Source organism: Molothrus aeneus, chromosome 13, assembly GCF_037042795.1.
Source record: "Molothrus aeneus isolate 106 chromosome 13, BPBGC_Maene_1.0, whole genome shotgun sequence".
Lineage (NCBI taxonomy): Eukaryota > Metazoa > Chordata > Aves > Passeriformes > Icteridae > Molothrus > Molothrus aeneus.
Window position 1 is genome coordinate 18,289,725 of NC_089658.1, and position 285,569 is coordinate 18,575,293.

The window sequence follows — 285,569 nt, forward strand, 5'->3', positions numbered from 1 at the left end:
TTTGGGAAAGGAAAAGGGAACTTGGGGACAATGTTAAGTCAGTGTTTGAATTTGAGACATGAGCATCTTGGGAACTGAGGTGAAATGTAGGCATGACAGACATATCCATTTTGAAAGGGATGTTCTAGAACTGAAAAGGTGGAGAAAGGGATCAAAATAATCAGAAAAGAGACGTAATGGATTCATAGCCCTTACATTGAACTGATGTACAGCTTGATTAAAATTTAAACAGTGAGTGATAAGGGCAAATAGGGAAAGTATCTCCTGTTTGTCATAATTTCTCTGGATATCTGTAATGCTTCTTTTATTGGGCAGCGGGTGAAAGCAAAAGGACAAAGTCCCTCAGGTGTGTATGCAAATTTTGGAGTGGTGCATTGCCATGCATATTATAAATGCATTTGAAAGCCTGCACAAATTCATAGAAGCAAGAAGATCTTGTTTGGGGCATGTCAGTGTGATGGGTAGTCTGAAGGCATTGCTTATTTGAAGGTGCAGGGGCTGGCTAGGACAGAGATCAGCCTGTTTGTTGTGATACATGTCATGGTTTTTGGACATCGCTTATTTGGAGTCAGACTCTGGGTGTTGGTCTGTCAGGACACTTCATCCAGCAGGACATTTCTGGGTTTATGAAGGGACTGTATGAATAGGCTGGTGGGACTGAGTTCAGAGTTTGACCTGGTTAAAACAATCGTGTGATGTTCTCTAGTCTGGCTGTGTTTTACTGCTCCTGGGCTGAACTGCCACGTTTCTGTTTGTGAGACCTCTGGTTTTGTCCTGTCAGCCCCTGACTGCAGCTGTGTTGAAATCTGGCTGACTCTGCTGCTGGGTGTAAGCTGAGCCCACCTGTGCTGCTGGATGGTTAAATCCAGGGACCTGTTACAAAATACACTTCTCCTGACTATGTTGCAACACTTCAGCATATAGGAAAGAGTAAGCCTAGCTTGGAAAAAAGCAGTTCCTGTTAAATTCTTCTTGTCCAGCTTCCAGTCTTTGTATCCTTCCATACTTTTGGGGTCTGGCTGAGAGCAGTGCCTGCTGGTTCCAGAATGGCCCCTGAGGAAACACAAGGCCTATGAAGTCCAGTTCATAGAAATCTTTTTCTAATTTTAGTAGGAGGAAAATATAATAATGATATAAAGATATTACTTTATTACTTAATAAATTAAGCCTGGCTTTAGCACAGGAACCTGTTGCTCTTTTTGATCAATGTGCTTGCAATAAACGAGCAGTTATCAAAGGAACCCTCACTTGTAGAAGATGTTGAGATGTTTTTCTATGGACAAAGCTTAGGATGATTTTGTCTGCACCTGGACCATCTAGGACTCTGGATTTGGGGCAGGCTCATGTCATAGACCTGACTTGTGGTGATGTTCAGTTTACTGCTAGGAAAAACTCCAGCTTCAGCTTTCTGCTTTTGCATCATGTTCATTTCTCCAACTTCTCCCTTTGATATTGAGGAAATGCTCTGAAACCGAACCAGCTTGCTGGTTTGGGGTTTAGAAGACACATTTTTACTTGTGTCTTTAGATAAACGTGTGGTTGCATGACATTTATTGGTTTGACAGTGGTAGAAGCCCTTGGCTTTCACTGCCTCAGATGTGGAGGCACTTTGGTGCTGCAGCAAAGCTGCTGGTGCAGCCATTTACTGCAGAGCTGTTGGGAGCTGGTACTGATTGTATGGAGGGTAATCCCTGCCCCAGAGGCCTCTGGGGTGCCAGCTCTCTTGTTGACAGAAAAAGAATGAATAAAATGGGGTACAGCTGAGGAAGGTGATTAAAATCAGTGATGACCATGTTGGGTTTATGGCCAGCTATGATGTGTAGGATCAAGTCATTTTTCACACATGCCCTTCAAACTCCAGCTGAAGTGGGCAGGGAGAGGAATCCATCAGCAGGTTCTTCTGGGGATCATGAAGACATGTCCAAGCTTTTTATGGATATGTCTCTTAATAGCAGAGCTCAGTGCAGAGACAAGTTTCAGACATGGTGATTTCCTTGTGCTGCTGTACTTGTCCTAGATCATGTAATATGTGACTTGTGCAATAACTTTTGCCACAGACAACAGAAGCTAGTGCTGCTGGACTCTATTTTCAACCTGATCTCATATTTAATGAGATGATTAAAATATTTTCTGAAAATTTAAACTTAGAGGTTTTACAGAAATAAAAATTGTGTGAGTGAGCTGGAATGTTGGTGAAAAATTAATAATCCTTTCTTGACATAGTTCTCTAAATTGCTTCTCATGCAGCATGGGAAATTGAGTTCTTATTTTGGTCTTATACAGAAATAAATCTGGAATTACAGAGTGAATATATATATATAATATATATATATTATATATATATCATACAGAACTGTGGACTTCACACTTTTTTTTTCTCTCTCCACTGAATGCTTGTATGCTTGTCTTAAATGTTTGGGGTAGTAAATGCTATAGAAAGTCTAATGCATTGATTGAAAGCACTGGTTGCAAGTATTGAACTGTCCCACCACTAAATCAGTCACTTGGGGCTGGGAGATTATTTCCATGACTTTCAAATGTGCCAGTACAATTTTCCTTGGTTGTGCAACTTCCTAAGGTGCTGCTCCTGTGAGGGAGGTGGTGCTCCACAGCTGGTTATTGATTGATGTCAGGACTGGGTCTTGTGGCTGAACTGGCTAAAATGTTTCCTCCAGACCTTCCTCCTTCCAGTGCTGATGTAGAAAAGGAATTTATGGGTGATGCAAGTTGGGTGGGACAGAGGAAGTGGGAGAGTGGCACTGAAAGAGCTGTGTGCAGATGAGGACTGTGATCCTCCAGATAAGCTGGGATTTGGGATATAAGGGTTTATCCCTGAGGACTTGGACTCTGGTAAAGTAAAAGTTTGCCAACTTAAAGCTGAACAATTAGGTCTGATGACAGGCAGATAGAGCCATCAAGGTGAAATGGTCAGGAGAAATAATTCCAGCTCCAGGTGTGCCTAACACACAGCGATGGAAATACTGAAATTCTTGTCTGCATCACAGGGAGATCTGGCTTAGAACAAGGTGTGCAGTATTCACTGTGCTGAAAAGATTTTGAAAAGCTTGTAGGGAAGGTGTTTGGGGAAATGAACAATGTGTTTATATGGAACCATTTGACAAGTTTTTGTATTTAGCAAATACAGCAAAGCCCGGACAAGCTGTGGTTGCTTTCTGTAAATACCCCAGCCAAAACACCACTGGGAGAAGACACTAATGAGCTAATGGAGAATGCTGGCACATGGACACCACCATCAGCTGACCACTAATTCCTTCTGAAAATCAGAAGGCAATTTCTAGCTATTAGGAGTGAGTTTCTGGAAGGAAAGCCCAATGAAAGGGACAATGTGCAGGAAAAATTAACTTTATCATGGCCTAGATAACATCATTTCCCTCCTAGGACCTGTTTGCTTGGGGTGTTTAGTATGGGACTTGGCCATCCAGGGTCATTCCTACTGCATTTCTATGTTAAGAATGTAATACATGGGAACATGGTGTAGTATAAAATATCAAAACATGGCTTGATAAGGAAAGCAAAACTGAAATTAATAACACAACCTAAGTGGCTGTTAGAACTGTTTCAGTTCATCATTTTATTTAAAGAGTGGTACTTACCCAGACTGGCAGAAATGCAGAAGGTGTGAGGAGTCTTAGGCGCCTGCTGACATTCCAAGCTGTCCTCGTGCCTGTGTTCAAGAGGAGCTGCAATGGCCCAATTAAGTAGAGGAAATAGCTGACTTCAAGGAGGAAGGTATTATTTTCCCCTTATAATTGGGACACATTAATCTGGTGCTGGAAACCCTTCAGAACATAAGCAGTGTGGGATTCAGACACGGTAAGGGAAAAAACCTGGCAGAGGAATTAAAGGGATCCCTCTATTGTTAAATGATTTAAAGGTGGGCATTGCACTGAACTACAAGAACAGGTTTGAGGGAATACTTAACAGGTATATGATGCATCCTATTGGGAAAAGGAAATGGTGAACATGGATTGCTTTTCTTGCTTGGAGGAGCTTCTGGCCACTGCTGGGTGATAGCAGGACTGAGCTGTGCAAAGGGAGCTGTCAGCCTTTCCCTCCTAGGAACTTGTTGTGTGTCCCAGTGAATACAAACATGATGTCATCTAAACCCATGGTCCAAACCTGCCAAAACAGTGTTGAAGAAGTGACTGGCCAGTGGCAGAGGAAAGCTGTGGCTGTGTGCCAGGGGTGGTGATGCAAGTGGTGCCCTGTCCCCTGCACTGGGTTTATCGGGATGTAGCATCTCTGTGCCAGCAGAGCTGTTCAGCAGTGACCTGGCATGTGAGAAAGCAGACTCCTGTTTGCATTTAGCACAGGACCTTGCCACCTACCTGCACTTGTGATCTTCCTACACAGGAGAAGTTAACAGAGGGTGCTTTCTGCAACTCCTGTGCTTGGCCGGCTGCGTGCTGAGTCAGCTGGCACGGGCAGCTGGGGAGATGTTTGTTTTGATGAAGTATTCTGCACAAGGCTGTGCTTGAAGCCAACATTTTCTGCAATTTTCATTTATGGAGGGAGTTTAAAGGGTGCTGCTCTGCCCTTCCAGTCGGAGCAAAGAATTGCTCTGCATTATTTAAACAGAAGCTGCAGAGGGCTGCAGCAGCAGATGGGAGTGTTTCTGCTGCTAGACTGAGCTCCACGGGGGGTTTGTGCCATTGAGTGTGTTTGGTGCACTCGGTGCTTCCTTGTACCACGCAGAATCTTTAACTGTGTTGTGGTGTCTTAACAGTTAATGATGTGTGTTACTGAGCAAGTAATTGTTTATGTAATTAAACAAAGACACAATGTTTGTTGTCAACTGAGTGTGCACTTTTTTGCTTGAACTGGTGTTGATTCACTGCTGAACTTCATTATTGGCCTTTCTTCTCAATGATTTTTTCTTATTTTTCTTCCCTTTCCTTCTCTACTGGTTGGGAATCTTAAAGGCCATAGGATCACCCAACGTGACTCTGGTTGTGAGCACATTTCATCCACTGTTCTGCCTCTTGGTACTGAGTTTTAAGTTACAATTCAACTTGCATCTTTCAACTCAGTGTTACCAGATAATGCAGTGAATCCTCGTGATCCTGTTTTTCCTGCAGGAACTGGACTTTGAACCCTCTGTCAGTCTCTTGTCAAGCATAGCTGAATCCTTCCAATTAGTTTGCTTGGCACTGGTGCTGGAATGAGTCAAGCTGAGCCAGGGAATGGTGGATCCAGTTGTGAGGCTCAGCAATCCCCTGGCAGCTTTTTTGAGCAGTTTCAGTCTGTGGCCTGATGTGTGCAGGAGCCACGGCAGCAGTGGGGACTGCAGAAGGGCAGAGAGCTGTGGCTCAGCAGACGTTTCAAACTGGCTGGCAGGGTGATGGTGGCTTTGGGGGTTCTTTGGTTTGGTTCTCTTTTCATTCACAAAGTTTTCTGCCTGAAAACCTTAGTTTATAGTGGGGAACCTCTCTTCTGCAGAGGCTTGAGGAGTGTAAAGTGAAAGCAGAGTCTGCTGCTTGCCCTGTGTTTTGGACTTCTTCAGCAAAGCAGATTTCATTTGTGTGGTTGTAGGGTTTGTGTTTTGGTTTTTAGTTCTAGTATTGTTTAAGGTCACCAATGTTTGCAGTGACAGCCATGTGTATTGTTCCTAAAAGAAGAATGTTGTTCCATGCTGGTCAAAGGAGGCTGAAATAGAACCATTGAAAGTTAAGCCTAACACCTGTTCAAAATGCTGGTGAATGTGGCAGCTCTGGTTTTCCAGAAACACTGAGATTTGGACAGCAGATCCATGACAAGGATGGTGCCGTTGCCATTCTTTTCCTTCATGCTTCATTCTTTAAAAGAAATATTTCTTGCGTGTGATTTTCAATGTGTCATCTACATCTGGAGTCTGAGCCTGATAAAATTTTTGTCTTGCAGTTGTACTTATTGGAGACTCTGGAGTAGGCAAGAGCAACCTTCTGTCTCGATTCACTCGCAATGAGTTTAACTTGGAAAGCAAAAGCACCATTGGAGTGGAGTTTGCAACGAGGAGCATCCAGGTGGATGGGAAGACAATAAAGGCTCAGATCTGGGACACAGCGGGGCAGGAGCGATACCGAGCCATAACCTCAGCGTAAGTGCAGCCCGGGTGGCTGAGGACAAGCTTGGGCTGAGGAGGGCAATTCTGGGCCCTTCCAGTTCCTCACCAACTGCAAACAGGGGTGTTAGTGTTTTACTGGGTAATACCCACAACCTCTGGTGGTGGGAAGGTTAAATATTATTCAGCCCAGAAACTCGATCTGGTGTGTTCCTGCACAGACTGATTTCCTTTGCAGTGCTCTCGTGACACGTAGCTGGGAGCATTTCAAGTTTAGAATGCAAGAGCTTTGAGAGACTCATTTCCATGGAAGTGAATGATAAAGGAATATCAGTGTTCCTGGTTGTTTTATCAGTGGTAACCTAAGAGCAGAAACCTTCCTGTAGCAGCCAGGAAAGACTGCTCACTTGTGTGCTTGTTTGATTGTTAAAAACCAGCATAGCAAAAGCTGGATTTCAGTAGAGCTGGAGGGAACTGTGGGGTGGGGGAGCACAGCCTGTTTCCTTTTGCTGTGGCTCTCACTTGAAAGGAGCTGTGCCCTTTGGTAAAGGGAGTAGATCACGCTGACATTTTTATGACCCAGTGAGTCACTCTACAGTCTCCTTATCACTCTGGGCCTGTGCTGCACCCACAGTGATGGGTGGGGGAGAATTTTCAGGAGTGGATCAGAGGTGGAAGCTGACAGCAGCTTCTCACAGAGCTCAGAGTTTCATGTCTGGGGTGCAGGGTTTCCCCAGAGCCATGGGGTTTACCTCTCTCCCAGACTCTGAGCTGGCCCTGTGGCGTAACTCCGTCCGCTGCTCCGCTTCCCTGTCCTGTCCCATGGCCCTGGGGAATTGCCCTGGGCACTGTTTGCATAGCTGGCCTAGCCAGAGCTGCTCCCCACTATGGCACAGCCTCCTGTGACCTGACAGTGTCTGTCTGGCTGTCCCCTGTGCCCAGGTACTACCGGGGGGCCGTGGGGGCGCTGCTGGTGTACGACATCGCCAAGCACCTGACGTACGAGAACGTGGAGCGGTGGCTGAAGGAGCTGCGGGACCACGCCGACAGCAACATCGTCATCATGCTGGTGGGCAACAAGAGCGACCTGCGCCACCTCAGGGCCGTCCCCACCGACGAGGCCAGGGCTTTCGCAGGTGGGGAGCTCAGGAATTCCCTGCTGCTGGCTGGGGACCTGCCCACCTGGCCTGGGGAGGGTGTGGGTAGGAGGAAAAAACCTGCAGCTGGTCGTGTCCCTCAGTGTCACATGTCACATTCAGTCAGAAAACAGATCTTGTAGAACATGCATGTTGTTTGAAGAATCACCCAGAGGCACCTGAACATCTTAAACCAGATTTATTCTCCTGGCTGGGCACTGTTTGTCTTGCAGAAACTGTGCCTGTGGCTTTAGGTTTGAGTTTCTTGTGTGGTGGTAGCATTGCCTGCAGTGTCCCAGCTGACCTGCAGCCTTACACAGGTGCCTGTGGCTGAACACTTCCATTAAACTGGCTCTCTGACTTTTGTTATGTAATTAAGATCTGTGAACAGTAGTTCTAGTTTCTGTAAGCTTTGGTTCAGGCCCAGTCTCTTTCATCCAGGAGTGTAGCTGGGTTCCTCACATTAAAGTTTGCTGTAGCTTCACTGGCAGAGTTTATGGCCAGTGAGGATCCCTGCCTGCAGCTGGAGGAGTGTCATTCCCCCTGCTGCTCAATTCCTGTTAAATAATCTGCTGTGATATATTAACAGGTGGGAGGTGGAGAAACTTGATGAGGTTGAAGAAAATCTCAAAAACTTTCTCACACCGAGAAACTGCAACAGTTTATCCCTTTCAGTGATGCAGGAAAATGTGCCTTTAAGTAACACAGCATTGGGCTGATACCTGTGCTTGGGAGTGGGTGTAAATTCTAGTGTTGGTGTTGGGTGGTGTCACTTTCCCATCACTTAAGGGGGAAAACCCCACAACTTGTTTTACTTTCTCTTGATACCTGGATGTCTCATCAGGAACACTACAAATATTATCTGGTACAGAAGCTTTTCCAGATGGGAAACAGATATGTGCTGTACCTCTCTAATTATAGTATTTCTGTCCACACAGAGAAGAATGGTTTGTCATTTATCGAGACGTCTGCTTTAGACTCTACAAATGTGGAAGCAGCTTTCCAGACTATTCTGACAGGTGAGTCATCCAGGGCTTTGTGCTTCAAGGGGGAAGGGCAGAAGGCTGCTCAGATATGATGCAAATAGGCATTTCTTTGCCTATAAAGTGTTTAAAATGTTGCTATTTAATCATTCTTCATTAGCCATAAGATTTGGAGTCCAGTTTCAAAGAGTCACAGTTGAAAGGCCAGCCTTGAACTGGGGAATGAATCCTTGTTCACTTTGATCTGCCCCGGGTTTCTTGTCAGCCTGGTTTGTGTTTCAGTTTCCGTCTCCCATTACAGGGAGTGCCCACGGGAGGGAATTGTCTCATGCTGGCATCAAGTGAGAATTGTTTATCAAGGAGAAGTCAGTCCAGTTTGTTTCCACCTTTAATGGTGACCATGGCAGTTGCCAAGGAAAAAGGGATGAAAGAGCAGAGATCCTTCCTTTGAGACACAGTGACTCCTGAGCTGCAGGAGTTGCTGTTGTTGCATTTAATAGTCCTGCCTGGACTTTTGGCCTATGTAACATGTGACAGCAGCCAGTGCTGCATTTTTATGCTCTCTGAATAAAGTACTTCCTTTTTGTTTAAAGCCTTGTTTAGGTAGGCAAAACTTGTTAAAACTGAGACACTCAATTTGGAGAACCTTAACTTAAGCCTGGCTTGTAAAAGCGGGGTAGGAATTCACAAATTGGTGTGGAAGTCACTCACTGTCATGAGGCTTCTGCATTTCTGAGCAGCCAGGGCACAGTGGGACACTGTGGCCTCTGGTTTTGGAGTTTTCATAATTCTCAGCTTTGGCAAATGCTCTAGTCTGTTTTCAAAACATCCGAGACACTCCTTTGCTTGCTGTGTCTCTGTTCTAGATGTGCCAGGCAGTTTCTTGTTTTCTCCAACTGCCTCCAAAATGTTTTCCAGTTGCAAATTTGAAGTCCCTCCTTCCCAGTGTAGCATGTGCCAGGCTACGTGATGTGCTTGGTATGAGCAGTGGCCCCACTTCCAAACTGTCTGTAAATCAGATCTGGTTGCTGTGACAGTGACACCTAGTTAGTTCTGAACTACTTCTCCTCTTTGGCACCTAATTTAGACATTCCTTTAAAAACACACCAGAAAGGTCCTGCTAGCTATACTGGAACATGCATGTGAGGCTAGAGCTAGGAGGTTATTTACTGTAGTAAAAGTATCAATCCTGTAGCATTTCTTCAGTTGTTTGAAATGCTTTATGGACAGCCTGGCAGTGGAGAGAGGTGTTAGGCTACTGGGGTATTAGCTGCCTGTGTCCATCTGTTTCTTGTTTCATCCTGAGTTGTAAGAGGCCTCTGACAGTTCTGACTCTATTGTGTTCTTACCCTGGGTTCCTAAGCAGTAGTGCTCCTGTGCAGATACCAGCTAAAAGTGTGTTTGTGTTAGATGGATAAAGAACTTTGTTTCCTTTTTGGTTGAACCATGTGGTTCCCTTTTAACTTCAGTGTAGTCATTCGGTTGTAATTCCAGCATTGCACAAATTTGTTTCAAAAAGAAAGAATTCTGTTAGCTCACACATTTGTTCCCTGCATGACAAACTGCCAGTGCCATCAGAGGGTGGATGACTAAGGAGTGGCTGAATGCAGAGGTGTTGGGATGCCTGCTGCATTTCCTGTTTCCTTTACATGCCTAAAGGCAGTCCTGTCAAAAATGCACATGAATTTGGGCATGGATTTTTCTCTTTTCAGGAGAAAGACATTGCTCACTTGTCAGTGCCAAAACCTGAGACTTTTTCTCTATGCCCACATCCTTGGTAGCCCTTCTCTCAGGAACACCTTGACTTTGAGGTCAGATTTGGCCAGATATGCTGGGTTTTGTAGAACAAGTCCTGCTGCTCCCACTTTCTGTTTGCAGGGGGTTTGGGGCTCTCAGATGCAGGTCAGTTAATTAATGCACACATCAGCCCTAATAAAACAACATCAGATAAATCAGGCAGTGTTTATGCCCTCGTGAGGTGGCTGTCAGGCTGTCATGGCCACGTAGTCTGGTCACCTCAGAGTCCCCATCTCCTGCTGGCCTGTTTGTTCTCTCAGACACTGGGGAGGTGGGCAGTTTCCTGTGTGCCCTGGGCTGCCTTCAGAGCTGTGTGATGCTCAAAGGGTGCATTGCTGCTGCCACGGGAAGCACCTCACCTCTTGGGCAGGAGCTGGGCTTTCTTTAGCTCTCCTCATGTGCCTCCCACAGTACCTTTTATTCCAGAATTGAGTTTGGATTCTAGTCTGTGGAGGTTTGATTTCTTTTTTCTGGTTTAACATGTCTGTAAGCAGAGCTGTCTGTAATGGGTGAACAGGTGATAAAACTTGCTCATGGTGGGCTCTGACAGATTCTTGAGGCTGTTGCTTTTCCATGGATGTCAGCATTGCCTGCGTGTTGCTGTGACAAGAGTTTGGGGTGAAGAGCTCTTGGGTTTGTGAACAGGATCCTTGTGAGGAGAGGTCAGTTCAGTGTGCTGGAAGAAACACTTGTGCTTAGTGGGCATGTGCTCTCTCCAGACAGGGCTCCTGTTTGGGGGAGATAAAGGTGCAGTGAGCAGCGCCTGAGCAGCAGGTTGGCTCCAGCTGGGCTGTGACTGGCACGCTAAGGAGGGCTGTTCTGGAGCTCACTTCACAGCTGGCTTTTTCTCTTAATGACTTGCTTTGGAGGAAAGAGGGGGGCAGTCATCTGAGGAATGTGGTTTTTGGAGTCACCCTGCAGAATGCTGGCTGCTGTGTTTGGCAGGGCTGCCTCCCAGCTCAGTGCCTGTGGGTGGAATGCTGGCTGTCCTTGGGAGCAGGAAGCTGGGGAAGCCAGCAGGCGTTGCCGGCGGCTGCGAGCAGAGCTGGCTGACACAAGGGGCAGGACGAGCTGCTGCACCAGCCCTGCTGGTATTTGCAGTGCTGGGAACTGCACCCCAGACACCCCAGGCTGCTCAGAGCCTTTCCCCAGCTGCTGGGATCTCTCCTGAACTGGGTGTTGTGAGCAAGGTCTGTAGCAACCCCCCTGTCTTTCCAGCCCTCCCGAGGCTGCTCTGGTTGAGACAGTGATGGAAGTTGGTGGAGGTGCTTCCCTTGGAGGTGTAGCAGGGTCCCTGTTAAGCTTATCCACTCCTGGATTCTCAGATCAAGCACTTTGGGTAGATGGCTTTGGCCACGGGAAATACGAATCCAGTGTCGGTAGCACAGCCCGAGTATGTGATCTACTGCTACAGGTGGAATAAGGGACAAAAGCTCTTCTTTCTTCTCCCATATATAGAGGACTTTTAGAGGGGGTGCATCATACATGTGGTGGGCTTCCTGTCCTGCTGTGGATTCCAGATGAGGTTTTGAGAACCTTTCCCATCTGTGACTTAAGAGTAATGGTCCCTATCCAGATTCTTCTGTTCCAAGATGTCTAGACTGCCAGGGCTGATTGTTGTGCACACAAAGCTGCTTTGTATCATCTGGCAAATGAGAGAGACTGGTATTATGATCCCAGCCACCCTGAGCATTCACAGCAGGATAAAGCATCCTTAAAGTAAACTGGAGTGTGCCTCCCTTCCCAGCCTGGCTCTGTGCTGTCTCTGTTCCCACACCGCATTCTGCCGTGGTTTCATCTCCAAGGAATCCCATCACCAAGGAAACAACATCAGAGAATTAACATCCAAAAATCGAGGGATTTTCTATTTTGTTGCCTCTGTACACCTGAAAATGAATGGAACCCCAGTGCAGGCTGAGCAGCCAAGGCCTGGCCCAGCTCCTCCTGGGCAGCAGTGTCTCTTTTTCCCAGCTCTCACAGTGCAAGGCCTGTCTCTCACAGTTCCCTATTATGCAGTGATGCATTCTGCTAAATGTGCCCTTAATAAGATCTCATTCAGCTCCTGAGCACAGCCCAGAGTGCTGTGTCTTCATTAAAAAGGGCACATCTTCATTAGCCCAGAGCTCTCGGGGCACAGCAGTTCCGGTGCAGGCTTGGCTGCTGGGCATTCTGCCCCAGTGAGAGCAGGTTTGGGCTGTTCCCCTTCCCCTGCCACAGCAGCACAGCTCACCAGGGAAGGGCAGGTTTCAGCACTTAGGCTCTGGCTGCACCAAGCTTTGCTCTGCAGAGGAGGAAGAAGCAGCAGGTAGCAGCAAATTTGGGGCTGTTGACAGTGGATTCACTTGCAGGGCTGCTGGGGAGGTTGTGGAAGTGAGGATCATAGGAAGATGTTCCCAGAGTCAGGAGTAGATTATCAGTAAGGGAATTGGTGCTGTTAAGATTATTTTTAAGGCTTTGGGGCTGATATTTGCTGTCAGATGAGGCTGTTACACAGAGGGCACCCTGTGTGAGTCCTGGCTGGTGGGGTGGAGCCAGTGTGTCATACATCAGGGACTTGTATGAGCTTGTTCAGGAAATTCTCTGTGAAACTGAGGATTGCTGCTGCTGGAGGTGCTGCCGGAGAATTCCCAGTAACAAAGGTGGCCAGAGGCGTTTCCTGTTGATGGGAACAGGCATTGTTCTGCACTGGGAGTGAACTGGCTGCCAGCCCTGAGCATGAAGCTTGTCCTGAAGGTGCAGAGCAGATTTCTCCAGCTCTGCTCCTCCCACCCCACACACGGGCTCTGCTGAGCTCTGCCACGGGGCCAAGCTGGACCCTGTCTGCACATTCACACACTGGGCTGCAGGTGGCTTTGAAGGCCTGGTTTCATGGGTTTCACTTATCTTGTGAGGTTGTTTATGTGTAAGATGGTTGGAAAGAAGAGCAAGCTTGAGAAAGGGTGAAATCAGAAAATCCTTTAACCTGTTCAGCTCTTGTTTGGTTGCCTCAATGACCTGATCTGTACGTGACTGCATATGAAAAAGCCATTTTAATGTACAGCTTGTTCCTTCTGAGTTTGACCTGGGGGTTTTGTAAAACTGAGCTTTAGCAAGCTTTTATTTTTTTAATGGTTTTCAAATTCAAATTTGCAAGTGAGTTCCCCACGTTCTATTTTTGGTGTCCTGTGTTTCCTTTCTGGGGGTGAAGTGCTACACACGCTTTACTCTCTCAGTGCAGCTGAAGTGCTGCTGGAGCTGCTCTGAGTTTTTGTGCAGCACCATCAGCCACGACAAGCCCCAGCAACAGGGCAAGGCTCTTGGTGCAGGTGTTTATCCCATGCTCTCTGATTCCTCTGTTAAGGATCTCTTCATCTGGAGACACAGCACATTTTGTAAAGGGTTTCTGTGCTGCTGCAGGGGCTGAGTCTCGCCCTTTGGGCCCAAATCAACCTTTTCTGAAGATTTAACACCGCTTGGATATGATAGACATGATGGGTGTGCTCAGCAAGAAGAAATTGCCCTTGCAGTCCTATCAAGGAGAGAAATCTGGAATGGTTTCCTTTAATCCTGTTTGTGGATACATCAGCAAACATGTGACCTTGTCCCTGGACAGTGTCCTTGGAGCTTAAGAACCTTCAGAAGGAATGGATGGGCACATAGTTTCTCATTCATAGCATGGAGATTTGTGAATTCCGTCCATTTACTGACTCTTATCTCAAGGAAAGTAAAACAGTTGTTAAAAAAAGTAATTTCTGTTGCAAAAATAGATTTTATTTGCTGTATCTAGAAAACACCACAATTGAACTTTGTGTGGAAGCTTCATTGCTTTACTTATGTAATTGCAAAGCTCTGGCTGGTTTCCCCCAGGTTTAACTCTTGGATGGCATTTTGCTGGTGTGCACATATTGATCAGCTCTTTCTCCTCTTCCAGAGATCTATCGGATTGTTTCCCAGAAGCAGATGTCTGACAGACGTGAGAATGACATGTCCCCAAGCAACAACGTGGTTCCCATCCACGTCCCTCCAACCACTGAAAACAAACCAAAGATGCAGTGCTGTCAGAATATATAAATTGCCCATTCTTTCCTAAAAGGCTGTGTATATTCCCCAGGTCCAAGATTTAAATATATTTGTAATTCTCGTGGTTACATTCTTGTGTTTAGTTACTGCTTATTCCTTCTCCATTAATTTCTCCATGTCTTAAACACTTTGATTTCAGTGTTTATCAATCTCTTACTTGGATGTGGCTGCAGTATTTTCCCAACACCGACCTGTCGGTTTGGGCTCAGTAAATTGTTTGGAACTCAGCTGATCCCTTCCCAACATGATGCCCACTAGTCAGAGCACTGACACCTTTGGAGAGCACTTGAAGACATTATCCTGCTCCTCACAAAGCAATTACTGTCAGGTTAACAAGGAAAATCTCTCTGGGCAGAATAATTTTTCCTTGTCTTAAGGTGTATTCTGCATCTAAAGCTCGGTGAAGCTCTGAAGTGCAATTTTATTGTAAGTTAAATGTTTTTGGCTACATCTTCAGATTGTCAAGTGAAGTTTTATAGGATATTATGGGGGAGAAAAGAGAATTTCTTGCGAACAAGCAGCAGTTAGCAGCAGTTCTGGCTACACGTGAGTGAGGTGCTGTGGTTTGGCACCTGCTGCAGAGGAGGTTGATGTGAGGCAGAGCTGCTGGGACCCCACGGAGGTGCCCCTTGTGGAGGAAGTGAATGCAGGAGCCACGTCCATGAGGAATGGTCACTCCAGCTCTGGAACTTGCAGCATCTTTGTGCTGCTGGAGGCTTGGCCTCCACAGTGCTGGTGGTATCAGCATTTGAGGATGCCTTTTTTTTCTTTCATGGGACGCAGACTTGGAGGGTGTTGGCACGTATTACATATCACATCTATTAATGCATGCCACATATATTAATATATACAAGTGCTTGAGTTGATGAATAAATAACTTCCACTACCTGGCCTTAGTTTTCAGTTCTGGTTGATCCAGTATTTTTAAATTATTCCAGTGGTTTGCTGTATGTTCTTCTACAAAACCCTCTGGAGTTTTCTGTCTGGATGTGTTCCTCCTGTGGTCTGTTGCTCCATGCCAATCCTGTCCAATCTGCCTGTTCAGGGATACATGAACTGTGCCTTCTGTCACTCGCTCTGTGCTGTTCCTGAGCATGCCTGACACTGGCACTGGGGGCCACAGCCACTGCATTCCCACAGGATGTAAAGGAACTCCCTGTTGTGCAAATGCCTGCAGTTATTTATACAATTACAGGGAAGTCATTGATTGTAGGGGACGTTTCTCAAACTCTGATATGACCCACTTGGAAGATCCAGATGTGATTGGCACTTCCAGCTGTGTTCTGTTCCCAACCTTTCTGTCTCGCGGTGCTCATGATGTGTGAGGCACACGGAAGGCATTGCTGTAGTTGGTCACTTCTTGTTTTTTACTCCATTTCTCCTCCTGGTATTAGTTCTGAAGATGCTATTTTGATCTGTTTGTAAATTACTTTGTATTTTATGCATGTACTGTACTTTGATTCATTATTTTTTTAGATTGATTTAAAATATATTCATCCATGATTCTAATAAAGAATTACAGGGGACAACTCACTGTGGTGTTGGGTGCACTTCTTGGGAGAATTGGGATTTGACCTGAAGGTTTTACCTTATGAGCTTCTTGGAAGAGGCAGTGAGAAGACACTGAAATGGAAGTGTCCCTGGAAAAGGAGCTGAAAAGGTTGTGTAGCACAGTTGCCTTCCCTGAGAGCAGCTCTGAGCTTCCTGGGGCTGCTGCAGTTTGTAGCCAGGGCACTTTGGCAGCTTCAGGAAGCTTTGAAGCTTAGAAAATTCTGTGGGTTCACTCTTCTCAAACCTCTGAATAACTTTTACAAACCTGTTTTTTTTCCCCATGTTGCTGCGAGGAAGAAAATCCGGTGGGAGACAAACTCCTGCCTTCTGCAGCAGATGATGGAAGCTTTGGATCCTGCCTGGTGTCCTGATGAAAGGTGGGATCTCTCCTGAACAGGGTGTTGTGACCATGAACACCAATGGGGCAGCACTGCTGGCCCTGGGTTCTGCTCTGAGGGCGAGCTGTGAGCCCAGGCCCTCACTCACTGCAGGAACTGTTCTTGCAGCACATCCTCTGCCCATACTGGAGCAGATTTTGGAATTAATTGATTTCCCTTGGCAGCCACATTCTAAATTTGTCAGCTGGAAATGCAGGATGAGTTTCACTCTGCTTCCTTTTCTCATTCCTATAAGCAGGTGATTTGACTCTGCTGTCACATCAGTCTGGATTTTGTGTGGTTTTAGGCAAAACTCTGCCTCCTGCAGCAGATGGAATTGCAGTGCAGATGGTGGGAGCACAAACCACTGTGGGAGGCTGAGGACTTCTAAAGCAAAATCCAGTGGGGTGTGTACAGAAAAGGAACTTCTCACCTGGGAAATCCTTTGCCTGCTGTTCTGGGGGTCTGTGCTGTGTTTCCCTAAGGATTGCAGGGACCTGGCTGCAGATCCTGGCCTGGGCTGGGTCATACTCCTGGCACAGGAAGGTGCTTCCAGAGGTGTTTTGGGAGTGACAATGCAAGTCATTATTCCATCTGAATGCTTTCCAATGGGGGATTGTCCTGTTCAGCTGCTGATTAATCCTTCTGTTCCATAATTGGCACTACTTGTGTACTGAAGTGTCTCCTCCCTGCTAATGGGGGACAACTGATGGTAACAGACACTGCTTTGGGCCCTGGAAGGAGTTTTCTGAGATTCTGGGAATTCCATATAATGCTTCAAAATGGGCTTTGCTTGCCAAAAGTTTTTGCTGTCATCTACATACTCGGAAGCCCCAACTTTTAACAATTATTCAGCAAGCGTCAGTGGTTCCTGTCTTTGATGGGAGTTAAGGTTCTGACTCTAAAGCAGAAAAAACATGGAATTGTTCTGATTTAAAGACATTTTTATTAAGCTAGAATTACTTATTCTATAAATTCAGACCTGATGAATTTCCAGCCTTAAATAGCTTATTGAGTGTGCCTTGTCAAATAAGAAGATTACACGCTGGGCTTTAGTTAACAAGATTTTTAGAAATATGAAGCACAAATATTGAAAAGCTTCAGCACGTAGCAGTGGCTGCATTGCCTGGGACTCATTCATTCTGAAGGTGTTTCTGTGATTTATTCACTGGGCTCCCTGGGAGCTGCTGGGCTGCCTCGTGTCCTGTCCCATTGCTGCGGGGTCACCGTGGTCCCCAGGTGTCCACCCAAAGGCCTGGGCACCTGTGAGTAGCCCAGGGCAGTGTCTCCACCCCTGGTGGGTGTGCAGGGCCTCTTCCAGCTGGGATTGAGCATTCCCCGGAGTCTCACTGAGCTCACCCTGCTGAGGAGCTGGGAGAAGGATGTGCAGAGCCGCTTACCTTTGCTTTACTCCAGCTTGGAATGGCAGCACTGGGTTTTCTGAGCCATCCTGCCAGTTCTGTCCTAGCCTGGTGCCTGGGGGTTTTGGCTGAGGGGAGCAGCCACATCACCTGGAGAGCTTGGATCTGTGCAGGGCTGGAAGTTTGGCTCTGCAAATGAGTACGTTGGAGAACTACACATTGAGAGAAATTCAATTTATTTTGTACAAGGTAGGATACCTTTGCACAGTGAACAAATATATTACAAATCTGTCTTGCCTTAAAAAAGTATTGCCATTTTGGTGCCTGTTTCCTAAGCTAATGCTGATATACAAGAAGGTACTTTTTTTTTGTTAGTTTTGTTGTTTTTTTCTTTTCCTGTTAAGCTCTATGCACATCATTGCATTTGGTTTCAAAATCCTGCTTTGAAAAAAAACCAAACCAAACAACTGAGCACATCTCTGCTCTCTGGAGTCTCATTGCAAACTACAGCAACACACAAACGTGGGTCAGGCCAGCAGCTCAGGCTGCTTGTGCTGGGTGCCAAGGTGGGTCCTAACAAGAGTATTCCTTATCCAACTGCCTTTCTCTTGATATTTTTGAGGTAAATCTTTCTATTCATGTATGCAAAATATATTCCTACTGGGCCTACAAAATAACTGTTTTCTTACATCTCAAATAAGGCTTTCCTGGAAAACAAAATTGCTATTGCTGATCAGCCACGGCCCCCATGCACACATGCAGCATTCGGGAAACCTCGTGGGCAGGATCCTGCAGGAGCCTGGGGGTGTCCTGGGGGTGTCCAGGCTCAGGCTGGGGGTTCAGAGCCAGCCTGACCACCTGGAGAGTGCTGGCTCCCAGGGGCAGAATGCCCAGAGCCAGGGGCTGTGATCCCAGGCATGGGGGCTGAGCCCATCTGTGGGGACACAGCTGGCTCCCACCACGGTGCTCCAAGGATCCAGGAGTATTCCCAGGGCTGGGATCCAGCTGCTGTCCCCAAGCTGGAGGGCTCCTCTTGCCAGTCCTGACCCTGCAGGTCACTCCTGGGATCGTGCTGTGAGCAAACCCACGGGGCTGGTGTCGTCCTCTTCTGCTTCCATCAGACTGGCGAATGTGCAACAGATTATTTTTTATATTTAAAAGGCAATCAACTTGCTACTTCCACGTTTGCCTAATAAAATTACATACTTAGAGTCAATACTACTTCATGCTCAAAATCTACAAGGAACTAACGGCAAGTACTCTACTTTCTAGGTCAATAGAGATTATAAATTAAAAAAAATATCATGGTGGCTCAGTCCAAAATTTTACCATGGGTCAGACCCTTGATAATTACTTCACAAACAGCTGCTGAAAAAGAAAACCCAGTTCCAGCTCCATTTAATGACATTTCAGGTAGAATCATCAATGGATAAAGTTGCACTACATGGTAATGCACATCAGATTAAGAGGTGTCATCAGTGGCATGCCGAAAGTGAATCATGAGGAGATGGTTTGGGAAGATGGGAGAGAAGCCGATGTGGCTCAGCTTTGAGAAAGGAAATGAAACCAGGGCTGGTCTGTGCAAACCTGCAGCATCCCAGGGCAGGAATTGGAGGGGCAGCAGTTTAAATTGCCTGACAGATCTGCTGGATTTATCTACCAAAAGAGAAGCTGCATAAGGAAAATCAAAGCCTACCTGTGCCAATCAACATTAAAAGTGTGGTGAGTGTGAGACTCATTGTGGAAACTCCATTTGTTAGCAAAGATCAGGGGATATTTGGAAAGATACTAAAAACTGCACAGAAAGTGTCTGTGTTAATATTCCTGAACTCAAATTCTCTGGTACTGAACATAGAGATGACAATCTCAATGCTAATTACCAAGCATGATCTGCACAGGTTGCACATGGTGATGGCAGTAAATGAGCTTTCCAGAGAGTGAAATGACAAGTTTCCCTGCTCTCATTCAGAAAATGTCCATTCCCATGACAAAGATGAAAATAAATTCCAGCGTATTCCTAGTCACCTTGTTCCTAACAGTAAAAGGTTTCTTGCTGCAGTCAGTAGAAATGTACATCCTGAAATCCTTCTACTTAGCATGTTTTTGTGGTTTATTTTACAGCAAAGCCAGGGTTAGAACACGCCACAGAGAGTTTTTGCCTGGAGCATGAAGACACCTTCCTGGGGTGATGTGCTCCAGTCCCACGTGGAGGAGGCTCTCATTAGTTCCAGGTACCCATACAAAAATGTCTTTATAAATAACATCATGCAGCAGCAGCAGTTGGCCCAAGCTGATGTCCTGTAAAGTCCTTGCCAGTCCACAGGAAAGGAAGGAATGGCTTCTCCTCTGCTTCCTCACAGTCTGTGTTGGCAGCACAGTGCCCAGTGAAGTCCATCCTCTAGGACTGCTTGTCCCAGGAAGGCCCGTGCGTGGGGCTGTGCCGGACGGGCAGCAGGTCGTAGTGCCCGGGAATGTGACTGTTCCTGGGCAGGTCATAGGGGCTCTGAAGGTAGCTGGCACTCCGGCCGCGGGCGTCTTGGACTATGCTGACAGTGGGCTCTGCGGGAGCAAGGAGAACTGGGGTGTGGTGACCAGCAGCAGTCCCAAAACTCCCGATCCTCGGGGTCCCTTCCAGCTCAGGACATCCACCACTGTGGCTCAGCTCGCCAAACCAGCCCACCAACGCTCAGGCCTTCCCCCTGCCAGTTCATCCCTGCGCCACGCCAAGCCCAGATCTGTGTGCCAGGACAGGGGAAACCAGCCTCTGCACCAACCCCCCTGTGCCACCCACTGCTTACCAACTTCGTAGATGTTTTTATTGGCTGTTGATGAAGTTGGCATTTCAGAATACGGGGACTCCCTGTGACCAGGTGATTTCATTTCCACGTAGCTGCTCTCGGAGTGTTTGCAGGTTAAAATGGGGGGGTCTTTAATGGTGGCGTATGGGTTTTCACTGCTGTTCAGGGAACAAGTGCTGGAGCTGCACACAGATTCTTTCATATAATCTGCAAAACAAGAGCAGAGTGGGTGCATTAGGATCATTAGCTTAATTAGGTTAATTACAACTGAGCCTCTGCAGGAAGGCTGGGGGGGACAGGGGGGCAGGGGATAAGGAAGATCCTTGAAGCCTCCAGCACAGACACCCGGTGCTTGTGCTCTGGGTGTTCCAAACCATTGCATCCACCACTCACTAGCAGGAAAGAAATGAAAACCTGCTCAGTACTGAAGGTTTTCCTGTGAGAGGTCCTAGCTGCCGTTTACTGCAATATTTAATTTGAGGTGGCAATCCTTTCCCTCCCTCCCCCTCATTCCTGTGGAGCCGTGTTCATCCTGCTCTGCCCCGCAGGCCCAGGCGCAGCTGCGGGCAGTTGGCTCTGCAGGCAGGAGCTGCTGCTGGGCCCTGGGCTGCTCAGCCAGCTGAGGGTGAGTCCCGGGGCTTGGGCACAGCCAGGGCCCTGTGCTGGAGTGCACGATGCTGCCACAGGCTCTGAACTGCACCAGTGCAGCCTCTGCATGTGCAGCCCCAGCCAGTTTCGGGGTTATCCAGCATCCTACAATTGGGGAATGCTTGGGTTTCCACAGAGGAGGACAAGCGTCCATCTGAGCCTCACTTTTGCTCTGCTTTTTCCCCCCTTTGCTGTAGACATCTCCTGCTCCTCTCCCCTGGGCTGGAGAGGAGGTGACAGAGGCACTACTTGGGGAGAACAAGGTTGGCATGAGAGCTGCCCGCTTGGTGACCTGGCTGGGATAGAGCAGCCTGCTGCAAGGTACAGTGCCAGTCTTGCTTTAAAAATAAAAAACAATAGAGAATAAATAGGTCTTAACATTGACATTCAAGAACGTGCCATTGCTGCTGTGTGCATCCTGCTGGGCAGTGCCAGTAATTTAGAATTAGAGCGATGCAATGAAAGATGAGGCATTTTCTTGTGCTGGGTTACAGTACAAAGGCAGATCCTGGTATATATGAAATACTCCCGGTGAAATAGGGGGACTTGCAAAATAGCTGCAATCCCAGCTGCCCCCGCTGTCTAGTATGGGAGACAAAAAGAGAAATTCAGGTTAAGAAATAGACAGACAACATGACATCACTTCTCCAAACCTCGGCTCTGAGCCTGCCAGCCCCGTCCTGCTCCCTCACGTGCCAGGTTTGCTCCACTGTGAGTGATTGTCCCTCCTTCAGCTCTGGGGATGTGTCTGTATCTGTGTGTCTGTGTGTCCATCACCCCTGGCCTGGTGCCCCTGGTCCTGGGTCAGCCCTGAGGGAGGTGCCAGGTGTTGCCTTTCTGAGCTCTGATTTCAGTGGTACCAACAAGTCTGGAGAGCCCTCAGCTCCCAGGGTCAGTGAAAGCAGCTCACTGGGAAGCTCCACTGCACACAAATAGCTGGGACCATCAGGGATGGGGAGGCTGGCAGAGGCCTGGCACCAGTGCAGTGTTTATTTAGGTAGAAAACTTAGAAACTCCTTGTCTGGCATCAGCCTGGGTGAGATGAGCAGTGCCTTTGCTTCCAAGTGAAACATGCCAGGTTTGGTACATGACAGGAGATGGGAACCAAAGCAACAGTGACATTCCCTGGCTCTTGGCTGCAGGGTTTGTCCCTGCACTGTCACCAACCCCAGCCCAGTACAAGTGAGTGGGAAACTGCCCCATCCCATCCTTCTACAGAGAGATGGGGCAGCCCTGTGAGACCAAAGGCTTCTGCACATGAGTGAGCTCAGTGTTGGCTTTTGCTGTGGATGTGACTTAAATCCAGATGTCCCAGTCTGGGATCTGTTGCTGTTAGAGGTGAGGAAACCATAGACAGACAAATGAAAGGCTCATCTTCACCTGCCAGCAGCTCACAGCTCCTGGTGGCTACGCCAGGAACGTGGAGCTCGTTAGGAGAGCCTGGACAGCCTCAGGACAGCCTGAGCCAGCTCTGCATTTTGGGGTGAGGGACGTGAAGATTATCTTCAATTTGCTTCTCTATTTCCAGCAGTGCTGCTGAGCAGATGCTTACAGGGTGAAAAGCAGGATTCCCTTTGTGCCCCAACAACTCCCTTCAAAGTGCTCCCTGTCACACCATGGCTGGGAGGGAGCAAATCAAACCAGAGCTGGGTGTAGATTCAGGAAATGTTGATTATAAAGGATTGCTGGCTGCTACAGCAAAGAGCAGAGTGAGAATTCCTCCTCCTGCAGAGCTGCAGCTGCAGGTAAATAGCTGTGTGGTTTGTTTATTGAATTGGGCACATTGGAGCTGGCAAAGGCAAAAATCCCAGCACATCAGCTGTTTTATTTCATCCAGCTCAGCTACTTTTATCTCCCTAAGCTAAAATCCACCTGTACTGCAGTTAGGGCTGACATTGCCTCCCAGGCAGGTGTCCCTCAGCCCTTCCCTTCCCAGAACCAGTTGGAAGAACCAGTGAATGCCACTCAGGCTGCCCAGACTGGTTTGGCCTCTCCCAGGAGTTGCCTTTTCCCAGGAGATGTTGAGAAACAGCATGCCTGGGACCATTCCTGCTGACGTAAACAGAGCTCTGTGTCTGCCTGGGACCAGACCTTTGCTTGGGACACAATATATTTTCTGGAGCACCAGTGGATGTTTGGGATTCTGGGTACACCAGGGAGTCATTAGCCCTCAAGAAACATTATGTGCAAGATCATGGAGGATTTAACTCTGAAGGCTGTAGAGTTATTTGTTATTAAGGTAATTTGGGGATAATTAAGAAGTCTGGCATCAATTGTCAAATTTTGTTTCATGAATTAATTTAAGCAGAACAAACATATTTAGAGATTCTCAGCCCGTGGTGCTGCAGCCATGTGTGAGCCCTGGCTGTGCTGACTCCTCATCCCTCCCTGCTGCAGGGTCCAGCTCTCATGGAGGTGAAAGCTCTGCCCCACAGTGCTGGGGCTCACTGGAAGCACTCAATCAGCTGGACTCCAGAGAAATATTGGGAATATGCTCTAATTTTGAAGTCCCTGCCTTCTGTGTTGCCTGGATACCAATCACCAGACCTTTGGAGGGTTTATTTTTGTTAGCAGGGACTGGAAACGTCCCTCCCCCAGACTGGGTTCCTCTCTTGTGTCCTGAATTTCCCCTGGCATGCTGCAGACAAGCCTTGGATGCCCCAGCCAGGTGGGAGTGCTGAGGGGAGGTGCCGTGCCCTGGTCGAAGGTGCTCTCCTGTTTAACCCTTGTTGGGATGAAGTGTCTGTGCTGGCTGCTGCCCCTAACCTGGCCAGCCCTGGCTGCTGCAGGGACAGGGACACAGCGAGGGCCCCTTGCTGCTTCTCAGAGAGCCACAGGAGTGGGGACACATCCTGTACAACGGCCAGGGGAACCTCTCTGAGCCCAGCCCTGCATCCCTGGGACCACTGCTTCTCTCTGCTGGGGATTTCCTGGCTCTTCTGCAAAGCATGGGTGTTTTTCCTTAAAATGGTTGTGCCCGAGGTCACTTCATTCCATCAGTGCAGCACTATTCATTTAAAAACCAAACCCCTAAAACCAGAAGGACTCAGCTGAAAGGAAGAGCTCAGGAATGGCATCACTGAGCACCATGCACAGGAAAGAAACTGCTCAGAAACCTGCTCTGAAAACCCTGTGCCTGGTGAGCCCCTGTCACCAGGTGCCACAGGGCTCAGGGCTGGCACTGGGACAGCCAGCCCCTCTCTGCTGCTGTCACACTCTGGCCTTGACACCTGGCAGCCCCAGACATCTGTGCCCACCCCTGGAGCTCCACAGCAGCTCAGCCACCACAGCCCTGGTGCCAGGCTGCACAGGGGACACCCCTCTGCTGGTGCCAGGCTGCACAGGGGACACCCCTCTGCTGGTGCCAGGCTGCACAGGGGACACCCCTCTGCTGGTGCCAGGCTGCACAAGGGACACCCCTCTGCTGGTGCCAGGCTGCACAGGGGACACCCCTCTGCTGGTGCCCTGCTCTGGGCACGGCCCCCAGCTCTGGTCTCCTCAGACAACTGGGGCAGCAGGAGGTTGCCCAGGTTCTCCACAGCCTGGCCTCAGCCTCAAGGCCCCTGTGCCCCTCCCTGCAAGGCTCTGTCTGGTCCAGGGCCACCAGAGACCACTTCCAACTGCAGGACAGGCTGCCCCCAGGTAGACCACACTGGTGGGAAAAGACATGGTTTTAAATTGGATGAAAGTAGCTAAAAACCAGGCACCTGCCTGCCAAGGCTTTTTGCTGACAGAATCCAATTGTTTGGGACTGGGAATTTCTTCCTCTCCATTTTCTGAGGAATGTGGTGAGTCAGGGCCTGGCAGGGCAAGGAGAGCTCACTCTGAGCATTGGGCACATTCCCAGCTCCTCCTGGGAGGAGACTCCCCTGGCACTGCCTGAGCCCAGGAATGGGCCTTCAGAGGGGCCTTGGGAACCTTCAGCCTGCTTCTGAGAGGGTAAGGCAGCTTCTCCAAGGCAGCTGCTTCTGAGAGCCCTCAGCTCCTAAGTGCCTGCAGGTGAGCTCCCAAACATACCTGGGAAGCCAGGTGTGCCCCTGTGTCCCTGCCAGTGCCAGCCCTGCCTGCCTGAGGCAGCTGAGCAGCCACAAAGAATTCCAGCTGTGGCTTCTGAGTCTGATTTTTCAATTTATAAAGAGATAAACATGTAAAGGAAATGGTTCAGATCCTAAAAATTAAGGGAAATATGTAGCAGCTGAAAATGCATTTCACTGTTCTCTGTCACTGTGATTCTTTTTCTTGCCCCACTGGTCCCTCTGGGGTGACTGTGCCCGTGGATGGGAGTTCCTCTGCATGTGCTTAAGGTACCTTTAAACTTTGTAAACACAGTAAGTTAGTTTAATCTGAGCAAGTTAATAGCTCCATGTACAGGGAACAACTAGCTCTATTATAATATGATTTTTCTTTTGAAAAAGGGAATCATTGAAGTAGCTGAAACCAGTGGATTGAGTGTTTTGTATATCATATATCGTATATATCATATATATACATAATCCATTCAATATTTTTACTTCAGCTTTATCCACAAAGACTTGGTTGTTGGTTCTTGGTTTCCTTTGGTGATTCTGTGTGGTAAGGTGATGTTCTACAAATATTGCATCCCTGTCTTTTGAAAACAGCAGCTACAAAGTGAATCTTGATCTCTAGGCCTGGCTATAAGCTGGTTAATGCTTTTTATGTGAAATAGCTTTTGATATTCCTTGTTGGCTGAGCCCAAGGTGTGGCTCTGGAACACCTGAGCCATGGCAGAGCAGGGGTCTGGCAGCAGCCCCAGGGCACTGCAGGAAGAGGCTGGGTGGTGTTTCCCTCCTTGGCTCCCTGAGGGACATTCCCAGGCCTAATTCAGATCCAGGACCTGGGCCTGAAAGCTGCCTATTCCCCAGGAGACAGATTCCTTGCTCCATCTTCTGGAGCACAAGCTCAGTGAGCTAAACCCCAGCCCAATCTGCCAGGAGCTGTGGGAACCACTGTGCCAAGTGTTCCTGTGGTCCAGATGGAACTGGAATATTGAGAATGTAAACGTGGAGCAAAGTGAAATGTAAAACCCTGGGCCCTGTGCTTGTGACTCATCTGAGATCCTGTTTAAACTGCCCTGGAGTCAGTGCCCACAAGTGCTGGTGCCAGCATGAGGGCACCTCAGCCTCAGGGAGGGCTCTTGTCAGCTCTGCTCTAAATCCCTCTCAGCAGAGGGCACGAGCAGGAGCAGCTTCTTTCCTTGGGGCTTTCCTTTAGCTCAGCATGGCCAGAGCCAAGAGCAGGGAAATGCAGCACTGTGCCACCAGCAGCTCCCCCAGAGCCCCTGTGGCTGGTGGGTCCTACCTGAGTGTGCCCTGGCCAGCTCCTCCTGCCCCTCCTGCCCTGAGCTGAGCCCTCCCTTTCTCCCTGTGCTGCAGAGCCCGTGGCCCTGGGAAGCTTTGGATCCATCATCCATGGCCCAGGAGCGCTGGGAGCCAGGCAGGCAGCTCAGGGGGTGCTGGCTCTGTCCCTCCCTGCCAGGCTCCTATCTCACCTCTTCTAGGACACCCTCCTCACACCTGGGCAGGGTTCTGCAGCTCTGGATACCATACCTTTGAAGCTTTTTTCCATTATGTATGTGTTCTGACGTCTATCCATCCCACAAGCACCTGCATAAAAATGATATATAATGGAAAACAAATAAATATTTATGTAAATTGGATTGCTTTGACTACTGAGCAGCATATATTCTTCCCTCTAAATTGTACATCAAGGCCCTCATTTAGGGAGGCTCTTAAGCACATCCTCAGCTGTAAGCACACACTCAGCTCCAGTGGGGAGTCTGTGCACGCCTGGAATTATGCATGTGCTTAAGAGTTTCCCTGGAAGGGAGAGCTCTCTACAGCAGGGTTACCAAGAACTGCCATCCATCAGGAGATCAGGATAAAAACCATCTGCTGAGCCATTCATTACTGGAATGGTGTGAAAGAAGCCTGAACATGCCCTTTCAAATCTGAGTCTGCAGGTTGTGTTGCAGCACTCTGTGACTAATTTTAGGCTTTGTTTTGTTTGTGGAGAGTGTATTGTTTAACTCACAGCCTTCGACTCTATGGTGTGCACCATCTTTTTAAATTACCTACTATCACTTTGCTGGTGAATTTGCACAGTTCAGTGACTGATGTGACAACAGTCCCTAAGTGACCACAGTGCTCTGACAGTGCAGCACCAGGAGCAGAGCTGACAGCCAACAATTCTGCCTTGTGCAGCTCCAGAGGAATTCACTGTTCCTCACAAGCTGAGACAGAAGGGGATGGGGACCTCTTCCATTTTTTCTCCCGCAAATTACCCTAGATATCAATCAAAAGGAAAATCTAATGTAAGCCTTTAAATCTTTTTAGCTATAGAGTCTGGTATTTCCTATTGACTGGGACAATCAATACAGATCTGGTTACTGAGAAACGTCCTTGTGGCCTATGGGATTCCCAGGCAAGTAACTCAGTTACACTGGGAAAAGAGCCCCACAGACAGCGTGTCCCAGAGGTGTCCCAGCTATTTGTCCTTGTGTGTCCTCTGGTCTCTGCAGAAGAGTTCTCATGGCTGTGGCAATGCTGTACCAGCCCTCTTTTCATGACATTTTCATTTTTTTTGCTAAATAAGAGAAATGACTAGATTAGACAATAAATGTGTTACTGGCACAACAAAGACAAACCAACCCTTTGCTCTGGTTCTCAGTGCCCATCCCTGAGCACAGGAAGGGGGCTGGTGGCACCAACTGGCTCCCTGGGATGGGGCTCTTCTGGCCATGAGTGACCCCCCAGTCCATGTGAGCACCTTCTGCTTTGTTTTCACCACAATCCAGTTCCCAGACTCACCCTGCTGCAGAGGGCAAGGCAGACTGGGAGCTTTGGGCAGCTCTGTCCCAGAGCAGCATGAGCTCTGTGCTCTTTCCCTGCTGTGTTCTGAGTCAGAGCCAGGAGGATGGAGCCAGTTCATCCCTTGGCCCGTGGCCACAGGGCTGGGGCTCCCCAAGGCCAGCCCTGGGGATCACATCCTCCTCCTGCCAGGGCTGAGCAAACCTCCCAGGGCAGCAGTGTCCAAGCAGCACCTGGGGCTCGCTCACCCCACAGAGCAAGGCTGGAGGAGCACTGGAGAGCTCCCAGGGCAAGGGGCTGCAGCCATGGAGAGGCAGTGGCAGGGAACAAAGGGACCAGGCTGACCCCTGGGGAGGTGCATTGCCCTTGGCAGGGCCACACAACCCCACAAAGCCCTTCCCAACCAAAAATTCCCAAAATTCCTCCTTTAGTTTTCTCTTTTATCTGCTATAATACCATGGGTTTATGACCCATTTTTTTGTATTCACTGAGTTCCTTGGGAGGTGAAATGAATAAAAGATACATTATTTTTTAAACTGCAGAAGTAGTTAATGTGGAAAAGTCCTAAACCAGCCAGGGATCTGGCACTTCAGGAAAGTCCAGGTTTAAGTTTGAAGCTAAATTATCTGCTGGGGTGAAATCAGAGTCTCAGCTGGAAATAGTTTTCCACACCTTTTGGCTTTGAGAAGAAAGTGAAGTCAGCTGTGAATCAAACTTATAGCCTTTGGTCCTCTGGAATAAATGCAGCTTTGAGTCACTCACGATGTGCTGCAAATCCCACTTTAGTGTCTGCATCCAGGACTGCTGTTAAAAAAGCATCAGAGATAAACCCAGCCCTGCCTGCAGCTGCTGTGGCCAGTGCTCCAGATAATGAGACAAGAACCTTTCCTGAGCTCAGGCGAGTGCTTTGGGAGTTTTCACCTGCTTGGGATGGGAGCTGGAAGCTGGGCTCTGCCACTGCCCAGTGCAGGCTGGACTAGAGCAAGAGGATTACTCACAGGGCAAACAATTCCAGCTCTGTAACACAGGAGAGAGAAAATGCAAGGACAAGCCATTCCCCAAAACAAGGACCAGGCTGCCTTGGGCAGGCATGACACAGGAAGGTGACAAAGCCTCTTCCTGGCACCACAGAGTCCCCAAACTCTGATGTCTCAACCCCATGTCCATGGGAATTACTTGTGCTCCTCCCCAGACTCAAATGAACACAATCAGCTCTCAGAAGGTGGAACAGGTTTTTAACTGTGGTACTTCCATGCTCGATGATGTTTAAAGTCAAGATTCCCTGGGTGACCTTATTAGACTTTTATTTTATGTTTATAATTCAAAGTTGAAGATTTAAACTATCTTCTGAAATTTTCATGAGAGGAACCTGCAGCTTTTATTGCACAACAGTAATACCAAGAAGTGAAAACTTTTTATTTGCATGTAAAAACAGCCTTGATCTGAGCAAGGATTCAATGTTGTGACAGTTAGCATGAGCAGGCATTAATTCTGGTACTGAGAAGAAAGGAAAAAAAATCTAATTTTCATCAATTGGTTTGAAAAAAGAAAAAAAGTTATCTTGGATGCAAAATGCTATGGGGAAAAATTGAGTGTTTTGCTGGAGGCTCCTTAGCTAAAGTATTTATCACTTCTAGATCATTCTTGCTGCAGAGGAATTTAGCATTGTTTGTGCTGGTAAAATAAAATGCATGAATGCAGAAGAGAGGTGGCAGATGGGGAGCTCAGGACAGCACAAGTTAAACACAAATAAAGCAAATAGTGTGCAAAAAAAGCAGCAAAATAATAAAAGGAAAATTAATGTGGTTTGAGAAGCATTTGGAAACCCTCACACACACAGCCACCTCCTTGTCACATACAGATGAGCACAACAGTGGTTCTGCAGCTTATTACACAGAAAACATTAATGGGGTTAAGGATGAAAAGATTTTGCACTGAAGCTTGACAGGTTTGTGATTTTCCTGATGCAGGGAAGAGTTATCTTTGAGTGAGGCACGGCGTGGGCCTGGGCCCAGGGCAGGATGTGATGCCTGGTGCTGCCCTGTGTTCATTCCTTTGCCATGTGAGCTGTGAGACAGTTGACCTTAAAAATCCCATAATACCCCCTAATGCTGCACTTTCCCTCCTCCTGCATATTTTCAGTGAGATGTTACTAATCCCATGAAAGGAAAGGGCAAAAGCTTTGGGCCACTCATGAGCCAAATTCAGAGTGCTCAGATAGGAAAACAAATAGCATCCAAAGCACTAAATCTGGGCAGGATTTGAGCTAAGAGCTGCTAAAAACCCTGTTAAAAGTCAAGCCAGGAAGAATAAACTCAGAACAGGCAATTACACTTCACTCTTGGCTTGGTTGCACTGGCTGGTGGTTCAGAATTGCCACGGAATGATTTACTGGGAGATAATGGAGCATTGCACACCCCAGCTCCCACAGAGGCTCCACACCTTCATCAAGATGCCACTATTTAGTGCTAAGCTTTATTAAGCATGAAAGGAAAAAAAAAAAAAGAGCCAAATTTGAATTTTTAATGTCCTGAGTTAGTCCTTAAAAAAACATTTATAGAGAAGATGATAGTGATTCAACACAGCAACCTTGGAAGGGAGACTAAAATGAATATTGACTTTGCTTTCCCAGCCTGTGGTTTGTGGTAAAGGAAATAATTTTTAATTCTCTATCTTTCACTACTGGCAATTCTGATCGTGAACTAAAGACAACACCAATATTCCTCATTATTGTTAATGCCTTTATGAAAGGCTGATTTGGATTTGGAATTGCTCTAAAGTCTACTAAAGTGATTAAAGTGTTTAAAAATTACTGACCTAGTTCATTCAGATAGCTGTAGGGTCTCCAGTCTGCAGTTTCTCTGTCAAGGATTTTGTTACTGAGCTGTTCAAAAAGTATGATAATGGGTTAATGCTGGAAGAGACAGACAGTTCCCACCCCAGACTACAGCCCAAGGATGTCAGGAATAAAAATGGGAGGTGACTCCTGCCTTGGCCTCAGCATCTCAGCCCTTTATCTGTGTGAGTTGGACAGCTGTTCACTAGCATTAGGGAAAATCACAAAGGAAAGTCACTTCACCAAGCCATGAACACAAACATGCTGGAGAGCACAGGATTTCCTTTGGAACCACGACTGGGATGCCTGTGGATGTGGGGTGACACTCCAAAGTAACCCATGGAGATGGATGGATCACACCCCTACACCAGCATGCACAGAGGGGCAGCCTGGAGCTGGGGGTGCAGGGGCCACGAGTTCTCTCAATTCAAGGAAAATCACTTTGGCAATGATGGAGCACAAAGGCCCCTGTGCATCTGCCAGCAAAGAGGAGAGTCCAGGGCTGCTCTGCAGGTGCTGCTGCTGGGACAGCACCTCCCAGAGTGGGCAGTGAGAGGAGAGGGGCCTCTGCACGGCCCCACTGCGCTGGGACAGGGCAGAGGGGGCTCCACAGATGAGTGGTCACCAGCTGAGCCCTGCAGGGCGGTCTGGGAATAGCTGTAGCTGCTAAAACTGCTGAGCTTTCCTCCTCACATTGTTCCCTTGAAAGCCACACCTGCTGGAATACAGCTGGTCCAGAGGAAGTGTCAATTCAAGAGCAAATCCCAGCCTTGTTTCTGAAAAGGTATGAAGCCATCACTGCCCTCCTGTGTCTGCTTCCAGACTGGGAAGCCTCCTGCTGTGTTTGGAAGCATTCAGCTCAGCTATTTTACTGGATTTACAAGAAAATGCTAAACAAAAACGAGGTTAAAATTGAAAGAGAGTATTCAAAATTACCACATTTCATCTTTCCTGATCTACCATTCTTTTTTGCTTAGCTGTCTTAATAGGTTTTTAGACTTGGAACAAAACCCTCCAGTGATGTGTTGATGCCTACTGGGATATTGAATCCCAGCTGGGGCCCAGCACCTACAGCCACATTCCAAGGGCATTTTCTCCCCTCCACAGTCCCTTCCAACAGCCCTCAGTGCCGCTGCCACCCCACCTTGGGCTACAGCATCCTTGTGTCGTCCCTGTGCCCGCAGTGCTCCCGCTGTCCCTGGCACCGAGGAAGCTCTGCAGGAAATCAGGAGAGCCCAGGAGTCGTTTCCTGATCATCCAGCAGCTCCCTGTGCTTCCCAAACTGGGAATGGAAACACAGACAGCAGAGGCAGGGATGGATGGATGGATGGATGAGGGAAGGGATGGATGAGGGATGGATGGGGCAGTTGGACAGCCCAGCAGTGGCAGGGGCATGAAGAGCAGATCCATTTGGAATGTGGTCACTGGGAGGAATTCAACCCTTGGCACCATCAGTTCTCCTCAGCAGAGCTCACAGCTTCATTCTTCTCTTCAAAACTTGCAGCCAGAACACAAATGCTGATTTTTCAACCCAGCTGCACCACTTAGAGCACATTTATTAAAGTCTTGGGGTTTCTATTAAAAGATGTGGCTTTGCAGGATTTATAAATCAGCTCACAAACCTAAAATTTTGGCATGAAGAGCTACGGGCTAGAATTGATTTTTTTAAATGAAATGATTTGGGGACATTTCTAAGTTTTTCTGAATGCAATTTTCCTGAATGTGATTATAGCTATCTCTTTGTGCTACTATCATTTCTTAGCACACTATAATTTGTTAACTTTTTTTTTTTAAGATAGAAAATACTTCAATTTTTACTGTGAAGCAAAATTGCTTTTCTGGAGGAAGAAATCCTTCATAGTAAATTTATCCATTAAAATTCCAGGCTGGTAATTTTAGCAATTTGGTTAAAACTACCTCATATCTGGCAACGTTTCCTTTAAGATCAACGAGATACCAGCCTGAGTAAACAAAGTCATTATCTGCCTGTCTGAAACAGCTGGATAGATGACAGTGGCCACTTGATCACCACCAGCCATTTGTCAATGCCCAGGTTTTTAAGTCCATGGTGATTAGGCAAAGAAGTGCTGTCAGGAATTCCATCATACCTTTATCCTGCAGGAGTGCAATCAATAATTTGACATTTATTTCCCTAAATACTGACTTCAGATCTTCCTGGTCCAAGCCTGTGTTGCTCAGTTTTAGATGCCCATCCTCAACATGCTGCAGCCATTCTGTATTTGCAGTCCTCCTTTTTCTTGGGCAAGTTTTAGTCAGAGATACTTAAATGGTACTTTCTGTACTGAATGCCTTTTTATTAGCTGGGTGACATCCAGTCAGACCATTTCCAGTGACCTCTGTTTTGCATCTTCTAATTTTGTGTGAAGTCTTTGGTAGAATTTAGGACTTCCTTTAATAGATGTGAAACTGCTGGCTTTAAAAAAATCAGGACACCTAATAGCAATTGATTTTTATGATGTCTGTAGAAACCAACACCTGGACTTTTGCTGCGATGCTGGAAGGGAATGAAGGTGGAATTATGAGCTTTGCAAAAGCTCAAGGTGAGAATCCTCCATTTTGCAGCAGCCTCATCCTTTACACAGAGTATTCTTCATGAACTTTGCAGAGCTTGGTAAGAGAGATTTGTTTTTACTCCATGTACTTAGTTCAAAAACTCAGACACAAAGCTGGCATTGAAGCCCTGAGAGGGATTCTGTGAGTGGTCCTGCCAAACACCCTCTGCACAAAACAGGTCCTCAGCATCTGAAATCTGGTCTGTGGTTCAGCAATGAGAGCTCTGATCTGAAGACACAGTATGGAGGTAAGTAATCTCCATTTATCTGCTTTGGAAATTTGTGGTAATTCTGTGGCAAAAGGTCCTTGGTAACTTGCAGCATCATTACTAGCTGGTGCTGCACATGTCATGAGAAAAAAAAGCCAAACCTACTTGTAGGAGCTCATAAGCAAAGGTCAGGGTTTGGCTTCAGTTAAAGCCACAGTAAAACATCTCTTGGCTCCAATGGTTCCAGCATTTCCCCCGAGCTGACTTGCCAAGCTCTCTCCCATGGGAAGAGCAATTACTTGTGGCAAAGTGCTGGGAGTTAAAAGCCTGCACTGAGATGCTGGAGCCACCTCCTGAACCTCAGAGCTGCAGATCCATTCTTGGGGTCCTTGCACAGAGATAAAGCTCAGCCCTGCAAGCTCCTGCTGGCACCTGGCACAGGCTTGGGGACAGGACTGCAAGGGCTTGGATCCCCCAGTCTGTGTGTCCAGCTGCCTTTTACTGCAAACACCCAGGCACACAATCCCTCAGAGAGCTGATCAAGCTCCATTTTAACAGTAATCAGATTTCTTTGTCCCATTAGTCTTCCTGGGAAGCTATTCCAAAATCTCACTGATCTGGTGGTAGAAATCTAATTTCCAGCTTCGATGCATTCATGGCCAGTTCATCCTCATTTGTTCTCGAGCCAGCTCTGTCATCTCACTTAAATAGCTCTCCTCCCTCCTCGTGTTTACCTTGCTGTATTTATAGATGGCAATCATGCTCCCCCTCAGCGTTCATTTTGCCAGATAAAAGCAGCCAAGCCTTTTTTCAGTCTCTTCTGATAGGCTCCCCCTTATCCTCCCACTTGTTTTCCTCCTGCCTGTGTTCCAGTCTGTGCTCCACTGGCACAACCCCAGCCCCAAACACACTGGGGAGGGTTTGATGCCTCCACTGGTGCTTGTCTCTCAGCAGCTCCAATGGTTCACCTTCAGGACCTGAGCAGTGGCCAAGTGTGTGTCTGGCAGAGGGGGCATGAGGAGGTGAGATCCTTCCCCCGGCTGAAACCTGGCCCTGCTCCCATCCTGTGCAGACAGGCCCGTGTCACAAACTGTCCCCAGTGCAGGGCTGGGCCCTTCAGCTCCTGCTAAAGCCTCACCCACCTCCTTCCCTCCAGAGGTGCCACCCTGGGAGCTGCAGCAGGGTCGGTACACAGTGCTGGCAGCCCCCAGGCAGGGATCCTGGAGATGGGAGAGGAGAGCAGGAAGGAAACAGGAATGATATGTGTAGGGTTGGGGGAGAAAAGAGAATAGGAACAGGGACATGGGAAATAAAAAAGATAATAAGAGTGGAGAGATCACCAAGAGGGGAGAAAAGGCAAAACACAGAAAGAAAGGGCAGGGAAGCACAGGAGAGAAAACTCTCCCCAGATTGGAGCAGGGCTCCCAGCTGTCCTGCCTTTGTGCTTTGCCCAGCCTCTGAGACAGGAATGGCTCCAGCCCAGCGCCCCCAGGCCTGATCTCCTTGGAGCACAGGGAGGAAACACATCTCGGGTCTGGCTCAGCACTTCAGACATTCCTCTGCCATTGTTTTTTCATTTTGCATCTGTGCTGGCTCCTTTGTGACCCCAGCTGGCACTCCAAAGAAATGAATCCTCCAAGTACAACTTGTGCACATTTCTCTGCAGAAAGTGAGAATGGCACCAGGCAAACTGATTTGGAAATGAACTCGTTAAGGCAGCTATTAGGGCTTTATATGCTCCTTTGTCTTACTTGGCTGCAGAGCTGCAGACAGACAAAGTGTATTTTTGGCCATCCTCAGCTATTCAGCACTGCAAAGCATTCTCATTAATAAGTGAGATGGTGGGAGATCTAAAGGCAATATCAGGCCATATATTTTGATAAATACCCTGAAAATACCACTTCTATTGGTCTTTCAGTGATTATCAGGACAACCTGACTGACTACAATGGCCAGAGCTGCAGCAGGGGGAGCAGCTTCCAGGCGAGTCCCAAAGCACCACTTGGGGATTAAACCTTTCCAGCAGCTTAATTTTTGAAGTAGTTCTGTGAGAAGATGGCACTGCAGGCTGGGAATCCAGGATAGGTGCTGGCTTTGACCTTTTCTGAATTGATTTAAATTTTTGCAAAAGGATTAGTGGTCCAGACGGACGCTCATCCTAAATTTGACATTATGAGCATTTGCACTTTCAATTTGGGGAGCAAAAATTCATGATGCAAGGGGACCATCTACATGAAAAAACATATTTACACATCTGTCTAAGCATTTCTCTGAGAAATCTCTGGAGCCAGCCTTTTTATTACATTTTAATGAGATTTTCTTTTAACAACTAAGAAATTACTTACAGGAACACATGTAGAGATATTTTTGCCTGTCCTGTACAATGGTGTCTTTTTTGCATTAATCTTGTTCATATGGCATTCCAGTGAATAGTTACATTTGGATTAAGGTGACACAGCCTGAAATACCATCATTTTTAAAGCTGACAACCTTGATGAAATCAACTGCATTTCCTTTTTGCCCTGCTCCCTCTGCTTTGCCTCACCTGGGCTTATTAAGGCTCCAAAGGAGGAGCTGTTTTACCATTTGCCACATCTAAATTTACTGCTAAAGTGCTGAATTGAGTCAGTGTTGTTCGTGAATGGTCTGAGGGAATCAATTGCAACAAATGATAAGGCAAGTGCTCCTGGATGTTCCAGTGAGAGGGTTGGAATAGCTCTGCTGGAGAGCCAGGAGTGACAGCAGAGCTCCCAGAATGTCCCTGCACGAGTCCTCAAAAGCACTCCAGGGACCTTCTTGCACCTTTCTGCTTGTCTGTGTCAGCAGGGAATTTGTGTGTCTGATGTGGGAAACAATGAAACAGCAAAGAGAGATTACTGATTAATGCTTCATTGATTTACTGGTGTTGTGTTAATGGATAATTATATTTATTGAGATATTTATCTCTTCTGAGAAGCAAACATACCTCAGAGTTGCTAAAGACACCAAGCCTTGCTGACCCAGACAGGGTGAGACTCCAGTTCCCATTCCCAGAGACTGGGAAGATACAGGAAGGGGAAATCCAACCTTTCAGTGTCTGGGACATCAGGAATGCTACCCTGGAGTTTGAAGTAGTGCTGGCAGACAACAGGGCCCCAGAGGCATTGCTCTGCTTGATTTCCTTGAACTGATAAGAACATTGCTGCAGTGGGGTGGGGTAATATCTACCTTACAGGAGCTGTTTCCATCCAGATTACTGGGAAAGAAGCGTGAAGTCACCCCACATGAGAGAGTGTGGTAGCTTGGATTGGAAAAACAGTGAACACTGCTGCTACCCTGGGATATATCTGGGAAGAAAACAAGTCAGCACAAGATACTTTGGAAGCCACAACAGTTCTTAAGAAACTGAAAACATGGTAGAGACAATCTAGTTTAGAAATCTTTGTTGGAGTACTGGGTGTTCTAAAACATCTGCAGATGCAATCTATCCTGCATTATGGTGTGAAGCTCTTGACTATTAGCATTAAATATAAGAGAAAAAACCAAAATACTTTAATAATACAGTGTTCTCTTCCTGAAGGTGTTAATAAAGTAATTCCTGACAGTCCAGCTGCTTTGCAGGTGAGGGGAGGGAGGCAGAACTCAGGAAATGCATGGGCTGCAACACAGCTGCCTCCTTGGTTTAACCTATGGAAGAGCCCCTGGGCAGTCTTGGACTTGAAACAAATGAAACCTTTTTGTTACAAAACCTGGAGTAATGTTAGAAATCAAGGTGCTATAACTGTACCAAGGAGTCCAAAACGCTTTCTATTGTGTGTAAAGGCTTTTCAAAAACCAAAGCTGGAGCCCTGAAAGGCAAACCTGGGCAGTTACACTGTATGCTCAGAGACATTTTATCTATTTCCTCAATTTAAGTTATAAACACATTTACCAAGCAGAATAATTTACCAAGAAAAGCATCATATTTATAGTGGCAGTTCTAATGAAAACATCAATCCCAATCTGGTTCCAGCTGCATAACAAATAGGTACATGTTTCAAAGTACCATCAGGAGAAGAGATGGAAAATTCCAACTGGAGCAGCATCATTTAAACAACGAGGCCCTGTAAGGAGCAAATGAAGGGGCTTTGCTAAGGCATGGGCTCAAAGTGCAGGCAGAGAGGTTGGTTGTGGGGAGCACCTTCATGTCAAAGGGAAATGAAGTGCTGGGCTGGCTGCTTGAGCCCATCTCCACCTTTACTGGAGCCTGGCAGCCGTGGGTGAGGAAGGACAGGGACCTGGGGTCCCCAGCCACCATCACCTCCTCTCCTTGCCCTCTGCATTCGCCTCACTCTGAACATGCACTTTGCTTTGCTGACATCTTGTGGAGATCTAGATTGAGCCTAATTTACTGCAGAATATCCTGTTTCCAAGAAGTGGGTTTATCTGCAGGGTGTCTCTTACATAAGGGCTGTGGCTCAGGGCTCAGGGGAAGCTGCTCCTGCATGTGCAGCTCTGACCAAGCACTGCTTTTCTGCTGAAACATGCAATGAGATTTTCGAGGTCAGCTCTGTTTTGTGGTAAGTGCAGAGCCTTTGAGTCCCAGCTGTTTTGCAGAGTTGCTGCTGGCAAATGATCTCAGATCAGGATGTGATTCCAGAGCTGAGGTCTTTGCATTGAACATCTGTCAGCCAGGCTGCCAGGGCTCTGCCATCTCCCCCAGCTACAACTCTGTGACCTTCACAATCAAACCAACAGGAAACACATCTCTCTTGGGGTCTGCCAGTGGGAACTGGGGCTGGAACCCACCCCTCATGTCAGTGTGTGCCCCCCACCAAACAGCCTTGAGCCTGCTCAGGGGCCTTGGCTCAAGGGCCCCTCCTCCCTCCCCACAGCTCACGGTTCCAGTTAAACAGGACACTTGGATCTGTGTCTCTGTGCTCTGAGAGTGTTGGTGGAGTCACCTCTGCCTTCTCCCTTCCCTTACCCACTGGCTGTGGGCCAGGAGCAGCTGGAAGGAAGAGCAGGACCCTGTGGCTCCGCAGTGGGGTTTGAGGTCCCCGCCGATGTCACCGGGAGCCACCTGAGACAAGGTGAGTTCTCAGCTGGCTGGAGCTTGTTCTCTGCACCCAAAATGAGCTGCAATAAACCTCTACCAGAGTCCTCTACTACTTAGCACAGTGCTGAATTAATGATTCTGAGCTTGTACACATCCCCCAAAATCCTTTTCTTCCCCCCCTTGCACGCAGCACCCTGAACTCAGAATTATTCCTGCTACACAGTTCCCTCTGGTTGATACTTAAGTAGCCACCCAGGCTGATTTACCTTGATAGCACAGTCCATTTTCTACACATTTATTCATGAAGCTCTTGTAACTGCTGGCTGGAAATACATCAAATACAAATCTAATGCTATCCCTGTTTAAAAACAACCAACAACAACAACAAAAAAAACCCAACCCACAAAAAATCTCTCTATTCCCAAAGGTGAGAATTTTATTCTGGTCTGAACAGTAAGTAAAGACTTAAATGCCCAAAGGAAAGGGAATTAGACTGAGCTCCTGCTCTGAGCCTGGGGTGCCACAGAGAGCATCAGTCCCCATTCTGCAGGACAGTATTGTGGAAACTGGGCACCAGCCCAGCCACAAAAAAGGGAATAAGTGAGCACTCTGCAGTAAATACAAACCCAGACTTCTCAACTGCTAAATGGAGCTGCTTCCTTCTCTTTGTGTGGGTCTTCTCTGCCCACACAGTGTCAGGGAGACGGCTGAAGGCTCCAAACAGGAGGGTTCACTCTGCCACCTCCCACCACCCATCATCTGCAGATCATTTCTGGAAGTCTCTTGTCTAGGCTTCAGGATCCATGATGCTTTATTTGTGTTAAGCTTTGCTTAGCTCTTGGCTCTCAGCAGAGGATTCACCCCTATCAGAAAGTTTGCTAAGACCTTGACAAGACCTCAAACATCAGAGTTCAGCCCATGGCCAAGTCTTTGTGAAAGTCCCACGAAGGAATCTCTGCTGTTCTCCAGCACTGCCACACAGTTTTCCCTTCTGGCCCCATCTCCTTGAACTAAACAACCTGCACTTCAAAATCTTTTTTGGATGTAGGCCACTCTCAGGCTGGGGAGCACCATTTTGATTTCAGGCTTATTTGGGAAAATTTGCTCTTGGATCCATGTGCTGTGGATAAGCCCTCCCAGAACAGGTGGTTTTCTTCTCCTCTGGCTGCTGGGCAAAGTGTGTGTTCTGCTGCCACATCCTTCATCCACAAATGCAAAAGAGTCCAAGGGCTGCTCAGGGGGTTCCCTTCCCTTTCCTCATAATCTCTCTCAAACATATGCATGGATTATCAGCCTCACAGGAGCTGAGGACCTAAAGACCAAAAACATCCTCCAGAAATAAATGTGCTGGAGGAAATTGCTGCCTGCAGGAGCTAGGGATCTGTGTATGTGACTCTATTCAGAAACAGCACCACCATCACCCAAATAAGAGTAAACAGGCAAAAGAACAACTGGTGATTCAGGAGAGCCATAATGTTACAGCCCACAGAGGGCTGGATGCTGCAGCCATCCAGGTGAAATTCTTGCCAAAGTACATGGGTTTACATGGGATTATATCCATTGGACAAGCACGTCTCCATGGTATTCTGCCTTTAATCCACAAGCAAACCTGCAGGTGAAGGCTGGAATCCCTGTTCCCTCTGTGCAATATTGCTGCTGATGCCTTGTGCAGGCTGACCTGGAGCAGAGGCTGGGCAGAGCTCCAGAATAAAGCAGGGATTCATTCAAAGCATCTCCTCCATGGATCCACCTTGGGCAGCACCAGAGCCCAGCCAGGGCTGCACCCAAGATGAACCAAAAGGGCCCCAAAATGCACGGCCGGGCACGGGCTCTGTCCCTGGGATCAGTTCTGCTCCATTTGCACCTTGCAGTTCATTGTCCCATCCCAGCTTTAGCCCCTGCAGTCCCACCCTGCTTGTTTTTCTCTCTTCAGCCCACGGGGTTTGTGCTCTGGGGCTGAGGTTTGGGTCATTTGTCCTTGGTCCCCAGCTGGAGCAGGAATTGTTTTGTGTCCCTGCTCTGTGCACAGAGCTCAGCATGCCCTGATGTGAAGCTCAGAAGTACAGACTAAAGCAGCACAGAATGTGAAAAATATAAAATCTAAAACCTGAGGCATCACTGTGTCCTTCAGCATCCTCTGTAACACACCTGCCCTCAGACACACACGTGTTGTCTTGCCAGCCACATATTCCTTTTCTGTGAGCTTGTCTCGTATCCACCTCTCCTCTTTCTGCTGAGGGAGCTGCACAACAGCACCTTTTCCTGCCCCTCTGCTCCATGGAAGAGAAGCAGCATTGGTAAGGCCAAACTTGGGGCAGTTACTGAAAGTCTCAGCAGGGGAATGTACTGGAGGACAATCAGGATTTGGCAGGGAGTTTTCAGAAGCTCTTGTCTAGAATTTTTAAATGCCCTTCTAAAAAGGGCAAAACCCAAAACTTGAAACAATGCTGGTACCTGCAGGCAATTTATAATGAGCTGAAGATGGAGCAGTGTGTTTCTATCTTCTTAATCTTCCTCTGCAATCTCAGATGGCAGAATTTTCCAAGGGGAAGGAGAAAGAAAACTGTCCTTGTGACCTCCAGAAAGAGATGCCTGACCCCACTCTGCTGCAGCCTCCTGAGTGATCCAATTTCTATTGCTAGAAGGACTGCACAAAGAAAGTAAGAGGAAAGAAAAGGCCCAGTCTCTGCATCCCCATCACTGACTGAGGGGAACAGGAAAGAACCATTATCCAATTCCTTTCTAGAGAAGCCCATGAAACCCCCTGACCTGGTGCTGAGTTTGAGGATCTGGTATTCAGGGTTTTTACAAACTGACCTGACACAGAGCAGCAATGCCACAAGGGCCAGAGCTAAACTCCCAGTCCAAGGACCAAAAGAGACCCCAGGTTCAGTGCAGATGAGGGACGTGATCCCTCAGCTATTTAGGATGGGCAGCTTAAGCAAGAGCCAGCAAAGCTAAAATTCAAAAATAAGAAGGAATGAAAGGAGCTCCATGATAATTTCTCCCCCCATTTGTAGGTATCAGAAGAAGGAATGCTCTACTGAGTGGTCTAGATATAAAACTAGTCCATGGTGTTCAGCAGAGAGCCCATGATGTGGGACACACCATGGCAGGCAAACGTCCCTGGCACGAGGACTGAAGTCACAGTGCCATGAGAAGCTCCATGATTGAGTTCCAGGTATTACAGCAGCCAGGCATCACTATCATTGGCTTAATGGGAGAGGTTCCTTCCAGGCAATCTTTGGCAGGGAAGTCCATAAAAAGCTTCCAGCTGTGCCACCCTGAGACAGCAGAGAAGCCAAGAGGCCTCGTACATTTAGAGTAAAAAGCAGAAAGAAAAAGGCACTGCAGGCCTGGGGAAGCAGAGCTGCTGGCCAACCTCTGCCCGCCCCAGGGCATTGTATTTACCTGGCCTTGGAGTTTCAGCCATTCAAAAGGAAGAGAACAAGTCAGAGGGCAGTAAACCCTGAGAAGATCCCCACTGAGACAGTGGAGAAACCAGAAGGAAGTAAAGCCATCTCCTGCCTGGCATCATCCCTGGTACTGGCCAGAGAGGAATGAGTAAGAATGACAGCACTGAAAAGGAGATCACATCCTCCAAAATTTAGACAATCTGGCAAGAAAAGCTGTTCCCCACAGCAGGAGCAGAGGATAGAACGAAGGAAGAATGCTTTGATCCTGAAGAGCCTTCCTCTCCTGCTTTCCTCAGCTCCTGGGAAGATGATTCCCACCAGCTGCCTACGTGACAAGGACTGGAATGCACACAGCAGAGAGTGACAACAACCAGACACCTCAAATCACAAACTGCAGCACAGACAAAACCAAAACCTTATGACTGACCCAGCCAATCCCATTCCTCAAACCAATAAAGGCTTCCCAAGGTTTCACAAAGGGAAACATCTCTGCACTGCAACAGGAATGCACATGACTCAAAATTCCATGCAGCATATTTCCTGCTTACGTATATCCCATATCAACTTCCACATAGAAAACAGCTTAAATCAGTTTGATATTTGCTTTCCTGTCCCATTTATGTGTTTAAAGATCACGGCATTCTGAGGAAGAATGGAAGTGTCATTATTTTTGAGGCTCAGTAACACATGTCACACATCACAGAAACTTGTATTTCCCCAACAGACAGGAATATGAGTCTGGATTTGATTAACATAAAAAGACCCTTACCAGAAAGTGAGTAATCTGTATTAGTCATCCTCATGGCTGGAGTGTAAGATACACTTGGCATGTCATGGCCCTTCTCCTTCTGTTTCCGTCGATACCACACAAAGAGTGCCAGCAAGACCATAATAATTAGAAGGAGAATAATAATTCCAATGATTGCTCCCACTGAGTGCCTCTCTGATCCAAGAGCAGGGCTAATTTTAGTATAGGGGTTTAATTCTTCCATCATAAGAGCCGCTGTTAAAAGTAATTCATAACACACTGTAAATTGAATCGTGCATTTCATTTCATTTTTGAAACACTGTGTTTTTTTAACTACATCATTGGAGAGGGGGAGAGAGAGAGGGAGAGAGGGATTTCACAGAGAAAATTCCACTGTACCTTGATCACATCGGATTCCTTTGAAGCCTGGGCTGCAGTAGCAAGTGCCTGTGACGTGGTCACACGTTGCATTGTTCATGCACTCACACAATTGTTTGCAACCATAACCAAATGTTCCTGGAGAGCACTCTGGGGAGCCAAAGAAAAACATTGGAAAGAATTCTTCTGGTTTTGGGAAGGGGCACAACACTTGCCATGGGAAATGTGGTAGAGAAGTCTCCCTGGTTTTAGGATCTCTAGGATAACACCCTAATGTGAAATTATTATTAGTCTAAAGCAGGAGGAGCTAAATGCATTCTATGTGCAGTTTGTTACTTATTAAACTGCAACTTTCTGGAAAATTCATAGAATGAAATCAATGATAGGTACAAAGGCTTTAGAAGACTTGATGTATATTGCAAATGTTCAGAGTTGAACAGAGCTTGAGCTCAGAAGCTGCAGACAACAGAGCTCAGCATTCTTCACCTTAACTTAACCTTAAAAACTTACCTGTTTTATTTTTCCAGGAGGGAGTTGCAAAGAAAAGATTTAATGAACCTTTCTATGAACCCTACAGCCTTTACCAAACAAACCTCACATACTTTCCTACTCATCCCTACCAGTGCCAGGATGGGCACTGTCAGGGATGAGTAGGAAACAGAATAGGATAGAATAGAATAGGAATAGAACATTGCAGGTGGAATTTCAGAACTGAGCATCTGAATGGTTTGATTTGCTCTGATTCAGTGTCAGGGTTCCTAATCCAGAAGGAATTTCTATGCTGTCTTTGTGTTTCTATCAAAGACTGAATGTCCAGCTGAGAAATTTATTCATGCAATTACCATGATGGGCTATTACAATAAATCTGTAGGCAGCTTACTGTACTTCTGGAAGCGCTGTTCAAGAATAAATTGAAAGAAACAATGTCTGCCACTTACTTCCACGGAGAAGCTGCATTACTGAGAACATGCACCCTTGCTATGATCCTGTGGAATATATTGTTCAAGATGTGACTCCTTGTGTGTCACTGCAAATGTTTTTCATTGCATGACAACACCTCCCCAGTGTCAGCCTCAAAGTAGCTTCTGGTAGCCAAAATTTAATATTAAGTACAGAACCATAGCCAGTATCTGTTTATTGATTTGCAGTGTGTATTAGAATTGTATATTTAAGCTGTTGGTACTCAAACAAAGAAAAAAATAAAATTATTACAATTAATGCTCATTCTTTTATTAGCCTGCAGCCTACTTAAAATGAATAAGGCCTAAATTTTGGGACTGCACCACAGAAATGATGCCTGCAATTAAGCATTTCATCTGCAATGCAGTGTGACTGCCCATTCAGCAGGATTTGGAGAAGGAAGGAGCCTTAATGAAGAGATTCTTTTAGATTAAACAGTAGAAAAACAAGTAAATAAATACCTTTGTAGTTTGGATAGAACAGAAAGCCTCAGGCATTATACAGGGGTCAAATCATAAAGCAGCTCCTTGTATAAAACCTGCTATTGTGCAGTTCTTTGTGGGATTCTTTAGTTTCCTATTTTGATTGTGGCTGCAGTGAAGAGCATCCCCAAATTCCACTAAGCTGGCCACTTTCAGAGTTACAGTGGTGCCATGTGCAATCCTCCAAGAGCACACAAATTTGGCCCTGAGATATCACTTTGCTGAATGCAAGTGTGTGCAAAAACATATTTATGAATTAAGTTACATGCACAAATACATCCATAAAGATCCACGTAGCAAGCTACAGTTAAAAAGCCTTCCCTTGCAAATCTGTCAGGAATGTTACTGAATTACCTTACTGCTAAAAAAAGTGAGGAATTAATGCCTTGGGAAGATGAGGTGGATGTCACCTGGGTTTAGAACCCCAGTAAGTTGGTGAGAATTTCCTTGTGAATTACTGCACTGGACAAACACACAGAGAGCACATCCTCTTCCCAGGACCCTCATTCTGTGTTCTTCTAAGAAGCCATTTGGCACAGCCTGCTAAATAATCCAGTGGGACATGGACAACACTTCCAGGAAGACATTCCAGATCCTTTGCAAGGGAATTGAGGTTCATTGGGAAACACTCACTGCTCAAGCTAAACACAGACCCTTCCCAAAATGGCAAGCAACCTTGCTTCCCTTGATCTGCTTTCACTGTAAAGATGAATCTTTGTTTGGTCCATGTCTACATCATAACTTCTGTGGGAAAGGCCCATATCCCCAGTATTCTTTGGAAGGCAGAAGGGACCTGTTCCTTTTAACCCTTCTGTCTTTATGCACTGGGGCTGCTGCTCTCAGCAGCATTCACAAGGCCTGAGGCAGATTTAGGGCTGGGTGTGTATTACCAGGTATGAGTTTTTTGGGAAGGCCCCAGCCAGTCAACACTGAGTGCAGTGATTTACTTTCTCTCACCTAACTTTAGCCTGGGAATGAAAGGCCCAATTTGCAGGGATTCAGTGAATTTCTTTATGCTCAGACTGTCCAGTTTTCCAGAGGTGCCCTCTCCTCCCTATGGACTATATAAGGTGCCCGAGGTCATTGTCCTGCTGACATCAACACCTCATTTAAGAGCCAGTTTGTGCAAGAATTGTGAAGCACAGCCCCTCTCTGGAGAAGGAGGGCACTGAGGAGGCTGGCACTTACTCTGCTCACACTGTTTGCCTGTGAAGCCCGTCCTGCACGTGCACTGCCCGGTGATGTGGTCACAGTCGGCCCCGTTCTGGCACTGGCACACATTGGCACAGTTCTTCCCATAAAAAGCAGCTGGGCAACCTTTCAGCAAGCAGGACAAGGAAAGAGTAAGAAATAAGCTGGAAGTCAAATTCAGATGTCTTATCAGCACAAAGTATGTGGGTGTATAAATCAATGGATTTTCAGCCTCTGTATATTTAATGATATTTATTTGATGGTCTAAATGCAGAGATACTGTGACAGACAATTTTCTTGAAGTAATGTTTCTCATCTTTACAGAATTGCCTCTTAAGTGTTTCAGAAGAATGAAAACTTGACCCATCTATACAAACTACATTTTCAAGAAGTGAAAGAAGATGCTAAACAGAAACTCTGCAAGACCAGGGATCAATCAATTATTTGCAAGTGAAAGAACCTTCTTAAAAGGCTCACCAGAATTGGATCTCCTCTTTCATACCGGTAATTTGGCACTAGGGTGAGAAATCTCTACCATTTTCCTAAATCAGACCATAAATACTGGGGCATTAACAAGCAGGGACACTGACTGTGCAAATTCTAACAATGAATCAATAATCTAAATGATTTTCCCCTCCTTTATTGAGCGCCAAAGGCATAAAAAAACCTTGGAAAGCTTCAGGACTATTTTCTTAGGGGTGATGTGAGGTTATCAGGAATAAGGAGCATGTGGTTTTCCAGGGAAAACTGCAATACTTGGACGAGACACGAGGTAGCAGCACATACTTTGACAGATTCCCTGTCTCTGAAAGGCTTACGCTGAGTGCAGTAGAGCCCCGTCCAGCCATGGGTGCATCTACATTCTCCATCGTAGGGGCTGCACTGTGCTCCGTTGTGGCAGTTGCATGAATGAAAGCAATCAGGGCCCCAAAACCCAGTGGGACAAGCTATGAAAATAAAAAACATTTGTCAGCTGACAAAAAAAGAAAGCAATGATCCTGTGTTAGTGATGTGGAGGAGCAACAATAAAGGGAGAACCTGTGAGACATCAGCAAAGGCAGAACCTCACACTGCTGAACTTGGCAGTGACTCCTGGGCAATGACCAGTGCTCCCTGGGCAGTGACCAGTGCTCCCTGGACAGTGACCAGTCCTCCCTGGGCAGTGGCTGGTCCTTCCAAGTCATCAGTTGCTCTCCAAACCCTGTTGCCACCCTGTAACCTCTCCCTGGCACAGGGATTTCTGGCAGCAGGTTGATGGAGAGGATTTTGCCCTTCTGCCCTGTTCAGGTGAGACCCCACCTGCAGAGCTTCCTCCAGCCCTGGGGAACAACAGCAGAAGGATTTGGAGCTGCTGGAGCAAGTCCAGAGGAGGTCACAGAGATGCTGCAAAGGCTGGAGCCCCTCTGCTCTGGAGCCAGGCTGGAGGAGATGGGAATGTTCAGTTTGGAGAAGAGAAGGCTCCAGGGAGACCTTAAAGACCCTTCCAGTGTCTAAAGGGGCTCCAGGAGAGCTGGAGAAGGACTTTGTACAAGGGCCTGGAGGGAGGGGACAAGGGGGAATGGCTTCCCACTGCCAGAGGGCAGGGTTAGATGGGATATTGGGAAGGAATTGCTCCCTGTGAGGGTGGGCAGGCCCTGGCACAGGGTGCTCAGAGAAGCTGTGGCTGCCCCTGGATCCCTGCAAGTGTCCAAGGCCAGGCTGGACACTGGGGCTTGGAGCAACCTGGAATAAGGAAAGGTGTCCCTGCCCATGGCAGGGGTGGAATGGAATGGGCTTCAAGGTCCCTTCCAACCCAAACCATTCCAGGATCCTGTGACTCCATGATCCTCTGTGTGGGGCAGGAGGCAGGATCAGGTCTTTGCTGTGACCAGTGACCCTCAACATGACCCCACTCTGTGCTGTGGCACTCTCCATACCTCACTGGCATTATCTGTGAGGACAATTTAGGCAGGGTTGCAGGATATGGAGGTAATTTAATTCTCTTTTTGACATGCTGGAATTCTTGCATAATAAAGCCCAGCTATTCAGGTTTACTTTGCTATGCAATCAACCACTAAAATTACCACATTCATTTGAAGCACAGAGTGCTACTCCAATCATGAAAAAAATGTAAAGAAAACCTCTTCCAGTATGAATTCACATCCACAAATTCAGATTGCTATTGTTGTTGTGGGGCTAATATTAAATTAAAATCTCTGGGTCCATTTTATATTTCAACAAGTACAATATTAATACATTAAAAAAAAGTTATTGTAAGCCTCCCTCCAAAAATGAATGCAGTAAGTTACTGTTATTAGTGCCAGACTAAAAGATCCGAAATTATGATAGGCCTTCAATATAACAACTATATTTTTGCTTTAAAAAGCACTTTCCATTGCTTCCTGCTAAAGACATGAATTAATAAGGCACAGTTCCCAGGAAACCTGAAAGTACAGACACCAGGCCTATTTCCATGGATGCCAATGGCTCCATGGATGATAAATGGAAGTTTCTGGCATTTGACAGACACCTCTAAAGCCAGAATGAATGGCCAAAAAAACTCTGCCATGACGTAAATCACACAAAAGGTCACTGGACTCACACAATGTAAAGCTGAGCAGGATTTGGCCTGAAGTGTTTGTGCTATAAGCAACCAGAAATACTTTTCCAATGCTGTTCTAAGGCAGAGCTGCAGGAGCTGTTAGTGAATCCAGAACTGGCTCTGGAGTTGGAGCTAAAATTATCTCCTGAGCAGCTCCAAGTCCAGGTCATTCCAGGTTAATGGGAGCACAGGGCCAGAAATAGCCTGGGAGGGGAGCCCAGGGAGCCTGGAGTGGGACAGGGTCACCTTGGGAGAGGTTCCCTCTGTGTGCAAGGAGTAACTGAGCAAAGAGCCACGTCCCCCTCTGCTCATCCAGAACCCAGAGTGCCCACAGGCAGGTGCTGCCTGCTGAACTGCTCCTGCTGACCTGGCCTGCCTTGCTCTGTAAGGAAAAACACCTTTTTTCAAGCTTAACAGACACTAACAGACATTTCCCAATTAGATGGCTAAATATAATGAGGAATATGTGCAGCTTTCTGTCTTTTTTCCCTTTTTTTTCCTGCTGTTTTTGAGTGACAGCAATATTCTGCCTGTGGAAGACACACAATAAAAGCAAAATTACAGCCGTCTGTTTTTATCCGATTCCTGCTTTATCACTTGGAGTTTAATATATTTTCCTCTGGAATGCTGTCTAATATGCTAGTTGTATCCTGAATATGAAGTAACATTTCTGAATGATCGGATATTGCCTCCCTCTGTGATCTAGCTTCAATTAAGGGATGCTCTCAGGAAATGACACTTTGGGATCAGCAAATGCCAATCTTCTACCTGGGCAATTTTCAGAAAGAAATCCTTCATCCCTACAAGGCCACATCGACTTTTACAATTAAATTACATTTAATAGAAATATTTCAGCTACCTAATTTCTCAATTCGAGGGATTTGGTACATGAAAACATTTACTGGTTAATAATGTCTAAATGTAATAGCTGAAAGAAAATTATTACAAAAAAATAAATAAAAAGGAATCCAGCTAGAAATTAAAAGGAAGCATGGAGCTTTCTTTTCTGATAAGAGCTTGTGACCTCCCTTTCCTGGAATAAAAGCCAGTCAGGGCTTCTGCAAACTCCAAATGCAGAAACCAACTCAATCCAAAGCTAACTTAGATTAATTAATAGAAATCTGCTTTAAAGAGAGTAAGGCACTGGCTGTAATACAACAGGGATTTCCTCAGAATCTGACTTTAACTTTCAGAAAGCAGCAAACCAAGGCAGAAATGGACATTTGGAGGCAGAGGTGGGGAATGTCCCTTACTCTGGGAGCAGTCCATGCCGATCCAGCCCGGGAAGCACTGGCAGGAGCCGTCGATGGGGTTGCAGGTCCCGTTCTCGGTGCACTGACACACCTCAGCACAGTCCTTCCCAAACTTCCCACTGGGACACACTGCAAACACAAGGCACTTTACTGCAGCCTCTTCAAAGGGAATGGCAGGAAATCACAGGACTCAACATTTAGCAATTAGAGATAAAATTAATTACAATAGTTTTTCTTTGATGAAGCAAAATTCCTCTGGAAAGCAGGAAAAGTATTTGAGCCCATTTTGCTTGCATCCCCGGAGTAAAAACAATAGGAAAAAGTCATATCAAAATCCATTTTTCTGCTGGAAAATTAAGCTAATATAGTCAGAAGATTGCAATTATTGAAGGGCAGTATGGAAGGATTACAATAGGAGAGACAAAACAGAGAAGAGGGATCATCAGGAGAGGAAAAGAACAAGAAAACCTTAGGAGAATTCAGTGAGGAGCAGCCACAAGTGAGTGGCTGGGACTGATCTGGTTTCCAAGGATTTTATCTATATTTATATTTATGTATGTTATATATCTGTTTGACTGAGAGCTTTTTAACAAATGTGCTGCATCCCAACAAAATCAGCACCTCCCCCTGTGTGTCCACCTAAGTGAAGCTGGAAGAAAAGAAACTCTCAATTTTTTTCCAGAGTCATCCTCTCACATCCTAAGCACAGTGACAGGAAACTAATAGACATGTAGATCTTCAACCTCCCACCAAATTATTGGAAATCTTTAACGTTAAAGTTGATGGAAGGCTTTGCTCAGTAACAAATGAAATGTTTCATTTCTGGGCTCTTATTGGCTGTGTTCCCTGACAAAAACAGATGTATTTTCAAAACAAGATAAAACATATAGTCCATCTTTGCAAAGAGGGTAACAAATGGAACTGGACTTGGATCCTGGTAAATAATAGTGATGTCAAAAAAGTGATTAAGGCACTTCCCTGAATTATGCAGCTGTTCCACCACTTCAGCCTCTCTCACTTTCTCAAAAGTAGTCTCTGCAGGTGACCTCAATCTATCCTGACTGTGAATCAGCCACAGATTGAAATCCTGAGCTGTGATTCATTGGCTTTTATATAATATGCCATCCTCTGCTCTTACAAGAGCAGAGTATTGTTTTCTGCTTGTGTTTCTATAGACTATGGACTTATCTGTAGGAGTGGATAAAGTTGGGTTTGGCTTTCACACTGTGTGCTAAACAGAACTGTTCCTAAGTGAAAAGAGATAAAACTAAACACAATACACAGCCAGGATGGAAAGAATACACAAAGAGAGAAGGAAAGTAGAACCCTTCTATCACAGACAGCAAAAATTGAACTGATCTCTCAGCCCAGGCTCCTGGACAGGCCACACCATTACTCCCTTCCAGTGCTCTGCAAGAAGCAGCTCCAGGCACTGTTTTATGGCATCTTTGAGATGGAGATAGGCAACAGCACCTGGATGAAGACTGGGGTTTGTATGTACAAAAAATGGAATTCTCAAAGGCCTTCCTTTGAAGAGGAGCTGATTTGTTCTGCACCATGGAATACTGGTGGATCAGGGCAAGAACTGTGATCCAAACAGAGCTGCTGGCAAAGGGACCAGGTCACACTTTGGTGCACACAGGCAGAGCTGGCAGAGGGGTTCCCTCCACGGGAGCTCCCCTTGTCTCTGGGAAATGGGATGATGCCCTCTGGAATGGCAGCACAGAGGGATGACAAAATGGATCTCCCTAATTTAAACAACCTGGTTGTGGACTGCCGGAGAGACTTGTGAAGATGTGAGATCCAAATCCAAGCACTTTCTAAGTGTCTCAATCATTTTCAGAAAGCTGTAAAACAAGACCTCATGCTGCTTTCTTCAGCAGCAGCCTGACTGTACAACACAGATTGGGATGTTAATTAGCTCAGAAAGCTCTGAAGTGGGACTTCCAAAGTCCCTGTGGGATGTCAGGTGTGTTCTAGCAGTGATAACAAGTTATTATCAACCCATCTCACTCTGGGATTGTGAAAGATATTCACAAAACAGCTGTTTAGTTGTTTGCAGCTCGGAATCCTTGGCACAACTGAGTAAACCTGTGCAGTTTTGGGGGTTACACAGCTCTTCACATGCACATACTGCTGGTGGAAGAACGTTCCTGCTGCCAATGGCACAAGGAAATGAAAATTCCAAAGTGAAATCTTCATTTCACGTTTTTCTAATGGAAAATTAATTAGCATTTTTCTTTCTACAAAATAAAGTTACAAGTTAACTCATTATGACAAACTGCAACACAAATTGATTTTAATTAGGACATGAATATTTTAAGATTAATTTGCTAGATAGATCAACATTTCAAAGTAAAACCAGAAGTGCTGAACATCTGAGCAAAAATAAAATAGTTTTCTTAAGAGGATAATTAGACCTGCTTATGCTTTGAAATCTGGCTAACTTTTCACATAAAATGGACAAATACACTGAAAAACGTTCATTTTAATAAATTAATTGGTGTAATGTTTAGTTGACTATACAGCACAGGAAAAAAACCCCATGGTTATATTTAATCTATGTTTAATGATTTTGGGTAACTGCTGCCTGCAATCCCACCTTACTGAAAAGCAGGTCATTGAAAGTGTCATTCTGTTCTGGCAGGGGCAGTGGCCACTACAAATCACTTCTTTTAAATATCTGTGTAGAAAATACCCACTGCAGTATGCAGCAACTGAGAGTGCACAAGGCTGAGGGATTTTGAGGGTACTTTTAGGAAGAAAAGGACACCAGGAGTTAAATGTGGAACTTTGAAAGGTACAGAAAGGTGATGGGTGTTTGGGGGAGCTGAAGTTCCTCTTCACTTGTGAAAATGAACTCACTTCTCTGCCTCACTGCAAACTTTCCTTGTGTCCATGGTTTTAGCCATTCCCAGCCAGGCCCTGCACAGTGTCAATGAGGTTTTGTGCACAACTGGGTGTTTGGGACTGTTCACCTGAGCCGGCCTTTACCTTAACCAGAACCTCCCTGTCCTGCCGCAAAGATCACAGGAAGGTGCTCTCAACATTCAGGTGAGGACAGGCTGAGCAGCAAGAAAAATGAAGCCATTGGATGCTGATGTATTTACAGCAGGTGTCTCATTCCACAGGCACCTCAATCCAGTGTGGCAGAGCTGGATTATTTATGAAACCGGGAGCACATCGTATTTCCAGGAGGGTGACTGAGAACCTGTTTGCATTTTCCCTCTGAAGGAAAGATCTTCTCGGGATCTAAACTGCAGAGAGAAGCGCGAAAGGCCGGGAGCAGGGGATGGGGCTCGCTCAGAGCGGCTGCCCGGAGGGGAGGCGGTACCTTGGTTGCAGAGGGGCCCCGAGAAGCCCGGCAGGCAGTCACAGAGCCCGGACACGTGGTGGCAGGGACCATTGCTGTGCACGCACTGGGGACACGGCTGGCTGCAGTGGTGCCCGTAAAACCCGGGGGGGCAAACTGAAAATAGAACAAACCAGACTGTCACAGGTTTTTCAGGGTTTTCTCGTCACTCAGAGCTTGAGAATTCTCTGTCTTAATCCCAAACCAATATTTCTGAATTCATCAAGCACAATTTTGTGGACAGCTGAAATGATGAGGCCTGTTGGATTGTTCCATGTCTAATAAAGTGCAGGCTCTGGAAAAACTGCTCCTGTGTTCAAACATTCCCACGTTCCTTCCTCATGGAAGTCCTTGGCTGTTTAATACCACAGCAGAGTTCTCAGCAGCCTCTCTCTCTCAGGACACTCATTTGAGTCCCTCTACTCAAAAAAACCTGAACACTGACAAAACAGGAGTTTAAGATGTTTGAGACCCCACAGCAGATATGGTTAATAACACACATTCCAAAGATTTTAGGATAGATAGGAAAAGAAACACTGGCATGCATGTACAAAAACAGAAACGCAGAAGGAAATGGAAATTGAGTCAAGAAATCAGAGAAGGTGTATTAGGAAACAATATTTTACGTCAAAACCACTATACCAAAAGCAGATTTCCAAACCTATCTGGTGCAATGCCCGTGCTCAGCTGGGGCAGTCATTTTCTACATTTCATGGGAGGAGCAACAGCCATCAAGTGATGAAGAGAAGCCAATAATGGTAATTATGTAATAACACCATACAAAATCACCTGATTTGAATCAGTAATCATAGCAATAGCTGAGTAAACTTGTAATGAATTGTGTGCTTATTTTGCCTAAAACCTGGATTGAAATTATTATAGACTTTGTACATTAGGTATAGAATCAGGATTATGGCTCAGTATCTCTTCTAAAAGCAGATTTTTGCTTTTAAGAGCAAGTAGAGTGAAAAAGCATCCACTGTCCAAACATTCACTGCAATAGATAACACAAAGAAATGTTAAATTGCAGTAAGTGACAGTAAAAATAACTTTATATGTTTTTATTTTTACTCCTGTGATTCTGTGTTCTATAGTTCTGGCTCAGTGGTTACTAAATCATGTCTGTTCTATTTTTCCAGCAAATGAGAATTTTCTTGTGGACTGTATGTTCTCAGAGGGTGTCAGGCTCTTACCCCACTGCACATTTCCAGCTGGAGCTTAGCTGACAGGTTGGTTGATGATGCAGTGGCTGTAAAACAACCCGGATCATTCCTGCAGACATTTCTGCAGGCTTAAGAGCACTAAACCATCCCAGTGTCTCATGTAATCCTGATTACACAGACAGAACAAGTTGGCTGAGTATCATCTTCAGTATCATCCTCAGCTCTGCCTTGTAATAAAACAGCCTAAACCCTGTTTCTAAATGAATTTCTAAGAGAAAAATGTGGATGATTTTGAGAACAAGCTTAGCCAGGTCTGCTCACAGGTATTTTTGAGCCTGAATCTCAGAAAAGAGCTGGATTCCAAGCTGGATTCCCAGGCCAAATACACACAGAGGCAAGAGCAGAAGCATCCACAGGACCCCTCTGCTGTCACCCCAGTGGGGAGGAAAAGTTCTCCCCATTAAATCCTTAGTAAACATCCTCAGGGAGCAGCCTGATTCCTGGGCTTGCAAACTGGGCACAAGGGTTGCTCTTGTAGCCTGCATGCCAACAGCTGATAGAACTAAGCTGGGTTTTTTTCATCTCAGAAAGGTCAGAAACTATTAACTTCTGGAAGTTTTGCACTCTTAAGGTTTCAAATTTGTAAAACATTTTCTTCCTCATCTCCCTGAAGCTCTGAGCTCCACATTTTAGCCTTGGAGAGAGGTTTTACAGCTACACAGATATGCTGAAGCACCTGGAAATTGGGGTTTATAATGGAAATGCTTATAGGCCATTAACTACAGCAGTGCTAGAGGTCATTGTTATAATGGCTTTAAATAAAAACTGTCAGCTACAAATTATTTTTAGAGATGAGTGTGTTCTAGTGTCAAGTGTAACTTGTGAAATCAAAGGGGATCTATGAACTGGGCATGCAAAATGTCTCACAGCAAGAGGAGGAAGAAATGCTGAGCAGAAAACAAAGACAAATCCACTTCTTGTTTACATGGGAAGATGGTTGGTGTAGTTTGGATCAGTGAATTAGGGTCCCTATGGGGCAAATGCAGCTTCCCAGATAAAGCAAATGAGAGGATTTTTATCTGCTTGGTACATTTTAATATGTAGCAGCAGAGCATCGAACAGGAGCTATTTTGGGCTGCTGTGTTTCTTTTTCTGGCATACAAGAAAACATTGCCTTATTATTTTGATGCCAACGCTCATCCACTTGTCATTATACGATGGGTGGTGGCTGACTGTTTAACAGGTCTGACTTCACTGCAAACCTGAGTCCTGCCAGCTTTGGTTTGTAAGGGGGCTGCTCCTCCTTCCAGGTCACCTGTGACCTCAGGTGTGATCAGAAGAAACAAGGCACAGCTCAGTGCAGGAGAGTTCTTGATGAAGGAGCCTTTTCCAGGCTCTTCTGCCCTCAGGAAGTCATGAGCTAAAGCAGCTCAGAAACTGTGGATTTGTCTGCCTGGTGTCATAAAGGAGCATTTCTACCTGCCTTGCTTCTGCCAGCTATGGAAAATCTTACTTCTCTGGCACAAGGGCCCTCTGTATCCCGGTGCACAGTCACAGGTTCCATCCTCAGGGGAGCAGGACCCCCCGTTCTCACAGCTGCAGGAGATGGAGCAGTTGGGTCCCCAGCGGCCCTGGCTGCAGATGTTGTCACAGTGGATGCCTAAGGACACAAAGCCACACGTTAGGCTTCCCACAACTCTCACTCTGCTCATTGATCAAAGAAATGCTCGGCTGGACTGATGCCTCACAGTCCCCCAGAGGGATCTGGGAAGGAAACAGCTCCTCTTTTATCTGCTTAATAAAGTGAAAATTAAGAAAATGCCAGAGAGGTGAATTCTGTAGGTGTTGGTGGGAGCCTGTTCAGTCCTCAGCACCATTAAAGAAACTCTGCATGTCATCCAAGAGATGAAGGTCAGGAATTGCTTTAAAGTCACAAAATAGCTCAAATAACTGGTCTGGAAATAGGCAGTTGATTGAAGCCTGATTACTTACCTGTTGTGAATTGGACGACCATAAAAAGAAAAATCAGGGTTTTGCAAAAACATGTTCAGTATTTGGATTCTTCAACACAAGTAAATTAAACTCTATTTTGTGTTCTGTTCCCTTCGTGGCTTAAACCCCTGTGCTCTGGTGTTTTGTGCACACACCCCACATCTACCCAGAACTCCCAGAACAGTTCTGTGTGAATGAGCTGAGTTCTGATCCAGCGAGTGGCCATATGTGAGCACAGGCTGAGCATTTGCATGTTAAATGGAGACTGAGACCTGCCAATCCAGCTCCCAGTGCTCCCCGGGGTCCTTGTTTGATATTTACTATTATGAAGAGCAAAGCTTGGAAACACTGAAAGGAGCACACAGCCAGGAAACTTAACACAAAGCTTCTGGCATGGTTTCAACTGGCTTTGTTTAAACTGGTGACTTTTAAAAACAGCCGTGTGCCGGGGCTTGTCACATATAAATGTGATTGAAGGAGCTGATCCTGCACACTGTGTCTGAGAGGCTCTCACTCCACTGGAATAAAGCAGTACCAATATCTGCAATTAGCAGGGCTATTTGCATGATCAAGGGCTCCTTGGATGGGTTTGCAGAATCATGAACTAAGAGGGACACTGAGCAGTGCCAGCTGCAGGGAGTGGCACTGGCAGGAGCATCCAAACCAGCAGAAATGGATCAGAGACTGGCTTGGAAATTTTTCTTAGAACATGACCCCAGTGGGAGGAGCCCAGCCCTGAGATTGGGGGGTACCCACACACCTCAGCTGGGCTTCCAACCCCAACCTCAGATGTTCTTGACTATCTCTGACCTGAGATGTTCTTCTCCATGCCCAGCCCGAGATGCTCTTTACTATCCTTCACCTGAGATGTTCTCGATCACCCGTGTCCCACTGCACAATGGGATCAAAGCAGCTCAGGGGTAGGATTAGTGCAGCTCTCTGCAGAAACACAATCCCAACCATTTCCTCCACCTCTGATAACTTCATCTGGATGCTGGAGGTAATGCACTGCATTTGGGGAGCTGTGATCTGTACAGTCACCAAACTCTGAGCATTATTAAATCAGCTGAAAGTCATTATAAATACACTTACAGTGCAGTTTCAAGTTGGTTTTATAAATCTCTGAAGTTAACACAGTAAGAAATACTGCAGAGCCAAAATTTCCCTTTTCTGGAGATTAATCATACAATTATAATGTCCCTTCCTAGAAAATCTTAACCAAGTCTGGCAAAAGCACAGTTTGAAATGTGATTTCTAGTAATACATGATCTTAGTTTTATTTATAAAGAGGCATGGACCATTCTGTACAGCTTAATAAAAACCACATTAAAAAACAGTAAAAACTTAATACAAGCTCAATTCCTTCCTATCCAAGTAAATAAATCTGAAAAAAGGGACTGTGAAAAGAGACAAGGAACATTTGTATTAGTAAAATCAAGAAAAATCATTATTTTAAGAAATTATTTTAAAGTCTTCCCTGCTCCCTTTGAAATCAAATATATCCCTGGATTACTTTAACAAGTGCTTTGTGTGTGCATTTATGTCCTTTATCCACAGTGCTCTGTAATTAAAAAGTCAGAAAATAAATTGTAAATAAATAAACAAACAAATAAATGTGTTTTTTATTTACAAATACATATATATGATCATTTATAGCCTTGAGTCTCAGTGTGAGTTCCCTGAACTGAAATCCAGACACAAAACCAGAAAAATGTGCATTTTCCCTCCCGATTGCAGCATTAAAATTACAATTCTGTCATTGTGGATGCTCTATTTATAAATGGGGACAATTAAACAGCATTATTTCTTGTCTCTTTTGACAAAGTTTGGGGAAGAATGACAGTGACTCTTTTCTTGTGGAAGGTACCTGAATTTGAATGCCAGGGCTGTTCCTGCAGCAGCAAGGCCCTTCCTTTGGTAATGAGTAATGAGGGATGTCTTCCCTCTGCTAACGAAGGCAATGAGTCATTGTGGAGCTGATTGCTGTAGCAAAAGGGAAAGGGGGAAAAGGAAACCTTCCAGGAGCCACTGGCACCCATTAGAGCCCTTCTTTATTTGTACATTTCCAGAAGACAACCGAGGGGGTGCCGCAATCAGGTTTTATTACTTTTTATTACTCCAAGTTAATTCTCATGGAAGACTTCATTTTTGAAGGCTCCGACATGCACTGAATTGCAAATATAAATGAGAAGTTAAAACTGCATCTGGACATGCAAGTCTTATGGAATGGTGCTGGAAAAAGCACCTTAATTTTACAATTCCCTAACCTGACAGCGTGTGAAGGGGGAGTCCATCCCTCCCAGCTACTTTACAGTCAGAGTCAGTGAAGCAGCAAGATTCTGTAATGTAAAACTTTAATATTTATTTAGGAACTTGCTGATGAACATTTCTGATAAGCAATTAGTTTTCAATTTCCAGAACTACAAGAAGTGCTGAAGTTGACACACCTCTGTACTACCTCGTGTTACAACCACAGATTCCTAATTTATGAACAAAGTCCTGGTTTCACATGCATGGTGTAGAAATTAGAAAGACAACTATCAGAAGTCCTTGAAGCTGCAGGAAGCAGTTCTATACATAAACTCTATTGCCTGGATACCAGGGAATTATCTGCCAGCCCGAGGCTGTGGTTCACAATTGCAGACACTGGTATAAAATTACACTTCCAAGACCTTTTTAAACAATGTTCTGGGGGTGAATTGTAAATGAAATCCACAAAACTTATAAAACTGTAGTTACCCACTGGACATAGGTAAAAGATCTGCACTTTTGCAGTAAGGCAGAGCCCAGGTAAGAGCAGAGCCCACTGTGGCTTTAATTCAGTCTGTGAAACAGCAGCCACAAACTCCCCATGGCCCAACAGGGATTTGGGGTATTGGATTCCTGCAAGCACTGGCTGCTTTCCAGTGGGATTCCCTCTGGACTGCTGTGTACATGGCGTTCAGCTGACAGTCCCAGGAGTGCCTTCACTCCCTTTTCCTCACACCAACCTCCTTTGCACACAGGATGGGGAGGATAACCAGCCCTGAGGGCCTGAATTACTGTGGAAAACACAAACTGGGCTCAACTCAGCCCACCAGAGCAGTCACAACTGCACTGTTCCAAGGGACAGCCTCACAGGAGAGCTGCTCCAAACTCCTGCCCCTCCAGGACAATTTCCTACCAGGTGTCCAAGCAGCTGCTGGCTGGGACATGGGGAGTATCTGGGGTAACTCAGCCCAGGCTCCCCAGAGGTGAAGCCATTTGGTTGGGCAGGGATCTTCCAACATGGAGCTGCAGACAATCCTGATTAAGGAAAGCAGCAGGGAGAGAGGTAGAGGAGGAAGAGAATCCCAGAATCTCAGAATGGTTTGGGTTGGAAGGGACCATAAAGCGCATCTGTCCCACCCCTGCCATGGCAGGGACACCATCCCCTGTCCCAGGCTGCTCCAAGCCCTGTCCAGCCTGGCCTTGGGCACTGCCAGGGATCCATGGGCAGCCCCAGCTGCTCTGGGCACCTGTGCCAGGGCCTGCCCACCCTCACAGGGAACAATTCCTCCCCAATATCCCATCTAACCCTGCCCTCTGGCAGTGGGAAGCTGTTGATGGAAACCTGTGTCTGTCTTACATGGAACAGTTTCAAGCTTGACCAGATGAAGTCAATCCTTGTACTCAAATTTACAAATCAACGATGGATGTGATGGATTAATCCAACATCCACACAAGCATCAGGAAAAGGAGCAAGAAAAAGAAGAGGAAAAACCCCCCAAGCCATACAACTGGGATGTGAGGCATCCATTGGAGAGCTCCTTCACAGGCTCCTTCTGTTAATAATCTTCAGTGGCTTCAAGTTTGTCAAAGTGATGCAGATTTAGTGCTGCCCATAACTACATCATGCTGAAGGACTTTGGAGGGTAAAATTCCTGAAAGCCAGACATAAGCAGAACTCCCTTTTTTCCCTCTCCAGGTTCTGCAATTGCACTCGTGCTTGGGGATTACGTCTCTGGCTCTTAATAAAGCTGCCATTGTTTCTCTGCTGTGTCTCTGGATATTTGGAAACTAATACTCCAAACACAATAAAAGAGCAAAAATGGACGGAATAAATGAGAACCAGTGGCCTGGTTTTGACCACTGCTATCCCCCTGACAGTAGCCTCTGCAGCAGTGCCCAGCATCTAATTATTTTTCAGGGATGTAGGAATTTGATAAATTATAGGATGTAGTTCCCTCCCCCCCACATACTTTAATTTTACATCTACCAGCACATAACTGTAATTATTTCTCTGAATAAGATCTTCAGCTTTTTTTTCCCCCTCAATAGTCCCAATCTAAAGACAGATGCAACATCAATTAGGAATGACAGGAATGATTTCAGCAGACATTTGAATCCAACACAAACATTGTGCTCTCCTCCACCTGTCTTTCAACATGACATGAAGTCATAATAATCTCTTATTTCTGGCATTTGAATAGCTTTGGAAAGAGCTGCTTTTTATGTAAAAATAGGCACAGGATTTATGCAGGCGATGCTGTGGAGGCCTGAGGTTTGGTGAGTCACGCTTGGCTTTGATGTGCAATGCTGGTGGCTCTGGCAGAAGGATCCCCAGAGCTGGCTGGTACCTGCTGACAGGGTACCCCACCCAGCACACACCCCCAGCTGATGCTGCAGGGCTGCCTGGGGTGGGAGGTGTGGGCAGGGGCCAGCAGGGAGCTGGAGGTACTGGGAACAGGTCTGGGAGTGTCTCAGTGGCTCTGACCTCTGGGCACACCCTCCCTCTGGTCTCTGTCCCACCTGCAGGGATCCCATTGGCAGCACCCCCACCCAGCCCAGGGGCAGAGCCAGAGGCCGCCCAGGTCCCCCTGAACCCTGCCTTGGCCTCCTGGTTTGTACATTTATTTCTGATAATGACTTCCATAATCACACATTCATGTTTTCTTTAACCTTATCCTCTTGTCTTTCCCTGATACTGTCACTGCTGTTACACTTCTGGTGTCCCTATAAATTCTATTTAAATTGTATTTGAGGTTAGCTCCATGTGCTTTCCTAAACAGGGACTCTTCTGCTGCTTCAGTCTCTAAGAGGTAAAAGACAATTCACTGAGAGCACAAGGAAGAACTGTCCAACCTGTGGATCAGCTGCTCAGAGGGGCCATCACAGAGCACAAACAAGAGTTCACAAAGAATTCTTGATGCTTTTCCATCACTTTTTGCATCTCTGTATTTTTTCCTACCTGAGGCAAACCCTGAAGTATTTGACTCAGAGCCAGTCAGAAGCACCACAGCACAATTCTTGACAGCTCAGCATTTAAGAATGCTGAAGAATGAGAAAATCAGTGTGGGGAGGGCAGCAGATAGAAGAAAACATAAAGGGATCTCTCATAAAATTAAATGGAAACATTAAGAATTGATGGCTGCTCATCTAGTCTGCAAATAAGCTATTTTTGTTTTTATATAGTGAAACTACTCAGCAGAGAACAGCAGCCACACTCACATTATCTATGAACTTCTGTGGTGTTCTCAAATGCGTTTTTTCACTGATTTTTTTTTTCCAATTGGTGCCATGGAGCCTTCCTTCTCTTGCTGATCATCATTCACCAGTGGATTCAGAGGGGCAGCTCCTGAGTGTAACAGCCCATCAGTCTAAATGAAAGCTCCATGATCTGGTCCTAAATAATGAAGAATAAGCCCTTCCCTGAAGCCAGTGAAAAATTCTACATTGTCCCTTCTCTCATCTGTGCAGGGGCGATTTATGCAGCCATTAATGTAAGTGTTTTTCTGCAAGTAATACACTTAGAGCCTAATGCACCTCTGTGGAGCTCTAATCCTACCCCTAGTTTTAATTATCTAGAGAAATCTCTAGGTATGAATCACCCAACCCAGGGAATTTATGCAATAAAAGCTTTTGAGGCAAGAGATCTACCTCACAAGAAATGAGGTAAGTCAAAATGTTTGCTAAAGTAAAGGATGATCAGGTTCCCTTTGCTGCAGGGTATTCCCCTGGGCAGGCAGGGCGGACCTGCAGAAAATGGGGCTAAAAGGAGTCAAGCCCTACACAGCCCTGCTTCATCTGCAAAGCTTTCCTATTTCTCAAATGCTGGGAACAGCTTCAGGCTAGGAGGGAAGAGAAAGCTGGGGAAGATCTGAGCAGACCATCAGCAGGCAAACAGGAGGAACTGGTAACTGGGAAAAGCTGGAAATTTCCTGCTGGAAATGTTCAAGCTCCTGAACTAAACCATGAGTGAAGAACAGCTGAGCAAGAGCTGAGGCATAACCAAAGCCTTTTGTGGTCAATGATGTTGAAATTCCACCCTTTCTCCTTGGTGTGGGAGGGGAAGGAAGATGGTTCCAACACTTTTCACTGCAAACTCTTTCATTAATGACATAATGTATCATAGAATCCTGGATGGTTTGGGCTGGAAGGGACATTAAAGATCATCCCATTCCCACCCCCTGGCATGGCAGGGACACCTTCCACTGTGCCAGGCTGCTCCAAGCCCTGTCCAGCCTTGGACACTCCAGGGATCCAGGAGCAGCCACAGCTGCTCTGGGCACCTGTGCCAGGGCCTCACCCTCACAGGGAAGGCAGCATACAGAAAATTTCTACTTTTTCTACTATCCAATCCAACCCTACTCCCTGGCAGTGTGAAGCCACTCCCCCCTGACCTGTCACTACCTGCTCCTGTAAATAGTCTCTCTCCACTATAGAAATATATAAATATACACACACACACCTCATTTGAGCTTGCAGGCTCTTTGCTGAGCACTCTTCCCTCTCCTCCTTTAACACCCAGCATGCCAACAGCCAGGATTTAGTCTGCTGAAATGTGCACAAATAATTTTTCCCCACTTCTCACCCACATTTATTTATAGGTGACTATTGTACACACAGCCAGGCTTATATATAGAATGTCTCTGCATGAAAATGGAAAAGGGTTGGGTACCTCGAACGTCAAGTCTCATGTTGCTAAAGCCCATTAAATTAGCATCACCCAGGATGCCATCCAGGCTCTATCTTCTCTCAGAAATTTAAAAGCTGTCCTTTATTAAGCAAAATTAAACCCAAAAATAAATACAAAGATAAACAAACTTGTGTATCTTCTGTTTATAAGATTATTACTGCAATGATTTGCATACATGCTGAAGTTTAGCAGTAGCCTTACTGCAGCTGCTAATTATAGTCTGAGGGTCTGATCCAACTCCCACTGAAGGAATGGCAAAAATCCAACTGATTTCACCAAAGGTGAAATAGATACAAAATCTGTCACAGGACAAACACAACTAAACCTCACTCAGATGAAAATCAGGAACCCCCCTAGATACCTGCCAAGGAAGGCACAGACATAATTAATGTCAGGACATCAATGAAATCTTTGATATAACTTCAGAATTAATATTTTTGAAAATTAGCCCTATATCAGCAGGAACCATCCTTAAAGGTTCCTGTCAAAGAGAGAATTTTTAAGCACAGCCTGACATTAAAATCTTATCAACTCACTTGAAATTAAGTCAATGAAAAATTAAAGCTAATTTCTAATAAGCTTATCTTACATTCATAGACTAAAGGGCACTTGTCGAATCCAGAGAGTAAGCACACCTTTCATATGGAAAAGGTTTTCACACTGGAAAGGCAGGGGCCAGGAGAGAGGCTAAAATGCACCATTTTAGACTGACTCTAGAAATTTCTAGTTTTCCTGTCCATTTAAAGCTAATGTAAGGATACAGAATAATCACAGAAATAAATTATTAATTTAAAAATCTGGGATAAGACTGCCAGAAGTGATAAATGCAAAATACGATGTAGATAATGGGACTAGACATCTAGAAAATGCGTGTTTAATAGGAACTTACTATTGCTCCATTCTGGTATTTTAGGCTCTGTCTTACAAACCAATGGTACAAAACAATCTGATGGAAAAAAAGCCAACCCATGACGTTGTGAATTCTAAACCATTCTGGATCTTTAGCTAAAAAGCTGCAGGGACATGAAATAAGTCCTAGAATTTTTTCTGGTTTTAAATAGGCATGGAAAACCAGCTCCCAGTTTTATCATCACATAGGTGAGGTTGATCTACTAATGACAAGAGAATTATTTAGGCTTCAACCCAGTACAGCTGAGGACAGGATCTGGCCCTAAGATTATAAATTAGATACAGCTGCAGTGAAAGAAAATCATATTAGTACAAACAAAATAGATTTTATGGAAAGGGTGGGTTTTTTTCTTCAAGGATTTTTCACCTCCTTGCAAAGAACTAGAGAAAGTGAAGTTAAAAATACCTTAGAGCTCCCCGTCAAAGTGGTCAGTGCTCCTTTAAAATTCAAAAAGGCTTTCCCTTGAGTAACAGGCTTATCAGTTTTCCTGAATTAATGTGTCCACAGGAGGCAAGAAACACGTTTCTGTGTTTGAGTGACAGTGCAGATGCCACTGCCAGCCTGCAAATGTTCCCAGCCCTGCAGGCTGGTCCCTTGGAGCTGCCCTGGGCTGTGCCCAGCAGCACCTCCCACCCCACAGGTGGGAATCCTGCAGCTCCAGAGTCCCACAGCCACTGTGCTGGAGCTGGACACGAGCAGGGACCATCAGGGGCTGTGTTCTGGCAATGTGGGAAGGTTACTGAGGTTGTAAAGGACAGTGAAATGTGTATTTTGACTTCCACAGCAAAGAGGGAGGCAGCTCTTATGAGCCAGGAATGAAGCCTGAAGGTATAAAGCACCAAGGTAATAAGATGTTTGTTCCTCAGCAGCATGCATCATTTGCATACCTGTGTTTGCCATCCTGATTAATTAAGGAAAATCTATATGGGCTTCTTTTATGATTAACTATGGGATGCACACTTTTATGTTCTCCATCTCATATCTACAGCACCAGGCTAATTTTCCCCACACATCTTTGGGATGTTAAAATACAGTGAATAAACTCTGGCTTTGGGTACTGAGAGAAGCCTCTGGGTACCCCAGCTCAGTGGGGAGCTGAGATACCATCACCACAGCAGCTCTGCAAAACCAGAGCACCACACAAGAAAAAAGGCAGAACAAGATGCAGATAAGACAGCATTTCAGATTAAAGGAATTCAGATAAACAGGATTTTAACTGACCTTAGCATTTGGAGGAGTGGAATCTATCCCCCTGTAGATCACTTCCCATTTAAACCCAGTGTAAGAGCTGAAAGGGTAACAAAGCACACGCTGCCACAATTAACCTGGAGCAATTGGCTCATCCCAGGGAGGAGCAGAGCTCAGCTGGAGAAGCAGCCAGGCCTGTGGCTCTGCTTCTGGCATCAGTCTGGGACTGGGAAAATGGATGCACTCGGGTCCTGGGGGCAGCATGGGCAATACCCGGGTCTGTCTCCCCAGGGAGCCTTACCTGGATCTGGTCAAGCACCTCCAGAAATCAGAGGACAGGCCAGCAGCTCTAATTTAATTATTGAAAGATTACTGAGGGAAGCAGCTAAAGGCTACACAGTCTCAAACCAGCTGGAATCTGTGAGGAAGCCATTTCTGGTACAAAAGCTGGCTGAGGTGGGACCAAGCTGAGGGGGTTTGAAGTTCATCCTGCATCCCACAGGAGATGCAGTTGGAGCTGTCACCTCCAGAGGCTCAGCATTACACTGCCACAGCAGCACTGCCATCCTGCTCACCCAGCAAGGCCACCAGGGCAGCTGGTCCTTTCCTGTCCACTTTCAGATTAGAGAAATTAAGATGAGCCTAACTGAAATAACCTTGTTGCTTGAGCATCCAGGAGAGGAGGTTGCACCTGGGACAGATGAGACTCATCCTGCTTCTCCAGGACCTGTTTGTTGCAAAGGACTTCCAGGAGCTGCTCTGCCATGCAGCATTTCTGTGTTCCACTCCCTCTGTGGAGTCATTGTGTGCAGGAACCTAATTAACCAAATGTAATTAGCACTGAGCATTTTCATTTCAACCTGAGTGTACATAAAGTAACACCTCTTCCACAAATGTCTGGTGTGTTGGGAGCTCTGAGGGACCTGTGCACACACACAGGGCTGCAAGCACAGAAGTGTCTGTACCTAAAATGCACAGCAAAGGTGGGGAAAGAGAGCCTTATTAATCCTTAAAAAACAGCCTGAGCAATCAAGACTTGGTGCCCTGAGAGCAAGATGTTTCCTTTTTAACCCAGCAGTAGATTTGAACACCTCTTGTTTGGATTTCCAGGGCACTATTTGTATACATGAAGTTACACATGTCCAACCTGGAGAACTCCTTCCAGTGCAAGGCTGAGCCCTCAGTGTCACTGCATCCCACATTTCCTTCCTATGGAGGGAAATTCAGCTCTGCATGGCATCAGCAGGTCACAGATCTGATTTTGCCCAACATTTCAACAAGTTTCACTTTGTTTTTACCACATGAGAGCATTTTGCCAATGTAGTTTTGGGCTTCTGTTCTTGCTGAGCTATCTCCAAAGCCATTGGTGGCACCAGGTGCCACTTGGCTGGGGGACTGGCAGCGGTGACACCAGGTACAAGTGTCCCCAGAGCTGATCCAGCCCCTGCCTCTGGCTGCACAGGTGCATTCCCACGGAGCTGACAGGGAGGGGATGTGCAGATTGCTGCCTCTGTGCTTATTTATGCTCCCAGCTGGTTTGCACAGCTTTGTGAGCTCCTGCTTGAGACGTGGGGATCTCTTCATCATCTTCCCATCTGCCAGGGACACTCAGCTCCTGAAAATTACCTTCCCCCAGCTGGTATCCACACAAGGTCATTGTCCTGAATAATAGTCTTGGGTGGCAGTCATGACAGAATTAAAGGATAGTGGAGTGCTATTACCTTACATTGCATGCTGCTCTGGACATGACTTTTTCCTTCTTTTGCCAGTCCTCCTCCATGCTCTTACCATCTATCAGTCCCTGAAGGTTTATATCAGTAACATCTTGAAACCACTTTAAAGAAAATGGGTTCAATCTCCCCCTTGATCTTTACATAAAACACAGACATCAAGAGGGAGTCCCAGGTCTGGGATGAACATACAGAATTTGCTATTTCAGATGAAGTTTGTGGCTATTAGGATCAGAAAGCCACGTGAATTTTCTGTTTGGTGTGAGTGGGCAGGAGAACCTTCAGAAGTTCCGTGATCCTGAACTTTTCTGATATTTTTCAGGCCATGCCTAATTAGTACCAAAATCAGAAAGCAAAAATTTCAGCCTGAATTATTTATCACCTCATATTAATAAAATGCACTGCAATACACATCATGGCCCAGTTCACAACAACTGCAGATAAGATTAATCTTTCACTGATGCCATACTCCTTAATATGAAAATATAATTATCTAGCTGAAGAGTTTCTTAAATGACATACTTTCAAACTGGTAGGAGCAGAATTTATCCTTGTGTCTGGTGCCAAGCCAAGTGGAAAAAACATTGGAACAGAATTGACAAAACACATGTTGGTTCTGTCTATCAACATTTCCACCTTACAGAGCCCTGTTACTGTTTCAACTCCAACCTGGTCTCAAATATGGATATAATATTTTCCTTCCTGAAATGTGATCCTGAGGAGAAGAATTCCAGAACTGCAGGAGCACATTGAGGGATAAAGTGCTTGGGCTGCAGCAAACCCCCTCCAAGTTAATATACACTTATCTTGCTCAATATGGGAATTAAAAGAAGGACATCAGAAATTATTCTTACCTTTAATTAATTAGTATCTGCATGTGATGTCCATTTACAGATGAGCAATGGCAATGGCAATAAGCACAAAGTATTTGCTGCAAATGCCTCTGAGAAAAAGCCACACCTTCAGTCTGCATTGTCTGCAAAGGTCAGTCCCTGCAGTTTCCTCTGGAATGCTACATCCAGAAGATGTGTAATAAACTTTTAGAGTAGGTGTATATAAATATCTCTCTTCAAATTACTCTACTTTTAAAAGCCATTTTTTTCCCTTGAAGAAGCTCACAGAGACTACAGGAAAATCTACCAGCTGTTTCTCTGCTGATCATCAATAATGAACAGTAGAGTTTTAAAGCCTGATAGATGGATATATTGATGGCAAGGAGGTTCAGAGAAAGATAAATGCTGGCCAGCCAGTGAGGAAGGCAAGAGAATGAAGGAGGGGATGCAAGTGAGCTTATAAAATGGAGTTTCTTGGGGGGAAAATGTCCATTTCAGGGTTACATGCCCAGTATCTTAGAAAAGTAGCTTTGCTGTACACAATATTTTTAAAAATTCTTTAAAGATTATCTCCATTGTATGTTTTAGGCATAATTTCATTGCTTTTGCTTCATGCTCCTGGGAGCTGGGCTGCTGTGGGATGTCCTCTCCATCAGAAACAGAAGGTGTGTGTTGGTTTAGGGCATAAATCAATGGGAAAGGTGACACTATCCCAAATGTTGGCTGCCTGATCAGCCTGCCTTGCTCATGCATCCTCTCAACTTGTACTTGTTTGAAAAACAATTAAATTTTCCAAATGACTTGCTGTTAATATAAATGCATTTTGACTGTCAGTGCCACTGGTGGTTCTGCAGTATGTGACTTTATTTCCATAACTTTATTTCCACCCAGGGCCTCAACAGAGAGCAGAGAGAGATTAACCAGCATTTTAGGCAGCAAAGTGTGAAATGGTTGGGTCAGTAACTTGTCCCCTACTGCTGTCAAAAGCTGGGAAGAGAACATCAGTGTGGAGTCCAGTGCAGGTCTAATTGTATTGAGAACTCCAGCCTGGACTCTCCAACTTCACTGAATATTCCTCTCTGTTGCTGTGTCATCACAACAGCTCTGTCAAACCAGCATTAATCTGCTCTCTGCAACTACCCTGTGACAAGAACCATTGGACAATGGGAATGCAGAGTTTTGTATGTTGGAGCAGCTGTAATGACTCATCAGATATGCCCTGTCTGCATTCCAGGTATGATGGTCCTGGGATTCACCATCCCACAACTGCACCCTGTGGAAAGGGCAGTTCAAGGAGAAAAACTCTGCAGGATTATGGATGATCTGCATCCCTCCTGAGGATGCTTTTACAGAAGGCTAACATCTGGCTGCAGGTTTGGAGCCATCTTCAACTCATCTGAATACAAATTTAATGAATGCCAATTATTGTCACCATCACGAGTGATTTAAATGTGGGCAAGTTCAGCTGATCTTGTCTCAATCTATTATTTACAAGTTTGCAGTCACAAGTCCAGGGTTATAACTGATGCAATAGCAAAGCAAAGCAAAGCAACATAACCCCCCAAAGCCCCAGATGAAGCAAAGCCCCAGAGTTTACAAGGGCAGTTGCTGGTTTACCTGTCCAGCCGGCGAGGCAGCAGCAGTAGCCGGTGACAGGATCACACCCGTCCGCGTGGTTGCAGTCACAGCGCTCACTGCAATTAAGGCCATATGTTCCATCCTTCAAGAGCAGAAATAAAAATCCTCTCAGTGATCAGCTTTTTGTTCTGAAATGTGCAAAATCATCTATCACGTCCCTCTTAATGCTGAGTTGCATTTTTTAAATTAACATACAGAGAAGACAGAAACTCAGTGCCTAATGTTTCTATACAGAACCAAATGAGGAATCCCTTTAAAAAATGACATTCAAGAAACTGCAGATAACACAGCAATAGCTCTGATAAAATACGATGCAAAGGATAATACATCCAGTTGACTGCTAGAACCCCAATCTGTTATTTACACTTGATTTCCTCAGACATCACAGACAAATTGAGCTCCTCCCCTGCTCTCTGTTCAGCAGAGCTATGGGGACTGTGATTTAATGTGGTGGAAGACCACCCCAAATTGTGATTTGCACTCACAGGACAAGGCTGGTCACAGAACTCCCCCTGCCATCCTGGGGAGCAGAGGCAGAAGCCATCAGCTGGCCTGCAGGACGCTCCATTGCTGCAGGAACACGTCTGGTTACAGTTCAGCCCCCAGCTTCCACTTGAACAGGGAATAGAGCAATCCACTCCTTGCCACCCTAAGGAAACAGGGGAGAAACAGCATCTGGGATGTTTTCATGACAACAGAGGGACAGGCAGCTGGCAAGCCGCAGCTCTTTGCTTCTAGGACAGTTTCTTGGTGTAAATAAGACTAACTTGGGGTCAAAGACTGACCCTTTCATTGTGACCTCCCAGCTCCATCTCCCAGCATCTCTACACACAGATGGAGGCATAACAGCCTTGGCTGTAACCAGATTTAGGAGTCTGATGCCTTTCTGGGAACTGCTGGGACAGTCCCTGTCTGTCAGGCTTGAGACCTTCTGACCTACAGGACTGCAAGAACTTTCCATGTGATGCTGCCTGTTTCTCACCTTTTTTTTCTTTCTTTCTTTTTTTTTTTTTTTTTTTGAGAATGCTATTTAATATAAAGCAGCTATTACACCTAAAATAAGACCCATGCCATCATTTCTAGCCATTAAGGCTCAAATCTTAACTACCAGGAGTACAATGACTTTCATTACACTGCAGCTCTGTGTCATGGAGTTGAGCAGTAACTCATGGTTTATACACCCTCATTAAATGGGGTTCTACAGTGATCCATTAATTCATGTTTGAAATGCCAGATTTTATGGTTATTTGCCTCACTTCTGTTTTAGGGCCTATGTATGTCATACAGGCATAGCTCATGTTGGGATTTTGGGGGAACAGAAGAGCTGCTGTGCCATGAAGCACATGGGGAGGGTTCTCAGGTGGTCACTGGATCCATGGGATGTGCTCACCACCACGTCCAGGACGGAATTATGGACACGTGTGGCAAGAAAAGATGTCAGTCACCCTGGAGCAGGCAAGACTTCTTATTGCTCCAAATAAATGAGAGCCACATCCTGAGCCCTGTGCTAGCACAGGAGACAGAGGACATCTGCACAAGGCTGGGGTGTCACCATGTCAGGGTACAGGAGGATGGCAGCAAGGGCAGAGAGCCAGGGCCCTCCCCACAGTGCCCAAGGGCAGGGCTGGCAGCTGGGATGAGCCAGGAGCCCAGGGCCGCAGGAATGGGACCAGCCCAAGGTGGAGATGGGCAGGCAGGAGTCAGGTCAGGGCTGGTGGGGATGACCAAGGCCAGGCACAGCCCAGTGCCAGGGGCTGCAGGACACACAGGCAGGAAGCTGCCTCCACTCTTGTGCCCAGTGACTTTGGGAGAGACACGGCAGCAAAGCCCTAAAAACCCAGCAGCCAGAGGATTGTTCTGCATTTCCCCTGGAGAGGAGCAGTGTTTCTGCCCCCACACCCAGTTCTGTGACACGTTTCTGCAGCAGAGCAGGGAAGTCTGGCCCCTGTTTAGGCCAGAGACTGGACTTGCAGTCCAGCCCCTGTTGAGCTGGGATACCTGGGAGGATAAGAAAATGGTGAAGTTCCTGACTGCACAGCTGTGCCACTTTCAAAGGGGACAGGCATGGCTGGCAGGGAGCTGTTAAATGTGAATTTTGTTTACCTTCTTTGCAGTAGCACAGCCCGTCCACAGGAGAACAAGTGCCATCGTTCTTGCAGTTACAGACCGAGGAGCAATTGGTTCCATAGGTCCCTGCCATGCAGGGAATGGTGCAGTCATCTCCCTGCAACCCAGAAAAGTCAGAGTCAGCTGAAGAGATGTGGCATGCAGGAAATTCCCAGCTCGGCACAGGGAAGCTTTCTCTCTCTGAACAGTGAGCAGAGTGTTGTGAGTTGATTGCTGAGCCTTCAGCACTTGAGCAGTCACCGCTGCTTCCCATGATTATGATGCAATTAGTGCTTTGATTGACTTGGAGGAAAGGGACAAGTTTCTGGCATTCATTCAGCAGGAGGTGGGGAAGTTACAAAAACAAACCTCCTAGAGCAGATGTTAGATCATTAAGCAAAACATCACTTACGAAGCACTAATCACAAAATATACAGTCTGAAAGCGTGCAGAGATTGCTCTGCGGTTCTTTGAAAATATATTCTAAGAATAGGGTTAGGTTAAAAACCAAAAGGATCTCGTACATGCTTGTCTTCCACAGGTTGGCAGAGAGGAAAACGACACGGCAGGTGCATCAGAGCTTTTTGATGTGTAGCTGGTACCTGCATTTGTTTTCAATTAATTTGCATGAGATTGTGACTTTAGGAAGAAGGCAGACCAGGAGTGATGTGTATGTCAGAGACAGGAGGCACACAGCAGAACACAGAAACGTGGGCTCTGTCCTATTTCTGCTCCAGGTGTGGGCAAAGGGAGGGAAAGGAGAATAAATACTTATATTTGACACAAATATAGAATGCTCTAACACTACATTCTGGTGTGCTGTATGCACTGATCAGCTTGTGGTTGAAAGGATAGACACAGTTCTTACTAATACTGTTCATCTGATACAACAAGGGAATTAAAATGTGAGCACAATAAGGTTTAAAGCAATTGTGGTTTAACCTCACTAATTGAGGTTTAAGCCTTAGTAAACTTACTGAGTCCCACAACTGGGTCTACATTAACATATACAAGTTATTTTGGCTTCCTTTTCCTCTGTGTGTAATCCTGACTTTCACATTGCAAATTAACTCCTAAATTTACTACCTCAGTGAGTCAAACTTAAATAATTTAGTTCTATGCCAGGCAAAGTGAACCTGCTACAAGTTAAAAGTAACTCCATTGCACGGTGTGACCTGTGCCATAGCTCAGGGGAAAGGATATTGGTCAAAATGTATTTTTGCAGGTGAGAGGCTTCACTGTTTGATAGGAGGATCCATTTATCAGGAGTGAAATGTGCACCATGTCAGCTTCCCTATGCTGTGACAAGTACCTCCAGGAGCCTGTATATCACACAGCAGACACCCAGACAGCACAAGGAAATATGAACAGATTTCTGAGCACCATAAACCCCCATCTGCTTTGCTGGAGCAGTTCTGCCTCACACCAGTGTGACTCATCCTATTTTAGACCTTTTAGAAAAACTGTGTTTCAGGGGGAAGGAAAGGAAACAGTTAAAATATACTGCTCACAAGTAAATCCTGCAAGTCTCTGATTTTTGAGTGAAGGCACTGTTTGTTATAGATGCTATCTTTGACCTTGGTGGAGTAAAACAAGTGCCCCTGCAAAGGCCTGGCAGGAAAAGATGCTGCCTTGACAGCCAGCAAATCCAAAGCAGGCTGCCCCTCATTACCCTGCCAGCATGCCTATGCAATGAGCTCCAGGAGCCCGGGCTGGCAGAGGGGCATTCAGTCTCCACGCCTAATCAATCCTCTGCCTTTCTCCTGTGTGTGACAATTAGACAGCCAATTAGTGCCACTTAGGAACCCTTATCCTGTGTGAATGAAACTCCCAACTCATTTCATGTACTACACAGAACTGCTGGTACTGCTAATAATTTCTATGACAACTGACCTTATCTGGATTTGAACTAGTGATCCAGAAGGAAAAGAAAATTCCTTTGAAAAGGAAAGGGGAGCAGAGTGATGTGGAGTTAAAATACCCCTTGGGGAGTCACATTAACCAACCACAGAACCACAGAATCATCAGGGTTAGAGAGACTGAAGACCATCCAGCCCAACCATCAATCACTCCAAAACCACATCCCCACATCCTGACACCTCTAAAACACCATCTGGGCCAGGGCTGGAGGCAGCAGGAGGATTTCCAGTGTCTCAGCTGAAGTTCTGTGACCACAGAGCAGCTGTGGGGGCAGTGCTCCCTGGCCAGGCACAGCTGGACTGCATTCACTGGTTTTCTGTACTCACTTTGGATTATCCCAAAGAAAAGGGATACAGCTCCCTGAAAAAGGGTTGCAGGGAGGTGGGTGTCAGTCTCTTCTCTAAGGTAACAAGTCACAGGACAATAAGGTGAGGAAATGGCCTCAAGTTGCACCAGGGGAGATTTAGATTGGATATTAGGGAAAATTTCTTCACAGGAAGGGCTGTCCAGCATTGGAACAGGCTGTCCAGGGAAGTGGTGGAATCACCATTCCTGAAATCTTAAAAAAACCTGTGGATGTGTTACTTGAGGACATGATTTAGTGAACACAGTGGTGGTGCTGGTTGATGGTTGGACTTGGTGGTCTTTGAGGCCTTTTCCAACCTTAAGGATTCCGTGATTCTCACAAGGTGAACATCAGGCTGTTTGTCCCAAGCCTTTGAGTGCTGGCATTTACTTTAATGGACTTGGCTTTATGGACTGACAGAGCTGGGCATTCTAGCTGCCCACCATCCACTCATGTACTTTGCAAACAAACCTTAACTGAAAAAAAAAAATACCTGGTTTAATGAGATTTCTATCCCCAGGTTTGACAAGTGAGACCTTCAGAGCTCTCTGAGTGACAACTGCCAAATACACTTAACTTCTTAATTACATAAGAGGAAAATGCACTTGAACTATAGCACTGGCTCTAAGATTTTATTAATTATAAATGCACACCTTGTTATTAACATTTTGAACTTGATTTGGGAGAATGACCTCAGAAGTGAAATGCATTCAGGTACTGTTAAAGATATGTAAATTCCACCTGCCTCTCACCACCTGCCCGAGTGGATAATGCTGCAGTGTATGCATCCAGCTGGTAATGAGTTATATATTCTAATAAACTGATTTCAAATTGTGTGTATTGAATCTTCACTCTTGCAATATGGTACTTTATATTTCTATCCTATTTAGTAAAATTAATCAACAGCTGTGCTCCTTATGTTGATTATTCTTTTTTTTTTTCTATTAAGATTGGGAGGTTAATGAGGATAGTGCAATGCCTGGATGTGGTATCCATGCTAGGAAGGAGTAGCTAATTCAATCAAACATATACCCCTGGAAATGTTAAAGCTATATTAGGAAATTGAGCTATAAATAACTTGGTATTCTCCATCTCTATGTTCCAAATCAGAATGACCCATATGGACATCACAAACTTTCAAAGGTGTTTCATTTTCAATATTTTCACTTAGAAGGGCCAGCTTATAAAAATATGTCCCCAAATCTATCCACTGGATTGTTTCTAATTTCAGGGGTCAAATCTGACTTTAACATAAACAATGGAAAATCTCTTTAGGGAATGTGGGGTCAGGGCCAGCTGTGGGAAATGCCCTGCTCTGTGTGGAGCAGCACATTCCTGCTCTCTGCTCTGCATCACCCCAGCCTGGGAGAGGCCACCTCAGTGCCACCAAGGACACAGTGTCCCACACCTCACCCCTGCTCAGAAATTACATCTGAGCCTCTTCTTGTTTGAAATCCAGACCTGAGGGGAGCATGCTAACATGGCAAAGATAGAGGAGGGAGCTACAATTCCTGGCACCCTAAAAGTCCCCTTGAAATCAGAGTAGATGGTAGCAGTGACCTAAGCAGCCCCACCTATGACTTTCCATGCCTGTAAACACTTCACAAACACCCCTTTTTGCTGGAACTGACAGCCCTTCCCAGCACCCTGAGAGCTTTGGGCATCCAGTTCTTGTTATGGTTAATTCTCCCCCATGGACGGAGGGTGAGGTCCAAGGAACCAAACTCCATTAATAACTCAGGCTGCCAGCTCACATCCATCAGCATCAAATATTAATAGACTCCGAGGGCCACAGCATCCATCTTTCTAGATGGCAGTCAATAATCTGTCTTGTTTCTGTTCAGGGAGAGGGGAAGATTTTCCTCCACCAAAATTATTATTGTTCAATATTAGTAGAGCTTAAAGACACAATGCTGCCTTAGGTGTTGGCTGTGTTAACAAGCTCTGGTTGCTTCAGAAACTGTTTTCCCTGGATTAATGTTACAGTTCTTGTTTCTTTTAAACATGCATTCCTGCTATAAGAGGTGATCAACTCCCTTAAAAATCCTTTTCTGGTGATCAATACACAAATTTGTATTTATTCCTGTGCGTTTTGGATTAGGACTTCAAGTCTGTGAAATGCATTTTGAAAGGAAAAAAAAAAAGGGTATCCCAGACCATAAAGAGAGTTAATAACCCAGCAATGGTCAACAACACCCAGCAAAGTTTGCACCCTCACCTGGTCTGTCACAAAGTTTGCTATTTAAAGATGTGAAATTAAGGATATCAGAAGTAGCTACAATCTACAGGAATACAATTCCCTTGGAGGGCTGAAGTCTGGTTCCACTGAACTCAGTGGCAAAACAGAAAATCAATTTTCAAGGCTCCGCAATGCAGAAGAGGAACAGGATGTTATTGAACCTGGCCTCAAGTTTGCATGACAAAGACCCGGGTGACAGCTTTGCTCTGGAGGCTTAATCTGCCGAGGTGCTGAAATTCCTCAACTCCCACAGGTTACTGGGGGCGACTGACAGCGCTGAAAGGCAAAATATTGGAACCTTTGGTAATGTGCAGTGGGACTCCAGCTAATCAGAGATTTCTAACACCCCATCTGATCCCTCCCTCGCCCCCTCCTCGCCAGGCTGGGCAGGTGAATCAGAGGTGCAGCCCCTGGCTCCAGCCCAGGGATGCTCCACGCTCGCTGCCCAGAGCACTGGGTGGAAAGGAGGGCAGAGGCTCCTGTGTGTGCTGATCCGCAGACCAGGGAGGCCAAGTGCTGCTGCTGTTTGTACCTGAGGCCTGTGTGTCCAGATAAGCTGATCAGTATGGATTTAGCACCTACAAATGTATATTTCTGTGTACACACAGCACGTGGGACACCGGGGTGCTGGGACATGGTGGCTGTGCACTGATGCAGATCACAGACACACTCCTCTATATTTACTTATTTAATTGTGACATTTACAATTAACCCAAAGTGGTTCTCCACAAACACTCCCCCAAGGTAAACATATGGTATCCAGCAACACAAACTGTCAGAACAAACTAATTTCCTTAATGGTGTTCAGTGGAAATTACTGTGCTCTTCATCAGCGGATCAGCAGCAGGGGGAAACTTTGTACTTGCACCGGGCTTGTCCTCCACCCTGGACTCAAACCATTTATTCATGACCTTACTACACAGCATCTTTAGTTTTCCAGACATAATGATGTCCTCTGGCAGAATTCCTCTCCCCTCTGGGTGTTACTAATTACTCCCTGCAGAGGCTATTATTGGTGCTAATGAAAAAATGCAGTGAAACCCTGGGGAAGGCTCCTGTGCCAAGTGCTCCGTGTGCAGGTGATTGCTGTGACTGAGCACTGACGAAAGTTCCCTTGCCCACCTTGTAGCACGATGTGATGGAGCTGTGCTGGGGTTTGATACACATCTAAAAGGACAAAATGAAATCTTATTCAATCTCCTTCTCCCTGTGCCCTTTTCATGGGAAAGGCAGGGGAAGGCAGAAAGGATGGGAAAGAGTTTTCCTACCCTTAAAAAAGTGACTCTACAGCTCATGACTCATCCAAAGACAGAACCATTGGCAGCCTGAATGCCAGAGTCTTTCACGAAATCATCAACCCCTCCAAGAGCCATCTGCAAAGCTTTCCCCAGCCTGCACCCCGGTGACACTGCAGCTCTCCCAGCAAAACACGGAGGTGCCAAGAACAGATCCCTTTGGGAATGAGCAGAACTTCCCCTTTGCTTCCTATAACCTTACAGGGATTTACAAACCTTTACAAATGGATGTCAGCATTTTATTTCACCTCTGAATTTGTGCTAATATGCTAATTCATACAGTAAATTTCACAGTAAATGCCAAGTCCAGAATTACTCAGCCTGATACTAATTCTTAAATTTGATGATGGATCCGAAGTATTCAGCAGAATACAAACAAAATGGAAACTTCATTTGTTATAAAGAGAGAGTAAGCAAAATATTATAAATAATGTCAATTTTAAGTACCTACAGTACTTTATTAGATACGATTTAATTTTACTTTACTGATCATAGTCTTTGTTAGCAAAGCTCTGAGCTCTGAGTAAGAGGGGAGTAAAAGTTACCACAAAGTAACTGTAGTTGTTATTTTCCAAACTGTACAAAATCTGGTTAAATTTCATGGATTCCTTTCTTATAAACCCAAATTTGTTTGCTGTGGCCTGTTACAGGCATAACTCACATTACTCCCTCATTAAGGCCACAGAAGAACCAGCACCATTTGTTCTCATTTCTGCCCTCTCAGTCTCCAGAACCTCTCACTCCCTGTCTGGGTTGTTTTGTTTCCCACTGCACAGCCTCAGAATTGATCTGACATGCATTAACAGTATATTTGGGTTACTTTTATTTAAAAAAAAACAAAACCAAAAAACAAGTACTCACCCTATGGTCCCTGGGCTAGAATGGGTTTTCAGAGCAACAATTATCCATCCATCCATCCTCCCAGAAGGGACCTTTCCCAACCCATTGCCCAGGCACCTTGGGAATCATTTGTCACATCTTGGGAGCGCCTTTGGATAGGATTTGGCTGCCTGGGGAATAATTTGAACCTATCAAGATGGGAGAACTTGTGCAGCCCCCCAGTCTGGGCACTGTGCATGTGGAAAACTGGAATTACCTGGACAGGGCTCACGGTTTCCAGCCCAGCAAATCCCAGCTGTGAGGGATTTTTTGTGGAGAATGCAAGGATTTGTGCATCTCAGGAGCCAGGCACTGCCTGTTGGCTCAGGGTCCTCTCACAGTGGGACTCCACTGGGAATCCATCTTTTCCAGAGGAGGGTGCACAGAATCTCACCACTCTCCTGCCCTCTGGCAGCTTGGCTCCAACATGCACCATACAGCCAAAAGGAACAATGCCCTGGCACAATAAAACTGATGAATAAAAGCAGCAAATCCTGGCTTTGGGAGGGTTTTTTCCCCTTCATGAAATCCAGTGAAAACAAACACAAATAAAACCTTCATTAAAAAAATTGGATTTTGCATACTAAAAGCCAGCAAACCTGAGCTGGATTTCTGTCAGCAAGCATTATAATCCCCCTCACCACCAGGGAACAGTTTTCTAGTTTGCACTAAAACTATGCCCAATACCAGTCAGTTATCTGCAATTAAAAAAATCCATTCCTACACTACCAGTTACCTAAACATGGTTATTAAAAAAAGGAAAGAGAATTCAATAAAGAAAGCAGGCAAGAAATCCCACCCTCCCTCCCTCCCTCTTCCTGTAAATCAGGGCAGCACTTGCTGGCAAAAAAAAATCTAGACTGACTTTACAACACTTGAATATCTGCCTGGTTTAGTATTTAGGCTTAACTGCAGAGCCCTTTAGTGTCAGCAAGGCAATGAATACAGCATCATATAATTAAATGTATTCAGAAGGAAAGTAGTGTGGAGAGTACAAAAGATGATCATCAACCTCTGAACAAGAATATTTTTTTATGCAGTCAGCACTTTTCACCTAATAGAATATCACAAAACACACTTATCCAGGAGGGACCTCTCCAAACTCAGGGAATTGGATTTAGACTGGGTAAACCAGGTAGATTATCAAGGCAGGTAAATCATGTCTGTACCAGAGGGATTTCTCATGACCAGTGTGGAGCCAGCTGGGAAACCAAGTTCTCTCTAGTTAAAGCAATTTAAACCTGGAATTCAAACCTGGAATAAGGCCACTGCAGATTTATACAGGTGAGGCAAGGAGAAAACTCTCAGAATATTTTTAACTTAACTCTGGGGAAGCTGTAAAGAGTCCAACATCTGTGGGGATCATTGCTCTTAGTATAAGCAGCTTTGATCAGCTGCTGTTTTAAAGTGCTTCAAAACACATGGCCAGATCACAATTAAATATCCTCAAAGGTAAAATGGCCCAGTCATCCTGTGCATTATTTCAAGTTAGTGGGAATTATTTGCATCCCTGATAAGTACATCTCTGGCACCTCTCCATGATGTGTCCAACACGTTATTCATGTTCAGACTCGGGGTGGAAGGTGGCTAAATATCGAAATACCAAACCACAGTCCTTGAATACACTGGTAAAGATTAAAAAACGCTGGTTTTGGGGCCTTTTTAAAAATGAAGGCATCAAAATAGGGGTTACCACTGTGGCAAAGGAAAGATTTTGACACACTGTGTGCTGTTCCATAATTTTCTTCCCCAGATTTGGGCAGAGCAGATCAGTGGCTAACAGGAGCCTTTTGGAAATACAGATTAGCATTTCAGTGCCAGGCAGTGACCTCCTTCAAGTGGGAACCCAGAGATGCCTGTCAATTCTGCCCCAGCTATTTAATGGAAATACTTTTGCCTGGAAATTTGGGATGGTTTCTGGTCTATCTGCACAGCCTGAGTGCCACACTCCAAGATCCACCTTGCAAAACAGCTGTGGCCTCCTGACTTTTTTGCAAGAATAAATGTGGGTTCTGGCTGTCAAGTCTGAACAGTTCTGCAAAAAGAACATCAGCTAAAACAGGAAATAAAAGGCATCATTTATACCTTCAGCTTCTATGATGTTTTCTGGCAAGAAGATCCACAGTTTAATTATAAATACAAAGGAGAGGAAACATCTTTATCTGCTTGCTTCAAACCCACTGCCTGATTTTTAATTGGGAAACTTCTTATACTGTGATAAGTAGCAAGAATGCATTCCTTCTTCCCCTTCCCCCATGGAGTGAGAGACCTCTCACATCCCTACCCTCAGTGACCCCTTCTCTAAGCAAAATCATCCCACTGTTATTCCCATTTTATGGGAGCCATTTCACAACTTAATTACGCATTCTGTGAAAAGCACTCTCTTTGTTTTTAACCTGCTGTGCAATCATTTAATTGGTTGGCCCTTGTTCCTGGGTTATTAGAAATAGTAAATAACCATTCCTTGTTCATGTTCTGTGCACCATCCCCAGCTCCACAGATCTCTATCGTGTCCCTCCTCAGCCATCTGTTTGCGGAGCCGAGTTCCGCTCATCGAGTGACTCTCTATAGAAACCATTCCGTATAAAAGATGATCTTTGTCACCATTTCCATTCTATCCTTTGTAAGCAGGAATCAGCCGAGCTGTGTGCAGTAATTTGAGACTTGGATATATTATGGATTTACACAATACCAAAAAAATGGCTTTTCCATCCTGTTTTATTCTCATCCTGATCATTCTAACTATTCTGTCAGGCGCTCTGGATTCGTTTGAGTTTTTCAGACTCATTGAGGGGTTGAGTTTTTCAGAAAACTACCCACAGTGATTGCCTGATCTCTTTCCCTGAATAGCAGGAATTAAATTAGAACTCATTTTTTGTGTATTTACTTAACATTATTTTCCTATCATCTATTACTCTACATTGTCAAATACTGAATTTCAACATACCCAGTCATACAGGAACAGGAATCTTTCCCCAGATTTGCTACTGCCTTGAAAATCCCAATATTTTTGCATTATTTGCAAACTTTCTTTTAGACTTCTTCCACAGCTGTATTGTGCAATTAAGGACAATGTCCAAGCACAGCTTCAAACCAGTCCATCAGTGCACACCTGACCTCGTGTCCACACCCCAAAGGACTGAGTCCAGGAGGAGCTAAAAGGGCTGGAAACAGCAGGGATTCTCCACTGGCCCCTTGCTATGAGCACTGGAGCCATGGAAGTAGCAATGTGGATGGAAAACACAAAGGAACAGGGCTGATGCTGCAAACAGCTGTGGTGGACCTTGGTGCTGAGCTGCAGGATCCACAGCTGAGAGGATCAAAGCAAAAAAAGAGCATCTAAAAAGGAAAAGATGTCAAGTCTAAGCTAATGGATTTGTGATGTAAAACTGAAAAGCTGGTAAAGAACCAGGTGATCACACACAGGCAGATAAGAGAGACCCCCTTCAAACTCTCACAGATTCCTAAATCAAAACCCTATGGCAAAAGAGTTTGAGATCTGGTAAAATTGCAGTTGCTCTTTGGCATAAGAAAACAAAAATCAGGATTTTTCATTTCTACGTGTCTGATTGTGAAAGACAAAGTCTTTGACAGTACAGTTGCACAGAAAATAAAATGCAAAACTAACCTATAACTTAAATCCTGTCCTTAGGAGGTTTTAATGAAGTCAGTTTGCAATTTGAGCTACCAGGAGAGTCAGCTACCAACACTTTCATGCACAGAACCATAGATAGTGTGGATAAAGATATATACATTTGGAAGCCTAATAGATGAAAGGAGGCACTGCTACTGGCAAGCAGTTCATCCCTCTGCAAAATTCAGATCAAATAACTCAGTCTGAGCAGAATATTGAGCTCCACTGGCTCTGAATGAGGCTACAGGAAGAGAAATGCAATTTGACACAGCCACATTGCCAATTAAGGATAAAACACATGAAATATGTCAACTAGCAACAAAGGCAGAGGCTTTCAGGCTTTCTGTACCAAGTTGGTTCCTTTGGACCCACTTAGGAAAACTTTGGAGTTATTCGGGTAAATAAAACTGCAGCAGAGCCCAGTAAAAGTAAATACAAGAAGAAAGAGAAGACCTGGGACTTGCTCAGAGTTCTTATCAAATTATAAACTTTGTGTGTGAGTGAATACCTTCTCATTAGTAGAGGCAGACCTGAGGCAAGCCCCTTCTTGCTTACCTGGGACAATCCCCCTGAAGGTAGCAGTGGTGTTGAGGTAAACTTGGGCTGGCAAAGCAGAATTTGAGCTGTCACAGACCATTTCTGGAGTTTGTGCATTGACAAGAGAGTGAGCAGAGAAAAATGAGATGGAATAGCTCATAAAAGGCTCTGAAAAGTTCCACTGAATTCAAAGAAAGGGCTGCAGTTTGCACAGCTGAGGGGGAGCCACTGTGTCTTGCGCATTCAGTGACCTTGTTAAACACTGCAGTACAACAGCTCACCTGCTCTAAAGCACCCCCAAACGCCCTGAGGCAGGAGCAGAGCCTTTGTTCCTGCCCCTGCAGCCGGGGTTGACAGAGGCTGCAGGCTTTGGGAGGGCACAGGGGCACTGCACAGGGCACTGCAGGCTCTGGGAGGGCACAGGAGGGGCACTGCAGGCTCTGGAGCGCTGCAGCTCCCACAGAAATCCCTAAATTGGTTCAGAGGAGCTCAGGGGAGAACAGCAGCAGGCCTGACTGACAGCACTGATATGAAAACCCCTATAAAACTGATATAAAACACTGATATCAAAATCAATAGGGGAGCAGCTTGGTCTGAAAGCCTGGAATACACAGGTGGCCTCCCCATAATGATCTTCCCTGTTGGCACTGGAATGGAGATTATCTCCTCCTGTAATTCAGCAGAGCCAGGAGAATACATTTGTGAGTAGTTACTGAAATCCTGGTTTAGCCCACATCCAGCTCTCTTGCTCTGAGGTTGTGTCCATTGTTCCCTGATTGACCTGTGGCAGTGTCACCTCACAGCTGGACTGAGTTTCCAACCTCCCCTGCCATTTGGGAAAGGTGCAGGACAAGCTGGGTGGCTCATGAGGGCTGCTGCTCCAAAAGCTCTCAGTACCTGTGCTCCTTGTCCCCAGAAAAAGCCCTACAGGGACCTTGAGATGGATCACACAGCCACGTCACCAGGCTTGACCTGAAGCAATGGTTTGTGAAGGGAAAATGGTAAAAAGGCTCAATGTGCCAGCAAATTTGCTGGTGGCTGCTGATGGAAATGGGGATTGTGATGTACACACTGATCCACAGGGAGCTGGACTGAGACCAAGTCATGCCATGCAGGGCACTGCACAGCCCAGGGAAGATCATTCTCAGTCTGCACTGATCACACTGAGTAGTTTTGGGATGAAAAATTTTATAGTCTGTTATTAGCCCAAGTGGACTACAAAAAATCAAAGCACAGCCTTTGCATACACACAGATATGTTCTTTTGTATGCACTGAGAAGTGGGTAAGAAAATTCAGATGCCATCAGTGAAAAGGGACATCAAGATGTGATTCAGAGGCAGTTTTCATCTGCTCTGTGATGGTGCAAAAATCTTGGTAAGTGCAAATGATCTGTGATCAGCTGTACTTATGTGGAAAATGTACCAAAACATTGTGTGTGAGATGTTTTAATTTTCTGTTTGTAAACTCAGAGTTTCCAACTTGCAGCCCAGATGACAGAAAAACTTCTGTCCAATGGGAAAGTGTCAGTTCCTTCATTCAAAAAACCATTTAGAGCTCACTCTTGGGCTGTATGGAACAGAGAGGCTTTGTTGCCTACTTGAGATCCACTTCTTGTTCCACATCCATTTGTGAAGTAATTTGTAAGCTTCAAAAAACAATCAGCTGAGCTTTCAGACTTATCTCTATCTAGAAGATACCAAGAAAATGCAAATTCAAAGGAGAGTGCATTCCTCAGAGACCAAAACCAGGAAAGAGGGATCTGGGATGCAGCTGTAGATAGTATAAGGGGCCTGGTTGTGTTGTTCTGGCTGACTGATTTTTATCTTTATTCACTTTTTAAATACCAGGTGAATATAATTTTTGACTTCCATCATGGTTTCCCACGGCACAGCTACACCTTCAATTTTTAAAGGATACTTTAATTGAACTTCCCATATCTCTGCCTTTCACATCACCTCCAGACCTAAAACTGACACTGATACCTGTTATCAAAGAGACTGCATTTCCTTCTTGCTAACTTTGACAAAAAGAGCCTCTCAAACCTGCTCAGAACACTCTGAATCTGCCAGGTCTCTTTGGTGACTCCTCAGCTGCATCTCACTGCTCCTGGATCCGAGCAGGGACTTTCCCTTTTGAGCTGTTTCTGGGATCACCAGGACAGTCCTCCTGCTGGCTTGATCCTTCCCCTGGCTATGTCTCTTTACTTCAGGGGTGGCTGAGGAATTACTCAGGGCTACAGTGGGATACTCCCAAACTTCTTAAAATTAACTCTGCTAGGAACTTTTGGATAACTGAGGTGAAACAAAGGAAAAAAACAATAACCATGAAAGAGTTCAAAGACTGGGAGAATTGGAATCAGTTTCTTCTATGTCTTGACTTAATATTCAAATTTTGTTCTGGCAAAACCCTTTTCTTTTTTAGGGAGTGTGATCCATGGTACTTTGAACCTGGTTATGCAGTCAGGGGATTAAGTGAGTCTGAGGTCCCTGAGCCCACCTGAGGGTTCTTGGCCAGGTAAAGCATCAAAGGAGGCCTGACAGCATTACTGCAGCAGGGCAGGAGAGGCTCTTGTAGCAAACAAGGCTCTTGTAGCTCCACAAATTCTAAGACAACTTGTTTTACTTTTATTATCAATTAATAATTCATGCCCTGCCAGCTGCAGGCCATGCTCAGACCCACCTGCACAGTGAGGGTGCCTCTCCTCGCCACCTCTGCCTCTGCTCCTCGCCCTTCTCTGTGGGTTTGAGACGTTGGGTCGTGGACACAAATGGGAAACCAGAGAGGAGAAAATTCATCTTCCCCTGCACCCAGGTAATTCATGAAACCAGACCCTGCAAACCATTCCTGTTGCTTGTGATACTCCAGTTAATTGGACAACTGCTGTGCCAGGAAACCTCTCCCCCACCTACAGCAAGTAAAATTTATACTGGTGGCTGGTAACAAGAACATCTTGATAAAATGGTTGAATTTATTTTATACCTAGAAATGAAAAGAGCTCTTAACAAAGGGGGGTAACTGATATGCTCGGTAAATCAAGGATAAAAGGACACAGGCTCTATTGAAGATTTTTTCCCCTCGTCTTTTCTTTTTAAACCTTTTGATGAGGTGCCCTGTTGCTCTGCGATGAGCTTCCACTGAAGTACTTTTGGAATTATCTCAAAGAGAAATGGATCATTTAAATGAGTTAAAGCCCCCAAACCAGATTCTCTATCACCAGCCTTACGTTCATTTTTTATATTAAGAATTTTGTGAAATTTATAAAATAATTTTACTACCGAACCACGGGCTTATAACACAAAGAAGTCTCATCCTTTTTTCCCCTGCTTCCTTGTGAAGTGGTGAAGAATGATACATTTAGAATAAAGATGAAAGTTAGTATGTAGAAGAGAGGGAATACTCTGATAAATTTGTACCTTGTGTTTAGACAACACCTACAGGCAATGATGCTTCCAATTTCTCAGACCTGCCTGGGACTTGGGTCCTTCAGGGAAAATTCAACTGAAGATAAGATAAGGTGCTCCTCTCTATTTACTCTGGTTTTTTCTTTTAGACAACAGAGAGAATTTTAAAGGTATAGGACAGGAGAACAGGCTTCCACTTTTCTAAATATAAAGATTGTTTTTTCTGTATGTTTTTTTCCAGGGAATAAGAGATATGGTATGTGCCAGAAGGAAGCCTGCTAGGGCTGGAATATTCAACAGACTGGGCCTCTAAGTGTTTATGACCTCTAAAGGACCATAATCATGGTCCTTCTCATTCTATGGAACAGCAAATTGGTCATTTTACTCAGTGAGTGGGCACAGAGCAGGCTAAGACTGGTCTGAGTCTGTGTGTAGGTGTTTGTACTGACCAAGAGATTATTCACTGCAAAATTTGGTGTGCATTTGCTGTGCATTTGAATAGCTTTACAGCACTATAATTTATACTTATTTTTACTAAGTGCTCAAGCTACTGTTCATTGTGTGCTACATGGGCTGACTTTTACTCAATGTGCAGGTAGGTTGTAAAGTTTTACTCTGATGCAAACCCTAGGAACAATTTGTACCCCTGTGGTAGAGAAAGCATTATGTTGAGAAATTCAGGCATGCCAGACAAAATTATGGACTTACAGACCCAAATGAAGCCTGTGTTTCAGTACTTAAGTGCCCAGATTGCTGCTGAGCCCAGCCAGAGATCCATACACATAAGCACCTCCATAAGGATATATTTGAAAGGCATTAATTGTGCTTTTAAAATGCAAGTTTGATACAATGCAAACAGAAGATGCAAATAGCTATAGATGCACAGCACTGGGATAAATCTTGGAAAGCTTTAGGGAATCCAAGAGCCATTCCAAAAGCTGAAAACTTTTCTAGTAAGAGATCACCACTGCTGTAGTTTCCATAGTTTGCAGCATGTGATTGGCTTGTGTGGGATCTACCAATATAGTGAAGAAAGAGAGAAATGTCAAAATGGATTCTTTCATTTTGGTGATGAACTGCTTGCTCTGCTTGCCAGCATGCAGGGTTCAATAAAAGCAGACAGGTCTTCAAAAAATAGCAGCATAAATAGATGAACTCTTTAAAGTAATATAAGTTCTGTCATCTGGATGTGAAATATAGACCTAAGTGCCCGCCGAAGTAAAAGCTGACCACACATTCCACAGAGAAGTGTTAAAAGTTTTCTCGGAGTGTCTTGGGCTGAGAAATGTTTTAACTACATCTCTCCTTGCCACAACACACAGAATGGAAGCATTTGAAGTGAAACCCATTTTTCAAAAGAAGAAAACAAAGCATCCATAAAGAAGGGCATAGCAAGGGATGAGGTCTCTAGATAGGCACTGCTTTCAGGGAAGCTGCAATTAGCTGTGCAATGGAGAAGGTGAGGTTACTTGTATCTAAACAGCATTTATAATGATTTCAGCAGCTAAAATGCTGATAGGTACGTGTAGGGGGTTGGTTTCAAGATTTCCTTGTGAGACACAAGGTCAGGATTCCTGTGGTCTCCTGTCATATTTAATTCATATCCTCTGGCCTTCTCCACCACGTTTATTGAATTACAGGAATAAAATTCAATGGACCAAAAACAAAAGAAGAGGGAGAGGACGTGGCAAGTCCCGCTTTCTTTTATGTCCCTCCTGCACACCTGAGTTCAGTGGACTTATAGGAGAACATGTTGGAGCAGAATTTGAAAGGAGGGGGAGGTACAAGTTAGCATAACCCCTCTCACCATCCCCATAATTGCATCCAGATAATTTATTGCAAGCAGCAGCCATTTCCACATGGGAACGAGGATCCAATTTCCACCATTCAAGACTCTCCCCTGGTGCTTTTTAGGGCTGATCTGTGCACTCCCTGTGTGTGCTTGCCAGGTTCCTTCTGGTCACAAACGAGATGGCAGCAGAACAGCTTTACAAAACCATTCTTCAGAAGAGCATTCTGGCAAGTCATCACATCAGTGCTAAGAGGAAACCCTCAAATATGTTAAAAGTCCCAGTTGGAGGGAAGTGCCCTCTTGGTGTGCTTGTAATGATGATTCCCTGCAATCATCTGAGTTAAACTGATACAGCCTTTATCCTCCTTTACAAGTGGGATGCAGGAAGCAAAATATTCCCAGTAGGCCTGTGGAGCAATGGGGAGTAGGTCTGTGATTTTGGGGAGGATTTTATTGTGTCTCCTCTACCATTATCCTGTTCTCATTGCCTCCAAGAACTGCCTGGTTTGAGCTGTGGATCTTTCAGTCAAATCCATACCCAGTTCTGCACAGTGGTTCAGAACCTGCAGAGGTAAAAGAGAGCCATCTCCCCATGAGATCACAGCAGCACCTCATACAAATACTCTGATACCCAATAACAGCTTTACAGCATCGTCGTTTGGGTTTGGAGCCAGACATATGCAAATATGACTGTTGAGTCCGACCCAAAACATCCACAGAAAAAATAAGACAGAAGATGTTTTGAAACTCTATCCTAAACTGCAAGCTCACCACTATTTAGCTTGTGCATTTTAATTTTTGGAAATGTCACAACTGATAAATAATGTATTTTCTTTAAGCTACCATATACATTTTTATTTTACAACTTGAATCTTCTTAAATTTCCAACAATTAAGTGCTCTGCTCACGTACATGGCAGCCTATGGGATGGCTGCCTTTTCACTTAATACATTTAATAAAGGTGACCAGATGCTTTGTGTTTTTAATGGCTTGTTCTGCATCCCAACAAAATGTCCCTGTTTTGGCTGCGAGAGCAGATGATTCATCCTGAAACCCAGCCCAGCTGCCCTGACACAGGCAGGGTGAGTTAAAAACCCACCATCTGTGCTGGAGGAGTGGGCAGGAGGAGCGCTTTGTCAGGAAAACACTGTCCTTCCTTGGGCACTGCACATTCCAGGCAGCCAGTAATCCCAAAGTCCTGTGGGTCCAACCCCACTGCCTTTGCAGATAAATTCAGCACTTACATCCCATCTCCCACCATTTTTCCTTCCTTGCTTTCCCCCTTCCTGAGCAGCCCCTCAGACTGCTCTGCCTAGGGTCACATGTAGATCAAACATTGCTGTAAAATGGAAGATGCTGCTCCTGGTTTTATTCTTTCCAATTATGTGGCAAAACTCCTGCCCGTGTGGCTGCCTCAGCCAAGGCTCATACTTGAAAAAGCAGGAGGGATTCATTTCTGGTTTTTGTGAATAATTAGCTGTGCCCAGCTCAGCGTTAGCAGCGCTGCACTGCCAGCTCTGCCAGAGGACACATCCTGAGCTCGGAACCCCCAGCTCAAGGGCAAAGCCCAAGCCCCAGGCAAAGCTCCCCTGCTGCCTCAGCAAGAGCCAGGCAGGAATACCTGAAGGGAAACCTGGCTTGGAGTCTGTCACTGGGATAAGGCACTCCCAGCCTGCTCCTGGCCCCACAGCCTTTTCCAGCTCCCTCCTCCCTGCCTGGAGCATCCTGGCAGGACAATGCCCCGGGGTGGGAGGGGAAGGTTCCCAGCAACTTTTCTGCACAGCCTGTGTTCTGCAGCACTTGAAAGAACCATTGCAGCTCATCTGGCATGCACACGAATGACAAATATGCTTCAGAGGCAATAAATTAGCAATTTCAAGGCTTTACTTCCCCTCATGGACTAATTGCCAGAGATTATAGTATATTATGTGAGAGCAATGATACTAATGCCTAAATATGCTTCAGTGATTATAGAGCTATCCTCAATAACCAAGCTGTTTAAATGTCAATGCAAGAAAGCTCTTTATTATGAGATTAAATACTATTTTGAAGCAATGCAATAGGAACTTCCCAGGCTTTCTGCTTCCACTAATGCTGCCTTGGGGCAATGTATATTGGACAAGGTATGCTTTTTTAAAATGTGTACAGTAAAGGGTCCCTAAATGCTTTTGTGCTGCAAATTTGGACAGCATTCCTAATCAGAAGGAGGATCTTGGCATCTTTTTATTTTGTAGCTGTTACTAACATGCTGCTGCCTTTATCCTTCCTCTACTTGTGTATCAACTACTGTATAGAGAAGATAAATTGTTTTCTGTTTGTGGAGTTGGGAATCAAACCTCAAAGACCTTTTATTTCCCCCCACCCCATCTCTAAGTACCATTATCTTGCACAGATGCTTCTGAGTCCAGCCCCTCACACCTAAATAAATCTGTTAATACCTGGCATTGAGACAACCCCTGGAAATCAGTGGAAGCTCCAACCTTCAGGTTCAGCTGCTGACAGAGGCAGAGAAAAAAGTGTCTTTGAGCCATAGCTCCAATTGCACAGCTCTGCAGATGCCAGCTGGGGATCACAACTCAGGTGTGGAATTAGAAGGAAGAGAGGCAAAAAAGTCTTTGGCATCCCACTAATCTCATACAGGACCTCCCCAGGATCTGTCCCAGCTGTGCAGCCTGTCCCTTGATTTCTAGCAAACTTATTAATTATAATTCATAATTGTTATAATAGTATAGAAAACATAGATAGGCCTGGGGGGACAGATCATGTAGGATGAAGGACAGAGAAAGCCAACCTTTTGTGAAGTTTGGTGGAATTCTCTCTTTAAAGTATTTTTTTTCCTTTAGGAAGTATTGTTTCTTAAACACAGCCTGCATTTCTCTTCTGTGCTGTGTTCCTGAAGGGGAGGAGTTTCATATACAGATAACCAGGGAACTTACTGGCAAGAATTCCATTCTGCCCAGCCTTAGCAGGACTGGACACCTGGATCCATGTCCCAGTACTTTCTGCTGCAGCCTGGCAATGGTTAACTCTGAAGTTTTGATGTTTGCATCTTGGCTGGTTTCTTCAGCCATTTTACATCTCAACTATAAAATGCAATGCTTGTTTACCTCAGAATGTGTGAAGATCTTTCTGATGCTCGGTAAAAGACACCTGCCACACAGGCTCAGAAAAGACATAAATTGCTCTATCATTTGTAACATTTTAAAATATCTTCATCTATTAAAATCACAGTGTGACTGACAAGGAACATACTGAATGGCCATGAGAATTCTTTCTCTGCTCTTCCAGGCAGACAATAATCTGACACCTTTTTTGTTATGTCTTGACTTAGAATATGCTATGGGAAACCATATCTTTATCTTTATCTTTATAACAGTAATAAAGTTAGAACAGAGATGTTAACTAAACAACCAGCAGCCACAGATTGACACTGCTCAAAGGACAGCAATGTGGACTTAGCACAGGATGGGTGAAAATGACCCCCATTTGGCTGCTTTGATGCAAATATTATTTCAAATCAGATTAAACCCCTCTTTTATTTTTGCAGCCGCTTTCTGAAAGCCCTCCCCACGCCCAGCCCCACTCACCATGAAGCCTGGGGCACAGATGCAGCTGCCAGTGATGCTGTCACAGTCGGCCCCGTTGTGGCAGGGACAGGGCACCTGGCAGCCCTCGCCGTAGTAGCCCACGGGACACGTCTCGTTGCAGTAGAGCCCAGCCCAGCCAGCCTTGCAGCTGCACTCCCCAGACAGAGGATGGCAACTAATGAAGAGACAGATGTTAATGAGATGTGGGCAGGAAGGAAAAACACAGCCCAGAACATTTCACGTGTCACACTAAGCGCAGGACAAGCCTGGAAACTCTCTAGGGTGGTGGATATGAGCAGCTGTATAATTTGGGATGTGAATAGAGGATCTGGTGCTAAATAGCCCAGCATTTCCAAACATCTGGGAATTGCCACAGCACTGGGTAGTTTACACCTTGAAGTTTATGCTCTTCCATTTTCAAATCAGTGTGACTTGGATTACTGACATCAACCACACCATTAATCCTTACAAGCTGTATACAGGTACGTGCTGCACTACTTGGCTGTATTGCAGCCAGCTAAAGATGTTCAGGGATAGGAGAACTTCCAGTGGGTGGAGAAAGGCAATAAAGGGAGCTGTGAAAATAAACCTGAGTTCAAGGGCACAGTATTTCTATTCTATTCTATTCTATTCTATTCTATTCTATTCTATTCTATTCTATTCTATTCTATTCTATTCTATTCTATTCTATTCATCTCGTCCCATCCCATCCCATCCCATCCCATCCCATCCCATCCCATCCCATCCCATCCCATTCCACCCCACTGTCATTTGTGTTTTAAAAGTGAGTGCCACCTCAGCAGAACTTTCCAGCAGGCACAGGTAGAAAGGAAAGTGCTTTGGAAGGAAAAACTTCCTTGGAAGAAGAGTTTTGCTGGGAATATTCAGCCTTAGTGACCAGAACTGATCAACAACTGAAGCCTTGGGGTTTTCTCGGGACAGGAGTTAACAGGAGCCCTGGGACTAAGTCACAGCTGTGCAGGGAAATGAGTCAAGTTCCTCTTTGCTGCATAATGAACAACATTAATCCTCTGGCTTTCATTTCTATCCAGTAAATTCCCCACTGTTGTGAGAGCACATGGAGAGAAAAGGAGAAAGGAAAATCGAGCCCCAAAGAGCGGACAGACAATGCCCTGTCCTTCTGCATCCCTAGGTGGAACAGGCACCCCTCTGCTCCTCCTGCAAGAAACTGTTTATCTTTATTGGGCATTCTTCCTCCTCAAGGTTTCCTCAGGGCACCACCTTCACACAGCAGGAGGCTGGGGCTGGGAGAGGAGGAGATGGGCTGGAGATGGGTTAACTCCTGGCTTGAAGGGATGGAGGTCCTGGGGGATGTTGTCTGAGGCCAGCTGGGAGTGTGAGGCTTCACCTGAGAGCTCAGCCCACTCTGTGGCCTCTGCACCTCAGCACTGCACGGTAATGGCACTGTGCAGTCCTCAGTGAGAGAGATGAGAAATAATATTGCCAGAAATCCCGTTTTCTTTCGTCTCAGAACAAGAAGGATAGACTTCTGCAAGGTGGGATCTCTCTCTGGGCCTGTCTCTGGTTTTTTTCATCCTAGAAACAATTTTTGTTCCTTTATGATTATTTATTGTTACAGTTTAAGACTGTAGACATGGCTGAATGGGTTTCTTTACACCTATAAAATTAATATTGTATATGTTAATTTTCAAGGTAACCTCATAAAATGTAATTTCCAACTATGTTTCAGGCAATTTCTGTTAGGAGAGGTTGGTCATATAGTGTTGCAACTAAAAAGGATCAAATTTTCTAAGTGTCAAACGTTTCATCATAAATAGTGTTTTACTGACTAATTAAAACAATTCATCAGCATAACAAACTACCATCCATGACAAAGCAGTCCCTGAAATATGGTTTTCACAAAGCACCTCTTAACATTCAGATGAAAATAACAAAAGCTCATGTTTCCCCCCGTGTCTATTAATCATCACCTAATAGGAGCAGAAAGCTCAACATTAAAGAAGGATTTTGAAATGAATTTTGTGTTGCTCTCTTTCCACTACTACTACTACTACTACATGTATCATGTGCTTCCATGAGAACTGCATCTGCTGGGGAAATCAAATATTTCAGAGGCAATATATTACCAGGGCAGTTTGAGTCAGACTATGACAATTCAGCAGACAATACTACACTCTCTCAGAGTTTTTACTCCAAGGTTGGCTCCCTCATCAGCATGGGCAGCTTTTTTGCATGGGATACAAGCAATGTATTAAGGGCTAAAACTCATCCTGATGTGCACTAAAACAAGAATCAAAACCAAACAGGCTTTCCAGAAGAATCTACTGGAGACAGGGAACTTGGACTCCAAAACAAAGGCCAGTAGAAGTTTGAGGGCAGATTCTGACCCACCAAAGCTTTGTCCACATTTCATGGGACTGTGAGCCAGAAAAATCCGATGCAGACGTTTGGGTCCCTCCACCCACACAATCTTCCCATTGGGGGAAGGATAATTTTGTTAGCAGCTTGAGCAGATCAGGGTTTTGTTTTTCTCCTACCTCCAAAGCCCTTGTTTGACATGCAGGTGCCTGATGCAGTGTTAACTTCAGGAAGGCTGAGATTTAGATGCTTTCCCAAACTGCACAAGGCAGCTGTTCTCTTCCCAGTCCTGCCAGGGAATCTTGGCCACCTAACTGACTCTTCTGCCTTCATTTTTCCCATTTCCAAAATGATGCCTTTCTCCCTTTGGAAACCCTTTCAAGGTATCACTAAATAGTTCAAAGTTTTTATATTAATTATTTTTTCTCTCTGGTTTGTATGAACTATTCCCCTAATTACAGTGAGCAGAGTTACATACTAAATATATTGCAGCTCATGATGTAGGAATATTGTATGTGTGTGGTGTGTGTTAGGAAGGTTTATCTTCTGCTGGCATTTTGTACAATCACATTCTGGTCAAATTATGAACCTAGATATAGAACAGAGCCAGGAAATTCATCTATCACCCATCCAAACACCCATGTATCCAGACTGCCCAGTGAATTAAATGCTATTTGGACTGAAGCTGAAATGTTTGAGGCAGAATAAAGCTTGAATAGGAAATACAGCTACAGTTTTTTATAAATATCTGTATAATTCCTCCCCTCCTGTTTTGAGTGCACCTTCCCAGGCCATGTGTCCATCTAACATTTTGCCAGCAGGGGTCACAGTGCATGTGAGGCATTTCTCCAGCCCCCAAAGAACTGAAATTAATGAACAATTTCTCTGCAGAAGGATCACTGAAGGATGGCTGGGAGAATGGGAGGGTTCCAAAAGGATCCCAAAGGCAAACCCACCAACATCTGTTCTCCAACCCTTGCTGGGAGCAGTGAGAGAACCTCACACTTTTCAAAGAGTTTGGCAGTGTTATCCTTCATAGTTTGCACTGAATCTTAACAACTTTTATTTCTTCAACTCTCCTGCATCGCAGGAAGAAGCAGAGTAGAAACAAGGAGTGAACACAGGCAGCCAAGTGTTCCTGTGGCTCCAGGCCAAGCAGAGGTGGATCAGAGCTGTCCACACACACTTCAGGGCTGACAAGGAAAGGGTTCCAGGGCTCCTGGTTCCAGGGCTCCTGCTGCACTTTGAAAGCTACTGTGCAATCCCTGGCTTTTGAGCCACATTTACAGCAATAAAAGATTTATTTAAAAAAAAAATATTTGCTGAACAGAAAAACATAAGGGCATTTTTCACCTTTAATTTTTTTAAGCATCCAATTTTGAGGAAATCTGAGGAAAGCAGGTAAATTTCTCAAGGCAAATGAGAAGTGTTTTAGACAGCATGGTCTGTTCCAAATTCTGAATTTGTTATCCACACATCTTTCAGCCAAAGCAACACCTTCCCAGTGAATTTTCTGATTTTCTGTTTATACAGCAGCACCAGCCCTCTCATTTTTGTTATCAGCAGCCTAATCCTTATTTTACAGCATTTTCTGTTTTATGGTGTCCATGCTACATCCAGTCTCCCTTGCTAAAACGCCTTTTGCTTTAAAGCAGTGGCCCCAGTGAGGCTGCAGGGCTGCTCCTTCAGTCCAGCACATCTTCAGAGCCAGCCTTGTCCAGCACATTATTGACTCAGATCAAGGCAGAACTCCATGGAAGCTCTATGGGGTTTGGTCCTCCCCATCTTGCTGATGTTGAGGCAGTAACTGGAGCCTCTGGAGATCTGCCCATTCCATTTGCCTTTGTCCCAGTGGCTTCCTTCCTTCTCACATCTCTGACCTGGGAAAGACATTACCAGGGGCACAGGGCTCCCCAGGCTGGCTCCACACCAGTGCTCAGGAAGAGGGGGTGCCCAGGACTACCCCAGCTGTTCATTTCCCTCCCTGCCTGACAGAAGAACAAGCCAGGATTATTCCCTTCCAGCTCCTGTAGACTGTCTCAACATGGACTTTTTGCAGAGGGGAGTTTTTTACAGGTGTATCCTTCCCTGTGGAAGGACAGTCCAAGTCACCACCACATTCTAAATCACCTAATTGTGGGGTTGTTCAAAGTCCTGTACAAAGTGCCTTTCAGTGTGCTTTGATGCAGAAATTATTGGATGGTGTCCTTCAGTCATTACCATGCTGGAGGTTAGACTAGATGATCACTCTGATTTCTTCAGACATTAAAATAGATAGATCTATGAAAATGGAAAAGCTGATTGTGTATTTCCTACTGTTCCTCCTCAGCTACTCCTCAAAGCCCTCAGAACTTCCCATTCCAGTAAAATCTCCAATAAGCAAATCGAATGAGACAAATCCAGGGACAGGAGTTTCCTTCACCTTCTACAGGTGTTTAATAATTATCCTCCACACCTGGGGATCACAAGAAGTAGCCAAGAGCTTAAACTGCTCCTGGGGAAAATAGATGGCTGTGGGTAAATGAGTCACTTTGGAATAACCCAGTTTCAATATGAACAAACACTCAGGGAAGGATGGGAAAAGAAATGCACTGTATGGGACTGGTTAAACAATCAGCACAAAGATTTGTTCAGAATTTGGAGTGCCTTTGGAAAAGGTCATTTTCCACCAGCTCTGAGGCTCCTTGGCTCAGCAATTGACAGCACTCTGCAGAGCTGGTGGAAAAGTGGAGAGCTGAAATCCCACGGATGAATGAAAGAACATTTACTGACCTACAGCTTGCTGGTATCTCTTTGTTCCATAACAGCAGTGATAAGATGTAGGAAAAAGGGAGATTTTATCAACAGAGAGACCAGACTCATTTATTAAGGAACTAGAGATTCCATCTCAGCAGAGGATGCTGCAAGGGACGCTGACGGAGCAGTGTTGGGAGGGAAGGAATAAAATGTTCCCATCAGACAGCAAGCAGGCACAGGCAGGGTGTGTAGGAATGACCACATGCCCAGAAAAGAGCTGGGGGAGGATTCAATCCTCCCCCTTTCTGAGCTCTCTCAAACCTCTCTGAGACCTCTTCTTTTCTCACAGCTGGAAGGTGCACGTCTGTTCTTTCAGGAAAGATCCTCTGGCAAATTCACAGAGCACCTCCCAGGTAGTTCTGAGTAACACAGGGTGAATTCTTTCACCCTCCAACCCGCAGTCTTATCCCACCTAACAGACTCTTAATGAATTGAGCACATGGCTGACACTGCAGCCAAGCTCAGCCTTGCCTGTGGCCTGCAGTCCTTCCATTCTGTTTCTACCTTTATGGAAACAAACAGGTTTCTGCAGGCTCAGGAGGGGAGAAGACACAAGTGTCAGCTGCTGACCATGAGCATATTCTCACCCTCCTGTACACCTGCAGAACAGTTTACACTGAGGAGCAATTCCACTTGGATTTGCCACAGTGCTGCAGTGATGTGACATGGAGGAATTCATCCCTCAGCTCCCCCTGCAGTAATTCCTGAGGCATCCCCCATCCTCAGTACAACACAGCACTAACCTTTGTGTATAATGTGCAGTTCTTGCCTCAGGGATGGTATTTTTGCAGTGATTTCATGATACACAACATAATCAGAAGCAATGGGAGACTCTTGTACAGAGTTCCCTGGGAGCCTCAAACCCTTTGGATCCTGGCTGTCAAACCCAATTGTGCTGGAGCTCTCTTGCTGCACAGGAGTTGTATCACCACAATTACAAGTTTTAAATAATCCATTGTGAGCTCTGACTTTCATGTAAGCAAAGCCTCACCACTCACAGCTGAATTCACAAGGAAAATCACCTGTTTGTTTCCAGGACTGAGACAAATAGGGTCTACCTCAAGTGCACAGACAGATTTCCCTGAAGTGTTTGTGTGTGTGTCTGTGTGTGCACACAAATGAGGTGCCATTTTTTGCACACATAATTGAGTGTGTTTTTATTTTAACAGCAGCAAGATGGCAAGGTGGGTTTGTCAGCATCAGCAGAACAGTCAGGTCCCCACCTGTCTGGTTCCAAAGTGAAGAATGGCTATCAAGGGCATTTTTGCCTGGGCATCAATTATCTCCACCTTCCCCTGAAGCCTACACAACCCTAAACTGGCTCTGCCTGCTGAACAGCAATGGGCAGGGAAAGGAGGGAATCCAGAGGGAGCTGAGGGGCTCAGCACTGTGCAGGTGAGGAAATGTGGCTCCAGAACATCACACAGCTCAGGCCAGGGGGTTTGGCTGTCCAGGCCCCCCTTTACTGCAATACAGGGAGTGAGGATTCTCCAAACAGCAATTCCAGCAGTCAGTAAAACAAGGCAAGGAGCTACTTAAGGTAACAAAGAGGATAATAGGGAAGAGTCTTAAATTCTTCCTTCTTTTCAAGGTTTGGAAAACTTATTCAAGCCTAAAATGGAAAAGCAAATTCAAAGTGCTCAAGTCTGTTTGTGGCTCTGTCTCAGAGTAAAGAGAACCTCAAGAATCAGATCTTTAAAAAAGCAAAAAAGGAAATAAAACATCAAACTCTGACCTTTTAAGTGAGGCTCATTCCATTGTAGGTATAATTCCCTAATATTTATTTTCCTGAATATTTTTCTCAAACACAAAGAGAATGAAGAGCAAAAATGGGCTCATATAAGGAGTCTATTTTGACAATGTCAACCATGTTACAGTTCCACAGACTGACTCAGGGATATTGATTTCAGTCTATTTATACATCGGCCTCAAGTGTTTCCAACAAGGTAATTTGCCTTGAGACATCAGCTGAAGCAAATTAGGTTTCATGTTGAAAGTCCCCTTGCTGTCTATAGATCTAACAGGCAAATCCATGCCATAAAAAAGAGGGAAAGTGATGGATTTGAGTAAATATGTATCTATTTTTTAAACTTCATTGGGTTATTATCCACACATATGAGCATCATCTGGTGGTTCTTATGCCTGGAGGATTTACAGGATAAAGCTGTATGTCAGGCTGTTTCAGGTGTTACAGAACTGTAAATAGATCCATGCTTACTATCTGGCTGGACTGAGGCTTATGGTTCCAAACCTGAGGTTGTTTAAATCAAAATTTTGCAAACCAGAGAAACTCTCTGGGTTTGTACTTAAAACTACAGAGAAAAGGACAGTAGGTGTAGTTAGCTGAATTTTTTCCCAATGCTTTTATTGTACCAGTCCCTGCGCTAGAACATTACATGATGTACATACCTGAGGGTGTTGGTAACATTGCAGGGGCATCTCCTGTTGCACTTGAGGCCATAGAAGCCTTCAGGACACATTCTCTCCTGGCAGTGGATGCCTTTGAAGCCAGGGTCACAGATACAGGCCCCGTTGACGTGGTAGCACTTGGCGCCGTTCTGGCAGGCGCAGGCGTGCGCGCACTGGAAGCCGTAGGTGCCGATGGGACACTCCTCCTGGCACCTGCCACGGCACAGGACATGGGACCAGTTACACCCACAAGGCCAGCAGGACATTGCTTTTACACAGGAACCTCTTTGTTAATGAACTAAATACCACCCAGAGCAATCCCTGTTCATTTATGGAAGTAGCACTGAACTGATGGCATCACTGGAGTGATGGGGTATCTTGGGCGTGCAAATTGCTGCTGAGAGAAACTGCACTCATCCATGCCCAATTACATCCTGCTAAATTTGCATCAGTTCATGTTACCTTCATTCACAAAATGCATTCTTCTTTCCTGGACCTTGACAATTGTGTTCATCAATCGTAAGAAACTGAGAGGCAATAAAATATTTTATTATAAAACCCTTCACCTGTTTGACTTCTCTTTATCACAGGAGTACTGCGTACCTCCCTTGAATGGCCCTCTCAGTGATGAGGAGGGATAAAAGGGAAAGTGTATTTAGCAATATTGAGCAAAATGTTTCCAGCAATGCTTTAGTTTTACTTGCCCTCTTTGTTGATATTGCATCAGTTTTATACCAACAAGGAGAAAAGAAACCCCTTTGTGTTTTGAGTGTGTTCTGAGTAACTAAAAGCTTAAATTTGCTATTCTTCTCCTACTCCAGGGTAGCTCAGTAGTATAAAATCTCCATAAAAATCACTTTCATGCTCCTTAGTGGAGAATCTTCTTAAAAATTGCCAACATTTTTAATATTTGATGCACATAAAATTGGAACTGCAAACACTTTACACAGATTGTTTTAAATTGCACCTTCCATGCACTGATAAAAATATCTCCCTACTTGGATATGTTCTGAGATTGTCAAAAAGTCTGTTTCCTTGTCCTACACAACCAATTTAAGAGTTCAGATTATTTCCTACTTGGAAAAGCTCAGCTAAGGTCCTGAAGAAAGCAACTGATTGTGTGCTTGCCATAATTCAGTGGTTTCAGAATTCTGCAATGAGTCAGTACCACAGTTTACATGATCCACCGTGAAATACAGATAGGCCTTTTCAGTTAATAAAAACAGAAAAAGAAGCCCAGAAAAGCCCAATTCCCTTATCACATGGATGCCAGGCATTGGAAATTGCCTATCAGCATTAATTTAAGCCTGAGCATTGATTAAAGTGTATACTGTAAACTCAGTGGATGGAGGCAATTGTTAAATGTCTTTCTGCAGGTCATTTCACAGCTGGCAGGTGAGAGTTAATATAATGATCAGTAATAAAAGATTAATGTGTGATGCAAGCCAGGAAAAACTGCAATGAACACAGGCAGTATATAAGAAGGGCATTAGTTTTGCAGCTTCAGATTATCACGTTTTACTAAAAATAAATGAACACAGCAAAGGGCCTGGCTGGTGATTTAATTCCAGCAGGCACCAATGCAGCTGCTGGTTGCAAATCCGAGTTGAGGAGTTCATACGAGACCCACAGTGAGAGGAGTTTGGGACAAAGAGGGAAAGAATCTGGAGAGGCGCCAGAGAGAGAGAGAGAGAGAGCCCTGCTGCTCTCAGGGGGTTCAGCTGCAAAGGAAAGAGCCAGCAAAGAATGGGAACAGTGGGGCTGGAACACTCTCAGCAAATGAAATGCAAGGAGGAACAATGAAGCTCCTCATGTCCCCACTGCTGCACAGACCCTGAGTGAGCAGGAGAGCTCTGAGCTCCACGGGGTGAATTCTTAGTCAATAGTGCACTGTATCATTCTATATTTATAGAGGATGAAGCATTACCTAGCAGGGAGAAAAGCATCTGGAAATGAAATATTGACGACCTAATCCATTTACATAATTAGCCTTTTTCTACTAACAATTTAACCAACTTATTTATTTGGAGATCAAGCAGCTACCGCTAATGAATTTTATACAAAGAATACTAATAATGACTCCTCTGGAACATGAGAATAATCACAGCAGGAATTAGCTCTCTACTTAAACATCTTTCCTTTGCAACATATCAATCTAATGTGTCCATAGCACCATTAACAACCAGATACATTGTTCAATTAAATTACAAAATGAGCTGCTAAGCCCTAGTTATGTTTCTTGTTTAATTTACATTGCTTTCTGCCTATCTGGGGAGATTCGGATTATAATATCCACTGAACTTTAATATGTACCATAATTATTTGGGTTGGGATAGGATAATATGGCTGTCACCTGTAGAATTAATGGAAGCAATTTCACAAAATATTAAACAGAAGACAGCATGCTTAAGAGATGAACTTAGTACATACTCCTACATTTCTCCCCACAATTTTATTTTTTTAAGAAATAATACTGCGAAGTTTTTTAGGCTGTCCTCTTTGTTTTGGAACAATGACCACGTTTATGTAGCACAGACAAATATGAAAAGCCAAAATGCACTAACCTGGAGATAAGAGATACAAGTACAAACACGACAACAGGAGAGTAAATCTGCCCATATAGTTCTAATAAATGTGAGATTTATTCTGTTAAGATTCAATCTTTCGATTTAAGGGCAATATGGAAAACAAAGCTAAACCAGCATGTTCACTTTTCCTGTGAGCCACTCAATTCTGAAACACTCCATTCTCAGCTTCTAACTGTGCCTCTGCTATTATTCCTTTCCAGTTTGTAAAACACACATTTCCATGACAGATCCAGTCATTTCAGTGAACACAAAGCATCCTGCAGTTATTAACAGTGCTGCCAATTTCCTAGAGATTTAGTGCAGTGCCACCCTTGGAAAACAGGTAGGGAACAAAAGTGTGGCAATTACACTCACACAGACCTTTATGACCATTTCATCTGCACAGATATTTATCTAACTGTGTGTTATTATCTTCTGCACATGATGATGAACTGGAGCATTATATAGTACTTACTGACAATTTTAAGATGATAGTAGGTAAAATGTATTTATGTCTTTATTGCTGTTATTCGCAGTATCTGTCATTATTGATATTTTTTTCAATGCCTTGTAAAATGTTAAAGCAGGCAGTGTTTTGTTGTGTAGCAGATTTTCCTGCTCTCCTTTTTGCTGTGACACTGCAACAGCTGCAGGAGATGCAGAGGGTAAAACAGACTCTGAGCTAAGCTGGAGCTGCCTGGTCTGTCCCATTGTCCCTGTGGTGTGAACACAAAACCAAGGACAGACACTCAGACTCTTTAAAGATCTTGTCCCTCACAGAACTCAGTGGGCCCCCAGGCAGGTGAGGCAGGTGTGTGCTCAGAACAAACCAGTACAGCCAGTACAAACCAGGGCTGCCCAGTCCCGAGGAGCAGCACAACTGCAGCTGGACACAACACACCTGAGGTTTCCCCTCCCTTATGGAAGGAGGATTAAAGGCTGAGAGATGAACATGCTTTGATTTTGCAGGAACCTGTTGGAAAGGTGGGAATTTCTAGGCTAATCCAATTTTACCATGCTGCAGCAGAGCTTTCCTAACTGCCTGTTTACCTTTTCAATCCTCTTCTCATTCATCCTTTCACACACCTGCATTTCTGCTCTCCTGCCTCTCCTCTCAGTATCTTTTACTTCCCTGCTCTGGGATGGGGAAGGTGAGCCATTCCCAAGGGTTTTGCTTGGATGCAGGTCCAGAATGTGACCTTCCCTCACTTCTTTTCCACTTCTCCCAACTGATTCTGCCTTATTTTTTTTTACTGTCTCTCTTCCCAAGTTACGTCTCTCTTTAGAGTCTGAATGTCTCTCACTTTTCTCCAAGTACAGACCTCATGAGTCCACACTCCCTTTGCTCAAGGACAAGCCCTGTGAGCTCCTGCCAAGTCTTCCCTAAGGTGCCTCCTCTGCCCAGTCTCTCCCTGTGCTGCCTCCTCCAGCCCCTCTCTGAGGGCAATCAGCAGTAAAATCCTCTTCCCATGTCCTTTCCTCATCCCCAACAGGATGCAGGCTGCTGGCTGGGAGCTCCCAACAGCTCCAACACTTGATTGCATTGATCCATCCACAGCCAGGAATCCATCAGGGTGGGCAACAACCAAATGAAGAGAGCAAGAGAGGCTCTGTGAGCCTCCCCCAGCATGGCCAGCACTGGGAGCAGCTTGGAATTCAAGTGTGGTCCCCACTGTAAAGGCCCAGGCTGCACAGCTGCCTCCTTCAGTCTCCACAAAGAGAAAGAGAAACAGGAATGATATGGTACCACGTGTCTGGAAACAGTCTCCAGATGGAGAATGGGGAAGAGAGGCACATTGATGTCTTCTCCTCTAAATTACTTGGAAAAAATTAGTATTTCCTCCCTATTCAACCCCATGCAAATCCTGACATAAACTCCAGAGCCCCCTCCAATTATAACTGTCCATAAAATGGAAACAGGGAAGCTCCACGTGCAATGGGAAGGAGCAGCTTTCTGACCCTCCCACAGGGCTGAGGGTTGGATGCTTGTGCTCCAACAGCCTGCTGATTATTCAGTGAGGGCAGAGATGAGAAAGTCCAGTGAGCTTTGTTGCATAAAAATGTAATTGTAGCATATGTCAGTATACAGCTAATAAAAAAGGGAATATAGAGGAGAAAGTGCTTTAGCACAACATCCACGGGTGAGCTGTGCACCTCTGCAAACCCTGGTGCCACAGGTCCTGTGCAAAGTGCTCCTGGGAGCTGCTTTAAGTGCACTCCCCAACCTTTGCTAGCCAGGATTAGCTGCAGGCTAAGCCAGCACGTGCTGCAATCCCTCATTGACTTTGCTGTGCAGTCATTTTGCTGAATCCATGACACCTTGGTAAAACAATATTATCATCTGCTCTGATCGATTCATGGGTGAAGGCTCTCCTTTATAAATTTTGAGGATTTATCACCTTTTGCTGGTGGCTGAGATGGATCAGTGCTACAGCAGCACAGAAGAATGAAGGAGACATTAAACTGCAGCATTGCTTACTCTTGAGGATATTAATTTGTATAAAGATACTTCATTTACATATCTTGTAAACATGTAATGCTCTCTATTAAATTTATCACTGTAAATATCTAAATTAAATTTAATCCATTAAATTTTAAAAGTTATATTAAAAACCTCTGTAAATGGAGAGCATTGCCAATAAAAAGTAATAACATTGCCACATTTATATTGCTTGAAGTGCTTCAGAAGGATGAACCTAATTGGAGCAATAGAAACATAACACCATTTTTCAGGGAGGAAGATTGTCCTAGAAGGGATATAAATATTGACAGTCCATGGTTAAAATGAAAGGCTTTGGGGGTTGATTTTTACCTGTCTCCTATATAGCCAGCTGTACACAGGCATTTTCCTGTCACGGGGTCACAGTGCCCTCCGTTGTGGCATGGACAGTCCTGGCTGCAGTTAATTCCAAAGGTTCCAGGAGGACAAGGCTGTGCACACACCAGCCCCTGGTAAGGTTGTAGAAAGAGCAATATTTCAGTCAACATTCATAATGCAATAAATTTCTCGATGCAGCTTGGAATTTTATTGTCCTTGCTAAAACTAGATGTAAGTGTAGCAGCAATATTTTATCTGCATAAGATGTGCTAACAACAGTCTGAAAACTCTGCTACCACAGTAAATGCCTGCCTGGCCTGACTCCAGAAGGGATTTTTCTCACCACTGCACACTCAGGGATAATTCTCTTCCTTGGATCTCCCCCACAAACTGCAGCTGGGCTTGCACTGCCCCTTGAACAGCCACACCAAGATGGGGGAGAAGTTGAAGGCAACCAGAGAAGTCTACAAGGCTGCTTTGTGCTCCTGGGGTTTTTGTGAAATGGAGAGTCTGAAAAGCTGCACAGAGAAGGTTTGGGAAGGAAGGGATTGTTGGGAGGTTTGGAGAAGGAAGGGATTGTTGGGAGGTTTGGGGAAGGAAGGGATTGTTGGGAGGTTTGGAGAAGGAAGGGATTGTTGGGAGGTTTGGAGAAGGAAGGGATTGTTGGGAGGTTTGCTCTGGGAGGGTATAGCTGTGCTGGTTTTGATGGTCTGTGACAATCTCTCCTGTTCAGCCAGTCTCATTCATCCAACCCAACTGGAGGCTGGAGATTCCTCTACTGCCCTTCACACCCTTCACTCTGCTCCCTCTGCTCTCTCCAGCCACACATCCATCTCTCAAAGCAGCACAGAATGGATCTGCCAGAGCTTTGGGAAAGCCACAGGAATTTTGCAGTGGAATATCTACCTAATCCCTAAACAGTGACAGGATGCAGCATCCAGCATCCTCCCAGCTCTTTATCCCCAGCCTTGGAGCCACATCTCAGTCCCTGACCTGCCTCAACTCCACATCCCATTGTATGCTCCCAGTCCTCTGCTCTCCTGCCTCTTTATTCCAGTCTATTCCAAATCCATCCTTTCAATCCTCTCCTCCACCCAGACCCAAATTCTCATCTCTGTTTCCTCCTTCCCCTCCCTGCTCACCCAGCCCTGGGAGTGCAGCAAAGCCAGACTGTCCCTGCTGTGCCCCTGGCACTGCTCACAAGCAAAGCAGCTCCCAGGTAATCCCTGCTCCAGCTGCTCAGCCCCAGGGCAGCGAATGCTCACCCTTGTGTGGGGCCATGTCTTTGGAAAATTTACCTGCCAGTCTCAGGTGGTTTCCCCCCAGGTATCCCATAATGTCTCTGCCAAGTATCAAGGCCTTACAAGGATTTCCCCAGACTTTCTTAGAAGTTGTATGAATGTTTTTCTCCCTGTGAGCAAATATAAAGCCTGAGGCTGGCATCCAACTGAGGAACTTCAGCCAAAACAAGTCTGGCAGTGCTGGGATCTGAAGTTGTGGTCCTATAATGGAAAATGTTTGGCATCTGCAGCAAGTGGTGCTGCTGCCAGTGCCACCACAGTGCCCAGCGTGAGACAGAAACAGTGTCTGGCCACAGGATTATTTGGGTTTAATTTCTCTGTTTCCCTAAGCAAGCCCTGGGGCCTCTGGGTTTTGAACAAAGCACGTTATCAGGCACAACTTATTCACAGTAAAAACCAGGAATATAAGGGCTGCCTTCACTCCCTGGGGCTTGGGAAGTTTAGCTGCATCAACAGCCCCAAAGTGAAGAGGCTGCTTTTCAATGTCACCATAAAACAGATACTTTGAGCCTTTCCCAACCAGGGCTATGTGGCTCCTTGGCTGTAAAACAGACAGGTTGGCCTCAGTTCAAGAACTTTCAGATTACAGAGTTAAAAACTGGTGTCTCTGGACTTGAGTAATACACAACACTATATATCTGAAAACCTAAGTGTCCATTTATCTTGATAATAAATACTTTCTCCCTTCATGTCTCAAAAGGAACAGGATTTCTATCAACAAATGATGAGAAAGCAATACTCTGGGATGCATCCCCCTGGAGCCAAGAGAATCTTTAGCTGTACTTTCTGCATTAATATGTACTAAGGGAATTCAAAACATCCCTCTCTAGAGGATCAAATGTCAGACCAACATTTCCTGCTGCTTATACATCTAATCAGCAAAGTTCACCCCATCAGCACCTTTTTAAGGCCCTGATCTCATCAGCTTCTGCTTTTGACATTGTTTCCTGTATTTTGTAGGACAGAAAAGATTTTTTTCCTTCTCTATTTTTGCAGACACCCCCACATTTAAAATCCACAACAGAAAGAAAAATAGACAAAAATACAAATGTTGCTGCACAATGGCCAGAATCAATAGGAGAGAAGTGATGAGCAGAATGTGCTGTATTTCCACAGCCCCACCATGCCTTGGGAAGGGGGTCTGGGGCCAAACAGGGGGAGTTGCCAGTGACAAATGTTCTGTCACATCAGGAAATATTGCTGCTTTCCTGAGCACAGAGATCTAGTCCTTCAAAAGGGCTTCTGAGAAGCGTTGTAAATGCTAAATTAACTTCTCTCCCCACTTCCTGAGAGCGCTTGGAGAATTTAATATTGCAAATGAGAAAGATGTATAGAATTAAACCTGTAAATTGTTAATGAGGCCCTAAAGCAGCCACCCACTAAACTCCACAGCCACAAAGGCACAGAAGTGGAAAAAGCCCAACGTGGTGGGATGCTGGGAGCCATGTTCTGTTGACTGTTCAACAATAGAGGCTGTTGGCCACCATCCTCCTGGTGAGGAACCCATGGGGCAGTAAAGTCCCACAGGACACCATCCAAGGAACTCCTGCTGCTGGGAGATTCAGCACTGGTGGGAGGAAAGAAATTACAGGTCATAAAAGAACCAGGCTTTGAAGATGGCAGATCCAAGGAAGAACCTCAGAACCCCAGAACTTCTTCCTTTTAAAGTCAATGCCTTCCCTTCCCCATCCCACCAAACCCCAAGGGAGCTGAGCTCCTGTTAATAAGCCAACCTAGGAAAGGATAAAAGTTGCAGTTCATCCAGCAGCAATAAAGTCCAAGTGGATTTGCACTTGTATAAATCTAGGGAGAATTCTCTCCTTCCAAAATGATGGTATATTCAATATATATGTGTGCAGTCTCAAGCCTCAAAATCAGCAAGTAAAATTCCTGGTGTCACACAAACCCGTGGTGTGAAATAAAATGAATGCTGTCTAGCAATCCCATCTCGCCTGCTCCTTTACAGCCCCCTCATGTCTCACTTCCCAAACCCTTCCAACCACCAAGAGTTAAAAATATAGCATGAAAACACACTTGTTATCCTCTCTGTACACTGAATTACAGCTTTTCATTAAAACCCTGGAGAGACCCTTTATACTTAAAATCTCAACATTTACAAGCTGAGTGCTTTTACTTATAATTTCAGTTTCATTCTGCAGAATACTTGATCTTTCTCTTCCATTTTCAGTTATGCTTGTTTCAAACATCAATTGTTAACTCTAGGGTTCCTCCAGGGACAGAGCAGCCAACACAGTTTTCAGAAAAGTCTCTCTGGGCTCCTAGAAATGCATAAAAGAACTCCAGGCTGTAAGGAATTGGGCAGGACTGGGCCAGAATACAACCACAGCTGCTGTGCAGTGCTCTGGTTCTTCTTAGGGTCTGTGCTGCATCCTAAAAGACATCTAAAAATTCCTGTTCTATTCTGCTATTCTTATTTGTTTAGTGATGTTTTAACTTTGAAAAAGAGGAGAAAGCTCCTGATAAAATACAAGTAAGGAAGAATACAGCAAAACACCTTAGATCCTGAGAAATCTTGGCATGCAGGAGAAGAGATGAAAAAAGTAATATTTTTATGTGAATCACTTCATTGATCATTTCTTAGGGGGGTAGTGCCAGAATGGACTGATAGGCCCTCAGAAATATGTGAATTGTTTTCCTAATGCTCCAGCACTCAAGGAAAGAATCTTTCCTTTGCCACCACTGCTTGCCAGGTGAGGGCAAGGGGCCATATTCATACTTCTGACAAGTTTTGCCTTTGTCATTTGAAATGGAATAACCTCATCACCACCCTTGCCATGATGGGTGGTGTTAGAGAGATTCCAGCTCTCTAGTTAGAGATATTTACCACCAAAAATTAAGGACAGCAATGCTGTCGTACAGAACATTGTTGCTGATGTACTGCAGCATCTCATAGCTGGTGCTTTTGAACTCAAAGCAGTTGATATATATGTATAAATGGAAATATATATGTATAAATGGATATATAAGTATAAATGGAAAGGATATAAACCTCTCTCAGCTTTTGTATGTTTGAACAGGTAGAGAGTCCCCATCACAATTCACAGTTGTGGGATGATCTGCAGGGCTTTCCATGTAAAAATAAAAAATTCAGAGTACTTGCATGCTTTAAAATCCAGCAAATTTGCCAAGAGACTAATTGTCAGATAGAGGAAAAATGCCAGGAAGTTTAGTACAGCTAAATGGGATGAAGGCCTGTGAGACTTGGCGTGCCCCAAGAGAGTTCATTATTACATTATTGATAAAGTTGAGGACTTTGAAAATGCTTGGCATTGCTTTCCTGACACAGAGGATTAAAGGTTAGGGCAGCTGTCTCTCTGCAGTGCAAGCCCTGACACAAGCAAATCTCTGGCAATCAATGGCAGTGGTGCCTGGGCAAGGACAGGACACTGAACTGTGCCCTGGGCTCAGCTCTGCTGCCTGCCTGAGCCTTGCATTCCCCCTGGCTTCCCCCTCTCCCCTGAAGGGGGGAGAAGCCCCCTGTGCCTCTGACAGTGCTGAGCTGGGCTTTGAGCTTTCTGTCCTGTGTCAGGGTACTGTGTACAAGGCTGCAGGGAATATTCCAAGGAACTGGAACTCACAGACAACCCTCTTGTCTTGTGGCATGCTGTTGTTTTTAAACTCTGTGATGGCACCTACCAGTCAGAGAATCCCAGAACCACCAAGGCTGGAAAAGTCCCCCAAGATGATCAAGTCCAAACATTCCCCCTGCACTGCCAAGGCCATCACTAACCCCTGTCCCCAGGTGCCACACCCACATGTTTCTGGACACTTCCAGGGAAGGTGGCAGGTCCCAAAGTGGTGGCCTGTCTGTGCAGGTGCTGTGCACACCCAGCAAATGTGGTTCCAGTTTGGGAATTGCTAGAGCCTGGCTGGCACACATCAGCTGAGCCAGTGAACAGTGAACACGCAGCTCCAGCCCCTGGGTGAGGAGCAGCAGTACCCACCATCCATCCAGCAGGACAGGAGCACTCCCCAGTGATGTGGTGACAAACGCCCCCGTTCTGGCAGGGGCAGCGCAGCTCGCACTGCGCTCCGTGGCTGCCGGGGGGACACCGCTCCTCGCAGCTGTGGGGAGAGAACAGAAAACAGAGATCAGCTTGCAGAGCTCGCAGGGAACAGCAAATGAGCAAAACACAAACACAGCTCATCATGGGAGTGCTCATGCAAATGATGAACCCTCAGTAAGGCTCAGCTGGCACTGCCAATTAGCTGAGAGTCCTTTTATTTCTGCTGGGGTTGTTTATGTGCCATGGATCCAGCCCTGTAAGGCTGATGCATGTGTGTAACCTTTCTGCATGTACCAAATCCCACCCATCTCCACAGGACAACCCATAACCATTAAAATAGCCCAGGAAAATATGAGTTGCAGGATGAAGCCTTCAATATGAATTATATGACATGGCAATAAAAGAAGCTGCAAACAGAATAAAAGGACGGGATTAAAACGCTTGAAATTCCTCCAGTCACTACTGAGTGTTAACATTTGCAGTGTATAATGGACTGGCAAGGACTCAACATCATTTAAAGGCTATTTAAGTTCACTGAGTCTCTCTCAGTACTTGTGGGGGGCAATTTTGGGTGTAATCCCTGCAAAACCCAGGGTCTCCTACATCTGCACATCAGAGCTTTCAGCACCGAGGTTCTGAAACGACAGGATGCTGTCCCCCAGCTGGCTGTCCTCTGATGAGAATGTCCCTACAACATCAGGGGCTGGCCCTGCTGGGAACTGACCCCTGATGTCAAGGGGAGCACCCCAAGAGTAAGTGGAGTCCTTAGCAGTGAGTGCTTCCACGTCTGAGGTCACAAGTCTAGGAGGAAATCAGGTACTAAATAAAATATTCACAAGGCCTATCACTTATTTATGAGGGTTAACTCTGTCCTTATTTTTTACCTTCCCCTTCATGCAGGTCAACAAATAATAATAGACTGCAAAAGTATTAACTCACCTACAATAGATCTCCCACCAAATTCAGTGACTAAATTCTCTTTTCCCCTTAAATAATTCTGAAAAACATAATTACTTCTGAAGCTACTGAAAGATCTCTAATGAGAACTGATGTTACACTGTGGGCAATTTTAAACAAGAAACTATTGCTTGCTGTCCTAAAATTAATATGCAGATTTTGTGAATCCTACTGGTAAACTTTCCGTGTGGTGGATGGGGATTTAGCTACATGATTCTCGTTAAAGTTAATAGGAGTCACACCGCTAAATCCTTGCTCTCTGTGCTTAAAATTTACCCCCTAGATACTAAGCTGATATAGTTAACAGCAATGCTTTCTCAGTTAGATTGAAAGTCAAATAAATTGGGGATGGAAAAGTCCCATTTGATGCTGCACTGGACTGCTAATGAGGGGAGAGTCCAACTGCTTATCAAAACTCCACTGTAATTTGGATTGTATTCACATTCTGGAATTAGGAACAGGTAGAGTTGTTGCACAAGTTGGAACATATAAATTATTTTTAAGCTTATTTTAGCACTATATTTTATTTTAACAGCATGGAATCATAGAACTCCAGCATGGTTTGGGCTGGAGGAGACACTGAAGCCAGATCCAACTCCCTGCCATGGGTCGACAACTTCCACTATCCCAGAATGCTCCAAGCCCCATCCAACCTGGCCTTGGACACCTCCAGGGCAGCCACAGCTTCTCTGGGCACCCTGTGCCAGAACCTCCCCACCCTCACAGGGAACAATTCCTTTACAATATCCCATTTATCCCTGTTTAAGGCCATCACCCTTTGTTCTATCACTTTGTCCCAAGTCCCTCTCCAGGTCTCTTTGAAGGCTGCCTTCAGGGACACAGGTATAACCAGCAGCAAGAACAGAGGTTCTCTGAAATCCCGTTCCCTGGTTTCTCCAAAGGCCAGTGTATAACAGGGTGTAAACTCAGCCAACTCCTCCTCGCGTTAAACGCGTCTGACCCACGCCAGTTCAAGGCAGTCCCGGCGCGCTCCTGCCGCACTTACAACACGCCGGTGTAGCCGGGCGCGCAGTGGCACTCTCCGGTCTGGTGGTCGCAGGTGGCGCCGTGGTGGCACTGGCACTGGAAGTGGCAGCCCTTGCCGTAGGTGCCCGGCTCGCAGAGCTCCTCGCAGCGCCAGCCGCGGAAGCCGTCGGCGCACACGCAGGCGCCCGTGATGGGGTTGCAGAGCGCTTCGTTCTGGCACTGGCAGCGGTTGCTGCAGTGGGGCCCCCAGTGCTCGCTGTCACAGCCTGCGAACGCACACGGAGTTACCCACGGGGCACACGGGGCTGCCTCACCCCACAGCCCCGTGTGCACCTCGGCCAGAGCCTTCCAAAGGAGCCCCCGCTCCCAAATTGCCCCCTTGACCCGGCTTTAACATCTGCCCGCCCCCGCCCCAGCTTCAGCATCTGCCCCCCGCCCCAGCTTCAGCATCTGCCCCCCAGAGCCAGGTTCAGCATCCCCACCCCAGAGCCAGGTTCAGCATCTTCCCCCCAGAGCCAGGTTCAGCATCCCCACCCCAGAGCCAGGTTCAGCATCTTCCCCCCAGAGCCAGCTTTAGGGTGCAAGGACACAATGGCACCACTGCTATACCTAAAGTTGAGGACTTGTTTAACACCTTATTGGATCAGGCCTGAAATCTTTTAATATCCTGTTTCTTAGTGCTTTTAGATTGCTGGAAGGAATGAATTTATAGTGGAATTAGATGCAGAGGGTCACATCCTGCCTGCAGTGCACTTACAGGTGGTGCTGCCAAGCAAATCCTGTCGATTTAATAATGTCATCAAATATTGTGTCTTTGTTATGTTCCCATAAGATAACATACAAGATAATCTAAAGAAAGCTTTCTCCTTGGTGTTGTTTTCTGAATTATTTATTTATTTATTTACCTTTGTTGTCTGGACTAAGTAGATGGGAGGAAATAAAATAACACTGGAGACAGGACGTCCTGAGGCTGCCCAGGCTCAGGGATGAAGGTATGGAGTGAATGTATCAGGTAATTCCTGTGCTAGTAACAGCAACACAGAAGGACCTCAAACCCTCTGGCCGCTGACATGGAGGAGGTTCCATATGGAATGCAGTAAGGCACAGGGAAAAAACCCTTGTGACAATCCTGCCTGATCCCTTCTCTTTGGAAGAGCACGTGGAGGATGGGAGAGGGAAGTCAGCCCTACAGGAACAGTTTTTCCTGATTTGCTCTTGAAACAGCACCTGTACAACACCTCTTTGAGCTGCATGCACTGAACAGAGCTCAAGCAGGCACCTGAGGTCCACGTTTCCTCAGCAAAAAGTCTGCAGGAAAACAAGGATTTCTTCAGCAGCCCTACCCTCCACTTAGCAGCCTTTCGCCATAGCTGTGGCAAGGATGAAGAAAATCCTCCTCCTATTCAGAACAGGCTACTGGGAAGGACACAGCTACTGATGGCTTTCCAGGCACAGCTGGCTGTGCTCAGAGCTGGTTTCAATTTCACCACCAACCCTCCTGCGAGTGGTGTAAATCCCACTGCCAGGCAGGAGAGGAGAGTGGAAACCCAGCAACGGGGCTGTCTTCACAAACTCTTTTGTTTGCAAACATGGAAACTAATCCCAGGTGACACAGGCTGTTTCTCAGCCCTGGATCTGTTTCCAGGATTAGCGAGGTAAATGCAAAGCTCACTTAAGCCTGGTGCTTTTGTCCTAGAAATTACGTAGCCCTCTCCTTCTACAGTACTTGGCTATAAACCCACGCTGGAAAACAGCTTATATCCAATCATTTTGGCAATATTTTTATTAATTATCCCTCATTTTGGGAAGGAGGGTACTCATTGGTCAGTGTGAGGATATGCAGCAGAAAAAGAAGGCAGCTCTTAGTTAATTTGCACCGCTGATTACCAGTTTACAAATTCGTGTTTCGTGAGCAAGTGTTAAAAGAAGAAGTAAACCCCCAGAAGACAATTCCCAGGTCTCCAAAAGATCTGCAGGGTGTTAGGGGATGCAGGTGCAGAGGTTGCATGTCCTGCAGGGAGCAGAGCACACCATGTCCCCCTGTGCACGATCCCACTCATGCCTCATCCCAAATCCTTTATTGCTTTGCCTCACTTCCCCCCAGCTGTAAACAGGGATGATAGCTCCTCTCTATCACCACTGGGAGCCAAGCAAACAAAATCTTACTCTTTATAAGACTTAAATTATTACTGAGAATCTGTGGGAAGAGATGATCTATCTTTATTTCACATAGACACTTGCTAAGGCTGTGTGAGCCTTCTGGGGCAGGGAGCAAAGCTGCTGGAGCTGCTGGAGTTCCCCAGCAATTTCCATTCCAGAAACACTGATTTGTTTTCTGCACAACTTGAACATCAAGGGATGCAGTTCTGCACCTCCACAAAGGACACAAACCTGAACCACACAAGAACAGCTGATGTCCCTCAGCACAGGAAAGTGGAGTTCAGGGATCAAACTGCACCCTGTGTGCTCTGGGGATTGATTCCTGCCTTCCCACACCTCACATCAGAGCCCAAAATGCAGACTGTGGCTTCTTCTGAGCTGATACAGCTCCAGTTGCAATTAATTCCCCTAATATGAATAAGTAACACTCATTACAAGATATTATTCTATCCTTGCTCTTTCATGTCTCAGGTGGGTGCTCCAAGCATCTGATTTGTCTGCTGGGTTTGTGTTTTTCACTTTGAAAGGAAGTGAAGGAAAAAGAAAACCATTTGTAGGAAGGGAAAACTATTTCCCATCATTAGTTCAAGCATCTTGTTTCAACTGTACAGTGCCTGCCTCAAACACAGCTCCTTTTCTGTAAGTCCCTCCTGTTTGAACACTTATTTACGAGCAGTATTTGGTCACGTTTGCTTCCTCCCTGTAGCAAATTTTACCCCACAATCTCAGTAAAGGGAATTGAGTGAAATTCGTTAGCAATATGTCAGTGTAAAATTTGGTTAATGAAATTTCATCCTCACCTGATTTTTTACACTGCAGCAACCTCACATGAAAATAAGATCTTTGCTGCTCAAAGTTTATCAGTTGTTGTTGCTTTTTGTTCCCTTTTCTTTTAAGTCCCACATTGCAGTGACTCCAATGACTCCAATGACTGTGGAGTCATTTCATTGGAACATGGGGTGATATTTATATAATGATATAATGATAACTCTGAGATCTGCACTGTGGGCACTTCTGTACCTTTAGCAAGGTACATCTACAGGTAGATACAGGGATGATAAGCTGAAATCCAAGTACTTATTCATACAATTAACTCCACTGAGCTCAGCAGGCTCACTCAGGTGTGAGAGTAATTGAGTGTGTAACTGGCTACAGGACTGGGATCCAGTGGCTCCTGGTAGAGAATTATAAAACAGAAGAAACAAAGACTTCAGCAATCAAAAGGTATTTTTTTCTCTACACATGAGTGTAGCAAATCCTGGCTGGTGTGTGACAGTGACTCCAGGTTCTGGGACAGAGAGCAGAGCAGGTGCAGAGCCATGGGATCCTGCTGCACTTTGGGATCATCAGCAGGGTCTCCCATGAACAAGGAGAGACCATTTTAAACCCCATCCCCAGCCTAGCACAGTCTGATCCTGCTCTTGTTGATTGCCTCAGTGAGTTACTGTAATAGAGATAAATAATAACAGCAACAACATGTGAACAGAGAGCTGATTAAAGCTCACACGAGCGCTCTGCTGTAAATGCAGATGCCATTAAAAATGTCAAAATGATACAGAGACTTTAACCAGACCATCAATAAGGAAAGCAACCTGAGAGAGGTGATGTCAGGGAGGTACAAATGGTCCCCTTAGCTGCATGTGGGGATGTCAATACCGTGAGGGATGAGGCTGAAACGGCCCCTGTTCTCCTGGGAGATGCTACATTGAAGGGAACTGCCATATTTCAGGTACGTGCCACATTCCCTGGCAAACGTGCTAACTTCCTCACTTTTTCACCTTTGGAAATGTGGCTGGAGATGAGCTGTCACCAGTAAAAATGAATGTGGCTCTGTGAGGGATGAAGCTGGTGCCCAAGCACAACCACACTGGTGTGCACAGGGTGCTGTGACAGGAGAGGGATTCTCTCCTCAGAGGAGACTGCTCAGAGCAGCACCAAGGGTTTTCCTCCTATTGCCACTCCCACACTGAAACCTCAATTCCTTCCTGAAGTGAGGGCTAATTCCTGCAGGCTCTGCAAATAGAATCATCAAATCCTAGAATCCTTAAAGTTGGAAAAGACCTCCAAGATCACCAAGTCCAACTTTCAACTGAACAACCCCATGCCTACTAAACCATATCATGAAGTGCCTCATCTGCTTGTTTCTGAACCCTTCCAGGGATGGTGACTCCACCACTTCCCTGGGGAGCCTGTTCCAGTGCTTAACCACTCCTGCAGTGAAGAAATGCTCCTGCAGGAGCTATGCATGGCATCCTGTTGGCAGCTGTGTCCTGGTAAATACACATTGAGGACACAGGGGAAGTGCTGCTGTGCCCCCCAAGGGCTGCTTTTCCCTGTAGGGACGAGGAGGGAATTGCTGTGCTCTGGGTCAACAGGGACACCCAGCACCCGGTGCAGCAGCACAAGTCAGGCACAATGAAGCAAACACAGGAGTTCGAAAAGGTAACAGGTGAATAAAAGGACTCCCAAGGAAGGGGTGACATTTATGGAGTGACTTACCCCAACGAGAGAGAGTCAAAAGTGCAGTTCCAGAGCTTTTCCATCACTGCACACACACCATTAACATGAAAACAGAATCTTCTATCACAGCAGCACCACTACCTGTGGTCTCAAGGTCTGAGTTTATTCTGCTCTCAGCATCAGCCTCCCTGTGGCTCTTTTATAGCCAGGGCCAGTTCTGTATTGCAGGTCTGCAAAGTCAGTGGGATGCTCACAAACATCCTGCACAAGGCACAGCTGAAAATCCCACTGTCTGACTTCCTTGGCCCAAGGACTCGGGACCATATTGGGCTGATGGGGAACTTCAATTAATCCACACCTTAAAACAGCTTTCTACAAATTTGCTAAAGCACAGAACACGCTCATATTCAATAATCAACATTCTGGAATATTTCCAAATTCAGTTTGTAATGTTTAAATGAAATACTAACCCTTAAAAATGCAAACAGGAAATAAAATTAACTTATTAAATCTAGGAGGACATGGTTTAAGAGAGATTATTTTAGAATTTACTTTGAAATTAGAACTAGGTTCTCCTCTTAATGTAACTGTATTGTTGTAAAATGATTCTATGCATACAAATTGAGGTGAAATGTGGATTTAGCTCTGGGTGGGGTTTCTTTGTCTAATTCGGTTTTGGAATCAGATGGTTGACCCAGCCAACGCAAAGCAGGCAAAGAAACACCAAAAGGTAAAACATATTCCTGAACATAATGAAGGATAATTTAAAAGAATCAGTTAGGTTTTTATTCCCTGCCCTTTATTCAGCAGAATTACAGCCCTGTGTTGAGCTGGGTCTGCTCCCTGCACAAGCATGACTCCTTTTGGGACAGTTCAACACCTTTGCAAACAGAAGCCAAGCAATAGGTTTGGAACAAGGTCCATGAAGAGGGAATTCCCCTAGATGACACTTCCCAGCACTCTGTGTTGGCTCTGAGCAGAGCTGAGCCCCTCAAGTGACACCAACACACTGCAAAAGGCATGAGCCAGGTCACTGACACATCACCTGCTGATCTGCTTGATTCCGACCCAAAAAACCTCTGTCTCAAAATACTGATCTCCTTGGAATGTCTAACACACGTTAATAACACTCAAAATAACCCACATTTATAAAAGTGCCCTTCAAAAATGTTCATCCAAATGCTTAGAGATCGACATTGTAATTCCATCATTTCACCAGCTGGGACACCTTCCACTCTCCCAGCCCCAGGGGTGTGCTCAGCTGTCCCCAGTGAAAATTCACCGGTACTCAATCAGCCCATAAAAACTGCAATTTGCAGCTACTCAGTGCCACCCCTGGATAACTCATTACCTGCCTTCCTGGAAGATTCCAACCTTATGAAAAGCAATCTGAAATTAAAGACTTCAGGGCCTTAGCAGGACTCTTACAGTTTTTCCTGGGAGCAGGCACGGGCCACTGGCTGTTTAATCTCTGTGCAGTAAGTGGCCCACAGGGAGGGGCCAGCCCTGGGCTCTCAGTCCATCACCCACGTGTCAGGGTTTGCTCTGTCCCTGCTGACGAACCACCTGAACATCGGCCTGATGACACTTAAAGAGATTTTTCTTATTCTTCATTTGCTTTCATTTGGTTCCCCAAAGCAAACAGGGAGCATCCCGTGTAAATAAGACATTTGACTTATGGAGCCGGCGTCACAAAAATAAAATGTCAGATTAAAGGTTGGAAGGACAGCAGTAATTCAGTACTTGAGCCTATGAATTATGATATTTTCTTTAATTATGTGAGCACAGGGTACCCTGGCACTTGCTGACTTCTGAGCTTGTAGCTTTGCAGCCTTAAGGTTCCCAATCCTGGATTCCTTTTATCTCCAAAGCCAGACTTTCAGTCACAGCTCACACAATTATAATGAAGAAAATGGCAGTCTCAGTGTTTACCACTCTAAGACTGCCCAGAGAATGTATTTTGCATATGTAAATATGCATTTGTGTATCCACCCAAAAGGAAAACCCCTGAGGTTAATCTGAGGCTGGCAGGACTTGCAATCAGCCTCATCCTCCCAGTTTATGGATCAGTCTTCATCAGGTAGAAATGGAAAGCTGGGAAGGAAACATCAGCTGATTTTTCCCAAAATGAATAAATTATTACTCACAGGAAGAAATCAACCTCATTTTGTGTTTAGGGTTTTTTTTTTTCCCCCTTTCTTAAGGACAGGAGAACAGATTTTCATCCTTCAAAAAAGATTTTGCTGATTCTCCCTGAAGTTCCTGCTCTGAATCAGATACAGAACATGTGGCTGATTTTGGCCCTGATTTAATCTTGGATGATGATCTCATTAGTCACTGACTCTCTAACATGTGGTACCTAACTCAGGCTCAGCACTTTAGAGGCCCTGCAGTTTATTTAGTATCCTCTGAGGAAACATTTGCTTTCCAAAGTAATTCTTGTTTAAAGAACATTCCTCTGGTATTCTGTAGAATGCTTACGACGGTTACCTGAGGTTTGTCTTTTGGATAAATGAAAACAAAATCACTCCAAGTTAAAGAAAAGTCAAGTATTTGGATGTCAGCCTCATCAAATCCTGTAATGAACTCAATATATTTTGGAACCAGTAAAAAGGAAGAAACAACTTCTACTCCTGACAGATATTGAAGTGTGGCGCTTACAGAATTTCTACTAAGAGTTATTTTGACAGACGCTTCAAAAGAAGTGAAAATTAGAACATTAAAAAAACCTGAGAATATTTCCTATTTCTTTTTGTAGAAATTACTGCTCTGTTTAATGAGCCTTTAACTCTACTGACACTCTGGATCTTACAAGGAGTTTAAAATCATGAAACGCTTCATAAGGGAGCGACAACATTCTATACAACACTGGCAGCTTGTCTTTTCATTATAATTTTTGTGGAGAAGATGCTGCATTCTTTAAAATGTTGTGGTTTTTTTTTTTTAGTGTCATATTAATGGGAGGCAAAGTCTGTTCTTTAATTAGAATTTTACTGTGGTGAATTAAAAAATACATGGGCAGAGTATCAAGAGTCTAATAAAACTAAATGAAGATACTATCTTTCCTCTGTATGAAACCCAGCAGTCTTTGCTCTGGCAAAACTTCCATCAATACTTCATTATTATTGTCTAGGACAGGCTTGTAATAATAATATCTGCAAGTAACTTACTTCCAAATTCAGTCTTCCAACTGGGTAAAACATTCTCTCTCAACATCTGTAATGGACTTTAGATGTTTTCATTGACTGGGTAATGAAATTTTCTGGTAATGCCTCTGCACAGAAGTAAAATCAGTTTTGCCTGCAAGAAGGGGTAGAAATACACTGGATATGCCTAAAACACTGCAGGACAGGGTTAGGGAGGAGATGCAGCCTTCAAGAAGTTAGTGTTGGAGGGGCTCAGGGGTGGTGGCACCAGAGCTGCTCTGACCCTGCAGATTTGGAGCTGCTGACACAACAGCGGCGCCTGGTGCGTAAGAGCCACGAGCAATATCCATATGGGCTCCTTCCTACTCTAAATAATCTAAATAAACAACCAAGGCAGTTGTGGGAGCAGAAGCAAACCCCCCCTGGGTTCAGTAATTCCAGCTGACCTTGATGCAGTTTGGAGCAGACCCACAGGGACACTGGGAGCTGCAGGAGGCTGCCCAGGCTGGCTGCCCTTCAGCCACATCCTCCTCCAGGACAACTTCATGCTTCACCTGGGAATCCAGCACGTGGAAAGCAACTTGATCCAAACCCTGGTGTCACCTTTCCAGCCTGTGTGACTGCAGGGGATCCAGCAGGACCAGCCCTGCCCAGCCAAGCTCTGGGGATGTGCTCAGCTCCTTGTTTTTCACAGAGCACAAACCCAGCCTTGTCGAAGGTCACCCTGCTGATGTTTTGCCAGATAGGCAATATCTCTTTATTTGCAGTTAAAGCAGTGCTTAAAGGAGAAAAGCTTCTTGTCACTACAGCAAGGGGTAGAGGATGTTCCCTCTCCCTGTCCTTCCCATGCAGGGATGTGTCCCTTCTCTTGCAGCTGCTGAGCAGAGGGAGCAGAACTGAGACCTGGATTTGCTGAGCAGGATTGGCTGAGCACTGGGGAAAATCAAGACATGGATAAGGAAGAAATGCTGGATCCACCTCAGCAGCTGCAAATTGTACCATAAAGTTTCTCCTTCAGGGGGATGGATAAGCACATCCTTCATGCATAACATAACTCGCAGCCCTGACTCATCAGTCATTTTTAAGATGGTCAATAAGCAATTTATTTTATTGTGTTGATATTGAAACACAAAGTAAACACTGTGGATTGTGGGATTTGCTTTTATTTCCAATAGTGTAGTTGGAGAGTAAAAAGAACCACTTATTCTCTTTGCTACAATTCCCTCCTAATGACTAATCATAGAATCTCGAATGCTTTGGGTGGGAAGGGACCTTACAGAACTTGTTCCACCCCTGCCATGGCCAGGGACACCCTCCACTATCCCAGGGTGTTCCAAGCCCTGCCCAGCCTGGCTTTGGACACTCCCAGGGATCCAGGGGCAGCCCCAGCTTCTCTGGGCACCTGTGCCAGGGCCTGCCCACCCTCTCAGGGCAGAATTCCTTCCTACCATCTAAACAAAATCTCTCCTCTTTTAGTTTAAAACCCCTCCCCCTTGTCCTCTCACTGGGTCACCTGTGCCCTGCTCTTCAACTGAACAATATCAGCTTAAAGGATGTTCTGCCCCAGCAACTGAATCTAGGAAAAATCTTACCTTTTCTAGTGTGAATTCTGTTACTTACAGACATTCAGAGAGAATTAGAGCAGCAGAAAGCCCAGTGGCCTTTGAAAAAGGGGTGTCTTTTATATCTAAAACAGTTCAAAGGCTTGCAAAAAGCTGTGTGCAGGTATCTACACCAGCTACTTGCTGTTCTCTTTTCTTCTGGGCATACTTGAACCTTCACATGGCTCTTTAATGTTACCTAATGTCTTCAAGATATCTTAAATACACTGCTGCCTTTCTCTTATAAACCATTAATAGTAATGTCCCTTTCAGGCACAGAAAAAGAAACAGTTTTTTAAAAAGTCTTGCCCTGTGTGACCCAGGAAAAACTGGAACGTTCACTCATCTAAACACATTGTGAGATTCAGCACAGTCTCTGCAAACCTTTCTGATATTTACCAACAGAAAATAGCAGGTCTGAAACTACTGGTGGAAAAAAAAGCACAAAAATACTGAAATATTAGAATATTACACTCTCTTTTCACATCACTCAGGCAGAGAGATGTGGGATGTGCTTTTAATAAAGAGATAATCATGAGGCAGACAAATACTGCATAGGTAAAATACCAGGAGCCAAAGCCAGCGTGTCCCTGGGTGTGTTGGGAAAGGCAGAGGACACAGAGCCCAGCATCAGGAGAAGTTTATGCCAGAAAATTTCCAGTGTCCCTAGAGCAGCTCCTTAGACTGCACCAGTGCTGCAGCTCTCCCGCACCACTTCTTTAGGATGCAAATGCTGAGAGAGCAGAGGAGCCTCAGCAAGCAAAGCACCAGCTCCAAGTGCTGGGCAGAACATTCAGGCACCTCTGCCTGTGTCCCTTCAGCTTCCTCTGCCCACCAGTGGGGCTTGGGGTTCCTTCTGGAGAGCCAGGCAGGAGGAGAAAGTCTTGTCTCCTAAATTATTGAGATTGGATGTCTAAACCTTGATATTTTATTTTGACTTCCCAACATGTTTCAATGTTGTTCACAGAAGCGTAAATTAATGCCAATTTCTAAAGCAGAAGTTGCTCTAAACTGGGAAGTGAAACTTTTTTGTTATGATGTTAAAAACAGACAATTCTTAAACTGTTTTACATTCTGAAAAACAGGCTGATCAAAACTGTTCATGCTCACAATCAGTTAGGGGTGTAGTGAGCTGAAATGTTTTGACAAAATCCCAGCCATATGGAAGCCGGTGCTTCGGAACAGTTTCCCCATTGTGGATTCCTGCATTAAGCCATCAAGTGTCAGGCAGGCAGAAACACCAAATCATCACTCCACATGTATTTTCCTCATTGTTTACAAACAACCTGGTTGTGCCTGCAGCATTATCCATGGGTCAGCCTCACAGAAACCTGGACAATCCACACAGCAGCTCCACTTCCCAGGCTCAGGGTGTCCATTCTGCAGCCCAGGGAACTGTGGAACAGCTTCACCCCTGGATTAATTTAATTCTCTGGTTTTTTAGTGACAATTGCCACTGACAAGGAAAAAACAAAACAGACACACATGACTTCCTGTCTGGGTGGCAGCAGGGAAGTGAATGGGATTTTGCTGGAAGAGAGCACAGCACCTGTGCATTAAAGGTTTTAAATGCCAGACTCCCTTAAAGGTTCAGATCTCTGCATTCTCCTAGTGGCAGCAGAGAAATACCTTAAAAAAATCACAGGGAAAAAGAGGCTGTCTGATGAGACCATCACCTAAATTGTCCCTGGCCATGCTGCACAGTGCCATCAGCAGCACCTCGGGCTCACCCCAGTGCCCTTTGCAGCCGGGGAATTTCTTTCCATCATCTCTAATCATCTCTGATAAGGGCTGGCCTCTGTGGGTTAAGTGAGTGCCATCTGGAAAATGACACTGATTCCACAACTTTGCTGCTTCCTTGGCTAAGAAAGGTGCCCTGCTCCCTGCAGAGCCTCAGAGCAGAGCAAACACCAGACCCCCCAAATATCAAATAATCAATGAGCACAAGGAGGCACGAGCCCACAAGAGGAAGCACCCAGGGAAATGCTGATGTTCCTGATGTCTGTGGGATGGTGACTGTGTGCTGGGTGGTGATTTAGGAATGCTGCTGACACACATGCACAAATCTGATGACACAGGAAATTAGCATCCGTTCCTCTCCCCCTGCTTCAGAAGAATTACTAAATATAGCTCACTCTTTAAATATTAAGGATATCTGCAGAATGTTGTTGTTTTTGAAAGGGTTCTTTCCTGACTGGATTTTCCTCATCAGGCTTAGTAATCAAGTTGTTTTATTTGGAATGGATAATTATTCGTTGAGTGATTAATTATTCAGAGTACATTACTAAAGAAAATTCAAAGTATGCTGGTGTAATAAAAAAGTGACAATATGCAACTATTTGGGTTCTAAACTGTGCAATAAGATCAGAAGATGTAGGGTCTGTAGGTTTGCAAATGTGGTTTTGCACATTTAACAGAATTGCCTCCATCACCAGAGTCCCATGCAAACACTGATTAATTCTCAGGGTCTGTCTATGACCTGGGAAATGAATTTAATCACCATTTCATAGAAGGGAAACTGAGACAGTCAAATTACATTAAACTACAAAACTCCCCAGAAAGGAAGTGATAGCACTGAGATAGGACAGCTCCAAGATCTAAAGTGTCAATTTATGCTGTAAGTACCTTGTAGTATATTTTTTCACTACATTTATAGTCCTGTGCTGAATTAAACAGATAAAAAATGACTCTTTAATGTATACAGAGATCAATTAATTAAGTATTTCTTCTGTTTCTCATCAATAGCAGTGTTTAAAAAGTGGGAAGTTGATAAAAAGAGCATCCCTGGGATGCAAACTGCAGTGGGACACGGCTGGGGCAGGACTTGAACATCCTGGGCAAGGGACCCAGCCCCTCCCTCCTGCTCAGCCAGGGCTGGGACACTGAGTGACACTTCTGGGATTCTCCCTCCTGGTTTTCCAGGTCCCAGCTCCACCTCTCTCTCTAAGGAAATCTGGGATTCTCCAGGTTTGTTTCTCTCCATTTGCTCCCATCCCCATTAACCCTGACAGTACTTCTCACAGACCTGTGCTGATCTTCTCCCTCACTTGCTCTCTAACAAACCAAACCCAAGTTACACAATATTTGCTGCAAAATTTTCCATTGACTGTGCTGGGACCTGGTGGGTTTTGTTTCCCTGCTGATTGCCAGGGTTGCACAATTGGAATTTTTGCAAGGCAAGGGATCCAAAAGGCAGTAAAACTCCACAGACAGAGACTGCTGGAGTTTCTTCAAGTATTTGTTAATTAAAATTGTTACAAGTAAATGAATTAACTTCATATTGCACCAGAAGGACTTGCCCTTATAGAGACCTCACAGCCAGAAAAAGGGGAAATTGTTCTGCAACTCCCATCTATGCAGACTCCTCTTTTTGGCACAGCCTTAATTTCTGTCAAACTAAAAGAATTCTAACATTTTCTGTCAGGGAGCTGGTGTAAAACTTGAAGAAGGCTTAAAAAAACCTCTACTGTTGACTCATTTCACTCATTCCTAGGCAGATCTGAGAGAAAGAAGATTGAAAGCAACATTACAAGCAAGAATTATCCTCGACTCTTGAAAGGCACACAAAATTAAACTGGGGGATCAGGATCAAGGTAGTGGAAATTATTGGGTCTGTGCACTTAAAAGCTGAAGAAGGTGACTTCCCACTGAGACTTGAGAACACAGGTGCACATAATTTTAAAAATCTGCATTTTTAACCTTTTAAATTTGCTAGCAAAGCAAGGAAGTTGTTGAGAAACTGCAGTAAACATGGCAATTCAATCAGCTCCTTCCAGAGTCTATCTCACAACTCTGTGATTCCTGAACCCAGCAGGTCAGTGGATCACAGAACGACTCCTTGGTAGCAGCTGAATGGAGCTGGAGGCAGCACAGCAACACTTTAGGGAGTGCATAAGAAATCTCTGAATTCCCAGCTGGGCTGGCTCTGGCCACCAATGGTCAGTGCTGAAAGCAATGTCCTGGTCCCTGCTCCTTCCTAGGAATGCAAAAGGAGCTGTGGAAAGAGCAAAAGCCAACTTTCTAGCAGCAGTCTGGGAAAGGATTCAAGTTTTCCAACTTTGGTATCAGTTTCTGTGCATTTTTAACAATCAACAATTCACAGGTGATAACAGATTTTTTTCAAGTTTTTAAGCGTGTCAGAGGTGAACACAGATTTCTAATGTTACTTTTCCTTGGATCAGCCAAAAGACTTCAGGCTTATTCTTAGACCCATGGACTTTAAAATAATTATAACCTCATAATGCAAATACTGTGAATTTCATTAAAAATCAAAACAGCACTTGACTGCCAAGAAACAACAAGCACTTTCATGCATAAGCTAACTAATTCCATTTTCAAAGCTTCTGGAAAAACAGTAATTGTACCTCATCATGGCTACACCTTGAGAGATAACCTTGCACTTGCTCCTGCCTGCCCTGCAGTTTCAGAGGAACCACTGATGGCTGTTTACATCTCACTTATGGCAACAGGACCCGTGGTGGAGCAGGGCCACAGCCGTGACATGTGACAAATGCTGTGACAAAGATTTATAAAGCTGAAACTCTAATTACCCTGATCCACAGCCCACTGAAAGGAAAGCAAAAGACACCACTCGTTTTCCCAGTGCAGCCTTATAACCTGATTTATCCTCAGCTTTGTCCTGGCAACAGAGCGTCGAGCTGCTGCCCACAAAATACTGCCAGGTGGAATCTGAGTAAAAAAGATTTGAAGCTGTCCATCCAAGTCCTTGTTTTCTCAAGTCCAATTATGGGACCATTTTCCTCGTGGGAGCTCTTTATGACTTCCCATTGAGAGCAGAACTCACCTCGAGCGTAGCTGCCAGAATTCCTCTCTCAGGTTCTGACTGCTCGAGTACATCCACCTTATTTTACACTATTTACACAAGTGCTGTAAAGATTTTTATTGATGCCCAGGTTTTACAGCTTAATTTTAAGGTACTCAACAGTTGTGCTCAGATATAGTGGATGGATCCTCCTGCTTCCATATGTTCTCCATTGCCAGGGAGGTCCAAACTGGCAGCTTGCTGAGCCTGCCTCAGACATGGCCATAAGTCTTTGGAACTGGGACTTTTAACAACTCTGCTCTTCCTGATTCTTGTGCAAACCACTCAATCTGTCCTGGCTTTTAAACTAAAGACGTTTTTATTTGCTCTTACTTTTGACTGGTCTTGGAAATACACGCCAATGAAATACTGTTATTGTAAAACACCTTAAAAAACAGGTTTAGGACTAGAAAAACTGTATGAATGAGATCATAAACTCCTGCAATGCTTTGTGCTGGATGGGAGATTCAAGATCACCCATCCCCAGGCCATGAGCAGGGACACCTCCACTATCTCAGGGTGCTCCAAGTCCCATCCAACCTGGCCTTGGACGTTCCCAGGAATCCACAGCTTCTCTGGGCACCCTGTGCCAGGGCCTGCCCACCCTCCCAGGGAACAATTCCTTCCCAAGATCCCATCCATGCCTGCCCTCTGGCAGTGGGAGCCATTCCCTGTGTCCTGTTCCTCCATGCCTCGTCCCCAGACCCTCTCCAGGCCCTGGAAGGGGCTCTGAGGTCTCCTGGAGCCCTCTCTCTTCTCCAGGCTGAACAACACAGTCCCAGTTTAGCACCAATGATTACTAAAACATTATATTAACCAGCACCAGCAGTGACCAGTCACACATTTACCCAAACCAGTTGTCCTTTCTGCCCTTACATCTTTCATAGGTGTGAAAGCTCAGAGAAAATATTTGGCTGTAGGTGAGCAAAACACAGGAGTATGAAGACCCAAAGGAATCCTGTACTTTCCTGCTTTCATGTGTGCAAGCAGAACTGGGGGAAGAAAGCAAGGCATGGAAAGTATTAGACAGAAAAAGGGAAATCACTAAGAGTAGGAGGAAACAAGGAGAAAGAGTATGTAGGAAAAGAACACTGAGATATGCTAAAAGAAGGAAAAAACCCAACTACATAAAATCCTCCCAAAAACCAGAGAGGAAAATAAAGAGCTGAATGAAAGAGCACATGAATTCCTGCTGTCCCCGCCTTAGTGTCCCACATAATGTGTCCCTGAAAATAATGAAGGTCACCAGCACATTATAGGAAGTAGTCAGCAATGAGAAGCCCATTAGAACCAGCACAGAAATGATCAATTTGTTTATCCTTGTTATCTGAAAACAGAAAACAACGTGGGAAGGGGATGAGTTCATCTTGCTCCCCAAGGCTTTTGTTCCCCAGCTGCTTCCCCTCCCCAGTGCCACGCACATGACTCCTGCTTTTTGCTCCTGGATAGGCAGGGAATAATGACTGACTGTAAAAAAATAAATAGCTGCTTCTTGCACACAAGACATCTCCTGTCTGATTTCCTGGGAGCTGCATTAGCAGGGTTTATAAGTCAATTTTTAAAACTCAGGACAGCATTAAAAAACTGACAAATGCCACTCGGTCACGTCCCTGTTGTCACAGTTATTGAGGCCTCTGGAGAGAGTGTCAAAGAAATAAAGCAAATTTCTTTTTTTGCTTAATTTGTGTCAATTGATTTCCTATTTTTAATTAATAATTCTAATTATGATGCAGCAAATTTACCCAACAGACACAACTGGTTTAATCAGCATGTATTGATTGTAACAGTAGAATTATCCCAGTGCTCCTGACACCATTGATTTTCTGTTGTGTGACTGTAAGAAAACAGCAGCTGGACAGACTCTGGTGTCAGTTCACGGTGCTGATGATCCCTGAGCTATGAATTGGTGCTCCTGACCTGACAAATAAAAACACAGGCATTATCTACTGCTTCAGCACTCCAGAGAAGGAATCTGGTGATTACAGTAGGGCACAAATAAAGGGTTTAGTCACAGCAGGAGCAGCAGGAACGTGAAGGTGGGAGACACTGCTTTGAGGCAAAAAGGCAGCAGTTAGAAAAGTCCTTGTAAAACTGAGCTAAATCGTTTGGTGTAAGTTCCTAATTTGTCTTCATTTTGGACAGCCCCAAAATGTCTCTTAAGCACATGCTTAAATATCCAGGATAAAGACTTTAGGATATTTTTGAGCCTGAGTCTCGCATTTTTGTAGAATCACAGAATTGAAGAATGGCTTGGGTTGGAAGGGACCTTAAAGTTCACTCAGTCCCACACCTGCCATGGGACACCTTCCCTATGCCAGGGTGCTCCAAGTCCTGTCCATCCTGGCCTTGGACACTTCCAGGGATCCAGGGGCAGCCCCAGCCTCTCTGGGCAGCCTGTGCCAGGGCCTTACCTCCCTCCCAGGGAACAATTTCCTCCTCAGATCTAATCCAAACCTTTTCTCAGTTTGAATTTCCAGTCCTGTTTCATTTTTTCCCTATTTTTACTCCATAGTTCCCCTCTGATGGCGCTCCCAGAGGCTGTAGAGTGTCCAGGCCACCAACAGCTGGTGCAGCCTGGGCTCTCTCAAATGTCACTGCTGTCCCCAGCTCTCCAGACCCAGAGCACTGGCCTGAGAAAAGAAAGGGAATTTACAGAGAAGGCACAGTGTGACCTAAACTGCTGTTTAGCCCTTTTGCTGGAGTCACTGAGATTTCTGCAACTTTCTGCTCATTGAGTTCCAGATTCTGCAGAAATTATATTAAAAGCCCCTTGGAGCAGCACAGAGAATTCTGATCCATTTGCAATTTGAACATTCCAACTTTGAAAGTGTATAAAAGCTTTGCAGGAACAGGTGGGTTTGAACTGACCCTCTGGAACCAAGATGTTCCCAGGTTTGGAAGGAAAAATGATGAGATCTGAAAGCTGGGCCAAAGCAGTACAGAGGGGAGAAGAAAAACCAAGGTGGATGGTACTGCCTCAGCCTGGGAAGGCAGAGACATCCCACCATTCCCAGAGGGAATAGAGGGCACAACATTCCTTTACCTGAGCTGCAGCCTGGGAATGGAACCAGCCTCTGGCAGAGGTGTGAATGGCAAAGTCTGATTGGTTTCCTTGCAGAATTAATCACAATGGAGCAGAAGATAATTCCCCAAGTTTCCCCTCATTTGGTTTTCCACAATAACTGACAATATGAGCACATTTAGCAGAAAAAGCTGCTGTGGTGGAGGGGAAATCACTAGTAATAGAAAAATTATAATTTTTCCTGAAGCTGTTAATTCTTATTAAACATTTTCAGTTCTGCTTACTCAAACTATAATGTGTCAGGAATAAACATGTGATTATACTAGTTAGCTTTTTGGCTAAAATATTTGGAACAGTTAAATTGATAGATAATTACAGTAACAATTATTTGTTCCCTGCCAAACCTGCACCAAGGCATGTCTGCCTGCAGACTTACGCCTTTTTAAGCACAAAAAGATAAGCAGTACACATCATACATTTTGAATAATGAAAAAGATATCCATGGCCAGCATTTCAGAAGTGGAAACAGACTGGGGTTTGATTCAAACCATATCTATTTATGTAAAATGGGATTTTAATTGGAGCTACTTATCCCCATGATACAAATGGGGCAATGAAAAATGATTGATGCACTCGGGTAATTATTGTTATAGCACCTTGCAAACTACAACAAAAAAACTTTCATGTACATAATGGCTGTTTAAATTTTAATAAGATACAGAACTGCTTGTCAGTAGGCAAAATATTAATGCTACATTTTGAACAATATTTATATTTAAATACAAGCAATATTTAACTGAAAAATCAGAATCTATGAGAAATGCTAGGTGGGTTTGTTTAAGTGATGAATAGATTTATTTTGGAAACATATGGAAGAAAGTAAAAAAGGCATTAACCGGTTCTTTTTCACAGTGAGGACATCCAAAGATGATACAGCACAAACTCTGTCTCCCAAAGTGTAAAAGGAGGCAGTGAGTGTGATGGTGCAGATATATCTGCTCTCACAAGAGTCACTGTTGCTGCTTCTCCCTTTCTACCTAACAGCAAAGGTTAAGAGTGCAAACCCAGTTTTTGTTCATTATTATACAGCATGAATAGCAATATAAATTCTTAATAATTGTTATACCTAGGGGGGAAGTAAAGCAATTCTGCTCATTTAAATGAAATGAAAGCCGAGTGCTCCAGCCATCCTTTCCCTGTGCAGCCATGGAGCGCTGCCCCAGCAGGACCTGAGGCTGCCCTGCTCTCTCCATCACTGCCAGATCAGAGTTCCTGGGGTACTGAACAGCCAACAGGCTCGGAGAGGCTCTGGCAGAGCACAGGACTCGGGCAGTGCAGACACCAAGAGCAAGGGTCCTGCTAGGGATGAGTCTTCTGCAGATAAAAAAGCTGCAGCAAAGAGCCTGTCTATGCAATCAGCTGGTGTCATTTGTCAGGGAGGGAAGGTCTACGTTAGCCTGAAAAAAATGCTAAGAAGCTGCTTATAAGAGAAGAGGGTATTGAATAACAGACCAAAGCAATCAAGACCTTCTCTGGTTATAATCTCATTTGTGCATTGACAGTATTTCAGTCAATAGCCTGCCATGCACTAGCCAAGAGTTGTATTGCAAAAATGTTTGGGCCATCATCTCAAATTTCATAGCTGGTGCCCTACAAGGTCAGAGAGTGCAATCATTACTCTTAATAGGGTGAGTGATCAAGCCATAAATCCAGCAAAATCAAATTTTGCTTTGGTGTTTCCTATAAAGAAAAATAATAAAACTTCCAAAACATTAAATTTTTATATATCATCATTTTGAGCATCCAGATCCCATTGCATCAGGAAAATCAGAGGCCTCTGCATATAAAGCATGATCTCACTTTCACTGGAATCAGTGACAAGTTCTCACTCTCTCTTTCAGAGAAGTAGGGGATAATCACAGAATCACAAATGCTTTGGGTTGGAAGGGAGCTTGAAAATCATCCCATTCCACCCCCTGCCACGGGCAGGGACACCTTCCACTACCCCAGGGTGCTCCAAGCCCTGTCCAGCCTGGCCTGGGACACTTCAGGGATGGGGCAGCCCCAGCTTCTCTGGGCACCTGTGCCAGGGCCTGCCCACCCTGCCAGGGAAAAGTTCCTTCCTAACTGCCAATCTAGATCTCTCTCATTTTTAGTTTTAAACCAGTCTCCCTTGTCCTATCACCAATTATCGGTGTAAAAAAGTTACTTTCCCTCTTTTTTGTAACTCTCTTTAAGGCTTCAGTGGGTTCTCTCCAAAACCTTCTCCCTTCCAGGCTGAAGGGATCTTTCATAATTCTGTGTAGTTCTGGATGCAGATTATCACATTCTGGATGCTTCTATTGGACCAAGCAAATGCAAAGCAGAACAGGGAGCTTGGCACATCCTCTCCCACTCCAGCAGCTGCAGTTCCATCCCTGCAGTGGGAGCTTTCCTGCAAATAAACACCTTGATGGAAGTAGGGTCAGCACATAGGATCAGTTAAACTCTGTCACTCCAAAGATTTCTTTTGTTTCCTGAGCCTCTCAGTGAACCTGACTCAAGTACAAAACTCCAAATGAAGCCCTCAGATCATGGCATTTGGCTTGGTTTGCACTGAGGAACAGCTGCCCTGTGGAATGAAGGGGGGAGTGGTGCTGTTGACTCTGGACAGGAGCAGTTGGTTTAAGCCACAACAGCATCACTGCACTGCTCATTTTTGTATCGCATTGCAGCTCCAGAATATAATTGAACTGTTTGGCTTTTGAGTGCCTTTTCATTGGAAATGCAATATTAATGAACCCTACTGAGCTTCCCCAAACAATAACAGGGATATGAATAAAAAATTACCCCTAACTGTCCTGATTCTACATGAACCTTCCTAACCCAGCTATATTTAACACCAAAAAAGGGGAAAAATACCCAAAGTCGAAGACATGAACAAATGAAACATGGATCAAGGGCATTTTGCTTAAATCCCTGATTTGATCAGTTCAAGATATGTCCCTCTCATATACCAGTAATCACCTGGATACAGGGTTTAGCAACTAACTCTAATTATAGAGATGTTGAGCAGTGATTTTTTTAAACTGAGAGTTAAGCTGAGAAGAGCTTCTTGACTAGAAGCCAGTGTGCTCAATCAATTAAATTATCATAAGAGAAGAAGAATCAGACCAAGGGGGAATGCGGATGTGGATGTGAGGCTGATCATTAGCACAACTGAACTGTCACCTCGGTGTAGGCTGGAATGTGGCCATGCCAGGAGATTGATGGATGCATTTTGCTCAGCAGAGAACAGCCCACAGTGAATTGCTGATAAGATCTGAAAATAAATCTTACAATATTACAAGGCAAGGTGGAACTGCAGCCTCTGCAGCCTTGCTGTGGCCCACAGGCTGAGCAGCTCCTCCTGCCTGCCTGCTCCCAGGGGCCTTTCCTGGGCTGAAGGAGGTTCTTCTCCCCATGTTATAGGATGTTGTACCCATGAGGTGTCACACAGCAGCTCATTAACGCTGGAAGTGGATGAGCTTGGGAAGATTTGGATGGGTTTGTGTGGCTCAAAGATGCAGGTTTTCCCTGTAACTCCTGTTTTTCTAGATGACAACTCCACGTCTGCCTATTAGTGGAAGGAGAGACTGACTGGAACCACAGCAATTCAAAGCCAAAAGGCAACATGGGATGGAGGGGGTGTAAGGATGAAGCTGTCTGGCAGATTGGTTTCTGGGTTCAAGGAGGTATTACTGACCTGCAGAGTACCTGTGAAGAGGGGATGGATGTCAGACAGCTCATTGAGAAAGGTTTCTTTGCTGTGTTCAGCTATTTTAGTCCTCACTGTTCAGGGAACTTTGCTTTGAGCTCCCTCAGAAGAAGGAGAGACAAAGACTGATCTTGCCATTTAGAGTCAAACCTTCAACAGACAGTGGGAGATTCACAGTGAATTCATTAGGTGCCCACAGAGTCCTCAGAAAAAGGAGGCCTGAGCTACTGTCACGATCCCCTGGCTTGCAAACTACAGCAATGTGACTCTGGAACCAGAAATCAGGGTATAAATCATGAGAAGATGTGAACTTCCTTCATTCCTCACTTAGGAAGTTTGTGCTGTAAGAGATGTGAGGCTCATTCCTGTCACTCCTCCAAGGGAATGGCTTTACAAATGATTATAAATATCATTATTTAACTCCTGTGGGAGCTCAAAGACTCCCAGATCTGCACTATTCTGAAAAGGTATGAGCTGTGTGTGAGACTCGAAATGTCTTGTTTTGATACTTTACTGCAAGTAGATGTTTTTGGAACACAATGTCCAAATTGAGAGACTTTATTCCCAAAATTGCCTCCTAGATAAGAGTCACACTGGCTGATTTCTGTCTGGCTTGGACAAAGCTCCCAGATCCCCCTTAAGAGTCCAGAGCACTCTAATTAAGACTGTGGGTAGTGAGTTGCCTTTTTATAGCGTGTGAAGTCCATAAAGCAAAGCCGTTTCTACAGCTGCCCACTAAACCTCACACCCCTTTAAGGGCATGGTGAGATCTCTCCCAAAGCTTTGTAATATTCCTGTTCCACGGGTTTTTAGTGTCAGTGACAGATGGCCAACTGAGAGCACAAGGAAGAGCAGCTCTTAACTTATCCATAAAGTTTGAGCTGGCACAAGGAGAAGTATAAAGAATCCTCATAGTTACATGTCTCCCTGAAGAATGAAGGTCTCCATTCCTCAGAGTCCTTAAGCCACAGGGAAAGGGAAGGGTTTATGGCAAGCAGGGCTGCAAAGCCCAGTATAAACTTCACTAAATAAATCAAAATCTTCCCACTGACCTAAGATGACTCTCTGTTAAAACTGAAACACAGAACTGAATTCAGATACATGGAAATGAGGTGCCATCGCTTTTTAGTTCTGGAAATAATCCAGGGCTCCCTTCTGCACTTCTGGGGTCTTCAAGCATTTGAGGCTCCTCTCATGCTGCCCTCTCACCTCTGAGCTTCCTCATCAGCAGGAAAGGAATCGCATTTGTCTCTCCTGGTGCCTCTGCCCGCGGATCAGCTCAGCCGCAGCGCAGAGCTGCTGGCAGCGGGGAGGCAGCAGCTGTGGGGAGCGCGGCTCTCATCATCCCTCCTCTGCCGCCTCGGCCTCGTTAGTTCAGCTCCAGCGGGACAGAGAACCCCGGGGAGCGGGGCAGGGGCCGCAGGGACTGCCCCGAGCCTCCTCCGCTGTCATCGCAGGAGGCTGGCACAGCCCGGAGCGTGGGAGCGCTGCTTACAGGGTGTGGAACTTCACCTCGGGGCAGAAAATCACCTGGCCCGAGGACAAAGCTCCCCTTCCTTGGCTCCTTTGCTTGGCAAACGCTGGCATCTCCTGACTGACATGCAGATCTCTCGGAACCCAGAGCCTTCACTGCCTACAAAAACAAGCACAACACCTTGCAGGGAATAAGAGAATCCCAGAAATTACAGAAAGGCTTGGGCTGGAAAGGACAGAATGGTTTGGGTTCACAGGGACCTTAAACAGTCTCGTTCCAACCCCCTGCCATGGGCAGGGATGTCAATAATATGGAGATAAATTTCAGCCTTCCTCTAGAAATGCTAAAATAATTTGTCAGCTGGTTTAGATGGCTCTGTGTGAACACTGTGCCCATCAGCACTCACCACTCTGCTAGTTCTTCTGTCGTTCACAATTTTTTGCTGCAGTGATTCCATATTTACTCCTATATCAGTAATGTAAATATTTACAGGAGTAAGTGAAATAGCAGAAACCCACCAGAAATACATTTGATGCTTATTCCACATTGACAGCTGCTTTTTGAGATCTGTCATTTAGGTTTTATTCAATTATTAATACATGTTGTTGATAATTGTATAGTGCTGATTTTTTAATCAGAATATCCTTCAGTATTGAATCAAACATGTCAAAAAAATTTATTTTATTTGCACAGCTACTCTAATAGAACTTGCAACTAAATCTGTGATTTCATCACAGAATGAAATCAGGTTTGTGTAGAATGAACAATTTCTTGTGAAATGCTAAATCTTATTTTATTCTTTTGATTTTTCATTGATTGAATCCAAATAGCACCATAACTTATTGGTTTTCCTCCTGAAGTGAATGACATCTTTTCCAAAATCTCCACAGGATTGTGAAAACATTCAAGTTTCTCTTTGGTTTTTCTTAAAAGACATTTCATAGAATTTTCTTAAAGAGATTTTTGAGAACTTGCAACCAAGGCACCCAGAAGAGCGGCTTGGCTGCTGGGCTGGCACTGCAAGAAAGCCCAGGGGGAAGAAGGAATGTCTGAGTCATCCTCCAAACTCCCTTCTCCAGGTCTCCAGCACACATCAGAGAGCAGCAGGGAATTGTTCCCAGGCTGCTCCAGCGCAGGCAGAGATGGATTTGAAGCTGCAGGATGTTCCAGAGGCCCCGTGCTCTGCACAGGGCAGCTCAGGAGGGACGGGGCCTCCCCCCTGCTCCCAGGACAGGGCAGGGAATTCAGTGTTGGTTACTGAGCACGAGCAGCAAAGCGGCTTTGGCTTCTCTCCCCTGCTCCCCTCACTCTTACCCTGCTCACAAAGGAATATGATTAAGATGTGAGTTGTTTAGATCCATTTTTAATATCTCCTGATCAAAAGTGGAAGCTTAAGGAGCATGTAAGGAATGACTTTGATATTAAAGAGACAGAAAGAAGAACAAATAGTTTAATTTGCTTCTTGTCTTTCTTGGCTTGGGAATTTGAAGCAGATGTTCATATGCGAACACAAAAAACCCATATTCCATCCAAGTCTGAGCACAAATTGCCTGGATCAGAGGGAAAATGTCTGGAGAGGGATGCACCAGGGTGCTGCCTGCTTGGGAGGGGTGCAGGGATGGCACAGGCAACGACTCCTGGGAATGGTCTGAACTGTGGGACCAAAAAATGAGGGAAGAAATCCTTAAAATGGAATAAAATACTTGCAGTAAGCCCTTCTCATAAAACAAGTGTGTGTTATTGCAGTGTATCCATGGATCTGAAAACTGGGAAAAATGCAGATTGAGTATTACAGTAAGATTTTAATGGAGATCTTCAGAGACAAAGAAGGATGCAATGGTAAAAGAAAGGGGCTGATTTCTGCATCTTGAACTGATGAGAGCATGGGGTGGCACATATGAAACCTCTGATTAGTCATAAATAGGAGAAACAGACTCTCCATGTCATCCAAATTGTAAAGGGCTGCAATGTCAGATTTTCAAGAGGGTTTTGATTCATTTTGGTCTGTGCGCGTAATGAGGAATGAGAGCTGAATCGTGGAAGCCAAAGCCAGGCACAGGAGAGAACCCAATCAGCACAGAATCCAACAGGAGGGTGTGGGATATCACAGATCTCTAACCCATCACCTGAGAGAAATGGCCCCATGCAGCACCTACCACCAGCCTTGCCCCTGCCCCACAAGGAGGCACTTTGCTCTTCAGCACCCCTCCCTGCTCTCCAGGTGACTCCAGAGCTCGGCAAGAGCCAACCGCTCATCTCAGTAGTGCCAGGAAGAGAAGGGATGTGCACGCAGGCACAGGCAGAGAACGTCCCAAGGGTAATCCTGCCCCATCCCCTTCAACATGGAACCATCCCAGATGGACGTTATCACTGATTCCAGTGCTCCCTATGGGCTCATGGTGTTTAAAATGCTTCTTAGATATTTAATCTCCACCTCTTTTACAAGAATCTCAGGAACACCCCCAGCTGTTCACATCTGGGATATCTGATCCCACAGCAAGATCCTTGAGCTCTTACCATTTAAAGCCAGACCCAGAGTGTGCAGGTATGAATGAGTTCTACATGAACATATAGGCATTCCAGTGGAGTTATGGAGACATTGCCAGTTATTTATCTGGAAGTTTTTATCTGAAAATGTGTCACAGGGATTTCTGTACCTCACAGACTCCAAACACAACTCATGTCCTCCCCCTTGGAGAGTTCTAGTCACAGCAATTGCCTCACCACCACGTGGTGTTATAGACCAAATATGCTTCCATTTTTGCTTCTATGTGTTCGGTATGCTCAGGTTTTATGTAGGAAATGAAAACATTTCAGAATGTCTCTCTGTGCTTAGATTTGTATTGGTAGCTCAGTATTTACCTTGCATTAACTGAGCATAAACTGAGTGCAAAATCTGGCCCTTCATACAATGGGATCATTTTGGCACTGGGCCCAGACAAGAACAAAAAAACAATTGTCTGAATTTAATCAGTTGGTGTTACTTGGCAGTGCAAGAAGTCTTTATGCAGGTATTTATTTGTCCCAGCATTAACAAGAATATTGGAATTTATATCCAGGAGATAAGCGAGTACCTTGTCACTCAAGCACAACTAACAAGGGAATTGCTATTTGGTGCAGACATGTAAATGCCAAATGCTTAGTCTGGTTATTATTGTAAATTCCATTTTTACAACCTCTTGTTTTTAAAATGGTCTCTTAATTGATTTTTAATTATATTTTTCAATGACATTTAACTACACATGCTTTGTAAATAAACCCACGCACATCCCAAAATATATTAAAGGAGCAAATACCGACACAGTTGAGGTTCTCTTTTCCCTGCCTGCTCTGAGTGCTCTCAGTAGATGTTTTGCATAAGGAAATGAGATCAAAGTGGTTCTGGGTAGAAGGGGATGCAGTTCTACCACAGGCAGCTGATGCCAGAAGATTTGGTCCTTAGAGTGTTACTGATACACAACAGAATGAGGGGGATGAAGCATAAAATGAGCCAGAACATCCAATCCTGTGCCCTGTGATTTACCCAAGTTGAAACGTGGCCAGGACATACTGGCCTAGAGCTGGTTTAATGTAAAACTCCATGAGGTCTTTAGTGATCAGAAGAAGTTTAACACCTCTTTAACCTCAGAATACCATATTAAGGGAGAAGCAGAAGGAGTCTCATGTCCCCAGAGGGTGTTTTGGAGGTGTCAAACAGCCCAGGTGGGCACCAGGCAGGCCTGTGGTACAACGTGCAGCATTTAAGGACATGGAACTATAAATTGCATCCATCCAGCTGCCTAAAGCACAGGTTTGGGATGAATTTAAAAATCGACCCAGTTAACTGAAACACTGCAGGAAACTACTGAATTCCCTTCAGGTTCTGCCTCAGCATCCCTCAGGTTCGGGGTCCAGAGCATTATGTGCCATTCAAGAGAGAAACCATGCCCAGGGCCAGGCTGGCAGCAGCTCCCTCAGATCCCACCACCCTACAGGAGCCATTGGATTTGTTGGAGACCACTCACTGTTGTAGTTGCTGTTTCCACCAGTCTCTGCCGAAGAGGTGCTGGACTCCTCCAGCCCATCAGAGGTGGCCAAATCTTATGGAAAATCAAAATATTAACTTGAAAATACCACTTCCCATGCATTCCTGAAAACACTGTATAACCTTGATGAAGTCAGCAGGATAACAACAGGTGAGGACTTGCGCCTTTTTCACTCAAACTTGCATTTGCTGACAATTCCCACATACCTTTCCCATGGCCAGGATGTCACATTGTTATTAGCAGGGCTGTAATTTCATTAATGGTCACAAAGAAATGGAAAACACTGGAAAGCCAGAATTTAGTATTTATCCAATTCCTAAGCTTAGCAGTTATGGCAGAGGCATAGTGCTTTTGTTGGGGAAGGACCTGATTCCTTTATGCTGTGGCACTCATAAAACCCACAGGGCTGGGGAATGACTCTATTGATCTTGGGTAAGATTCACTCCTGTGCAGAGATCCAGCACAAGCCAGCATTTCCCATAAATTTTGTTTAAGCCTCATCCTGTGGAATAAAGCAGCACGCAAATCACACATTACTGGGACAATGATGCTTTGTTCCTAAATATTGCTACTCCTGAGGAGACTACAAACTGCTCTCAGAGGCTGTCAGAAATGAGATGTGACTTGCCAAAGGTCACCCAGCAGGGAGCAGAGGAGCTGGGACATATCCAGGTGCCAGAGCAGAGATCTCTGTCCTGTCCTCTGCCCTTCCCCAGGGTACAAACACGCAGTGACAGCTTCTGCCCCCCAGAATGTCTTATCAAAAATGCCTCGTGTAAAGTCTGCCTGCACAATGGGAGCTGAGTGTTCCTCACAAGCTGCATTCATTAATTCAGGCTGTTTATTTTAATTTCAATGAAACCTGATTTAATTAGGTGCTGTATGTGTTCTGCATAGATGAGTAAAGCTCTTCTGATTTTTTTTTCAGCGGGCACATATTTCACCTGCTCTTTTTTTTTTGCAGTGGTAGCTTTTGCTCACCCATACCTCCTTCTATGGGATCTGAGGAAAAAAAGAATCCAACTGGCATCCCTTTCCACCGCTTAATGAAAGTAGGGTTCAGTTCCTGCCATAAGGTGAAGACTGGGAAAACATCTTTGCTGACAGTTTAAAAACTTTCAGAACACAGAAATTAAGCAAAAGGAATTGGAAATCTCAGGGACAGATTCCAGCAGACAAAAATGCACACTCAGTTCTTTAACAGACTCTGAAGAAATGTGAGTTCTACATTTCATATGTGTCACAAACTCTTAAGAACAGCAAGTGTTTGTAATGGACTTCTGGGGGGAAAAGAAGCTAAACCAAGTGGCAAATTTCTCTGCACTTCTGTGTCTCAGCAAAACTGGCTGTAAAATAAACTGTGGATGTATTTTAGGGAGCTACAAGTAAAGTTTCAGATTAATCCATTCCTGAACTTGTGCTGTTGCTCAAAACAGTAATTGGAAACAATCCTGGTAAGGTTTCATGCAGCAGGATAAAAATCCTTCCTTCAGCACAAGTCAGTCCTCTTATTTCCTGGGGAAGGGAACAAATGTTCCTCTGGGGATCCAATAACTGTTTGTTGTTTCTTTTTAAGCAAACATATATGCACCTGTACTTATGAATAGTTATGTCTTTATTTGGCCATAAAGTGCCCAAGTGGTCCTTTAAGCATATAATTCCTTACCTAATTGTGCAGCCCTGAGTACTCAGGGACAAATTGTAATTACAAGCACAGGTTCACTCTGCATGGACAGTCTCTGTTTTAGTATTTTTGACTGCCAAAACACAAATGGTTTCAAATTATAAGAATCCCACCACTTCCCATTTTACATCAGCACAAGACAAATTTAATAACAAATCTTGAAAAGATCTCAGAATTCAGGCTGGTCCAGCAGCAGGTGCTGTGAGAAATCCCCCTCTCTTCAGACACATGAAGTGAGAGAAATGCAAGGTAGACCAAAAAGAATCAATTTGTCACAACCAGTAAAAGAGAGCTGGAGCTTCTGTTTTCATTTCTGATACCTGAACTGGCAAAGCACTTCAGCAGTGACATTTATTGATCATGTAGCCTCAAAACAAAGCTGGGCAAGTGCAGGGCCTGGACAGGCAAGAGGTATGCATTAAATACAACAGGGAAGTTCCAAAAATTGCCTTGAATGGCAGAAAAAAACCCTATTTATAGAGCTGGGAAGGATGGGAAGAATGCAGCCACTCTTACCAGCAAGAAAGTGTTGGGATTTTACTATTTCATGGCTTTTCCTGCCATGTTTGATCACTATTTTAGATGCAGAGGGGACATTGTGCCTGTTAATGTCACTGGCCTCAATCATGCAATCCTTAATCAAGCAGAAATCCCTGCAGCTTTGCCCATAAAAGAATTACAGACTTAGTTATAGGTTTTCTGGTGCAGATTTGACCCCTGCTGCCTCCCTGCTGCAATAAAACTCCTAAACCCTTTTGGATCATTACTCCTACTACTTGCCTGAGGGCACAGGGGGTGCAGCATCCATGGGGCTGTTTTTTGGTTTAATCCAAGAGCTGAGGATCCAGCCAGTGACTGCCCTGGCCAACAGACAGCACGAGAAACCATCTAAACCAGGGCCAGGGTTGGTAGGGAATTCTTGCCCCCTCAGTAAATCATCCCACTAACTCAAATTCCCCACAACTTTTTCATCCTTGTTCAGCCATTGCCAGAATGTCCTTTATTCAGAATAAAAAATAGGCTTCTTTAATGGCCAAAAAGGTTATTAGGATTGTTTATTCTAAGCTCTGAAATATTTGTTCAATTCTTAATTTGCTTATACATCTTCTAATTACATCAGCATCGGGGTTCTGCCTTTGTAGTTGTAATTGGAAGCTGATATAAAACCAAGACTAGAAAACATTAAGCATTGCAGTGACTGGAGTTGTTTTTTGTGGCATTTGTCATCTCAGTGCTTGTTTACCAGAATGAAATTTCCAACGCAATTCTCTTTTTAACCTACAATATTAGGTGACAATATTAAACATGTTCACTGGCAGTTGATTATTTATCTGAGACAAAGCCAAAAAAAGCCATACCCTGCTCAAGGCAGAGCCTGCAGCTCATTATGTTACATAATTCAAGGTTAGAGAGGGAGGAGTAGTGAATGCTTTGGATGGAAGGGACCTTCAGGACCATCTCATTGCACCTTCCACTATCCCAGGTTACTCCCAGCCCCATCCAACCTGGCATTGGACACTTCTGGAAGTACATACAAGAATTCCTATGATGTTGGTGGCCTGGTTGGCCATGATTTCAAATGATCTTAAAATCCCCTCCATGATCAACAATAAATTCTTCTAGATTTTCATTTTCAAGTTTAAAATTGTGCCAGGAAACATTAATTACAAACCAATCTAAATGCATCATCACCCTGTGGTTGATTGGCCCCAGCCCTGACAAGTGAAGTGTGTTCCTAGGTGCAACCAAAGGTGATTTTTGGGATGGGGTTCAGTCTCCACAGCTGAATATCAAAACTGACTCAAGACACCTGAAATTATTCTCCATTGAGATCCACAGGAACATTTTGATAATGCCAAGGGCCACACATCATCAGAGCTCTTTATTCAAGGTGCACGTCATGCTTTGCTTGCCATATTATAATAGGAAATGATAATGGAATAATAAATGGGGAAAAATATTTTTTCTGTTGTCTTTGTTCAAATTGCTCAGAGTGTGAGAGCAACACGTGTCTGATTTTTCATCTCTCCTTGAACAGCCTGAACTGACAGATTGCCCATAATCTGTTCCACAATCTCAGTGCCAGAACATGACAATAGTCAGCCCCATGGAGCGGCTTGGGAATCTCAAAGGGAATAATTTCCCACTAAGCAATAGCTGAAGGGTGACCCAGTTGGGAGAGGCCTGGAGAGAGACACATTGCTGGTGGCTCTGAGCATGTGTGGCTCCACGCAGGCACAGTTAAAAGGCAGATTAATCTGCAGTCAGGTGTGAGGAGCAGAGCCAAGGAGCCCTACTGGGCACCACACGGCATCCAGCCCCTTTGGAAAGCACTTTATGAATTAACCTAGGCTGGGGTTTGTTAAACTGTGAGCATCCAAAGATTCACACCAGCATTTCTCCAGCCTGATCTGTATTCCAAAGCAGTGCTGCTCACATAAATCTCCGTGCTGTTTTTTACTGGAGAGTGAAAGGGAGAAAACCCGCCGTTAAATCAACAGGCTGCGTTGCACACCACAGTATATGAAAGTGCTGGTGCTGTGCTTATCACTTGCGCTGCCACCAACTAATTGCTGTCCCTTGCACTTCATTATCCCCTGTAATATGGTTACAATAACAGAGGATGACAAATAAGAACTGTTATGTTCTCCAGGCCAGTCTTTCCTCGCAGGGTGAGTTCTCATTCCAATCCATCTATCTGGATGAATAAGATTTACCAGATTACACATGGACTTAAAAGGTTTTACACGAGCAGTGATGGAGAGCTGCCTTAGGAAATATTTTTACAGGCACGCTTTGGGGATCTGGCACAAAAAACTCTTTACTGCTGCTTTTGTACCCACCATGGTTTCCCTTAGCTCTCCCTGCATTTAAGGCAGCGATGCTGGCAGACAGAAAACCTGGTTCTATAAAATACTAAGCGTGCCTTATGTCCTCCCTGAATCAGGTCTGCCAGTCATTCACACACCAGAGAGGTGGTCTGATTCTTTTGATGTTAAATTAGATCCTGGAACTAATAAAACTCCCTACATTGATTATGAAGCAGAAACAGGAGAAGAATATGATGGATAGGAGAAAAGAGTTTGTGTCTGGCAAGAAAGGATAAAAGTATCTGATCTTTAATGGGTGGCCTAGTTAAAGGAAGTCCTTTGTTGCAGCAATAAAGAGGAATTGTAGAAAATGTGACTGAAACCTCCAATAGCCACGTTAAGGCCACCTGGTCTCAGGTGAGGCTCAGGAAGGGAAGAGGAGCCTCTTCTGTGGCTTCCAAAGTCTCTGCAGGAGATCAGTTTTTCCCATTGGATATAAAGGACGTGCATGGTGTCAGAAGGAAGGAGAGATGGGGAAGCCATTATTACAGTCTTTGTTTATGCTAAAGATCCTCAAACCATCAGTGTGGGGAGGCAAACTCATATGGACTACAGGAGACAGCAATGGAAACTCAGATGTTTCACAAATCAAATGAATGCATTTAGAAATTACATTTCTTTAATCCCATGGCAGCTTCACATGTGTCTCAAAAGTCAGCCTTTACCCCAGGCATCCACAGCATTCACAAATATCCCCAATATTTGTCTCCACAATTGTGTTAATGCACACATTTGCATAATTAAAGACACCCATAGGTGAAGGAGCACAAACAAAAGCATAACAAAGAACCATTTCCTTTCCAAAGCCTTCCAAACTAAATTTGAGGTAACCAATTGTCCAATATCTAGTGCTGGAGGTAGTTCCTACTCTTACCCTGTGCTGAGCTCTCTGTAAATTTCAGCATTTTTCTAACTCCTTCTGGAGATATTTTGATGTTCTAGATGCTCTTTTTGTTTTTTGCTTGGTTCCAAACTAGTTATGATCAAGAATTTCTCTCAGAAAACAGCATTTCATAAGTGTCCACAATTCTGTGTAAACTGGCTCTAAATACCTAAGGACCCCAACAGTCCACAAAAATAAATCTGAACATGCCCATGAATCATTGTCTCATTTGTATTATTTCAAATGCTCTGCTAGTTAATGATGTCTTGAATTGGTTTATTATTATAACCTCTCTGATAGTTAAATCAATCAAATAATCAGTGCTGCAGTTCATCAAATATACACCTCCAGGAAGATGCTGCTTCCCTTGCATAGTGCTGAGGAAAACCAGCATTTCTTTATTAGACACATGATTAGTTTGTCTTAATATCCTAGAAATGTGGTGAAATAATGCCTTGGAGGTAACAGTTAACTATTTTTGCATTTGTTTATAGCATTTCTGTTTTCCTTAGAAAGAAAAAGATGTAAATTGCACTGCACCAGTTCCATGGTGGAGTCACTGGTGTGTCCTGGCTCCATCTGTTACTGCTTGGTCTCAGACCCCCTTCCAGAAACCCACCCAGCACCTTTCTCCTCACAACTGTGCTCACACTGATTTTGCTTTTTCCCTTGTATTAAGCCAGTCCTTCAGAAGCCTTGCTACATCTGTGGATATCAGCTTCTCTGTGAACAGCATTAAAAGCAACTACTTAGCACTGCACTGACATTATCATGGCAAATTGCTTTAAAATATCACTTGTAATTGTAATATTAGCACAATAAAATATTTTAAATTTGCCTACTGTGTCTCAGAGCTTGCCCTGATGGTGAATTACTCCTCATAGTACATTAACAACAATTCTAGTAATTGTCAGGAGCACTGATGGACATTTTGTTCTCCCCCATGAAGGGAGATCACAGCTCCAAGGACACAGGCAGTTTATTAAATTTCATAACTCTTGCTTTCAGGTAGGTGATGTGGAAGACTTACACCTATAATATATCAATTATAAATGTATTGAGCTAATAGCTGGTAGGATTAGAGCATCTGCAAGCTGCAGTTTTATGCAGAGCTCAGGATCAAGGCTTCCCAAGCAGTGCCTCCCATTACAGCCTAATAAAGATGAATGTGGCCAGTGTTGCTCAGAGAGAGCGCTCACTAAATGAAGAAAGCAGCTCAGTGAATGTGGAATCTGTACAGAAGCCAAACCCAACTCCTTTTTCTAACTCAGAGATGCAACATTTGGGCAGCTGCCCAAGGAAGGGAAGAGAAGGAAAACCAAGTCTGTATGCATTTTTATTTCTCACTGACTCTAAGCCCACAGTTATAAAACCTAACTAAATTCTTGATTTCTTTGTATGTGTTGCTCCAGACTCTTTAATCCATGATTATAGGAATGTAATTGATATGCAGGCCATGTTAAATGCATTATGGTAACTCTGCAGTTAGGGAAGTAACATATTCCCACTAAATTTCAGTATGATGCAGTCCAAAGTGAAAACAAGATAAAAGGAATTCAGAAGATGAGAACTCAGAGGGGTTTCATAATCCTCAGCATGTGCACAGTTGAGAGGCAGAGCTCCAAATGACCTGGACAAATCTGCATAAAGTTTTTTAGCAAACATAAATGAATTCCTGAAGTAATCACTCCATCAACACATGGGATTGTATCTCCACCTCTCCCACTCTTCACTTCTGCTTGCAGAAGAAGTCTTGCATAATAAGTAAAAACTGCACTTGCAATGTGCTATTTTTTGAGCCTTTAGGATGAACACTGCTCAACCTGACTGCCAGGTGGATATATTTAATAATTTATCAAAAATATCTATGCTGTGCCTGGTTCCAAAGAGAGAAATAAGGAATGATAGTCTGTAAACATTATTTTGTTACACAGCTTTCAGAATCTAAAGGCTGAACACCAATGTAACCTCTGCATTGCACAAGGGAGAGAATTTGGCATTGACAGTGTGTTCCTAATTTGACCCATCCCTCTGAGGAAGGTTCTGAAAAATGGGATGGTTAAAAAGTTAGCTCGGAAAAAAAGTTCCATTTGGTAAGCAAAAGCCAAATTCTGGTCAAACTGAACCAATGTCACACAGTTGGACTGGATGATCCTGTGGGTCTCTTCCAGCACTGATTCTGTGCACGACCTGACCCACAAGACCCTCTGCAGAGGTTAGCACAGCTGGGAGTGACTTCCAAAGTGCTCCTGGACAGTGGGGAAGCTCCTCACTGGAGAGAATCCCCCAGCAGTGCCATTCCAGTCCTGCTCTCGGTACTGGGCTGTTCTCTCAGGGTCCTGGGTGCACAGCACAGCCCTGCCCAGCATCCCTCGGGACCACCACCCACAGCCCAAGGACCCAGAGGCTGCATTTCAGCTCAGCCCTGGACCCTCAGCCACTGCCTGAGCTCAGCTGGAGCTGTGCTGGTCCCCAGCCCTGTCCCAGCCAGGCCTGTGCCTGCCCAGGGACCCTGCTGATCCCAACCCCATGGACTGAGAGCCAGCCTGACCTCACAGCAGCCTCCTCAGCAAGGACCTGCTTGGTCCTTCCCACTTTAAACAGGGTTAAATTTGCACATTTCTGAAATAATGGATTTGAAATCATAGGTCATTTGTTCACAGTAATTAGTGTGTGACATCACTCCTGCTAATGTTCAACATATGGTCTAATGCAATACTACATTATTTATTGCTACATTATGTTACATAAGTGCAAAACACACAAAGAGTCAAGCAGCTGAAGCCTGCACTTGGTTATGTTAATCCTCTCGAGTACCACGGTATTTCACAGCACCTCTTAATAGCCAAATCTTTTCTGCATCTCTGCTGCCTGGCAGTCTGGCTAGGAGAGATGTGGGGGATCCATTCCTGTAGCTGAGATCTCACCCTGCCTGCAAGTGCCTCACCAGATGGTCAGCATATTGCATTTTCCCCTTGGTAACATCCTTTTTTCTCCCTGCATCTGGAACTCAAGTAGGAAAATACTTCTGTTGTTTCCTGTAGAGCTGGAGGTAGGGATGTATCCTCAGCTCCTGCAGGGTGCAGCTGTCCATGTCTGTACAGTGTGTTAAGCTGAGATACACCTGAATTTTGGTGCTCACTTCCCCCTCTCACAGCCTGGTGATGCAGCAGGCAGCGAACCGCTGTATCTTTGATCAAGAATTTCCACAAAACAATTGCTTATTTGATCTCAGGTGCTTGAAGTGTTGCTTATACTATTCCAATGCTGGTTTGAAATGGCTTTTAACATTCATGACTTTCATCCTAAGATGCCTCTGTTAGTTGATCAAAAGGTATTCTTGACCCCATTCAAAGTTCTGGAGCTCTTCCTGCCTATTGTCCCCTAATTAGAGCTCCATCCCCAGCGTGCTGCTCTTCTCCAGGGAACACTGAGTCACACAGGAGGTCACTGGCAGGAGGCTGCAGCCTCTGCCTTGCTTCCTTGCTCTCAGCACCAAGGAATGGAATGGCTTCTTAAAAAATCCTGTGTTTGCATTAACTGGTAATGTGTTTGGGAGGGAATGACTTTTTTATTGTAACATTTTAGCAACAGCTCAGAGCTTTGAAAAGGCATCATTTTAATATGCACAGCGCTCACCTCCTCAAAGAGCTGATACTCCAAAACTCTTTTGAAGAGTTACACACATTACACAGCATTTTAGGAGTTCATTTCCCAGCATTTCCAATTTCTTTAGAAAACAACATCCTGAAATCACCAATCATTCCAGAGCCTCCACTAACACGACAGCTTGGCAAACAGGGAGTCCAACTGTGCTGCCTAGGCAATGCCTAGGGGGGTGTCCCTGGTGGCACCAGGCGCCCTCCAAAGCCACTGTGTCACTGCCCTCCTTGCCTGGACAGGGGACAGAAAATACAACCTTAGGGACTGCAGAGCTCTTTCTCTCACGTGTTCTCACTCCTCCCACCAACTGCAAATCTACAGGTTTGGGGTTTTCCCCATCTCAACTCTGTTATTCCAGTAAACCCCTGACAGGCTCAGCCTTGGCCAGTGCTGGATCTGTCTTGGAGCTGGCCAGCGTTGGCTCCATGGCACATGGAGAACTTCTGGCAGCTTCTCACAGAATCTTCTCACTCCTGTGGTCCCCCACAACCAAACTTGGCCCTGCAAACCCAATGCAGTGACTGCCACTTTTAACTGGCCCCAGCAGCCAAAGGCAACATCCACATAACACAGGAAAGAATCTTCAGAAAGAATCTTTCTGCAGAAGAAAATCTTTAAAAGTTCTTCATATCAGGAATCTAAATCTTACTTTCAGAAGTGATAGAAAGTTTAAAAGCTGATGGGTGACTGGGTCTAAGTGTGTAAACTGTTGATGCTGCATCAGATTTCTCTGTGCTGTCTGAGGTGGTTCTGGCTTTGCTGGAGCACGTGTGGGGCACCACAGCAAACCCAGGCCTGGCTGCCAGCCCCTCGAGGAGCAGCTGCACAAAGATTCTTGTACTTGGGCATGTTCTGGCATCACAGCTACACAGATCCTACATCCATTTTCAAAGTGCAATGTTGGACTTTTGAGAATTTCCCTCCAGTTATTCCTCACTAATGTCTCTCAATGAGGTCAAATTCCTCTTCCCCTTTTACAAATGTGTAATACCTGCTTTTCTCTCCAGACTAATTTTGTTTTATAAACTATTAGCTTCAAGGAGTTACTGCAGAGTAACACTGTTGTGTGATCAGAATATAAACCAGAGGGAATTGCCTGTGTGTGTTCTGATCTATACCACTCCATCAGTCTCTCCTTTTCCCTATTTTTTCACTCTCTGTTAGTTATCCCTCCCAGACATCTTCCAAATCCCTTTATTGGGTTTTGTATTTAACAAAGAAGCAATGAACCCACAGAACTCTCCCTTCATTACCAGAGTATTGTAATAGCATCTTCCTTTACCCATAAATAGCATTACAGCACTGTGAACATCTCCACTGTGGGAAGAGAAAATGGAATTGTCAACGGCCTGAACAACATCAGCTCAGAGACTCCTGGCTAAAAGACCTTCCAGTCATGATATTTTGCATATTCAAAAGCACAACCATATCTGGAGAGCTTGATTTGCTTTAAGACATTTAAGATTCCTCTGATCTCTCTTCAGAAGGACCGTCAGCACACCTAAAGAAAATTTACATTTTCATGTGCCAGGACATGGAAAATTGTCTCAGGAATATGATATAACTCTGCAAACTTGAGTCAAGTATTTTTTTCTGTGGATCTATCTAGAAGAGACAATTTGACAGCGTAGGGTGAGGAGTTTGTTCACAAACGCTTCCTAACCCACTTAATTCTCACCTGGCTTTCCTGCATCACCCACACATCCAGCCCAGAACCACATCATGTGGCTCAGACCATGTCCCTTGTCTTGTGGGGCAGCTGAAGTCACAGAAATCATTGAGGTCCTTAAGGCCTCTAAAAGAGCAAGGACCAGGGTGCCATATTCCACTGAGTGTCCATAAAGGAATTCCCATGGAAGTCACTGGGATCTCACATAAAACAACCAGTGCTGGATGCCTTCCCAAGCAATTCTTCTCTGCAGCCACAGGTTCCAGCTTTGGAGATGGACATGAGTTCTCACTACTGCCAACAATTTTTACATACCTAATTAATTCTCTGAGCTCCCTATTAAAACTTAGTGCAGAGTTTGGCCACAGCCTAGACGAGGCCTTTTTGCTGGAGAAAATTCCACCTATTTGATATGAGATCCTGTCAGATTTTAAGAAAACTGGAACTAACCTTGACATTTGAGTCCCACAGACATTTCATCCAAGAAAAACTGGATAAAGATGACAGGATTTGGTGGCAAAGAGTGTTTTTTCTGTACAGGATGAGAAGAGCTTAGACAGCATCCTTGGATAAAAACAAAGTCAAACGTGACTCCTACTGATTTATACAATAATCTAAACAGAACTCTTGAAGGATAAGGAGATGTGGAAGAGACAGGGATGCAGTTCTCTATTACTGATGATGCTTTAGGCTGTGGATAAAGCCAGAAAGCCCAGAAAACCTTCTCCAATGTCCTTGGGATCCTTTGCTCCCAGAAAGCCTTCTCCAGTGTCCCTGGGATCCTTTGCTCTCAAATCAGAGTGCTCTGCTGGGGATGCTCAGGCATTAGGCACACCACTGATGGGCTTTTCCAAAGCTGCTCACAACAGCAGCACTTACTCCAGCCAGACACCCATAGGCTTCAACTGAAACTATTTCAAAGCATGAGATTAATGTTAAACCTGTTCTGGAAAGCTTTGCTGAACTAGGTTTAACAGAGCAAGGAGAGCAGATGTAAAGGAATTCACAGAACTGGTGCTGGGCAAAGCCAAGCAGAGACAGGTCCCAGGGGCTGCAGGAATGGGATCCCAGCCTCACACAGGATATCCACAAGCAATGAACATGCCTCAAAGGGGTTCCAAACAGGGCTTTGCTGCTGTTGGTGTGGATCTTCCCCCCATCTCTGCCTCATTCCACTTCCTTTGTTTGTTCACTGATGGTTCATCCCTGGCTCCAGGGAAGAAAACCTCACCTGAAACAGTTTAAACCCCAGCTCAGGGCTTACAGACCCATCCCCATCAATCCAAAGAAGCCTCCTTTTGATGTACAGTTATGTTTGAAAGGATGTTTGTGATAATTTTTTTGGTAACTCTTCCTTCTGGAACATCCAGGTGGCACCAGGGCTGAGCCAGGGCCTGGGAGAGCCCTGAACACCCCAAGGAGATGTTATTTGGTGGGTCAGTCTGTCCTGGGGGCGCTAAAGGGGCCAGGGACAGACTGGATGCTCCAACACCAAAAGCTGCTGCAGTGTGCAAGAGGCTGCCTCTGTCTCTTGCCTTTCCTTCCAAGGAATGAAGAAGAGGGACATAAAATCTTTCAGTCAGTTGCTGAAGTCTTCACTGTTGCAAAGATAAAGTAGTTGGAAAGGAGCTGGAGTCATTTAGCAATTAACTGACATTTTAAAAAACAATTCTTTTGCAAGATTCAGGCAACTCTTTTTATTATCTAGTTAATGGTAGCACTTAGAGAAGCTAATTTTATGTGTAATAAAACTTCATTACTATCCCCTCTTCGGAGAGAAGGGTGCAGAGGACAATTGGAATAAGAAACATATGGTTTCTTGTACTTTCTCAGTCATGTACGTGCATGTGATGAACTATAGGTACCTAAAACCTTCTCCTTTATCTTTTCTCCCCTCCTTTCTTCCCTTTCTGGCTGTGCACTGCTGGATTCTTTCATGTCAGAGGTCACCTATCAAATCCTACTCTGCTCTTTTTTTTCCAATCACCAATCAATGATGAGGCCAACAGAAGGTTAGAGCCATTTTAAAAATAGCACTGATGTTTCTGCTTGCTTATGTGGGGTCTGGTGAGTCTCCTACAGGCAGAGATTCCTAAGGAGAATGTTCCAGACCAGCAGAAGTGGGAATCTGATGTGACCCCCCATGTGCTGCAGCTCAGGGAATGGGGATGAGCTGCCTGGCCAAGCCCTCTCCAGCCTTTGGATCCTTGTGGGAGCTGTCAGAGCAGCAGCTGGTGCTGAGATGGAAGCAAAGTGAAGGCTGAGCAGGGAGCACTGTCACACTGCAAGGTGACAGGATGGCATGGCTTTTAACTCTTTTTCAATCAGTGGAGTTTTCCAGCTAATCCACCCCAGTTCCCATGGAGTCATTGTTATTAACCTGATATTTATTGTATCCAGAGTGACAAAAGTGGACAGGTTGACATTTCATATAGTATGGATTTTAAAGCAAGACAAGATGGAGATCTCATAAGGAAAGTGCAGATTTGCAGAGTACACCTACTATTTTCTAACACAAGGAAAGAAAGAGCAACAAACCAGGGCTGGGGTTGCATAATCACCACCACAGCAAGCAGGGACTTCCTCAGAGGGAAAATTCCAGCCTGTGTCAGGTCACTGCATAATGCAGGTGCCTTTCACAGCTGCTCCACCAGCCCCACCTGACAGTAACAACGCTGTTGGCTACAGGTGAGAGTTACAGGTTTGTGCTGTAAGAATGTGTCCATTTCACTGCTGAATCACCATCAACTGGCCCCCATTGAGGATCTGCTTGTGTCTTCCCTCTGTAGGCTCAAGAAAAAGTAGCTGGACTGTGTGAAAAAGGCACTTACTAAAATACAAACACTTCTATCACAAAGAAAGATCATCTAGAAAGTGCTGGCAAAGGATATTTTGTTCTCTCCTTTTCCTATTTGTTCTAGCAGGACGAGCCAAATTCAGCTGTCACTTGTAATGCTGCAAGCAGAACAAGCTGGTGGAAACTACAAAACTCCATTTGGAGTTGTAAGTGCTAATTTACACCGAGGGAGGAGCTGAGCCACTGGCAAATTCTACTGGTGCTGCTCAGCTTTAACCAAAAGCAGGATTTTTCTCTGTATCTTTCACTTCTCTTAGAGTTGGAGGACTTTTATGAATATGTTTAACAATAAGCACCCCAGGGACACCTTGGTAAACCAAGCAAGAGGGAGAAGAAAGAAATTATAGATCTGTTTTTCAGACATTACCATGTATGCTCAATGAGTGCTCAGGTCTTTATGCATTCCAAATCCTCGCTGTGAAGGGAACAGACCCCTGCATTACTGCCTAAGTCAAAGGCAGGAGCAGCAATTTTAAAAAACCTTCTGATTTGGACCCAATTGTTTTCCATTCTTTGTAATTACTTTAACTTTCAACATCAGCTTTTCCTGTGAGCAATTCAGTAAGCAAATCAATTTTCCCTATTCCTAGGAGAGATTCTGTCTAGGTTTAACTTCAGAAAAAAATGCTCTGCGACAGGGTATTTCAGAAGTGTGTACTCTTCATCTGAAGACAGCTCCTTCAGTCATTATTTCAGCTGCAGCTACAGTCTGTATCTATTTCCATCTAACTTTCCACAGACAGGTACATTTCCTCTACCCTATCTGTGATAGTGAGAGCCTTTAAAAATATTGGAGGGAACTCAAGGATCCCTGCTTTTCACTGTGATATACAGAACTTTCTTCTAATCATGGGATGGTTTAAGATAAAAAAACCCTGTGTAGAAACAGCATTGCTATCTCAGTGATCTGCACAGGTGGATTCATGACAACCTTGGTCTCTGCAGTAATTCCAGTAAAATGATGCCGTGTGTCTTTTGAATATCTTCAGAAAACACCTTTTCTGCAGAGCCTGTGGCACAGGAAGGCTGTGGGGCAGAACAGCAGGGAAGTGTGAGAACACTCAGCTGGGGCAGCCAGAGGCCTGGGTTCCACGCCAGACTCACCCTGCTCAGTCTTGCAGCCGTGTCACAGCACTGGATGTTCCCTCATGTGAGCTGGGCTTGGTCTTACAGCGCTTGCTTTGCTTCAAGCCATGCATATGCATATGTAAACTTGGCCTGGGATGTGCTAAATGCCTTTCTAAATATGGATGAACTCCTGAGTCGAGCAGGATCACAGTCATATTCCCACCTTTGTGAAATGTAAGAAGCAGTGGGAGGTGGTTTGTGCTTTGCAGTGCCATAAAAATACAATGTTAGATCTGGCTCGGAGCCCATTGTACAGGGAACGATCTGAGAGCCCGGGGTGGAAAGAGAAGAGCCTGACCCACTGTGAGACATGAATCACGGCCCACATTTGGTGCCTTGGTCAGCCCATCAGAAATCCTGCTCTGAGGTTTCTGTATTGTTTTTGTATTTCTTCAGTGTTTCCAGATGAAAGGCGCTAATGTCCCAAACATCATTATTAACTGAAATTCATTGCCTAGTCAGAATATGTAAGAGCCTGATGTTATCTGAGACACACTGAGAACTGTATTACTACATAAAAGTAACTGTATTACACTTCACAAAGAATCTCGGCATTTGCAGAGCTGAAAGAATGGTTTGAAAAATACATTTGTAATTTTAAATTAGACTTCCTTAATCAAAGTGCTAGATTGCAGCCGCTACTCCAAACCTGGGTGCGTGACTCAGGTCCTAGTGAGAGTGTTCTTCAAACGGATGAGCAAAGTTTCAGGCTGAAAAATGTCCTTACAATTACCAGTGCCTTCTGCAAGAACAAACTAGAAAGGAAACCTTAGGAATGAGAATTTAATGCATATTCTTTGAATCAAATGGTGCTGAGTTTTTTCTCTCCCTTTTTTGCTGGTCATTTAGAGCCTCTGTAGTTGGTTTGTTTATGAATTCACTCTTGACTGTCTGGGTTTTCTGACTGTCAGAGGCATCAGTAAATATTTTTTTCCTGTATAAATTTCCCAGCGAGGCAGAGAATTTACCCAGTGCTCACTAGAGAGATGCACATAGAATGGCAGAGCTGCTGCTGCCATGGAGGCACTTGTGTGGCATCACAGATCCCAGGATGGATGGCCCATGGGTGGAAGGGACGGTATGAGGTGTGTTTGTCCCTTTAGTGCCACTCCCAGGCATGGAATTGCAGTCCCCAGGGCACCCCTGGGAGTGAATTTTCTGCTGGCTGGCTGTTACACTCCTCCTGACAGGTGACAGAATTACCTGTCCTGCCAGCAGCACACATGGACATCCCCACCACCTCACACACCATTTCCACTGATTTCCAGCACTGGACTGGATCCTTTATCTGCCCTTCTGCTTCCTCCTGACTGTTCATTGGCTTTATTTTTTTTTCCCTGTTATCAAGTGTGTGTTTGCCTACAAGAAGAAATTATCAGTGCTAAAAACCATGAACTCTATTGCATAGGGCATCTTCCCAATTTATTCAGGTGCTCTGATGCTTAATTAGTTACTTAATGAAACACTTGGAACAAGAAGGTATAGAGGTCTACAAATGCAAGGATCTGTTATTTATTGTTATATAGTGTTAATCAGGGGTTAGTCTGCTAACACAACCAGAACTCCAGAGTGTGCTTCCACACACAGAGCAAAATTCATCAGATAAAACCAAATTTTCTCTTTAGTACCTTCACTACATCTATTCCAATGCTGGGAAACTGAAGTTTTGCAGCTGGACCACTGTATAACAGTTTTCCAAATGCTGCCTTCAAAAGTGCTAATTTCCTCCAGGCAAAGCTTGGCTGATCCAGATATTTGAACATTTATGACCCTTGTAGTCTCTTTCAAAGTCCTGATTGTTAAAACATTAAAGGTTTCTACACTGTGCTAATGGAGGGAAGGTGAGCTGGTGCGAGACATCTGCTTCTTGATAATAATTATCAGAGTAATTAAGTTTTGCCATAGCTGCTACAATAAGGATCCAGTTTTGACATTTATAAGAGTGGCATTATGAAAAGCTGAACTCAGAATTATCTCTTTATCATACGACTAAAACAATTACAGATGTTCTATTGATGGATGCTGTGGTCCTCTTCTCAGCACAATAATTATCTTTTAATGAGCCCACATTAATGTAAATTGGATTCATCAGGAAATAAATTTCCCAATGAATGTGAGGCACTCTACAGGTAACCTTTCATGAAAGCAAAGCAAATACTAATCTTGATCATTTGTGGACTAGAGAATTCCTTTCAGGTCTGAGACAAGGCAAAAAACCCAGGTGGATCACATTGTTTCCTGATATCCCAGGCAACTGGAAAATTAAATGAAAATAAATGGAATTTGTCACTTTTGTAAAATTTGTTGTGGATACAGGATAATAATGCATGTTTTATGTGGGCTCCTATTTCCATCCTTCCCTAGTTCAGCTCAAAGAGTCACCAGGGCCATAGTACAAACAGAGGGAAGCTCAGTGCCAGATCTGCTGGATTATTCCAGCTGCTGTGTTTTAGGAATCCCTGCTGCCTGCCTGCCTCTGCCCCACCCTGCACCACTTCTGCCATTTTCCTGGGTGTCTTGAGTTCTTTACAAATCAAGTTCCACTAAATAAGAAACCTCCCAGCTCATATCCCCTAAAAAGCAGTTTAAAACCGATTTTTTTAAATCTTATGAATATATAAAATTACATATTATGGGTATATGTGTATATATAATCACAAAATATGCAGACTTGAAAGGGACCCACAAGAACCATCGAATCCAACTCCTGGCCCTGCACAGGACCATCCCCAGTGTCAAATTTGGAAGATGCTGGATGGTTTTTGTGGAAGCCTTCAACCCAAGACCATGAGGAGTAACTAAGCACATGTATGGACAAGAAGCTGTGCCTGCTGTATTCAAAGGATGGAACATGACTGTGTTCAATTTCCTAAACCTCTTCTATATTCTTTACCCTAAAAACAAAGTTATTGAAGGCAAAGATGCAGTTAAAGTTGGTTTGTAACAGAATATGGGGGGAAACAATTCCTGAAGGCTTTGGCTTGGGGTAGACAAGAGTTTGCCCAAAGTGTGAAATGCTGAGAGTCCAAGTCACTAATCAAGGAAAAGGTAAGGTGGGGAGCAGCTTTTCAGAGGAATTTCACCTCATCATTGGTTGTGTTCTCCTGTGCCTGGGCTGGTCACAGCACCAGAGAGCTACAGGGGTGACCACAGAGCCGAGGTGTGACCCGAGCTATGGGGGCAACCTGCCCTAATCTGGACAGGTGAGGTCCCAAAATTTAAACATCAACAGCACTGCTGCACCTGGGATTTAGCCAGAGTCCTGGGTGGGCTCATGGTGTTTATGCTAAAAGCCTGCAGGTCCAGGAAGAAGTGTTGAGGTGCTGTTCCATACCTGTCCCTCACGGGCTGCAGGGCAGCCAGAGCTGGGGCCAAGGCAGGGACCAACAATTCCTAAAGCCAAAGGACAAAAGGGAGCAAGGAGATGTCCCAGTGAGTGACAGGCTTAGCAGTGTCCTGGATCCATCACTGCCATCAAGCCTTTTGAGGGACTTTATCTGTGCCAGAAGCCAAAAAAGGTCTATTTATTACTCCAGGACTATTTTGAGGACCGAAATGTGATTTCATAGGTACACAGGCTCACTTTGGCCTTCTGCAGAGAATGGTTCTCTCCCGCATTAGAATATTTAAAATAGACTTCATTCAATTATGGTGACTACATCAGCTATTTTTCCCCCTGAAACTCATCAGGAGATACACATTGAAATGCATGCAAATTGTGTACACACATTTGCTCTCTCCCAGCAATGGCAGAAGCCTCCATTAAAAAAGCATTCCCTTCCTTACTGCAGCATTTGTCTGCAGCTTCTAAATGTCAATATTATCCCCACTGAGAGGAGGTGGGAGGTGGGAAGGTTGGGAGCATTAGGGAGCTAATTGCCACCCAAAACTGGGAGTTGGGAACACTCCATGCCTTGTGCTGCAGGGACCCTGCTCTGTCAGGTCTCGCTGCACAGCCCTGAATTTACAGAGCCACCCTTTGTGTTGCCATGATCATCACAGGAAATGAATTCATGGCAACGAGAAGGTGAAGCAGTAGATTAAAAGAATGTTCTTTACAATTTATTAATAATAGGAGCCTTTGAAATAAAACACAGAAAATGCCTGTGTGAAACCGACTTCTCCAGATCCTTCCCTGTTTTCATCAAGGACTTGGCCAATGAGATGTGAGAGCTCAGCACTAAAAGACAAGCTTGAAGGGATTTTTTTGTGAAGATGTCACAAATAAGAAATAGCACTCTATTTGAAGCAGCGCGATCACCAATTTGACTCCATATGGCATTTTTGTTGCACATCAAAAGTGGATGTTAGTCAGAAACTCCCTCCCCCATCCATGCCAGGGAAAGCTGAACACTGAACACCCCTGGGCACCAAGACCATGTAGTGGATGGAGCACTTCAAAGGTTAGGAGTTAGGTTCCCACTGAATGTCGCCTCTGTGGACAAAACAAAACCACCAAAGGACACTGCTTTTTATCCAAAATGACTCTGCCACTCCCTTTAAATATAGCTAGCTATCAAAACATTTCACAAGGATATTTATTGAAATTAATCTTGGATCTTTAATATTTTCTAATATGCCACTCTTGCTTTTTAAGTTTGGCTTTTGGAGTAGACTGCCAATAAATAAGTGATTTTTTCCCACCAGCAGGTTACCTCTTGAAGACAGTTTTCTATGGATGAAGGGAAGGGATGTGTTGACAGTGACAGATACCAGGACCATATGCTGCCTAATCTCATCTTGAGCACATACTCTGAACCTCATGAAATCGATGTGATATTTAAATGCATCTACACCACCCAACTCCACATCCATCAGGTCCCCTGTGCCATGACCTCTCTGCACACAAACACCCATTCCCTTGGTGCTCTCCAACGGCAGATCCTGTGGGTTGGGAGTTATGACAGTTTGCTCTCTGGTTTCAGTGGATTTGCTGATGTTTTCCTGACTTTGACTGACATCAGAGGTTTGATTCACCTTCTACAACTCTAGCATGTTTTACCTTGTTTTACCAAAGACCCTGGGCATTCAGACAAGAACCTGAGCTGAAAAGATACTGGATTGAAGGCACTACTAATGCAAGACATAAAAGTAAAAAGATCAGGAAAGTAAAAAGTAAAGAAAAAAATCTGGTGCAAAGGATCCCTTTTGTTTCCTTCTTTAAACAAGATTTATATTGTCTCTGTGTCTCTTTCTGCCTGACTGTCTCCCCCTCCTCACTAGGAACTCATTTTAACCCACCAACAGCCTTTGGCAGACTGGTGAACATCCAAAAATACTGCAGTTCTCTGGCTGCAGTTAGACAATGAGACAGAAAAGGATGATTTTATTACTGCCCTGAGGAAAAGAACCCTTTTTTTAAGCATCAAAGGATGCATATGGGACTAATCAGTTGGAGGCAAAGGCTTTTAAATTTTGTCTCCTGACAATGCCTATCACACCAAAGTGCTGCTCCTGGCTGGGGCTGCAAAACACCTCTGTAAATATTAATCCCAACATGTCCCTCCCTGTCTCCAGCCTAGGAATAGCAGAGGTGTGGTATTTAATAAAACAGTCTTTTTGTAATTACAGAGGGATCACTGCTACAAGTGCAGCCCAGACACCAAATCTGTCTTTTGCCTCTACTGAGATTACAAGTGTGACAAGTGTGATTTGGAGAAACACACCATGATGGTACAATTTCATGCTCAGTTTGCCATGCTTACAATAAGGCAACAGGGAAAAAAAGCCTTCAAATGGTAAATGGAGTAAATTTGCTATGGAAATCACTGAGAGAAGATAAATATAGAGTCCTACAATGTCATTTTTACAGTCAATTTTCTCTCTGTATCAGAAGTTTATCTCAAAAGAAGGGAAATTACATAAACATTTCATCTGGACTGTAATAGTACTAAATTAGGTGCTCTAGAGATTATTTATATGATGTAGATAGGCTGTCAGTGGCAAGTATGAAAAGTACAGTAACACTGAAACAGAATCCTCTCTAATTCATGTACAGGAGTAAGTGGGAGCTTATGCAACTTCTAAATAAATGTTTTTTACAGATATTTAAACCAGTTTCAGCTGAGCCCTGTGCTGGAGAAATACAGTGGTTCTTTCCCCTCAGACACAGATTTCCTTTTGGGAAGACCTGGGGGGTTTTAGAGTTAAATCTTACATGGACTTTTTTGTCCCCATCATTTGAGTGAGGAGACTGAGTGTATTAATAGTCCATGGTCAGAAGGAGCTGCTGGGGTGGAGGGAGGTTTTTCCCATTCATGGGAGTCAATCATTTGCTCCAGCTCCCAGAGACATTCCCTCCCAAACTAAGGCACTGTGTGGAAGTTCCTCTGGACTCCCATCTTCTCAACCAAACATGAAGGAGAGCAACCATGGATCATCACAGGAAAGTCACATCTGCTTCCCTCTTGGGATGCTGAACTAGAAGCAGAGCTAAAAGGTGGATTTTCCTCTTTGACCTACTCCCCATTATAGCTCTGTAGGAGCAATGGGAATGAAAAACTATTTGAAGATCCCTACCAGATACTTTCTCAAGGGTGAAGCCATCAGGACATGCAAATGTGGTACAGCCAGTGCCTCTGTCCCTGCAAAGGGGCATTTGTGGGGCAGGCTGGGAAGAGGGATGGCATGGGATGGGATGGGATGGGATGGGATGGGATGGGATGGGATGGGATGGCATGGCATGGCATGGCATGGCATGGCATGGGGATGGGATGGGATGGGATGGGATGGGATGGGATGGGATGGGATGGGATGGGATGGCAGCCAGAGTCCACCTCCCAGGGATCTCAGTGGGATTTACACTCCTGCCTGTGCCGAGTGGATCAGGGCCCCAGAGCTGCCCATCTGCCCAGCCCCTCAGAGCAGCTGTGAGTGGGCACCCAGCTGGCCTTTTCCCGGGCTGATGAGGGAGGTGGGTGTTTCCCTGGATCCCCTTCTTCCAGCTGTTACCTCACCTACAGAAACCCCCTTGGCTGCAGTCCTGCCCTCCCTCCGTGAGCAGGATGCACTCCATCACCAACTGGAAAAGCATGGAGTTCTGCTACCTGCAGCCTCAGAGGGAGCAGCAAACCAGCCCCTCCTGCAGCCCAGGACCCACTAAGTCTTGTGCTTTTACTCTAAAGTGACATCTAAAGCATCTTTCCTCCATTAGCTGATACTGCAGCAGTGGCAGATGCACAACAAATAATACATTATAGACCTGTACTTCAAAGGCCTGAGTAGTGCAAGTGCAGTATCTTCCTCACATTCAGTTTATTTAATGTTTTCCATAAAAAAGGTGTGTGATATTTATTTATTTGTTTTCCAACTGAGTGCTTAGACTGTGGTTCCTTCCAGTTTTCATTCTCCTGCTTGGTGACCTGGCTGCTCTGGTGAGTGCAAAGGGCATTTCAGAAATAAAATGGAGAGAAATACAGTTATTAATCAGCAGAGCTTACTGAAAATGAGCATTCTGCACAGGGCCAAGCTCCAAGGAAAGGAAAAAAGTCATGACATTTCTAGGAATGCCATTGGGAGCAGTGTGGCCAACCTCTGAATAATGAGATGAGAAGGTAAAATGAACGTGGTTGGGTGGCCTGAGGGGTTAAAGAAACATAAACCCCTGGCTGAGAGCAGAAACTTCCCCGGGACTTCATTGTGTGTTCATGTTTTAAAGGTGTTCTCTCAAAACTCCTGTTTTCGTTTCATTCAGTTCTTAAATCTTTTCTAGAGCAGCATCCCAGGACACGCCATACACCAGAGGGAAGGGTGGATGCAGAACCTCAGAGGGTCCCAAATGAGCTGCAGGGAGGAGGCACAGCCAAGAAGCGAATTCCAGGGTCATCAAAGCAGTGTCCACTTCTGTGTCTGTGAGAGCTGGCAGGAGTTACAATTCCCAGAGCAGCCAACTGGATGAGATGGGATGAATCCCTCACAGGGGCTGCACTTGACAGGCCCCTGTGGTGAAATGACCCCAGGACAGGACATTTAACTCCCAAGGAAACACTCTGAGCTGTGACTACCCATGATTTTAGGACCACTTGGTGCCTTGAGCAGGACAAGTGACTGCTCCTGCCATGAGGTGCACACCAGGGCAGGGATTGTGTCTCCAGCATTGGTCCCAAGGTGTGGCTGGCAGTGGCCCTGCCTCACTGCTGGGGAAGAACATCTCTAAACACCAGGTGCAATTACAGATTTAACAGCATTTTCAAATTAGCAGCCAACTGATTTCATCCCTACAAGACCATCACACACCCGAAAGCTCCTGGAGGTTTGTATACACACACACGCACATGAATTGATTCCGATATTTAGGTGAGTTAATCGGGTCTCAAGTTCCATGCACAGTAAATTTTCTTTACTGTATCAACTGTACACTGCAATGGAGATTAAATTAACAGTGTTGTAGCAAAGCACAGACCACAGTTTATAATAGATTTATAAGTACTGTATGGACATGTTTGTCTTTTCCTTTATTTCCTCATAAGCGATGCTGTTATGACAGCCATAATTCTTACTTACTCGACTTGTAGGCTGCTGGCAATAGCATAAAGATAGATTTTGAGAATTTATATCATACATGCATCATAAGAAGGCAACAAAAGAACACAGGTAAAATTTATTTAGGTTCAGAGCCAGTGTTCTTCATATTCATTTTCCCACTAACCCTGTTCCCCTAAGAGTCATCAGCTCTACTTTCTAACAGCCCAAGGATGTGACATTCCCAGCAAGACAAGCAGGAACTGCACTGGAACTGTCTGACCAACTTTGGGCTTAGAGCTGATACAGAAGTTGGAAACAGCACAAATAAATTCCCCCAGGAACTGTGCTACAGTCCCAGAATATTCACTGCCCAAACTGAGGAGCTTGTTTCTAATGCAGAATGCACCACATGTGACATCTCCTTTCAGCATCACACAGAGGAGTTCACCCAGCAGCACTGAGAGAAACCAGCACTGACTCTGGGAGGCGATCAGCAACACACTGCTGACTCCTTGGAACAGCACTGGTGTTGGATCTGGACACCAGGGCTGGAGAAACAACATTCCAAATGGCATTTTGCAAGAATGACTCCACAGGACATTGTTCTGCTCGTGAAGAATCTTGCAAGCAGAGAATTTTATCATCACCTCTTTTCAAGGGTGCCTGTTCTCAAAGGCAGCATCTGTTCTCATACTGGGCAGGTGCCAAATGTGCACTCCCAGCTCGGTGCTGGGAGCTGCTGGAACTTCTCTCAGTGGGGCAGGGGGGCTCCCAGAGACTGAGAGAGCCAAGGGAGGCTGTGGAAGGGACCAACGTGCAAAACCTGAGCCCTCACTGTACCCAAGTCTCCTTTCATGTGCACCTTTGTTTGCTCAGTGACAGAGCAGGAACTGTTCATTACCTTCATGTTCTGGGATGTTTGCTTTAATAGGACTTTCCTTCCACCTATTATAAATGTTCAGTGAAATATTCAATAAAAAAAGGAAGATTTGCAGTTATAGAGAAGAGCTCAAATAAAGTTCATGGTTTCTAAGTAATGCAGCTTTCAATTACCATACCCTTTTTAAACTGGGAAAGATGTAATGTTAATCAAACATGTAATTTGCAAGTGTTTTTCTTTAGTAAATGTCATGTACAAGTAGATATTTAGGATGTAATGCAAAAAGTAATTGCAGTTGGATAACTTTCCATGGTAATATTTATTTACATTAGAGCAGACGTGAGTATTCCTGAAAAAGGAAATTAATATTGTGCATAAAATCCAAACCCCACTGAAGTCAATTCCAAAACTCCCTTTGCCTGCCAGGACTAGAATGTCACCCTTTCTTTAATGCAGCATCTTAAGTAATCCCTTTCCTGCTGCTTATTAATTAAGAGTGAAAAACGGAGTCAGCAAAGGGATTTCAATGGAGGAAATGCTCAGACTCCTTCCAAGGTAAAAAAACACCAAAGGAGAAGGATGGAAAGGGCCTGGAAATCAGAGAAGTGTTGAATTCAAACATGAACTCTGATGGCAGAGGTTCCATTGGTTCCATTCCATGCTCCAGTTTGGTTTCTACAGGTGTATCATGCCACATTTCAGGATCCTTACAAATTTATGGTCATTTATTCTTCTGGTCAGGTATTTGCATCAGGATTAGAGCAGCCAGACACTTCTGTGGGGTCACTCCAAATATCTAAATGGTTGTCACAAGTCAGTTCTTATCTTGCTTGGGCATCCCTCCTACTGCCACCAGCTATAAATAATAATGAGATGTTTTATAAGGCTAATAGCCAAATTCATTTTTACAAAAAAGATACATTTCTGCTTTAATAAAAGAATGTTCTCTACCTGCACCAGCTGGAAATTGCTTTATCCAACATGCAGGGGCCCACAGGAGAGGATTTTAAGTTGAAACATTGTCTGACAGGGAGGCCCATCAGGGCAACTGGGGAACTGTCAACAAGATGAGGAATTGGATACACCCAGTAGGAAAACAATCTTTACATTCATGGGAAGAGGTTTCACAATGGGCCCTCCTGTCTGTGAGCTGCAGGCTCTCAAACCTCCCTGAGAGGTCAACTCTGCGCCGAGTTAATGGTTAAAAAGTAACTGTGAACTCCTAAAGAGGGGCTTTCATCGGGAAACAAATGTTCTTTCACAAATTCTCTGCCAATGGCGCATCTCAAACTTCTGCAGCATCCTCTTAGGAAGACGAAAGGCTCTGTCCTGCACTCCACAGTTAAATATACACATCCCCCCCAGCAGCACCTCTGCCCTGCCCCGTGCTCCCACCCAGACAATGAACTGCAGCTCATTAACTCCAGAGCAGACTGGGCAAAGGAGAGGGGTGATCTTCACTGCAGCGCCAATTCCACAGCCCGGATCGAGGGCTCCTCCCTGGCACTCCATGCCGGGGGTGGAGTGGTGGAAACCCCAGCCTGGCCATGGAGCCCAAACTTGGCAAGGAGGAGGCAGCTCTGATGCAGCACACACGCTGTGTGGATTCCCAGCGAGTGTTACCTGCTCCATGCTGGTATTTTCATACAGCATTTTTTCCTGACCTCCCACAAGCTACAGAATTCCTGGCAAGGCAACGTTTACAGGGAACCCATCAGCCAGCAATTTGCCTCCACTTGTTTATGTTTACAAAGAATTCTGCACTGTTTCCTTTGACTGGAAAATTGCTTATGTTATCAAAGAAAGCTACTAGCTGCCTTTTGTACTATCTACCTTAGATAGATATATGTTCTTTTAAAATCCATTCTTCATTTACTTCTAGGCAATTGATTCTCTCAGTTCCTTCAAAATGTATTCCATGATGTTTATATTATTGAGGCTGGAAAAACAGGCCTCTAGCTACGCACGTTATTTCCCCACTCTGTTAAATGTAGCAACTATGTTTTATTTTCTTCAGCTACACAATACTGTGACCAAAGAATGAATATGTGTCTTTCTGAGGTCTCTAGACCAGCATGGGGAGTGTAAACCTGGCTCAGCCCAACATGGAAGGTCAAACATGTTAAAGATAATGAAGATAATTTGAAGGGAGCAGTGGGCTTGAGTGGGTTTCAACCCACCAGGTCCTTCCCAGCACCTGGGACACAGAGTGTCAGGATGGTGAAGACATTTATGGAGAGCAGGGGTGAAATGTGTGTTTGGATTATGATTCAGCTGTGTAACTGTGATTACACTCTGCTGAGTGTGATCTGTGTGGAGTTTATGTGCACTGCTGCTTCACTCTGCTAAATCCCAACCCCGCGTAACTTCAAATAAGTAAACTTTGCATGAAGCATTGACCCCCTCCACATGCAACAGCTGAAAGAAGCTGGTCAGCACATTCTGGGCTCTGACAAGTGCCCCTTTCACCTTGGCAGGATTCATTAGCCCCTCTCTGCTATCAGGTCACATTTCCTATGCTGCTGTTTCAGAGCATGGCTGGCAGCTGACCCGCCTGCTCTTCCAGGAGCACATCAATGCCTTCAGACTGGGCTCCTGCCTCACTTGTGGCTGTTTCTCTCCCCTTCGCTCATCGTCTTCCTGGCCCCACTTGCAGAAATCTGCAGAAACATCTGTCTGGTTTGGTGACACCACTGTCCTGCTCTATTTCCCCTGAAGCAGGACTCCCCCATCCTTTTCTTGTCTCTTTTTACTCACACAGCTGCTATTTTTGTTAATAGGCATAGTCTGACTTTTGGCAAATCTTACTTTATCCCCAATGTATTTTGATTTCTAAGTCAAAATAGTTTTGTCTGCTGTTCAGTTCTGCTTTCTATTCCTTACTACTTATCTGTAATCTCTCTACTTATTTCAACAATCTTCCCTTTTGATAACTAATATGAAATTGGCTCTAATGTCTCCAGCTACAAGTTTCTGCCTCTTAAGTTGCTGATTCCTGACAGTTTTCTTAGAACCTGAACTTTGGAGTATTTATCACACAAAATTTTTGGGTGTTCCAAGCCAAAAGCATTCCAAATGGATTTCTTTAGTTTTGAATGTTTGTTTTATAGCTGTGCAATTCATAAATTACTGATGGTATTTTCTACAGCCAGGTCATCTATTCTATCTTCATTACCTACAATACTACATCTGAAATAGCATTTTCCTGCTTCAGTAATCTGTTGGCAGGAATATCTACTATTTCAGTAACACTTGTTCTCCAAAATATATCAGAGGAATTAAAGCTTGGAAGCGATACAAGTCCTCAACGTATTTCTCTGTGTAGTAACATTTGACAGGCCTCAACACGGAGCCAGCTCAAGTGCTAAACCTGCAAAACAGATTTCCAGCACTACAGCACTCCAAACTTCTAGCAGCCTCTCCTGCAGTGAATCTGACCTAAACAGATGTTGATGTATCTTTACTATCTTTTATTTCTCTTAAGCTGATCACAGCCCTACTGAATAATGCTGCTCTGTCAGCTTAAGTGTCTTTTGTACATAAACCAAGATAAAGTGGCTCTGTGCATTTTTATAATCACATAATTACAGGATTTTGTAGAGGAGTTTATGCTTTCATAGATAACATCTCTTTGCACACAGCATGTGATGAAACCTTTTCAGCTACAAACTGAGAAGTTTTGCCTTCCTAAATGTTTAGGACTTGAAACACCAGCTCTGTGCACAGTGAGTGTCTCAGAAACAGAAGGGACCAATTAGATCTGTGGGTGCAGCTGGATTACACCAGGTTCTCCAGGATGGAAAATTTAACTCTCAATTCCTCATACAGAAAAAGCGATTTGACTCTGGATTCTTCCAGCTCCCGTTTCCTCTCCAGGTGTGGTGAGGGTGCTGGCTGGATCTGACTCGTTGTTGATGATTTCCCTAAAGATGCAGTGCTCGTTTCCCCAGTCACCTGCCCTGCCTGGGATGGCTCCCATCACCAGTGTGAAGGCAGCCCCACCACAGCAGGGCATTCCTCACTCACCCAGGGTGCACAGCCACCCCTTGCAGCAAGGGTTTGCAGAAAGCACCTGGATGCGATTTCATGTGGCATTGCCTTGGCAGAGCCATCTGAGAGGAGGTTTTTAACTTTGATCAACCCAGGACAACATCCAGGAGAACATTTTGATCAAATTTTATCAAATTTATATGATTGCATGGTGCAACAGTTTATAAACCTGGCAGGAAAGAATATTCTGATTTTGTGAATGCAAACAAAACATTGCTATAGAGCCTCTGGGACATTTGCATGCCCATGAAATACAGGATCAATCTGCTCCAGAGTCTGACATACAAGGACTTTATGTTTATGCTTAGGCTGATGTTTAGCATGCTGCAGTGCAGCAAACAGGAAAGTGTAGTTGAGCTGTCATGTAAGATAATTGATTTTGACACAACTACAAGTTAATTCGTCACTATTTTGCAACTTACTTGAAAATTGTTTGCAGCAATGTCCCAGAGGACAGCGTGTAATCGCTTGTAAACTGAAATTAGGTCCAGAGTTAAATATCATTAAATCTCAGGTACAGCCCGAGCTCAGCATGTGCCTACTAATGCGTTACCTTCCCTATTACATCAAGGACACAACTGTAGCAAAGGTTATGAGGATTATTGCTCAAGTTGCAAATTGCTTATAACCAGAGAATTAAGTTGAGATAAATTTCCAGGCCGAGTAGAAATGGGTGGAAGAGAAAAGTCACTGAATGGACACCTGACAATCACCAGTGTCCTGTGCACTCACATTTTCTTGCTTTTCTTTTGCACCCACAAACAAAAAGTCCTGTGGGAAATAAGGAACCCAGAGAAATTGTGGCTGCCCCATCCTTGGAAGGGTTCAAGGCCAGGCTGGACAGGGCTTGGAGCAACCTGGGATAGTGAATGGCATCCTGACCCATGGCAGGGGGATGGAACTGGGTGGTCTTTAAGGTCCTTTCCAACCCAAATTATTATTTTATCTTTCTGAATAAAATAAAGAATAATATTAAAGCTCATCTTTGTACTAACTGTAACCAAATTAAATCACCACTCACACCAGCCCTTCCAGTCTTTTATTATAATGGAGGATGAAGGATTGGTAGATATTTTAAAACTGTATTGTGAAAACCATATTGTTTGACAGTTTTATTTGAAACTGTTAAATATTAATTGCTGAACAAAAGGGTGCATTAAAAAATTATGTGAAATACAAATAATTCAACTCCCTACAACCAGAAAGAATATTTGCATATTCACCCTCTCTTAAGCCACAGGTAAGGATCTCACTCTGGGTAGGTTGGGGGGGGTTGATGGTCATTTCTACCAGAGTGGATGCACAACTGCATTAGCATTTGACCCACAGATTAAAGTGAAGGTGGTGAGCACAGCCAAAACATCACACATCACTTTGTAACAGCAGTTCAAGCAGTGCTCCTCAACAACTGCAGAGGTTTCAGCCTGAGACCAGTGTCTGGTTAGGATCTTTTGGGCTGGTAGGGAAGGAATTCTATCAAGGGATGCTCTGCTGCCATCCAGGCTCCCGGGGACTCCTCACCTACACAAAGAACGCCCTGGGGGTCTTGGGCTGCTGCAACCTCCTCCTCAGGTGCACAGCAGTCAGAGCTGCCTGAGGGTGGCTGTGATTTATGGAATGTTTGTGTCCTGAGAGGGCAGAGGGAGCAGCCCCCCACCTTGCACTGCCACACAAAGTAGGTTGAGAAGCCACAGGCTCTTCCTTCCCCAAGGCACAAACCCAGAGACAAACACAGGGACCTGGCCAGGGTTTTGATCCCTGGCGTGGAACACAAACTGTTGTGCCAGGAAATAAATTGAGATCCTTCACCAAAATCCATCTTGTTCTCAAACAGACAGTGTATTACAGTCAGAACTCCTTAATTTCACTAATTACTTTTTAATGACCATAAGCAAACAAAAGACAAGAGGTAGGTGCCCTGTGCCAGGAGACTCAGTGCAGGGTCTGGTCAGAGTCAGAAATCTAATCATGCCCACCTGCTCTCCAAACCTGCCAGCATCAGAGATTGGTTTGGGTTCAATTTCTGAAGAAATTGAGACTCTGTTCATTCTAATTAGACTTTTGGACAGGGACACCTGAACTGAAAAGCCATCTGAGAGCAGGCTCAGATGGTGACTCTGATGTTTTTCAGCAGCAATCACTGATTTTGCAGAAACAATTCTAATCCCATTACTAGGACTAAAAGGGTGTTTTATAAACTCTTATTTTTGAAATTTTAGAAAATGTCTCATAAGCCTTTATGTATGTCTGTTTTTATTCCTCTCTTCTCCTCCCCCCACCTAAAGTTCAAATATAGAACTACATTGCTGAAGTCCCCTGGGGTGGCAGCCTGGCAGCTTCTGCAAACTCAGAATTCACAGAATTAAATTACATTAAATAAGTGTTTCTGATTGCCTGTTTCTGTTTGTGAGAGGGAGACCCCAATGTGATACCAGTGGAACACTTGGCAGTTTCCACTCAAGTGAGTGACTGGCTGAGACAGTAACCCCACAGATAACTGGTATTTAGCCGAAGGACAGGCTGGCATTTTGAAACACATTCAAGGAATCTTTCTGTGATACAAAATGGTGTTGCAGACTCTTAGCCAGGCTACCCAAGCAGCATCAGGGCAATCTAGGAAAGCCAAGGAATAACAGAGAACTCAAGGCCCTAAAATCCTGCCACTGCTCTGCTTGAGAGCCATTTCCCTGCTCTATTCCAAGGTGTCACTGTGGTGAAGCCATGGGCAGCTCCTTGAATCCCACTTTACTCCCTGCCTGCTGGAGAAGGCAATCAGGAGGCACCGAGCAGAGCTGCTGCTCAGGAGGGCCTGGCACAGCCCAGCCTGTGGGCTCTGAGTGCTGGGGGGAGCAGGGGGATCTGAGCCCTTCCCACCCAGGAACGAGGAGAATTAAGGGCAACAAGGGAGGGGAGCACGGGAAAAGAATGGAAAAAAGCAGAAAGCAAGAGCAAAATGACACAGGAGGGAGATGGTAAGAGACAGAAGGAGGGACATGGGGGCAAAGAGCCTCAGGTCTGGGTCCAGCACAAAGGACTTTCCCTTCACTTCAGGCTGCTGTGGCAGTAGCATCTCAAGACCAGGGTGCTCTAGGCTGATGATTCCAGTCATGCCTCAATATGAATCCCAGCTCCCTCTCCAACAAGGAAAAACCTGCACCCACTTTCTGGCCTGTATTTGTTTGAGAGACAAAAATGTTTTAGTAATGTGACATTGTTCAATGTGAGTGAGCTTTTCAATAAGATACAGGACTGCACTCAACTACTAAACCAAATTCATGTTTAACGTGTCCAGAGAATCCCTGTATTGAAAGCCAGACATAAAAGGGTGGATGAGTGAGGAGACAGCAGAAAGCCTCATTTAATGTGCTGGTTTATATTTACCATAACCTGTCAGATGTCCCTTTGTTAATAGGAGTCTGTGTATAAAGTGCTCTGGTCAGGGAGATTTTGGACCTTGAAAAGTCTGGCAGCACCATCATCCAGGTGTTTCACAAGTTGTCCCTTATGCAGAACATGTAACCACCCCAGCTACCTGGAAAAACAATTTCAGGGATCATACAGGTGGTGTCAGTGGGAGCACTACAAGCAAAGGACAGGGAGGAAGATCTTTTTTTCCTGGCTTTGAAATATTGTTTCACTATCTGCAGGTCAGGCCAAGCCAGTCATGCATTGATTCTTGCAAACTTAGATGGAAGTGCAATAACTAACTCACACAAACCTTTTTCTTTCTCTTAAAAATAACATGTAACCCAATTGTAACTTTCTCTGTGGTATACTTTATTTTTATGGAGTTTAAAACCTCTTACACACTCACACAGCTCTGGTAGCTTTGTAGCACTGACCTCTCATGGAAGAGTTTGTTCTTTAAATCCTAACAAAATAACAAATATCTGCAACTCTTTTCAGAATTGTAGTCTGCATTAGAAGTTAATGTACTGATTAATTTATCTAATTACAGTAAACCAAACAATCCTGCAACTGAGGCTGCTCTGTTGACTTCCTTAAAATGCAATTACACACAGCCCCTGCTCAGATCGGATCCGCTGCTGGATATCTCAGGACTGGGCCATGATAAAATTTTAAATATTTCTTCTGGTCATGTTTCTGTTTTTCAAGTCTGTCTCTTTTGAAATATCAGAGTCTAGTTTGACATTTCATTTCCATTTCTGTATTGAAACCAGGAAAATGTGTGGCTCTAGAGGAAGACACTGAGAGAAGCAAATATAAGCTAATCGGTCATGGAGCTGGGGGTGGTAATGAACATGTTTGGTATGCGGTGTCCAGGGAAAGAAAAGTTCAGTTTCTGTTCAGAGAGCTCACACCAGATCAATTGACTCCTGAAATCCCCTTTAGGAGGGACAGGAGCTGGATCTGAGATCTTCACTGAAATGTAAATGGCAGAGTAACCTCGTCATTCCTCCCCCAGAGGGGTGAGCAGCACTAACTGCTCAGTGGACAGACTTCCACCGACAAAGGAATTTCGTCACAAATGTGATTTATCCCAAATAGAAAACTTCAAAACTCTGTTCTCTCCCGAATCCCACTGTAATGGAAATATAAGAAAAAATTCTCACTTAAGAAGAAAAAGCGGATTTTTAACCTAATTTACTAGAATTTTAACTTGCCTTTCTTGGATGTTATGAAAGCCTCAATTTCCTGTACAAGTTGCATGACCCATGTACCAATCCTGATCATTGCTTATTTTATTAAAGAAACTATTCAATTTCAGTAAAGAAATGGGGAAAGTCTGTGTCGTGCAAGAAGCATAGGAGACGTTATGGAAACTGCTACTGAGAGTCAGAACCGATAAGGACTGGACCCTGCTCCATCATTTCTGTTTTACTTTAACATGCTCTGCTGTTATTGCTGGGGTTTAATGTGTGAAAGACTTACAGAAAAAGGAGGATTTGGATTTTGATCTGCATTAGAAAACAAAGTATTAGAAGAATCATGTAACTTGGAGGGGAAGCACCCTCCTTGTTTGGGAGCACACTGGCCACAGTCCCATTGCTGGTATTTCCAAAATGCAGATGAAATGGCATTTGCAAAGATCCTGAGAATCAGAATTGAGATGTACATTTTAGTTTACTTAATGGAGCATAATGTTTCCCTACAGAGAGGTCTGGGTTGTGTTTCCCTGCTCTCCTGCTATGGCAATAGCAGCCCAACCCAGAGAATTCCCTGCAATTTCATTCCTCAATATCTGATGTTCCTCCTGTTCGTGTTCTCCCTTTCACACCTGCTCAGGATTAACAAACCCTTCCTGGGATATCCAACCCCCAAAGGCCACTCGTGGAGTTTACCTAAGTCCCCTTCTCTAATCAGCCTAGAAGGAATTTCAGGTGAGAGGAGCTGTACCTGCTATAAAGAAAGCACTTAGAAATATTAAGTTAAATATTGAGTTTAAACACCTGACAATGGCTGAGTTTCTGTTATTATTTCTATGAAGCCAGAACAATTCCACTTGTGTAGTTCTGTATTAATAAAGCTGCGCTCCAAATGTGATTCTGAGATGCACCACATCCTTTACAACAACAAAGCAAATGAAGCAAAAGAGAATGAAAAGTGAATTAAAAAAACATTCATCTTGCAGATACAAAACAAAGTTGGGATAAATATTAGTGTTGATGATTTCCATTCCATTATCCACAATGTGTTTCTTTCCCACCAAAAAAAAAAAAACCAAAACAAAAAACCAAAAAAACAACAAACAAAAAAAAACCACCAAAAAAACCCCAAAAAACAAAAAGGGAAAGGTTTAATACCATCTATCACTCATGGAAGGGATGAAGCATGAAAGATGCCTGGGAGCAACTTAACGCCTTGGCTGTGCCTCAATTTGTCATCGTCATCCACAGAGCAAAAATGCACCTCTTAATGCATTCCAACATGTTGCATCCTGGAAGAACAGCCCAACATCTGGACATCTCAAATACTGACTGCAGCATCATGACTGCACGTCAGGGTAATTAATTAATGGCATGTCTTGCTGTCAGATGGAGCACATGCATCCACCACACAACACACAGCAAAGGATCTCACTCATCTGAGGAGAAGCATCGATTTCTTCTGTAGCAGTTTTCACCCAGAAACTCCAGTGTTCACCCAAATGTGGTCAGGCTCACCATTCCATAAACCAGAAAATGAAATACAGAGGGAAAGGACGTGTCCAGAATGATGCAGCAGTTGAGAAACAGAGTTGGGAACAGAGCCTGAATTCCTGAATATGAGCAAGGAATTCCAGTACTGTTGAATTTACTGATGAAAATACATCCTGTCATAAGAATTTCCATGGCATTTCAGGATTTTGGAGTGAGAATTACCACATAATTCTTTGGACAGGCTCACCAGAATAGAGTTCTGCTCTCAGACACAGGAGACTCCCAGGGGCTTTCAGAATGCTCTGACCTGCTGCTTAGATATTCTATGTTTTCCACCATATCCAGTAATCCACTAAACCTCCTGCTCTGATTCAGAGATCACTCAAGTTACAGGAATAAAATAATTCATAGAATCATAGAATTGTAGAACAGCTGAGGTAGAAAGGACCCCTGGAGATCATCTAGTGCAAGTTATCAAGGACTGTATCAAGCTGAATTTTGAGTATCTCCAAGGACAGGCTCCATAATCTCTTTCAGCATCCTTTTCCAGTCTTTAATCACCCTTACAGTAGAGGGGTTTTTAATGGCTAAATGGCACTTCTTGTATTTGACTGAGCTCCAAGCTGTGAACGTGAGCACTCTGAAGAGCCCTGGAGGCAGAAGCTGAGGATGAAGGGTGGTGAGACTCTTACCAATGTCATGGACAAGGTGGCTCCCAAGAAACCCAGACCTGGGCTGCCACCATCAGATTCCATGGCTATATAACAACACCCTCTTCCCAATGGATTTCTGAATAAGCTCTGACAAGAAGAATCCTTCACATGATGCTGAAAACAAATTCACTGAGCTTTGTCCTGCAGCTCCTATGGCCCATAGCCCCACCAAGTCTGCAAGGGAGAGGTACCACCCTCTACTGGTATTCCTAAACTGGAATCTGGGGAATTCCAGTGGCTAGAATTTGTCCTAGAATAAGGAGATAATATTTACAGAAATGCATGTATTATTGCTATCCCAACTGCAGTGGATGCCATGTAATTGGGAAGCACTAACAGACAGGCTAAAGTAGGTGATGAAGCAAAGGTTATTCTGGATTCCCAAGAATTCCTCAAACTTCCAGCTATGTCACCCTATCTCCCACCCTAGCAGTAAAGTGTGCAATCTCTATGGAAAAATTGATCTTCCATATGAATCCTCATATCCTTCTGCAAACCTGCCTCTTTCTGCAGTTTGTTTCCAGGATTTGATCTTTATTTAGGAAATTATCACTGCAATGTAGATAAGTCAAGAGAGGACATCAGATTTTGAGCCTTGGCTAAAAACTCTCCTGTAATCAATTTTTATGATTTACTCACAAAGCTGCATAATTGGAACACTGCAGCTCTGTACATAGGGTTCAGAAAGGTGAGACTTAAGCAGGCAGTAGGAAGGTTGAGAAACTCTTACCTCTAAATCACCCCAAATGTCTGCTGTTTCGTGTTTTAGCTGCTTCTGTTAAAATTTGAATTTTGCTGGCTAATTTCACCCTCTACCCTGAATTTGATGCACATGTTTTTAAGCATCCTGGTCAGGGTTATAAAACCTGGCAGCCTCTGGCTTTCACGTAAGCAGGCACTGTGTGATAGGCAGAGAAGCGACTGAAAATGAAAATGATGAACAGCAGAGACTTTTCATGTTGAATGACCACCCTCCATGATCAAAGAATAAGTGTTTTATCTCTCTTTTTTTCTGGTTGATGCCCATAAAGCTCCTCCTGATATAAAATAATCTCAGTAACAATACACACATCATTTCCATCTGGCATTTACTGTTATTCCTAATGGGGCCTAAATCCTTCTTGGACAGCGCACCCCAAAGCCATGAGAGTGGATAAAACCTACTGCTACAAAGTAGTTGTGGATGGGAACCTTTCTCACACGCTTTCTTTCCCTTTTCCACCTTTCTCCCCTGTAGCTCTTCAAGCAGAAGACTCTGTGTACCAGTAGGTTCCTTTTGATTTCCCTGCACAACCCAGAAACTCATCGTGCATTGTTGTTCTCTGACTTTACTCATCTTTTAGGTCACTGATCATATTTCATGAGCTCTTGCCATTACAAAGACAGACACCCATATCTGTGACACTTGGGTCTCTTCCCAGCTCCCCTGACAAATGGCCTTCACTGGGCTTTTTTGGACAAGATTGAAGTCTTTAGAACTCTCATTTTCACTCCCAAACATCCAGATATTCTGCGGGGCTAACACAGGCATGTTTAAGAAATAAAATCTTGCTGTTTCTCTGCACTGAATCAGGTCTTTTGGAGGTGTAAGGAAATGACTGGAAGATGTGCTTGTTATATAGCACACATTGAAGGCAATCAAATGGTGTAAGGAAAGGTCAAGACTAAAGGTGTAAAGTATTTTCATGAGTACAGAAATACAAGTGAACTTTTGACTGTATAAATTTTCCCTAATGTGCAAAATTCCTGGTGTTTCACCCCTACTTTTTTCAGTAACAAAATACACCCTGTCTATTGAAAACTTCACTTTCTTTGCTTGCATGATCCTTCCAGGCCAAGAAAAGGCATTTTTGGCAGTTGAATGCACTATAACTTCCAGCATCCCACTTAAATACGTTGTGTTTAAACATTACATAGTGTTTATTGAAGCCATAGTGCTGTAAAAGACATTTACATCCCTTCATAAACACTTCAACAGGTTTCCTTGCCAGCACCAAAAAAAGACAAACACCACTTGAACCTGAGCACTTCATCTCTAAATCCTTCTGTCTGGATATCACCTGGTTCAGATTCTTGTCCTGATTTAAGTTCAGATTTACATCCCTTCATAAACACTTCAACAGGTTTCCTTGCCAGCACCAAAAAAAGACAAACACCACTTGAACCTGAGCACTTCATCTCTAAATCCTTCTGTCTGGATATCACCTGGTTCAGATTCTTGTCCTGATTTAAGTTCAGATGGCAATGAAGTCCCACAGAGCCTCTGCTCACCAGTGGGCTGGGGAGGAGAACTGGAAAAGGGTCAAACCCACCGGCTAAGATAAGAACAGGAATAATAATAATAATATAAAAAGAAGAAGAAAAGGAAGAGGAAGAAGAAGAAGAAGAAGAGAGGAATAAAACCAAGGAAAGATAATTGCTGCACAACACAATTGCTCACCACCCACGCTTGGATGCTCAGCCCATCCCAGGACAGCAATTGGTGCCTCCCAGTTTATTCACAGAGCACAACATTCCATGGTATGGAATATCCCTTTGCCCAGCTCTGGTCAGCTGTCCTGGCCATGGTCCCTCCTGATTTCTTATGGGCTGTTCCCTGGCAAAGCAGGAGAAAATGGAAAGTCCTTGACTTAGGGTGAGCACCACTGAGCAACAGCTAAACATCAGTGTGTGATCAATATTATTCTCATCCTAAATCCAAACCACAGAACTGGATCAGCAGCTAGGAAGAAAAATAACTCTATTCCAGCTGGAACCAGAAAAATCTTTGCCCTTATTAACCTGCCTGTGGCATCTCCCATCACCATTCTATCCTCAGTCCTTCCACTTCACTTTCTTATTTTAAAAAAATCTGTAATTTCTCCTTGGTAGAAAGAGCCAGTAACTGTCTGCTCACAAGGCTGAAACTGTAGGTACCTCACATGCATCATAGTGTTCATTTGTAAAGTATTCAAATTCAACTCTGTATTGTCTCAAGTCAGTTATCTGCACACTGACCTCCTTTCCTATCCCCATCTGCTTCTGCCTGTTCTCATGTTGATTATTTTCCCAGCATTTCCCCTGAATTCCTTCTCTGTCATATCTCAATCTTGATTTTGCCCTGCTTTTTTATTCCGTGCCTCCATGCATATCACCTTCCCCTGCTTTTCTTGGCTTTGGTCTCTGTTCACAACTCTGTTTGCAGTCCGTGGTTATGTTACAACCACCTCCTCTGGAGTGTCAGGTATGATGCTGGCACACCATCTGCTCATTTATTTCCTCAGGTCACGACACATTCTCTCATTTTCCATGCTCTTCCTTCTGGAGAGCTGCGGGCCTGCTCCCCTCCCTGCCCGAGCTCCATTAGTGGTGAGAACAAAACGCTCACCTGCGAGCAGCCTGCGAGGGCTCTGATCTGCCAGCCCTGCATTTACAGCCACATTTGCACTTGTTAAAGTCCTCTGCTGTCTCATTATTTCTCTCCCCAACAACAAGGCAGACAAGCTGTCAACAAACATTTCATTGTCCTCATTTCATTGGGGACACAAGGTATCTGCTCCTATGGCAAACACTTTTTCTGGGTTTTTTAAGGACTACAAATAAGTATCAGAGTATTATTTGAGGGGCTTAAGAGGCATTCTTGTGAGTGTAATTTAGAAGAACAGGATTTCTCAGAGAAACTTCTGAAAATACTTCACTTCAGTACCTTGCTAACAAACTCACAATAGCACAAACACTGGGTAAAACAAAGAAAACTCCCTGGAACTTTCTCATTTTATGCAGAGTGATTAAAGATCACCATGACCTCCTCCTGCATGGAGAAGCTACCAGAAATGCAAGTGATTTTAAGGCTAAAGAGAAAATCCAGAGTGTCACCTGTGCAACGGCAGGCACGCATCTCTAAAGAGCTCTCTTATTCCTACACAGGTATTTTATTGACATGGGAAGAACTTCAAACCCAGTAAGCAGCAGAGCACTCCGCTGTGCTGCCACGTCCCCGTTAGGCGTGGAGGCGCTCGGTGCCATCGCTCTCACTTTAAACTGCCGTGCTCCATCGCTTCTGCGTAGTCTCCTGCAGATGCGACCATCGCGCATCTCTAAAGTTAGCAAAGCTGCCTCCAGGCTGCATTTTAAATGCAGCCCACCCAAGACACCAAGGGCAGCTGTACATTAGAGCCTCCCTCTCTTTAGCACAGATATTAACTGTGGCTGAGCTCTTCCCAGCCCACCACTGCCACCCCTTTTCAGCTCCAATATGGGCCCAGTCAATCCAGAAGACAAATATACTCAACTCCCACTGAAATCAAGGATAAATGAGGACTTCCCACCCTATGGAGGCTGAGCTAAGTTCACACAAAATTAGGGTGAAGCCTGAGGACAAATCTCAGCGTGTAACACTTTCCCTTGGAGCAGACACTGCCCACATTGAACACCAGGTTAGTGGGAGGGGACATGGACGATGGGGACTGCTCAGTGCAGCCAAAGAGCAGCTAAAATACACCCAGCTGCTGTTTCCTGAAATAAAGTATTTTAGGATCTTGGTATGTAGACTCTGAAATTTAAGCCTAAACAAAGAAACCCTCAGTACCAGGGAAAGCTGTGTGTTCATGTGCCTGCCTCCCCTGCCTGGGCACACTCCCCGCTGCTCTTGCAATGATTTCCTGCCTGTGCCTCGGCTCTCGGGTATCCGTACACAGCCAGGCTGGTGTCTAACACTGTGTGATGAATATCTGCCATTTTCTAGCAAATTTTAGCTGCTGGAGGCCTGAGATAAATTTTAAGTCTAACTTTTGAATGAAACCTTTGGTTTCCCTTTTTGATTTCAATCCTTAAACATTGCCTAGGAAATAGTATTTTATCTTAGAAGAACAGCAGCTTTTAAAAAATCCTAAGAGCATGGGATGGAGCAGTAGGGCCTTTCCTAGTTGTAGCACTTGTCTTTGGGGACAGTAATTCATAACCCAGCAAAAGTCAGAACAGGCCTCAGGCTTCTCAAGCTTCAGGTGCCTGAAATGGCTCCTGAGGGATTTCCTGATACTTTAGTGTTGGACAGTGAGCAGAGCTCTGCCCTCTCCAAGCATGCCTTGGAATCCCTCACCATGTCTAACACAGGGAAAAGTGGTTTAGAAGCTTTCCCAAGGACCACTAATTTTTTGTGTGTATTTTTTAGCAAGCAAAAACCCCAGAAATACTTTTGAGTGGGTGTCCACAGCTGAGATTTTTGCCAATGCTTTGCAAAAGGAAATCTTGCTCTTTTTTTCCAAGTGACAACTCTTAGTGACCAGGCCATAAAATTATACCAATGGTACTTTTAAATTGATCTAAAGTCTGTTCATTTGTGTAGTGCACATTTAAAGCCACATTATTGTAAGATGCTCCAGCAATGAAACTCAGCATTAGCAATTCAGTTCATTAAAGAGGAAATTTTAGTAGGTTCTTTCTTTTATAGCTATTACTCTATCTAAAGTGAGAAAAACCTCAGTCAAATTAATAAAACTAACAACTCGTCACACATACGCTGCCTCTCTGTGAAGTCTGCTCTGCTCTCACCAGTTTGGCAGCCAAAGGAAGAGGTATGGGAGCCAAATTCCCTCTTGCATAACCACACAAACCTGCACGGGAACGCGTTTAGCCCGTTCAGTGCTTGTAACCATGGTTTCATTTACTGAAAGTTACCCTGAAAATTCAAAGTTTTAGTCAATCATCAAGCCATTCCCCAGATGAGAGAGCAGCCACGCAGTTCAGTTGTGCTCCAGGTTCAGAGGGGCTGTGCTCTGGGAGGGCTTCACTGCTGCTGTTACAAACACCTCAGCGACACTGAGGTGGTCTGGGACACAACTTCCCTGGATAGCCCTGCCTGCACCCAAAGCCTCACACCCAGCTCTCTGCTCCAAAACCTAAATGCCTTTTCTCACTCCCTTTGGAAGCACCAGTCCCTGACATACTGCCCTTCTGACAGGCAATCAGTAAGGCTTTAGACAATAAGATTTGCTCACAGCTTCCCTTTTCAGTTTTCAGCAGGAATTCAGTGTTGGATTCAAACTGATTTTGCAGAGATATTCAGCATAAAGAATTGCAGTTCAGTTCCATGGAACACAGAATTTCCATCCTGCTCAGGGATAGCTCACCAGGGGCTGTGCCCAGGTCACTGGGTCTTACCTGTTCTCTCACCTCCCGTTTGTCAGCTGTGAGACCCAAGCAATGTTCATGCCCTTGCTCATCCTGGATGCCACTCAATAACTACTGGCCCCGATAAAAGAGATCCTCACCAACCTGGTTTCCACCTCATCTCATGAGTTCCCATTCAGGTAATGGCTTAAGCATTTATCTAACTTAAAGAAGTTAAGATTGTTCCTTATTGACTTTAAAAGGACTATTCATATGTATGAAGTACAAGGCTGGATCAAGCCTTGAGAGCAAGGCACAAGCTGGAAGACAGAACTCCAGGGACTGGAACAGACAGAGTCAGGTCAGCTCAATTGACTCTTCAAATCATCCAAAAGAGGGAGTCTCAGAGGAGAGCTGAGAGTGCTGGGGAAATAATCTGTCACTACCTTGGCTTTAGACACAACCAGCTGATTTAGGGAAGGAAGAACTCTCCCAGACTCTGACAGGGAAGATGAAGGTGAAAAGTAGAAGGACACAGGGTGCTGAATTTCTATTTTTCACTCACTTTAGTACAAGACTTAGAACAACTGGCAGCTGATCTATTCATCACCAATGAATCACACAGAAGTACAGAAAGCAGCTCCTTCCCAGAGTAAATCTTGGACCTACTTTTCCTTTCTCAGGATGAACCCTTGCCCTTTGCCCAGCCCTGTTACTGTGGCAGAAGCCCAGGCTCTTATCACTCCAGTACCTTTCCATAAGCTTGCAGCACCTCCCAAGTGGTGAATTCATGGAAGCTGAGAGGATACAGGATACACATCCCTCACAAAGTGAGGAGAAACTGCCAAAAATGACTGGGCAGATATCAACAGCTTCAGCAAGAGACAAAATATTCCCACCGAATGAAAAGTGACGGATCATCCGGGTTTAATGCAGCCAAATTATCTGTGTAAAAATACACGCAGGACATGCTGCTGTGCCACCAACGGCACTGCACAGCAGCTTGTGTTTACATCTCATTCCCTGTCACAGGCTGTCCTGCGTGGGCTGGGCCCAGGAAGAGCTGCTGCCACAGAGCCTGGGAACACATGAAACCCAGGGCCTGAGCCCTGCTGCGTGGGCCCAACATCCAGCAGAGGCAAAAATTAAACACAAGCGGTTTACCTGATTACACCAGTTCAGCAGTGATTGAAGGGAGATGGGTGTTTTTTAAGTTTAAGGAAGAGCAAATTGTTAGAACCGAGAGACAGAAATCAATTCCACTCTGTAATTGCTATGGAAAGATCCTTCTATGAGCCTCACTGGAGTTTGATTTTGTACATTTGCATCTCTTTGCATGATGCAGTTGTCACTGAATCTGCAAATCACATCAAAATTAAGCTGTAATTTGAGCATGGCTTAAATGAAAAGTGTGTTAAAACTTTGAAGTCCACATGCTATGGGTAGGAAATCCTGTTTCAGCTAAAGCAATAATTAAGACTGGATCGCAATTGCAGTTTAACAACTTCAAACAGATCTTTAGAAACCGCCTCTAAACCCAGCAGCTGGAATGGCAAATGAAACACTTGGGCTGTGGTGGAAACAGGGACATTGTACCTGTTCTGTGACCTCATCTGGCACTTGGGTACAGTAGTCACTGCGGTACAAACCCCACAGTGACAAATCCCAGATGAGCCATGAGCAGGCGTCCCTTAGGGACAGGCTCTGGATCTAAGCAGTAGCCCACTAACAGCTTCGAAGAGCTGTGGTCTCGCACCTTCACAACTCTCTGGTGGACTCTGGTGGTTTCCTGGTCAGTCTCTTCCAAAAAATCTGAGGATGAAAAATCAGCTAATGATTCTGGCAGATCAGCCTCCCACATGAATTTTGTTTGAGTCTGAATTCATGAACCAGGGATCTTTCCTTTGAACTTCATTTCCTCTCCAGAAATAGTTCAAAGCAGTTGGAGAACATGAATGCCAAAATCAAGCCTGAAAACCACCACAGCCTCACTTTAAAACACTTCATTTTCCTCCTGAGAGTTCTGCTGTTGCTTTCCATGGCTTGTCAAACAACCCCGTTCAGATTTAGCACAGAGTCTGCTGTTCCCATTCATCACGAGTCTCAGGACTGAGGCACTCCAGCTGCTCCAGGGCTATACCCTTAAAAGTGATCTTGCTGTGATGTTACAACAGCCTGTTGTTATGACCTTGGCTATTTTTGACAAAGAGATAAAGATGAAATAGGTTCTTGTTCCTAATGACAGCTTGTACAAAACATCCTTTCCAAGGAAAACTATGTTATCCATATGTATACCTTATGGATCAGGCTATGCCAGACAGCAGCACTATAATCTCTCTCCCCCAGGTGACACAGCAAGAAAAATGGTTTGGCTTTATTATGCCAACATCTCTTTAATTGCACTTTGGGAAAGTACTGTGTTTTCTCTCAAAACTAATAACAAATCAAACACTTTGAAAACCTCTTTATTTTTTCACTACAACCTCTGTGTTTGTTTACTTGGAAATTTCTCAACCTGGCACACACAGTTTTGGAAGATTTTTGCTTTTAATTCGGGATTCTTGCCTAGAACTTTCTTTTTTCCTACCTGTTGCCCTTTTTTGAGAACGCCCTATTAACCAGAAAGATTTCTATGACCTTCCTCACAATAAATAATGCTCATGAGAGTCAAATTGGTCTTCAATAAAATTACCTGATTAACATCTTGAAAGAAAGATCACCTTATTCCTCACAGGCCCGATGATTTCAATTAAAGCTTTGTATTAATTTCACTTAAGTTTTTTAGCTGTTCCTTCAAAACTAATTTAACAACCACCTAAATATTTAAGCAGGTGAAAAACTTACCCTATTTGTGCAAGGATAAGCTTAAATTCTTTGCTGGATGGTGGCCTAAGGGCCTGTAAATACAGATAGCTGTGAGCAAGACCCAGAAGAGGCCAGGTAACCACCAACAGGCAATTATATGCCCCCCAGAACTTCAAGCCAGTATATCATCCTGTTTGAAGCTAATTGCTTTGAAATAATTGGAAAGGTGAGCAGGTAAGTTCACACGGAGCATTTGCAATCTTGCTTTGTATTTAAAAAACCAACAGTCCAGATTGCATGGACAAAACAGGCATGATTCAATAAAACAAGTTAAAAGGGAAGGGGAAGGTATGCAGTGGTCTTTAAAAAGGATTTTCCTTTTCATTTTTAGCATCATTAAAATGCTGAAAACATTTTGTTCAAGAGCTTCTTTAGTTAATACCTCATTACTTCTCTTTTTATTGTTATGGTAATCAAGCCTTAATATATTGCAGCTTTATAGCATGAAATCAAGGCTAGGCCTGTGGGCATGGACAGATGTACAACAGCATGCAGTAAAACACAGGTACAGAGACATGCAGAGATGAATATGGCACTGGGGTTTTTTATAATTGTTTAGCAATTCATCTGAAGTTATTTTAACCTTGACAACAGATGAACTCTAACATGTACCATGATCACTCACTGGAAGGCTGCACTGAAAAGCAAATTTTGTAACTGTTGTCTTACAGGCTGGGTTCTAGGAAAGCATGAAACCAAGTCTGAGCAAGATGATTAAATTGTTTGCATGACTACAGGCTGTAGCTGTAACTATTCAAAACATTTAATTGAGAATATTTTAGCCAAGGGAGAATGGTAATGCTGGGGAACTGCATTTTACACTAGGACTTTGCCTCTCTGTGGGAAATTGGGGCTCAGTGTCAGCATTCAGACCCTCTCCAGGCATAGGCACACCAAGAAAGAGGAATATTCGGGTCTGACTTCTGGTTCTGAAGTGAACTTGGACCTTGTGCTGGAGCTTTGCGAATGGTTGAATTTCACCCATCAAATCAAGTGAAAGTTAGAAATAACTTTTAGAAAGTTATAATGGCTGTGTCTGCAGGGTGTTGAAATTGTATCTCAGCAAGAGTGAGCTTCCTTAGATCTTCCCTGAGTAAATGACAACACACGACCCCCAGTGTCAGAGAGGCTCCCCCGCTCAGCGGTGCCTTCAGGAGAGATCGCTCAAGAACCATTCCAGCTCCTGGGAGCTTTGCTAAATTTAAAGGGAGTGTTTTGGCTGGCAATCCCTCTCCCAGTGAAAGCGCTTCAAACAGCCAACATGAAAAGCAATATGCCTGTGACTGCATCGAATCCCTGATCCTGAGGGATGCCTTGGGGAGTTCTCCAGCCCCACGGGTTTGGGGTGGTACCATTGACCACCAGCCTCGCTTTGTCCCGAGCACACCCTGCAGGAACATCCCAACAGCCTTTGGCACTGCAAACACGAGCCCTTCACTGGTTACCGACAGTCATGAAGGAGCAGAAAGAACCTAGGTACAGGTGACACATTATTCCAGTAGAAGTGAAAATTGTTTTCCACATTATAACTGGGTAACAGTAAAATATGATTAAACACATGGATCATGTAGCAGAAAAACGTGGCTAACCTCAGTTAGGCAAAGCTTCCAGATTCCCCCTTTCTTGGAAATATTGGGAGCAACAATGTGCTGTATTCAGCTGAAATCTGTTGCTTTAAACCTTTGAATTTAAACAAAGTCTCCTAACAATGAATAGTCCAGTCACCCAAATTTCTAGTGTCAAGCACAAAAGTGAGCAGCTCTCAGGTGCAGTAAATCTGACTTTCCCTCCTAGGAGCATTTCACTGGGCAGAGCTTGTAGGATCAGACCCTGGGACAGGAACACATGTTACCCAGCATATAACAAGGGGAATGAAAGACAATGGGCACTATAGGCCAGCAAACACACTAATTATATTAATAAAATGAAAGCTTAAATTTTGAAGCTAATCCTGGGCTATCATTTATAAAAGTTAACAGGGCATATTTAATTTAGGAATTGGCTAACACTTCTCTTTCCACCACTGAAACCTCATAAATGAAATATACTGGATCCCTGCCCAGTGCGGAAATAAAAGTTATGAATAATGTTTCTATCTCAATCATTGTCAGTGCTTTAATATTCCTAATTACTTTAAAAAGCTAAATATTCAATATAGGAAAAACCTTCTTTTTCTTTTATCTCCACTTGCAAGATTAGAGCAATTTAATAAGAGTCACTGGGTAGTTTTAGTCCACAAGACCATTCTGTACTTTGACATCTTATCCTTTCCTGGCCATTTTTACACAGAATGAAGTGCTTTTTACTCTATGAGTGCACATGTGTATAAATGTGTAATCTGTATCTGTACGTCCTTATTGTCATAGTCTTTTTATTATTATTATTTTTAACTTCTGTTAGTGCTCATGTACTGTACAAATACTCAGTAGTAGGATAAACTAAATCTAGTACTATGAATAATAAAAACATTACATGAGTTCCTGAGAATCTATACAAAATCTCACAATTAATGTTGTGGGGTTTTTAAAATATTTTTAAAGAGAGATATTCAATATATCATGATGCCCAGTTTTCCCCTTGTCTGCATTCCAGGTAATCCCAAAATGTTGCTTCAAACCCCATAATATGGCCTTTGTTTCCATCCTTGGAATCATATAATCCCAGAATGGTTTGGGCTGGAGGGGCCTCACTGATCATCTCATCCCAACCCTGCCATGGGCAGGGATGCCACCCCCACACCAGGTTACTCAGGACCCTGTCAACCTGCCCTTGAACACTCCCAGGGCTGGAGCATCCACATCCCCTCTGGACTAAAGTCCTTCCTCCCTGCTCCTTTCCTATTCCCTCTTCTGCTGGAATATTCAGCAGAGCTGCAGACAAACCCCCAGGAACCCATCCAGGAATCTGCCCCACTGCCTTCAGCCTCTGGTTGTGTTCACCCCCGGGCACATTTACCTCCCATTCCCTTCTAACTCCTCCCTCTATAGATCCCTCCTCTGTTACCTACTTCTTCTTAAGATCCCAATCAATTTGGGAGAGAGGGAGGAAGCCAACACAAAACCAAACAAAACACCCATTCAGTTTCACTTCACAGCACCTCTACCCATGCAGCTTTATTTACTTGCCTGATGCACAAATTGACTCCATTTATCAAGCTTATTCCTGCTTTGTCAATAATGTCTCAGGCCTGTGTTACGTCACACTCAGATGTTTGTGCTGCCTGCTCCATTCCAGCATGAACCAACCACTTTAACTCACCGTGCCCAATTAAGAGAGTTTAACAAACACAGCCTTGCCAGCTGAAAGAATTGAAAGCCTCAAGTGTGGATTAATTTCCTAGCAAAAGGTGCAGAACTCCCAACTCCCATTTCCCTGACTTTGGCAGTATGGATTTAAGGAATGGATTGTGAGTCAGAGGAGAGAATCTGGGCTGCCTGAAAAGTCAATGGCAAAACTCCCCCTGGCTTGAACAGGACAAGAATTCTATCTGGAGAGAGTGCTTTCCAAACAGCTCCAACACTCCACAGAGTATTTCATGAAGAATGTGCTGTATTAAAGATTTGAGAGAGAAAAAATTCTTTATAGAGCTCTATTATCTGTACTGGTGTCCTAATAACAGGACCAAAAGCATTAACAGCATCCTCCACTGCATTTCACATTTCTTTGCAAAACACAACCAAAAAAGTCCAATGTCATTATCCTGGGAAAGGGGATTTTCACATATTCATAGAACCACAGAATGACTGGGGTTGAAGGGACCTTAAAGGTCATTTTGTTCCAGCCCAATACGAACTTCTACAAAATAACCAGCAGACAACACTCATTTTTCCATTCAAATAATCCAAGTTCTAAGGCCACTGCTTTATAATACCTGGTTTTTAATAGCAACACATATTTTTATCATATTTTGGTATCTTTACTCACCACTTGAGCAATCAGTCCCTCCCCAGCCTGGTTCACAGTGACACGTGTCAGGAGAGACACATCTTCCATGCACACACTCCTCTGTGCACAGTGCTGTTGAGAGAAAACAACACACAGCATTGTAAACATATTAAGTGGTTGCTAAACATACCCTAAACAATGCCTTAGAGAGCAATATTTTGTTTAAAAATATTAAACAGAGCAAACACACACACAAAAAATTACTCACAAGATTTAATTATTGCTAAGTGACCAAAATAAAATATAGGTCTCTTGACAGCAATAAATTCATTTGTCACTTCAGCCCTGTAATGAAAAACTCACACACCAGAAATTCCTTTGGTTAGCAGTTTTGCTTCCTAATAAAGTTTTTACCAAACTGACATTTATTATTATTATATTACAGAACAGCAGCTTCTTATATTGCACTCAAATTGCAACTGCTCATAAGACAAAATGGAGCTCAGTCTTGAAAGTATATTAAGATCCAAAATAGATTTCATTTAAAAAACAGCTCCAGGAAAATAAATAATTTTACTCCATGATGCAGTGGCTGTAAGTGCATTTTTGTCTTCTCAAGGTCAGCCAGTGTTCCATAACTACAGTTCTCTGGGTCACTGGTATAATACTGGAAGTTCGATATCCTCAAGCTCAAAGCAAGACAAACAGGTTGGCTGAGGAGCAGGTTCATGGAGGACTGGTTCTTTACTCTTCCAAATAACAAAGCTCATAGCTTTTAGGATTCTCTTTTCCTGTGCTGTTTCAGTGTCTGACAGTTTCCAGTGTGTGCCCCTCACATACTAAAGAAGCTGGAGAGCACTGAGTAACTGCTTTAAAGACTGAACTTTGTTGCTTACTACCTTGTTTCCATTTTACCACTGAGGACACTGCCAGAAACTCCTTGTGCCAGAGATTCAAATTGGATAGTTAAGCTGGAACACATCATTTCCATCTAGACTAACATGTATGAGTTATTAAAAATATGAAGCAGTGGCAATGAGGTCACTGTATTAAATTGTATGTACCTATATATAAAATACATTATTTAGTTCATATATAATCTATGGTCGTACATCCTGTGTTTTTATATCAGGTGGGAAACGTGAGTATTGAGTTTACTTAACCAAGAACTGCCTGAAGCTGGACTACAAAAGACTTATCCCAAGACAAAGATAATTTCTTCCTGTTCACACCAAGGCTAGCAAAGCTGATTTGGGAAGTAGCTCTGCGGTGCTGTAGAGAAAATGGAGCTGAACCACCCAATTCCTTTGAAAGCAGCTAGCAAAGCTTCTGGAAGTTTCCCTGATCTGCAGGTGGAATGAAAGCTGGAGCCCTTTCAGTTCCCAGATCCCTCCTGCACCAAAAGTTCTCCACCACTGCCTTCTTGCTTTGAATGACTCCTGCCACACCTGACACTGGTTGGACTCCCACACCTTGGACCCACAGCCAGCTGCCAACAAAACTCATGGAAACATTTTGCTGCCTATTCTCTGATTGGATCATTGCAGACCAAACCCACTGAGCTGTTCACAAAATATTTAAATCCAACATCAAAATGCAGGTGAACTTAGAATAATCCTGTGGGACAAACTTTCCTGCTCTTTATCCAGCAGATCCCACGTGACCAGTGATTAGAACACTGCCTCGTTAAAACGGCTGCAAGATCTTTCTAAACTAATCATTTCCTTTCTACGTTTGCTGCATGTCAAAAATGCAATTTATTCTTATTCCATATCTTGTGTTTAGACAGTATTGCAGTGGGCATGAAATATTCATGGCTAATCTCTAGTCACTAATTGTCCTAATCTTTTGTGCATTTATTTTACTCGAGTTAGGCTTTCTGGAGACAGCGAAGCATCCTGCTCTACAGCTGTGGGATGAAATTCAGGACAGGATATTAGATAAACAGGATATTCCAATAAAAATATAAACACCTTCCTACAATCATTTGAAAATGGCTGGTTATCCAGAACGAGGAGAAGTTCACATATAGAACAGTCACATATTTATAGGTTTTTATTCAAACTACAGTGAGCTAAAAGATACAGGATATGCTGGGATAGGGATACCTTGGGAATTGTGTCCTGCACAGCTTTGGCTGAGAGTACATTTCTCAGTGAAATTCATTCTAGTTTCACAAGAGATGTGGAAGTCAAAACTGAGATTTCACTGTTGCCTGTATGGACATTTGCAATAATAAATCACTCTAACATGTAAAATGTGTAGCATTTTTTACCCTTTTAACTTGGCCACGTTCTCACCTCAAGCCAAACATTGTGAGTGAGAAGGTTCATGGGGAACTGGTTCTTTACTCTTCCAAATAACCGAACTCCTGCACATTACTGCTCTAAATTTAGTTGATTTCCACACAAATTTATCACACCTCAACTATGTTAACATAAATATGAAATAATAGTTACTAATTAGGCAATGAAGCTCCCTTGATCACTTGTCTAGCTACAGTCCTATGGGAAGAGTGCAACGTGAGACTTAGCAGCAAGACTCAAGAGAGAACTCCTCATTCTAAAGCACTCAGACACATGAAAAATAATAAAAAATATATTTATAAAGAACTGTATCCTTGTTTTCAGGTGTTCTGAAGTCCCACATCGCCGAAGATGACGATGTTTAATGAGCAATTAAAGATTCAAGTAAGGTGAAGATGCTTCTTGGAACCGTGGGCTGCCTCATCTCTGGTTGATTAATTGCTAAACAAGTAGCTGTGAGCTCAGAGCTCACTAGTGACTAATTCCAAACGTGGGGGTCACAGAAAACCCCCTTTTTTAAACAAAGAAGCTTTGACAGAAGTAATTTTATTTAAGCTGGCAAACAATCAGACTCCTGCACTGACTGATTCAAATCAGGCTTATAAAGGTCATATTAGGGTACAGCTCTAAAGTTTTACCACAGCAAATAAAATTTGGAATTTCTCCTATAAAAGGGAAGTCTTGCCTTGCTCAAGTCTTTAGAGTTTAAATTAATTTTTCATTCTATTAACATTCAGCATAATAGGATACAATGGTCCCCAAGGCATTCTTCATAATACACTTTGTACAGTGGTTTGCAAATGATCCTACTAGTTAATGGAACTATAAAAATTACTTGCACATAAAGGTCAAGAAAAATAAAGATAAGTATATACTTTCTGACACTGTCCTGTTCAACACTCAGCTAAAGGCCCCTGGAGTAAAGAAAACTTGTCCTAATGCAAGGAATATAATTCCTCCCAGTATAATAGCCCAAGCACTTCAACCTTTGGAATTCCAGACTTTTTATGTCTGCATTTTCCCTCGACCACTTCACTTGAGCAATCCAGCACCTCATTGATCAGTGTGTTATTAGCATTCTTGGCATGAGTTTGACATCAGTTTGTAGTTTGATTCAGCCTGGTAATAAAATGACCTACATCAAAGCCCTGCCAAAATGCCATCTTTGTCGCAATGTGTTTAGCATGAGTTATTTGCCCACATTCAAGGTTACACAGCAACTGCTCCTTATCATGCAATAAAGGCAACAAAAGGGTTCTGTAACAATGCATTTGATGCTTATCACTTACTTTATAATTACAGACTGGGCTTTTTTCAACATATAAGGTCAATCCTCAGGGAAATAGACCTAAAGATTAAACTCTTTTCACACCTGAAATGGCTGCACTGAGGAACGGATGTCAGAGAAATGGATTCTACTAGTGCTTATTCTTTAATTGTTGCCCAGAATTTGAATTCCAATATGATAAATGGTTTGTCTGTGTCTCCTCTCCACAAAGGTGTGAAGTGTCCAGAATGTTGCAATGAGGAGAAGGGCTCAGTGGAGCAGACTGCAGAATATTTCCACTGCAGAGTTCCTTCAGCTAAGGGGCACCACAGGGAGTTCATCCCAGACAAAAGCAGGGATGGAGAATTGCTCTGTCTTCCTTGATGCTGCATTCCTCTGTATGGACCCAAATTATGATGTTGCAGGGTTTAACTTTCTTGTTTCACCCTCTGTGACACCCTGCTCCTCACATCATCCACCCACTGACTGCTGCCACCCACTGAGCTCCACAGAGGTTGAGGTGCATTTAGGGAAGAGTCTCATCCTAGGGGAACAAGTATGGAGTGATTAACTTGAAAAATTTTCCTTGTCCAAAAATACAACCTGTACATTTATTTCACAAAAGACAGAGGCACAAACAAGCTAATTTGTGCTTGCACTGGAGTGTGGTAACATTTGTGGTGGTCCTTAGGACCTGTGGGAGTTCACAGCTACCGACCCAGCAACTTCCATCTGCCATTGTCCCACTTTGCCATGCCAGACAAACAAAATCCCTCCAAAACAAAGAGCAGGGTAATTACAAAGTGTGAAGGACCCAGAACAGGAATCAGAAATCACTCCTTGGGCTGTGCTCGCTCACGGCAGCGCGGGCTGCAGGAGAGCCGTGCCGGAGCATTCCGTACACGCCGGAGTTTCCTGGGCTCTGTGGGACTCCTGCCCAGGATCATAGAGCAGCCAGGAGGTGACAGAGAGCATAAATAACTGGAGATACATTATGATAATGGAAAACATTGCTACATGGAGATATGGATGCTGCTATGAGACACAATGAGAAATTTGGGCACTTGCCTGGAACTGCACAGAATGAACTGGTTTATTTGGACTGCACACGTGGCACAAGGTCATTGCCTCAAAAGATCTTCTTTTCTCTGTCTTACCTCTGCCAGGTTTTCTTCACTATACACTGATCTTGCCCAAACTGACCAATTTCATTTCTTTTCTGTGATGGTAAATGGTAAACCTGCATTTTTTCTTTTATGTTGCTGGTATTTTAACTTCAGATTATTTAACCAGTTCACCCCATTCTTGATAGTTGTTGGACTAAACAAAGCAGAAATTTAATGGGAAAAGTGATGTTTTCCTTAAATATTTAATACCTGTCCCTAAAATAAAAAATGGCCTCCATTCCCTCGTGCCACTTTTAGGGAAAAGAGTGATTTTGTTAGGTGAAATAGCTGTTATCCTATGTCTAGTGGTTTCAGATAATGCAGAGAGGTCAAAGTAGATGAAAAAAGATGAAAAAGATTCTTGCTCCTTATCCATTAGGAATCTGTTCACTCAGGGCCTCTCTGGTGCTTCCATCTTAATGTACTGGCCTGGGTCCAGCTTGTGCTGAGTCTACAGTATCAGCTTCATTAGATCAGCCTGTAGTCAGCTTTTGGCTGTGCTCAGGAAAGGGAGCTTGGATAGCACAAGAAAGATGACTACAGCTAATGCATCCAGGTAGGTTTTCCTCATTCTTAGATTATTGCTTATTTGTGGAATGGACGATTTCCTCCCTAAATCACTGACTTTCCATCAGGAATCAAGCTGATTTGATGGTTTCCTGGATAATTGCTTCAATGAAGTGGGATAATAGCTCTTTGCATTGCTTAATGTCTATTTCTGTGGTCATCACTCAGGATACATTCATTAATTTATCACCTTGGAAAGCACTTTCATGCAAGGTTTAACAACTTCCAAAGATGAAGAGATTTCAAAGCCTGCTCAGGCTTTGAGGAATTTATTGTTTCAGTGCATAGCAACCCTTCTTTTTCATCTTCCCATGAAAGTACCAGTGAAAAACACAAACCCAAAGAGATCAATGTGAGCAAAGGAAAGATGAGACTGATGCAGAGCAGATAATATCAGTGGGTCACAAGATCAGCTCCTTTTCCTGTAGGTGCAATTCCAGCACTTCTTTTGCAGGTTTGGAATGAGACACTCTGCATCAATGCAATCAGAACAGAATCAATGGTCTTTTTGTTGTCAGGGACATGGGGATCTCTGGCCATTGCCTCAGTGAGGTATTGATCTGTTCCGGGTTGTGTTATCCTCAGTCCTGACACCCGGCCAAAGCTCAGGGATTAGGCCAGACATGACTTGTGGATGTCTGAAGTAAAAGAACTGTGGAGATCCATTTTGAGGATTTTGTCTTTTCCCAAGAGCAGAATTTGACATGTGTCAGTGTCATCACTGACAACAGATCAGTAAATCCCTGTATCCATTTGCTGAGACATGAAGATTTGTTAATAAGCATAAACTCCGTGGCAGTTTTTTATCCTTTCTATCAGCAGGTAAATAACAGCCTGGGGTTCTGGTCACTATCAAGGGGAACACAGAGCCTTCCACATTTTTGAGTGTCCCAGGCTTGTGACATGGACCAGTTTAGTGGTCCTGGAATAATTCCATCCAGATCTCAATGTTTCAGACTCCAAGGGCCCTTCAGTAGGAATGCTCACAGTGTACTGTCACTTGAGGAGCTGGCACTGATGAGAACCTCCTTCAGTCCATGTTGCAATCTGTCGCTTTAGGCCTTACTCTAGGGAGTGAATAGGGAAGTAAACTGTGCCAGGGGAAGGGCAGGGTAGGGAATAGACTGCCACTTGTTCTGTGTGCCCTGAGACTGGTGGGGCACAGTTTGGAATCCCAGTCTGGTTGGTTCTGAGGAGCAGCTGAGCTGGAGCAGCACATCCCTGAGACAGGAATGGCATCGCATCACTGACCATAAAACAATGACAGTGACAGAGAAGTTTAGAGCCTGCAAAAGGAGAGGTCGGGGGAATCACACATTTAACAGAGTCTTTGTGGCATTTTGATGCCCCATTGGTTTCATCTGCTCTGATGGAGAGAGGGAATGGGAGATAGCACTCACCATTTAGTGCTGTCTGAGCAAGAGCTGCAGAGCAGCCTCCTCGTAGCAGCAAATGTCAGAGAGCATGACTGGGGTCAGGAAGCTGAACTCTGTTGTACCTTTGGCTGTGTTAATAAAAAAGTGCAGGAGTTGAAGGCACAAAAAGGGGTGGTGGAAAGGCACTAAGAGACTCTGAGTGCTCAAGTGCATCTGCCCTGCAAAGTGGACAGGTTACAGGGCTGGGCAGGAGCAGCAAAGGCAGGAGGGGGTTCAGTGTACTAAGGAGGCACATCCTGCAAGAAAGACAGCGCCTGATGCAAACAGCTCCTGACTAACTCACACCTCAGACCAAGGTCAGACACATCCACACAGGGACTCCTGCTCAGCCCCAGGGCTCCTGAGGAATCAGGGGCACCAGAGCCTGGGCCTGACCTTGGGGCAAAGAGAGAAATTCCTCCTTCTGGTGAAATCCTGACCCAGAAGTGCCAAATCCCTTACCACTTTGTTGGGGGTTAGGATTTTTCCTTTTGTTCCTTTCTTTCATGGAATTGTGTCCCATCTGTTGCTAAGAGACAATAACGACCAATATTTAAGACAGATTAAAGAAATGGCCAAAGTAGGAGAAGGGTGCAGCTGGTGCTCTCTTACCTGTGGGGTTTTCTCTTCCATCTGATTGGGGGGGAGACAGGCTGCGGCCATTGTGGGGAGAATTCACCACCACTGTGGGGCTCCATCTCCTGCTGTCTGCTCCTACAGCGAGCGAAGCTCAGCTTGTGGGAGCAGCTGTTGCACTGGAACCTTATTAACACCCTACCTCACTAAAAAAAGGACCCTCACCATCTCGGGTCCCTCAGGGGAAACTCCTTTCCGCCTCCAGAGGAGCCTCTCCCGGCCGTGTTCAGCGGCTCGGCTGCTGCTGCCCAGCCCCACCATTTCTCTGCCACTGCTCCGGGTTTTTCAGGTTTTACACTCCCTGCCAGACACCCTGCAGTTCCTGCTACAGCTGCAGAGTTTCTGATACATTTCCTCTGCTGCTCTGGGGTCTGCTCACCCCTGCCCTCCCAGCGCTTTGCTGCTGCAGCCCATTTCCCCGTGCGCCTCGCCCGCCATTGCTGCGTGAGGGGGAAAGGCGGCCGAGCCCGCGCCACAGCGCCCCCTGCTGGCTCGGCGGCACCGCCCTGCCCGGGCGGGAGCCAGCAGCGCCGCCTGTGGCTGTGCCCGGAACTGCAGCACAGGGCAAGCGCCCGCGGCCGGGAGCGGCTGGGCTGGGTTTGGGCTCTCTTGCTGTTGTTTGTTTGCTCTTGTTTGTCACACACACCAGTAAAAAACTCATTCCTTTGCCCATCTCTTTGCCTGAAAGCCAGGTGATTTCAAAGTTATAATAATTTGGAGGGAAAGAGGTCATGCTCTCTGTTCCAAGGGAGGTTCCCGCCTTGCTTGGCAGACGCCGGTCTTTCAAACCAAGACAGTTTTAAGGCTCAGTCTTTCTCATTGCCCTCACAGAAAGTGAATTGGAGTCCAGAGAGAACTCATCAGGGAGCAGCTAAATATTGATGATTGTTGATCCTTTGGGGCCTGCAACCAATTTTATGCATTTTCTGTCATTGCTTCAAGTAGAAATAATCATTGTATTCTGCCATGTTGAGAGGAAAGAGTTACACTGAGATCAATTCTGCTGATCAATGTTCTAATACAATATTATTCTGTGGGACAATTTCAGCATTTAACTTTTTCTGGTAAATGATTTCCCATTGCCTCACACAGGGTTCAAAACAATCATTAGCACTAGTTCAAACTGTTAATGAGGTTAAGGGAGATCCTGAATCAGCAGAGCAGAATCTGTGACCCTGGAAAGCTTTTCCCCTCCTGTGCCCTCTGTCTGCTCCTTCCATTTTGGTAAATTGACCAACTCTTCCCCGCAATTTGTAGGAAATACATTTTCACTTGTTAATTTTCCACTGGAACTTGATTCATCCAACTAACAAACTTAATTTTTCTGCAAATTGTGCTCTGTGTGGCACCTTCAGAAAGAGCAGCACTATCTAAGCAATGCAGAAATATTATCATTTACTCTTGGCATGGTCCTTCATTCTCTCTGTACACAGCCTAGGAGACCTTGGTCCAGCAAAACCAAATGCAATCCAAAGAGGCTTTGCCTGCAGAAAGCTCCAGGTTTTTTGAGGACAGAAGTGCCAAAGCCAGTAAAAGCTTTCCCCAATAATTCCATTCTTAACTTCAGGGGATTTCTTTGTTGTTGCCTGAGGAAATTAAATTCTTGACAGGTTGGGAATAGAGGAGAAGCTTGTACATAAGATCCCTGGTCCTTCTGGCAGCTTTCCTACCAATGTCTGGAGCAGCAGCCAAACCTCCCAGAAGAAGAGAAAGCAAAACTTGGCCTATTAAACCACCTGTGAGGGCAGGTGGCACCAAACCAGACCCAGCACAGAGGCAGGAATGCCCGTTCTCCACTGCTGGGTAACTTTGCCTGCAGTCTGAGCTCTCCTGGGAGTCGTGCTGGAATGGAAAATAGCTGCCAGGTGTGAAGCACAGAGCTGCAAATTCACTAAAAATGGTAAATCACAAACATTTCCATCACAGAAAGACTGTAGGAACTCGCAGTGCCCTGCAGGTGAGGAAGGTGAGAAGTAAATGACAGATGGACAGGTGAAAGGTGTGGAAGAACTGGGTGAAACTCAACTGCTGGGGGATATTTCCAGCCTCAGGTAGAAACTCCACCCGTACAGTACCACTGCTTTGCTTCATGCCACGGCCACCCCTGCCTTCCTCCTGTGACTGTAGCAGTCCAAGAGACCAGGAATTTACAGGTTCCAGCACTGGCTGAGGAGCTGTTTGATTTAAACAGTGAGACAGGAAACACATGGGAAAATGTCAAAGAAAATGAGCCATTATCAGAAAAGCCCTCACACATTTATAATTGGAAACATTTCTATCTGGAAATCACCTCAAAATCACAGCACTTGCATATTTTGCTATAGGTTACCCACTCAGGGCATTGAGTGAATTTCTTTGTGTACAAATTCCATCAGCCTGTGATATATTTATTTTTAAATCTGGTAGCCTTGCTACATGTCCGTAGTTCTCTGATTACTGACTTGCCCTGAATTGTGGGTCTCATGCCAAGAAAATTCTATTTTCTGACAGCAAATGACACAGCTCCACTGCTGATTGATTTCCATAGGTACAGAGTGTGTGCTGTGTGTGTTAGAGTGAGGACTGAGGCATCAAAAATGTTGTTCCTAAAAGATCAAAAGTAGATCGATGACGACATCTGGACTGCATGACACTTCTGGCTGTCTTTGCTAGGCAATGCAACACTTAATAAAACCAAATTACACAGATGTTCCTAGAAAACTTTCAGTCCTGCAGCTAATTGAATAAACTATCGATGTTTCAAACAAAGTCTTTCTTCATTCTTATTCCAAAATTTTTCAAGTGAATCTAACAACAATCCTTTGTTTCTCACCAAAACAGGATGAATATGGACAAATTTCTAAAGGCAAACCTGTCCTTGAGGCCAGGCATGGGCCCCAGAGGGCCAACACATTTCAGATTTCATTTCAAACCAAGGCCCACAATGCAAGTGAAGGTGACCCTGCTGAAATCAAGGACAGACTGTGCTCTGTTTGAAGATCATGTATAAGCTACACTAACGTTCCTGGGGATGGAATATTTAAATGCAGAATCCTTTCACTTTTCTCACATTTCAAAAGGAATCACAGCAGTGTGTTTCACAGCAGCTTTCTGAAAAGAACTGCAAAAAAGACAACACAGGAAACTTTTTTTGTAATGATGGGGGCTGATCCTCACCTCACGCCACTCGTTTAAACTTCCTGTCACCTACTCCAGATTGCAGAAGTTCAGCTGATTTAGGATCAAGCCCAAATTCTGGATGTTGAATGTCCAGAGAAACTTTCTATTAATGACACACAGTAAATGCACTTTCCAATTCCTGGGATTCACACTGTGGCCGGGAGATAGAAGATGGGAGCTGGAAACAAAAGCTTTTCCCTACATTATCAGAAAGTACTGAAGAGGGCTACTGTTTATAACAAGTTAAATATGGCACAGCATTGGCAGTATTTGATAAAAAGATAATTTTAGATGCTTTTAGTAATGCTTTTAAAAGGAATTCTATTTAAGCTGGACATTTGTCAAAACATGACACCTGTGACTGCAGGTGTGGTGACATCAGATCCAAGATCTGCACCAGACAGCTGCTTCTGCAGAGCTCTTGGGCACTGCACTGCTGTACCTGAAAAGGTTCCATTTCTTCACCAGTCTCCTTATAATGTGTTTCATACACATTATTTTATTTCTAATCAGAAAAAAGATTTCTTTACTTGACTCAATTTACATCTTTGCATCATAAGCAAGGCTATCTTCTAGTTTCACACATGGATTTCTGGACATCACAGTAATAAAAGTAAATCATAGCATTCAGAAAGGAAAAATCTTGATAAAAAGAAAGAAAGGTTTGAGGTTAGATATATTGATTAAATAGCTCCTTTTGACTTACAGCATCAGAGAAAGTGAGGCTTCCAAAAGTGAATACCTATGTTAGAAATATTGAGGTTAAGATAAACTATTCAAAAACATTTTGTGATCAAATCTGCAATGGACTGAAGTTGCATGAAAAAATCTCCCCTGGGAGCTTTAAAACTTCTCTATGAAAATGGAAAGTAAGTGCAGCACCCCACAATGTGAAGGGGAATGCTGTAATCCTGACACAGAGAGGAAAAGGGAATGTCTGAAGACTCAGTTCCAAGTACATCAGCTTCTAAGGGATGGCTCCACGGCTGCTTAGAAGAGCTCTGTCCCTGATTAGCTTGGTGACACCTGATTAATCCCCTCCCCTGAACTAAGAGTGTTAACAGATGCTTTTACAGCCAACATCATCTTCTTTCCCTTAGAACAATTAGGGAACCAGAAATGAAAACTGATTTTCCAACTGACTCTATTGCAAACATAAAATTTCCATAGTGTGCCCTCTGGGCACCTTCAGTTCACTCCTATTACCCATTGTGCCCTCCCACACTCTTTTGTTTCCCTTGTCCCATGAAGAATTTCCCTTCACTGTCAGCAACTTCAACTGCCAGAGGGCAGGGCTGGAGGGGATATTGGGAAGGAATTGCTCCCTGGGAGGGTGGGCAGGCCCTAGCACAGGTGCCCAGAGAAGCTGGGGCTGCCCCTGGATCCCTGGAAGTGTCCAAGGCCAGGCTGGATGGGGCTTGGAGCAGCCTGGGATAGTGGAAGGTGTCCCTGCCCATGGCAGGGGTGGGATGGAAAGGGATTTAAGGTCCCTTCCAACCCAAAGCATTCCAGGATTCCATGACCTCACTCTGCAGATCATTTATTACTGTGGCATGTTAACACCACTCAGAAATGGTTCACAGTCACAACTCTCACCCAAGGTGATGGAAATTGGAACACTCACCCTATTTGATATCCAAGCTCCTGCTGCAAAGTTGTAGGTTCAATAGGAAGAAAGTACTTCTTTTCCAAAGTCTCAGAGTGATTTTCTGCACAATTTGGCAACTTAATATTTTTATATTTTGGTGTAAATGATTTATGCTCCAGAGCTGTAAGTATTTTATATTTTAACATAAGTGATTGCTTTCTACAAAATTTTGAGAGTTCTTCCATAACAGAGCACTGTCAGTTTGCTTTAAGCTCCAGAGTAACTGACTTTTTTTTATAGTCTCCATCAGAAATGGATGTAGTTGCAGAAAATCCATGGAATAATATATCTTTATCCTACTATGAAAGGTGGAATATGTGCCACAAAACCCAAAGTTAATTGAGAGCAAAGGCAATGACAACTTCTTTGAATTCCCATCCAGCAAACCCATTCCCGGGAATCCCCTGGCATTTGAGAAACCAGCATCAATAATCACAAGTAGACTAACAGAATCATAGAATCACAGAAGCTCAGAGCTGAAAAGGACCACAAGGATCATTGAATTCCAGCTCCTGGCCCTGCACAGGATCACACCATGTGCCTGGAATGGTATTTCGTGTGTCAGGCTCACGTGGTATTCCCTGTGTGAATGCCATTGGTATTGTTCAGAGGCACTGCTAAAAGGATGGAATAATTACAGACAGGCGTTCCAAAAGTTCACATAAAAGAAATGCACATTAAGCACAGGAAGATGCTGAAAGCACTGTATACTCTGGGCCAAATTCCATCTGCCAAATGCTTCCACCACTCATTCCTGTGCTGGAGGAGATGGGGAGTAGCTGAGCTGTAAGTAAGTGCACCCAGGTAGCCAAATGCCTCCTCCTGCTTGGCCAGGTTGCTGTATTTATGGCATCCATGGCTGTTGCTATAAAAGGCTGTGAGAGCAGAGGGAGGCAGGAGCAGGGCCCACAACGCCTCAGCCAGCCCAGACAACTGCCAGCACCAGCTCGTCCTTCCCAATCTCTGAACAGAGACAAAACCACTTGAAAAGAGTGGCTCACTCCAGCTTCCAAAGTGCTCCCCTGCCACTACTGAAACCAAGAGGTGGGAAGACAAAGAAAAACCAGAAGGAGATTTCCTGAGGATCATACTGATGAGTGTTTTATTATCTGCAGCATGGCTGGCTCTACTGGGCTGGCTGGGATGGGGTTAACTCCTCTCAGCTTGGATCATGCTGTGGTTTAGGTTGGTGACCAAGCCAACACTGACCATGCTGACACTTCAGCAGCTGCTGAACTGTGCTGGCACAGCACCAAGGCTTCTCTGCTCCTCAGGATCATTCACATTTGCTTTATCTCAATCCACAGGTTTTCTTTCTTTGGTTCTTCTTTCCTCTTCTCCCATCCCATCTGACAAAGGGGATGGGAGTGGCTGAAGGGATCAGTGAGGAGGGAGGCACTGGGTTAACCCACATCCCTGTGTCATCATGTGTTATCACATGCTATCATATGTTATCACATGTTACTCTGTGCTATCATATATTATTCACATGTTCTCATATGCTACCATGTGTTATCATTCCATTGTAGCACTTCAGCCATCCTTGCAGTGCCAGTGATCAGTTTTATTTCTATTTTCAGTCTATAAGATGCTAGAAAGGAGGAAGAGGCCACTGGTACTGACACCTGGCAGCAGGTTGCAGTTGCTCGTTTTTAGGCAAGAAGGAATCTGCCTGGTAATGCCCCACATGTGACTGGTGGCTTCCCAGACATGCAGAGTTTGTGTAGGAGCTGCTCAGGGAAGGTCACAGCCAGAGGAACACAGAAAGGAAGCAGAAAGAGATGCTACCTCAGATTTTGTATGTACATCAGGAGCTCTTTCTAACGGCCATCTCAATTTAGATAAGTTCTTTTCCTCTCTCTACCCTTCCTTCCTTCCTTTTCTCCTGGGCTTTAAAACTTCCCCAGAGTACAAGAGAAATCTGTTAATGGGAGAAGGATGTAAAGGAGTCATCAAGAAAACAACTTGTGGGCTGGAACAAGCTGACCTTCAAGGTCCTTTCCAAACCATTCTATGATTCCAATTTCAATTTTAAACCTGTTCCATTTCACACATTTGTCTTCTTTCTGACCCTATTGATTTCCATGAGTTAACCTGGCTCAGCACATGCCTGGACTACTCATGAATTGCAAACTGCTTTGGAGGGGAAAATCTTCCAGGATTTTGTGTCTTCCTAATTCCATAAACAGCAAATGCTCTGTATGCCCACACCCTCATTCATCCCAGGGATGCACAGGACCCTGTTTTTGTTCTGTGCAAGCATCCCCAGCAGCACGGGAGGGTTGGCTCACAAAGGCATTGTGGAAGAGCCCTGGTGCCTCCAGGCCATGCAGGATCAGTGCACACTGCCATGACCCACTGTGAGGTGCATCCCAGCAGGAGCAGGATTTGAAAGGGCATCCAGACACATCCTGGTGGAATTGTGCTGATTTAGAGCAGCTGGGGACCAGCCTGACTTTGCTAAAAGAGGGCAAATTAATGGACTAAACTTTGCATGGCTCTTTCTTGGAACTCAACAATGAATCACACCTATGGTTTTGTGCTTTTTTCTGATCCTGCTGAAGCTCCCAGCCATCCAGGCCATTAGCATGAGCACCATGAGGAGCTCTGCATCCAGTGCTTCCTTCTGTGTCTGCAGTCCCAGTGTGCTTTTATACTGATCCAACAGAGACTGCCTAAAGCAGCCAGAAAAGCTTTTTCTGCTACACTAACAACAGTCTAAATCTTTTTCCAACCATAATGTCTGCATAATTTTTTCTCTGATATTTATTAAGCCCCTTGAGACATTATACAGCTTCAGCATTCCCCCCTTTTTAACTTTATGCTATTTTCATTCCTTATATGAGCATTTTGTTTCTCCTCCTTCTCCTGCACTGCTTCCAGAAGTCCTTTCCTTATTTCATTACTGCTCCCCACCAGCATCTTTGCAAATCCTTCAGCATCCAGAGGCTGGGAGCGAACACAAAATGATGGATGGGAGATGAGCACTGACCTTTCCACCTTCCCATCCAGGGTGTCTCTCCAGTGTCTTCAGGCTCAACAGCCACCCACTGGCTTCACCTGTGTCACCAGCTGAACTGACCTGCTTCTAGGGCTGCTGTCCCTCTGCCCTCACACTCCTGTGTCCAAAGAGGTTCTGAATAAGCAAGCAAAGGCCCATTTCCTCTCAGATGTCCCCTTTAGATGGGAACAAGGGATTCAAATCATTTTCCCTATGTTCTTCACTGGCAGAAGATGTATGCAGTCATCTCCAATGCATATAAAAGGAAAAATTTCAAAGTGTCTCCCACTGTCATTTCAATTCTATAATTAATAACTATATGCAGAAAGGCCTTCCACACCATTTTCTCTCTGTCACACATCCCAAATCAGACAGAGAAAAAGAATGTCCCCTGATAGGAAGTATCTATGTCCTGCTATAGCATTTCCCCTAATTTAGGTTGCATTATTGATGTACAGGACTCTGTACTTGAATAATGTAACAGTAAGGCTCTCACAGAAAGCACCAGCACTGGCTTTAATGTGTGTCTATAAAGATAAGAAAAATGTATTTTAAAAGTCCAGCAGCTTTCAAACAATATATTTTCAAGTTACAGGAATACTCACCACAAGGAATTTGAAATTGAGGTGAGAAGGAGGGGAAACATTTCTTCTAAAATGCTAATGAGCTACTGCCTTATAAAGTGAAAAAAAATCAACAAATCTGACATATGAACAAACATTATGAATATTCAGGAAGGTTAAGCCGCTGATTCAACATTTTCTAGGAGTGGACAACTTTTGCACTGATCACACCAGCCATTCTTTTTCTTCTCATCATGAGCACACTGCACTGTGGTGTCGGTGTGCTGCTGGAACATATGTGTGGAATTGCAGGGATTGTAATTCATCCAGATGGCAGGAAGCTCTGGAATTGTTACTCCTATGCTACAGATGTTTAACAATCCAACCATATGGCTCCAATAAGGCAGCCTTGTCAAAGAGTACAAAAACTGCACTAGACACAGAGCCCTGTAAATGGGAATGCAGTCCTGAGGTGGGAATGTTCCTATGGCTGCACTATAAATGCACACATCCCACTAGGAAGCTGGCACGGCTATTGCAATTACAGAATTTATGAAACATTATTTAAACCCCTGAAAACAATCAGGCCTCATATTTGCATAATTTCCCCAAGTCAGCTATTAAAAGAACATTCCTCATTTGTTTTTGAAATTCATTAAAGGCATCAAACAAAGGTGAGTTGAAAAGCTGGGTAAATAAATACATGTTAATACAATAATGTCCCCAGCCTCTGGCCTGAGGGAAATACCACTGTGGGTAAAAACTGAGATTCAAGCAGCGAGACCAACAGTTTCTTTAGAAAAGGATTTGTCAGAGTCAGGGAGCCCTGCTGATGCTTGTGACAATTGTAATGTGGAAAGCTGGATGTTGAGAAACAATCTGAGATCAATAATATCTTGACCAAGAAAGGAAAGCACCACAAAATGGTCCATCTATAACTCTACTGAATTTTGGCAGGTTTGAAAGACAGATAAATGGCAGCAAATCAGATTGTTAAATCACTAATCCTGTCATTATTACATCCTGTCACATTGCATAGATTTAGACATTAGAAAAAGAGTGTAAGGTAGGAGAGTGAAGAAAACACTTAAAAGCTCAACTCGGTCTGTGAAGAAAAGGTGAATTCCCAAATTTTGTTTCATGGTTGGTGCTTTTCTGCCCAAAAGTCAGCTGGCAGTAGCTGTGGCTCAGAGTCCCATCTGCCTTCCCTCTGATGTCAGGTCTCTGACCCTTTGTTCCCCACAAGAAGTGTCTCCTCTGTACAAATCTGTTGTGCAAGAATAAGATTAAAATGGACAGACTGAACAAAGCATTGGTCTCTCAGACAAAAATGCATCCATTTAGCACACAGGGCATCTTTCCACCTGACATATTCTTAAAGGGAACTATTCAATTACCATCTCCTCACAGGCTAAAGAGCACAAAAGAGCCATGTAATATTCTTTTTCTCTTTTTTTTTTTGAGCAGCAAAGTATTCAGAGCTGCTTTATCTACCACAGATACTAATCTAGGCAATATAATTTTAAAACATCCTTACAAAAACCTTGAAGGGCAGTTGAACCCTGTGGTTGTTTAAAAAAAGATTTTCTGCAGTTTATGCATTTGCTCTGCCAAAAGCTTACCTTAGCATACAAAGTACAGTAAATCATAGCTGCTCTGATTTACTGCCCAGACTGTGCTGTTTGTTTTCAGGGACAGCTCAGGGAAAAGCTCTGTCAAGTGTAAGAACATTCAGAGAAGGGGAATCGTTTTGCAAAGCTCCCACAATGGTAACAACATTTCTAAGATATCAGTGGAGGGGAAAAAAATGCAGATGTGCATTTGCAGCATTTTTCAGGGGGAATTTTTTGAATACCACTGCAACCCCAAAATATTTCAGGCCTTTTGGAGGCACAAAGATAATTTCATACCCTAAAACTGTTTAGACTAAGTATTAATGGATGGGCCAGTTGTATAATTTACCAGGCAATCAGTTAAATTATTGGACCTTGTGCCTGAATTCCACATTTTATTTGGGTAGCAGCACATACAGATGCCAAAAAGGCAAAGAAGACACCACAGAAGTGGCAGAGCAAGAAGCTCTGGATCAACGTGATTATTTAGAACTGAGGGTAGATTTTATTAGACTTAATCTATTTAGTAAGCCCCAACAGGAGGACAAAGATAAAGCCATATATCTGACATCCTTTTGAAAGTTAGTAAATGAAAAGGGAGAAGATCAAAACAGTAGCTGAAAGCCTTCACTTCTGTTTTAAAATCCAAGAAACAGTCATTAATAGAGATTTAAACTCAGCCCTCTCTAGTCTAAACATGTCACTGTTAATTACAAAGCCATTTAACTTTTGCAAGAAATAAAGACTGCTATTAATGAAAGAAGAACCAATTAGCCTTTAATCTACACACTGTTTTTTAATCAAACTTTCTTTTGATCATCAGACTCACTGCAGGATGTATCCCTCCTCCCCATGTTGTAGTGGCTTCCATGATTGCTAATGGAGTGGATTTTAAAGGGCTGGCTGAGCAGGGAGAGCCCTCTCTGCAGGGCTGGAGCTTCCCTCCCTTCCTGCCAGGGACAGCTCAGGAAAAGCTCAGAATTTGGTGTCCTGGCCACTCTTGGAGCAGCTGCCTTTAGAGGAGCAGCACTGAATGTGTCTGCAGGAACGTGGGACAGGAGTACTGGACAACCTCGTTAGGAAACAGCAAAAAAAATACCAGTGTAAAGAGAAGCAAGAAATGGGATGGAAAAAGGCAAAAGCAGAGAAGTGCCTCCAGGAATGAAAATGGAATTTACTGCTGACTGCAAAGGATGATGAATGAGAGAATTTGCTTGTTGGCACAGGAACATATTGTGGAAAAACAAAACAAAAGAAATGGGATCAGGGCTTGATGTGTTACAAACCAAAGGGGTGACATGAAAAGGATCCCATTAGCAAAATACTGGGCCTCCAAACTGTTGCTTGAGGGCTCAGAGAATTTCAAGGAGGTTTTCTGTTTGGTTCTGGGTGTTTTTTGCTGTGTGGCTATTTGTGGTAGCAAAATAATAAGTCCAAGCATCTGGAATCCATCATGATGGAGAAGTTCTTCCCTGACATCATTTCCCCCTTGGCTGCTTTTGCTGCTCCGATCTCCGGGAAGGACAGAGAGCAGATGTCCCTGAGCACACACCAGGCTGATAATGAAATACAAGAACCTGACTCCTGCACATGTAAACAGCAGAGAGAGTGTAACTATTATCTGCTCTGTGTCAAACACGGGGCTCTTGGTCTGACCAGATACCTGCTGCCTGCTCTGCATTAGCAAAATTTCAGTGTATGCTGTTCTTTCTCCACCACAGAAAGATAAAATTTGCCTGGCAGCAGCAAAACACTAAGTATTAATACTAACAAAAAAAACACCTCAAAACAAATGTTAATATCTTCAAAGAATCAGAAAGTCTGGAGAGATTTATTGTTGCGACAGTACGGTAATTAAAAAAAAATTAAAAATAAAAAATCAATAGATTGCAGGGAGAAAAGTGATAATAAATATGCTGTGTGACAGACAGGATTCTGAGTCATGAAATTCAAGACTGTAATAAAAGTGTGTGGAACAACTGCTGACATGGTATTGACACCTGAGATGTCAATAGGTAGGTGCCTACTTACCACAGGAAGGATTCCAGCAAAGACAACAGGTTGCAATAAATGTTTTTCAGGACTTGACTAAGAGCATTTTGCACTTCAAAAGATCAACTTATTACACTTTCTGTAAAATAATTCTAATGCCTTATCTCAAAGGGCTGGTGATTTTTCACAGCCCAAACCCCTTGAATGTAACTGTTTGGAAGAAAGGTCACTGAAAATGAGATCAGGGTCCATTCATGGTTTTCAGCTGCTCATGCATTACAATATGAATTACAGGAACTCAAATAAAAACATCAACAGAGCTAAAAAGAAATAGCTATAAAGCACAGTGCCAAAATATTTGAAATTAACTAGATAATTGTATCATTTTCACATTTATTCCATGGCATTATAAACCTGTTAATAAAATTTGGATTCTGATGCTGATCAAAACCTCTTTGTGTTTTTCTGGTGTCATAATCTCACAACAGAGGACTTAGACAAGAGGTCCCATCTCCACTCTCCTTTTGAGCACATGCAGAACACTCAGAAAGCTGCAATACTGAAAACATGTGACACTAATGTACAGGGTATTTTTAATTAACAAAGCTCTTAAGCATGCTGAAAGATCCATTTTGATTTTTGTCCCCCCTCATATTGACCTAAAACACTCCAGAGCTCTGTATTTATTTATACAGCACAGCTGGGAGAAAGTTCTTCTGACATTTGAGAAGCTTTAAAAAGTTAAATTGTTGATGGGAACCATTGTGGAAAAAAAAAAAAGATATTTTAACTCATTTAACTCTTGAAGTAAGAACTTCCAAAGGTAAGAGGCAGAACCTTTACACTGCTGCTTAAATTATGTGGTAGTTTATTCCTGAGTGCTCTCAGTTCCCCTAATTCCTTAACATTGGTGCATACTTGCATTAATTACTCCCCAAAGTAAGCTCTGATTCAAGAAGGCACTAAGGGACTTCATTAACTCCCTCCCCAATGGCTTCAGCCAAGTTCTCCCTCTGTGCTTGAGATGCACATATCCAAACCACCCCGAAATATTCCGTCCCCGCAATTCTGCCTGCGATCAGCGCCAGCCGAAAGCCCTGAAAATCAACCCTAATGCAACAAAAGTTGAATTTATCCCCAGCTGCTGCAAAGCCCCAGGGAGAGGTGCCAGGGCCCTGTGTACATACGTATGCAGTAGTCCCCACTCTCGTAGTAGCCGGGGCAGCACTGCGAGCGCCGCCGGTACATGGTGCGCAGCCCCCTGCGATAGGCGGTCTTGTAGCTGATCCTGCAGCACGAGACACAAACCACGGGACACTATTGAAAATCAATGCCTCCTGCTGCAATGATATTTGTGTTAAATTATAGTAAGGCTAGCATTCAATAATTATTTTTAAATGCATGAAAGCTTTTTGATAATAAACGGCACAATAAGGGAGGAATCGATACTTGTTCTGAAGCTTGAAATACGACTCGTGTTATGAGCTCCGTGCTTGTGACAGCCACTGGAGCTCTTCCTGGGGCAGCTGCTGTCTTAAAACATTTTCCCAGTTCTGCTGCAAGGGCAAGGAGTTTCTTCAAGAATAAATGATTTATTTTTGCACATCAGCAAGGTCAGATCTCATCAGTGGAAGGAACAGAGTCTTCTGCAGAGACCACTGTGTCAGCTGCTACACAAAACCTTACCACAGTGGCAACTGCTCTCAATACACAGCTTGAGAAGTTAACCCCAGGTGAATTGTTCCTGCTTGCTAACCCTCCCAAGGCACTCCTACCTTGCAAAGTGTCATTACAGTCCCACCACAATACTGTGGTCCACAGAAATTAAAAGGTGTTTAGCATTCTGAAGCATTCCTATATTTATTCATAGCATTAGCAAGGATACCACCATAGAAAGGTAATATTTAACTGCATATTTAACAGCAAACACTTCAAAACAGCTTTGCTAGTTTATGGAAATTACCTCAATTGAACAGAATCTATTGTCCCTCATGCTGGATAAACTGATCGAATTTACTCTGCTGCATTCCAATCTATACAATATTCCAGAAAGCTCTGCAGCTCTGTTCACTTCCAAACACTGGAACACAGCAGCCAAAAAGCCAAGTGCCACAGTCCCACTGGGATGGTGCTGAACAGCCAACTTGCAACTGAATTCATGAGAGATGAAATAAAAAAAGGCTTCTAAAACCCCCTTGAAAGATTGTGAATATTAGTGGATATTTGTTAGGATACTTTGGAAGCAGAATGAATAGAACAGAAATATCCTGCAGCCTGGGAAAAATTAACTCTTTGGTACAAGTATTCATTCAGTCCTAGAAACAGATGGGTCCCATCTTCTTTTCATCTGATTTTCAGTGCAGATTTGGGTGCACTAATTCTAACACAGATCCATTTCTAATTATCACTCAAATTCCTCATTATTTACAATTTAGGAGGTGCATGGACTTCCTTTGACAAACCTGGACATGCACCAGTCACTTGGAAAAGAGAGTTGGTCATGTCTGGTTAGGGAATAGACACTTCCAATCCCATGGCAAGGCAGTGGAATGATACATTCTCCTGGATGGCCCCATGGGGGACTGACTGTCACTTGTCTCATTCAAACTTCAGGCAAAAATCTCTGTATTTCTACTCAATGCCCTGGAATTCCAAACACACATCTTTGTGTACACATCTACATTGGAGCACCACAAACATTTGGATAAACAAGGGGTGTGTGAGGAGATGAGAAGGCAGCAGGAAGCTCAGGTTTCTGAGGATGAGCTCTTACCTGTGCCTGGTGCACTTGAACCAGTTGAGGATGTCTGTGCATCGTGTGTAGTAGATCTGGTCAAAGGGGTGAGCGTAGGATTCCTGCACGGTCACGGCGTAGCTGAGGGTGGACAGGGAAAGAGGTGAGAGGCTGTGAAAAGCTGCAGTTCCCTGTATCTGTGGCTCGTGGAACTCCAGTATGAAACATATTTACATCAAGAATCTTAGAAATGTGGGTATCAGCAAAGAGCAGAAAAGGGCTTCCTTCTGTTAGACCTCTTCCTGAAGTTTGGAAATGTTTGGCGTCGTGATATAGGCATAGAGATATCTCTGTGAGAATAAACCATTCTCTTTTAGGAAAAAAACCAAATGTTACTAAAATTCATGGAAATTTAGAAGGCGAAAAGTGCATGGATATGGGCAAAACCTGGGCAATTTGGTGAGAAATCATAGAGCTCCAACAATAGCAAGAACTGAGCAATCCATCCAAAACCACCATTGAGCTATGCAACAGGTTCTATGTTCATTATTGTTTGGGCCTCTGATGTGATCCAAGAACCCAAATCTCATGCTGGGGTCAGTGGCAGCAGAGCAGTGCCCCACAGCAGGTGTGTGCACTGCTCAAGGACTCCTCTGTCAGGTGCTGACCTGGACACAGGGCCCACTTTATCAGACCTACAACATCTTTGGAGAACAATACACAAAACACCCTAGGCAGGTCAAGACCCAGGAATGAGATCCTCTAGGTCACTCATTATATGGGTTGTCTTAATTCTGCAGCTGATTTCCCTCTCATCAGCAGGACTGCAGATGTGATTAAGCCCTGGGAGATTGCACCCACAAGGCAATACCAAGATATTTGCTTGGAGGGGTTGAGTGGCCTGAAATCGAAGATTGGGCTGCTCCTGCCCTGCTTGTTGTGTCCCCTCTGACAAGCCAAGGTTTCCCTGGATGCTGCTTTGCCCTCTTTGCTGGCTTTGACAATAATGTTTTTACTTCTGCTAATGCCAAAATATAAAATATTTACATTGCTCATTATTAATGTAAGACAGTAACACTTGCAAATCTCAATTATTATTTTACGATCCCGTTTATTATCCAGCAATAGCCCTAACAATCTTTTCCCTTTGATTTATTAACATCTAACTAACAAAGTCATCTTGGTCAGTACAACCAATCAATTTTGGTATTTAATTTTTGTTTCTCCTTGATTGGGTCTCTAGGTTGCTGACTTTCTTCAGACAAAATCAATATTTTATTCCTGTGCTCTGAATGCACTTCCAGCACGCAGACAGCAAAATCCTTTTCCTGCACAGTTTTTGCTTTGCAGTTGCATTATCTACAATGAGTTAATTCTCTAATTAAGGCCTCAAAACATAGTCATTAAAGATGATTCTATTTTTACCTTTGTTAAGGGGTGTATTTTGCTGAAGTGTACAGCAATTCAGATTTGTGTGGAATTGAACCAGAGAGCAGGACTGGAAATGTAGCAAGTTCAACTGAGAAGTACAGGACCTTTAGCCTCTGCAAACAGCCCCTGTTGAGTGTGAACCCCATCAAAGGCTGTGGGTTTCTCTGTGCTCACAGGAACTGGCCTGCTCAGATCCACTTTTAGGACCAGGACACTGGAACAAGAGAGAGAACAAGAAATTCCAGAGCCTTTCATGTTCAGTGCTTTCATTTGCTCTCTGATGCCGAAATGAATTTGGCAGGAAGAGCCCTGAAGTTCAGGCCAGACAAAAACAGCCAGGATATTGCAGCAGGAAGAGCTTCAAACTTTCTTGCTGGACAACAAGCAGAAAAAAGCAGGACAGAACAAGGCCAGCATTTCTGTGGCTCTCTCCATGATGGATGCAAACACTTCAGTGCACTCCTGTTGCTCGGACTCTGGAGGAGCTTCCCAAACGGCACAGGGGGATGTGGGCAATAGCTGCAGCCTTAGGACCAATTCCTTGGGATGATCCAAACCCTCCAAGGCACTCCAAAGCACTTCTTCTCTAAAGCAAATCTCTTTTTGAAGATGTGGTGGTATTTACCAAATTATGGCTCTCAGCTTGCCTTCTAAATGTAAAAATATGAAATGGATGATTAAAAAAATAAAAGTAGGCAGGTTACACATTACCTTTCCCAGTGACTACAAACATTTGGATCATCTGGATTTAGGGACAGAGTAGTTTTGAGCAGGAAAGTCAGAATAAGCCCTCTTAGAATCCACTGGAACAGCACAGGTGCCACCATTGTTGTACCTAGAGAAAGAGAAGAAAGTAGAGCCATTAGAGACAATTTTGAAGAAAATATCCTTCTAGGCCTTTTCCTCCTTACTTTTGTGCAAATCCAAATACTGTGGAGCTATTCAGAAACTGAAATACTTGAAAAAGCAATCAACTAAACAGTAAAATGCTTTAAAAGTTCAAATCCATTCTAAAAGGAACTTATACATTTAAACCTAATAAAAGCAATGAATTTGATGATTAAGCCACCCAAGATATTGATAGCCCAAATGATTCTTCCAAAGAACATTTCTGATACTGATTATTTTTATGACAGGCTGTCTGTACTGACAAATAAATCACTGAGGTATTAAAGCAATCTATTCTTCCATCAACCTACAGGCAAGTGGGAGAATACCCAAATGCCCCCTTTGATTTATTTAAATGGGGTTTACAGGTGTCAATATGGTCTGGATGTGAGACTCGTGCTTATTGCATGATGGAAGGAAAATCAATGCACTCCTCAAGCCCTGGATGGGGAACCACTGAGAATTACAGAGGTCAGTGCATTGGGGCACATTACACAGAATACTGAACATGAAATAAAAATATTTGCATTGAAGCTGGAAAGAGGTTGTACAAAATTCACTGGGTGTGGTCTCTTCATCACCTTCCTGTTCATCTGTTAAATGTACTGACTTACATCTGCTTGGGGCTTTGAAACCAAAGTTGTGGTGTTGGCCTAGAAGTCTCCAATGACACCAATCAAAAATTCAAAATAGATAGAAAATAAAATTGCTTTTTTTGTAACAGCATTAGAGGTGTAAATCTGTAAAACATTAAGTCAGGAAAAAGTATTTTTAAATACCCATTTCAGGCTTTTACATGGACACATAATTCACCATTCAAATCAGAAGTCCTAGAAATTATTCCTGGCAACAAGATTGCCCTAAAAATAGATTGAATCTTCATATGATCATCAAAAAAAACACATGGCTCATTGCCTCAGGGTCCAGAACAGCAAAGGGATGTTAAGAGGTTTGCTCTGCAGGGCCCTGATATACAGCCCAGCATAAAGAAGCCATCACAAAGCAGAATGAAGAGCCAGGAAACTGCTCAGAAATTGCCTCCTGACCCAGAGCCTTCTTAGCCAGTTCAAGGACACCCATTGCCTTTAGTGGATTCAAGTCAAAATCCCAAAGGGAGCAATAGCTCATCTTTTAAATTATTCCTAGAGCGCTGCTAAACCCAAAGATAGGTCTTAAGCCATGTAAGTCATATTAATGTTAATTAACATGATTTAATGCTAATGTTCCTCATGAAATGGTTTTAAGTCAAGGAGTGACCATTTTTTACCTGTGGGCTTTTCCAGAGTCCCACAGCAACAATGCAAAAGCTTAGTCTGGAAATCCAGAGGGCTGACAAGGCAAGGATGTATTTATGGAGAAGCCAGTGCCTATCCCTGTCCTGGGCACTGCATGTCCATGGAGGAAAAGCGGCTGCAGGGGCTGAGCTGCCAAAAGCCCCAGTGTTCCAAACAGTCAGAGCTGTGTGAGAGTAAATCTGAACATTCCCTGAGCACAGCATGGACAATGGATGTGAACAACCCAAGGATGAGGCTGCACAAAGTGGCAGCCCTTTAACACAAATCCCTCCTAAAATGCCTTTATTTGTGACACTGAGCAGCACTGCAATAATGCCAAAGCACAGGGATAAGTGAGATTTGGCGCTGTATTTCCAGGCTATAATTTACCTTTACCTTCCTTCTTCATCCTCTGCACCTTTGGTACAGGGCAGGGCTGAGCAAATGGGGCTGAAGGAAAGCTCCTTCTGATGGGCAGGTGTGGGCAAAGCTGCTCCAGGAAATGCAAATCTTCAGAGAGGGCTTAAATCTAAACACAGTTCTGTGCTCAGTTTGTTAACTTCTGGAGAGCATCAACAGCCTGGGTCTGTGTTACATTAATTACAGGCAGAAAGGCAGCCTGACTTGAAATCAGTAATTCATTGCCTGCATTTGCTTTCCATCAGTTATCAGGAACTGAAAGGTAAATAATAATTAATTCAAGCTAGAAATCAAACTTCTTCCCCACTCCAATTTTTTCTCCTTCAGTACCAACTGAAGCCAGTGCCCTTGAGTTCAGGAGAAAGCAAACCTTCAAGAAAGATTTGCTTAGAATACACCAGATGCTAAGAAAGAGGCTCTTAAGATCACTCATTCTTGCTGAAAACTACCCATTCTTTATATTGAATTTTATATATCCTTTATATTAAAGTACTCCCTACAAAATAAAAATAAATGAGAATAGAGCCCTGCTGCCTCACTCACTCTAAAGAGAATGAGGTCTAAAGCAGCCCCATATTTGAATTCTGTAGTTCTCAGAGACCTCAATTTGCTCTTAAGGAAATGATGCCTCAGTTTAGTTTTTAAATCAAACAAATGTCAAAGAATTATTTATAAGCCCTAATAGCACCCAGAATATTTTTTTGCTGTGTATTAGAAAGAGGTTCCAAACTGTTTTCCAAACTTTTATTGCTAATGCTCTGTTATTATCTGTTTGTGAGGGAGCTGCTTTGTGTCATTAATTTCTTAACTTTGTAAGTCAGATTGAAGATCAGAACCATCCAACTCCCCAAATCCAGCAGAACCTCATTCATCTCAAGTGTCTCTTTTTGTAACTCAAATGAAATATTTCACTTTGATCACTGTTAATAGAAATGCCCTCATTCCAAAATGGAATGGTTGCTATTAAAGGAGTCAGAATAAAACTCTAAAAATAGGAGCACACATATTAAAAACCAATATCAAAAAAGAATCCAGTAATGACATCTAATGCTGGGCTTTCAGCTTTCACTGCTCACCACAGCACATAGGAAATTCCTGCCTCAAATTCAGTGTTTGGGGCAGATTCTCCAAGGAGGCAGCACCAGCCTTGAGGGGGACAATGCCTGTGCCTTCATTAAAGCTACAGCCAAATTATTGCAACATTTCCAGTGTCTGCCACTCCCCCAGGACAGGCAGCCTGGGGGCTGAACACCCAAATAAATGACACAAAGGTGGTGTGTGCCATCCCCACATGCACTCTGAACTTTTTGTCTCTCCAGGCCTGATTTTTCTTTTCAGAAGTGAAAGAAGTCAATTTAGGTAAAATTTGGGAAGAGTCTTTCAATCCAAAGGACAACCAGGTGATTTTTCACAAGTATCTCATTCTGTTAATTATAACAGATGAGGTATCTGCTACTCCTTAGGCCATTTTCTCCTATCTTCCTCCTTTTTGAAAAATTTCACTATTTCACCTACAATATTGATACAAGTCATTGGTTCCATCACAAAAGAAAGGAAACCTCCAAATCCTAGCTACAGAAAATCTAGTAGGTGGCAAATCATGAATTTATTTGTCTGTGGAGTCTCTTTACAAAAAGCCTTCTTTGAGGAAACTGCTGGGGTTTGCAAAGAGACCTCGAGATGCAGATGATCCTTTAAACTTCATGAACATCAGTGTGGAAAAAGCACTACCCCTGAGGGAAGGACCTACCTGCAAAGAAAATAAGATCTCAAAGAACCCTTGCTGGGTGAAATAAATATCCCATAAAGCTTTTTCTAGATGTTGAGGACTTGGTTTTGGTAACGTTCTTGTGAAAAAAAAAGACCAGTATGTACTTTAAGTGACTGAGGGGAAAAAAAAAGAAATTACAGGTTCAATTTCTCCTCTGCTTCCATGTCTGACAGGCTAGAAAATCTAACTAAAAATGACCATTGGAGACTTTCCTGTTCAGGGCCTGAAGTGGTGAAACATTTCATTTTGACATCTCTGTCATAAAATATTTCATAGCATGACTTTGACATGAAATTTAAAAAGAATTTCCATTCCATGACAGAGTTCTAAATTGAATGTTTTTCCCTCAATTTGGGATGAAGTGAGCTCTAAACCAAGCCAAAAAACCTCCAATTTTGTGTCTAGCTGTAAGCAGAGGTGTCTTTCACTAGCAAACACCTTTCTTAAAACCTTCTATACTTCTGAAGATCATAAAGTTGAAATGTTTATGCAGTCAGTTAACCTAGGCTGAATTTTCCCCACAAATTTCCAAGTGACTCATTTAGCAAAGAGCCGTGTTACAAAGTCTTACCTTAAAGTTATAAAAATTCCCAGTGGATCCTGTTTTTACAGATCCCCAGCACATGGAGACACAGGGCACATCAGCGGGAGAGTGGGAGAAAGCTCTTGGGAAGTCTCTTGGCCCTGTGAGCATTCAGCAAAAACAGAAAACTGGGTCAGAGGAAATGAGTTTGGGGGTGTGGAAACAAATCAAGGCAGAAATGGGACAAAACATTCAAAATAATTAGATAACAGAACATAATTGTGCTATTTCAGACCAATCCCACCAACCTGCTTTCAGGCAAGAGCAGGGAACTCAGAAGAGTGGAAGAACACGGGGATGTAGCACATCCCTCTTACACCCTCCCAGCCTCCAGAAATTTGTTTCCTGTCATTTCCTACCTAAGTTTGTTCCCATATAGACTTTTCCTTCTTTAACTTCCTAACCAGAAAGTCCGGTTTCTTTCAAGAAGTTTGATGTGAGACCTTGCAAAAGCCTTCTGGAAATCTAACTGCACCTTCTTGATGCTCATGCTTACTTTGAAGGGCTTTCACAGGTTAAGAAGGCTTTCCAAAGCCATGTTGATTCTTCAAAAATGTATTACATGCATCAAGATAAATAATTCTGTTCTTAACTCTCGTTTCTACCAAACAGGAAAACGAGGTGTGCCAAAATGAAAATGGATCCTAGTATTTGTGTGGGAGCAATTGAGGAAAATGCAAGAGAGTGGTTGAGCCAGGAAACAAAAAGTTGGATTTCACTGGAGAAGCATTAAAGTGACGGAGTGTTTGCTGATTACACTATTTTAGTCTCTAAGTAGTAGCAAGCTTCCAACAAGCTGCCCTTAGTGGCATTCCTTCTTCTCATCCCATCTGAAATTTTCATGATAGTTTAGGCAAGGGATCATTTAAACACACACTTCATTTGGCTCCACATCAGATTTTGTTCGAAACAAGCTGTTATGAAAGCTAAATGAGGCCACGAGCTTCAAAACTGATCAGGGTTTTTTGGATGCCTCCATTTATGATTAATAACTTGAGATACCATGAAAGGACTGGGTAATTTGCAGAGCTCAGGATACCTGCTCAGAAAAGCTTGTTTTAATCTGGGCAGTCAAGAACAAATCCATTCAACCTCACTAGTCACCTCTAAAAGTTGTTGTCATGACCAACAGAAATATTGCCAGTGACAGGTTGTGGTTTTGTTTGTTTTTTAATGAAAATTTAAAGCTGTTTTAAACAGATAAACACTTCCAGGAAGGATCAGGTACTGAATACAAAAGCACTGACAATGTGATTCTTATCATCTGAGCACAGAGAAATTCAAGTGATGGAAGAAGTAGCAGAAACAGCAGACTGTGCCCTGGGCTGCTGTGTTCCCTCTGCTGGCACCTTGCACGATTAATGCAGGAGACGGGAGACAAGAATTAACATATAATTAACATGACTTGGGAAATGAAAGAATAAACACAAAAGTCTGAGATTTTCAGCTGATGAGGAAATCCTGCATCTGATCCTGCATCCTCCACAGCCACCACCTCTGCTGCATCATCCTGTGAAGTGGGTGCTGTTCAGTACCAACACAGGAACCAATTCCATTTCCAAGATCTCATTTTAGAGGCTCTATTTTAAAGGCTGAATAAACACACCAGGGTCATAATTGCTGCAGTGCCCTCATGGCTCTGCCTTGTACTCTCTGAACCACAGTTCCTCAGTTTTCCAAAACTGGGCTGGGGGGCTGATTTCAATGGGATGTGAACATCCAAAACTCTTAAGTTGCTTTAAATTTCTAAGCTCTAAAATACATCAGTGTGAGTTGTGCTTGCTGGAGAGAACACTGTTACAGTTCCAGGGATAACTTATGGAGTCTGCAGATCTGCTTCAGTGCTAACGCTTTCGGAGCTGACTTCTGGAGTCATCGGGAGCTTGGCCACTGCTAAGTGAGAGTAAATAATGAAGTAAGTTCTGCTTAATCTATCAAATGTTATTTTTGGAAGCTCAAGATTGTTCCTTCAGTGCTCTCAGAGGAAAACTGGGTCAAAATACCAGAGATGTGTCAGAGGCAAGGAATCTGGGCAATTACTTCAGTTATGGCTAATGAAATATGTTTATCAAGACAAAGGCTGCTGGAGGTGTCTGGGCCTCTGCTTAAATCCCACTGGCAAAGATTCCAGGCCTGACCCTGGCTTAGCAGAGTGGGCTGGGCTGAGGTGGCTCAAATTCCCCCCAAGTTGTGCATCCAGTGTTTTCCATCTGAGCCCACACAGAGCACCAGGCTCTGGAACTCCAGGTGGAATTAAGGACAGGCAAGCTCTCAAAGGCTCAGGATCTTCCCCAGGGGAGGAGGACTGGCCAGCCTGCCAGGTGCTTTGAAAATAAGCTTGTTACAAGCTGATAAGTGTTAATACACTGAGGCAACAATGTGCAAACATGTTTGGCACTGCCCATCCCCTCCATGAGATCATCAGCATACAAAGAGGTGCAGAGTGGATTTTGTCAGTTCTTACACAAACTCCATGAGCACTTGTGCAAAGCACAACTACCTACCCGAAAAGCTACTATTCACCACAATGCTAAACTTCTTTTCCTTAAATAATTGAACAGTTAATCAATAGTCCAGCAGAAATATAATGAAAAAATTGCATTAACAACACCTAAAACCACTGCTGAACCAGTGCCCAAATCCACATAATTGCTGGCTCCTTTTCAGAAAGGTCAGCTTGGAAAAAGACTTTCTGTGTTTTTCTGCCCATAATTTTATACTTGTATACTCGACTACCAGGGTAAAACTGGAAGCCAGCCCTTTGAACCTTTGAAGTTATCAATGCAAACTCAAGCCCACTGAAATGCTGGTGTTCCTGGGAGTGTCTAAGCCTGAGCTGTCCCTCCAAGCCCTGCCAGGGACAGGGCTGACCTTCCTCGGGCCCCCTCTGCCCAAAGCAGCTTGGAGCTGCAAGGCTACGAAGGCAAAACCCTGGGCCCTGAAGGATTTCCCCACAGACATTGTCCTGCAGCCTGGGAGACCCTCCTGGGGCAGCTGTCTCTGAACCCCCTCCACTAAAACATGGGAAACAAGGAAGGTCAGGAGGAGGCTCTTTGTGCCTTTGGCTGCAGGGATGGCAGGAAGGGGCCAGGCTTGGTGTCCTCTCCACGGCACCCAGGACTCTCACTCAGTGGAATGTTAAAGCTGCTGGAATCTGTGTGGGGAGTCACTCTGGCTCCTGATTGAACAGTGTACTGATATCCCCTGTCCCATGCCTTTTCAGAGATGCCTCCACAGACATTCCATCAGGAGAGAAAGTGTCTGACACTCATCAAAAAGCTCATCACTGGGAAGCCAAATGAGCTTGAATTGAGCTCACAGCCAGCCACCCACCCAGCCCATGTGCAAGATGGCAAACAATTACAGCATATGCCTCTGAGACACTTGGAGCAACAAAGGCCTTGAATCCGCAGAACACCCAGGATAAACAAAGCAACTCGAGTGTTACAGCCATGCCCAGATGAGGAATAATGTCTCTAAATATTTCATTTAAAAACCTCAACTATTTATTCCAACAGACTTTGTTACAGCATTTAAAGAGTGCACATAAAGTTGACCTGAAAATCAGAGTAACAAGCAATAAAATAAAAGGATGTTCAATAGACACACCATGAAATAAATTAACTGTGATCTGTGAAAGTGCTGTGAAAGTCAGAAAAGAAAAAAAGCCATTTGAAAATGCAAAATATCCTTTACAGTTATATATTTTTCTAAAATTACTTCTATTTGTCATGAACAATTGACCCTTTCTTTTTGTCTTCATTTATCTCAGAAGAAAATAAAATGAAACAAACAGCAAAAAAGTCCCAAGTACAGTGAACAGCTGAGCCAGGGACAAATTAAGTAACACAGATTGATGGCTGTTGATCTACAGCAGTACCATCACATCCCAATCCTACAGCTCATATTTCATTTAAAGACCCATCTCTTCTTTTTCCAGAAACAGTGCAGTATTTATGGGAGAAGGCTGATTTGCAAGCCTTGGAGCTGCACTGAAAATCCAGATTCAGTTTTTCCAGTGTGACTTTAAAGTTGGTGAATTTCTTGGACCTTCGAGGTACCAGTCCAACTAAAACAAAACCAAACACTGGAATAAAATTAACATTGAAACTAAAGATGTATTTTTTAAAAATGCTGTGGACAGGGAAAAGCTTTTTTTCTTCAGTATCTTCACCAGGCAGAAAGGAAATAATGTTTGCTACCTCTGCATCTCCACCTTTACTGACCCCACTGGTCCAACTGCACATTATCCACAGCTCTTCTCCTGGGGCTTTTCCCAGAGCTTTATCTTCCCTGGCACTCCCTATTACAGCAGCACACAGGTTTCCTTCTCCTGAATTCCATTCTTCTCTCAGCCTCTTGAAACCTTAATCTAAGAGTTTTTTAATTTCATAGCTATTAAAGACATTGATATCCCAGACAGAACATAACTTCTTCTGTGGATGTCTGGTAAGTATAAGATAAACGCTCAATCAATTTTTAGATTTCTAATGGCTTAAGAATTAGAGTGGCCACTTAAAAACTGCCAATTTTACTTGAAATACAAGAGTTTTCCTCAGAAGCTGCAATAATCCTTTGTGCTCTCCTGTGTTTCTTACAGACACATCTGGAACACTGTCAATACTGGAGGATTGATATTTGGTTCAATGAAAGTCTCAAGTTAGAGATCCACAAAATTTATCTGGTTTCCAGAGCATGCACAAATCTGTCTGAGAATCAGGCTGGTTACTCAGGTGCCTGGCTATAAACTGCCAGATTCAGGCATGCAGCATGGAAAACAGGCTGAACAGATGTGCCCTTTGCTAGGACACAAAGCTGATGCCACGGAGAAGGTGTGTGAGGAAGATCTTTGGCAAGAGGAATGCTGCACATCAAGGGCTACATCTGGGCTGGGGAAAGCATCCTCATTACTAGGGATCCAAAGTGGAACCTTGCAGGAAGCAAAATCTCTGCAGTCCAGACTAAAACTTGGATCCCTTAAGCACCCAGCACTGAGGGTGGCCCTCGGGCTACACCACCACAGAGGCCCCTGATCACTCTCAGTGCAGCAGCTGCACCTGAACTGAGAGGGGCCTCAGTGGGTTGAGATGGGCAAGAACAGCAGCTGCAAATGCTCTCTGATAACAGCCAGGTCCTACAGTTCTGTGTCTGCTTTCTCCCCTCTGTGCCCCAAACTCCCAGCAGATCTAAAGAGTCCTCCAAAATCTCCTCACCTTTCCAGGAACCATCACAGACTCTGTTAGAGCAGTAACTGCAGAGATAAAGGAGAACATGACCCCAGCCTTATTTAATTTTGCATCACTATGCAAAGCTCTCCACTCTGCTGTCTCCATGACCTACTTTATCTATTGTTTATTTATTTTTTTTTTCTTTTTCCAGGAAACTCTTCATTAGGGATAAAAGCACCTGGCTTACAGTAACAGGGCACTGTGCAAAACGTCTGTCAAAAAGTCAAGGGAGGAACACTCACAGACACATCAGAAAGAGCAAACCCACAGAGAACTGCAGGATTGCAAGGGAGTATCTTAGGTGGAAGAAAAGCAAAGAAGATGCAGGCCAAAGTCTCTACTGGTGTAAATGGCTGAAGTCCATTGAGTTCTCTGTGCCAGTTTGAATCTGGGGAGAATTTGGATGTGCCAGCTCAGTCCGGTGCAGATGGCACTGGAGCTACTCAGGTTAGAGCCAGAGTCTGTTTGCTGGCAGGAAAACAGGAGCTGGGAAAACCACTACGGACAAAACCAGACCTGAACAACTGGTGTGTGCAACTGCCTTGGCTTCCTCTTCCCCCTCTTCCTAAATTTGACACTAAAAACTTTATTTAACTGCATTGAGAAAAAAGGTTAATGAAAATTATAAAAGAGAGAGTTTATGGGGAAATTTTAGGACCTAATTTTCTTCATTTTCAGATGTACTAATTAAGGTTTTTTCCTCCCAGGTAAGACAAGCACAGTTTTCTCTCTGTGTTCTTTTCACATCATGCATGTACCATCTGCTGAGTCCTCTTACGGAGCCCTCTCTGTAGCTTGTTCTCAGCTCCACTCCTCTAAGATGACCAAGGACAACAGTTCATTACCAGCTCTTTGTCAATCTCTCAGCAGAGGCCGAAAAATCAGAGCTTAAAAATTGCTTACATTGCTTTGAACTTTGTGTAAATTTTAACAGAGCTCACTGTGTGTTGAGGTTCTCTGAGCAAAGACCACTTATCCTGCTAACCAACCAAACCCAAGTCCTCCTCTCCAAAAGTGGGCACACGAGCTGCTGGCTGGCAGGAAACAGTTAGGGAGTTCCTCATTTTCCTCTCCCATCAGATACCAGCTTCAGCACAGTCAGGAAAAAAGCACAAGCCTTGAAACTTTTGGCTTTGTTAGCACCACACTTGTGGAAAATTTTTATTTGTAAGTGTGAGCTGATGCTGATCTCCCTTGCAGAGCACAGCAGTAATGAAGGTTTCTAAGCTCCCCACAGATTGTCCCCCTCCTTGCACCTGCTCCAGTTCCTCAGGTACATGCTATGAGTCCTGTTTCCCTCTTCAGTCATTTGTTCTGACCATCATCTTCGAGGTGTTGTTATCTCACACAGTGCTGTCCAAAACCCTCTGGAGAATTCCACTTGGAATTTTATGGCAACTTCTTCCCAGATCAACAGCCACTTGCCACATCCCCTTCACAGAACTCACTACAGGCAATTGTATCTCTATTTATTTAAACTTCAACCCAACTCACTCGGTCTCCAAGGGAACCTGTGCAGTTTCCATGGTCTTAGCTATGAATTCCAGCACCTGCTGGGACTCCAGGAGTGCCATGAGCTGCAGGGTAAAGGGTCAATATTGTATAATTTAGTGATCCCTCCTTTGCCACAGAACAAACAAGTTTTCTCTGTGCATGAAAATCTTTGAGTGGAGGCAGGACAGGTGATTGTAAACTCTCCTCTGGCCACTCACTGGAATCTCAGCAGCCTGCACACCACTCTTGTGTCTTACCACCTCTTCCTTTCATGGAATTCCTTTCTTCAGACATGGAGAAACTAAACTCCAGCTCATCTCCTCCTAACCCAACTCTTTCCATGATTTACTGCTGCTATAGCTGGGCCACACAAAGCTGGAGATGTTTAACAGCTGTGTATGAGCCAGAGCAATCACTGTCCAATTAAAAACTGCCACAAGGGGTAAATAGAAAAACACAACACCAAAACACCTGAATAAATCACTGATTACTTGTTTATAACCTGGGCTATCCAAAGAATAGCTCCTTACACTGATTTTTTAGGAATGTGCTGTTAATACACCTTGAAATGTCCTTTGGGTTTTCTACCAAGTGGAAAAGAGTGCAGCGTGTCCTCCTCATCTGCTGAGGAATGAAAGCCCTCAAGCTGTGCCAAAGCAGGCTCAGGCACAAACAGATGCAGGGAGAGGATGTGTTTTGCTCGTCTGTTTATTTGTTTAAGCTTGGAGCCCACCCACCAGCCCAGACATTCATTTCTCAGCCTGTTTCAATTCTTTGATTTGCTAACTAGGAAGTCAAACAGAAGGTGGGAGTAGGAATGAGTAGGTGGGAACCAGAGCAGTCAGAAGTTTTTAGAATGTTATTCTAAGACCTTACAAATCTGAAATCGGAAGTTGATTTTTTAAAATTACAGTTAATTTCTCATTTTTCAGACACTTTATTTTTTTCAGAATACTGACTCTGACCAAGACCTTTATCTGTCTGTAAGTTACTCCTCTGAAGGATTTAGCCAAAATCCTTTAACACCTCAATGAAAACAGGCACAAAAAGGCCAGCTGGAGTCTGGATAGTGCTTTAGATCTAAAAGTTGTTCAAACTTCACAATCTAAACAAAATATTTACTAGTAATGTCTCACCTTATTATCATGAATTGGGAGTAAATTGAAATTTCATTCAACTGAATAGGCTAATCACATACACAGACACATACTTTAAAATCTAGGCTTTTCATGTTCTTAAGTATAAGCAATTAAGGGTAAGAGTAATGTTTCATAATTATGTCATTGATCTCAATTCCTTTTTTATTTTCCTATGAAAGCACTAAAGTTACATAAGAGACATCTGAGGTTGCCCCTGTTGCTCAGATCCACATTTGTTCTAATCAAATATTCACCTCATGGCTTGTTTTGGGTTTGGTGTTTTTCAGTTTTTGCCTTCACATGAAATTAAAATTTGGAAAGTCTGAATGTATCATTAACTGTGAAAAAAGTACTAAAAGCTCATTTAAAAAACAAAAAAGTCACAGGGAGCTATGGGAAATTCTGTCTTAGGCTGGCCTACTAATTAAAATCAACTATGCCACATTATTTCCACTGTTCAAAAGTATCCGCCTACAGATCTAAAATCTTTTCCGAATGATTAAAATCAGGAGTAAAAAACCCCAAATCTCTTTCCTCTTTCATGTGGAGGCACACAGAACACACTTTTGCAGCTTTCAGAGTCCATTAAAGCATCACCTTTGAAAACAGATGCACAAGCAGGCCCAGGAGTGATTTATGCGAGCGGGAGGCTCAGAACTGCCAGCGACTCCTCGTGTTCAAAGCACCCCCAGCAGGCTCAGCAAGGTCCACTTTGGATCCCTTGTAATGAGGATGCTTCAGACCAGAAAATCAATAATATAATTAGTAAATGGTATGTTATTTCTCAGAATCTTGCTGCAACTTATCTGCCTTTGATCAAGCCGAGTTGACTGCTAATGACATTTAATATTAATTAATGAAAATGCATGTGATAAAAAGTTCTTTGGAGAATTATCTAATTATGTACCACAAAAAAATGAAGTCTGTAATAAATGCAATTTATGTTTAGATCAATGACTATTGTTTAGGCCACTCTGAGAAGACATTGGGGCTATGAGTTATCTTTAGCTCTGCTTTCTCCTGCCTGGCAGAGCCACTTAGAGCAGATGAGCCACGTCATTAATGAGCTTTGTCTCATTTACAATGCCAAGGGCTGCAGGTAAATCCTTCCTCAGCTCTGGGATAGCACCTACAGAATATTTGATGAAATTCACTTCTCTTTTGACAATGGATGATTGACAGCAAACCATCACGACTGAAGGTACTGACAAAATAAATAACTGTGGAGATTAAGCAGGATTTCAAAGGAACAACTGCAATCCTTAGGGAACAATGATTACAGAAAGGCAAAGTCTTTCATTAACTCATAGAAATGCAGCACTTTGCTACCTCTCACTTTGACTGCCTGAGACCCCAGCTACTGAGAAACATTTACATTTAAAAATATTCCAATTTGATATAACTTGTCTAAGTAACTTCTCATGATTGTCAGGCACAGAAGAAAGGCAAAGGGAAATTTTTCATTATTATGAAACACTGCAGGATTCATCAGCAACATCGTACCTGGTTTAATAAAACTGATTCTAAACTAAAATGGAAGCGTGGAATAAATACATTGTGTTAACACCATAGGGCAGATTCTATTAGGTCCCATTTCCCAAGACATTTTGGCTTTGGGGATAAATATATATAAATTGGGAAATAGATATCCTAATGCTCTTGCTTTATATCAGCCATGTACAGTAACTGACCCCTAGGTTTGGTGAGATTATTCTAACTCCATAATCTGACTGCACACCTGATTTGCAGCAGCCTTTTCCAGCACAGGTGAGTAAAAAAGGAACAGCTGTCATATGATCTCACTCTTCTCTCTAACAGTCATACAGTGAAGTATAATAATACTCAGAAATTGTCCATATTCTTACAGCAGCTCCAGCAATTCCACACTGGACATTCCCTGTTGTTCACTGGCCCACTCTAGTCAGTGTGAGTGGGGAACACTGAATTTGGAAGTAAACTAAGGTCTTCAATGATCTGAATTCCTGGGAAAAAAATTATAATCTTGCTTCATCTCTCCCAGTTTGGTTTATTTTGAAAGACAACGTGTGAAATTGCTGAGAGCAGAACATTGGCTAAATAGGTGCCACTTGTTCTTGCCCCAGATGTGAAGGAGCTGGTTGCTCTCAATACAAAGTGATTAATGATTGCTTGCAATCAGCCCTGGAAATCATTGGCATTGAGTGACAGAATGGTTCTGTGACATCACACAGCCTCACATCTGATGCTTGTTCTCGGCCACGTTGCTCCTCGTGCTGCCATTTTTGGCACCATGAGTGAGCTCAAAAAAATTATGGCCTTTATGGTGTTCATGAATAAACAAGTTTTCACATGAGAGAGGTTTCTATTTCTTTCTGCCAAATTTATTCTTCTGTTCACTCATGAACTCTCCCATCCCCACTCTGCCTTGTAGGAACACTGCTTTGTACAAAGGTTCTGACAGTTTTCCCTCTCTGCACAAAAATATCTCATTGAATCAATCCTGGAGCACCTGACTGCAACCAGATCCCTGTTCTCCTCTGTTACTCCAAATGATGAGCCTCTGCCTCACAGCAAAGACTGACATTATTTTAGTTAATTGCAGTTAATCTTTGTAGTTGCTGTATTAAATTTCTTGCTGTTTTTACAGTGCACAAGGTCATCCAGTTCTTCCTCTTTTAAAACCCACTGATACTGAGAAGCTCATTAGTCCCCCAGATTAATCATGGAGTGCCATTTGAGCAAGCAAGGAACAGGCAAGAATTCTGGTATCTCAAAGCTTTCCCAGCTGAAACCCCCAAAACATAATAAATAAGGGAAAAAAAATACAAAGGATTCTAGAGTCAAGCATTCAAGTTACCAAATTCTTCTCAATCCCATCAAGTTGTCTTTTATCATCAAAATTTTGCATCTAGAAAATAGAAATGCAACCTCTGGCTTCTGCATTCATATTAATTAAAGTCTAAAGAGAATTTCATGAAGAAATAGCTGAATGCTCATAGTTCAGTGTATAAAAGTGAAACTCAGCTTAATAAACCTGCTCCCTGTATTTCATTATTTGCATTTTGCTTCAGTGTAAGGTGTTCAAGCATAAACAACAGGGAAGAACTCCTGCTTGGTAAATAATCTGTGGAAACTTTTGGAGAGTTTTTTTGGCCCAGTCTGCAGTGCATCCTTGTGCTCAGTCCCCAGCACTACCAGTATGACCAGTATGACCAGTATGACCAGTATGACCAGCACAGGGCAGGCTGGTGAGTGCTGGGAACCACGGCAGCAGTGACGCCTTGGAAGGAAATGATGTTTAAGTCTTAGAAAAAGATGGAAAGACATCATAACTGTCAGAGCAATTTTCCACCTTGGTAGCTGAACACCTGAACTATTGCTTGTTTTTGCAGTGGGATTATTCCCAGTTTCTCTCTGCTCAGCTCTGAATCAGCTCGGAGATGTGTCATAAACAACGTTTGCCTCAAAGAGCCACGTGGGCTGGCACCGAGGAGGGACTTAATGAGGAGACAGTAGTTCCATAAAAAAATAAAAATCAAGAGCTTGGTTCATTTTCTGTAAACATCTGGGTTGTAAATAACTGTAGGCAGGATAGCATTAGACTGCCTCTGACTTAATGTCATAAAGATGGAGTTCTTAATTTTAATTTAAAGCCGCCATAATTTTCAGTTTGCATGGGAACGTGATCTTACAGTCTGTTAGCAGGTACCTCAGAAATGTAGCACAAATTACAACATTCATGTGAAAACCTGAGTAAACATCTGTATTTGTCAGATATTGTTAAAGGATTTTCCTGGTTCAGTAGCAGTGCACAAAGAAAGTTTGATTTCAGAATAAAAACCCAAACATATTATTTAATATATCAATTTTCCAGATTCAAAACAGTTTAATTATTTTCATGGTCTAAAAGAAATATTTTTTAAAAAATGTGAGGTACAAAAGAATAATTTGTTTCCAATGGTTAATCCTTCAAAAAGTCACAGGGATAGAGACTCAGGATGCAGAAATCATTAATGGTGGAGCAATTGCTGAGTTCTATTCCTAGAAACAAAGAAATAAGGCTGCAGCTGGCTCCCAGAGGCAGGTGAGTTCTGGCTGACCTGCCCGGAGGACTCTGAAAAGGCTCATTCAGAATCTAATCAAACTGCTGGTCTGGGAAGATAGGGCTTGAGTATAATTTTCCAGAAAATACTCTTTAAATGGTTCCAGTCACATTTTTCTACTTGATGTCTTTCTTCAAGCTATTTTGATTCCTGTTTTCATTTTCCTGGAACTGCCCTGAAAGAACCAAGTGATTCAGTCCCTGCCCCAATCCCAGTGCCCAGGTAGGGATGGAGGTGCAGGAAGAGGATCTGTGAGGAGCTGAGCCCTCTGCGGGGGTCAGCCTAGGGGTGTGGTGAACATCCACACCCCACACCTTGCTCAAGCCCAGGAGGGTAGTAAAACCCAGCCTAGCACAAATACAGGGCAACACAAGGCAAAGAAAGCACCAAGTGCCAATCCAGCCTCTAAGGGAAGAAAATATCCTTCTAGGAGCCTGAAGTGTCCCATGGCTGTGCTGAAGGGAGCCCAGGCTGTCCTCAGTCCTGATGAGGGAAATGCTCTCACTCCTTGTGCATCTGACATGGAACCTCAAGGATGCTCAGTGCCTCTTCATTTTGTTGGAAAATATCATGCAGAAGAAACACAGCTCTAATACAATTCTCCTTTACCTCACTCCTAAGGAATCCTGCGGAGTCCTGAAAAAGCAAGTCCACGTGTGTGAACTCTTTCTTTCTCTGTTGTGGGTGGTAAGCCAGAAAGTTGTTGGGCACCAGGCCAGAGGGAGGGAGCAGGGACAAAGAAATGAATGAGAGTAGAGGTAATTATAGCACTTACTTCGATTAGGTGCAGATCACCAATGAACTCTTTTGCCACTTGTTTTCTCCTCAGGGAAATCTCACTTTCCCAGCTTTAATTTAATCATGGGAAAAAATATGTCAAGTATTGATTATAACTAGAAACTAAAGTCTACTACAAGCGTGTTCACATTAACACTTTCACTCAGACATGACCTGGAAGAAATCCTCTGTTTGTCTTTCTTCATTCCTGATTTCTGAACAGACTGTCTTACAGAGAGCAGCATGTACAAACTTACAAACATCAGTTTGGGTGATGAAAAGTCCAGGAGGGAATTTGTTAAAGCACTAAATTTACGTTGCTTGTGATTCTAAGTGTAACCAAAAGAAACATCTTCCAGCTCTGAGAGCAGAACACAATAAAGCCTCTGAGGAAGTGCTGCATACCAACACAGATTGCAATTTATTGCAGTTTGAAATAATATTCCAGACAAGTCCAAAAGTCAGAGAATTTGTCAGAAACACTGTGAAAATCCTAAAATGGTGCTGTTTGTTCATGACCCTTGAGAAATGAAAGAAACAAGTGACACACAGTCACAATGCATTAGACTGCAAAGCAGGAACAGGAAATTAATGGATGGAAGAATCTAAAAGTGACCCTCTGCCACTTCTCCATGGCTGCCTACCCAGGCCACACTCTGCCCTTTTCTCTTTTGTCCATTCCAGACTCACGTGGATGGTACATTTTGAAACTCACCAGTACTAGAGAAAGGCAATATGAAGTTTCAAGTCCTTGAGAAAGTTCCCAAGACGTCAAAGATTTGAAATGAATTCAGACCTTTTAGAGAAGAAGTAACAGTGACTGCTTTGCCACACACCTGTCTATAATAATTTATGTCATAAATTATTAGCCCCTAAATTCATTTAGAGGCAGGGATTAAGGCCCCTGCCTTAATCAAGAACAGGCCTGTGAAACTGAGTCAGTTCCCATCCAAATGCTGGAGATGGGCAGCCCTGCTCCTGTGGGCAGGAATTCTCCCTCCTAAAGGCAGAGCACAAGCTCTGAGAGAAAGGTAACTTCATGTTTGATATTCTGGGATGAAGGAAGCACTGCCAATTGCCTGTGCCCAGCCAGCCCTCAGCGATGGCTGTGAGCCCAGCTCAGAGCTGGTGTCAGGGTGACACTGGGCTGTGTGTGCTCCCAGAGAAACCTGCACAGCACAGCCCCTTCTGGAGCTGCTCTGGCGTTCTGCAGGTCATCTCATGCAGCCTTTTATTGCTCTGTCTGTACCTCTGTAGGTAAAAATCTTTCAGACCAAACTCCAAGGAAAAACAACCAGCTTTGCAGAGCCTCACTGAAGGCATTCAAAGGCTGAACAGTTCTACTTAGATTAAATTCACTTTATACAGCCTGCTTTTAGTCACAAGTCCTACTTGATTTGGGAAAAGCCAGGATTAACAGTATTATCTATGTAATACTGTTATAGTATACAATATAACAGTAGCTGCTATATTATATGTAACAGCTGTAGAATATGATCTCTGTAGCTGTAGAATGTGACCTCTCTGTTCAGTAGGAGATGCCTCCCAAGTCTCAGCAACTACAAAAAGGAAGTGAGAGACCTGATTTCAGGTAATATTTGAGTCCCAAATACAGGAAAGCTCAAGAAACTTTCTCCAGAGATGCAAAATAACAGCCAGTCACATATTCAGATTTTACAGACATAGACTGGAAACCTCCTGGAAAAACAAACATTTCCCCCTAACCACTACAGTCACCTGTAAGAAGAACTAGAGAAAGTTCCTGAATATTCTGCCCATGGTTTTGGTTTGAGTTACTAAGTAATGACATTGTTAGAGAGATTAATGTTAGAGCTGAACTGCTCCTTTAGCACCTGTCCAGTCCATGCCTGACAGAGGAAGATAAATATATTTATAACACACAGCAAAGTGAATAACAAAGGGTTTATAAAGTTGTCTCTGACAAAACTGACAAGTTGTAGCTGGCAGCTTTAATCAGCTCCCAGCTGAGCCTGGGAAATTGGAGGGAACTGAGCACTGACCTTTCTGATGAATCTCTGAAGGAAGGTTAAAGTTTTGTTTACTTTTTTAATGGGCAGAGCTATCAAGTTCTGAGACCTTTGGATAAAAGGAGGATTCCTGTGCAAGAGCATTGTACACTGTATTTAACAAAGTCATTACTGGGTTAAAACTTATTTTTCCAGTGAAGGATGTGTCCTAGTGTTCCAGGGATGAAAGTTCCTATAATGCCACAAATAACTGCCAGATGCTGGAAATGTACTAGATATGTTTTTCGTGTCTCGAATGTGAAAAATGCAGTAGAATATAATTTAAATTTCATTTTTACAGATCAGTGGTTCTTAAACCACCAATTTGATTTTCTTTTTCAACAAGTATTCAGCTCTAGCTTCTTTAGTATGGAAACAGTGGGATCTTTCATGTACCTTTACTTAACTAGTACCAAGAAGACAAATTCTTGGTAATGACCAATTATTTGATCTTTTTGAAGTAAGCTATAATTTATTATATTGCAGTATGTATAAAATATCTGGGTTTAAAAACTCCTAAACCATCACTCTCTTAAAAATGAATTCCTTGGAGCCATGTCTGAGGATTGAGAGATCCAGCAGCACTTCCCAAATGTTTCACCTTACAGTGCACACCCCACTGCAGCTGCTGCCCAACTGACACCACAGAGGACTTGGCTTTTCCAAAAGCCAAAATTGTTTTCTGATTAACAGCATCCTATCACAAAAGTGTCTGCTCTTGTTGCTGACTCAAGTGTCTACTCCACAGGAACAGCTGATACAGAGACCTCACAAGACTTTAGGAAGGTTGGTAAATCAGGACCAAGGAGAGTTTTGCAGCAAACGAGCTGCAAACCTTTTACTTTTTCACAATCTAATTCACTGATTTCTTTCTGTCCACTACCTTCTAAAAAATGAGCCCCCAGCTCTAAATCAGCAGCACACATGGACTCACAGCCCTCCAAAGCTGTTTGTGAACCAGTCCCTGTGTCATTCACTGTACAATTTTTCAAGCAGCACTGAAGGAACTTGGGTATTGATTTTTTCCAGAGCTGTACAGGATACACCTGAATGTCCATCAACAACACTTACACCAGTAAAATACCCCCATGTTTGAGTTTGCTTTTTATTTTCCTTGTGGTTCTGCTTCAATGGTTTCTACCTGGCAGCAGTGGCAGACACTGAAATGTGGTTTTAGATCTGGGCCATCCAACTTTGTGTGTACAGCATTACAAGAATGTTATACACACCTGTAATGTATAAACATAAACCTGAGCATGAAAAAACCACTTCCTTCTGTTTGACATCAGTGGACTTGTTCAACTGGACCAGTTATTTATTGGGAAGATGACAAAGAACCTCACTGGCACACAATTGTTGTAAAGGAAAGGCCCTGACTGTAATTAAACCTTTTCTATTCTCACCTGTTTTGCTCAGAAATGTTTCCAGGGCATCTGTTTAATGGTGAGGGGAAATAATTTAAACTTCCTTTGTGAGATTAGGCTGTGTGTAGTCTCAGAGTGAAGGGATATGAGGATCAGGGCCAGGCTGGATGGAGCTTGGAGCAGCCTGGTCTAGAGCAAACTGGGGTTGGAACAAGGTGGTGTTGAAGGTCCCTTCCAACCCAAACCATCCCATGGACTCTGTGACCATCAGGAGGAAAAAAAACATATAAATGAAGCTCCTGCTGCTCTCAGAGAAAGGCTCTGTTTCCTCTGCAGCAGAAAACAGCCAGTGAATGATATCCTCCCTGCAAGCCTGAGACAACCCACACACTGCTGAAAAGTTTTTATAAATTGTGATGGATGACTCTGGAGCTTCTTCCACCTGCTCCTGCACATGAACACAGGGATCAGCTGATGAAATTAAAAGGGAACATAGAAGTTGCATTAACAAAAAATAGATGTTTGTACTACTACAAAATTAATATGTTGGCATTGCAGATCTACATCCTCATTTAGCTGAGTTACAATCATTAAAATATACAAACAATATTATTTATATCATTGTGGGATATCAATCAAATTTCCCACCACCTAGAGCATAATAAAAATCAACAAGTGGATTTTCCACCAATAAATCTCCTAGAGTGTGGGTCAGAAATAATTTTTATATATATATAATCAATATATAAATAATTAGGATTCTGGTTTATGGTTGAAGGAATTCACATCCTGATAGAGAAATGCAGGAGAATTGGAGCACTATTTCAGTTGATAAAATCACCATATTGACACTATCACTGCTGGTTCAGAGCACCTGCAAAGTTGAAAATATTATAGAAATAAAAAGAGATTTTAAAAATGCTACATTTAGTCAAAGCAACAGTCCAAGTAGTTCAGATTCCTTACTGTTCACATGCTGGAGGCATGCAAGTGAATCTGCACTAGAACACAGTGGATAATTTTTCTCATTTGCGTGAATGCCTGATTTTTCATACAAATTCTGCCAAATGAGGTATTCACAGCATCCCACTGAATCTCACCTCTGAGCTATTCACAGAATTCCAGAATGGTCTGGGTAGGAAGGGCCTTAAAGCCCATCCAGTGCCACCCCTGCCATGGCAGGGACACCTTCCACTGTCCCAGGCTGCTCCCAGCCCCGTCCAGCCTGGCCTTGGATGTTCCCCTTCCCTGACCCAGGTACAGGACCTTGCACCTTGGTCAAGTGCTGCTTCACATCTTCCCTTTTCATCTTTGTGTAACTTAAATTTCATTGGAGTTACGAGAAAAACTAATTTGAATGTCTGATCCACGCACTTCAGACTGCTCATCATTTATTATATAAATTTACTACCCATTTCTATTCTAATGTGAGCAATTTCTAGCTCTTTAACAGGCTAAAAAGCATTTTGCTACATTTCAAAGCATTCCTGTCACATCTGTAAGACTCATTCAGCTGCTAGAGCAGCAACATTTTGAAACTTTATTTGCAAAATAGATTTATATCTTATATAAATTGTGTTGCTCAAAACGCATTCAAATGCAAAGAATTTTGTGATTCTAATTGGACTTTTAAAAGTGTTAGATCTGCTCCTAAATCAGAGCATCACATGCTATCCTTCTCACTTGCCTGAGGAAGTGAGCAGATTCCTTGGATTGTTTCAAAGCTTCAGTGGAATGAGTGATTCAGTTAAGCTCAGGATCTGAATCCAAGTGATTTACACTGCAAGGAAAGCACTTGGAAAAGCTCCACTCCTGTAGTCCCAGAACAATTTCATGGTTTAATTCATTACTTTCACCACTTTCAGGCTGGAATTGGCTCCCTGACTGGAGCAGAGCTCCTTCCTGGTTAGTGGAAGCAGAGGCAGGCTCCTGAATCTGAGGATGGATAGGATGGATAGGTCACCTCGGATTCTGCATGGAGAGCATATTAAATACATATACATATATCACTCTGCTGGCAGACTCGGGGAACAAAAGCAGTAAAATATTTCCTCAGGGTAAAATACAGCTCCCAGGAGTGAGGAAGCCTGAAGCAAAAGGTTATTCTACCCAAGACAGATGCTGGATGTTTTATTATTTTGGGGGTGATGCAGTGGTGTTGTTCTAATATGTGGTGTTCCAATTCCTGAGACTTCATCTTAGCTGCCCTTTGAAGACCTTGGAAGCAAAAATTCCTTAATGCCACTGATGGGCAGAGAGGGAAATGGAACTGGGAAGTCAAGACAGCAGTGCAGAACCATTCCATGTTTAATGGAACACAGGGAAGGATGATGGATGTAGATAATTACCTGCAATTTGTATCTGGGACAATCTTGGAGTAAAAACACCAGGTAAGATTTTAAAAGTCCAAGGGGAGATTGCAGATGGTGTAATTAATGGTAGGCAAAGCAGCCAGTACCTCTGGGGAGAGGAAAGGGCAAGTGTTGGTCAGTACTTCAGGGTTACCTGTGTGCACATAAATGGGGATGATTTTGAGCACAGGCTCCAGCCTTCCTCAGGACAGCTAACACCTTCTTCTGCTTGAAGGTCTCAAACAGCAAGGAAGGAAAAAGGTCACACAGGACTAAATCAAGAAGAAATTAAAATAAAAATAAACACAGTGGAAGATTTTCAACAAGAAAATCTACAAAATGTATGGAAAGTTAATATAATATAAGAAGCAGAGTCAAAAGACAGAACAGTAGAAAGCTCAGCAGAGAAAAGGCCCACACTGTGCATAAAAGGCCCAGCTGGAGAATCACAGAATCACAGAATCACAGACTGGTCTGAGTTGGAGGGACTCAGGAGGATCATTGGGTCCAGCTTTCCAGTGGATGGCCCATATGAGGACCAAACTCACAACCTTCTTCCCCACTGTCTAAACCTCGTGTTTGGGAGGACCCTGAGCTCCCAGCTGAGCCCAGTACTCACAGCACCAGGCAGAGCACAGGTGTGTGTTCCATTTCCAATCCACTGACCACTGCTGACTCTCTTGTTATGTCTAAACACCCTGAATCTGGGCATGTGTATCTCTGCTCCCATGCCCTGCTGCTCGCGGGAGATTCACTGCATGTTTTGGGTATTTTGGCAGGAAGGGCTGAGGGGCAGAGCTGAGTGGCCAGGCCAGCCTGGCTGGGGACTGCTCAGTCCCACAGCCCTGAGATTCCAGACTTCAGGGGCTGGGAGGGAAACACTCATTTGGTGCTTGTCTCCATGGACTCTCCATGTGCTGCAGCTCTAACAGATCCCAAGGCAGAGTGTGGGGCATTGACTCATCAAAGTGGGGAAGAATCCAAACACTATAATAGCATTTTTTTCTCTGGGGAACTTCACAAAGAAACATCAGTTAGGGCAGAGGAGAAAATAACAGCCCAAATATTTCAACCTTGGAAGTGTCCTATTAATGTATTTCCAACTTCTCTTTGTATGGAATGACTTGCATACAAATCCAACAGGACTAGACACAGCAGCTTCTGAACATGCATACAGAGGTTTGGGGTTTTTTCCTTCTTTTTGAACTAATGAAAGGACTAAATATTGAGGGTTTTCTTTTTTCTTTTTTAAATTGAGATTTGCTCCCTGCTGTCTGGAGAGCTTCTGATAAAGCCACTGGGATCCTCAAATGCAGAAACTACAATTTAGGAAGCAAAGGGAAAACAAGGAGTTGAATGCTGAGACAGGAAATTGTTCACAGAAGGTGAAGGATGGAAGAATTTGATAAAACACTTCAAGGGAGATGACTTGGGGTGTAACCCAGGTGAGGAGGCTTATCCAGGGTGAACTGTGTTCATATCTTCTCCTTTCCTAGACACTGATATTCCTCATTCCTGGGCATGTGTGCACATGACAAACGACAGCCCTGTCTCAGGGGAAGGTGCTGAAGGGAGAGAAGACTCTGAATTGAGAGCTCAGATTCTGTTCTCAGCCAGCTCACAATCAATAGACTTATTCCTGCTTCATTATTATTTATATGGTGCAGTGGGGAAGGGATGGAGAAATCCCATGCTATTGCACAGGCACAAGCACAGAAAATTCTTCTTAGCCCAATTTATAGCAAGTTTCTTTTCTTCAAATGCCTCACTCTATGTTTACACCTCTGCAACAGAGATAAAGGTCTGTCTGCATCTGGGATTTTAACAAGATCCTTCTTTTCTCCTTGGTCCAGACACAAATTTTAGCCAGGGGAAAGTAATTTTTAAAAGCAGGCCAAGGTTGCCCAGCTGAGATGATGCTTCAGCCTGTTCCATCCCCTGTCAATAGCCAGGAGCAAGCAGGGGCAGCTCCCTGAACCCAGAGCCCGGGTGTCCTACACGAGCTATTGTGGCTGTGGAGCACAGAAAGCAAGGACATCTTCAGCTCTCAGTGAAAGCATTTTTTTTGTTGAAAAATCATTCCTCACTGTTTGGAATGAAACCCATTATTACCAATTAACCTGCTGTGAACCCATATCACTGGCTGAATTGAGCATAATTATTCATCCATAGTAATAGCTAAAGTAAATTCTGGCAATCTCGGCTAACATTGACTTCTCCTTTGGGAAAATTTTCAATGATGCCGTGTCCTTGGTTATGTTTCTAAAACCTTTTTTGTGTTAAACTTCAACTGAAAGTGTATCATTATGACTCATTTCTTCTTGTTTCGTAATGTTGTTTTCTTTTTTCTTGCACAAACATCTATAAGTAACTCTATTATCAACTGAAAAATAACCTCCACATGCTTAGAAACCTGATTTTACTTAAACAAAGTTTTAGTATCAGTAGCCCGTGTAAGTTGTCTAAAAATAAAATTTTAAATTAGTTGTTACTTTTCATAGCTTTTTAACCACACAGTCTGATGAACCACAGCCCTGTGAGCAAATGCAGGCATAAATTTTGGTTTGAATTTATTTCAGGTTGTCAAATGTAATTTACTGAGAGAACGCCTGCCAAAAAAGAATCCAGAGGCAAACTTAAGTTGTCATCCTAAATTAAGTGTGGTTCCTTTTTGTTAATCTTTCTACATAAAAGGTTGTAAAGTAGTGCATTAAAGATGCAGTCCTCTTTCCTAATAAAAAGGCAGAGGTGGAAAAACAGAATAAAGACAGAATGTTTCTCTAGCTGAGGGAACGTGCTCAAAACCATTGAGTAAATGCTCCCTTGCTCTCTGAGAACTGCAGGCTGCTGTTTGTTCATAGCCCACATGCAAGGTGTGGAATGAACAACCTGACCACTGAAGAGCAAGAGCAGCAAAACATCTGCCCAAGCTCAGCATCACCTTTTTGCACAGGAGAATTACTCAGAAGGGCAAGAAATCCTCCTGTGATAGCCCTGGACATGCTGGAGAGATCACGTCCCCTCCACTGGAACTGTGGAACTCATTTCATTAAGGACAGGAAACTCTGAATTATTAAACCATGTCCAAGCCTTTGAGCCTTCACACCCATCCCCTCCTCTCAGCACAGGAAGGTTGTTCTTGCCTTCAGGGTCTGAATCAAGCAGTTTCTGCTCCTTTCCTCCCTGTGGGTTCCCATCTCCTCCTCATCATCCGTGTCCCAGCTGTTCACCTTAACCACGGGCAGCTCTTTGTATTGCCTCCACACCCTTCCCCTGTGTAAATCTGTCACAAGTGATGCCCAAAGTCACTCCTTCCCAGATCCTGCAGGAAGTTTTCTACCACAGCTCCTTTACTTTGATCTGTAGCAGCAAAGAAAAATTCCAAGTTTAGGTTCCATATTGGGAAAAATTTCTTTAATGAAAGGGTTGTCAAGCCCTGGCAGTGTTGGAGGCCCCATCCCTGGAGGGATTTAAAAGCCTGTGGATGTGGCACCAGGGGACATGGATCAGTGTCCCTTGGCAGTGTTGGGGGAATGGTTGGACTTGATGGTCTCAAAGGGCTTTTCCAAACTAAATGATTCTGTGAATATGAACTGAAAAAACTCAGATTTGACAGCCCTGCTGGCTGAGACATTCCCATGCCCCATTGCATTCAGAGGATACAAACAGAAATGGAAATAATTATAATCTCAACTAGGCAACCAAGTCTTATTTAATGCCATGTTCCTTCAACAACACCCCTTTGGTACAGATGAGGATTTATGACTCGTGTTAGCCCAGGTAAACTTGTGTGCGATAGAGCTGGAAGGTCCCTTACCAGTTTCTATGACAGGACCCTTCTCTGTGCCCAATTCCCAGATTTGAAACTGGTCTGGGAATTCTCAGGGGCTGAAGACACTTCTAATGGGTCAGGGAAAGGTAAGTGAGAAAAACAAGGCTTCTGGCATTTGATTTTTATGTGCTGTAGAGAAAGCCATCCCTAAATCTGAACATGTCCAGGAGTCACAAACTGAGCTCAATAAAGCAGATTTGTTAAAACTTCTATTAAAAAGCCCAACTTTTTAGCTGAAACTCCTGAAATGTTTTTCAGCCCACAGGTCACTCTTTTGGCCTTTGATATGCCTGTCAGATACTCCTTCGCTGATCAAGCATCTCCTTTTCCTGAGTAGGAGCTGAGGCCTCTATTTTTGGAGACAGGTCCTTTCTATATCCCCTCTGTGGGGATACAGAATTTTCACCAACAATATTATTTTCCACTGGGAAAAATGAGTGTCCTACACAACTCCTGTGCCTGCAGTGGTCTAAAAGCTGGGGTTTAGCAAGTGAGAGGCACAAGTACTCTGGCTTTAGTCAGATTTATATGCACCTCTGCTGTACCCTTGGCTCTTTGCATAGATTAAAAGACAATATTCTACACAACCCATTAAGATCTTATCATATTAATTGAACTGCCATTATAGCATTACCACAAGCCATCTAAGTAATCACTATATGATAACTCCTTATAAACCAGTTCAGTGACCTCCCAGATGCCTGCAGAAACCGTGGGGTTGGCAGCTTGCCCTGAAAGCTCAGAATCTGGCAAATAACTCCTAAAATAAAGGTCCTTTTTCACCAAAATGAAGCCTCCTAGTTCTCTGTATAGGAAAGGAGAATAGGTGGGGCTTTTTTCTTTATGGAAACATTTTTGAAGATTTAAATAATATCTAGACACTGTTGAGAGGGAAAAAGGAAAAGATGAAGCTGACATACTTTGAAGATACATCATTATCCATCATCTGAGATCAAGAGGAAGACAGCTTTTACAGGCCAAAGATCCAGGTTCTCATTTAGGGTGGGAAGAAAGAGTTTTCCTTTATCCAGTAGAAACAGTAAGACAGTGGCATCAAGCAGACAATCCACCCTCATTTTGATAGAATGTGAATTTCTCTTGGAAGAAGAGACTTAGGAAAGAATATCCTGGTAGACAGAGCACTGGAGCTGTTCACCCTCTGCTCTCACAGAGCTCTGCAGTTTAATGCCAGGGGTTCCAGGCATGGACTGGCAGGCACTGTGGAGAGCTGTGCCATGCTCCAAGGTGGGACACAGGTTAGGAAGCAGAGAGCTGCTTTCTGCTGCTCCCAAAGAGTTGTGCACATCTCCAGCATCCCATGGTGATCACTCCTTGAGTTTAATGGATTTAAACCAAACCTAAGGATAGCTGTGGAAAGCCCAGCATACCAAAGGGATGTTCTCTGAGAGCTCATGTAAGCAACCCATACCTTCATTCTGTGGGATATTTCCTAGTGGGTCGCAACAGAACTACACCAGGTGAAATATTACAGCTAAAATACTAATTAAAGCCTCTTAAATTTTGGCACCACTAAACAATATTTTAAAAAACACCATGTGGTTTCAAACATGCCCCAGCTGATGGCTTGAAGGTTTCTTGAAGCTGTTTACAGTTGTCTTGCAACACACTGAGTTCCTGGGAAGATTCATGGAGCTGAGACAATCCAAGTACTTAACACTTTCCAAGACTGTGAACCTGCAAATTTTCTGTCAAAATCCATAGCAGCAAATATGTCAGTAGCTTCCTTCAGCTTCACCTCAACCACACAGATTAAAAAACAATCTTTTTTTTTCTTCTTTTTTTTTTTTTTTTTAACATGTTGTACCACCCCTGTTACCAATTCAAATACCCAACGTTAATGTTCAACTAAAAGTGTTCAGGGAATATCTCACCTGACAGCACAACCAAGTACCTGTGAATGGAGTGATAGTGAAATGATCCCTGCACTTTCTCCATCCCAGCTTGTCTGTTGAAATCTGACTTTTATATTATTCATAGAAGAGCCATTATCTGAACTTTCACTTCTGCAGTACAAAATCTTCAGCTCTGGTCAAAAGCAGTTTAATTTACAATCTCAAGTCCGAGCCATCGATTTTGGGTCAAGTGTTCCTGCTGAATAAGCCCCTCTGTTACCAAAGTGACACACAGGAGACTTCACAATAACAGATAGGGAACACCAAGATCTATCAGGTCACAGTAATAATGCTCTGCAGTGATGCAAATCTCAAGTTTCTCTGATACAACATGGATCAGGGCACTCAGAGAACCTGCTCCTTCTCATCCTCTCCTCACAGAACAGCTTCTGCCTCCATCTCTCTTCTTGTTTCTTGTAATTTCCCATTTTCAGCTCCCCAGCCCTGGCTCAGTGTTCTGCTCCCTGCCTCACAGCCTCTTTGACACGTCAACCTCCCAGCAAACCAGACACATTTTTTGTTTCCTGGCACAGAGGATTTTCTCAGTGCTCTGTCATGCAAAGGCTCCTTGTGTTCAGGTGGAATGTTCTGTTGCCATCTCCTGCCTGTTTGCCCCTGATCCTACTGCTCAGCACCCCAAGAAGGTTCTGGCTCCATCCTCCTGCCCCCCGTGCAGCCAGACCCCCCTGGTCAGATCCACAGGGCCCCACTACCTCACACCCCTGGTATCTCAGCTGAGCCTACTCTCATCCAGTTGGAAACCATTCCCCCTTGGCCTGTCACTACATGCTCTTAAAAAGTCACTCTAAGATGCAGTCTGAAATAGAAAGACCACAAGTACATTATGGGAACTGTAAGAAAATTTAAGCTGGGTTGTCCCTAGACAATGTAATACCTGAAAATCCTATAATGTACATTAAATTAACAACTAAATTGCAGCAAGGTTTGTATTTCATTTTGTGCAGGTTCCCCTTTTACATAATGCATGCTGTCAGCAATCACTCTCTGCTTAATATGCATAGCAATTCCTCTTCTGTGTCACTTACTCAATATTTTTTCCCTTTCTACCAAAGAAAAGGCATGTGAAGCCCTAATCTTGCTCCAGGTCGTGCAGGCAGGGAGGTGGGAAGCCAGGCAAATGTGTCCTCTCCTGAAGGAACCCAGGCAAGCAGAAAACCCACAGAAAGAGGGACAAGGGAGATGATGATGGGCTGTGAGGGGGAGAGCATTTGCAGGGGAATGAGGCGCAGCTAAAGCTGGGCACCACCATCAAAGTTATGATGTATTCACTGCTCCTCACTTGCCTAAAATTCTGCCTCATATGTGACCACAACTCCCTTCAGCTCCTCCAGGTCTTGCTGCAATCCCAACCTGTGGAGGGACAGCAGCTGATGCAGGAATTTTTCATTCTTATTTGTAGCCCAAAAAACATTGTAAATACTTCCTGACTTCCCAGCTGAGCTGGGATTCAACCAGATGTTTAAATACATGTCCAAGTACCAGCCCTTCAGCAGGACCAGTGGATCTGTTTTAAGTCAGGCATGGAGCGGGAGATCTGTGCTGCACCCAGCCCAAGAGCAGGAATTCTGTTTCAGCCCTGGAGGTTGTGGCCATTCCAGGGACACACTGCATTTCCTGCTTTACTTTTACTGCTGATATTCTGGATTATTGTTATTAAAGTAAAAGTTATTGCACCAGGGACTTTACAGCTGGTTTTATTTCAGGATGCCGCCAAAAAGAACGTGGATATTTCAGCCTGAATAAGTTTTCTTTAAAGAGGAAGAGATTTACCATAAAAAATATCATCCAACTCTGTATCTAAACATAGCAGATATTAGTAAATATTATTACATCCAACTCTGTATCTGAATATAGGAGATATTAGTAAACATGGGCTAATATTTGTGAAGATAATGCATTAAAAGTTTCAAACTCAGGACTGCAGGAAGAAAGAGAGAGCTACAGCTCAGAAAATAACAGCTACAGAGCTCAATAGTTTCCTTGCTAAGAACAGCCACAATGGAATTTCACCCTTCCTTTCTTAATTTTTTTATTCCCATAAATCAAAAAAGTCTTGCATTACGAAAATTGGCCAGCAATCAGTCCGAGCAGACTAATTGCTTTTGCTATTTAAAAAGAACCTCATCTTAAATGGCTCAAGTGTTGTGGTGTAAAGTAGCTCTTGTACATGCGCATTAATTAATTTCCTAAGGATTTTTATTACATCTTCATGACACAGTCTAATTATCTGATAATGCTTTTTCCCATGTAGAGGAGAACGACGTTGCTCCAGCATGTACTTCAATTGTACTCCAGGAGCCTGGGAAGTGGGAAACCAAATGACTCAAGGTCTGTCTGTTCTGCTAAATAACACGTCAGGAAGCCCAACTGCAAAATCTCTTCATTCCCAAGGGATGCCACAGATAATCTGTCAAACATCACTGTCCAGCTTATGCATTTTTCATACTTTTTCAAAGACACAGAGAAAAAGTGAGGGAAAGCAAGTGCACAGTACTTGATTAAACATTTCCCTTCTTCCTGAATGAAAAATGCAAACCCTGGTCAGCATAAAGAATGAGGCAGCCTCTCCCCCTCTGCTCCCACCTATTCCTTGAAATGCTTTTTGGTAAGTGTGACTCCCCACCACTGGAGGGATGTCCTGTCAGGCTCCCAGCTCAGGTCTGAGGGCTGGTGTGGAACTCTTAGATCAGGACACAGAACACACCAACTTCCTGAAGGCATTTTCAAATGCTGAGGAAGAAGTCTCATAACGAGCAGGAGAAATGCAGAACACAAAAATGTATCCTGGTCTCTGGAAAGTTCCAAATAGATTTGACCCACAATATGCCACAGGAATTTGCAGTTTTCCTCTGTGCTGCTATTCCACAATGAATCACAATGAGGGTTGGAGGATCCAAGCTAGGAGAGTTCCAGTGGGACTCTCAGTCCTTACAATGCAAGGGGAAGATTCTTTTTACCAGAGTACAGGAGAGATGGCCCCGGTTTGGAACAAACAGAAGGATGTATAAATATATACCACCCCCTATCCAATATTCATTAGAAGGAGAAGCCAAAGTCTATCAATTTCAAATGAGAAATAAATAAATGTCAGATTGAAAGTAAGGACTAGATAAAGGCTCAGGAATGCTCTTCCATTAAGTCACTACAGCTGGCAGGTGAAAGAAATTGGATCTCAACAACAGCAATGGGGAACCTGGAAAAATGCGTGATAAAGACAGGCCTTGGGAAAAAAGAATTTCTGTATGTTTGTCTTAATTTTCATTCTGTTTGGGAAAAACTCCAGTGAACTCAAATCTTGGCAATGACTTCGACTTCAAATTAATTTAGACTAAATAGAGTAACTAACAGTAGTGGAAGGTTTCCCTGGGTTTGGTACAGTGCTCAGTATGGATCTGGGCAGGGATTGAATAATTAGAGCCCTGTGTCCCCTCAGACTGCATTGAACTTCATGTGGAATCATTAACAGCCTGTGAATACCCTGAGAGCCTCAGCACTGGAGATGTGATCCACCAGAAACCAAGCTCAAATGAGCACAGCCCTGCTGGCCCCAGCCTCGCAGAGATTGCTCCACTCTGTTTGTGTGGGGACGAATCAAACAAAATTCTCCCAGCATATGGAATATGACCTGGGGGAGGGAGAGCTGGAGAGATAGCAAACAAATTTGTAAAGTCTAATCTGTGCTTGATGCACACAAGTTGCTGCCATTAATGTCAAATCAAGTAATATCACACCAAAAAGAGACTGCAGTCCCAAAGTGGCTGCCGGGGCCCATCCACCCCCTCCTCTGCAGCCTGTGCTGCCACAGAGCAGCCTCCTGCCAGCTGCTTCTCCAGATTTAACTCCTTATCCTTGTGCCAAAACCGGCTGAGGGTGAGCTTGGCACCATTACTGGGTGAGAAACACACACAAATATTCAGATGCACTTCAAGGTTAGCTCTTGAGCTTCTGGGCCACAAATTGCAGCTTAAAGAAAAGCAATGAATCCAGCAGACAAGTCACCAGATCCCATCCCTGGTCCAGCAGTGCCAGGGCATTTCCCCCATGCTGGAATTCCATCCCTGCCTTCTCCCAGGCAGCAGCATCGGGCCCAGACTGCAGGGCTGTGGATGATATCACATCCTCTTGAAGAAGAGTGCAAAGTTCAAGTCCAAACCTTCCCCTTAGGGGAATTCCCTGGGGAGACAAAGCAGCTCAGGACCTTGCCAGAGTGGGATGGGGAATGCAGAAAGGAAAAGGAACCTGAGCTGTGCATCATTTGTAGATGCTCCCTCTCTGTTTCCTTGTATTCCATGCGCTTGGCATGGCCATGGGCCCCATCTGGCAGGGGAAAGGGGATGGGCTGGAAATGGGTGAGCAATAAAACATGGCAGCACTGCAGGCAAACTGCAATTTCCATTCTATTGATCCTCTCTGGACATCAGTGACACACTGAGTTTATTTGGAAAATGAAATTCTAGAGCATGTTGCTGGAAGATGCTCTAGTTAAGCTTGTTAGACTGACTAAAATTTAATTACATTTATTTTTCCATTGTAAGATACAGCAAGGAAATATACATTCACAGCTAAATAAGCATATCATTTGGCTGTATCATATGGAAATAAAAATTTCTGGGATAAAAAGGTGCATTTTATTAGTGGTTTATAAGATTAAAATTTCATTATAAATTATTACTAAAACTATGGCATCACAAAATTAAATTTTAGCTTAAAATTCCCTTAAAAGCAAAACATGCAGCAGCTTCAAATGGTGCACAACTCTTTCCAAAAAAACTTCCTCTAAAGAAACAAACAGAAAAATTGTCACTTCAAAAATCATTATGTAAAAACGATCTTTAACACTAACTGCCTGTAACATGTAATTCCTGGCAGGAGTAAAATCCAGATCCAATCTCCTTTCCAGAATGTACATTGCTGCTCAAGTAATTTTGCTGACAGCAAAGGTGCCGAGGAACCTCCATGCAGGTTGTTGTAAATGCACTGGGGGTATCAGTATTGGATAGAAGTGCCTGGCCTCCCTTAAGTGAAAAAATATCAATAGGGAACAAGAGAAAATCATTCCCTGATCCATAAATGATTATCTGGTGGTGGGATTTTATCACCCTGTTCACCACTGGCTGCAAAATCTGGGTTTTAAAAGAGTCCTGACAAAATTTGAAAAGCCATTTTGCCCTTCAAAGGGCAGAGCAGGAACCTGAGTCAGCCTTTGTGGTGCCTTTGTTGCCCACCCTCGGAGAGTCAGCGCTGCTCTGCTGCAGCAGGGATGACAGCTCTGCTCCCTCAGTCCTGCAGACTTGGTTCCCAAAGCCCCTCGTGGAGTATCAGCAAGAGCTGACTCAGGAACTTTCCTTGTCAGCCTTTGTTCCTCCCCTGCTGTAAACACACTCAGTATTTGACATGCCAGTTTTCAATCATACATTTTTAATACTTCTGAGGAGAGCTTGTCTGTTGTGAAATCTGCTCCAAATATTTCTTTGATTCTTCCGACTCCTGAATATTAAGAATATTTTTTCTATCTTTCTTTCTTCTTTGGCACATCCCACGTGTTCCTCAGTTCTGCTCTTCTGCTGCCATAATAATGCTCTTCAGACAACACCTCTGTGATCAGGAGCTCAGGGGGGTGATGGCTCCCAGGTAAACCCAAACCCTTGGAGGAACATCGTGGATTCAAATTCTGCCCGTCCTTATCCCACAGAACGTGGCAGAGTTTAGATAAGAATACATTAAAGATGATGTATGAACTGAAGTCCAAATCTTTCAATAAGTATTGTTCCAGATGAGATGAGTGAGCTCTTTAAATGAATTACTTTCCAGAAGAAAAGACTTTACCACTGTGTTATCATAAATCTGTATTTCCACGGCACAGATGCTGTAATTTAATTATGGTGTTTAGCTTCTGTAAGTTTAAGGTGCAACCTTGTCTCCTTTCAAATCTACATGGACAGATGTCTTTTCTACCTCATGGAATATTTCATTGAAGTATTGTACTGGAAAAAGCAGGATCTGAAGCAGTAGAAGTACTTCTTACTAAGAAAATGATCAAAACAAACATCCAGGAGGTTCTAGACATGGCAAAGAACAGACACTCACTTCAAACAAGTGGTGTGGTTTTTGTAATAATGCTATTTGAATATTAAATCACTTGGCAAAACAAAATCTTATTGATTAGGAGCTGCTTTAAAGGAAAATACACTTTTTTGCCATTTTTTAGTATCTATCACTTTAAGCCCAGTGTGTAAGAATATTCAAACACCCAATACAGCACGGTGTGGAAAGACTCCTTCCCAGAGTCCCCACAGGAGGAATGACACATTCCACAAGAACAATTTCACACTGAAGTAATGAGGAGGCAGAAAAGGTTGTTTTTGTGACTTCCTCATCTGCCAATCTGTCTAATTGATGGAATCAGGCAAATGGAACAGGTGAGTGTCTTTATCTGCTTGACTGCAAAACTAAAACTAACTAAAACACCAGCAAAGCTGTCCAACTTTCCCTAGAGTTAATACCAAGTAAACACTAAAAAGTATCAATTCACCCAGATCTGCTGGAGGGAGGCAGTGTCTCAGAGCTGTGACATGCTCAGGAACATTGACCACATCTAGAAAGTGTCTCCAGGCCTGACCTCAGAGAAGCCATCAGGCACTGAGGGAGGCTGCACTGCCACCCTTGTCCTGAAGCCATTTATCCAACAAAGGCTGCGTTCCAGAGCTCTGCTGGGGACAGCTCATAAGGACATGGGCACTGGGAGGGTGACACAGGGACAGCTGTGGGGGAAGGAGAGCAGGGGTACCACAGGAGAAAAGCTGAATCTCCAGGGCTATCACCCAGCACCTGCTCTCTGCTGCAACCCAGCAAAAGAGAACAAAGCTGTGGCCACCCTTAACTGATGCCTTTTATATTTTCCAGATTCTGTACTGCATTAGTACATAACTCTGAACCTCATTCAGAGTGTTATCAAGTTCTCCTCACAGTTCAGTCAGACAACAATCCTTTTCCAGCCCCAGAACCAAGGACACCATTGCAGCTTCAGGCCCAAAAAGTGCAGACAGCAAATTGAGGAGAGCAATCTGGGAGGATGGGACTGCATAACCTGGAGCTGGAATTGGATAATTAACCCCAATATGGAAATGGACCAAAACTTATACAAGTGTGAAAATGTGTGACCTGCTGTCCATCGTGGGTGTAGCCTCAGCCAGGCTCTTGTACTGCCCAAGGTGTATCCTTTGAAGCCTTTTAATAAATCCCCACTTTATTCCTTTAACGCTGTCTAGCCTCTGTTCTAGCCAGCCTCTCAAGGCATCATAATCACCCAACTGCTTGCTCTGCTCTGGGTGCAAACCTGGGGTGGAAACACAAACCAAAATCAACAACTTTTTTTTTTTTTGGGAAAAAAAAATTACATTTCCCACTGAAATGTCACAATCTGAAATTTTAATCAGTTTTCTCATCTGAGGGCTTTACCAAGGCACTCTGGAATGTCCACACGGTGAGAGCTCCACTGGCAGTTTATTATCGGAATTATGTCTCTGATTGTGCACTGCTCACACATTCTGAGAATGGGAAAAGGGACCTTTGCTCAGGAAATGCATTCTTCTAATCATGTTGCCTGCTTTCCATTCATTATTGACCAGCAAAATCATATTTTAAACCTAAATTATTCAAAATCTTGCTGTATAGCAACATGCAAATCCTCTAAATAAAAAATATATTAATTAGATGCTTAATTAGATTAATTAGATGAAAAATCCTTGAATAGATTTTCACGTGGGAGTTGAAAAAACATTTCTTAGCATAATGTCAGATTTTCCTATTTTCTTTTTATTGCTCCTGGGTTGTTTTTCTTTCCTGTGTCCTTCACAGCTCCTTTCATTCCTTTCAGGTAGACTTCCAGTGGGACAGATGGAGAACTCTGGGCAGCAACTCAACCAGCACAGGACCCACAGTACCCAGTTTAGCTCAGGGCAGTAGGAAATCCTTTTGTAGTTTGTTCTCCAGTCTTAGGAGGAAAAAAAAAGCAAAGCCTTGTCTTTCACATGTTTTTACACTGCCTACTTATGTCAGCACAATTCACTGCTGAGAAACTTAGAATCTGTAACTTTTCCTGAGCGAGTCTGGCCAGCTGCCATTAGACAAAAGAGCTTCACAAAACCATCCCATATTTCCAAAGCTTGGAGGTGAAAAATACTGAATATCAGGAGTGTTGTCCAACCCCATTGAAAGCTATTATATTTGCTCCTTGGTTCACGGTGGTGGGTGATGAACATTTAGGGCAGTTTCTGTGTGTAAGGGAAAGCAAAGCTGGGGATTGAGGACACCAGGGCTGATCCTCTTTGGGCACAGAGCACACCTGAGTGTCTGTGCCCGAGACGTTCCAGACAAAGCTCAGGAAGCTGTTCTCCCTCGTGGTCTGTGCTAAACCACACATTTCACCTTTCCTCCAAGTACAGATCAAAGAGCTGGAAAGGAAATGAGGCCTCACTGACTGATTGATTTTGCAGGATAAGATGCAGAGTGGCTGCAGTAAATCTGCATTTTGGCCACTGCACAGATGTGCTCAGGTAATCCCTCCTGCAGCCAGAGACCACGGCTGGGGCAGGAATTTGCTCTCTGTTCCCTGAGATGTGTGTGGCAGCTCACAGCCTAAAGCCAAACACATCCAAAACAAAGATTTGCTCCAAGCCCTAAGCTTGGAAATTTATCTTTTCATGCCCTTTTCTTACACACAACACACTGAGGTGTTTTTATCATCTCCAAAACGTTTTTCCTTGGTTCTGTAATGTTGTACAAGTGTGGCTACCAGGTCATCCTACTCAAAATGAATTTGTGGCATTAGCAGACAAGCTGAGTGCCAAGGACAAAAGAAGTTGGATTTTGCCTTCAGGAGGAGGGGAAGGGAGAAGATCATGGTACTTCTCACACCTGGCAGGGTCTCCTTGGTCCCCTCTTTGCTGTCACAGCCACTGCTGGCTCTGGTGCATTTCCAGCCCAAAAGGAACTGGAACAAGGCTCATCCCAAGATGTAAATTCCCCACATAGAAGGAAACCACAGGAAGAACCTTTCTGCTGCTCAGAGAATCTATTTTAAGATATTGGCATTTGATATAAATAAAACAAAAGCTGTTCAGGATTCATTGTTCTGTCTGCTGAGTAATGAACACCAACATGATAATTACATCAAAATTGATTGGTTTAAAAATTTCTACTCTAATTGATTTATTATAATACTTATAGGACAGTTTCAGACAAGCTCTAGTGCACCAAGGATTAAATGTCATTCACTTGCAGTGCCCAGGAGGCTCCATACACACCCATCTGTAGAGAATGGAAATTAAAATCGGAATCATACAAATCATCACAGAGAGGCTTAGGCTGGAAGGGACCTCAAAGATCATGTAGTTCCGACCCAACGAAGAGGTTTCACTTTTTTGTCTCCCAATCCTAATTTTCTTTGCTCACAGTATTATGTGAACATTTTTTGTGTTTAACTTTCTCCTTTTTTTATCTTTTTTAAACAAGGAAAGGGAAAGATGAGAGATCTCTGAAATCTCAGCTCATAACCTCCTTTCTTTTCAGCCTGACGGGAAAACCTGGCTAGGGATTTCCCTGTTTATCCAGGCTGTGGAAGGACAGCTTTTCTGTGAGGTGGGAGTTTGGACACAGGCAGTACCTAGAGAAAGATTTTCAAACCCAGCAAGTAATTGAAGCACGTTGATTTCTTAATTTTCAGATACTTTGCCAACTAATCTAGACCACAAGAATACGTTATAATTTCTGCATTTAGAATTTACGTGCTCCAGCTGTGATCTGACCACACTGAGCTGAGCTTCTCAGAACAAACACTTAATTTTGGCTCTGAGTCACAGCCCACCCAGCCCAACTGCTGACATGGGAAGGGTTCATTTACAGAGTATAAATATGCCCTTCTACTCAAATATATTGGCTGGAAAATATCAGACAAGTGGAGATACAAAGGAAAAAGGATAAATTAGAATTCTCAGAATATTTGATAATTTGTCTGACTCTTATATCGGTTACCCCGACTCAGTTTGGAAAGTAACTGCACAACCCACTGTGAGGGCAAGAGTTTTCCTTTTAGAGAAAGTCAGTTTACATTTCATCAAGTGAACACAAGCTTTATTTCTTTTTTGTTTAGAAGCAGGAAAGCGTAATGCCACAAAGACCAAAAGCCCTCTGTTGGTTTATAAAAAACTGCTGTGCTCTGAGCAAGAGCTTGGCCTGCCTCAGAGTCCATTAATAGCTATCTGTACCAGAAAGACAGTCGTGTATTTCTGTTTGTTTCTGTTCTCCAATTCCTCCCCTCCAAAGGCTAAATTGTGCTGCTTCTAGTAAAGATTAAATAGCAAGCAATTCAACTTCTGGCACTACACTTTCAAATACGAAAGAGGTTATGTCATGCAAGAAGAAAGGAGTTTTCTTTGGGATTGGGCATTCTTCTTCTTTCATGACATAATGAAAGGGAAGGGGGGCTTTTAAAGCTTTGTGACATTATCAAACTTTGCCACAGACACGCTGTGTGAAAGCCCTGCACATGACCAATGCTAAGCATAGACAGGAAATGATAATGAAAAAATCAGTATTAATTGCTTGCAATGCCAGGGTCTGCTCCATCCCCGTGTACAAATAACTGCACAGCTCTGCCTCATTGCTCGTGGTACTGGAGCAGGGAAAAGTCACTTTCATACCGTGGTTGTTTACTCTGTAGAGTTACTCAGTGAATAGTAAGAAGAATCTGAGGCACAGCAAGTCAGCAAATAAATCACAACTGACAGGTTTTTTATTTCAGTCACACTGTGGTAAATTCAAATAATTCTAATGAAGTCAACTGTGCTGCTCCAGACTGACCCATCATCACAGAGTGGGACAATCACCGTGTTAATGTAACAGAGAGAAAAGATACACTGATGTATTTTTGCAGATGTGGTGATAGATAACTTACATCCTTCATGAATAGTTTCTATTCAAGGCATTTAATTAGCATTATGATACACTGACCAAATGCCTACAGAGCACCAAACAATCTGAGCTGAGGCTGAGCAGTTAAAGCCCTCTGACAGCTCTGACCGCCCGCAATCCTAATGGCCAGTCTGGCAATTAATGTTCACTCATTCATCACTACTAATTAACTTCATTGATTTTTAACACTGGGATTTCCACATTAAAGCATGCTGCAAGAAGCACCACATTTGTTATGATATAATATTCAGAGGAAATGAAATAAAAGAAGTGCTGTGTCAGGAGACAAAACCTCCATTTAGGCCAGGATGTTAAGTTACACCAAAAATTATGCATTGATCTTCAGTGGCTTTTATTTTACATCTGCTTTCTTGAGAAGGAAATAGCAACTATTTGTTACATGGACATGAGGAAAAAAAAAAGAAAAAGGTTAATGAATGGACTGCAAAGTTGCTTTGCAGGTACACTGCTCTTGCATAAACTCCATCACTTCAATACAGCCTGAAATCCCCATAGCTCCTGTATTGGAAGGACCATGGAGAAGGTAAATAATGCTTTTAAGAAAGGATTTAAAACGTGTTAAGGTTCTGCATTGGTCGAATCTTTAGGAAGGGAAGGAAAGAGGGGGAGATAAAGATTTTACACACTTTCTCTAACAGGTATCTGAACTTTCCACCATATAAGAAGATAATATAAGAATTACAATACTAATCAGGCATGGAGACTGAGTCTCTGAAGATGCAGAGCCAGTCAAGAAAGAGCAAACTATCAAAAGGAATTAAAGTTACACTGCATTGTTGGACTGCCTTGTGAAGGTAGATCAATAGAGCATTGACAACATATTTCTATGCCAGGAATGCCCACTAAAAGCACATGATTTCATTGAGCTGGATGATCTCAATAAAATATAAGCTACCACAGAGCAAAGAACTGAAGGAAAAAAAATCCTGCTTATTTCTTTAAAGAGTGTTTGTAATAAACTAATGATCTGGACTGATTCTAGTGGATTAGAGTGGTCCTGCTTGTCACTTGACACTGATTTACTGTAGAAACTTGAGCAAATCCTGTTCCCCACAAGTCTCAGGCTTTCCTCCACTTATAAATTTTAAAAACTGCTCTTGAAGATTTTTCTTTTTATGAGAAAGGAGGAGAGTATTTCAGGGTCCAAATGAGGAAATTTTACAGCATAATAAATCATCAATAAATGCAGAAAGAAATTGGGTGAGGAAAAGTTTTGTGTCTGGCAAACTTCTAGATCCTTTTCCACCGGCCAGTTACAGATGGTTTGAAGGTGACACCGCAAAGCACATAAAAGAAGAAGATACTTTCTCCTGAATTTCAGCTTAAAATACAAGCTGGAAAAGTAGCAAATTCATGGTGCACAGGAGTCACTGAAGCTCTTCCAAATCTCCCATGAAGGCTGTGCTTAGCTTTCTAAACAGGGAACATAGGATGTGCTGCATACAGAGCAATGGTGATGGTGCAGCAGCCATGCAAGATTTTATGTAAGAATCACATAAAAGCAAACGCATGAAGATTTGCAAGATCAAAAGTTGTTCATCTGTGCAGTAAATGCCCAGTATTGTCTCTCCACTTCCTGCCTCATGCCTTGGGATGACACAGCCAACAAGGCTTCCTTTGTGGTTTAAGTTCTGCTTGATTGTACATTAATGCAGCAGATAGGACTGAATCATCTGTTCTTGTCTGTGAGTGCTGCTGAGGATTTATAGCTCTACAGTGGGAAGCTACAAGTGATGTGTATGGGCACAGCTGAAAAGAAAAAAGGCAAGGTCATCCAAACAGCAGGCCTGAAAAAAGGGAGGCAGTAATATTTTAAAGAGAATTAATTCTGGGGAAGATATTAATAAATATATCACAGAGTTTCCATTATATTCTGATCATTCAAACCATTATAAGGCATGGAACAGAAAGGCTTTGGTCTGGGATCACTTGGTGCATAAGTTCAGGATTAATTTCTTTAATGCCCAAGAACTGTCTCAGTCCCAACCTGCCCCTTTCCCAGCACAGGCTCCAGAATCCCCTGCTGGAGGGGCCTGGGGAGTTGCTGCCTCCAGGCTGAGCACATGAAGGATGGAGAGGAGCCCTCCACAAAGCAGGGATTGTGTCACAGCAAGAGGAATGTGAACTCATAAATTAATGTCCTTTCAACATACAGAGATGGAGAGATTTTGCAGGAAGCTGCTTTTTATCATATGGTGCTCAGGCAAGCCAAGGGTAGATCAGATCCTGAGCACAGGTTCTTTGGATAGGGCATGTGAAACAAAGGATAAACAAATTTCAAGCAGCTTGGTGACACAGGTGCCATCATTCAGTTAAGATTAAGACATTGTGATTTTAAAGTTACATATTTTCCAAATCTTTTTTGTGGCCTTGGGATTTCTTTATGATTTTGGATGGCTCCGTTTGCAAAGATCTCTCTCAAAGCAGATTCTGTGTGGATGAGAGTTCAGTTCAGGAGTTCACAACACTTTTCCCTTTGACATCGACTGACTTAAGGGTCTATTAAAAATAAACACATATTGAAGTGTAGACCTGCAAATTACAAAGAATTGCCAAGGATCCACCCCAGGCGGGTCCCTTTGGCAGGTTCACACTCCTGTTTTATTCACTCACACTGGACTCTCCTCAGAACCTGTGTGGACTAATCTGGGAGTGACTGAGTATTCCCCCATTCTGGAATGAGGAATAATATAATAGTTATAAATAATGTAAAATATTCCCCATTTTGAAATGGGGAATAATACTGAGAACATCTGCTGAAGAAGATAAAACAAAAAGACACCCACACACTTTCCTTTGGTTTTTCTCAGTTACATTCCTTCCCCTGAGCTGCTGCCTCAGTGCAAGTTTTGCCCCAGTGAAGATCCACTGAATTTCTTCTATCGTTGTTCCATGACAAAAAAAACCCTTGTGAGACATTGTTCCTGAAGTCTCATCCCAATCTCAGGGGTCCATATTGCATCCAGCCCGCTCGAGCACAGCCACATGGCTTTGCCTATTCCTTTGTTCTCATCAAAGGCACTTCGAGGTGGCTTCCCCAGTAAAAAATGGGACAATGGTGCCTCTGACAGACTGGAAGCAGCAGAGGGTGGGATGAGGCACGCCTGCAAGCTAGAGAGAGACACAAAACAGGAGCTTTTGCCAATCCTACACAATGCGGTGCATTTGCCCCAGGAAAAAAAGATGCTTCCAAACAACCCAGTGCAATCTTTGCTGTGCAATGAACTGAATAGAGATTTGATATTGAATGACATTCCATCAAGAGCAGGAGAAGCAGAGAACTGACTGAGCCAGGCAGGGCGACTCAGCCTGCTTTGGAAGCACCAAACATCTTGTGGTGATTATCAGGGGAGGAGAAGGAGGAGGAGGAGGAGGCAGCTTCCTCTGGCTCAGAATAACACAAGCCCTTCAGCTGAAAATGAAGAGTTCCAGAGAGCTCCCCTGAGCTGTGTCTGTGCAGCCCTGGCTGTCACATTCTTCATGGAACTGTTTGAGAGCTCTCCAGAACCTCCTGGGTGTGCAGGGGACACTGGGAGAGAGCTTGAGGCTTTAGCACAGCACCATTAGCAGCTTCAAACAAGGAGCTTTTAGTGACCAAAGAAACATTTTCATGATCTCAGCACAGCTTTGTCATGTTAATTTGAGAAATACTCTCCCTATGATCTGAAACGACTGGAAGTTGTCATGGGCAAATTTACCTTTCTCTGCTACTAGAGAAAAGCACACTGCAAAGGTCAGCAGCTCCTCACACAGAAGTTTAGAAGCCTTCAAAACCCAGAAAATTCCTACGGTTTATGGTAAGGTCGCCTGTGGTAATTATAACTTTTAGGTACTGGTGTAATTTGGAGGTTTTTATTCTGTTATATGCTTAGAAAAAAAGACATGGTTTTACATTAATCCTCCAACTGAATACTGATCCCAAAACCTACAGAAAGCTGCTGATATTCCCATTGCTGTCATGTGCATTGTACCACCTATACCTAAATATGTACCTACTATGGACAGTTTTGTCAGGGAAATGGGAATGGAATATGGGAAAAATGGCCTTTCCTTAACAAAATAAAGGGAATGGAAACTCCAGAAAATAAAATCTATTGAATAATCTATTTTTTATATATATACACACATACACTGAATTTTTTAATATATAAATGTAGGTATGTTTCTATCTCCTATTTTCTCCCTAAACTCCCCTGCTCACAGATCTGAGAACAGTCCTTCTAATTACATTAAGAACTTACAAGAGTGTAATTTTCCTGAAGATTTCTCTCCCACAATGGAAGATTTCAATTTGAAATATTTCCTAATGATGACCAGAAAAGCATCACTCAAAGTATTCCAATGTTCCAGCAGATGGTTCAAAGATAATTTAATGTAAGTTATGCCTACAAAGTATGTCCTCATTTTCAAAAGAAACTGCAAATGATGTAAATCAGAAGTGCTCATCTTGTCAGTCAGTTCTACATTTATATCCAAATAACCAGTTGTTTCTTCAAAACACGAGGGTCAATGAAGCCAGCAGGTACACTCAGACACAGTTTGACTGATGTATTTTAAATGACTGAAAAATGTGCTTTTCCATGTTCTGACACCAGACAGATCCATGTACAACTGCTCCAGGAATGTGGTTTTTAATCTTGAAGCTGAGGTTTGAGAGCACCAAGTGGTGTCTTTTCCTCTTGATGTGCTGCTGTATTAAAAGGAATTATGTATGTGAACTTGGCCACAGCAAGAAGAGACCTCATGTCTTGTACTGGGCTGGATTTGATTATCGAGATAGTTTGTAATAAAATGAAAAAAAATTGTATCTCCAGAGAAGAGGAAGACCTTCAGTAATGACATGTTTCCACTTGCCCTCTTACACCTAAAGCAACTGGAATGGTCCCTTTAAGGTCCCTTCCTTTTTGTCCTAAATGCTCATTTCCTCTGCACCACTGAAGAATTCAGTGAGGCAATAAAATCACCAAAGTAGACCAGGAAAAAAATCTAAATTTTAAAGAGCATTGTAAAGCCTGGGAAGGCTCAGATGTGTTGGACACAAGGAAGGAGGAGTACTTGGAAACACAAACAGTACAGGAATATATACAACTTCTTTTGATAAACTTATAGTCATAGGCTGGGAATTTGTACTAAAAAGAGGTTAAAATACAAGCTAAAAATGAGAAACACCTAAAGTGCTTTGTAAGTTCTATAAGGAAGTGAATTAAGAGGGGTAATGGCAGAGTTTCACACTAAAAGGAGTGTATTTTCTGAGATAAAGCCATAGGACATGCTTTTACCAGTGGCCAAAACCACATTCCTTGTATGAGGCACAACATTTCCTCCAGGTACAGGATGTTCAGGGAAGGATATTTCTGGCTATTTCTAAGTTAGAAGTTATTCAGTTGAAGAACAAAGATTTTGCATTTAATTTGGAGCTGACTGGAAAATGTTATTGAGTTATTCCCTAACCAGATTGAAAATACAGCAGCAAAATCAAATCATGGGATGAGTTTCATGCTCTCTTACAGAAGTGCTTTAAATTTGCTGAAGTTAATGGTGTCTCTGCTGAATTACATCAGCTTTTTAGCTCTAAAAGAACATACTAGTATAAACTAAAGCATTATCAACTTCTTATCAGCAATCTCCTTGTCTCCTCCTGGCTGCAGGGCCAGAAAGGAAGATTCTTGTTTTAGACACAGTCCAGTGAACCAAGCAGACCCCTATACTCTCAAGAAGTCAAAGCTCAAAGTAATAAAAGGTGTGAAATCCTACTAGATTCTTTGACAGTCCTGAGAGTAGGAAACAAAAAAGTCCCTAGAAACGATTGCTTTTACCTCCAAATGTTCTGAAACCTGTGATTATTCTTCTTAAACATAGATCTGTCATCTAGATCATTTCCGTCCTATTTCCTGGCTTATAGCTCTGGTGGTGCTGAGCTAAGAGATGCCTGGAAAGCACCCTGGATCTGCCCATTTACACATGGAATTCCCAAATGCCACTTGTTACAAATCCTCAACAGTCCCAGTCCAGGTCTCAAATTCTCTCTGATTCAGTCAGTGCCAAAAACTACAGACTCAAGGGCTGGGAATCAGAAAAGCTCCACATTTAAAATTCTGCTTTCTGGAGTTCCAGCCAGATGATGAGCAAAGTCTTCACATCTCTGCTTTCCATTATTGGCAAGAACAGGCTTTCCCTGGTATTTATCCTTGTGCTAGCTGCCTTCACAGGATTCCATGATAAAACAAGTAGGCTCCTGCAGGGATTTGACACATATGGATGTGTGTACCCCAATCCTGGCACTACTCTAGTCTTGCCAGAAATAGAAAGCCCCTGGCAATGCAATTCTTTCAAAAGTAAATTTGGAAGGCATAAAAAGTGGTAATTAATTGCCCAATACAAATGGCTCTGGACTGAATACAAGCCAGTTTGATTACTTAACAAATAAAATCACCTTCTGAGATGATAACCCAGTTCATAAAGTTGGACAGAAAAACATTGATTATGAAGTCCTTGCTGGGTGCACCCTTCTTTCCTGAGAGCTGGATGCCAATGTGGCCATGGCTTGAGCTGAGTTATACAGGCAGAGAGACAAAACCCAGCTCAGGAACACCCACCTTGGCCTCCCTTTGCTGACAGCAAAGCTTGGAAGCCTTTTCAAGGAGGAGGCAAGGATGCTCCTTCCCTTCTCTCGTGCCACACCATGGAATGGGTTATAGGAGAGGGCTGACAAAAAGGGAAAGCCCAGCTCCTGCTGCTGAGGGACTGAGTTGATTGTTGCTGCAGGCATTGGAAGGGCAGATGAACAACGAGCCCCTGAGCGGGGACTGGGATCTGTGCAAACACCATGGGAACTCAGAGAGTTCTGCTGTAGTCTGGTTTGTTGTTACAAAGATTTAAACATGAAGGGTCAATCCATGGACAGTTTGGCTTTCCTCAGCAGCTTCCCCAAGCTCTCATCTCCCAAATCCTGGGGCACTGTGGCCACAGGAATACCACACGTCCCTGCATCTGTCCAGGAACTGTCCCCAGCCCAGTGCAGGGAGTCCCACAGGTGCAGCCACACCTCCTGTGTGCTCCCAGAGCATTCCCAGCCAAACAAGGGCTGCAAGAGAACATCTGCCTGCTCCTGCCCTCTTTTCCTGCTAATTTCACCCACACAGCCTGGTAAAACCGCTGAGTCTCCAACTTCCAGAGGATGGAATTTGGCTCAATCATTGTCTTTTCTGTGGAACATGTTTTGTTTGATCATAACAAATCAGCCCAGTGTGATGTAAACGAGCTGATCTTAATCAGCAGTGTACTAAATATCCATGTGACATCTGCATACATTGTTGGTTCCTGCCTGCTCTGCATGCACAATTTAATTAGATGAGTAATAAACGTGTCAAATCTATCAATGGTGTAAAACATTTGACTGCAGTGAATTTACGTCCTTGATTTGGATTGTTCACAGATGCCTTATTGTAGCTAACATGACTTACCTATTTGTCCTAAAAAATTAATAATTATCTTCTTGCTTTTACATTGATTTGTCCAATTTTCCAGGCGGGAAATACAATTAACCACAAATAAGAAAAAAACACCTCAAAGTTGACTGATGAGAAGTTGTTTAAAGACACTCAGTTCAATTAGGCTAAAAGCATTCTTTCTTTGTGGCAACAGCACTTTCCAAATAAAACCTGAATTGCAACAGGAGGAAAGTGAAAACTCAACCAAAAGTTGAGAATATATTTTCCATAATTTCCTCTATTGATTGTGATTGAGCGTTTTACATAACCAACATGAATTATTTGTTAAATTCTTAAGAAATAAATATATTTTCTCAAGAGCTCTTTTACTTAACAGAATTTTAAAATGTGAGTCATAGATACTGAAGTGGCTGTATGTGATTTTGTTTAAAACCCTGTGCTTGGGTTCCCAAAATGATCATCCCAGCCACACCATCTGAACAATTCCTTTGAATGGAGTTGGGTTGGAATTAGGCCCAATAAACTTCTCTACTTCCAAAAATCATAATAGATAATAGAATTGACTTGCACCAAAGTTTATTACACAGCCACTGGACATAAATGCACTCAATATAATCAAGTTGCTACTTCTCATATTTTAATTATAGGAAAAGCATTGTGAAAGTCAGACTTCCATTAAAAATAGGCAGTTTAACAAGATCTAATAATAAAAATTTTTACCAATAGGAATGTTCAGAATTAACTTTCTGTGTACAAATTAGATTTCAAATAGCAAGTTCATTTCTCTGGTGATCTAATTTAGGTTTTGGTATCAAATAAGGTCTCAAACACATAAAAAAACTCATATGGTAAATTTTCATCCCTAATGTTTTCCAGCTGGTCTCTGATAACTATTCCTAATTGTACTTGTTAAAAAGTGGATTTATGAATCTCAATTAGACTGTTTTTACTTATGCTACAGCAATTTTCAGTACCAACCAAGACTATTTCAAGATAGAAAAAAGTTTTATGTGGATGAAAGAATAATTATGAAAATAAAAAAGAAAATGCCTTTTATACCATTTAATTCTCAGTAATTCTATTTCAATAATCCAAAACAGAAAATACAGCATGTAATAATCATTCTGGGAACTTTGTTCATTCCACGACTTACAAGGTACTTTTATTACCAGGATATTCACTTTGCTTCTGTGCCCTACTGTGAGCATAAAGATTTACATCATTCTCAGTGAATCTATTTTAATTTTCTTTGCAAACTTAATATCCTGATTCAGCAAAGTGTTGAGATGGAAGCTTACCCTGAGCACACACTGAAGACCCCAGTCAGTGTAAATGATCCTGGAACTCGTGCAGGGCAGCTTCAGCAAACTCATCCTTCAGGTGACTCAATCTTCAGCAGGTACCCAGGTACCCTTTATTTCATCATTTTGCTGCCCAGTGTCCTCAGCTGTGGAATAAAAGCTCCAGGACAGCCCTGCCAAGCCCTGTGCCCCTCCCACGAGTGGCACTGACTCTAATCCCAGTTCTCACCCACTCTCAAACACCCCATGCACAATTTTCTGTCACCTTCCTGTGAAATGGATTCCTTGAGATCCTTCCCATCCCCTCAGCTGTGGGACTTCATAGAATCACATCAGAGAATCCTGGAATGGTTTGGGTGGGAAAAGACCTTGAAGCCCATCCTGTCCCAGGAGCAGGGACACCTTCCACTATCCCAGGCTGCTCCAAGTGCTCCAGCCTGGCCTGGGGCACTTCCAGGGGCAGCCACGGCTTCTCTGGGCACCTGTTGGTAAATGTGACTCTGGTAATAGTTAGGGTTAGGGTTAGGGTTGGTAAATGTGACTCTGGTAATGGTTAGGGTTAGGGTTGGTAAATGTGACTCTGGTAATGGTTAGAGTTAGGGTTAGGGTTAGGGTTGGTAAATGTGACTCTGGTAATGGTTAGGGTTAGGGTTAGGGTTAGGGTTGGTAAATGTGACTCTGGTAATGGTTAGGGTTAGGGTTAGGGTTAGGGTTGGTAAATGTGACTCTGGTAATGGTTAGGGTTAGGGTTAGGGTTGGTAAATGTGACTCTGGTAATGGTTACGGTTAGGGTTAGGGTTGGTAAATGTGACTCTGGTAATGGTTAGAGTAAGGGTTAGGGTTGGTAAATGTGACTCTGGTAATGGTTAGGGTTAGGGTTGGTAAATGTGACTCTGGTAATGGTTAGGATTAGGGTTAGGGTTGGTAAATGTGACTCTGTGCCTGCCATGCCATGTTTATGGCAAAACCAAACTTCCACAGTTTGATAGGGAAAAAAATATAAGTGGCATAAACTGTTTTAGACAAAAATACCCCATCTATGGGCAGCAACTACTGCTACAATCACAGTTTTTGTTACAGTCTCCTCCAGCTTTCCCAGATGGCCAGGTAGTGGCTATTCCTTGGGAGTCACCAGATGTTCTAAAATGAGTGACTCACGTCTCTAACATTCAGATCTCTGAAAAATGCCCAGGAGATCAGAGCTGAAGACCAAGACCCTCCTGCATCAGAGGGAAAAGCAGGTTCTTCCATGGCAAATTCTGAAGTTCAATGTCATTATCCCTAATGGAATAACCATGACCACTCTCCTGGAACACCACTGTCAGCCAAGACAAGGGACTGGACTGGTTGATTCCTGCACATTTCCTTCCTTACGAGGCTGAATAGAGATACAAGAATGGTATTTTTACAACTTCACAACACTGGCTGTTGTCGCAGCCAAACTTTTTGGCTTGACCATTTGATTTTAGATATGTATTAAGCAATGCACAATAAATTCTCATCCAAAAGAAATAGAAATACAGGAGCACATGCAAGGCAAGCTCTGGGCACAGAACAGTTAACACAGGCCTGCTGTCCACTCCACGTTTTCCTTAAAAGCTGCTGTGAAAAAATCCAATTTCTCCCCAGAAGTATCATGATTGAAAGCAGCAACTTGAAAACAGCAATATTTTTATGGGCTCCTGTGAAGAGGATTCTCCAGTGCTCAGTAGGGTGAATCCAACCTTCTCAAAAACACTGATCCCATTATTCAGTTTTGGTAATTAAAATGTTTTCTAAATGATTGTTCCCCAGCAGGAGGAAATTGATTAATTTTAATGCATTATTGTATTTTAGCATGGAACAACATTGTCTTTTTATTCCTCTCCTCTTGTTCCCACCATTTGCAGATGAATTATTTAGATGTGAAGATTTGTCTACTGTGTTTGATGTGAAGCTTTAGGGAGCAAGTGGAGAAACCCAAGGAGTGCCTCATCATTTGCAAGTTCAATTTCTTTCTATTTGGATATTGATTAGCACAGCACATATCATGAGGAAGTGGCTTGACTAAGGGAACATAAATGTGATTTTAACAGAATTTACATATTTAGAAATGCATTTAGGAGTTCCATTATATGCTGCTTTTTAAAACAAGTTGTTTCACTTTGAGGGAACAGTTTGGGTTGTGTTTTGGTTTCTAAATTAGGCAACAGAATCTTATTTAATTTATATATATTTTAATGACACTGAGTAGCATTTACCAGCATAGTGCCTCTTTATTTAGGTCCAAATCCTGAGTCCTTTGAAATACACTCATTAACTTCAGCTGGTTTTCAGTGAGGTTGTTAATGACTTACAAGTGTTAGAAAAGCTGAAGCAGCAGACACCTGACATCAAACAGTGGCTCAAAACCAGATCCTGTCCCAGCTGAGGAAAAGAGATGTGTGTATCTCACAGTTCTATCACAGCAAGCAATATTTTAAATAATCAGAATTATTTTGTGTTTGTGTTCATCTTCTGGGCATTTTGAGTGGAATCAATGCTGCTACAGATGATCTAAGATTAAATAGTTTCTTGGAAGTGTTTCTCCTGCTCACAATATTTTTTTTCTATGAAAGCTTCTGCTTGATTAGAAATTAAAAGGGAAATCCAATTTGATTTTATCAGAGAAGAAAAGTTTGTTTACTTATCAAGTTCTATTTTCAAGCAGAATTCAGATAGCTGAGAAAACAATCAGATCTTCTGAAATTAAGCAATGATCATCCAATAATGCACAAAATACAGCAACAAACTGGAACAGAACTACTTGGCTTTGGACTTAGCAGCAACTGGCAGCAGTCACCTCCATAAAATTAAGAGAAATGAGCAGAGCAGACTGATCTATAGCTAATGCAGGACTAATTTGCCCAGGGATGCCTACAGTGCTCCCAAGAACTTTGCACAGGATCTTGGAGCACTCTACAAATATGTTAAGATTTAAAAAAATATCAGGAGCATTAGTATGCCCAAAAAATGGAAGGCAGTGGTATTAGGCAGCCTTTGGCACAGCCAAGGACAGGCTCCTCCTTTCCTGGTCCTATAACACATCACTTTTTCTGGCACTAGGTTTATCAAATAAACAACATTTGTTGTAACATTTATTACTTAATATCAAATGTACTAAAGTGCTCAGGGGTCTCAAGCAGAATGAAGGCCTCCATATTTTATGTATAGAAACCATGTGTCCTTAAATACTCACTGTCCCACATATCTCTAAAAATCTCATCTTCAAAGAACACAAGGCTTCAGTGCAGTTGAATATCTCAGCTGCCAGCACTTCCCACCATCATGGACTTGGTTTGAAACTCAGTTTGAGAGAGGCTTTAAACAACCAAAAGTGTTGTCCTTCACACAGCAAACTGATAAAGTGTGTTAAACACACCAGTGAGCCACACAGGGTATATTGTTGGCTTACATTGTATGGATTGAAATCTCATGTGCAATTGAAAATATTACAGTAGGAAGGGGAATGGCACAAGACCACCTTATCCTAGTTCCAAACTCCTCAGTTTCCCATCCCTTACAATAATTAGCTTTAGTTAGACAAGAAGAATTTTTTGTTCCTTATTAATTCCTACATAGTGAATGACAAGCTACTATGCTAATATAAGAAAATACTTGTATCAAAGTTGGTTTTTTCTTGTATGACAGGCAACATGCAACACAAGACATCTTTGAATTCCTACACAGATGTCCAAGATTTTAGCTGGGAAGAGTCCAGCTGGCAGCTGGGGTTCAGTGTGAAATGCAAACACTGCAGCTCTGCTCTCTCCTGGCTGGGTCAGGTGGCCTGAGCAGGGACCACATCTGCTCAAACATCTTTCTGCCTGTGGCTGGAGCAGTTACCTGAAGTGACACAACTTCTAAAGGCTGCATTCCTCGCACTGCTCCCCAGGATGATTCAGGAGAGCAGATGTGCTCACCCTCACACACAAGGAGTCAAGCTCACCCCTCCCTCCTAACAGGGCTATTTTTATGCACACTGATTTGCACCATTTCTTCTCCAGAGCTCTGATGCAGGACTGAAGACTTCACAGCACTTCTTATTTTTGCCACCCAGTGGAACAAATAAGTGGTATGCAAGCACCATGAAATATGGGAAGAAGATGCTTTTAAATTTGAAAAAGTAACTTTTCTGTAAAGAGAGTCAAAGACCTCAGGAGCAGGAGCATGGGGGATTCTTGGGGTGCCCTGTGCAGGGCCAGGAGCCAGACTTCAATTATCCTTGTGGGTCCCTTCTAATTCAGGATATTCTATGATTCCATGGTTCCCAAATGGATTCACTGAAGTAAATCCAGCACTAATCCAGGCATTGTGCTGCCTGTTGGCAATGGTAAAACCAAGCAATGGCCAAACTGAGCCCATGTTCCATCAGCAGGAGGAAAAGCAGCCCAGACACACCAGTCCTTCCCTCTCTGGGTGCTGCTTTGAGCACAGTTCAGCGGCACAGAACAATCAGAGCCCACATTTCCATATCCCTTTGGCTAAATACACCAGGCTATGTCAGCAGCACTCTGCAAGCTGAGGATATTCCCCTTCGGCAGCCTGCTCATTGCTGGGCTGGGTGTGAGCCCCAGAGCCTGCTCCATTCACAGCACCTGTGCAAACATCTTTCTCTTCCAAAAGTCAACAGAACTACGAGTTTATATTCAGTTTCCAGTGCACATTATTTTAAGTACATCTCCTGCCTTTCAATGCCTGCATGCAAAAGAAAACCCCAACCTTAGCTCTGTACTACAAGGGGAACACAGACCCTAAAATTCTCCTCTGGTTAATGCTCTACCAAGCTGTCCCTCAAGTGGGAAACTTAATCCTTAAGAAAGCCTAAAAGGAGGCTGGGGAGGATAAGGCAAAAGACCTGCAGGACCATAGGAGAGCAGGGGGAAAACCCATTTGCAAAAAAATTTGGAGGATGCTTGGATTGTCTAGAAACCATCAGTGTTAGATGCTGGACACTACTCAGTGCAGCAGCATCCTGCTAATTATTTCTCTCTCTTTCTGTCAGGCAAAAGGCTTTTGCACAGCATACACAGATCTGATTCCTCACTTCACATTCTCAAGTCAGTGATTCTGAGTGAGCCTTTAATCTGTTACTGAATTTTATTTAGTTGTCTCTTTGTCCCTTCTTGTTTATTTTCTGAATTGTGTTTCTTTTTCTCACTTTTTTCTATATATAAGTGGCTTTCTGTGTCCTTCCTGCCCACACACCTCTGCCTGCCAGGCTATTTCCCATTGCCTTTCTGTTTAACATCGTTTGCCCCTTACTCAGATTTCCCACATTTTTTGCATCTTACAGATCAGAGCAAGAGGAACAAGCTGAGTTTCCAGGCTGGGCTCAGATCATCCACAAACAATCCCACGGAACATATTTTGAGAAATAAATTTCACTTACATCTTCATGAGCCAGAGTGGTACAATATAAATCAAAATAGAGTAAGAAAAATAAAACTTTCCAGATTCCTGTGGATTGGAATGGATGTAGCATCTGCCTCAACTGTTAAGAACACCTACTGCATTCACTCATTTGCTACCTTCTGACCACAAGCAGCAGATGGTATTTTGTCATTGCACAGACCTCAGTTCCCATAAATCACAATTTCTGCCCTGCAGCATTCATAACCCAGTGCTGGGTAACAAGTGGATGGATCCTCTCCTGCAACAGGCACTGCAAATGAGTCTCCTTCCATGTGCAGCTCACAAATCTTTCTGTATATTTGACCACCAGTATTTATTATAAATGAATATTTTGTAAATATAATTTCATAAATTATATAAATAAATGATAATAAATATAATTTAATAAATGTAATTCACTACTCTTGTCATTTTGGTGACATTCCCAGTAGCCCTCACTGCACAGACTCCATCTAATCAATCCTCAGTTACTATTAACACATCCTATAGGCTACTGATGTCTTCCCTGCCCAACATATAACACATCATTTGAGACACTATAATGGCACTAAAGAATCCAACCCAAAAGGACTTCCTGAGGTTATTTACATTCACCACCACCAGAGAAAACTGATTTGTTGGAGTATTTAATTTTCAAGTACTTTGCAGTGTTCTGGCAAAGTTATTACCAGTAGTTCTGGTCAGTGACTGCAGTTACTGTACTTTGCTCCTCAAAATAAGTTCAACATAACTCAGTGCAATGACATTTCCAGCTGAAAGATTACCTCCATTAGTTAGGGCTACATCCAAAAATCATCAGGGAAAGCTTACAGAAAAACAGCAAAAGCATTGCTCCTACTTCCTATATGCTCAGCTCTGTCATTCTGGAACACTACAGCTATCAAAACTCATCATGTCTAAACTGAAGCTCAGAGTTACAAATGATAATTTTCAAATTTGTTCATTCATTCATTTACCATAAAGTTTTTAGTCTTTCTTCACAAGTAAAATGAAAAGCAGGCAGTATTATGGAAGGGTGGGATCCATCTCTCCAAATTGAAGTACAGAAGTTGGGTGCCTGGCCTGGTCAGGACCAGCAGCCTGCCAAGGACTACCTGGATTTCCCAGATTTCCATGGAGGAGGGGGGCAGGTGTCATGTCCAGAAGGCAACTCATCCTAAAGGTGACATCCCCTGCCAAAACAAGCCTCCAAAAACCCAAACCTTTGCAAATAAATACAGGCATAGAACTCCTCTCTCCTTGGAGTTTCAGGGCATGACTGGTCACATGGTGTTTGGTGAAAACATTGCATAAGAACACCAAGAATTACATTTTCTGATGCTTGAATTGTGTCTATAAAATAACTGACTGGTCCTGTTTGGTTGCTAAAATGTCTACGTGGAATATGCAAGAAAAAAGAAATTAGAAGTGGAGAAGGGGTGAAGAATATTGCTACATCAGATATTTTTCCTCAGTCTGAGGAATGCAAGGTGCTATGACTTTAATGGTTTTGATTTGCCATATCCATTTTAACTCACAGAAGTTAATACAAGTTCAAATTAATCAGCCAGCACTTCTTTAAAATGATATTTACAACTTGTGCATTTAAATGAAGGCAAACAAAAGTAAAATTTATGCTACAATAAAGTATTATTGTCTTAATTCTTTAACAGAATTAAGCTAGCTGTGGCAAGTAGATAAAAGCCCTTTGAAAAGTGAAACATTGCTGCAGTTTGTCTTGTCAAGGCTCCTGCTTCTGAGAATATTGATGGTTTTCCTGTTCCTCGAGAACTATAAATGACACAGCAGGTCAGCGAGACAGTTTCCATCTCAGTCTGGATATTTCCATCCAGAACTAGGGGATAATTCAGTCTCCATCCCCAGGTAACCCCAGCCTCTCTCTTCCCACTGCCAACAAAGGGCTTAACTCTGGACTTCCTCCTGAGAAACAAATCCCATAGCTTGTGCTAATGCCATGAGCTGGCCAGGGCTGTGGAATGACAATGAAAGCATCCAGAGAGCAGGGTCCAGCCCCAGCACCCGGGGCAGGGGCACTTTGTGCAGTGGCTGCCTGTCAGGAGGTACCAGACTGCGATGCACAACTCATGTGACACACTGAGTGTCAGAGAAGTCACCTCCCAGTGTCCTGTGCTGTGCCAACAGCGTGCTGGCTGCTAAATGACTTTACATTCTTCTTTATTTTTCTGCAGAGCTTATTTTAGAAAGGTTGTATATCAATCTGGAAAGTGCTGTGAACATGATGTTATCATAATGGTACCATATGCCAGTTGACTACTTACAAATCATCCATGCTTCCCTCACTTGGTAGATTTTAAAAGCATGATAAAGAACTTGATTCTCCTCATGCTTACACTGGATTTATATCAGTGCACCTCCATGTTTTATACTGGTAAAAAAATATTTGTATCAAAACCTCTACAAAGCTTTAAAGGCTCTTAAAACAGCAACATCCAAATGATAGTTTTTACTATTCAAGTAATTGTCTCAAAACCAGATGTGAGTGTTAAAGACTCAAACATATAAAAAAGTAGGATATGCTCCCAAAACACCTTATCCATCCCTGCAATCTACAGAAATAGGTTACATCCTTTAACTTTAAAGCTCTTTAAAAAGCTTTAAAGCTGTTAATTTCCCTTCCTGGTTTGGCCCCTTTAGGAGGCCACAGTGAATTCCAATACTCCACCTGATCATTTCTCTATAGCATTTTCCTACTATCTGTGTTCCAGAGAAATCAGATTTTCATGAGTTCACAACACTCCATAAACCTTGCAAAAAATTAAGTTCTGTAAGACTTGTGATAAAGCAGGAGGTTAGCAAAAGTCTAGATCTTAACAAGGAATCCAAGATAAAAGGCTAAGTAAAACCTCTGAATATCTGAGCTTAGGAGAACCTGAACCTATTTCCACTCATATCTACCAGTTAAATATCGAAATAATAAAAACCAAAAAAAAGACAAACCAAGCAAAACAAACAAAAAAAAAACAACACAAGAACTTGTTTACAAATTCCTCACTTGGGCAACCTGTCAGCTGTCATATTCTGGCAAGTTTTATGGTGCCTTTTTGACCCTTTAAAATATTTTTTGGAGTGACTATTAGCCCTTATGAAATGTTTTTGGAGAAAAAAGAACTAGAAAATGAACTAGGTGAAGTTAGAGCACAGAACTATTTTCTCTCAGCTACTCTCTTACTCCTCCTCCAGGCAGAGCACATGTTTAGCAGTGAATCTCATTGCAGCCTCGTGCCTATTCATTCATTCATTAGCCTTTGTTCTCGAGCTGGTGCCAGGAGCAATTCTCAGCGCTGGTTCTTACTGCAAAGGGAGAAGTGAGCCCTAAAGTTCTGCTCTTGTTTGCAATCTGGTGTGAGTTGGGTGAGCTCTTCATTCCCGCTGCATTTCTGTGAGCGGGCTAAGTGGTGACCTTCATCTTGTACCTCTCTGCCTCGCTCACAAAGAAGCTTTCATACAAATTTCAATAGCTTCCCTTTAGAGCAGCAGCCAGACTAGAGAACCTGCCTGGAGGGCTGAGCTCTACTGGTCAGATCCAAGTGTTTGTAAACACACTCATCCTGGAGAATTCTGCACTTGTGTTTGGTCATCTTGACTGAATGCCTCAGATTCTCTGGGCTGCACCCACTCTCACAGCTACTGAGTCTGATCTTCACAGCAGTGTGGGATATTGTCTCTTCATGAATTTGGTACTTTAGCTGTAATTCATGAGGTAACGGTCACATTCTACAAACTCTTAAACAAAATTCCTCCTCTCTACCTGCACACATCGATTGTACATTACTCACAGGATTCACAGAGAAGTGTCATGTGGCTGAACTCTTCTGGCAATCTCAAACTGATTCTGTCTGGGATTTGTCTCCTCTGAGACTGGCTCTTTTAATTTTCTACAAGCTTTTTCATGTCTCACTCTTTAACATACAGAACTTCTCCACTGAGGTTTCAATCAGTTTTGTGCAGAGGAGCATACGGGTGGATCTGGCAGCATGGTCAGTCTCCACGGCATAGAACAATGAAAGGGAATTTTTTCTATCTTTTCCATTAATGCCTGAACAAACCTTTCTGGGGGAACTCGTTTATTCACAATGGTAATTGTAACTATGTCATTGATTCAGGGTTTTACTATTAGCCATTTTTTGAACCATGTGAGATAGTCAGGGCAGGATGCTGTGGCTTTACAGGGATCCCAAGTGCTATTTGGGACACATGAGGAAAACCAAGATGTCTGCATTGAGCACCAGATCCAATGTGTGTCTCCCAGGACAATGGAATTCTGGTGGAGCAGCAACTGGAGACCAGGCAGGATACCCTGGGGAACGTAAGGGGATTGTGAGACCTGAATCCTACAGGCATCTACAGCATGGTCTTAGGTCCATCACCATCCCTGAAGAACCTCCCAGGGACTTTGGCTTTGAATTGGCACAGACTCTGCCTCTTGCAGCCTCACAGGTTCCTTTGCATGGATAGGCAAGGCAGAGAGAGGCAGTGGAAGTGCCTTCCATTCATGCACTCCTCTGTGAGGTGCAAGCAGAACAGACATATTTGGATAAGATGACAATATGACAGTAAATGTGCAAATAGGTCATTCAGACCCAAAGGGGACCAACAGATGATGGTTTGGGGGAGCCCACCACACTCCATGCACCTGGGAGTACACAAAGGCCAATGGCAAGCACAGATGCTGCAACAAGAAAAAGGTAAAAACCAGTGCAGGCACCACACTCCACACTCCCCAGTGCCTGCAGCCCCCATGTTTCTAGAAGGAGACTTATGGCTTTTATATAAAGTAACTGTGAACTCTGTAAAATCTCCATTTAAATTCCCGACCCAGAGATTTGCACAGCAGTACTGCAAAAAGTAGTAATTACACGGAAGCTTTTTAATATGCACTGGTATGCAGCACTTCCCTTTTTAAGCTGAACAACCAAAGTAGTATCATAAATATTATATTCAAATAGTAACCCAAACCACATGGTTTTGAAAACAATAACCAAGCACATGCTTTGCGGGAACACAGAATTAGAAATGATTTCACATACAAGGATAAAAGGTTTGCAAGAATTGTGATCACGCTAGAGAGAAATAGTTTATGCTATTTCAGACTGTACTCGAAGGTATTTTCACAGCTCCAATATAATTATCTGTTTTCAGTGATTTATAGTTTTGCCGTATGCATTTGCTTAAATATTAATTCTGCTGCCTGGTGTTTAAAGCACGATGGATTGTTCAAAGTGAAAATAGCTGAGTGCCTCACTCACAGTAAATATGGGACTTCTTAAAAGGGACTGTTGGCTTCTGTTTGATTCTTTGGACAATTAATTTATATTTAACTTTTAAAAAAACCAAGAGATCAAATTAGGCCTTTTTCATAAGTAAAAAGCTGGAGCAACGTAATGCAGCCTACTAGTGAGTATTTAACAGCAGCCAATTGGGATTTTTAACTAAAATGACAGAATTTTTTTAAGTAGGTGACTGGAAGAGACTGGAAATAAAGACAATACTGAGACTGTTCAGAAAAACAGATCATGGCCACATGACCATTTCAATGTTTCATATGTTGAAACACTTTCACCATAAAACTCTTGCAATTCTGTAACCAATTTACTCTGGTATCAACAAGAAGCAGCAATGAAACTGAACTTAAGAGTTTAAACACTGAAGAAGCCTCCAGAGGTTGTAACTGACAAATAAGCCTTGAAAACATATTTCACACATGCTTATTAGCATTTATTAACCTCATCAAAGACAATTTCAGGTGTCCCACACCAACTTTAAGAGACTCCAGAGCAGGGCCCATGAACATCAACTTGTTCATAAACAAGAACAGATCTGTGCTCTGTAAAAGACTGGCTAAAATCCAGCCCTGTGGTGAGGCTGTTCAGTCGGTTTGGTCACCTTTATTTAGCAGCACTATAACCAAGGCAATGGACCTGAAAGAATCCATCCAGCAGGCACTAACTACTCTGAGAAGGAAAATTTGTGGGATTTTATTACAAAGTAGACATGGGAGGAAGGTCCAAACAGCAAGAGGGACAGCAAAGCTCTGGATGGACTCTAGGAGACATCTAAGCATGGGAAGGATTCTGACTCAGACTTGAATATCCCAGCATAGATCTTCTCAGATTTCCTTAGCCCAATGATGTGAAATTGAGATACAATGTCCAGCCACTTAACCTGAGATTTCTATTACAAAATACAGGACTGAGCATGACAGGGGGTGGGATCTCCCCCGTCTGACAGGTCGTGGAAGGCACACAGGCTGCTCCATTCTCGCTAATTTGTGTGTTACATACTTCTGTTCTAAGTCAGGGGGCAATAAAGACATGGATTGCAGCCCTCCTTTTAGTTAACTCCGGACTTTCTTCCTGTGGGGAGGGAGGACGGGCTAAGCCCAGTGTGCAGTGATCACAGTGATCACGGGAGATTTATTTACCGAGGAGCGATGGCTGCCTTGGGTTCCCAACTACTGATGCCCTGCCCACGGCTCTGGGTCAGTCGGGTGCCCCGTGCTAGCGCTGGGTGACCGGCACAGACAAGCACAGGCGCCAGAGCTGCGCGCTGTCCCTGCGGGCCGCCGCTGAGCGCTGCCTTTGGGAGCCCATGTCCTGACACTGCCAAACTTCTCTCTTTGTTAGGAACCATCTGGCAGCGTGGCCAGAGCCCTGCCTAGGCAAAAGAAGGCAATGTTTGGCAGCAGCGAGCAGCACCAGTGAGAGTGAGATTCCACCCCCTTGCCAGGCTCTAGAAACGCAGGTGTCGCTTACACACCGCATCCTACAACTTCTCCGTGCCCCAAACACCTTCTCCCACCAGGAGCCCCGGCAGGTACACGCAGGGGAAGCCACTACAGCCACTACAATCCGAGCAGCGAGCGCCAGCCCGAGTCCGCTCGCCCGCGCAGCGCAGCAGCCCGAGGACGGGGACACGCGGGGACACGAGGGGACCAAACCCGTCTCCTGCAAGCAGAAGAAAGTTCGTGCCGATACAACACCCCAGTAAACCACGCGGGGGGCAGGAAGCGGCTTCTGAGAGGAGCGCTGATAGGGGAGAGTCCTAATAAAGCCGTAAGATCTCACCCACGCACACATCTCCTAGCTCAGCACTTCCAAAAGCATCAACGAGAATGCAAAGATTGAGGCAAGGGACTGGAGAGAGACTGCCTCCCCCCGGCTCGTCCTGGCTGCCTGGGCAGTTCCAGGAGGAGCCGGGCAGGGGCTCCGTCCCCGGCAGCCGGGGGTGCAGAGGATGCTCCTTGCCCCGCAGCAGCGCCAGGGACAAACGGGGCGTGGGGAGCCGCAGCTGCTGCACGGGGCTCCGGTGCCGCGTCCCCGGCAGCGCCCAGCGCTTGTCCCGACTCGCACCTACCTCGGCGGGACCCGGGTCCGGCTCCGCGGGGCTGCGGCGAGGGACGGCGGGGGGAGGCGGCGAGCGGAGCCCGAGCAGCCTCGGCCGAGCCGGGGCCGCTCGCACGGGAGCACCGCGCCGGTGCCGCTGCCCAGGACGGGCGGGCGATGCTGCTGCGGGGGACTCCGGGCGCCTCTTTGGCTCTGTTAGGAAAGTTACCGCGGCCACACGACCCACCTTAAACCCGCCTCCCCGCAGGACCCGGGGGAGGAGGAAGGAAGAGGAGGGCGGGAGGAGACGGGGGTGGGGGCTCGGAGCCGTTCTTTTCCCGGCGCAGAACCAAGTCACAGCAGCATCTCTCGGGCAGTCGCTCCGGGATGCAGGGCTGGGCGCACCAGCGCATTCCCGGCTCTCGCAGGCGCTGGGCTGAGGCTGCGCTCCGCTCCCCTCCCCCTGGATTCTCGCTTTGACGTGCGGTACCAGCTTCAGAGCGCAGAAACTTTCCCGTTTCCTGCGGCGCTGACGCTGATTTTTGGCTTATTCGTTTGGTGATGGTTGGTTTGGCATCTCGTTATTTATTTAACCGATTGTTTCGGGGAAGGGGGATTCTAGTCCCGATGCCTTGGGCTTTGTGTATGTGTTTGGGGGTTTTTTCTCTGCCCGATTCAATTAAAATACATTCAATAGCCTAGAAGGACAAAGAATCAGACTGCCACCCCGGCATGCCAAGGTTGCCGCCCGAACATGTGGGAATGAGGAAGCAAACTGTAGCCGAGGCAGAAACACTTGGTGGCTCAGCAGAGGCAGGAGATGGGGGGAAAGCAGGGCTCCCTGCCTCCTGCGGCTCACACACCGCGGTCTCCCGAGCAGAGACCTCTCAGACTCCGCGGATGTGCTTAGAGGGAGATCATGCAAACTTCTGGACCCATTTCAAGGTGCCGGGTTTGCAAGTAGCGGCACGCACGCAGCTGGAGGAGCGGGCACACACGGGCAGGCACACGCAGCTCGCAGTGCCTAAAGCAGCCCCGGCACGGGGAGACGCTGCCTCGAGCCGATACCACGCGGGGTTCAGGGGATGCTAATGGGGAAAAGCGCCGTGGAAAATTTACCTCTTCTCTAGCATCCTCTACCGTCCAGAGCATCTGCCCTTGCACTGTCACATCGACTGCATCGCTGCTGCTCCCGGGTGGCTCTGTGCCACTGCATGCTCAGGGAGGCATCAGCCAGCGAATGAGTCGCACCCCACGGTTGTCATTTTCTTCCTGAAAGATGTACCAGAAGTTACAAATGCATAATGATTAAAATCATTAGACCAAAAGGCTCATGGCAGGTGATTTGAACAGCTGCACTAACTTAGCTCTTAGCCAGCAATCTTATGCTTGCACAGGCTTTTCAAGATGAAATGCTCTACTTGTGTTAGGTACTATTACTGATTATATTCTAATTAGAATAACAATATTGGCTGTGATCCTGCTTTTTTAACATCTCAGTATGCAGGAAACACAAGACCAAGTCCCTTTTTGATAAAGGACCAAAAGGATTAACAGAACTTTTTTTGTCACCGTAGCCTCACGATGAATCCCCACATTGTACAGTATTTTATGTCCATATGAGGCTGCCAAAATCCTTTGTCCTGCACTGTGTGTTTCTTGGTCACGTGCCAGTGCATGACTGCAGGTGATGGCAGTGTTTCAAAAAGGACATTGTTTGGGCCAGGATTGGTACATTGGCTCCATAAGGGACTCCCTGCAACCTCCCAGCCTCCCAAAAAACTCCTTTGCTCCAGCACTGCCTTTGTGCCCCCAGGTTCCCAGCCTTGCCTTGCCTGGCTGTGCTGGTTTGCAGCATTCCTGAGAGCTTGCAGCAGCCCCCTGAGCCAGCAGCATGGGGCAGTGGAGGATCCCTGGGTGCTGGAGTGGCTGCTGGAGAGATTCCTCCTTCCCTACCTCTTTTCCAGGCCCAGTTCTGCTCCCTCCCTGGCTCCACAAGCTATTTTTCTTCATTACCCGTGGCTAAAGCAACCTAAGCAGGTTCTGCAGTAGTAGTGGTACCTGAGGTGAATTCCTCACTATCTTTCTCCACCTGTTTTAAATTATTTTTTACCAAAATCCTAATGATGAATATCAATAATAAATTAGCAATCGTGTTCATTTATTAAATTATTTTCAATATTTAATACAATTCAATAGATCAAATTTGAACTTGATTTATTGAATAAATAAAGATAATTAGGTTTTGTTGTTTGTCTAAGAATATTAAAAACCACCAGTTGCTCTATACTGATGGCATTGTTTAGAACTCAGTTTTGTCACCAGTTTCCATTTGAGGAACTATTTAGCATCCCTGATTTTCCTTTTTAAATGGTAAGAAATGCACAGAGACTAAACCAGACTGCTTAAAATGAATTAGGCAAGCCTGCTGCTTTTTCTTTTTTCTTTGTCTTTCAGTGTTCTCTGTAAAACTTTCCAAAGAAGTGGCCTGTCAAACTCTGAGTTCTCTGGACACCAATGAAACCCAAGATATTACATTCTGCTGTATGACTTTTGACAGATATTTCAGGCAAAGCATTCAGCCCCGCTCTTCTTGCTCATATAAAATCCCACCCAGCTCAGTAATTTCCCATGGAAAGTTCTGGCATTCTCTGCACTGTGGTTGTCTGCTTGCAGGGGTGTAGATGTCAGTAAATGCCAATGGATGTGGCTATGGATGCTTCTCCATTTGAGGCTGACTGCTGGAACACTCATTTCTTCTTGGTGTCTATTTAAATGCAGCCACCTTCTAAAAGACATTCAGTACAAACAGCACTAGATTGCAGCACACTGGTTCTAGTTCAGTGCTTCTGTTTTTAAAATGTGTAGTTTACAAAAAAGATATATAAAAAAGACAGTTTGGCTTCTTTCTTATTATTGTTGACTCAATGAGTCTATGCTAGAGTTATAACTCTGTAAACTCCAGCTGAATCTTCAAGCTTAGCCAGATTCTTTCATAAATCAGATTGAGTTGTTGAGATTCTGAAGGACAAAATAACTCTCAGTTATGAGTGCACAGCTTCAGTTTGGTGAAATGATATCTGGTTATCCCCAAGAAACCTGAGCACCAACATGAAAATGAGAAAAGAATTTGGAAAAAAAAGGGGGAAAAAAGTTCAGGAGTGTATTACAAGAGTGATTCTGCACAGAAAACTGCTTAATAATTCTGCTGATAAAGTGTGAGCCAGAGAAGAATTCATTTCCCTCTCCCAGAGCTCAGCTGGGGTGACAGGAGTTTAAAGAAGAGCAGCTCTTTCATAAAGGTAAGCAGGTATGTCCTTCACACAGGCAACAGGAGTTTGAAAACATTGAAGTCACTGCAAGCTCTGCTGTTGACTTTTGGGAAGGCAGAATTTTACCCTTTGAAAAGATCTGCTGAGTAAAACCAGCCACTTGTACACATTTTCTCTTCAAAGTCCATTCACCTTTCAAGAGCATTTTGCTGCTTTCATTTGCTTGCTTCTACATGTCCAATTCAAAACTAGTTCCTCTCCATTTTTTCATTTTCCATATGTTCTTTTTGCTTAAAGGGGAAATTGGGCCTCAGGAAACAACAGCAAACTGAATCCTGCTAGTGTTTGTAAAAGCACAAGTTACCAACACTGGAAAATGATTATACTGTTAATATCAAAGCCCAAGAAATTAAATATGCATCATTTGTGTCCGAATGAACAATTACTATTGAAAATAATGCCTGAAAAAGAAAAACAAAGCTTTTCAGACATAACATGAATTTTAACTTGGTTTTTTTTTTAGAAAACCAATCAGGGTTTTAGTTTATGCATCATTCTGTTCCCCACAATAATACTCTGTCTGTGCAATCAGTGATGATAAATGGTACATAATTGTAAACTTGATATTGGTTTTCAATATTGAATTCATCATCCTGTCCTCTTAACACATATTAAATACTTTAAAGAATTTATGTATTTGTTTGATTTATCTGTGATTTTTTTCCAATATGTAAAATTTATTAGTTTTCTAGTTTTTGAGGAACTAAGAGTAGACAACATCATTAATAACACTGAATAATAGTGTTGGCCTCATTTATGCCTGACTCCCTTTTACCAATACAAAGTGTCCAAATCAAATACAAACATATTAGTTGTAGGCAGTGTAGAAAATACAGGCTGAACTAGAGCCAGTTCTGCACAGGTTTTGTTTGACTTTCCCAATCCATCCCTGATCTCTCCAAATAAGGACAGCAAGAATCACGTTCATTTATCTTTTCCCACATGATGGACCCATTACAAATACAAAGATTCACTCAAATTGTCTCAGTGCTCTCAAAGAACAAGTAATGAAAACATGATCAGAAAACATAAATCCTGCATTACAGTACCAAAATATACAGGAATTGTTCATCTAATTCCAACAGACACTAAGCATTTAGGGCCTGGTTCAATCATGCCAAGTGTTTTTTTCATTAATACAGCTTTTAAGTCTGCTCTCCAAGCCTAATAAAAAGGACACTCAAAATGAGTTAAGAACTGGCCAGTGACCAAGTGGTTTGTGTAAATCTTGACCTATAGGAACTCAAATTCCACTCTTAATCCTGTGTGTATGACCATCATTCTTAGTGTCTGCTATTTCTCTTAATCATGGTTTCTGCTCTGCTCCAGGGCATGACATTATTTTCTGCTTAGTATGATGTAAATTTAAAAATAAACAAAGGATTTGGTAAGGCTGAAGTAAATAATTATGCAATGATGCAAATGAAACCATAGCCTTCATTCAGCTGAACTGTAGCTGGTTATTTCAGGGAAGAATTTGATCCACCAACAAAAACAGCAGAGAAATTCAGTTGCACACAGCTATTACTCCTTTTATGATAAAGGAAACTGGATAAGAGACCAGCCTCCCACAAAAGGGATGAGTGGAGCTCTGTGCTGCAGCATGGCTGTGACAGCTTTGTTGCATGAACACATCAGCTCTTTGGATGGATCAGAATGGCCTGAGCATGTAAGAGAGCTCCATGGAATCCTGGTTGGCTCCAGGAGCTGCAGGGTGTAATTCTGTAGGAAACAGGACCCCAAGTACACCCTGGTATCCAGAATGACATTCTGCCTTCATTTGGAGCACATGACCCTGGTAAGTATTGGGGAATGACATCAAAATAGATTGACAATCACTCTGCAACACCTAAATTCTTATTAATGTTAATGAGAGTAATGCATATGAACTGAGAAGCCAAGAGGCCCCTCCCAATGAAAAAATAGGAAAAGCAGCATTTATAATACATAATTAACAGCAATGTCATCTAGGTCAGACTGCAAATGTTGGCTTCTCAGTGCAAATTCCTTTGTGGATGACTGCAAGATGAGATTTTTTTCTTTTATCCAGAAAATTCACCCTGCAACTGAAGCAAGAAACCAATAGCTTCCAAGCACACCTTCACCTTTTGGTTCTGAAAGGACAATTTACCTGCCATGTCCCTGTGTGTCTGCAGGACATCCCTCCTAGTACTGCCTGAGGTGGAATCAAGGCTGTGGGAGAAACCCAACCAATTCCCAACTTTCCAACACCAACCAGGCATTCACAGGTTGAACATTATCAGCTGCATTTGTGATTGAGTCAATTATTTGAATATTCTCCATCTCCTGAGTTCGTATTCTCTTTGAATTTCTCTTTCACCTCCACCTAAACACAAAGGCTGGAACAGCCCTGAGCAAGCACAGACCAAAAAAGGGGCATAGGCCCAGGAGCTAAAGAAGAATCCTGATTCTCTCAATCTGCCTACACCAATTGCTGCAATGAGGTTTCCCAAAGTTCTGCTCCTTCACAATGGAACACAAATGCTGCTCTCCCCCAGAAAATTCCCATTTGGAGAAAGCTGACCAAACTTCCAAGTGATAGCAAACCAGAAATAGAGTTAAAATATGGACTGAAGCAGACCAAAGTTGGTGCTTGGTATTCTGGAAGAAGTCCATAGGATAGATTCATTCAGATCTTACTTACAAATACTTCTAAATATGCTGGGGCAAATTTATGATCAAGCTTAGCTGTTTTCTTCAAACAGCTGTCTCCAGATAGATGGAATATTAAGGAGAGAACTTAAATCTGCAGGAAATGTAGTGTTACAGCAATTGGCATTATTTGGACACATTGTGGAACGATGCTGCTCAGCTCTGCTTTTATCAGAAGAAATTTTGAGTTCACTGCTCTTGTACTCAGTGAGGAATGGGTTTGATTACAGAAAGAAGAGAAGCTGAAAGAAGCTGTGAATTTATCTTTAGGATCGATTTCTGCAGAAATTTTTACCCTGAAGTTTTAGGAACTAGTTGAATGCTAGCACTGAATATAAACATTCTCTGCACTCAACCCCTTCTCTGCAAAAGCCAGAGTCCTCATTCCCAGTCCAAAATTCTGCCACTTGTGTATCTCGGTGCTGTGGTCTCCTCCCTTCATCTGCAATGGGCTCAGCATGAGACCTTAGGAAAGAGGATCATTTGAATTTTTATCTGCCCTGGAAATTTTGTTACTGCTTTTATTCATCACTGCAGAGATGAGCAGCCTGCAAAGCCAGTCCAGCAGCACAACACTTTATCCTGCAGCAGTGAGATCTGAGGGTGCACCTTAGACTGATTGAAATGACCCCTGGACTGGACCACACATGATTTTATGCCTCACTTTCCTCCCTGCAAACATGGAAACAGTGTTCCATGTGCTCAACAATATTGACTTCTACCCAGAAACTGTTTTGCATGTGCTACAGAGATGAACATTAAAATGGCCATTTTTAAATTTTGGAACATCAAGGAATTATGTTCATTGACGTTTACATGTAAAAAAGAAACCAAGCAAATCCTAGCAGAAATTCCTGGAAGTTCATTCCTGTTTTCAAAGAAAATCTAAGAAAACTTGGCTGCAGGTATTTCTTTTTATTTTCATCCAGCTCCATAGTCATTCACAGAATTCTAAGTCAGGATCTAGCAGGAGTTGTACTCAAAATGACAGCCTGCCGAGATGCATTTATTTCTCTGGTTTGCCACTTTACAAGGGAAAAAAACACATTTCCAAGATATTTTTGGTAACGTATGACTAAGTAGCAAAATTAAAACTAGGAAATTAATAACTACATGGCATTTCAATCCCATCAACTCTAATCAACATAAATCCATTCTAATTAAAACCTGCAAATCCTGAGGATACCAAAGAGATAGCCCTCTGTTAAAAGGAGATGGCAGCAACAGGTACCTTCCATACAAATGGAGAGGATGCAAATTTCTGAGAGGCAAAGATGAAGCTGTACTAGAAGTTGTATTTTTAGAACACCACTAGGCCCTAATAATCTCAAACTGGTGAAATAAAAAAAACCTCATAAATTTTTCCCTTTAAAACTTAATAAGCACTTTGACAATCTAAATGAAGGAGTGTACAGCTTTCAGGCTAAAAAGGGTCACTAAGTTTATCACAATCATTCCTATAGTTTTAGAATAAGATTAGCCCCTGGTAATCCCTAATTGGCAAAAACAAACACAAATTTTGTCCTTTAAAATTTAAAAAGCACTTTCACAAGCCTAACAGAGGATCTGAAGAAAGTGTACAACTTCACAGCCTGCAAAAGGTTACCAGGTTTATCACAATCATCAAACCAGAAATAGGACAGAGATACAAAGCGTGTTCTGATCAGAATGATGAATAACACACACCAGTTTAAAGAGAATAATAGAAATTATATAATTGCACCAGGGCCTTTGTTTCAAAGTCAAAACATCTCAGCTCTTGAGTCTGTCTTTAGGACTTGATCAAAAGCCCATAAACATTAACAAGATTCTTTGCACTGGCTCCCTTGGGCCTTGCACATGTCCTTTTTACAGCAGCTTGGTGCATCTTAAATCAGCTCAGGAAGCTCCTTGTCTCTCCTACAATCCATTCAAACTTGCACTTATGAGTGGCGTCAGCTTTTAAATACAAAACTACAGATGCCAAATCTACCTGATCCTGGTAACTTTTCATATTATACCAAGATCAATAGTTCCCCTCTCCTCCTACTGAACTGCCAGGGGAAAAAGGATCCAAAGGGAGCTTGGGTGCGTGTTCTTTGTGCATATCCAGAGCAGCTACTGCTGACACTGGGGTTTAAGGGGAGAACCCATCTTCACCCAGCTCTAAATCAGCTCTTTTAAAGAAGGCCTCTTTTGTCTGCTGCTGGTTTATATCCCCAACCAGCAGAGATTAAACAAATGCATGTGTTTGGCAGCAGTGGCTGTCACCCTGCCAATTAGCTCAGCAGGAAGCAAACAACCTGCTGACCTTCCTGGGCCAGCATCCTCCAAGGCGAGCAAAAGGGGCTGTGCTCAGTAGCTCAGTGCTGTTATCATCATAGTCCACCCCAAGCTTACCCCACCATTCCCTGGAGTCACAGCAACAGTCCAGAGCCACAGGAGTGTAGAGCTGCAGGAACCAAAGCCATCATTATGTCTGGTGGTTTCCAAACTTTATTTGTGAAATCATAAAAAGGGTTGTCTTTATTCTGTTTGCAACAGCCACTGACATTGAGGGGGTCTGGGGGTCTGTGCAGGAGTCTTGAGGGCTGGCAAGGATTTGCCAGATGAGAAAGCCTGGGAATCACTGATTTTACTGCTGTGGCAAGGAACAAGTTACACCTGACTACTCTTAACCTGTTTATTTCACATGTTCTTACAAATGGCCACACGTTATCTTTATGCAAACTGTGCCAGAATTTAATACACTGATGTTGCTCAAGAATATTTAATGCTAGCTGTAGTTTCCTTTTCAAAACCACAAGATATGGTTTGGTTGGTTTTTTCCTTGCAATGATGAAAAAATAGAACATCACATATATAAATGCTTGGACAGCATGATATTTAGAAAAGCAAGAATATAAAATCCATCATTTTTATCCATCCCATTCTGTTGTGATGCCCAGTGGTGACAGCTTAGTAAAATACCTACTCCTTCTGTGTTTTCAGTGGGAGGCAACAGCTGTAGCTGGCCTTTGCTTTAATGTAGCATGGTCTGCAATCAGGATCCAGAGCTGCAAGAGGACTTTGCTGGATAATGAGGAAGGCAGCTTCAGTAAGGTTCCTCAGCTCTGAGCACACACCCTTTTCAGGTGTAACTTTCATCTAAGTCTCCCCTGCATGTCATTCCATTGGATCAAATCAACAGGAGAAGCTGAAAAGCAGGCTGAGATAAAAATGTGTTGGGATACAGAAAGATGCTTTAATAGATAAAAAGCTACAGTCTCTTTTAGAAAGGATTTTTCCACTTTGTATTCCTATTGTCTGAAATCAGGCCTGAATAGAAGAAGATGACTTGATAAAATATAGGCAAAAAAATCATATAAGGAAATAATGGAAATGCTGTTATGGATTTTTGTGAGTATAAATAGTTTCGGAAATGAAACTGTCAAGCCCAGCATCTGAAATGCTGTAGAAATAAAGTCACTTTAATGGTCAGCCTGCTGCAACCACATAAACATTCCCCAGTTCCTTTCACAGCCCAGCATCTTGTAAATTTTTTTTTTTTAATCTGACATATGGGGAGACATTAGTTGGAGACCGAAGGAGACAGAATCTAAAAGAGAAGCAGAAATGGATCAAGAGAAGATAAGGAACAGAAATCATCAACGGGAGATATTAAATTCCAAATATGAAACTTGAAAGGATGGGCCATTCTAGAAGGGAAAAAAAAATAAAAAAAAAAGAAGGGTGGTGAGATAAGCTGGAAAATAACATGGTGAACTCAATTTTAAGCAAAAATATTAGACAGAAATAATCTGAGACTGCCCCTCCTCTTCTTCCATGCTTCTGAAGGTATGGGCTGCCATATCTGCAAGAGCATTCTGGCACCTGACTGTAAGCCCAGGACAGTTCTGTCCCACAGCTGGGGCTGCTCTTTGGCTTTCCTGGTGCACAGCAGAAAACCTCTCCCTTACCTGCAGCTGCACCAGCCCATCCAACGAGGGGGACACCTGCTCACAACTGGTGCTGTGCACTCCCTCCATACACTGCATTCTGCAAGGGGCAACTGGGGAAAGAGTAGAAATTACCTAAAATAAGCATCAGTGTAAAAAAATCAGGCAGTCTCTCACTAAGTTAAATGAGCATTTTGGTATTTGATTGGCATGCTAATGTCCTTCACATCCTCAGAAATTCCACATCTTATCAGCTGCCACAAACTACTCGTTCAAGGTCCAATTTCTTCCTCTGAAAACATTATTTGTATCTTGTTTTTGTTAAATTTTATTACCCATTAGACAATTTCCTCATTATAATGGCAGCTCAGTCTCTTTCAGAAATATATACTGTATACAATCCAGAAATATAAAATGTATAAAATCCGCCTAATATCTTCATAAAGCAGAATTAAATTTCCTATTTGCATTCAAGGGTGATGAACCAAGAGAATGGATCTTTGGCTCAAACCCTGGCTGAGCCACTGAGCTGCCATATGACCCCAGGCAAAAAATTTGATCTTCTTTAATTGAAGCAGTTAAAAATTTGGCTAAGAAGCAAGACCTTTCTGAAAAGCACCAGCCTTTGACCTCAGCTTGCAGGAGTAAATGCATCTCCAAAGTCTCAGGCTGAATGATGCAAGATGTTTTTTCAGTTATCTATCCCTAGAAGCTATGTGGTTGCTCACATCACTTTGTATTTTCAGCATAATGAGGAACTACACCATTTAGTGAGGTGGTAACAAGCAGCACTTTGGTGGTTCTGTCAAGTTTGGGACCTAGAGGATATTTCTTGGCCACTGACTTACTTCAATTGGACTTGTGGGTGAAAGCAGTGGAGAGGAAGGAGCCTTGCATGCAGGGCCCGCTGCCAGGAAAGCAAGTGAAGAATAAAGGTGTAATTTAGCTTGCAGGAGCTCAGCCTAGGTAGCAAATAAACATCAGTTACTGTTTTGTGTTCCCACAGTTGATGATCAGATCCTCCCCATCACTAAGACACAGAGGGGGATAACTGGAATCCCTGAGGCCAGGATGAGCAAGGCCATTGGAGGTCTCAGCTCTTTGCAAGGGCCAAAGACCTGAGTTCCCTTGACTCCACACTAAACTCGGTCGTCAGTATCACAACAAATTATTTCTTGCCTCATTTGTAAAAGCAGCAGGCAGGTGGTGAACACACTCTCACCTTGCCTCCCTCTAATGAACCACTTTAACCATATCAAGAATGAATTTTGCATAATGACTGCAATATGAAGTCGTAAGGAGCCATGCAGCATTTGTGATGGAAGCCTTGAGGACAATGACAAAGGCACCCATTAAGGATGTTCAGCAGCTGAGTGTCCCAGCAGAGTTGGGCAAACACTGAAATCCATTTCCCTTGGATATTCATTTGAATTTTTAAATGAATTTCTTTGACTGTTCACATCTCTTTTGTGCTCACTTTCCATGAATAGCAAATGAGCTTTAATAAGAGGAGTAATCATGAAAAACACATTTTAAGCTTGAACATTTGCCAAATGAAAACCTCCAATTGCACAATAAGTGGTTAGCAGTACATATGTCATTTTATGACTTTTACATTCAATTAGAAATATTCACTGTTGGTCAGTTATCACAAAGGGACATCAAGGAAACCCAAATAATATTACTATGTACAGAACAGGGCAGCACAGGTTAAAGGATTATTATGTACAATTAGGTTTTCCTGAACTACTTGCTGACTGAGACTAAGTTCTTGACAATAATTATGAAAAAAAAATCTTGAAATCTTGTATTCTTTCCTCTGTAATTTATTTTTTTTAAGAGTAACCTGTGCTTTACCCAGCCCTGCCAGGCAATATGATTTGCCAGAGGATAGAGCAGTTATGGGCATAAAATCTTTGCTCAAGGGCTTTTAGTAAGAAGAATTTAAGGCACCTAAGATGCACAGCTGCAGCCCAGAAATGCAGTGTAATACATTTTCCTTTAGTTTCCTTTTATACATCATTGAGCTCTCAAGGAAAACCTCTTATATCTCATTTGTGGAGCAAATCACAACTGCAGAGTTCCCCATGAGTCAACCCCATTTAATTTCTGCTGATAGGAGCCCAAGAGGGAATTAATCAGCTTCACCTAGAAACTTCTTGTTATTTTGAAAGCAGGGGGGTAAAAAGTCACCCTTGCTATTCTGTTTTCTATTTACTGGGGTATATAAATAAATAAACCTTAGAGTGTGATATTGTGCAGCACTGACCCCAGGCTTGAGCGAGATGTACCTGAGGGAGCACTCCCAGTCTGGAAGTGGGTGGAAAATCTGACCTGTTGGGTCTTTCCATCTCTGACCACCATTATCCTCTGAACCCTGCAGGAGCTGCTCTGGGGGCTGAGACAACCCTGAGCATCATCTCAGTGCAAGGATCCCACCGAATCAAACGCATTTTGATGACAAATGATTGATACGGTGGCCTTCTCCTTTGATCTAAATTGTTGTCATAATTTCTAGCATAGCAAATATAAGCATATTTTATGAAAGCAGAAATTCTGGACTACACCAAGGTATTCTCAGCTGCTAACAACCTAAAGCTCCCTGAAACAAACACTCTAATCATCCCAGCATAAGGGCTTTTTTCCCTTTAAATAATACTCAGGATCTCTCATCAGTAAATACAGAGGGAAAGCCTTGGATAAAGTAAGCCAAGGTACAGAAAATAAGTGAAACACAAGAGTACACAGCTTTGCATTCCTGTGCTGTAAACTTTTGAACTGCATCCATGGAAGAAAAGGGTGGGGGAAAGAAGATCAAATGCATGCTATAGTAAATATCAGGTATTGTGATAAATTGCTTTTATGCTTCCAATAATTGTAAACATTGTGTAGTTTCATATTCCTGACATGCTTGAAGAGATCTGCAAGCTTTTTTTTATTATTTTATTATAGAGCAACATCCCTTTCTAGTTTATTTTGAGGAGAAAATTGTCTCTTTATGCTATAAACAACTCCAAGCAGTTTGTTCAGGGAAGCTGAAAGGTGGAATTTTAGCCCATCAGACACGGGCAGGGAAGGGAAAGTTCCGATTTCAGCCCAAACTCGATTACAGAGCGTCCCCCAGCGGGAGTGTCCGGCACTGCGAACGCCAAGGACTAACGGGGGCTTGGACGAACGGAAATCCACGGAGAATATTCGGAAGCCCAAAAATGCACGAATGAAAAATCGTTTTCTTTTCGCTAAAATGAGAAGAATATTAGCATTCTCTTTGTAACGCTGTATAAATGATTTTAAAGGATAAATGAGATAATCATCAGTCAAAGTGCAATCCTAAGCAAAATAACAGAGTCTAATTAACGTGAGATCTGACAAAAATAATTAAAGGAGGGTGACATAATTAATGCCAGTGGACACGGGATTACATAAAACAGACATTGTTAAGATCATCTGATATATTTCTTTTTTATGAGTGCAAAGAATGGTATATTAATCCAAGACCTTTCTAGATGGGGGTGCAATTTTTACAATACTTGGCTTTGACTGAGCCAGCGAAGGAATCTCCAAGAGAAAAGAACATTTATCAAGTTTAGGATGAGTTAGAAGGAGGTGCTGAATTGCCAAGTGATCCACAATTGCTTTAAGAATGGGACAACCCACTTCAAAAATATGCTATAAGATAATCAAATCTTGCATCCTCTACCTCAGTCACAGGGTACTCGGAGGAAAAAAAAAATATAAAAAGGCCTTTTTCAAATGGAAAGATACAATTTCTATTGATTCCATGACTGTGTGGATCCAGGTTTATCTTCTGCCTCTTGTTTGTGGCATTTGTCAGATGAGTCAGGCTTGGGAAACTTGAGCCAATTGCTGGTATTCCCCAGTGACCTCAGACTTGTTGGCCCAAACACTTGTGTTAAAAGGCAGCGCTCTGAGATGTGTCCTGCACCTCGTGACAGGCTTCTGCAGGCCGGCAGAGCTCCCAAAGGCTCCCGCTTCCCATCCCAGGCAGGCACAGCTTAAAGGCTTCTATTGCCCATGTAAAAATAAAAGCTTCTCCAGCACTGGCTGGTGTTATCCACAGGGGCATTGCACAAAGGGAGCAATGTATTCTACCATAGTTTTTTTCTTTACAAAGTACTTTATGAAGTTAAGCTGTATGAAGCAATATATGTCCCATAGTTCTGCAAGCAGACTGCATTTCATCTTTATTCTTCAACATTTGGTAAGATCTTCCAATATTGATACACCAACATTTTTGCAACTTTTATTTTTAAACAATTCGACATGCACATGTTATCTTGCTAGTTTTGGCTTTTCCTGCACAAACTTCTTGCCCTGTGTGAAGATAATTACCAGATCAGCATGAAATACCAGAGCAGGAAAGTTCATCTCTGATCTCACAGGGACAAATTCAGCTGTCAGATAAAGTGTCAAGAGGTCTCTCTGGCTCTAGTGACTCCAGCTTGGCCTTTTGCAACCATTTGAGGTTTCTTCTACGAGAGGAAGGAAGTGGAGAAACTCAAGAATGATAAAACTGTTCAGACGAGGATGTTATAAATACACGTGCAGCTACTCAGCTGTATCCCCAGGGCATGAACTTGGCCCAAAGGTCTTCCATTTTCCTCTGTGAAACTGCACAAATGGGAGCAGTGATCTCAGCTACTTCTATTTAATTAACCTTTGTTTTATTACAGTCATTGAATGTCACTGAGTAAGCACACTGGTCTGTGTTCCTCACTGTGTCAGCAATCAGCATCTGCTGCATTTCAAACTCAACTAAATGTCTTTTTTTACCAAATGCTGAGTTTTTCTTACCCTTTCTATCAGCATGGGTTACTTCATCTTTGCTCTTGCTGAACAAGAGCTCCATCATTTTGCTCTCCATTTCCCTTTTCCTCTCACATCCTGCTTACATAATACATCTGAAATCATCCTGACTCCCAAACCCAAGTCTACACTTTGGTCGTCTCTCACTAAGTTATAACACCTCCTCCTCCTCAGATGTTTGAGAACTTGGCTTCTGCAAATCAGCTTCTTACAGATGGTGCTTCCATTTACTGGCACAAATTGGTTACTTAGAAGTATTAGTCATTGGAGATACACATTTTATAAAACATGTGAAAAATAAGAAGTAGAATAAACAGGAACATACAGTGACATACTGCCTTGGCTCTTTCCCAGTGGTTTTTTCCCTCCTAAGGACAAACACTACACAGCTCTCACCATGTATTTATGCTCCACCATGTATTTATGTATTAAGTAAAGTTATGGTGTAGGCAATTATCATTTGAGAAAGT

The 285,569-nt window shown here is 43.7% G+C and overlaps 2 protein-coding genes across 2 annotated transcripts in view; one reads left to right on the top strand and one right to left on the bottom strand.

The window, feature by feature from the left end:
- The window catches only part of RAB11A (RAB11A, member RAS oncogene family), a 17,496-nt gene extending 1,927 nt beyond the window's left edge, over positions 1–15,569 (top strand). Inside the window, exons 2-5 of the mRNA XM_066559111.1 lie at positions 5,902–6,097; positions 7,004–7,197; positions 8,136–8,216; positions 13,888–15,569. Coding sequence (XP_066415208.1) covers positions 5,902–6,097; positions 7,004–7,197; positions 8,136–8,216; positions 13,888–14,027 — 611 coding nt within the window. The 3' untranslated portion in view covers positions 14,028–15,569. The remainder of the gene's footprint in view (positions 1–5,901; positions 6,098–7,003; positions 7,198–8,135; positions 8,217–13,887) is intronic.
- A 1,975-nt stretch (positions 15,570–17,544) lies between these two features.
- Positions 17,545–213,659, bottom strand: MEGF11 (multiple EGF like domains 11). The gene is made up of 25 exons (XM_066559110.1): positions 213,591–213,659; positions 209,378–209,501; positions 207,275–207,376; positions 205,689–205,789; positions 185,208–185,300; positions 110,944–111,190; positions 108,918–109,038; positions 103,646–103,782; positions 98,267–98,479; positions 90,722–90,896; positions 71,088–71,208; positions 69,470–69,633; positions 68,964–69,066; positions 55,270–55,416; positions 52,576–52,710; positions 49,242–49,370; positions 46,226–46,354; positions 45,405–45,533; positions 42,796–42,924; positions 42,418–42,651; positions 36,423–36,541; positions 30,416–30,482; positions 26,339–26,395; positions 20,124–20,330; positions 17,545–19,884 (listed from the first exon to the last, which is right to left on the bottom strand). Exons 2-25 carry the CDS (start codon positions 209,491–209,493, stop codon positions 19,724–19,726), a joined length of 3,336 nt encoding a protein of 1,111 aa, XP_066415207.1. The 5' UTR covers positions 209,494–209,501; positions 213,591–213,659; the 3' UTR covers positions 17,545–19,723.
- Between the last annotated feature and the right edge of the window lie 71,910 nt (positions 213,660–285,569).

Coding starts and splice junctions, on each gene's coding strand:
- MEGF11 (XM_066559110.1), bottom strand. CDS start 209,493: ATGGTGGCACCTGTGCTGTTCCAGTGGATTCTAAGAGGGCTTATTCTG. Junction 207,377..209,377: donor GTTTGTAGTCACTGGGAAAG/GTAATGTGTAAC, acceptor GTCCACCCTCAG/CTACGCCGTGACCGTGCAGG. Junction 36,542..42,417: donor TACAGATTACTCACTTTCTG/GTAAGGGTCTTT, acceptor TTTTCTTCCCAG/ATATATCCCAGGGTAGCAGC.